The sequence below is a fragment of the Sparus aurata genome, chromosome 22 (genome assembly GCF_900880675.1).
Source record: "Sparus aurata chromosome 22, fSpaAur1.1, whole genome shotgun sequence".
In the NCBI taxonomy this organism is placed as follows: domain Eukaryota; kingdom Metazoa; phylum Chordata; class Actinopteri; order Spariformes; family Sparidae; genus Sparus; species Sparus aurata.
In genome coordinates this window covers 12,215,369-12,503,726 of record NC_044208.1, presented here as the reverse complement: position 1 = coordinate 12,503,726, position 288,358 = coordinate 12,215,369, and the positions used below count along the sequence as shown (strand labels likewise).

Below are 288,358 nucleotides of genomic sequence, written 5' to 3'. Positions count from 1 at the left end.
CTCTTGAAAAGAGAAGTTAATGAACATCGATCGACGCGCGCGCGCACACACAAACACACACACACACACACCATGCAGGCTGACTGATCCAACAGCTGCTGAAGTTAAGTTTTCGGAGATCAATTTTATAGCATCGGTTATGGCTGTAATCTTCTGTTGAAAATACTGTTAATCACTGACCCTAGAAGACCGTTCATTGATCGCTGGAACAGAAAAGAAAACCCTGAACAGACGACGTTGTAACAGTCGTCCACCTTGCTGACTGGCTTTATTTTAGTTTAAGATCAGTAGAAAAAAAAAATCGGAATCAAGAACAGTCGAGAAAATAGGGCGCTTTAAAAAACACACCAAAAAAACAAAAACAAAAAACAATACAAAATGGGAGCTTGTTGTTGATCATTATGATGAGTGCCGTGTTCAAGCTTGAGGATTATAAGTGTCCAATATGTCTGCGAGTGACTGTCCGTTGGCAGCAGATTGGCCTTTTCTTTCGTGTTTTACGCAGCAGCTGACACGTGTCTGCCCCGGACTGAACTCCTCAGTTGACTTCAGGAGTAATTACGGCCACAAAGAACAACAATTAAACGCGCTAATTGACAACACAAACCGGCGATGATACCCGGTGGCTGGCGGGGCACGAAGGCCTGCACCTTTTTTTTTTTTTTTGTACATTAAGGACTTTTTCTTAAAAAAAGAAGAAAACAAAAAGAAAAAAAACCCATTTAAAAAAGACAGGGGAGAGAGAGAGAGAGAGAGACTATGGTTTCCTAGAGATGCGGAGGGTCCTTGAAGTAGCCTAAACCTCCTGCGGCTGCACGAAGTTGGGGGGTTGGGGTGTGGAGGTGGTGGGGTGTCACCCCGGGGCGATAATAATTAATAGCCTGTGATGCGTGCTCCTGACAGGACGCACATACTTCATGTGATATTTGTTTTAAAGGAAGTGTAAAAGAGAAAAAGAAGAAGAAGATAAAAAAAAAGGAAAAAAAAGCGCCAATCATACAGATTGCGTTGCGCTCTTTTTTTTTTTTTTTTTTTCTCTCTGTCAGTCTGGACTTCATGTTCTGGTCTGACCACCTGTTTCCTGCTCTCCTCACCTCACGCACTGCATGGGGAGAAATTAATTTGCTGCAAATCTTGAAGGGGGCTTAAAAAAAAAAAAAGGAGGCAGTGACGCCCCGGCCCCCCCTCTCCTCCTCCACCTCCTCCTCCTCCTCCCTCCCTCTCCCTCCCCTCACCCGCAAACCGACAAGTAAATCCCCACAATTAGCAGATCCATATTAGCATATTAACCTGTGCTTCCTTCCGAGGCGCATCCTTTATGTAGGTCAGACACCATTTTCTTAATTGCTTCTGCTGTTGACGGAGGACAAACATCTTCTGGGCCGTTTGTTATGAGTTTTTTTTTTTTTTTTTCTCCTTCATTATGCCAGTCGTTATTTTGGCTGGAAAAAGGTGCAGGCCTACACACACACACACACACACACACACACACAAATGAAGACACGCACAGATACAGGCCACAGGACCGGGCTAACGGACGCTCGCTGCCATATGAGGCCGGTGTCTGATTAAAAAAAAGAAAAGAAAAGAAAAAGCCAACACAGACTCGTAAACAAGGCCAGCGTACACATGTGCGGGACAGCAGGGTGGGCTCGGAGTTCCCCTCTAACTGCTCCGACTTCCGACAACACGAAGTTCCTCCTGCATGCGGCATTGTGCTGAGTAAACATCAGCCCGTGCAGCCTATGGGCCCATTACGGCTCAGCGTGGGTCCCTAAACGCACCATCGCTTGCTCTTAAGTGTTTCAATCCGACAAAATATACTTACAGCAGCCTTAAAGCCTATAAAGGGGATTACAGTTTACTCTGGTAGCAATAGGCTAAATGACTGCAGGCTATATAGTGATCTATTATAGATAAATTGAACCATTTAAACCAATCAGGGCTGAGGGGGCAGCAAACAAGGAGGGTGACATCCTGCACGTCTTCGTGTGTGTGTGTGTGTGTGTTACAAGTGAAATTGGTGGACAATGTGTTGGATTAGAGATTAATTGTTCAAGATTAAACCCAGAGCTGGATTATAGGACCTTTATTTAATATTGCGTGGTGTAAAATCTGATGTTAGTCAATTTTGCTCTGAGAAAAAAACTCAGACAGCAAAAATGAAACTGGTGACTGCAGGTGATAACTTTCTAACTTAAAGGCGCTCTGTGTAGTTTTGAGAAAGAATTACATCACACAAATTCACAAATATTTATCTTATCCGTAAGTGAATAAACAAGCTGTTCTCAGAGGAAAATAAGGCCCCAGACCAACGCTTGTAGCCAGGTTACAAGTGAAACTGGTGGATTTTGAACTCAGTATGTTCGATAAGGGATTATTTCTTTTAAGATTAAACCCAGAGCCGGACTGAAGGCATTAAAAAGTGCCAAAAAACTGATGATCAGTCAGTTTTGTCCGGCGAAAAATCAGTTTCTCGAGGAGCAACGCGAAACCGGTGACTGCAGGTGCTGTCTGTCGAGCTTAAAGGGGCTCTGAGTAGTTTTTGGAGATGAAATGCAAACTCAATTTTAACATTTCTAATATCAGTGAGGTATTGATAATAAAACAATGTGTCTATAACTGAAAACACAAGCTGTTGTCAGAGGAAAATAAGGTAAGAAAATAAGAAAACAAAGCGAGAAAGGTGTCAGGGTCCGCCACATGTAAACAAAAGGTCAGTTTGTTTGTTTTCATGTCATAAAAATTGGGGGTGGTTTGTTTAAGTAGCTTGAGGCATAAAAATCAATCCATGAAGATCTTCCCTAAAACTGCACAGTGTGTGTTACACATCTTCAGGTATAGAGGGAGTTGTGGACGGGATTTTTAAGACACCTTTCTACTTTTAAAGGTCCAATTTGTTAGAAAGTTGAATTTTGAGTCTCAACACCAGCCGTTTTGGGATCATAGTTCGGGTCGGCAGCCATCCCAAACAGTTGGGAATAACACTTAAAAAAAAAAAAAAAAACTTTTCTTACTATTTGCACCTCTAAGTCCCAATAATAATTGTCTTCACAAGACAGTCTGTCACAAGTGCGCCAATACCACATGCCCACATGAGCTCAGGCCCTAATCTTCTGCCTCTCCATGCTGCCTTATTTCCTGACAGTTGCTCTGAGAAGATGACAGCAGAGCCCCCTGCTCTCCGCAGGAGCAGCGGTCCATCCAGAAACCTCGGGGCTGATCTAAATTCTCGCCTCTGGGCTGTGCTGCGCGGGGTTTCGGGCCTTTCCCTGCCTCGTCAGGCGGCAGATGGACTGGCTCCTGTCCGGAGATCAGTGCGCATCTGGTGCGGCGCTCCAGGCCCCCGGTAAAGCGGGGCTACTCGTCGGCGTTAAGCCCTATTAGGACCGTCTACCGTGCAACTGGTGCCCGCTCGGGTTGGCGGCGACGGTGGCTGCACATCCTGCATACACATCTGTCCGTCTCAAGCAGCGGCGGTAACCACCGACACCTGAATACATCGGACTTCCTGCGCTCAGTGATCTGCTGGGAGGGTGCAGGTTTCGGGGTTAACCTTTAGGTTGCAGGAAACTCTCTGAAAACGCTCTAAAAACAAACAAGACTGACAGCTTTCACGTTTCAAACATGGTGAGCTGTACTCTCAGGTAAGTGTTCTGACCCGGTCCTGATGATGATATGAGAGGAAACAGGCGAAGCCGCGCTGGAGGCCTGTACGTCAGCAGCCGTCTCAGCTCATTAAGCATAATTTATGGCGATTATTTCCCCCAATATCACCAGATCACGATCATATGATCACATTTAGAACCGCTTAATTGACACCAAAAGCTCTCTTTCTCTCTCTCTCTCTCTCTCTCTCTCTCTCTCTCTCTCTCTCTCTCTCTCTCTCTCTCTCTCTTTGCCCGGTGGCCTTCCCATTCATCCCTCCCCCTCTTCCCTTTCTCCCACCCAGCCTCCCTCCACCTCCACCTCCACCGTCTCTCTTTTCTCTGTTTCGTTTTTTATTTTATTTTATTATTTTTTTTATGTTAATGCCTGGCGTGCGACAACCGGCCTTCACCGGTCTCGTCGTGCAGAGGTTTCCCGTCGTGCCCCGAGGCAAAACAATCGGTAACGGTTAATTAAAATATAAAAGGCCTTGAGAACTTTTTAAAGGAGGCTGTTTAAGGCGGGTGTCTCCGCCCGGGCCGCCTGTTATTGGGACTTGTATTTTTTTAAATTATTTTTTATCCAAATGTGACCAGAAGACTTTGGGCTAAAATAGAGTCGATGAAGGGGAAAAGAGCTGAGATTGTTCTGGGGGCGTTATGGGATATATTTTGCAGTTGCATATTAAGAATAATCAATAAAAGGACCAAACATATCTAGCCTATACATAGAAAAAAAATCTTCTAAATGATTATTTCCAAGTGAGTAAATGTTATTATTATTATAATTATAATTATTATCATGGTGGATTATTGTTATTATTGTAGCCGGTGAGGGCGGAACGGGACGCATGCGGGAACAGATGGGAGGAGAAATAGTTGCTTAATTAAAAGTGCAGAGTCAATCCCGGCGTCCCGGCGTCAGCGCGGCCGCGGTCTGCACTTTAATAATATCAGGGAGTCGCTTTGGTTACAGTTACAGCTGAGCAGGAGGAAGAACACATCCAAAACAAGACTGATTAGGGCTTATGGGCTCTCTCTCTCCCTCCCTCCCTCCCTCCCTCTCTCTATCTCTCTGGTTTGTTTTGAATGGCAGGAAATCATCTGACAGACTCTCCTTGTTCTTCTTCTTCTCCTCCTTTACTTCCATTTGCTCCTCTCCAGGCTGTGACCACAAGCTTTCTGGCTTCTGCATTTTGTTATTTTCATCTATCTATCTATCTATCTATCTATCTATCTATCTATCTATCTTTATATATATATATATATATATATATATATATATATATATATATATATATATATATATATATATATATATATATATAATTTTCTTTTCTTTTTTCTTTTTAACGTTTTTGTATTCCTGTTGCTTCCCGGGTGGCCTAAGGGCAAGGCAGCAATAGACTGTGCTGCTGTATATGCATCCTAATATGGCACAGGGTGGATACACACTGTGCACCTGTTACCATCTCTATGCATTTATTGTTATTATTATTATCATTATCATTGTTATTATTATTGTTATTATTATTATTATTATTATTATTATTATTATTATTATTATTATTATTATTGTGCTATAAACAGTCAATGAAATAATGTAGCCTATCTGCTGCTTCAGGCTTCAAAATAAGTAGAAACAAAACAAATAAACCAACACGTCGGCTCCGTTCAGCTGGGCAGGACCACCCCGAGGGCTCGTGCTCAGGTGAGTTACAGCAGCACGTGGAGCATTAGAGAGAGAGAGAGAGAGAGAGAGAGAGAGAGAGAGAGAGAGGTCATGAGGCTGACCGACTGACCGAAAAAAAAAATAGTCCCAATTCCAATCTGACAGTCCTCTTAAAATAATAATAATAATAATAATAATAATAATAATAATAATAATAAAATAGTCGCCATTTTTCGATCCAGCCATTCACGCGCCGCCTGGTCACACACACACACACACACACACGCACACACACACACACACACACACACATATTCAATGCTGATTTGAAAAGAGAGAAAAGGTCTCGTGCTTCTGTCGGTTCTTCACAAAGGCAACACTCATAGTAAACCCCCCCTTCATCCTCCTCCTCCTCCTCCTTCTCCTCCTCCTCCTCTTCAGCATAAAGAGAGAGAAAAATAAATAAGGCTCATCAAAAGCCGTTTTCCACGAATGAGTAAAAAAATAACAAAAAACAATAACAATACTAACGATAAACGAGCACATTCTCGATTTAATTCAGCACATGAAAAGTGATCGATCGAGCCATCACATAATAAGATCACCGATTTATTTTTTAATTCGTCCGTTGTAATTCTCTAAATGATTCCGCTGCGACTGCATCGAAAGAATCTCGAGTAAAACAAAAAAAAAGATGAAATAAAAATAAATGTATGCTCGTTTCGTTTTTAATTCCATTTGAATCCAAGTGTTAAAAAAAAGAAAATGTCTAAAAGCAGTCACAATGAAAACATGCGGGGCGATGCGGAAAGCATCGAAAACAGCCCGTTATTCCTCATCGAAGCTGAGTAAATTCCCCCCCCCCCCCCAGCTCGCTCTAGAAACCAACGAAAAATCCATGTTGTTGTTTTTTTATTCCGCTGATATTTGTCGAAATTAGCTTCGCAATATTTCAAAGCAAAACTTACATTTCCGTCGAAAATCCGCACATATTTGTAAAAAAAAACAACAACAAAAAGACAAAGCCGGTGTGATTTAAAAACAAAAAGGGAAAAAAAAGAAGAATAACACGACGAAAAGCGAGGAGCGGGAGACCTGGTGGAAAATACAAACGGGTCAAAAAAGGGAAAATGTCCACAAAAAAGCGCAGAAAACGTTGAAAGAAGCACTTGGTTCCTTATTAAGGCGAAGATACAATATTTATTCCTTGTCTCCTGGGATGCTCCGCTCCGTCTATTGTCCTCCCATTCCTCAGTGCTGATGCTTAATTTTCAAAACTTCTATATTACCAAGGGACCTACGACATCAGCCGAGAAATACCCTGCAAGTACAAAATCCGTGAGCCAGCCCCGTCCGTGCAGAGGGGAGACGCTCGCGTTCCGCCAGCTTTCTGCCGTTACCGAGAGCGCATGAGGGGGGACTTTTCCATTTCTCCTGCTTTTTGAGGATTTTAACGTATTTTTTGTATTATTGCTCGACCGGAGCCAGAGAGCGGAGAGAAGAAAAAAAAAGAGAGAGAGAAAAAAACACGGGTTACTTTGGAGAAAGCACAATGTCAGCGACCTTCCCCGGACTTGTCCACGACGCAGAGGTAGGCTCATTTATTTCCCTTTATCTCGCCTTTAATTCGAGGGAAAAAAAACGACAGACTTGGGTGCGCGGAAGAATAAAATACGCTTTGGGTTTTTAACTTACGGAGGCATTTCGAAGCTGCACAAGAAGAAGTCTCTTAAGTGGAAGTGTTTTCTGCATCGCGTTGGATGAGAGGGGGGGAATAAAAAATAAAATGCATGGAGTGGAGACAAGAGTCGTGCATCTGACTGCAGCTGCCGGTTGGAAGGGAAAAAAACGGGTCTTTTTATTAGTGTGGAGGCAGAGAGAGGCTCGTGTGTGAGCCGGTGGCTGTGATTAGAAACATTTCAGGGCGGAACACTCCGCTGTGTCTCACTCTGCTTACCTCCCATCCGGAATGAGCGAGAGAGCCGGGACAGTAAATTTGCCAGCAGCTCGGTAATAATAATAATATATAACAGCACGCCTTTTAAAAAAGCGCTGCGAGCAGAGTGACAGGCGTGCCGAAGGGAGGGGAAAAACATACCGATGGCTCCTGTTGCCGTGCGTTATTCGTTCCCCTCCCGGGCGTGTAGAAATGACATCTCCTTCAGGTGGTTTAAAGCGGAGAGGAAAAAAAAAAAAGAAAAAAAAAAAACCGCTTTGAGTGTGTGAGTTGTGTTTTTTTTGAGTGTGTTTGGGAGGCAGAGAGAGGAGACACCGGCTGATGCTAAATGACACGGCTCATATATCTCCCCGTCTCTTTATTATCTTGTAGATACGTCACGACGGATCAAACAGCTACCGGCTCATGCAGCTCGGCTGCCTGGAGTCCGTGGCCAACTCCTCGGTCGCCTACTCCTCCTCCTCCCCGCTCACCTACCCGGCGCCGGCGGGGACGGAGTTCGCCTCGCCCTACTTCTCGGCCAACCACCAGTACACGCCCCTCCACCACCAGTCCTTCCACTACGAGTTCCAGCACTCCCACCCGGCCGTGGCCCCGGAGGCCTACGGGCTCAACTCGCTGCACTCGGGCCAGTACTACCAGCAGATCCACCACGGGGAGCCCGCCGACTTCATCAACCTACACAACGCGCGCTCGGCCCTCAAGTCCTCGTGCCTGGACGAGCAGCAGCGGCGCGAGCTCGGCTGCCTCGACGCCTACCGGCGCCATGACCTGTCGCTGATGACGTCACACGGCTCCCAGGCCTACGGTGTCGGCATGCACCACCCGGACCAGAGGCTGCTGCCCGGCGCCGGCCTGGGTCTGCCCACGACCGCCTCGGACGACCTGCAGGTACCGGCAGGCCTCAGTACACCGGCACCTCACTGTCTCACCTCTTCTTCTGTGGTTTTATTAGCACCGCTCCATAAGATAGGATGAGATAACAGACCGTGCCACCAGTACCCCTGCCCCACTGGCCTACTACTGAATCCCCCCCCCCCCCCCCCCCCAGCCCCGTCTATTGTAGCAGCAACACAGCAACCCCAAAAATATTGAACAGAAAGACAGCGCCAGATGTCTGTCTGTCTGTCTGTCTGCTTCATCTGTCTGCTGTCTCCATGACACTGACGAGCCCTCCATCAGCTACTATTTTGGCCCGCAGGTTTTTCATCCGGCTCCGTCCCACTTTGGACTAAACAATATTTGGAGATCACGTCGAGATGATTTGGCTGCCAGAGCGCACGTGACTGTACAACAGGCCGAGTAAATGTCAAGTGCAGCGCGCGGCGTGAGAGGCAGGCCGGTTTCTAAAGGTTAATTGACTGGCAGTCTATACAATCCTATTGTCAAAGCCGCCCTTTATTTTCCCAGAAACACACGTGACGCATATTTTACATAATTCTTTTCGATGTAAAGAAATGGTCGAGATGAAAACGGCTCTCACACACGCACTTACGCGCGCACACACACACACACACACACACACACACACATTGTGTGTTGTGTGTGTGTGTGTGTGTGTGTGTGTGTGTGTGTGTGTGTCCGGCTGTCTGCTGAGGCAAAGAAAAGCCGCTGGTTGCTCTATTCTCCGGTAAAGGGCGGATTAACGGATCGGGGTTGAGGGCACAATGCCCGGCTCGGGCGCCATAAAGCACCGTAGTTTATCCAATTACAGACTTAACGTCAATCAACTTTGTTACTTATGCAGCGACATCTGAGCAGAGTTAAAGCGCCGGCTCTGGTTAAACACAGTTTTTAAGACGGCGACACATCATTTCGGTCGCGTTATAAGTGTTTACAGCGTCGTCTGCGGCGACATTTTTTAGACGTTGCTCCGCCGGAAGTATCCCGAATTTGACATGGTTCTTTTAATTAGCGACGATAAAAATAAAATTGTTAGTGTTTCGTTCTGAAATTCAGAATTATTCATTATTTTTGAAACAATAATTTAGTTGGCTTTTATTTATCATTTAATAATAAACTTTAATTTAAAGGGTGTGGCGGCGTGATGAGGACGATGATTTGTATTAAACCCAAAAACAGAAAATATAAATACAGCCTGAATTGTCCCTAAATAACTTGGGGAATTACAATTTAGCCTGTACTCATTTTTACTACTTTTGATATTTATTAAGTGATTTCTCCCAAGGATAAAATTCAATTTGAATTTCAATAACGCCATGTATTATAGGCAACATTCTTGCTACACTACATTAGTTAACATCATTTTATTTTATTTATTTTTTTCTAATTTTATTTTCGAACCTTTCGCCTCATTTTTGGCTCATTGTTAGCCCCAAAACGCCATATTTATCCAAAGCTGTCGCCACATTTTAAAGGAGCGCAGGTCTGACCCCCTTTTTTATTGAGCTCCCGAAAGAAAAGGAGCGGCCAGTGAACCTGAGCTCGCGCGGGGCGGATGTATGGGGCGAACAGATGCGCCTATGGTCTCGTGCGGCCCCGGTCGCATCTTTGAGCGCGTTAAAGAGATTTTCATGGCGAACAAAAGCAGCTGCCACACCTTTCTCCCGTCACTAAGCTAATTCATGCAAGACCTCTGCGTTTTGTATATTGATTTTATAATCACTTTAGCTGCGGAGCAAGAGAGAAAAGGAACAGAGCCGGAGCTGGTTAAAGAAGGAGCTACAACACGCTCCTTTCTTCAGGTTTTATTTTAATCAGGGGGGCTTGCGCGCGGGGCCTGGCCCCGAGGCTCGCACGGGGGATTAAGTGTTTTCTGAATGAAAAAGCGCGTGTTCTCCTTTCTTGATGACATTGTTGATAGCGGTGTGATCTGGACCAAAATGGCGGCTGGTAACAGGTTTCCATCCATGCATCCATCTACCCATCCATCCATCCATCCTGGGCCTCTCTATGTGGCTCCATGTGTGTTTTGCAGGCCAATCCCAACAGGTTGGTGGCTGCAGCCGAACTCCCGGACACTCGTCCCTCAGTCTGGATGAGCTGTCCTGTCCTCGCTTATCGCCCCAAGCCTTTCAAATTAAAGCTCCGTTTCTGGGCGAGCCGTGAGCTGCATCCTTTATCTCACCCTGCCCTCAATATACTCACTCAGAGCTCCGCTGAGTGACGAGCACTTTCTAACAAAAAACAATACAAGATAAATTCCACTGGAAATTCGCTCCAATTGAAGAAGCTGTGAGGGTGATCTCTGTCAGCTATAAACTTCTCGTAGTTATAAAGACACCTATAGGACCTCTGTATGCAGTGCTGCCCAACTTGTGGGTCGCGACCCTACTGAGGGGTCGCAGGCAAGAAGGTGTGGATCAAGGCACAGGAATTTTATTTTTTTCAACTTTTCAACCCCCATGTTTTGTTGTAAAATGCTTACTTAAATCAACCAGGTGTGTAAAAATAATAATAATAATAATTCAATTGAACAAAAAAAGAGTTCCAAGGTTCATCTGAGGGGTCATATAAAAAAAGCACATTTAATGCTACAGGAATTAATTTTTTTTCTAGACTTTTCATAACAATTTCTTGGAAAAAAACTGACTTAAATCCATTAATTTGTTGTAAAGAAATATTCAAATAAAAAAAAAATTAATAGGTGCAAATCAGTCATACTGAATTAAATCCACGAGAAAGGGTCTAAATCTAATTATTTTTATTTGAATGTTTTTATCATTATAGGGACAATGCAGCTTAACAGAGAATACAGAGAATGTAACTGATGTGCTGCACAGAGAGTTTAGAGCTTTAATGTTCACCTCTTGTCCCTATTTGGTACATCTGATGGGACATAAGAAAGAAAAGGTAAAAAATAAAAATTAAAAAAAGACATTAATACTTTTTTCTTTTTTTTTTTTAACTTTTTAATCATGTTTTCTTGTAAAATACTAACTTAAAGCCATCAAGGTGCGTGAAAGATAGTCAGATGAAAAAACTAAAGAGGTGAAACATCCATGATAAGAAGTCTAAAATGATTTATTTTCATTCTAATTTTATTAATAGGAATGATGCAGCTCAACGTAGTTCCATTATAGATATTATATTATCCATTATAGATTTTTTAACCTTAAAAAATCCATTGAGGACGTATCTTCATTAACAATGATGTCGAGGTACAATTCAGTTGAAGGAGGAGGCAAAATTTAAAGTAACAGGGAGAGTGCGTGTGCTCAGAAGTACAACTTGTAACTGATGCAACAGCAAAATGTGTGACAGTTCAGAGCTGGTGCTAAATGTCCACTCTTTTACACGTAAGACATAAAACACACAGCATCACAAAATCATAACACAATAGGACACACACACACACACACACACACACACACACACACACACACACACTACACCAACACGCATATAACCTACAGCAAAGTACAAGAAGCTGATAATGGGCACAGCTTTGGTCTGCTTGGTGACCTGACGCGTGAAGCGAACACTGCTGCTGTTATAATTACATATATCGAGCACAGCTGATATTGTTTACATCGTGGTCTTACATTTCTCCCTTTATAAATAGGGTTTCTTTCAAATAACAACAGTTTGGCTTTTTTGTGTGCGTCATTCTTCCTGGATGTCCCACAAAAGCATGACGGAAAACGACAACAAAAAAAAAGAAAAAGAAAAAAGCGCAGTGAACTCCACCGTGTCCTGGACTCTCTGACAGCTGTGTAAAGTGTTTCTCCAGCGGTGTGAAGGGAAATGTAGGTGAAGTGGTTTCACCTCCCCTGCTCGTCCTAATGAGTGAATGTCTCCGCAGGGCTCCGTGGAAGCGCAGTGTGGGCTCGTGCTGAACGGCCAAGGGGGCGTCATCCGGAGAGGTAAGGCCCCTGTTTTATTACCTTTACTGCTGCTGCTGTTGTTGCTCTACCGGAGGCCGTGAACGCTCACGGCTCGACACGACGAGACAGCGAGCAGGCAGGCAGGCAGGTAGACAAACAGGCGGAGCACTGCTGCTCTCTTGTCTTGCTGTCAACATGTTACAGGCGGGCCCCGTTTTTCTCGCCTGTTTAAACGCTAACACACCGTAGTACACCTCCAGCATGAAATGGACTGTCACTCAACACCTTAAACAGTCTAAAATGTTCCTTTCAGAGAACCGAAACGTCCCCAAAGTCGCGCATCAACGTGATCTGATCCTATATAGACTTATTATTATTATATCACAGCCTGTCACAGGACAGATAAACGCTTCTCCCTGCTCCTGCTGCATCCTCGCAGCGCACGCTCGTCTTTGTTCCCGTGGAAGTATAAACGCGCCATTTCTTTTTTATTCTAATATTCATATTTTATATTTTTTTTGATCATGAATTCAGCACCAATCTCCAAACATCGCTGCTGATGATCTTGTCTCGCTCCTGTGAGGAACTTGAACGGGCAAACGCGGTTATTGTATTAATGTATTTATTATATGTAGGCTATGTCATTTGCAGACTACAAAGTATTTTGTGTGTCTACGTTCAACAGGCTAACCGCCTCGAATTAAATGAAAGGTCTATAAAATGAAATAAATCAATACATCTCATTCCAAACGATTATAAACACAGGCTTAAAGGGGAAATCGAGGCAGTCGTTTTTATTTAGCTGTTGAACGCTTCCGGTTTCGTTTTATTTTGTATTCCCTCTTTAATATTTTCATTTGTGGGCCGTGAGGTAAAGCCCAAAACAACAGGAACAATGATGTTTTGTGTGTGTGCAGGGGCTTTTGTTACTTCCTGTAGTCTACCTGTGGGCTGTGTTTAATCACAGACAGCAGATTTAATCGGTGCTTTTAAAGGCTGGGTCTGCTCTGGATCACTCTTCAGGTGTGTGAGGAGGAGTGGTGGAGAAAGATGTGGAACCAGACGGGGCCTATTTCCTCTTGAGTCCTCTGCTGTGGATCTGCGTCTGGTCCATCAAAGCCTGCTGCTGGTTTTTTACTTTATTTTATTTATTATTTATTTCATTTTAGTCAGGACTATGTGTAGTTTTCCATACAGAGAAGGACGGCTGTGTCTCGGGTTTAATTTTTCATCAGCTCTGCCTAGGTGTTGGGGCTTTTCTCTCGGATTGACGCGGGAATCCCTCCGCTATCACTTTCGGTTAATGGTGCGCCGTATTTGGCCCTGAGCTCAGCCGCTGCAACCATCACAACCAATAATCTTTGCTTTACCTCCCGCTCCCGTATCGATAGCTTCTCTCGCCTCGGGCGGACGCTTTGATATGCTAATGCCGAGCGGGGCCCCGGATTCAGCCGAGATCATATTAATGTTGTTCTTTCTGACTGCGGCTTTGGCGGCATGAATATTCACATAACCTTTTTCAAAAGAAAATCACTCAAGAAACGCGGATCCTACTTAGGAGGAGTCGTCTGTGTTTTTAATCACCCCCGCCATCCCCTCCTTCCACAGCTCCCCGCTCCGGCAGCGTAAGGCTGATCTGTCAGGCGCGCCCCCGCCACTACAGCCCCCCACGTGTGCACGCGCCTCCTCTTCCTCTCTCTCTCTCTCTCTCTCTCTCTCTCCCCTCTCTCTCTCTCTCTCCTGTCAAGACGTTGGCGGGCTTTTTAGGAGCGATAAACATTGTTGTTAAAATATGAGGAGAATGACATTTGGCCCGTGTCTCTTTTTCTTTAATTTTCGTGGCAAACTCGTAAAAGGCGCTTGATTCCGCGTGTGATCCCGCCCGCCGCTCGCGCCGCAGCCCGAGGCTACTCTCCGTTGCTTAAATACCGTTATCGCCTCTGGGCCCGCGCGCTCCACTGACTGCACTACCGGCAATAGCTCTTTTCGATTGCCCTTGGCAACATAAAATACAAACTACTTTGAATCAAAACATTTTTAGGGGAATTAATATGATGTGAACCCGCGGCTTTCGCACGCGCGCGCCCCCCCTGTCAGAGCGCGTGAGGTTGACAGACAGGTCTGCACGGTTTGTGTCACACGCGCACACACGTAGACACGCGCGCGCACACACACACACACACACACTCACACACAGAGGAGTCCAAGCTTAACCAACACTATCAATCACTTCCCCTCGCCCCGCATCCGGTCCACTCTCTGACGCACGGAGATGGGCAGCCCGCCGGACCACAGCGCGCTTTTGTCGAGCTGCTGTCCAGGTGCTGAAATATGACAGGGAGACACGTGGGAGCAGAAATATAGGTTACACTCGCTCATATGGTGGCCAGATCGTCCACACTGTCCTCGATAAGACTGACTTGTGCCCGCAGCGCTCTCCTCCTCTTCTTCCTCCTCCTTGGCCTAAATGGCATCCCCTCTTTTTTTATTATTTATTTTTTTATTCTCCCCCTCATTCCATCATATCCAAGCAGGGTCCTAATAACAAAGCGACACACCCTGCTGTTAGATTTGATAATGAGGCGGATGAATAATAGAATATAGCCTACAGTACATCAGACAGAAACCTTGCGTTTTCAGCTGCCCGGGACGTTGGTTCAAGTGAAAGTTTAATAATAATAGGCCTACTCAGAGCAGTCGATATATTCCAGGAGGACGCGAGCAAACACTGATTCAGATGCAATTAATAATGCGGGGGAGCCTTCACCATCACAACCGCGATCATTTATTCACGGCGCACAATGAGACGGAGCTGCTGGTTGGATGGATGGATGGTGGGTTGGTTGGTTGGTTGGTTGGTTAGTGGAAGGTGATTAAAGGAAGGTTTTGTTTCCCCCTCCTGGGATTACAGCAGAGTTTTCGTACATACACACAAATATCGAGCTGGAACAGAAGTATAAATATATGTACATAGCAGAGAAAAGGAGAAGGAGAAGAAAAAAAAGAAGTAAATGTAATATTTAAGTAGAAAAGAGGGAGGCTGATGAAGTGCTGAGTGGAGCACATTGATCTTGCCAGTGCTGATTGAGGAGACTTGGGCCAACTAGGTAGTGCATTTAACATCACAATCGTTTCTTGATTCATATTGTATAGAAACACACAGTTTATTGTGTTTGCAGCTGTACTTTGATTAACAAGGATGATAAAGGTCATGAACCAGGAAGACTTTGTTGTCCAGGGAGGAACACATATCAAAAGAATTTTTTTTAATTATTATTATTTACTTTTTTATATACTTTTGAAGTCATTAAACACAATAATTACTAATAGTATGTTGTACATATATTTAAGATCACCTGCAACACATGTGACTATAAATATACAAGCACTTATATCTATGTATACCTTAACCTTGCATGTGTTTATAAGCTACAACTGGTGATTTTGAATATTTCGGACCAACTAAAGGATCTTTATGATTGGTTATTTAAAAACTCCCTTTTTTTAAATTACAATTCACTTTCCTTTTTACACGTTTGAAGTCATAAAACACAAGCTTCACACATGGTATATTGTACATATATTTAAGATTAACTACAACACCGGTGAAGATAATATACAAGCATTTATATCCACCTGTACCCAGACTTGGGACATGTGTACAAGCTATTTCTTTGCTGATTTTGATTGAAGGATCTTTGATTGGTTCAAATTAAAATGAATCATAAAAATAATTTATTGCACATCAACTCGCAAAGCTGTTTTTCTTTGGTTATCAAAACACTGACATTTTGGAGATGCATTGTTTGAATTGAACATGATGAACGACTGAAAAAATGAAGGGCCTTAAATATGAAAATATCAGGTTTGATAAATGATTTTGGTGTTATTACGCAAGTAGAAAAAGCTTGAGTGGTGTTGAGACGCCTCACCCTGAACATCTGCACACTGGCTTTACTGACACGTCACATTATTTCACCTGAAGGAGACACTTCCTGATTGCGTTGCTCACAGAGGATTATAACCTGCGTCGTGCCCTGATATGTGTGATTCTCTCAATGAAAACCAAAGAGGTTAAAAAGTTAGCACCCGGCCGAAAACCATCCTGCAAAAAACAGAAGCGCAAAACAGTGCAGAGAAGTGATGAACAATGGCAACGCAATACTGCAGGATCACATGTAAACTTTAATGCATTAGTTCCGTTTTTGGACCAGAATGTACACGTATTTTCTTTGAGTCGAGGCTTTTCAAAGCCTAAAAGGATTTTTACTGGATTCATTGAGTACAGCCCTGAAAGCGTCTACACTAAAAGTAAAGAAAATGACTCTCACAGCTCTTGAAAACACAGAATTCGTGTGTTTCTTGCAGAATAGGGTAACCCTCATGAACTAAAGGCCACATAACACTCATTACTCAGAAATGTTGGCTATACGGTTTGTTTTTTACAAAATGTGCATTTGTTGCGTGGATAAAGTAAATTCCATTATTATTATTATCATTATTTTTTTTATTAGTTGTAGTAATAGAGTGATATATAGGCAGTTTGGTGTAATGCTTCTGCTGTGTGACATTTTGTTTTTATTTCAATATATTGTTAAATCAGCGTTAAAGAGGTCTTATTCGTATTACACGACGAATATTTATAAAAGTCAAATGATCACCTGTATTATTTCCATAATGTATGTATTCAGCCTTGTTCTGTAACTGGAACTGAAGGAGTATTTTCTACTGTATGCGTTTCTGGCACAAGCTTGTGTCTCGATAAGGTCTCTCCGAAAATGTGCACTGTTTTAACAGTTATCATGTGTTTTCATTCATATATCAGTTTAAACATAGGTAGAGTTTGTATGTTCAAATAAACAGCTCCAGGTCAGCCATCTTCAATTCCAGATGAATTTGAGTGGACACTAGTAATTCACGTTATTAACTTATTATTCTAATACTGTGGTTTGCAGTAAAACAAAAAGCTTGAATCGTGGTCTATCAGTCATTGAAAAACATACAGTACATGGCATAAAATACAGAGGCCTACATTTAACAGTGTAGCACAATAGCAAGTAATTGTAATTTCTTTTTCAAGGAACACCACAAAGTAAATATACCATTTAAAAACCATTTAGATGATCTGAGAAAGCCTAAAATGGGAGATATGTGTTTTTTTATAGGACAGAGACAAAGATCACAACAGGTTGATTATTCAGTTTATAGTAGGTTGAGAGGCTTTGGGGCAGAAATGTGTGACAAAAGAAAGGTAACAAACAAAATCAAGTTTGATAAATGAGCTTTTATTTTGAAGGTTGAATTTTGCAGCCCCAGCCATTTGCATTAATGTGACGGTCACTCTCTTTGCCAGTTGACTTTCAAACAGCCTCTTTCTGGACACTGAGCGGTGGACAATGGTGAGCCAACAACAGTGCCTGCTGTAATGAGTGTGTTGTGTTTGTGTGCAGGGGGGACGTGCGTGGTGAACCCTACAGACTTGTTCTGCTCGGTACCGGGCCGGCTGTCGCTGCTCAGCTCCACCTCCAAGTACAAAGTCACCATTGCCGAGGTGAAAAGAAGACTGTCCCCACCAGAGTGCCTCAACGCCTCCCTACTGGGCGGCATCCTGCGCAGGTCAGTACGAAAACACGGCACACCCAGGTTCATCACAGCTTCTTTAATGGAGCTAAATGTAACTACAAATGTTGAAACCCAGTCTTGAACTATGGTCTCTGGCTTGGCAGCCTTCTCATCTATAGCTGTAACTCCACCACCACCTCCCCTCTGACCATGTACTGTAGAAGTTTCAACCAGTGTATGATGTTTACAGACATGTTCTACCATGTTGAATATATATGTGGTTTGAAGGAACAGTAAGTGCCAACATTTTATTGTGGCACTTGCTGAAGTTGCAGGAACGTAATTGGGATGGACGGCTTGCATAAATAGTCTAGGACCATCACGCCAGACTCCAAGGTTTGCATCCGATCTGAAGTTAAGTTTAGACAACAGAAATACTTTGATTAGAATTACAAAAAAGATATTTTCAGTTTGTGAAGAAGTAGAAAGAAATTTAATCTATGGGATGGACTTTGGTTAAGATTAGGGAGCAGCACAGTAGCAAATTTAAAGCGTTGTGGCAAAAGAGGAGTATTTTTAAGCCCAAACACAATCTCTTTCCAACCCTTACCACGTGATTGTTGTGCCTAAACCTAACCACAAGATGTTAAACATAAAATTGAACTGAAAACTGAACATAGAGAAACGTGAAGTGTTTACACACCCAGGGATTTTAGAAATGTGCATTGCCAACTTTCAGCCTTTAAAGGGAAATATTGCAATATCCGATATATGTTGCCTAAAAATGTCTTTATGAGATACTGACAGAATTAAATCTTTAATCTTGATGTACACAGACTTGAAGATTCCCTTTTAAAACTGGTGCTGAGTGTCATGAAAAAACCAACACGAGTTCCTATAGATCCAACTTCGCCATTAGTAGACAAACTGCCATGATACTGGGTTGAAAGTTTAAAAAGTCCACCTCGCAGCAGCAGGAGCAGAGTTATATCGGAATGTAAGCGTGTGGCGTAGCAGTGAAAGGCCGCAGAAAATATCTCAAACGCCCGGCAGCATACGATAATGACGAAACACATCCTCGCACATCAACGAACCGAGGCCAAATTGTAAGATTGTAAGACCGAGAAATGGAGATTATTAATGTTTCTGTTATTTTGTCCGGCTCCTGTGTCCTGCGGTGAGATAATATTGAACCAAAGAGTTTGATAGAGAGAAAACATTGTTATGAAAGCCTTAATCTGGCTGGTGAACGCTGGCGAGCGCTGCCCGAGCCTGTGCAGCCCTCAGATGAAACAGAGGATGTATACAGTAGCGTCCACAAAGACTATTGTAGGCTAGCGAGGGGGCCGGGGCTGCACGCGCCGCCATGCCCAGGGAGCCAGAGGGAGGCGAGACCAGGCCAAAGCATGCCAGGATCAGAGGAACCAGAGGAAAGCAAGAGTTGCCAGCGCTGTATTATTGATGAGGCGGCGAGAAAGGGAAGGGGGGAAGAGGAGAGAAAGAGAGAATATGGCTGGTCCTACAAGACGAGGCATCAACAAAGTCGGAGCGAAAAAAAAAATAATGTGCAAATAGAGGTGTTGATCCTCATCTGGAGCGGAATAAAACACTTCAACAACAGGAATTATTCTATCAGATGAGATCCTGAGCGGGCGTCTCACATGTGTATTGGCATTACAGCTGCAATTAATCAATTAGTTATGAGCTGCCAACTATTTTGATAATCAGTTTGAGTCATTTTTTTTTTTTTTGAAAGAAGCGAAAACTAAAAACTCTCTGATTCCAGCTTCTTAAATGTTCTTTTCTGGTTTCATAGCTCTTTCATGACAGTCAACTGAATATCTTTGGGTTGTGGACAAAATAAGACATTCGAGGGCGTTATCTTGGGGTTTGTCGCCATTTTTCACCAATTTCTGACATTTTACATACCAAACAACTGATTGATTGATAAGTAAAGTAATGGACCGATTAATCCACATTAACAATACACGTTAGTTGCAGTGGGTGTTGAGAAGTTTGCAGGGACCTCTGTTTTGTTACAGAGTGATAGAAAAACCTCAGTCATTTCACTCCAAATATCTCAAAAGGATCAGATAGGAAGAAGGCACGTGTGTTTTCTTTTTTTTAAATTTCACATTAAAAGATGAAGAAATGACAGGGAGCGTCGTTCGCCTCTTTTCCAAAATAGAATGCCTCACTTTGGGCAAAGAGACGACTGACAGAGGAAACTCAGGGGGACACGCAGCCATATCTGTGCGTAAAGAAAGCAGATTTAATATATGATGAGCTGACACGTTTTAATTTGAAACTCTTTGATTTTACGCTTCAGTCAAATCAAAGCAAAATCTATATTCTTCCATCCTTGCTTAATTAAACACAAGTTCTTTTTATAGGTGATTTTATCTGTGTTTTAATTCAGCTTCTATGAGAAATGATCAGGGGATCAATGAGGATAAAGACGATATGCGTTCCAGATATTCAGTCATTTTGTGCTTTATGTTGAAAATAGTTACTCTGCTTCCCCACAGAGCGAAGTCTAAGAACGGAGGCCGGTGTCTTCGCGAGAAATTAGACCGTCTAGGCCTCAACCTGCCGGCGGGACGGAGGAAAGCTGCCAACGTCACACTGCTCACCTCCCTGGTGGAAGGTAAGAGACTCTGTCCAAAAATGTCCACAATGTTTAAGTCAAACCTTCAGATTCATTCATTTCATAGTCCAGATGTCACTTTTGATAATTTAATAGTTTGTTTCATCTGTTTTTTTCTTCCTGGTTTGGTGCTCAGGTGAGGCGCTCCACCTGGCGAGGGACTTCGGCTACACCTGTGAGACAGAGTTTCCCAGTAAGGCGGTGGGGGAACATTTGGCGAGGCAGCACAGCGAGCCCAAAGAAACCAGCGCACGCAAGAAAATGGTTCTGGCCACAAAGTGAGAATACAAACGCGCGCGCGCACACACACCCACACACACGTTCACACAGAAACAGTTTAGAGCTTGGGGAAGGTTTGGTCAACAAGAAAAAATTAGTTTTTTTCATGACATTTCAGTTAACAAATCGCTGTAAATGTGTCGGAGTTAGCTAATGAGCTAATTTTTTAATCTGTAAAATGAATTTATTTTATCGATTTTCGGATTACACCCCACAGATTCTGATATCGAACATCTAACCGATAAACCGACCATAGTATACAGAATTTAAGCCGATCCACATAAAGAACGTACACATGAATATATGTATCATTTACTTTTACTTGTACTTTTTATACTTTAACACATTAAGAACATTACTTTTGACGGACTCTTACTCAAGTACAACACTTTTACCAAAGTGATATTTAAGTCAATATCTTTACTTTTACTAAAGTGTGACTGAATACAGTAGAATATCGTAAATTCACACTGAAAAATACATGAAACGTCATAAGCAATACCCAGAACGCACTGCATTTTACAGTTGTGAGCTGTAAAATAAATATATGGCATTTTATTGGGCATTTTGCAGTTGAATAAGTCTAGAAATGAGCAAACGGTGATGCCTGCTCTTTATTCACAAGGTATAAAAACAATCCAAATGACACACACCGGATCATCTATCATCTGTATTATAACATATGCTCTCAAATGTCCAGCCGATCATCCTTGTGTGTATTTGAACAGTATTAGCTGCTTTCAGAGTAAACCCTGACTCTCCTGATTGCACATCCAGTAGTGTATGTGCTGGGGGGGGGGGTGGAAGCAGCTCCCACGCTCTTCGAGCTATTTCTCTCTTTATTTGCGATAACATCATCCCAACACTGACTGGAATCCAGAAAGACAGCCTGGAACAATGTTAAAAAAGCACCGTTCACTCTACATTTGCAGAACTTCTGGTATCACGTTGTGAGCGAGTGTTTCGCTCGTTTCGGCGTCGACATTGAACTCGTCTCGCTCCTTTTCCCTTCGATTGTTTCCTGGGAGAGAATCATGTGTGGGTTGATCCAAAATGATGGGGAAGGGTGCGCGAGGAAACAAAAACGAAAACAAATTGCGACGGTTGTGTTGGAGACAGATGGTAAACCCCTCGTTCCCCTCCCTCCTTCTGTCTGTCAGGCAAATCTGTAAGGAGTTCCAGGACTTACTGAGCCAAGACCGTTCTCCTCTGGGCTCCTCCAGACCGACCCCCATCCTGGACCTGGACATCCAGAGACATCTCACACACTTCAGGTAACACATGCAGAATTTTACAGGAGATTAAAAAAAAAAACAAACAAACAAAAAAACAATTCTCCTCTCTCTCACAAATCTAAACTACTGACAGTTTTCTTGCTCTGCGTTTTTTGGCTCCGACCGCTTTGCCATTTTCCAAAGATGCAGCTGTGCAGTTTGTTATCTGGCACAGGCGGCGGAGGAGGAGGAGGGAACGGCGGCTTGTTAGCAGAAAATGTCACATCTGTGGCGTCACCCTTTGCGAGCACGTACAAAGTTTTTTACCAGGCCTCCGAAGGGAGCGATGCACTGAGGAGGAGTAAGATGTTAGCTCGGCTGCATCAACACAGTCGTGACAGCAAGAGACACGTTAAAGGTCAGAGCTGAGAGGTGACCACACAGTTAGCTCTCAGACCAAATCAGAACCTATTTCATGGCCATTCATCTCGGATATCCGCTCTTGTTGTCTTGGCTTTTTAACTGTTTATGATTCTGACGTGTGCCATCGGTGGAATGTGAGGTACACTGTGTTTCATGATACAAACAGAAACTGAAAAACAGGATAAAAAGAGTTTTCTGGTTGAGCAGATTCGATAGTCAGTAACTCTTCATTATAAACAACGCTAATTAACGGTTAATGGATAGTTAATAAAGCCTCAGGTAAAGGGTTAGGATTAGGGTTAGTACTATTTTACAAACTACGTGTTAAGTCGCTATCAAGGTTTATGCAACTCTAGAAATGGCCGTCAAGATAATGTTTATGGATGAACTACACAGTATTCATTAACCATTTTAAAAAAAAATTGAAAAAAAAAAATCTTTCCAATCACCTTAAACTTAATTGACTATATATTGATTAAGCGTTGCTGGGAAGTTCAATAAAAATGCAGTTAAATGCGACTGTTGGTCACCTTTAATACCCCCGGGGGATTTTGAAGAGGTACGCAGCTGCTGTAAGTTTTGAGGCCGGCGTGTATGGAAGTATTTGCATTGGAGCTGCAATCGAGGATTCATTTCGAGGATGATGATTCTGCAGAGAGTATCATCAAAAGGTGAAACATGCTCTTCGCAATTGCTTAAAGCCACAGTGAGAAGTCTTCGTATGTCCTTAGCCCATATCAGACAAGGACATGTAGCAAATCCTCACAAGTCAGAAGTTAAAACAAAGGAGCTCGACTGATGCTGGATATTAGAGAGTATTTAATGTATTCTGATATTGATATGTTGGCCGATATTCTTATCTACACAGAATATTTACAATGGCACGCATTTGTGCAACGATCCCTCAAATCTTTATGACACACTTATGTATATAAAAAAATATGTATGGAACTGAGGCATGACATTTACTGGTTAATAAACTTTGGCGTCTAAAATGTCATCAGTGCACAACAGCAGACTTCACCGGGAATTTATGTGAGAAGAGAATCTTTCTCCGGATTACATTCAGTAAAAGAAAAGTTTTCATATCAGACAACATATATGTTGATACCGATATATTTGTGTTGTCTGCGGCTTTATTGGCCAAGTGTGTGCAAACATACAAGGAATATAACTCAGGTTCTCGTTATTCTGAATGTACTTACAGAAGGATTGACATACAGTTGAGACCAAGGAAGACAAAAGCTGAATAATAAAGTAAAGACAACAAGTGATCAGAGGTCAAGTGTTCCATGAATTCAATGATACGAAGGTGCAGAGGAAATTATTCAGCACTAATCTGTCTGAATATGTTTAAAGCTGTTGTAGTATTCAGTGTTTCCCCACAACTGACAGTAGAGATGGGGAGGAAATAAAGTAGTTGGAGCATCACAGGACATTAAAACTCTGCTCTGACAGGAGTTAGCCCGACTAAAGGAGCTCTTTTGGGAGGATTAAAAGCTCCATAATGCAGCGAGAGGAGAGTTTCTGTGCAGGTGTACAAACTGAGGAGGGAAAAAAAGGACTTCCTCAGTCTGCCTCACAAACCCAAACCATCCCGCTGACTCCATCTCCCCTCTGCACCCTAATGAGACACCCTTGTTTCCGTCTCCTTCCCTACAGTCTGATCACTCACGGGTTCGGCACGCCGGCGGTCTGCGCGGCTCTCAGCACCTTCCAGACGGTCCTGAGCGAGATGCTCAACTACCTGGACAAGAACTCGAGCGGGAAGACGAGCGGCCCAACTGACCAACAGATCAACAACAGCTCGGAAAAGACGCAGCTCCGGAAAACAGCCGAGCCCCAGAGCAAAGACGGGAAAACAGAAAAGACTGAGTAGCCCCCACCCACCCGGTCCCCGTGCCTTGGAGCGCTGCATTTAGAAGTGTGTGTGTGTGTGTGTGTGTGTGTGTGTGTGTGTGTGTGTGTGTGCACTCTCAGAAAAAGGATTTGTTAACTCCCAGCATCACTGTGTCTTCTTTGGGACGACTCTTATTTATTGTCATTTATTTATCTTCTGTTGACCCGAACTGTCCCGAACAAGACGTACAGATGTGCGAGGGGAAGGTAACACTTCCTGTTTAGGAGTGTGTGTCTGTGTGTGCGTGTGTGTGTGTGTTCATGTGTGCTGACGAGGAGGAGCCTCGCCCACAGGAGACGGCCGTGACTCGTCCGAGACTTTTTATTCGTTTATTTATTCATTCTGAAAAAACAGAAGTAAACACATGCTGACATCACAGTTTCCCAGGACCGGGGGGGCAGTAACAGCCAACAGAACACAACATACACACACTTTTTAAGGGTTTCTGTGCGATTTGAACTCAATCCAGCTGATTCAGGTGTGGAATTTCTGCCAGGATACAGGAACTGAAACACGTTCATTCACCCCTGAAAGTTCATTTAATCTCTTTCGGATTCAATTATTGTGGGAAAACGCAGTCCAGACGACCCAAACGTCTGGTGTCTGCTTGAAACCTCACTCTCAAAATATTTACAGACATGACCCTGACCCAAACTTCTACTCATACACACACTCAAACACACTGCTTTACGTACCTGTGGGAGCACCGGAACCCACCGAGCAGACTTTTAATACTTGCGCCGCACAGTCAGTGCCACAGCAAGCAGTGTGTTTACCATGTGAGCGACAGAGGGGGGAATAAAAAAAGAGGGACTGATTCTGGAGCAGGCCGCACGCCGCTGTGTGTCCGCGAATGTGTGTGTGTGTGTGTGTGTGTGTGTGTGCGTGCGTGAGTGTGTGGGAGAGATAAAGAGAGAGTGACAGAGAGAGAAAGAGAGAGAGAAGGGTCCAACTCAGCCATTTTGTAAAAGGTGACTTTGCGGTTGCCGTCGTTCCTCCTCCCCTGTGCATGTCTATCTCTGTACACTTCCCCCGGATCGCAAGTTTAGCCGACACAAGCTCTCCGACTTTCGCTCATGAACATTTGTAAAGATATATATAAATATTTAAATTACTTTTCTTGTAGGCTTTCAACTATATATATGTTAAATCCCTACCTTCTAAAAATGCCGGTGTTCAATAAAGACAGTTGCTACGTGTTCTACTATTTGCTCTGGTTTTAAGACGCCGCACGCACTCACGCACACACACACGCACACGCACATGCCACATATAAACATACATCTACGCAGAGATGGAGGCAAAAGAGCATGCAGAGACTAAAGAGAGGCAGCGTGGATCAAAGCCAGCGAGGGTGAATTATCCATATGAGTTCACAGTGTTGAAATTATAAAAAAAAAAAAAAAAAAAGTCAGAGTTCATCTCTAATGTTGTGGAGGTGAGGAGAAAAAAAAAAAAGGCGATACCTACAGAAACGTTCAAACGCCTCCTTTGTAGCGCACGAGCACGCCTGTGTTCCCTTTCAGCTCGAACGGCTTCTGTCAGGTTCCTCTGCTTATTTATATTTCAGAAAAAAAAAGGGAAGAATAGGATGATAAAACGGAGCGAGGAGCAGCTGCCTGCTGGCGTCTCCATCCGGGCTCTGTAGGTTCTGTTTACTCTTTAATATTCCAGTCATTTAAAAGGAGGTCACGTTCACCGCACAGCACAAAAACACATAATCAAGACAGGATGCATTTACAGTGATGCCTGCGCTGCGTGTCACCCTGAATCAACGCAGGAAGCGAAGCCTCAGGTGGAAGGAAGTAATGGCGGTATAAAGGGGGAAGTGACACGGGTGCACGGTTTCTGGATATTCCCATGTCTTGCTGTTATTGTTTGGTCTGGTGTGTGACAGATGGTGTTATTCCCCCCCCCACCCCAAAAAAAAAAATATACACACCTGCAGTCAATGTTTTATGATGCTGGGACGAAGCTGAACCGATGATAACGCTCTGCGAAAAAATGTCAGAGAGAATGCACGATGACAACACAGTAAATTACAGTTTCACCATCAAGTGTTTTTCCAGCTATCAAAGCAATGCATTTATACAAAAGAGCAACAATAATGTCTGCAATCTCATATGATGAAGGGATACAGGGTTTTGATAGCTGCAGTATATATTCAGTGATTGAGTCTCTACGCAATACAATGTAAAAAATAATGGATCAGAGCAAATCTGCCTGATTTCGTACACACATCACATCAATATTTCTACCACACGTGTCAAACAAAGGGAATGGCGGTGTTATTATACTTTTCCACATTTGTAAGCATCAAACCACATACGGATCTTTTTAACAAGACATCAGGGCAATTTCCAGCTGTGTTTTTTTGGCGACAAAACTGGTCATCTTTGGCGAGACCTCGGGACATTTCCAGATATTTTCAGCCAAAACATGGATTTTGCCCAACCCTAACAAAGTGTCATGTTGTGCGTAAACCTATCCAGAACATAACCACAGTGTTGCCCCAACATTACATTGAAAATTGTACATTAAGATATGTTAAGTTTCAACATATCTGATGTTTGCAGAAACACGTATAGTAGCTAACATAATGTCCTTGCGAGTTGGGTGCTAACAAACATTTTGGTTTTCACCCGCGTCCATTTGTGGGTTGGTTTGTCAGCAGGCTTACGCAAAATCTGTCGAGCGTATTTCCACGAAACTAGGATGAAGGATGGATCCCGGGCCCCGAACAGACCCCTTTCACTTTTGGTGAGGATCTGGATAACAGGGCGGATCCAGGCATACGGGAGTTTTTTGACAGTTTTGTTAATTTCTCTCGGAACAATGCATCATGGGTCTTGATAAAAAAGACAAAAAAGAACAAAAAAATCAGGCATAGTTATCTTTAGGTACGATTTGATGCGTATTAAGGGGACTGTTGGGCCTTGGCGGAGGTACGCACTCTATAGAGTGCAACGGTGCTGAAAGAATTATACAGTGGCACAATTATTGTCGAGCAAAAATATCAAAGATTCTTTGTTTGCAGCCTCTCAATGTGAGGATTTGCTCCCCTTTATATCACTGCAAACTGAATGACATGTTTTGAGTTTTGGACTGTTTGTCAGACAAAACAAGTGACAGTGTGACGTCTGGTCCTGAAGACGTTTTCTGACATTACATAGACCAAATGACCAAGCAAAACCCAAATCCAAAGATTCGGCAATAGCCTTTATTTTATTTATCATCATTTTGTTCTTAAATAACACAGTCTTGCTTGTTAGGGCTGGGAAACATATCGACGTTATATTGTTATTGTGACATGAGACTAAACTGTGTCTCGTCTTTTAGATTCTGGATATCGTTCTGGTCTTTCCTGGTTTTACAGGCTGCACTACAGCAAAGTAGTGTCATTTTCTAAACTTACTAGACTGTTCTATGTGATTTTACATTCATCTTGACCCACTAAGTCATCACTAAGGTTTATTTATCAGTACCAATATTCATCCCCACGATGTCACAATTTCAATATTTAGGTATTTGGTCCAAAATGTTGTGAAATGAATTTTGTCGCTCAGTCTCAGCATTTATGAAGGGCTTTTGAGAAGATTGCAAAATATCAAGATTTATAAGATGTATCGTGATCTCGCCTAAACGTATTGACAATATTACATCGCCCTTCTTTACCACCCAACAAGCAGAAGAGCTGCTGTCCATCACTTCAGGGTTTCACTCACTGGAACATTTAGATCCCAAAGTCATCTCTTAAGCATCAAAGACAGACTTCAGCCTCTCCTCCAAGTACAGTCGACTGTAACATCATAAACACAGCTCATCAGTGTGAGTTTTACCCCTCTTTGCTCCTGACCGCCGGTGGTTTCCCCGGGAAGATGTTTGGCTCGCAGGCTCAACTCTGCTGAAGAAAATGGAGCCTGACAAAGCATTCACACACATCCTGCTCCTCATCACCGGGAGGTTGATTGACATGTTGTTTACACTCAGCAGCCTGTAATGACAGGAAGTACAATCTGACATGAACTCAACTTTTTTGGGGGGGGGGGTTCGTGAAGGCCACGCTGACAAAACAACACACGTGTGTGGCTACAGAGCCATATGATGCTGTTTTGCCTCTTCTTCTTTTTTAAACGTGTTTTAATCACGTTTTTGCTCTGAGCCGCTGGGAAGACAACTTTAATGATACCGGTACATTACATATAATCAAACTCATGTATCTGAGCCGCTGTGTGTGGAGCTGCAACAGTGATGTGCAGGAGGCAGAGCAGCTCTCCAGATTGGCTCTTTGATGGTTGCTGCATCTCACTGGAGGGCAACAGATAAGCACTGAACATACATACTGTACACACACACACACACACACACACACACACACACACAGCTCCACGTATGCAAACATACCACTCTGAGGAGAAAGTAACTTAATCACACTTGTGTTTGTTAGTACTCGCGTGGTAAACATGTAATCCCTGCCGAAGACATCTCGGCTGACCCCGGATCAGAGCAACGATCAGCAGCCTGATCAAAAAAAAAATGAGCTGGAAACTGGAATCGATCCATCGCCTTGTGCCGGAGATTTCTGTAAATTGACAAAGAATGAATGACAAGTTTTTTTAGGACATCAGCGATGCATAATGTGACGGGGAGGCGCCGGTGCATTATTCACACGGGCTATTGGTTGCGTTACAATGCGGGCCGCTCTGTTATCACCACATTAAGCATCGCGGCTCTTTCTCTTTCTATTAACGCCGCCGTTCTCCTCTCTCTCTCTCTCTCTCTCTGTCTCTCTCTCTCTCTCTCTCTCTCTCTCGTGATTGTATTTCATTCGATCCGCGAGTCGTGTGGGTGCAGTGCAGATATTTACGCATGGAAGTGAGGCTTGAACATCCAGAGCGCACACACACCAGAAACAGAAACACCCTCCACATGCGATGAACACCGCCATTCATATAGAATTGAATTAAACAGTCTGAGGTCTCGGAGGGGCTTTAGCTCCTGCTGACTGAGCCCCACAGTCACGAATACCAAACTTCTAAGCCCCGTCTCTCCAGTCTCTCTCCTCTGAAGCTCTAACCCTCCTCCTCTCCTCCTCCTCCTCCTCCTCCTCTCCTCCTATCCTCCTCCCCTGCCTCTCTGCTAAAACCTCTTCCTCTCCAGTCCTGATCCCCGTTCAGTCCCAGGAACATTCAGGGCCTTTCCTCCTGCTCATCCTGCCGTGCTGACTGTCCCCGTCACTCTCCGTCAACACACACACACACACGCACGCACAAGCTGCTGCAGTTACACTCGAGCCCGCAAGACTCCAGGAAGACAGGGACGCCCTGTTCTCCGTTTAGTGCTGATCAACCGGCTGCTTCCATTCGTTAAATCCTGGCAGGGAACTGGAAGCGGGAGCTCATTTTATAATGCAGCGTAATGGAGTCTGCAAGCCTTTTCTTCTCAGGCGTTCATTGATTCGACAATAACGTGTTGCCATATAGGAGCTTAGTTTGAGTCGTTTGGTCCTCTGCTTCCTCTGCAAACTTCCAACAATCACCCCAGAATTCACAGTAACGTCAATATGATGACGTTTAAAAGGAAGTCTGTTAGTGTTAACCACTGTTTTCACAGAGGACATTTTGACTTCTAATGGCATGAAAGTCTAAGGTGCTACTAGTAACATCGGTTTGACGCAGCGTCCCAGTGAGTGAAGCCATTGAACCAGCATTAACAATACCAGGACCCTTCAACTGACGCATCTAAATGGAATCCAGCCACATTTTGATCATTTAACCCCCAACGTCCCAATCTGACGTTGTTAAAATACAGTTCAGGACAGGAAGGCTCTACAGCCGGTGATTAAAACCATCCAGAACATCAGTGACATCACAGAAGTGAGATGTCTCCATAGAATCCCCAGTAGATACTAAAAGACATCACCCACCCCAACCACAGTCTGTTCACCCTGCTGCCATCTGGCAAAAGATACACAAGTATCTGCTGCCCTACCACCAGACTACAGAGCAGCTTCCCTCCTCAGCTCAACTCAATTGCAACCCTGGTTTTATAAAATGACAAATAAATGTGCCTTTAACCACTCACCTTTTAATCAGCCATGCTACGACTGCAGTCTATTTGAATACGTGTGGCAAAGAGGGTTTTATACAATATATGAACCAGGGTTGAAAAACGCCCTTTTGATTGATTGATTGATTTTTTTTAAAATGTTCTACATTTTGTATTGATAATAATTTGGGTCATGCAAACATTCCCCTTCAGTTAGGATCCATTGCTCACATTTACAGGCGTCAGACAGTTCGGTGCTGACAGTTTATCTCCCTGGCTTCCTCCTTCCTCTGCCACTCCATTCCTCCGATGCCCATCTAATCTCCACTCCCTCCTCCGGGCTCGGCGATATGGGTGACAGGGTCACATCTGGACCGGTCCTAACCTCTGGAATATTATCCTCCAGTGCACATCTGTTGCTTCTTTACAAGCTTACCTATTTCTTTGAGCTTTTCCTGGTGCTTCGTACGTTTACTTGTGTAGCACCATTCAGACACGAGGCAGTTCATAACGCTTTACAGGGGCAGAGATATTAAGAGAACATTAAACACAGTATATTGCAGCATAATATAGTATGTTTATAATTAACATATTCTTTTGTTTGTGTGTATATTTTTCATTGCTGTTGTTGATCCTTGAATTTTCATTTTCGTACACGGACTGCCTTATAGGGATTAGTAAAGTGTCCTCGGTTGACTTGAAAGGTGCTTACAATAAAATGTATGTTCATGTGCATCATTAAATCAGTGTTGAACTCGGGCCTCCGTGTTGTTCCAGGCCTTCATCTCTGTTCTGCGGTGTTCTAGTGCAGCCTAGTGGTCAGCAGCTGAACTGCAGCACACGATGTGACACCCTTTAAACTGCACGGGGTTGGGAAACTTGAGATGATACGGATGCGAAGTAGGTGAACAAACCGCCTTATTTATTGTTTCATGGACAGAAAATAGTTATGAAAGCTACATACAGCTTTTTCAAACAAAAAAAAAGGAGGTTGGAAAGGATGAAAAACTTAAGATTGAGCTGTCACAACCTGATCTTCAGACTTTAATGACTGGCAAAAGATATTCTTTATAGTTTTGAAGACATCATAACACAAACTAATTCAATAATCCATCCAGGGCCCCTTTTCTCCAGACTTTTGAATGAGTAACTGAGTAAATCTAAGGCCACAAACTGATCAGCCATTCCAGGGTTTTGTTGAGCCTTTTCATTTGTGCCATGACACACAGCGCACAAAACACCACACCCCCATACCGGTACTAAAAAGATTTAGACGCCTTTGCTTCTCTTCTTAGGATGAAGTTGCACACAAGAAATCAGTCCGTCGTTTCTGAGTTCTCCGTGTGACAAGTGACCAAATGATTGAAAAATGCCGCAAAAAGATGCTTCTCTCAGCCCTACATTCATTCATCCACCACACTTACTGTGCTACAGGAGGCCTAGTGAAGACGCACTGGGGAGATCCTAATGTAGGCGTCAAGGAATGTGAGCGCGCAAGGCATAAAGGATGTCTCCGCACACTTGACTCTGAGCAAATAAAAGCCGGAACATGAGAGTGTTTACAGAGGTGTTGGGTAGACAGTGCCACCACACTGGGCCTGAACAGCTGGGATCAAAAATATCACCACCTTCCTCCCGCCTGAAATCCCGGCAAAAGAGAGCAAAACGAACGTGGCTGTGTTGCTGTGATGGTTGCAAACAAAAGGCAGGGAGCAGATAGAGCAGTATCACTGTGACATGTGTCTAATGTATGCTGATACATCGTGTGTCAAAGCCCTGCAGGACAACAACCACAACCAACGCCTCCAGACTTCCAGACTGTCAGGACATCTGTCATCGCTGACAGTCATATGCCCTGCCATGTGTGTGTGTGTGTGTGTGTGTGTGTGTGTGTGTGTGTGTGTGTGTGTGTGTGTGTGTGTGTGTGTGTGTGTGGAGAGAGAGAGAGAGAGAGGATGAGTGAATCTTTGGCAGCAGGTCAGTCCAGAGAACATGGGAACAGCCGTGCTCCTTAAACATTCATGTCTGCTATCCTCAGTAGCTTTTTTTTTTTTTTTTTTTGCATTATTTTTATTTCTTTTTTTGTTTTGTTTTCGCATGAAACATTAAAAAGGAGCGTAACCACGGCAGCCGTGTCACGATAAATCACACATAACAGATTGTAAAGGTTGTGCAGACACATGCACAGACAGCACTGGAGCTGTATACATCTGAGCTCGGTCCAGACTCGCTCTGACACCTGGACTGGACCTGGTGAGTGCAGCTCTCTGATCATTTCAAAAGACCAAAAAATGAATCAAGATGAACCTTCTGACGTAAATGTTCTACGCTTACGTTCAACTTCTGACTCGAGTGTGCACACAAACATGCATTTCCTCATAAAGAGATCTATTTTTCACTGCAAACAGCGTACGTTTTCAGTTTGACGCCGACATTACCGTCTGTGGTTTCACTTTAAAATGATTACTTTCATTATCTGCAGAGCCAAATCATTAACAATCAACTTCAGTGAGGCCTTCTGATGTAGAAACGATGGGACATCAAGCAGTGGCACACTTGCTTTCAGGGAGCACAGATAGTGTTGACGGATGGATGCATGTATACTCTCTGGACACTAGGGGGAGCAGTTTACACACACTTGGACAATCTCTCAGAGGGCTTGAGGGGAATGCCATACGAAATATGTGCACTGTAGATAGATTTAAATACGACCTTTAAGTAGATTTAACAATGACCTCTGACCTGTTAGTTATGGCAGCTGTGATAACAGTTTTGTTAGTTGGTTATCCTCGTGTTTTATTTTGCAAACAGCTGTCTATGCCCCTCCTCCTCTTGTGACACAGGCTGTGGTAGAATAAGTATTCAGTTATTCAGTTAATTCAGTTATAGTAAAAGTCGAAGAACAACAGAGTGGGCCGTGGGGTCGCCTAATCAATACTATTGTAATTTTTGGTTGATTTATATTCTGTACTAATAATCTAAATCTGCAAAGTAACTAATGTTCTCAATCACATGTAGTGGAGTAAAAAGTATAAAGCTGCATAGAAAAGAAATTGAGTTAATGTACTTAGGTACATTCCACCACTGGATGCATGTCACTGAATCTTTTAATGCCAGAGATATCGCCTGGCACAGCTCTCATCACCCAACAAAGATAACGTAAATATTTGACAGTGTGAGCCCCTGAATACTTGTGAAATATACTATAGTTGTAAATAATAGGTTATAGATTGATTTATTAGGATCCACAGGTGTTATAATTGATTGGATTTCAAGGATGTTTATGTGCATTAACGTCATATTACTGTAATATTGAAATAATATAATATGATATAATATAATATAATATAATATAATATAATATAATATAATATAATATAATATAATAATACTTGTGCAGGACCACAGGTAGAAAAAAGCTGTTTGCTAAAACCTGGTACATGACATCGCTCCTTGTTATGTGTATGAAATATATAAATGTATGTTCTGCTACTTCTTGTCGGGTGTTTGTGTTCACAGGCCGTACTGGATGGATATACTGAGACCATACTGCTTCCAGGTTAGGTGGGTTAGGTGGGCGCTGCTATTTGTGACAAAAGACCAATCAGTTATTTCTCCATTAATGCAACTACTAGTTACAACACTGTCCTATCTCTATGAGGATGTGTAAACACAAATCATTGTGGTGCCGCCTTCCCCCTCCTGTAAAAGGGCATTGTGTAATCTTTAAAGAAGACATTCTGATTCAGAATTTTAATATTCAAAATATTTATGAGGTAATGATGAAAAAAAATGTGTCCATGACCGAGTAAACAAGCTGTTCCCCGAGGAATATAAGGTCCCCAGAACACTGTTTGAAGCTAGAAAGGTGGCAGGGTCTGCCAAAAATAAACAAAATCAGTATGAAACAGTTTTGTCCTTCTAAGGTCAGTTTGTTTATTCAGTCATGACAACAAAACAAGTTTGTTTATTTAGTTTGTTGAGGCATACTGAAAATCAGTCAATGAATATCTTAAAATGCATTCCCCAAAACTACGTAGTGCACCTTTAATCAGGCAAAATTTGGAGAGGCTTCCACACTGAAGGGGGCCTGAAGTGTCGCACTGTAGTGTCAAGCACAAGAGCCCCGGCTGCATGAACTTCTGGTCCTTATCATTACAACGCCAGCAAATCTATAAACAGGTGACCAATCAATGGTTTAATACGTGTGAAAACAACAGGAATGATGTGCTGTGGTCCTCACAGACACCAGGTCGTGACCCAACATGTACAGTGATGGGAGATGCAGGACCGGCGAGCTGTGCCACCATCAGAACACCAAACAGGGAATATGTTTGGAGGAATGCTGCTCGTGCCTCCGGCAGAGATAAACGGACTCCGAGAGGACTGAAGCTGTTCCGGGGAACCTAACCTCACATTATTGGTTCGGTTAATTGATATTATCACATACATGATATGTCATTCAACGTGTCAGACTTTGTCAGGAATTAAAGGTCTAGGGTGAAAGATTTAGGGGGACGTATCGGCAGAAAGTAAATATAATCTTCATAATATCGATCATGTCATATTCATGTGTTTATTTTAATGCATAATAACCTGAAAGTAAGAATGTGTTTTTGTTACGTTAGAATGAGGCCTTTATATCTACACATCCTCCCCCACAGAGTCCGCCATGTTTCTACAGTAGCCCAGAACAGACAAACCAAACACTGGCGACAAAAAGGCCTTTCCGTCTTTGTGTTTTTAGTACCCAACGCAGTAGTTATACACACCTGGAAAAGCCAGAGGTGTTTTCAGTAAATCTCATCAAATCTTACGCACTGGACCTTTAAGTCCTGGTCTTCTTCCCATTGTTGTGGCTGGTGTTCACACAGTCCACCAGCCTTTGTGAAGACAGAAACAGACGATCATTGTCTGAATTTAAGAAATACCAAAAGATAGTTACTACAAAACTATAAGCTTGGATAAAAAATAATCTACAATTGCACTGTTTGTTCGTTTTTGCTTCAGTTTGACCTCCCATCAGTATTTCCTCCTCAGAAGCAAGTGTAATAGTTGGATTGATACATGCAGTCATTCTTCACTTCAATCGGATCAGAAATTTGCTCAAGAAAACTCTGAATTTGCGGCATCTAAGTCACCCCTAACCAAACTTGCTCATCCGAGGGTCCAATGCATGCTCTTATTTTGTAAATCGCAGAGATACATGCCACATAAAACATGTATTCTTTGTTTTTATCATGCTCATACATGGAGCAGCCTGCCCTATAGCTCTTCTCAACAGCAGCGGGGTCTTTGCAGGGGTTCCCCATTCACAAAGCCTGCCTGCCTTTACAGAGGGCGGAGAGAGAGAGAGAGAGAGAGAAGAGGAAGGGAGGGAGGGAGGGAGGGAGATGGAGAGAGGGAGGGAGGGAGAGAGAGAGATGAGACATCCCTTCCGCACTTGGCTGCATTCGGTTTACCGACACCGGAGAAGCGACCATGCTGTGGAAACTAGTTGAGAATGTCAAGTATGAAGATATTTATGAGGTAACGTTGCCATTCGTGTGTGTGTGTGTGTGTGTGTTGATGAAGCAGACTTACTGGAGATGGTTTTAGGGATTAATGAAGTGCTGGACGTTGTTGGGATGAGTGAGACGGTTTTTCTGGAGGCTTTAGGCCTGTTAGTCTGCGAATGTGGGTTAGAGGAGAGAAAATCTGGAGTTCAGATTTTCTTAAATCGTGATTTATTTTATTATTTTGGTCTATAATGCAGCTCCATTTACTTTCTGGAGGATGAGTGAAACGTAAGAAATATTCAACTTTGGATAAAGAGAATTTGTATTTCACATTTTCTTGATTTAATTTTTATTATTATTATTATTATTATTATTATTATTATTATTATTATTATTATTATTTTACATGCGATATAGTCTATTTTAGATATGTGATATTTCGTCATGTTTAAAAGCAATCTGAAACTTCTTGCAAAAATTAAACCAGAAATTTCTCTAGAAAGATATTTTTTTTTAAAAGACCACCGGTGCTGATAAAACGTGTTCAAAATTTTTTTCGAAAAATATATTAACTTCTTTGTTTTAGATTGTAACATACAGGGAAATAAGTTGGAGAACCGCTGGGTCAGGGGAGGCTGATGATATGACAGAAGAATGTAAATTATTTGGCTTTCATCCCAGAGCAATAATTCTTCTTCTTTTTTTTTTTTAAACGAGCGAGCATGAAGGCGGTGAAACACCGCCGCACGCTGCTCCGGCTCGCGCTGAATGGGCTGGAGCACAAAGCACGTTAGGAAGAGAAAAAAAAGGGGGCCGCTCCGCGAGGCCCCTCGGCTCAGCCCGGCGGGAAACCCTCGTCTCGTGCCGCACATGGCTTTTCTCCCACGGCGCGAAGGAAGAGGGGAGGCTCTAGTGTTGTTAAACAAGTCATCCAGGATGGCAGAGAGGGGCCCGCTGGAGACACAATGTGAAGTTTAATCGCTTCTTTTGACTCCTGACACCGTTCACACGAGCCCCTCGTGCGCCCTGTAGTGTGTCGGGTGTGTGTGTCAGAAGGCAGCTGCAGAACAACGTGCGACATCTTTTAGTTTTTTCTATTTTTTACAGGAGGGTTTTGATGGCAGGATGAAGTTTAGGGTTAAAAAATCTGACAAGATTGCTCAGAAATGTTGCGCGTAAAAGTGATCTGGTAGAAACCGTGTCCACGTCATCCTGCACTGGCACGAGTTCGGATGTTATCTGATAGAAACAGAACCTCTGACCTGGCTGGTGTCGAAGTCATTGAGCTTTAAAACAACCCCCAGTTTATATTCTTCTCCTCCCACGGACACTGAGGTTGGTTTTTTGCGTCTGTTTGCGCGGACATTTTGTGCGTAATAGTGATCTGGTGGAAGCCTTCTCCACGTCATCCTGCACTGGCTGGATGTATCTGCTAGAAACAGAACTTCTGACCTGATCAGTGTCAGAAGGCTTTAAAACAACCCCAGTGTATATCCCTCTCCACCTGCCTCACTGATATTGATTCTCTAAGCGCAAATCATGTGCGTAAAAGCGTCTCTAAAGGCAACAATGTGTGCTTTTCCTGCCTCAGAAAAAAAAAAAAAAAACTCCCTCAAAGTGCGCTATATATTTTCTGTGATGGGGGAATTCCTCACTGGTCTTCACTTTCTCCTCTCTCTATCTCCTGCTGCTCGTGCGCCGTTTCGGCTCTCCACGGAATTTAAACGTCACTCACGGTTGCGCGAGAGGCTTCACGCTCCATGTGTCGCCAGTCCCCTGCCTCGCGCACATTAATATTCCTGTAAGTCTAAGTCATGAATAACAATTACACCGTGTACCGGGGGTAGAGGCGGGCGCTCGGTGCTCACACTCAGAGCGGCGGCAGCTCGGGGCGGAGGAAGGTTGAGCGTGGAGCTGTAGATCGGGCCGTGCCTGCAGATACTCATCGTCGCTTTCACCTGGAATGAGTTGGGTTATCTCGGCCTGACACGCTCTTTGCCAGCCTGCTGTTTTACCGTGCGCTCTCTCGTCACACCAACAGAGTCTTTACAGATGTTGGTTCATTCATACTCCACCGCGGTGAGTTCTCCTCCCCTCACACTGTGTTTCTGAATTCATGTGAAAATGGTCAGTCTGGAGATAATGCTAGGAGGTTTTTCGTTACGAGACGTTTAAAATGAGGCTTGTAACGTTTTCCTCCGGGCTCTTTGTGCTTTTTGTTCAGGAGATTCAGAGCCAGTTATGCTGCTTTGGATACATCACCAGAGGCAACACACTCATAAAAGAGTCCTGATCCTCGGCCTCCATCTGGTTTCATTTGGTTAAAATGTGCTTCTAATTCTGCAAGCAGTTGATTTATTTTTTTCTCTTCTTCTCTGCATCCTCCTCAAGGACCGGCATGACGGTGTCTCGAGCCACAGCTCGCGCCTGTCCCAGCTGGGCTCGGTGTCGCACGCGGGACCCTACTCCAGCGCGCCGCCGCTGTCTCACGCGCCCTCTTCGGACTTCCAGCCTCCGTACTTCCCGCCGCCGTACCAGCCGCTCGCTCACTACCAGAGCCAGGACCCGTACTCCCACGTCAGCGACCCGTACTCCCTGAACTCCCTGCACCAGAGCCAGCAGGGCGCATGGGGGGCGCGGCAGCGGCAGGACGTCGCCGGAGACCGGATGGACAGCTCGGCTCTGCTGGCGCAGCCGCGGGCCTCGCTGCCGCAGCTGTCCGGGCTGGAGCCGCGGCGGGACTACGGCGGTGTGCGGCGGCCTGATGTGCTGCTGCACTCCGCTCACCCGGGACTGGAGCCCGGCATGGACGGACTGCTGCACGGGCTGCACGGTATGGAGGATGTCCAGGTGAGTCACGGCTGAGATTTACATGAGACAATATGCATGTAAGACATTTACCACCTCGAGTTAGGATTATTTTAATGTTTTTGCTATTTTAGTTATAAAAGTTATTCTAAAGATTTTTGGGGATTATTATAATTGAGAAAGGTAAAGCCAACATTCACCGGGGTCTGTTGGATAAAGTAGAGAATATACATCTGCAATTATATGAATGTATTAAATATTACACAATAGCACAACATCAGATCAGATATAAACACGATTTCCCAATTTTTATTTACATTATTTTTACGTTTTTGAAAAAAAAATAACAATAATAATTCCAACCTTTTTACTACAGGATAAAATAACACGTATAGCTTGCATGGCAGCTTTAAATACTGGAACTAAAATAAAGATAATAACTAAATGATAAAATAAACGACAGTGGAAGAAACCTATCGGTAATTGTTGACAGTTGTCCTCTTCATTGTCTCCGCATGTTTCGCCGTGCCTTTAGAGCTGAGGTCAGTGAACTCAGCAGCTCCCTCAGGGCTGGACGCTCACAGCAGCTGTAGCCTGAACGCAAAACGGCCCACAGCTAAACAAAGTTGCCTTCAGAGACCCGACACATCCTCCTTTGATGAGGAGACGCTGATGTGCGGAATAACCGAGCAGAGAGAGAGGAAAATAAGAGGAATGTTGGTGGTGCGAGTTTCAATCCATTTGCCTCCACTGCTAAAATGATGGAGATGTAGTTAAAGCAGAAAAGTGTGAAGATGCTGCAATATTTTATAGGAAAAAACAGACATTTCCCCCCAATTTTGTGTGAAAATTATCATTATCATAATTATTATTATTAATAATATCATTATTATTGTTATTATTATTATATCCATGTTTACTCTATTTGTCGCTGTCATTTTTGTGTTAAACGATGATTATGTTTTTGTCGCTGCTGTAAGACGTGATGAAATAGACTTTATTGTCAGCTGTGTAGGATTTCATCTCCCCCCCCCTCCCTCAGGGCACGGCCATCACGGATTGTTTTGCCATTTCACCTCCACAATAGCCTCCAATTTCTGGCTTTCAGTATTTGTGTCACGCATTTATTAACCCCGCGCGAATTTGTTTTAGCAAATGCTCTCTTTTATTTTCTCTCTCCCTCTCTCTCTCTCCCTCTCTGTCAATGCGTGCTGCATCGTCAGGTCTGTTTAACGAGGAGCTCATCTCGCAGGGTGATGGATGTTGAGTGAGTTTGATGAGAGAGGGTTTAAATTTCGCGAGGATGTGAGGGAGGACACGTCGTGATGAGTAACAGATTTGTTTGCTCGGTGGAAACAAACAACTTAAAGGCGTTTTTTTTTTGTTTCCTTGAAATGAGTCGTGGGGGATTTTTTGTTGTTGTTGCTGTTGATTGAATTCGAGTGAAGGAACGACTTTTAGATTGGTTTTGGACGTTGAATTAAGCAGATCATAATGATTTTTGTATTTTTCTGGGTCCGACAGACAATAGAAGACACCAACGGAACGAACATCCTGGATCAGTCAGTGATTAAGAAAGGTAGGACACACAAACACAAGCACACACATCTCTGTCTGTGTGCAGTATGATAAAAAAAAATGTGTCAATTATTAAAATAAGAAATATAAAGTAAATAAAATTGGCGAACATTATTAATCTAAAATAGTTTTTGAGATTGAAAGAGCTAAAAAGTAGGGGGGTTTACACTTACTGTATCATTATATTATCTTTTTTCATATGTGCTGTAAATTATGATGATTTATGAGTTTCAGAATAGCAATCATGCTCATAGAAATGTAAATCTTAGCATGACTTGCACCAGATGCTACCTTCCTCCCTGTTTTCGGCCGATCTGAGCCTTGTTTTCGGAGAGTTTAAAAACAGGTGAACTATCCCTTTATATGACTATAAAGACTATAATATGGCTACGTATCTATTGTTATCTCTCATCTATACTATCTATTGGCATATGTGTGCTGTAAATTAGAATAATTAATGGGGTATAAAATAGCAGCCATGCTCGTAAAAAGGTCAATCTCAGCACGACTCGGACCACACGCTGCCGATCTCCGCGTGTTCGGCCGATCTGGACCTTGTAGTTCTGGGGGGGTGGGAGTTTAAGAACGGGTTAACGATCCCGGTATATTGACTCGCAGGCAGCGTGTCTCTGACAGACAGGCTGCCACGCTGCCGCTCTGATGATGTGCGGTGATTTAGTTACGGGATGTTGAGTGACTGAGCTCCCCGCGGGGCATTTAAGCCGCTGATGTAATAAATGGCACCGCTCACGGAGATCTCGTGAGCTCGTTTAGAGCTAATCTGCGGTATTATCCCCCGTGGAGCCATCAAGGCCCCCTCGCACTGACTGGCCCCTATACGCGCACGCACGCATGCACCAGGCTGTCTGCTTCTCTTTTCTCGCCATTAGCGCGCGAGCAATGAGCATTAAGACGCGGGACTGAAGGAGCACCCAGTGCTGCTGCTGCTGCTGGTGGTGATGGCGCTGATGGTGGGAGTTAAACCGGCCGTGGAGAGGAGACGGGGAGGTGGCTAATGCGATTTGAGAGCGCGAGCCAATCAACAATCGATAATATTGTAATGAGAATGTCGCGCGACATTAAATAACAGCAAATGCCCGGCGCGTGGGCGCTTCATTAGGCCAGGGCCGCCCCCTGAGCGCGCGCTCTCCCGCTAAGTTAGACAGAGAAGTAGAAGAAGAAGTAGAAGAAGAAGAGATGTGAAACTCGTCTCAGTGTGTTCTTATGTAAGAGACTCACAGCGCCTCCAACCTCTCCTCCTCCAGTCCCCATGCCGCCCAAGAACATGGGCTCCCTGATGCTCGGCAAGGACGGCCTGATCGGCGGGGTGACCGTCAACATCAACGAGGTGTTCTGCTCGGTACCGGGCCGCCTGTCGCTGCTCAGCTCCACCTCTAAGTACAAAGTGACCGTAGGGGAGGTGCAGAGGAGACTGTCCCCGCCCGAGTGCCTCAACGCCTCCTTGTTGGGGGGCGTGTTGAGAAGGTACGAGCTCAGCCCTCCGAGCATGTTTGACTGAGTGTGGATGTTTAAAAAAAAAAAAAAAAGAAGAAGAAAGAAAGAAAAGAAGAAAAAGAAGATTGAAAAAATAAGAAAGCTAGTGGCTCGTTAAATACGCAGAGACATCTATTAATTAAGGCCTCTGTCTGAATCTGAGCCATTTACAACCCAGATTGTATTTAACGTCACTAAAACCTCTGGAGATGAGCTGATTCTACTGTTTGATAAAGTGTCCACACTTTGAGAAGAGAATATTGGCCATTTAGCCTGTTATTATTTGTTGATATCATAAGAATATCTCTAAATAAGTGTGCCTCATATTCACTTCTACAAATATGCAGTCTTACTTGAATTGGTTTTCCCTTTTCTTTTCTGCAGAGCGAAGTCCAAAAACGGTGGGAAGTGTCTGAGAGAGAAGCTGGAGAAGATCGGACTCAATCTGCCTGCCGGGAGACGCAAAGCTGCCAACGTCACATTACTCACATCTCTTGTAGAAGGTGACTGATTCACTGGGTTTAACTCCACAAACACACACACACACACACACACACACACACACACACACACACACTGTACTCAGCCTGTATTATATACACTATAGAAACCAAACATTTTTTTTTTGCACCTGTGACGTGTTTTGGCGATGATCTGACATCACTGAAGAAAATAGAACGTCAAAGGTCGTGACCTCACAGGCCTGACAAATGACAATCACCCTGTTTTCATGAAATGGCTGCAAGAATGTGAAGTCAGGTAGATAAATATTCAGTATTGATCGAGTGTAAAGATTAGGGTTGGAGTTAATGAATTAGATTAACTAAGATGTTAATTGATGAAAGGCTGCACGTTGGGCCTACACATGCGTATGTTAACATTTTGGATTTAAGACAACCTGTTTATTTTCCATATAGATCTTGTTTTTCAAATATATTCTTTAATATTCTCAGTAAATCTGGTCATCTTTTTCTATTTATTCTAATTAGGTAATTATTATATAACAAGCAGGTAATATGTTTTTTTTTTTAATTTCATTTTTGAAAATTTAGTTGAGTATTTTAATTCAACCCAGGATTTAATCACCATTTCAAGTCATTCATTTTTACTTTTTTAGATGTTTTAACCACCACTTTGTCAGGTTTCACTTCTAATTTAAATCACGTGTCCTCTCTTGACTGCAAAAAAATGAAGAAATAAAAAAGAGCAATAAAATGGACTGATAATCCTGATGATTTAAGATAATTGGCACCTATTGGTAATTTTATAATAATACAAATCAATATTTCACCACGTTTTGGCGTTTTTGCGCGGAAGGAAACTGGTGCGTAAAAGGAAAACGCGTCATTCGTAACGACTGTCTGCTGTATGCTCGGAGACAACCATGAAGTATGTGATCACAGCACGTTCTGAGGTCCAAATGTCTGCCCAGTCACGCGTAATTCACGTCGAATTTCGTCAAATATTTACATCCACTGTCACTTTTCTGTTGATAACTCTGTCTCTAACTCCACCTCCCCTCCTCCCCCGCCCTCAGGTGAAGCGGTCCACCTGGCCCGGGATTTCGGTTACATCTGCGAGACGGAGTTCCCCACCAAAGCCGTGAGCGAGTACCTCAACCGGCAGCACGCCGACCCCAACGAGCTGCACACGCGGAAAAACATGCTTCTGGCGACAAAGTGAGTTTGATGGAGCGTTTGATTGGATCCTGTCCCCTCGCCGTCTTTATAGGGCGTCGTAAGAATATCTAATGTGCGTCTGCAGTGTAGCATTCAGGGAGACACCGGCGCTTGTAATGAGATTACAGCCTGTGAGTAGCTGCTGTTGAGTCGTGGAGAATAAAGGGGGATCAGGGCCCCTCATGCGCATACGCTGCTTGAAGAAACAAGACGTGTCCAGTTCAGCTCAGTCCTTAAATATGAGATTCAAGCAAATTTATACTTTTTCCATTGGCAGATTTTTGTTTATCACTGACTACAAGCAACCAACACCTTATTTTCATTCTTTATAAACTTATTTCTGAAGTGGAAGGTTTATAGTTTATAGTTCCTAGTTGCCATTCAGAAAAGGTTGTGTCGCTGTAGATTTAAATTACGTAACTGCATGAAAAAACAGGCCGTCCTTCTTCTGCAATCATTTCCTTTTCTGATGAATGAAATTATTGCAAAATGAAACCCTCTCTCATTTTCCCGGGGCCTCCATGGCCCCTCTTTGAGAAACCCCCGAGGGTGCAAACCTCTCCCCTCCTATGTGATTTACCCTGTATCACACACACACTAAGCCACATTTGAACATGGCATTGACATTTGCAAAAGTAGAGCGAGAGTTTCTTAATGAACGCCATCGAAGTCGATATGGATCTGACCTCCAACGAGACGGCTGATTGAAAAAAATCCCATTCTGAAAAATTAGGGTGGCTTAATTCAATTTAAGGAACGAGCGAAAATCCGCATTACGGTCAAGAAACGAGGGAGTCGGGGCGTTCATTTTTTACAGTTTAATGGCAATGCACATTTATTTTTTACGATATGACTCAGCATCCTTACAAGCAACCTTTAGCTCAAGCTCACTGTGGAGCTCACAAATACACAAGCTCTGGACAGGTCGCTTGGATGTTTGACCTCTGCTTTTGGTCTTGATCAATTTTTGGGCTTCTTCTTGTAAAGTTACTTATATTAATCTGTTTTTATCTGACAGTCTAAATGCAAAGTCCTCCAATCAAGGATCTTCTCGTTACCTTTAGCAACCCAGCAGCAGAAAAGAAGAAACGACGGAAAATCACAGAACTAGTTTGATTTTTTTGTCTGTTTTTACGATGAATTTAAAAAAGCATTTTGCAATTAATGAGTAATACTATTCCAGGATCATTTGCCCCCCTGAATGTGGGTTTTTCCAGACGTAAAAAGGTTGCGTGCAGAGCAGTAAACCACCTAACAAAGATCCCTTCAGGAAGCTTGTATTTTTAGCTTGCATAAACAGTGCTGTCTGCCGGCCTGGGCCGCATGAAAAACCCATCTGCCTGTGTCTGTGTGTTTGTGCGCATCCCAGTGTGCTCTGCTCAGTATGTACGGTGTGCTTTCGGTTTGGTGGATGTTTGATGCTCACATTCAAACCTGTTCCAATACTGTGTGTCGGTGCTGCCTGTTAGAAATTCATTATTTAGCAGTGAAGTGTTTCAAGTCGTCAGAAAACAACAGCGAGGGCCTTGAGTGTAGCCCCGGGTGGCGGCTTCTCCTCTCTCTACTCCCCTAACCCCAGCTGGGCTCGGCCCGCACAGCCTGTCACTCATTTGCTGGAGCTCTGCCCTTAGGCCGCTTACAGGGTGTGTGTGTGTGTGTGTGTGTGTGTGTGTGTGTGTGTAGGTGTGTGTGTGTGTGTGTGTGAGAGAGAGAGAGAGGGTATAAATCTGAGAGAGGGAATGAGAGAGGGCTCTCTTGAATATAAAATGTGGGCCTAAAACCAGAGGATGATTTGTTGAAATTTAACAGGGAGAAGGCGAAGGCTCGATTTTCTTTTGTCAGTGCATTTCTTTAGCTCTAAATCTGCTGCGCTGACGAATGGAGATCTTATTGGACGAACCTCTTCTGAAATCACACGTGTTAGCAGTTTACTCTTAACGCATGGAGGCCCCAAAACCATCAGACTTTCTTGCTCAACTGTGCCGTTGATACTGGCCTCGAATTTTCTGGGGAGCAGCAGCGCCGAAGATAACTGGTCACACATAAATGGTGTGACGTCATGTTGCGTAGGCGTCTAATTACACTTAATTGTTTTCATAGGTAAAACACAGTCACACCAGGAGTCCAGGATTCACGTCTAGCTGTTGGATCATGGAAAATTTCACTACATTTTCCAGCTCAGTTCGGGCCTAAAATATCAGCTGTTCTCTTATTTAAAGTTCCACGAGATCTTCAGCAGTCACATGATGGTGTCTCTGAGCACTGAAGGACTTAATATCGGTCTCATTATTTGACTAATCTCCAGTCAAAACGTCTCATTACACTGAACACAAGACACAATGACCTTAGAACTAACACTTCAGTGAGGTTTAAGGTTTGTTTGACTCCTCTGGGTAAGGTTGGAAAACATGCTCTTTAAATGTTTGTTAAAAGCTCTCAAACGCCTCGAGTCACTGCCGAGTCTTTCTACATTAGACAGCCCGCGCTCTTTCCCTAACCTTAACCAAGTGTCAACAGCGCCTAAACACCACCATAAAAACAGCTGAACAGTGTTGTCCTCACTGTGACTGGATAGTGCCAGATTGACAGTTTTGGAAAAACAAAAGAAATTCCTTGTCAGAGAACATTTCACTCAGACGTTCCAGATCAACATTTTAAGAACGTGCCAGAAGACGTAATTCGGCTGGCATCATGTTTCCTTTAAACCTTATTAGCTGTTGCAAAGAGTTTAAGATTTAAATAGTCATCTGTTTTGTCATTATACCCAGGTAAAGCTAAACTTTGTATGGCATGTATGTAGTAAAATAACAACATATAGCCAGAAACGGGGGGGGGGGGGGGGGGGGGGGGGGGGGGGGGGGGGGGGGGGGGGGGGGGGGAACGAATAAATAGAACAGAAAAACATCAAATAAGCATGAACAGCATCAGTAGGGGAGTGTGCAGTTAGTCCTCAGCTGTATGTTAGACGCTTTGTACTTCTCCACTGATGCTGCTTTTGCTTATCTTATAATTATTTATTGGTCATCAAGCAGAGAAGGTCTCAACAGTAAACTGCAGTGTCAGGCCTTCCGAATAAAAGGCGTTGTTTTAGATTTTGAAGTAGCTTTCGATCACAAAACAAACGACTTAAAAGTAGCCTCAGTATCCCAGAGTACAGTTCAGCCTCAGACATGTTCTTAGGGAGTTTATTCCCCTCTGCACAAAAAGTCTCTAATGTGTGTCTGACATTGCAGGAAAAAAGCCGGTAAATTAAGTTCTTCAAATGGCATCCATTTTTCCTCACTCATTAAAGATGGCAAAATACTAGAATATGCAAATAATCCTCATTTCACAAGTGTTACCTCTGGGCACAAGATGGCTCCTACTTCAACGTGTGTGTGCACTGGTGTCCACATCGCACTTGTGTATGTTGAATACTGGACCAGGATTGGCTCCCTAACTATATCTGATGTCACAAATCATGCTCATAGGCCCATCTCTTAAAACCAGAGTTTCAACGAGCACAGAGAACATTTACTCATTCAGTAGGCGAAGGTGAAAACAGCCCTCAAACTGCTCACCGTGAAGCTCAAAGATGCGACTGTAGGAACAGAAGGAAAAACATCCTTTTCACTAGAGAAGGACTTTAAATAATGCTCTGTCCAGGTAAAGGTATGCTGTAGTTTGTGCTTTTTTCCCCTCTCTGATTGTTTACAAAAGCATTCTGGGAAAACAAACCGAAAATGAAACAAAGGTAAATAGAGAGAGGCTGATGGAAAGTGTTCCATTGCAAATCGAGCTTTGGGATGCATTGAACATCACTTAAAGGAGATAGAAACAGAAAAGTATCAGGGGGGAATTTTCCTTTGGGATAGATTACGTCACACAGGCTGAGACAGAAAAGGTAGAAAAAATTTTTTTTTGCATCACAGCTTTTGCAGTAAAATAAGTGCAGGCTCAACGGAGTAAAAACAATCCTGTTGACATGTAAATATCCCAGAGTCAGGCAGTGTGCATCATGTGACAAAGAGACATTGTGGAAGATTTTCACCAAAGAATTCTGGTTTGACAGATTCAATCTTGCGATTATTAGCACAGCACTGACACACATTTGCTTTAGTTCCCCCTGTCATTAGACAGGTGGGTGGGATGCAGGGATTTCTGGGATGGTACTAATGCTGGTTTAATGCTCAGTCCCACATTAATAAGAATGCTGTCCTCGATGAATCACTGATTTAACTCTCTGATGCAATAAACTACTGTGATAATATTTCACATCTGCGGTTCCACAAAGCTTGTTGTGAGCACTTTCATGTTTTTTTACTCTACTACACCTGCCAATCATATAACTTAGCCACGAGCTAAGATAGCTAAGCTTGCAAACATTGCAGCTCATTTTATTTTGCACAGTGACACAGAAAGAAAAAAATGGTTCCTACATGAAACTGCTCACAACAAGGTCAGTGGATCATCTTAAGTAATTACCGGCTTGTGACTCTGGAAAGAGACACTGCTGTTTGAGTTTTTCAAAAGTATTTTGGGAGATCCAACAGTTCCATTATTTTTGAGAGAAGGCAGAAACCTCTAAAACTCTGCAACTCACCCCAAAACAGAGAAGGTGGATAAATACCACTACAGGTATGAGGGGAATTATGTATTTTGATTTTGGGGTGGACTGTTCCTTTCATGTGAAAACGGCTTCTTTTCCCACTCAGATTATAAGATATAACTTAATAATGTTGCTTTGCTCTGTAAGGTTGAATAGGTTTTGTTCGGTTTCAGGTTGCAGTGCAGGAACATCTGCAACTAATGCTGCACATTACCCCCAGTGTCATCCCTCGGCTGTGTTTCAGCACATAGGCATTTCATTTTCATGATGTTTTCAGCACGAACTGTACAGTTGTTGCCGACGGCCTTTTGGTACGAACTGGACACTCATTTTGAAATTTGAACATATCTGTATTAACTGCAGACAACTTTCTCGCATTTACAAGTGAAGTCGATGCGGCAGCTGTTCTGTGTCTGACTTTTAGAGGGCAACAATGAATGAGACATTTGTCATGTTCACTAAATCACAAGAGAAATACACATACTTAACACTGCCACCAAATGTGGTATTGCTCTGTTGGGGAAACCCTAAGCTGACGCCTGTCTGTGTCTTCCACCTTGCAGACAGCTGTGTAAGGAGTTCACAGACCTGCTGGCCCAGGACAGGACTCCCCTGGGCAACTCGAGGCCCAGCCCCATCCTGGAGCCCGGCATCCAGAGCTGCCTCTCCCACTTCTCCTTCATCACGCACGGCTTCGGCTCGCCCGCCATCTGCGCCGCGCTCACCACCCTCCAGAACTACCTCACCGAGGCTCTCAAAGGACTCGACAAGATGTTTCTCAGCAACCCTCCCAACAACCGGCACGGGGACGGTGGCAACAAGGGTGGCGACAAAGAGGAGAAGCAGCGGAAATGAAGCACGGGGAGAAGGGGAGCGATGACGGAGAGCTGAACGAATAGGAGGCAGACACACAGACAGACAGACAGACAAACAGACAGACAGACAGAGGCGTTACACCGTCACTTCTAGCTTTACACCACTGCCACTGACCTGCCACACACAGGGCTGAGGTGGAGGAGGAGGAGGAGGAGAAGGCTCGGTAGAGAGGAAAAGGCTGAGGAAGACACCCGTGGGCCAGTGTCAGAGAGCACAGAGGGATTTTTCATCTGTGTTACGTTCTTTTCATTCCCCTGAGGACATGGTGGTTACTGTGTTACATCCATTTCGCTCCCTCTGCCTGCATCCTGTGAGACTGAGACGCTGCGAGCAGCCAACAAACTACATTATGTGTGCGCCTGAGTGAGTGTGTGTGTGCGTGCGTGTGTGTGTGTGTGCGCGCTTGTGTTTGTCCTCACACAGAAAAGCATTGTGGGTATGAAGGTTGGGTGACGAGCATTCTCTCTGTGAAAAAGGTTTGTCTGGTTCCTTAACACAAGTGCGAGGAGGGAGGGTGTTAATTTATGTGTGTAAATATTTATTTATATTAATTTAAATGGATGGTTGTGTAAATAGGTGCACCCGCAATTTTGGAGTAGGCCTATTTATCTGTGATTCGATCTTTGTGAGCCAACAGGAGGGGATGGGGTGGGGGTGGGGGGGCAGGTCTCATCCAGTGTTTTTCTGTTCTTATAGAGCTGTTGTCATGGTGCTGATGATGGGTAGACATGCTTCTAATTGTCCAGTGATTTCATTTCTATCACATTGATAATAAACCATGTGTTTTATTATGCGAGGAGTGCAGCCTGCGCCTTTTCTCCAGGGAAGTTCCCACTGAGCGCTCGTGGGTCAGAGTCACTTTGAGTTCAATCGGCTGAAAATGTCAAACATGATATTCATTATCCGATTTCAAGGTATTCACCTGAAATAATCTCATGAAATATTAAAGGAGCACTATGGAGTTTTAAGGAAGGCATTTTAATCAGAAGAGAAAGATCATTCATTGGCATATTTGAAATGTCTAAACAAACTAAATAAAGAAACTCTCTGTGTTTTCATGACTGAATAAGTTGAATAAACGCAGTGATCTTAAAGGACAACACAGTTTCATACGGTTTTACCTTGTTTATATGTGGCGGACCCTGCCACATTTCTAGCTTCAAACAGCTATGCCTCTGAGAACAGCTTGTTTATTCAGGTATGGAAAAAATAAATATTTCTGAGTTTGTATTATTACCTTATTAATATAGTAAATATTAAAAATAAGCATTTGAATTTCTTCTCCAAAACTACATAGTGCCCCTTTAATGGACATCTGGAAGTGGTTTAGTCTGCAACTTTCTGGGTCAAACTCACAGGCCAGGCAAATTTGAGTAATCTCCGTCTGTTCGCCGCAATATACATCAGTGTAATAAAAACCCCATTAAGATCAGATTAAAGGGCTGACTTCGGCAGTAAAGAAAACCATGAAAACGCTTGGTAACACCCCATAACAACCATCTTTAATAATGGTAAATTGATTATTAATTAAACTTAAGTTAGTAGTTTTTTCATTGTTAATAGAGCCCAATGGACTGCGTGAGACCAATATTAGGAAGTAAAAAATCTGTTATATCAGCTGATATTCACAATGATATCGCAATTACCCCTTAAATGTGTTTAACAAACAGCAGTAGTGACAAAGATATGGAACAGAGGCAGAAAATTACAGAAAGAAGTGCAGTGAAATAGTAAATTTACTCAGAATTTAATAATCGTTAATAAAAAAAAATAAAAAAAAAAGCATTTTAATCTCTAATCACCACATATGACAACATATTTACTAGGGCTAATATTATCACAGACCTCTGTATATCATTAACACATAATCAGTAGTTCATTTTTTTTACATTACTGTTATTGTCAATATGGGGTTTTCACAACACCCCTATTTTATGCTTATTTTAATGTTGCAACTGGAATTTATAATACTTTAAAAATGGTTAATAAATACTGCAAAGTTCATCTATAAACATTAATTGAATGGCCATTGTAAAGTTGCAATTGATGTTTATTCACCTTTACAATTGCTTAATAAATAAATCATAAAGTTGTTTTTAACAGTGAAAATACTATTAAATAAAGTTCAAATGTCTATGAATTTACCATTTTTTAATGATGGTTATAAAGTGTTACCCATTTGTTTTAGTATTTTAACTAAAACCGCTCATACACTGGAGGATACAGTACATTTCTGTTAGGACATGGAAAAACAACAAACCAAAGCAAAGAATTAGTATTTCAGGTATTACTGTAAGAAGCAGACTAACCATCGGCCTGCTTGGTGCAGAGAAGATGGTAAGGAATAACCTCACCGTTAATTTTTCTGCAGGGAGGAAAATATGTGGAAAAGATTAAAAATGATGATATTTGAAGGCATAAGCTCTGCTACGAATGCAAATTATAAAAGTACCACCAGGGATGTGACAAGTCGGTCACAGCTGGAGGTGCTGAGGGGTCAGCATAGATAATGACATGTCGTGGTAAATAGTGTGCAACATTCATGGTTTTTGCAATCATTTGAATGACCAGGATAACATGTATCTCATTATTATTCTCATTATTAATAATAATTTACAACAATTTGAGAAAGTTTTGCAATCCAGCAGAATACCACTTGAATTCCAACATACTGCAGGTCAACACAGCAACATCAACTGCAGTCAATAGCAAAGAGATGACGAGAGACAGTAATTCACCAGACGCCCTTCTAAAATCATTCAGTTTTGTGAGTTGTTGGGTTAGGAAAACCTTTGTGGACTTATCGAAGCCGTGTTTCTGGCAAATTCTTAATTATTTTGTCCTTCTTACAAATTTGGCATATGTTATACAGCTTCGTTCGAGGGGCTGCTGCAGCCCCCTCAGCACCCTTAGATCCCACATCCATGCCCTCGGCCATCACTAGCCAAAACACAGAACTGGAGTCACATTCTCCTGAAACACAAGTAATATTTGTAAGAACAACAGTGTCCCTGTTTCAGGTCAAGATCTCAGTCATAAAAATGTTTTACCACTTCACTTGTAGCTCACATTAAGTGTAGACCAATTATCGGGCCCATATTCAGCATTTTCTGATTATCGGTATCAGTTATTTTTCTGTCAGATTGCGAATAAAATAAACTAATTCTAAAATGTGCTGATTTGGCTCAGATACAGCGTCCTCTCACACAACACTATTTGACTGGCAACTCGTCACATTAATAGCCTATAAAAACAGAATAATCTGAATCTGCTGAGTAACCAGTGACACAATGTATCAAATAAATGTAGTGGAGAGGAATAATAAAGTAGCAGAGAATGGAAATATTCACGCAAAGTACCTCAAAATTACATTTAAAGGGGCACTATTTAACATTTACAATATTAATGAGGTAATAATACAAACTCAGTAATATTCCTTTTTTCCACAAGCTAATAAACAAGCTTTTCTCAGAGGAAAATAAGATCCCTAGAAAGGTGGCAGGGTCCGCCACATATGGACAAAGTAGAACAGTATGAAACTGTGTTTTCCTTTATGGTCAGTTTGTTTATTCAGTCATGAAAACAAAGAGAGTTTGCTTATTTAGTGTGTTTCAGTGGTTTAAGTAGTACTTCTTCCATAAAACTACATATTGTTATGCACCTTTAAATACAGTACTTGAGAAAATTGTACTTATTGTACTGATATATTTCATCACTTGGTTGATTTCAATTTGTAGTGCAATTGAATATTGGTCCCAAATATATTAGTTTTCTCCTTGATTTCTAATAAGCAGTTTCCGTATCTGCCCTGAAAAAGCCATATCGGTAGACCTGTAGTTTACATGGAAGGAACAACATGCTAAATTGTTACTTTAAAGGTCCTTTTTGGAAGAAATGTTCATTTCTGAGTCTCATTCCCTGAATGTCCCAAAGCCAGGAGTTGGGAATGAGACCACATTTTTTTTTTTTTAAATCAACGTTTCTTACAAATGGCGCCTTTAAATATCATGTTATGACCGTGGAGATTAGAGATAAGGGCTGCTGGAAATTATTTAACATTTATAGTCTATAATTTTTATAAAACAAATAATAATAATAATAATAAAAACAAATAATGACAATTAAACTATTTTAACACTGTGATAGCTTTGTAAGGTTTGAGAATATCAGCAGTCTGGGGTGCATTTATTGCAGAGCCTCTGAAACAAATACGCACACACTCTCTCTCTCACACACACACACACACACACACAAACACACACACAAACATCCACACATGATGGATACCGTCTTATTCCAGGGAGATAATTGGCTGTATATTTTCCGGCCAGTGAGGCTCTTCTCTCCCTCGCACGCGCGCAGGGGGAATAGACTCGTGCCTGCGGTGGGGCTCTACCGCCGGTGTGCTAATGACGAGAGAGCGCGAGACACAGAGGGAAGTGGAGAGAGAGAGAGAGGCAGAGAGAGAAAGCTAATGAGAGAAAGAGAGGGGGGGACAGAGAGAGAGAAAATGGGGAGGACGAGGGAGAGAGAGAGAGAGAGAGGGAGAGAAAGCGTCCCGCGGGCTAGGTGTGACCCGTGGAGTGGAACGCCGCGTGACGCAGGTGCAGAGTTCAGCACCCGCATGTCCGCGAGCGATTCCCGCTCAACAAAGACAGGAAGCTGCCGAGCATCAGTGGCTCCAAAAACGACAGGTTGATAAACAAACAAGGCGGAGAGAACAGCGACAATAACAACAAACAAACAGGAAGAGAAACACGGTGCTTTGATGAGTGTAATCAGCCAACATCCGGCCCTCACGAGGACAGGAGACACGGAAAATTAAACATTAAGGAACTTAAATAACTGAATGAAATTTGAACACCAGACAGATGTTTCTGTTGGTTGGATGAATCAAAGTGACTGGGATATTTCTATAGAAACAGAAATGTAGCCATGCTGTTGGAATACTTCAGAGGAACTAAACATGTAAGACAAAATTCATTTAGATCTGCAGTGTCAGCAAAAACAATAAACTCATGTCTGAGAAATCACTCAGACGGAATGTGGTGATTTGATTAAACAAACCTTGACTTTACTTGACATCTCCAGCTGGAACAAAAGAGCTAATCACCTAATTTGAATAATCAAATGATGATTTATGGAGTTTTACTATTAAATGTCAAAGGAGATGTGGCAATGAATGTGTGGCCAAAAAAATAATAATAATCTTGGATTGTGTAGGAATAATCCTCTTCTTAAAATAAGAATACAAAGAACTGTAATCCGTAGTTGGTGCAAGAATTCTTAAAATATCTAACAAAGTTGGGTTTGTCACTCACAGTGCGGAGCCTCAGGCCTCCTGAAAATGTGTCAGTCAGGGTTGTACATACAGAAACTAGGGTTCAAAACTAAGTCTGCAAGGTCATGCAAATATCATGAATTATGGAAAACTTGTTTTAGCTTTTCCTTCTTATACTATTTAAGTGAATTAAAAGTTTTTAAAAGATTGCCAGGAAAATACTGAAAAAAAAATCAAAAAACGATTCACTCCTCAAATTTGAAGACAGGTCTATTATCTCAGATGATATAACATTTAATGAGCAGATTCTGTTTTTTATGACGTGGCAGTGATTTTTTATGGGTGACATTAAGCGCCAGAGTCCACGAACCCATGAAGGAACATGACAGCTGTGTTCCAGCCCGCAGTCAACATGCAGGGTTACAGTACTTGCTCCCTCATCTTCATAATAGATTTGTTGGTGGTTTGTAAACCTTTCTAAATATTTTGTGTCATACACGATGTGTATACAGCATTTAATCCAGTCCTGTACGTGCATGTTTTAGACGTTTCCCTGTTCCAGTCTGATTCATCGAGCTCTGCTGAAGCCTGATGAAGACTCATTCATTTGAGTCAGCTGTGTTTGAGCAGGGAAACATCTGGCCCTCTGTACATTATTGAAAAACGCTTCATACGATGGATAATGTCATGTTCTGAGTGGACTTACACTATACGTAAGTTTTCCCCTTTTTATAAAAAATTGTTGGAAGCACCTGGGACAAAGGAGTTTAAAGTGAACCATACATGTGTTACAAAACTTGACCAGTGGAGTTTGAAATTAAGTTTATTTTGTGTCTTCTTACCCACTGAACAATGTGCAACAAGTATGAAAACTGAATATGAAACTGAAAATATAAAATGCAGAGCGGACACAGGTGTCAGTGGAGCGCTCTGATGCAATAATCCAATTCCTGTTCTCATATTCAAATAACAGGACGCTAATTTGGAGCCTCCTGTGAGCTCTGACATGGAGGCGTTGTTCAAAATGTTTCAGCAAAGACCAACAACAACTAAATATTTGCTTACTTCATCTTGTGAAGGGCTCATTGCACCTTAATCATCATTAACCTTGTAAAAAACAATTAAAAAACTAAATGCAAGTCTCGTTCAAAAGCGATTCAGAGCACACTGAACGGCATGCATTCTTACTTACAGGGCATTGACTGACGTCTTCATTATGGTCACTGTCATCAGCAACAAAAAATCCACATTGACGAGCGATGTATCAAGATGATGTGACATGCAGGACAGAAAATCGAGCAATATATTAGCGAAGGTGAAGGTGAATCTGTCCCTGATGGTCCTCTAGACATATATTCAACAGACCGAAACAGCGAATCATGATGGATTATCTACCTCTGGACAACAACACGTGTGTCTTTAAAAGTGTATTATGTAGTTTTATCCTCTTGTCGTTAACATATAACTGCTCTGCGACCTGTGGAAGTTTTTGTGAGTCCAATATGGCCGACCGTGGTGCAGCGCATCACTTCCTGTTCGCCAGGGAGCCATCCACCTGCTGCAGAGTGTTTAAAATGGCACCTGCAGGAGCCGGATACAACATGAATCACTTGCGTTTGATGAATTGGTGATAATGGGAAGCAAAATTTATTTTTATGAAAACGTCACAGGTTGTTACTTTAATGAGAGGACCAGCGGAAGGTAATCGGGTTATGGACTGAGCTTATGAAGGCGTCGGTAATATTTGATATACGAAGTGTGCGAGCGGCGCTGACAGTCTCTTCTATATGCAGTTATGTCTGCAGTCAGTCTGTCTGTCATTTTGCCAGGAAGTGAGAGAGCAGGCCCCCATCAGCAAAGCCCCTCAGCGTTCTGTCACGCAATGGGCTGTAAAAATGCTTATCCAACACACACACACGCGCACACACACACACACACACAGGTTATCCAGCATGCAGACACCCGAGTGCCGGTTGGGAGTAATTCCTGCTCGGGGCACTGTGCTCCAGGCAAGGCAGGCGCGTGCTGGATATTTCATTATTCATTAATTTACTGTTTAACAAATCCTGTCATTACTGAGCCCGAGCCGAGTTCACACACACACACACACACGCACATACACATACACAAAACACACACTCGCAGCAGTGGGTGTCAGGCGTGGCAAATCGGCCTGTTTGATCCCGGCCTTCTCAACAAACGGGGAGAGAGCCATGAATAATAAGAAACGCGAAGCCTCGCCGGAACGAGGGAGCGTGACACTGTCTCACAAAAAGCCCTTTAGCATGGAGCAAAGCTCCGCCGGGGCCTCACCGAGGGCCCAGGGTTCATTATATGAAAAGACAAAACAAACAGTTGGCACAACCGTGATCGATATGAAAGGCAAAGCTCTCACACACACAAAAGGCGAAAGTGAATCAGTCATGTTTGACAAAAGATGCCGCACAGTTTCCTTTCTGCACATGGAGGAGTTGAGCATGGCTGCTGTTTACTATTTTCACTCCTGAGTCCACTAATGGGATCAGGATTAAAGCTGTGAACATGTTTTTGGCTCATCCATCCCTGTTCCTGGCTCAAATCCCAAGATAAACAAAGGGGTTTCTACTTGAGTTTCCCATGAAACAGTCGAATATATACAGAACGATGAACTCAGACACTAGAATAATGACTTTTACTTTCCCTTTTCAGTCTAGTTCACTTAATTAATTAACAGAGGAAGCCTCCAGGCTACAAATATTCATTATTTCACAGGAAGAAAAACATGTATCATAAATATTATAATGATATATTTGTGTTGTACAAACACATTTTATTCTAAATCACTCCGTAACCAAAGCCAGCGTTTCACACTGCACGGCTCATGGCTGGAGAAGGTGGAGAAAGGTGACCAGAGACTTGACAGCAGACCCGCGGATAGGCGAAGGGTTAAAGCCCTCAAGTCGTGGTGCTGAATGCCACAGCGGAAGGATAAGACTGGTGTTCCAAGGAGAAATGACTTTATTTCTCAATCTGCTGCCCTCAAGTACGGCGCGGTCTGTGGGTGGCCACAGACTTGATGTCATTAACATGTGACATATGTAGAGCTGACTGGAAGTGGCTGGAGGCCAGTGTTTGTCTCCAGCACTGTTCTTGTGTCTACGGGGCCAGGCAGGCTGAGTCTGGGCTTTGTCAGCAGCCAAGCAGTCAGCCAGCCAGCCAGCCCACTGTCTGCTGCTGTTGATAGTGAACACGTTTATCAGTATGCATGACGGACAGTGTGCATGAATGTGTGTTCGCTGGTAGCTCAGGGCAGAAGAAGTGGTGGTGGCGAGGGGGGGGGGGGGGGGGGGGGGGGGGGGACTGGCTGGTTGTTCTATCAGGGGGGTCCTTGGATGTGTGGGCAGGGACACGGGCAGTCCGGGTCCCTTGAGGTTGGACCGAAGATGCTGAGTTGAAGTGACACAGCTGCTGCTGCTGCTGCTGCTGCTGCTGCTGAGGCAAGGCTGCCCCTCCAGACGGGTCAAGGTTACACAGAGGACAACACACTTCTGCCACACAGCTTCTCGCGCTCGCTTACGCAAAGAGACACACGATACAAAGCAATGCTACAAGGTCAGAGAGGTCTGGTCATGTTTATCATAAGGAAAGATCACGTTATGTCACTCTGGAGTTTTAGCCGCTTAACAGGTTATAGTCCGATGTCTAAAACGTGTCTACTACTCATGTCATGCCTACTATCACAAGTAATATCATAATATATGTGTCTTTAATGGGAAAGAGTACAATCGGCCATAACCCAGTGTCAAATGAATCTGCAGGAGGAACGAGGGTTTGTTTGTGTTTATCAGCTCCAGCTCTGATTGGCAGTGATTGAAGTGACACCCGGGTGGACACACCGAGTGTCATCCCTTTTCCGGCGTGATGCTATGATATGTGTTAAAGTCAACGATGCTCAAACATTGTTCAGCTGGCATTGAGCTTGAACGACAGTAACCACCGTAACAATGTCACAGATCAGCATTTGGATTTCTGCTCTTCCCGGTTTTCTGGCTGTGAGCTGGTCACCGGTCAAAAAGTAGTTAGACTTCCTTCGAGGAAACGGAGACGGTAGAGGAAGAGGCCCTATCAACTATGGTATGTAGAAGTGAGTAGGAAATTATGGGCTGGTGAGGGAGTTTGAGGATAACTACGAATACCGTCACTATTGATTCCAGCTTGTGTGTGCGTGTATTATTAACTCTGTGTTTACCAACCCCCACACGCTCTCACACACACACACACACACACGCACACAGTCCTCTGAGAGCCAGTTGTTATTAGCTGTGTTTATTGTTGAGGCATGCTCAGGTCATACCACTTACACATAAACATGCAGGCAGGACCTGTGAAAAAGAAGGAGGAGCCGAAGAGTAAAATCAACCAAAGAGTTTACTACGGTAGATATCTAATGGATAATATGCTAATGTGAGGGGTAGGAAAAAACAGAATGTATACATACATGGAGCAAGGCACTGCATATATTCAATTTGTTGCCACAGCGTCAAAATTTCACACAAGTAACAATATCTTGAGCCAAAATGTAAATGAATATTGCTGTCCAGTGAAAACCACCTGTCTCCAAAATGCAAACTTTTAACGAGCTAGGTAAAAAAAAAAAACGCCATGTTTTCAGCGAATTCAAAAACACCAAAGTTGATGATACGTGGTTTCACCTGTCTAACACATGTCAAACCATCTATTAAGTCACTGAGCCCTCTGAGTCGTTTTGGGTGACTCAGCCCCTGCCTGTACACTTGCTTCTGCTCGAAGGTCCAGTTTGGTGATGGCCAGCCTTTTTAGTTCACTTCTGATTGTGACAGGGGAATCCACATCTGGCCAGCAGGCAAACACCTCCGATTCAGCCTCATCCAGATGTGATCAAAGGTAGATATGAGAGAGGATGATGATGTAGACGTCAGACGTCACGGATATCATAGAGATTCTGATTTGGCATCGAAGACTGTGAGAGATAGTGAGGGAGGGAGACAGAGAGACGGGAGGGGGGGACAGAGAGAGACAGAGAAAGAGACAGAGACAGAGAGAGAGGGAGAAAGGGAGAGAGAGAGAGTGAGAGTGAGAGAGAGAGAGAGGGCCTCAGGGCGATAGAGGTCTCTGCTCAGTGTCTGAACAAAATGCCCAGTCTGATCGAGTGCGCAGGGCCATGAACCGACCTCCACCCCATAGCATCCAGCCCACCCTTGCAACACTCCTACCAGTGTGTGTGTGTGGAGAGAGAGAGAGAGAGTTAAAGCTAGACAGACAGATATAGCCATCATTTCTGTGACAGTTCATTTTCAGATGAGACGTATACAGCTCAGTTTGTTTACAGTACATATTTAATGTAGAATACTAACAGCTGCTGTCTGCTGAGGCAGAAGTTTTTATCATGGTGATGCATATAAATATGGATGGGGCTCATTATTTTTGTTGTTATCTTTTTAAAGAAAAACAAAAAGAGGACTTTAGCAGTATTTCTTTTGAATATTGAAGAGGGGAAGGGGGAAATCTAATTTTGTGAATACCCTTGGCAGCTCAAAGACTCTAGATTTAACCCCTTAATGTGCTTAACATCACACGCCTTCTTTTATTTCTCTTAAGTGGATTCAAGAAGAAAAAAAAACAAACTCCGGGTCACACTTGTCTGTCATCTTCTTCAGCATGATTTTGGGAAGTAGTGGCAGCCACACATTGAAGTAGTAGATAGCTGTCTTCTTCAACTCCTTTATTCCTTTTGATGGCAGGTAGCAACCAGCACTATGGTGCATCCACCCATTAAGACAACGCAAGAACTGAAAGAATCAGAAATGATTAATATCATTAACATGATATAGATATTTCATTTTTTTTTGTATCACAGTTATTTTCAATACCAGTATATCGGGACGCCCCTGTATCCGCACTGACTGCACAAACAGGTTTTATATGAACTCCTGAACTCTATAAGATGAAGCTATAAGATGTTTACCATAAAAAAAAAAAAAAAAATTTAAACTTTGGGATCTACTAAACTAATGTTTGGCGGATTTGAGTATAGGACAGTGAGGTGTAAAGGAATGATCAGACATTTTTGGAAAGTGCACTTATTTGCTTTCTTGCCCAGTATTAGAAGACAAAAATCAACACCACTGTCATCTTTGTGTGTTGAATATGAAGCTTGAGTCAGCAGCTGGTTAGTTTAGCTTAGCTTTGCCCAGAAACCTAAAACTGATATATTACATTGATTTTATTATATTTAGATAGAGCTATGATAATTGTTTATTACTTGTTTTTAGTCTTTATTCTAAGCTAAGCCAAGCTTAAACTATTCCTTCAATGAGAAACTGTAATTTTCTTCTTTTGTTTTCTTACTGGCCAGATTTTTGGTACACAAACGTGAGTTTATTAGCTTTTCCTCTCCATGTTCTCCTATTTTTTAACCATTCTCCAAGCTGTAGTCGTACAAGGTCCTGCAAACTGCAGTGATCAATGTCTTCTTGCAGCAGGAGGCGAATTTGTCTTAATCCTTCGAAAGATCTGGGTTTGAATCAAAAACAGGTGACAACTAAATGACAAGTCTTTTCAGTCCCAAGAGTACAATGTAGGCTTTTCAATACCCATATCAGCTGAACCAAGTGTGTGTCTTTCAATAAGTGCTTGTGAGAAAGGGACAAGGAGACAAAGGGGACACTGGAGTGGCCGGTGGGCTGCTCGGGTCAGTTTGGACAGCAGCAGCAGGGCTTTTCTTGATGTTGAATCAAGAGGACAGGAGGAGGCCCGGCCATGACGCTCATCACTTCTGAAGCCCCCATCTGTACTGGTGTCTCCCCACCAGTCAACTAGCCGACACACACACACACACACAATAACGCACACCAACACACATGGCTCTAATCTCTTCTGACAGTGCTCACATTCAGTTAGGCCCCACAGTGCTTGTGCATGTCACTGACCATAAACAAAACATACACTCCTCTACAGGAGACACACCACAGGACACGGGGCGTGGATACCCGAGAAATACCAAAAGACAGGGGTGTGGGGAGTGTGCGTGGCAAAAAGCGTGTGTGATGCCCGTGATGGGTGTCTGTGTGTGTGTGTGTGTGTGTGTGCATGTGTGTGAGGCTTCTAGGGAAGGAGAACAGATGCCTGCAGGTCATGTCATATCTCTGACATTAGGGCAAAGTCAATGGCAGCCAAGCCAATGGAAACAAAGAGGAGCCGGTTATCAAGCAGCAGGGCTGGGTGCTGGATGAAGTAAAAACATCACATTACACTGATTTTTTTTGGTTTTATTTTCATTATTTGGTGCTGGTTGGTAGGGGTGGGAGTCTCTTGTCACCTAAGGATTCAATTCAGAGGGCTGCGATGTGATCATAATGCAGTTATTGATGCATCATGATGCACAGCCCAGGCACTAGAGATAAGTATGAGGTTGTCATTTGTCCCAGCAACACGTTCATGCTATATGCTTATTAATAGTGGACATTCACAACATGAGGTGGGGGTAAAGGAGGTAAAGGAGGTAAAGTACTTATTACAAGCCAACACGGCTGCCAAATAACTGGGCGAATGCAGTTTGAGTCTGTGGCATCACTTCTAGCCCTTTTAGTGGCGACTAAAACCGGCATCCGTGAATGTGGTGACAAATCAGGTATTTTAAGCCAAACCATGATGTTTTCCAAACTCTAATCAAGTGTTTCTTGTGCCTAAATCTTAACAGACCATGAGCACAGTTTTGAGACAAGAGAGCAAGAGAGAAATATCAAATGCAACCTACACAAACCGAAAGTTACAACATAAAGAAACGTTCAGTTGAACTTTTCTGTGGTTGAGCAAACATTTGTTGTAGCAATAGGGTTGCTTTGTGACTACTTGCTACTTGATAAAAGAGAGCATATTTGCAATGATTCATAACTAAAATAAGATGAATTCACTTTCATTATCACTGCGCAGCCAACCTAACCAAAACTGGGAGAGGGAGTTGAGATGGCTTCCATCTAACATGTTTTTCATGAAAAGATCTTACATGACAGCTTTTCGAAATCAATCAAAAATGTGTAGTCATGACAACGGCGCAGCACTCACAAACTGTAGCAGCCGCCAAATCACACAAAATGCCAATTTCTACTTAATGCAGCTTTAAAAGACTGTGGACATGTTTTCAGAAACAGGCTTACAAAAAGGCTAACAAACTAGTCAAAACACCTAAACATTATATACACATATTTTATTCATTGCATCCATTGCATTTCACCACCGAGTGGTTCACCCATAGGGACATACAACCATGTCTTACATGTTCTTACAGGCCATTATAATGTCGAGAGCTGGGTTTTAATCTTCAGGTTTAAGACCCAAAATAACTTGGTTAAGTTTAGGAAAAGATTTTTGTTTGGGTATGAAAAAAGTGCGTTGCGTTGCATAAAATAGGTCAACTTTTGGTTTGGGACACTGGACACAAACAGATGTCTCCTGGATGAAGGTCCTGTGCTTAAGTCACCCATCCACCCTGACCTCCTGCCACCCATGCTCTGTGCTTTTAATATCGCCACAGATCGGTTTACATCGAAGTCCCTTGAAAGTCTGGTGCGCCACTGTATGAGAAGGTGAAGGGCTTGGCAAAATGTTGGCATTTGACAACCTGTGAATGAGAACAGTCTGGTCTCCATCATAATTAGGGGCCATCACTGACTTTTATTGGCTGTGGACAGCAAATGTAAACTCAACAAATGAAGACAGAAAATCCCTTCTGGTTGTTTCTTTGTAGACCATCAGATTAAAAGTTAAAGACACAGCGTCAGAATTATTCTAAAAGAGCAGTCAAGGCTCGTTCTGATGACGGCTTGCTCAGGCCAAAATTTGAGATACCATTTGCACAGATGCACATTTTTGCTTCTGAGAGAAAGTGAGAATGAAACAGCAGAATGCTGCACACTGGCTCCGCTGTTTTCACATATTTATTCAGCCACATCTCGAGGTCTTTTGTGTTCACTATTGTCAACTACACAATGCAGCGCTGGATGAAACGTCTCATTTAGATGATGTTTGTGTCTCTCCTCTTGTTCAAAAGTTAAGAAAAATGACATTTAAAAACTGAAGGAAGAGGAAATCATTTCTATCCTGTTCAGAAGAAAATATTGACACACACACTCCCCTGAGGTTGTTTCTCATATTTTTAGCTCCTGTCAAAAATTATTACTTTAGATTTTGGTGTTGTGTTTTGGGAAGATGAGCTTCCAGTGTGGGTCCCTGGAGAAAAAGTTTTGAATCCCACTGTGCCAGCTCTTTGGCTGCTGGCTGCTTAGCGAATGGAAACACAGTCAGACGTTCCCACAAGAGAAAATGTGCTGTTTACAGACTGTTTTAAAGCAATTCTGGTTTTACTGAGAGACACACAGTGGAGTGTGACAGGAAAGATGGGAGAAGGCACAGACAGCATAAACAAAAAGATATAAGTGGATGTGAACCAACAGCATCATGTAGCTGACACAAACCCTTAGATCAGTTATTCAGTCCAACAAGTTCTCAATCCAAAACGACAAAATGTGTCATTTGTCACTGTGTTCTAAAACACACGAGATTATCAAAAGTGACATTTTCTCATCCGCTCTACCTTCAGGTAGGTTCAATTTTGATAAAGTTTAGGCAACTAAAAAAACTTGGTTAAACCTGGAGTTTGTAAGATTGTAGAAACCAGCAAGGGCAAGCTAAATTTTGACAGCATCCAATCAAAAAAATCCCACTCTCTCCCTCCAAAACAACTCCCCCAAAACATATGAACACACACTGCCTGACTACATCGGCATTGACTGCCCTGTAGCTTTCGCTGGCCGGCAGGGAGATGTGTTAAGGGCACGTTTGCTATGTTTAATAAGCTCCCTTAGCTAGTAAGGATAAATAAGCAACTCTGTGAAATGCCACAATCATGTAAACACAATCAAGACTGTACGATCCGTAAAGGCTTCGTGGCATTCCTGTGTTCCAACCACGGTTCTGTTTTTCGGCTCATGGGCTTTGTGCTTTGCTCTAACATTAGCTGCTAAAGGAAGTGGGTTAGCCGCTGAAGGAGAGTGTCACTTCCACAGGGACTTCAAATTACGCTCAGGGGCTCTGTGCATTTTGCTACTGGGTTAATAGCTGAACAAAAGTCATATGTCACTGCCGCTGCTGCTTACTTCTTCCTTCTGTCTGTGTGCTTCGTGCTAGGCTACCAAGTTAGCAAGCTGTGTGTGCTGTCTGGTAAGCTGTGTATTGTGCGCACAGACCTTGGTTGTAAGGAAACGTGGCTATTGTCAGTACTCACTGCTGTCAAGCCGCTAATAACTTTAGTAAAACATCTGAGAGATTACCCTCATCATTGGTAGAAACACACAATGACTGTAAGATGGAGGCGTCCACTTCATGACTTCCTTCAGTGTGAAAAAGGAAACAAAATGGCCGATTTGTCACTGAGACAATCTCTGCACTCTTTACTGCACTCATACCTCACAATCCTGCCCCACTAATGGACAGAGGGGAAACTTTTCTAGTGCTTACTGTTAAAGCTGGTTTTGGGTTACTCCTTAAAGTCAAAACAGACACACACACACACACACACACACACACACACACACACACACTCACACACATCTAACAGATTGGGCGTGATTGACAGCTCTGACCTGAATGTGCACATGGCTCCTTACCCTCAAGCTACAAGCAAGCACACACACACACACATACACACACACACACATACACACACACATGTACACACACAGAGCTGTACACAATGATACACATATAATCTTGCGTGTATACATTCATATGCACCACGACAAAACCATTAACTCTTCCATCTGTGTGTCCATGTATGTATGTACTATGCATCCATGTACACATGTATGTGCATATTTATCTATGCATAGATGCATGTAATGCATATTTATCTATGTTTCTTTTGTTTGTCACTCTAAATCTATCATGCCTCTCAAATGGGTTTCGAGACTGGTGTCGATGCATTTGGAGCTATTTAAAGGATAGGGTTTCTAAATGTTTTAAATGTCAACAAATGTCATGAACAAACTCAAACTCAACTTTGGATTAATACACATTTGGTGCCCTAGTGAATATTCAAACTTCTTTAATCAAGAATAAATTCAACACGAGAAGCCATTGCCAAGGCGAAGATGGAGCTGGAGATGGTATCATTGCTACACCTCTATCCCGCTTGGATTGGACTGAGACTCCTAAGACACACTGTGGTAGAAATTGTCAATCACAAGGTAGCCATATACTAAAGCATACCCTGTTTTAAAGATGCAATATGTATGAGTTTAACATGAAAAAAATAACTTAAACAATCAACAGACTGGGACGTAATAAGAGTTTTGATATTATGACGTCTATCTGAAGTTCATCACATGCCATCACATAAACCATATAAGCACCTAAACCCCCTCCAAAACTCCCAGTCTGAACCACTAGCTGCATGGCTAACTGAGCTAACTAGCTAACAGTAGCTACAGTGGGCGGCAGTAAGAGGTTATTGTGTTGATAAGTTGCCCCAATTGAACAAGATGCCCATTCTTACATACTGCACCTTTATTGTCTATTTTACTCAACTCAACTCAACTCAACTCAACTTTATTTATAAAGCGCTTTAAGCAGCCGCAGCTGGGACAAAGTGCTGTACATAAAACATAGGAAACAACAAATAGAATAAAATAAATAAAAAAACAATAAAATAATAAAAATGTTAAAACAATAAAAACAATAAAAACAATAAGACATTAAAACACTAAACAACAGCAGAGTCTCAAGCTGGGTTGAAGGCCAAGGAATAAAAATGGGTTTTAAGATACGTTTTACTCCATAATATACTAAATAAATATCATGCTGTACTGAAGAAGACATGAAACTAGCAATTGAGACCATAAACTCATTAGGAAAATGTTTACTGAGGTAATAAATCAACACAGAAGTAGGGTAATTTTCTCATAAGCTTACATACAATTGGAGTTGCCTCCTGCTGGCCATTAGAAAGAATTAGGGTTTGATACTTTTCCACATTAGATTCACTTTTCAGGCCGGAAAGCTACGTCCATATTTCATACAGTCTACAGAAGGAAAAGTGCAGCTCACTGATGAGTTTTTGGACAACAGAGGAGCTCTGTGGCACGGAAAAATAAGCTATATCAGGCTTTGGCAACTTAACTGTTGGTTCTCGTCTTTTCAGAGGATTTGTTGACAGTGAGATAAACACAGAATATCATCAGACTCATCTTTTTCCTCACATTTATACATACTGTATGTGGCCAAACTGTATCAGGATTGAGAATTGTTGTGCAGTCGGAGCCTTGTTTTCTCTCAGATCTTCCCTAAAACGAGCCACAGGCGAGTCAAAGTGAGTGTTAACAAGAGGGATACCAGACGCTTCCAGCACCGAGCCTCAGCTCGCCCGCCGGAGCCAACAGTGGGCGAATATTCATCCCTGCTCACAAAATCATTTTGACTTCAGTGTGGTAGATCCGAGGGGTTGTTCTTATGACCTGCAGGGCTTCAGAGGAACCACAGTTGCTTGTTTGGATCATGTGAGCCGGAGGGATGAGGAAGTATCATTATTTTTATTTTTATTTTATTTTTTTTCTAATGTGTTCTTTCCAGCGGAGGGAGCATCTTCTGTGTCCTTGGTGACTTTATGGTTTAACTTCTGCTTCAAGTTGTTGAAGAAAATGCCTCCATTTTTATTTTTCAAATTAGCACATTTATTACCACATACAAGTTCAGGGGATTTGAAGGGGAACAGATGCAAACATTCGCTCTGCGTTCCTGTTATTTTAGGCAAAAAAAACAGAGAAAATTACTGCCTCATTATCCTGAAATCACTTTTTAATTTGAAAGAATTCAGTTAGGCATAAAAAAATATTACATACCATGTGGCGACTGTGTCATGCAAAGTGGTGATAAAGTGTAATAAAGCAGGCGTGCCCTATTTCTAACTTTTAAAAAACAGTTGCGCGTAGCTCTGCAAGTGCGCACACACACACACACACACACACACACTCTGATAGCAAAGGCGGAGCAGGGAGTAGCAAAGCAGAAAGCGAGAGGAGGGCTCACCATCTTCTCCGTTAAGCCTGGCTGACTAATTCTTGCTGCTAATTTGCGTTTGGTTAATTAACTAATTACTGAGGATGTCTGAGGGCGAGGCTGTCTGTCAGCCTGTATCAGTAATTATTTTCATCGTTTTAATTAGACTCACACACTCCTAGACTCAATTTCTCCCCTCCTACCACACGCACGCACACACACACACACACACACACACACACACACACACATACATTCATCCTTATTCATGCATCCTGCACTTTGTAAACACCCTGATGACAGTATAGAAACCCTGTAACTTCTATATGTGGTCTGCAGATGTTAAAGATACAGGTTCAAGATAATCTTAATTTACAGCTCCGTGTGATCATTTATGGTATGGAGGAGGGATTATTACTGATTTACGATGTGATATTGTCATTATCTCATGATTACACTGCATGGACTTCTGACTGGATAGAAGGCGTTTAGGTTTAAGCCACTGACACTGTGTGAAGCAGTGCTCACTTTAGGTTGAAAGGTTGTTCCAACATTTGGGGACATAAGTTTATTGTTTTTCTTGCATAGTTGTATCACATCAGTCCAGTTCAACATAAAGCCACACGAAGAAGCTTGTTATCTTAGCTTAGCATAAAGACTGTGAACATGGTGAAAAAGCTATTCTGTTGGATTGTAAATACACTTGCAACCTCTAAGACTCACAAATTAAGGTTATGAGTCTTGATTGTTTAGTTCGTTTAAAGACTGGGGGGATATGTCTGGATTATTTGTAAGTGTGGGACTTCCTGGAGTCTTCTTGTGGTTGCCTGGCAACTTCACAGTGAACAAGCCTGCAAGGAAGCTAGCCACCTTATTTTAGCCCCAGAGGAGCCAGGCCAAGATGGCAACACGAATAGGCTTGAATTAATGTAGTTGCACCCTATATACACTTTTTACATTTACCTCTACTTCTATTACTCTACTACTATTTTAGAAACAAGTCAGCTTGCGCTTCTTGTTCAACTCCATAACAAGAAAAGTCTGGGAAAAGAAAAGGCTAACGTTGACAACAGTACAACATTACGGTAAGCTAGCAGCTCTTAGCTATTAACTAACTAGTAAATGGCAGAGGCATGATGATGTCTTATTCCTTGTCTCAATAACTTGTGTGAATGCCAGTGTGTCCTGTCTCTTAAAGGTGCACTATGTAGCTTTGGGGAAGAAAACAGATCTGCAATGGCTTTTTTTAAATGACGAAACCAATTAAATAAACAAACTGTCTTTGTTTCCATGACAGAATAAACAAACTGACCTTAAAGGACAACACAGTTTCATACTGTTTAACTTTGTTTATATTTGGCGGACCCTGCCACCTTTCTAGCTTCAAACAGATTTCCGCGGACATTGCCCCTGAAAACAGCTTGTTTATTCATTTAAGGAAAAGATAAACGTTTCTGTTTGTATCATTACCTCATTAAGATTCTGAGTTTAAATTTATTTTTAAAAAACGACATCGTGCCCCTTTAACTGCTGTATGTTTTTTGGCGACAAGACACTAATCCTCTTTCTCAGAACGACTGATACGGCATATCATTCATTCATGAAGACCTTAGTGACTTTATCATATAAATATTACCATCACTATTATTATTGCTTAGCCCACTTAGCTAACACCTCTAAACCCTTGAAAGTGCTGCCAACGCGTCAATTATCAAGATACTTTGTTAGTTATTCTAGTTCCAATGAGCACCGCTGGTATCACCCATAATCCTGTTACCTCCCCATTAAATTTCTGACTAAAAGAAGGAAGGGACATGTTTTTCATCATTCCAACATTCTTGGTGCAGGATTTTGCCCACCATATCTCCATTGTATGACCTTTGATGAAGAAATGCCTCTCTAGAAATTAAAGAATACACTTCATACAATGGACGAATGACTTTTAAAGGTTTTCTTGCAAGACTCCAGGAAATAACCACATCCAAACAAGTAATATTCCAGCACATGACATCACAAACTGGCTCCTGTTGTCATGTTTCATGTGAACAGGGACAATGCATGAAAAACATTATTTAAAACAAGATGTTATTTAGTGGGTTTTAGAATAAAAGCTTTCTTCCACATGTAGTCCCTGGGCACATAGAAAAATAAACCAGTTAGAGTATTAGACATTAAGACAGTGGTACAGTTGAATGGTTGTTCCTTTGTTTCATGGCCATGGAAGTGAGAGATGATTTGCCGAGGGAGGTCTTTAGTTTTGTGGTTTTGTCTGCACACCCCTTGGGTGGTTGTCCTTGCGGCTCGTGTTTATTTTCTCTAAGCTAAGTGTGACAAAGTTCTTCAGGGGATGAGGTGCAGCGTTATGAACCATCTTAAAATCATTTTAGTTCACTATCAAATTAACTTAATGTTAAATAGACTGATACAAGAGTGGTGACAGTCGTCTCATCTGACTCTCTGCAAGAAGAGAAAAAAAAAAATATCCAAGAAGTTGAACCATTCCTTTAAATTGTTTGTTAAGGAATAAGGCTAAAATAAGCTTTACAGCAAAAAAGCATTGCGTCATTCTCCTTAACAACTGGAGTAGATGGGGACTTGGGCATGGGGTAAATCTGTATCGAGTCGAAATCTTCACCGTAGCTAGGCCTAAGACGTTAGCACGCACCCTGTCTGAGGTGGAAAGCAGGGTGAAAATAACATCTTTTCAACTTAATTTTGGATCTATGGGCTTCCAGAGACTTGGATTAGACCAGAGAAGCTTTATGGAACCATTTTGAGTTTTATTTCTATTGTTTTTTACAATTCTAAAACAATTCCCCACTTACTTCGCTTGTTCAGGAGAATGCTATAACACTGTTTTGCTGCATTAAAAACGTGCTGCACTGGTGTCAGAAGGTGAAAAATCATCCAGGAAGTCCAGTTTGAGAATGACATTCTTTGGACTGAAGGTTTATCAGGACAGCAAAATATTGCGCAGCAACTCCGAGACAAGATTTTATAACTCTTGAATTATCAATTGTATGAATACCATTATTTTACCATCCATATCGACGATTGCAGGATAAAAAGTCGAATGATACCCTTTGCATTACAACATTTTAACCTCCTACTATCTGTGCCTGCACATATTTGACCTGCGTCGAGTGATGGTGAAAGTTTCAAGTTTCAAGTTCAACGCTGTTTGCTGTTTTTCTGGAGCAGGACCCAGTGTCAGTGTCAGTCTGAACACAGCCTAAGGAGGATTTTAGCTTCCCATGATGGTGTAAATGCTGTTTCAGCAACCAGTCCTGCAGTCCACACGAGTAAATAGGTTGTCGGCGCCTCCTGAAACTCCCCATATGCCCACTTCTAAAATACCACGGATGAGTTTGGGATTTCCTGAATATCAGTGAAATAGAAAATGGACTTCAAGTTAAAGTTCATGTGCAGTGGACATTTATTATACATGGATGATTCCTCACAGTGCCACAATGGAATATGAATAATAATAACATGAGAGGAAATCTTGCAGATGAAATTATTGTCTGTGGAGGTCTAATTGTGCTTTTAACTTTGCTGTTGGAACAGAATTGTGATTTGTTTTTTGGCGTATTGTTGTTTAGATGTTTCGTGGCCAGAACAAGATGCCTCATCAGCGTTCTGCCCGGTCAGACCCTGGCAGGGAGAGAAACGGTTGTAAATAGTGAGCAGATCTTTGGCAGAGCGGCCGCGCAGCAGATTTCATCCCAAGAAGCCAACTTTAGTAAACAGGCAGAACTAATGAGGACACTGAACACACACACACACACGCACATGCACACACACACACGCACACACACACACAACTCAGTGTCTGAGCATTTGGAGGCCCCGAGGCCCCGGGGCCAGAGCAGCCCAGATACCTGATGGGAGCAGGGACATCAAAGCTGCAGGATTAGAGAGAGGAGAGAGGAGAGAGCGCCGCAGGGAGGAAATGCTAACTTATTATCCGCTTCCCAGCTAATCCTGTTATCTACAGAATATAGCTGTGTTTAACCCCCCAACACACCTCCCTCTGACAACACACACACATACGCCGTACACACACAGAACTCAGTGTTCGGGGGTTCAACAGCCTCCAAGAGCACCCCCTGGTTCCACCACGAAACCCGCCCCCCCCCAAAAGAAAACAACCATCTGGTTGCGTATCTTTGGGTTTCAAGATATTGTAGTTGAACCCTCACCACAAGTCCTCTTCCAGTAGATCCAGGTGTAGTTAGGCTCGCGGCTCGGTCCTGAAGTCCACTTCAATTGGGCTTTTCAGGTGATGTAACGCGCCCTCTGGCAGGCATGTTGGAGGTCCGATCGCCCCAGGCTGACCAAAGCCGCATATGATTTAGTTCCCCCAGTTCCGTTTTCATTTGTTCGCCTACATTCGCCAACACGGATCTGCCCTTTAAACTGTATATAAGTAACTGAATTTGTGTTGCTTAAGAAAGTCAATGTTTGGCTTTTCAGTACAATGTGAGAGCTATCTCATCGAGTCCGAAACATGAATGTTACTTTGCTTTTCAAACCTTTATATTTAAAAAGAAAGTGAAACAAAGGTCATCAGCATTTCTTCCAAAATGTTGGATATTTGTCCCCGAGGTCAAGAGTCAACTGCCAAACTCTTCATATATATTGTCAAAACTCACGAATATAAAGTTTGGGCATTCTCTGTGAATGCTGCTTTTCTGATAAGTTGGTGAGGCTTGTAAGGCAGTCCGACAGTGCTACTGATGTCTCACTTTATCACTTGAAATATATATTTATGCTGATTTCATCTGGGCCTTTAAAGAACATTTTAGACAAAAACAAGTCATAGCAGCTTCACCACAGCAATAGTTATTTATACTAAAGTCAACTCAAGTCAAAGTTATTTCTATGGCACATTTAAAACAGCGTGAGTTGATAGAAGTGCTTTACGAACAAAGGTAATGGAAAATAAGGTCAACAAAACAGATGATAGAAGATAATGCATGTATTTAGAGCTCAGAGTAACTAAAAGTAATATGCAGTGAGTAAAATGTCCAAAAACCACCCAACCTTTATTTGCTGAAGCTGAAAACCTAAAGCTTTAACTTCTTGTAAAGAGTCAGAGAGTGAAGAAGGGAGTAGGTGAAGAAACTAAATATTAATTTGAAGAACATTTTGATACATTATATTGTCCATGAATGATGAGTCATATCAGATGAATTTTTTTTAACGATTAAGACAGCAACAATCCCTCAGTGATCCCCGGGTCATCGAACGTAAACTAGCAGAAATGACACACTGTGCATTTAATGGAAGTGCCATTAATGTTTGAATACCTTGAAATAGATTTCACATGACTTTACTACCCTTCTTCAGCCTTATTGGAGGTCCACAGCTGAATTTATCTCTGTTTGACTACAAATGGAAGAGTTAACTTGACATGCTGGCGAGGACAGAAGTTCCCACCAGTTAGCTTGTTGACTAGTTTGCTATCAAGAAGAGAAAAACAACTATCTATGCACGATTAACTGAACTGAGTCATTTTGAACTGAATTTCAGACGTAAAGTAGTGGGGCTCTTTAGGTCTAAGTCAGAATGTCTTTCAAACCTCTCTGCTAACTACATGTAGCTTTCATCTATTTTCTATTTACAGCAGCCAGACACAATTATTAATTGACTCCATAGCTGATATGATGCTGCCTTCATGGACTGCAACCAACAATTATTTTGATGATTCATCTATTATAAGTTTAGTCTATTAGATGTGGATCACAATTCCCCAGAATCCAAAGTGACATCTTCACTGTGCCTCTTCTGTCCAAACAACCAACTCGTCATTCACTGTCAAAAATGACAAAGAAAACCAGCAGATACTCTCATCTAAGATGCTAGAACCAACAAATCTCATAAATGACTTGAACAATTAATTTTTTAATAAAATTCATTTTCCTTCCATCAGCGAGTGTTAATCGACCAGCTGTTCCAGCCCTATTACCTTTACGTCCTCTTCATATAAACCCGAAACGATAAAGCCAACGATTGTTTCATTTTAGAAATAATCATAACACACATCTACTTTTTATTGCAGTAACCAAAAAGAAGCGGAGGAACATAAAGTGATTAATCATTTTGTATATAACTGATACTTTCACTAATCTAATTCATGTGTCTTTCAAACCAAACCAAAGCTGGATAGCTTTTCAGTTCGTCTGCGTCGTAACATCCCGGATTTACACCAGTTGCTGGCTCTCATGTTTACTACAGAGTCACTTTACACAGTTACAATCGTATCTATCACACTTTTTTGTAATGTGCAACAAAGTCATTACATTTCTGACAGCATGTAGGTAGCATGTGCACCACTAATTCCTCCTGATTAAGCTGCAAGATGATGTGTTATGACAGATGATTAGCTGGCAAGTAAACAAACTTCTCATTATGGATCTGTATTGACCCTGATGTAAATTATGATGTGTGTATATATATATATATACATATATATATGTATATATATATATATATATATATATATATATATATATATATATATATATATATATATATATATATATATATATGTATATATATATGTATATACATATACACAACTTTTTGTCTACCACAATGTGGCTGCAAAGGTATAAATCTGAATGATCCTTCACATTAATTTACTGCAGGTACGAGAGTTTACTTCTAGCCATAATTAGCTCATTGTCCTTTCTGACCATAACACCTGTAAAATAAAGAGGGGAAGAAAAAAAGGGAGAGAGAGGGAGAAGTTGAAAGGGAAAATTCCTTGCAGATAATGTTTATGTGAACAGAAGTAGCAAAAGAATATGGTGTGCTAATACATGTAGATGAAGTGAAATTGTCATTAGGCTAATCAGCACTAAACTAATTGGGAGTCATGGACCCTCCTATCTGCTAATTCTAACCCTAAACCCCGGCCCGTATCTGCGAGCGAATGGAGGAAGAGAGCAAGGAGGATAAAGTGGAGGGAAAGAGCTGAAGACGCGACTGAGGTAAAGAGAGGAAGAGGGAGATGAAGCCTAATTAAGAGTGCTGGGATTTATGCAAATGAGACGGTGCTGATATGGTAATCAGAGCCTGCAGGGCCGTAACAGGCTGTGCACTGAGTCTGTGTGTGTGTGTGTGTGTGTGTGTGTGTGTGTGTGTGTGTGTGTGTGTGTGTGTGTGTGTGTGTATCTAAGAGGCTGACAGCTGGCTGTGAGGAAGGTCAGAGCCAATCAGGCTCTTACTCTAATGCACACTGCCCTCTGGCCACTCTGCCATCTCTCTCTCTCGTGCTCGCTCTCTCTGCCTCGGTGTCTCTCTACCCCTCGCTGTTATCCCAACCCTTTCCACTCATCCTCCCTCTCCCTCCCTCTCTCTCGCTCCCTTTTTCTTTACATTTCACTGGTTGTCTGTCATGATGCGTCTTGACACTGCACACAAACTCAAACCTACACACAACAATTGTTTTCACACATTTACCGACAATTGGACGTAAAATACACATTTCCCACTCCCATGCCACCTCATCCTGCATGATAAATGATGCCCATGCGATGGTGTTGGCTTGTTACCAGTGGCGCTGGTTCTAGAAGTGAAAATTAAGCCAATTTGCATATAAGCGTATGTAATTCACGTGTATAGATGTGAATTTCTTACACGAAAATGAAAAATGATCACTTGGGAAAATGTCCTGGTTTTTATTTTAAAGTTAAAATGTATGTTTGCCTTTAAAATTATTCAACTCCCATGTGGCATTTCGTAAGGTTTGACTGGCCTTCGACTGTACAGCATTTTTATATAAATGGTCTGTGATAGCTGAAGCTAATAAAAAGCTTCATCAGTCTCAGGAAGAAGTTTCAAAGTTTAAATGCTGTGTTAAAAAATGACAAATAAATCTACCTTGTACCTTCAAAATGTGTTATTTATGCCTGCTTAATGTGTACACATCCCATGCCTCACTGTAAACTATGCTGTGTTAAAAGAGACCAGGTTCAAAAAAGCAAAACTTAGGTTTCTATTTTCATTTTGCTGTCTTTAAAGCAGCTGTAAGTGTTAATATCTTATTCCAACAAAGTGGGAAAAAGCTCTTTATTTCAACATCTCTATATAAAGAGGAAAGACATTTTCTGGTATCCCTGCCCACTTTATCCAATCAGGACAGAGATCTCAATAACGAGGCAGCTCTGTCTGCTTGTAAAGACGCAGCGAGCAGGATCTGAGGGAACAGATAAAGCCCCCGTGTGACGGCTTCTAGCATCAAATATGCCAAGCGAAGAAAAACGCTTGAAGAAGAGAAAGAGGCAATGAGAGCTGCCTCGAAAAAAAAAGAAAAAGAAAGGCGTCGTGCACGTGAGGTGACGTAGAGAGGAGGGAGGGGATCCTTAACTGCAAAACGGACAGGAAGTCAGCTCACAGCAGCTTTTAGTTGACTCCAAAATAAAGGCGGTTGTGTCGGTTCACAGAACAGAGTCTGGTAACACCTAAAAGCTGCTCCCGCCCTCATCAGTCAGTGTCTTCATGTGTCAGAGCGCTGTCTGGACCTCACAAGTAGAATGAAACACAGAGCTTCTTGATAATCATTGAATGAACTCAAATGTGCACGAATGTGAACACATACACACACACACACACACACACACATACACACACACACAGAACCCAGGGCCATGTGGCCATATCAACACATCTGAGTGTAATCCAGTTAACAGAGTATCCCAAATGACTAAATTAATCAGAGAAATACTATCTGGCTCATCTCTCTGTACAGCTTTGATGTGCGCAAACACACAAAAACACACACACACAAACCCGTACACACACACACACACACACACACACACACACACACACACACAAACGGACACGGACACACATATAGAGGAGGAATTATGGTGGAACGCTGGTCTAACTGAGAAATTACTTTACCTGCTCTGATAATAAGGCCTCAAACCCATGGAGGGGCCTGTGAGATACTATCATTATACCGGCAAGCCCGGGGGCATTGAAACACACACACACACACACACATACACACACGCAAACACACACCCACCTCTGTTGTATACATGGGAGTGAGGGAGATCAAAAAGATGCATTGATTCACGGCTCCAGATAGAGAGCACAATAGCACAAAAAAAGATCATTACTGAGGTTCTGTTGCGGCTGTGAAGTACGAGTCTTCACCAGTGACATTACACCAAATTGAGGATTTTGCTTTGTAGATACAGTAAAGGGTTATTGTGCTGTTAACAGGGCTCCGACTTCCTTATCATCCACACTCCAGATGCTACAGCTTCCAACAGCAGAACAAAGGTGGTCTTGATTCTGAGACAGAAACGCATTCAATTTTGACTTTTTGAGGCATTTGACTAATAATAATAGCTAATAATTTGACATTTCACCACATGCTCTGCCTGAGTGTGAGAAAACTCTATTTGAAATGTAAAAGAATCAGCGTGTTTCAGAGCTAGATTCAGGGGTTTGAAGGAGGTTTGTTCTCAGCTGCTCGCTTCTTTTGATCTGAACTGAATGATACTGATTTTCAAGATAAGGTTGCTATCAAAATAATATCACAGGAGAGGAGTTGTGGTTTATGTTTTCCACATGATTAACAGATCCTTTCATTTCAACTTCCAGCCAGTCAAATCAGTGGTTCACACACCAACGCAGTACTAGTACAGTATATTCTTTGTCTTTGGAGCCTGGATGGAGCATTTGATTGAGACAGATTGACTTTCAAGTAGGAAATCCATGTTGATTGTTGTCTTCTTCACTCAGGCCTCATCATAAACTATTTTGACACTAGAGGCCTTATTTATATAAATGTTCTTAGATTCATTCTTGAATTTAGTCCTCGGGTCATTTCCGACTGTGTGCATACATTCAAGATGCTTTGCAAATTAAAAAAATTTAAAAAAACAGCCCGGCCGCCAGGATGAAAGGTTAAGATTTCTGTAAAACACTGACACGTTGACATTTGTACAGGACATGAAGACTACCTGAAATGTTTGGGATGGGATCACAGCGTTTCAACATTTGTAATTGGATATTTTAAAGCAAGGGACTGTTGCCAGCTGTCTGTGATGACAAAACTGGATGTTTTAATGAGACCTTGGGAGAACGCCATCCGTGTTTATGGTGACCAAAGCTGGATTTTTAAGCCAGAACAGGATTTCCAAACCCTGTCCGAATGGTTTTATTGCCTAAACCTTACCAGAGCATAAGCACTGCATTGTTACGACATAAAATTCAAAAATTCAACATGAAGAATTTTAAAGTTGTAACTTGCGCGTGATTTTGTTTTGAACATGTATATTGGCTATTGTGCTGCGAGAAAACTCAGGTTCTAAGAATCCTACTTGTCACTTCCACGCTGTGATCTATGGATCTCAAAACAACTTAAACTGATGGCAACTGCCTCGTCGTTTCCCCTTATATAATTCCAGCACATATGAGAGTTTAGACAGGAACAGTCATGGATCAAAAGAAAAGAATCACACTTTTTGGTAAATGAGATCAGAGCAATGGCCGATGAGATTGAGGCCGGGCAACATGTATTATTCTAGAGAGTAAAAAATTGGTTGACAACAGAGACAGAAACACAAACATGCAGCAAGCTTCACCACATCAGGACACATATCCATCCCAAACTGCACTGCCCCTACATAACCAGCATTAAAAATCACTTATGTCAAGTCTAGACTTTATTTACAGTAGAGATAAGATCATAATCCCGTCAAAATAAGGATGTATAACTACTTACATGTGGTTTTCTACTACAGTTAAGACAGCAACTGACGGCAAGTTAGATTGTCATTGGCCTTTGCTTCACATCATCAAACTGGAAATACACGACAGCTGAAATTCCTCCTCCGCTATATCATATCAATATCTAAACGATATCTGCGTGGTGGTCCACATTTTCCCATGATTCTTGGTGCTAAACTAAGTTTATTAAACAACTCATGGCTTTATAAAGTGGCGTCATAACGTTGCTGGTTATACATGGATGATTGATAATAATATAATCGTAACAATATGGTTAGAATAATAGATCAGGGAAACGTATAAATCACTTAAATATCACTCAAGCTGTAGAAGAAGATGGATTTTCTTCACCTCTGCTACAAAATGTAAGTAGCTGTTCCTTCACCAATCAGGAGATGGCCAGGTTTTAGATTAGACTTTTAATTACATGAAATGAAGAGTGTGACAGCATTTGATAAGCATTTGCTTTAAAGGATTGTTGCTTCAGAGGGGTCACCATTAGCAAACATCACGGTACCTACAGGACGACTATGTGTCGTTGTTAGCATGTAGCCGCGATCCGCCATCTCTGGACCATTTTGGGAGTTTTTGCGTTGATTAAAAAGGAGCATGTTAACAGAACCAGGTGGCTTTGAGCTAAACCAATGCTCACGAGCAGAACCCCCTCCATTAAAATAATGAAAGCAATAAAAGCAACAACAACAACAACAATAATAAAACCTTTGGAAAACATTTCATAAACCATCAGCAGCCAATTAGAGGAGCCGGCACAGGCTGTGCTGTGCTGTGTGTGTGTGTGTGTGTGTGTTGGGTATTAGAGCGTTACAGCGCCCAGCCCGGCTGTGCCCTGCAGGCCCGACCTTCTAATCATTATCTGTCTGTCTTATTACGCTCCAAACCGGGCCACTCTTAAATAAAATATGCAAAGGTTTCTTAAATGATGACCTGAGGCTGCGCGCGCCGCCGCTGCTCTACATGCTGTTAATCTGAGAAATGCAAATTCCCTTCATCTCGCACTCGCCTTTATTAACTTTTTTGAATTTAAAATTCCACGAACAATGAGTTCTGTCAGCTTCTGAAATGATATTTTCTCTCCTCTTTTTATGTGTGCACGGAAGCGAGTTTAGAGCATGAAATTACCAGGGGAAATATGAGCGGTTTCATCTCTCCCGCACAATTTAATTGGCTGCTTTGCAATTATTAGTTTTTCCTGCTAAAGTTTTTTTTTTTCACTTTACTGTTACTGTTTCCTTAAAGTGGCAGCTCACAACAGTGTTTTATTTTTCCCATGTATACATCCGTGCGTATGTGTGTGCGTGTGCCTGCAATTCCACCGCCAACCATTAGCCAGCCGCTCTGATTGGAGGGCTGATTCCATGTGATTTTCACGGTGATTTGATATTCAGATTTCCAAAATCAGGGATGCTGGGAGAGGATGAGGAAACTCTTGAGCAGATGAAAATCAAACGGGGGTTTATATAGATAGATACTGTCGACAGATTAACAGATGTTCCACTTTACGATGCACAGCGTGTTTTACAGCATCTGTGTCTTTTCCCCCCAAATTCAACTAGAATCCACTCCGGTCCTGACCTCCAGATTTCACACACAGGAGGATGTCTAATTCTCAACATTTTCATCATGCACCTCTTTTCTCCTTCCTGCTCTGTGTCCATATTTTTCTCTTTCTGCGTAACGTTATTCGCCCTGCTTCCATCCCTCTGTCGCTCACCTCTCCTTTCTTCCCCTCACAGGATCAAACACAGCTCCGGGTGAAAGTAAACTTCTGACTTCACCTCCTCAGACTGTCAGAGCAATGTCTTGATGTATTCATCGTTTTTTTTTAAACTCTTTGTGTTTACAAGGACAGCTCAGGTCAGATCATTTTACAATAAATGAAACTACAAGGGTTGTGTTTGTCACGTGCTTATACTGTAAAGTACTGCTTCCTCTGTCAGCAGCAGACGTAGAAGTGTGATTTTGAAAGTCGTCATCGGTTTCTTTTAAGTGCAATGCAGACTTAACCAAAACCTTAGCAAACCTTGAATCTACATAAGCTGATTTTTTGGCCACTTGGGGGCAGCACAGACGTCTTTTATCACCTTTTAAAGTTAGAACATGTTACCGAACAGGTGCCTATTTACAGACACAAACAAAATACATGATTCAGTATCTTATTTTTGGCCACTTGACAGTTTTAAGCGCCTTTTAGCTCCGTTTTGTTCCCCACCATCCTTATAAAACACAAGACTGTATAACAAAAAGATAGCTGAAGCCCCGTTATCGTTCTCATAAAAACAACATTTTATACACGGATGAATAAGTAAGCAGTCGTAAAGATTAACCTATTTTTTTATGGTGGATTGTTAAAGTGAAAGTTCAGGTCTTTGGATGTTGAAGTGGGGCTGTACGAGCTACTTATCCCTAGTCAGTGCATAACCTGCAGTAGATTACCGTCAGCAGCGAGAACAACAAAGAAAAATGCAGAACATCGTACATATGTGACGTAAATTAATTATGTCACGTCCATTGTAGGAATGAGTTAAAAACAAGTCAGCGCTGACTTTTGGTTTTACAAGGGAAATAGGCAACTGTCTCCGAGCATCGCTAGCATCAACGTCCACCCTGCTTCGACTTGGTTGCTCTTCACCTCACGTCACCTCACTTTTCTTTTTTCCCCCTGTGGTGTTTGGATGTATTTGTTTCCCATGGAGCTTAAAGAGAAAGAGTGTCGAAACACCTGCACACAATATTGGACTTTGAAGGACGTACTAAAAGTCTAAAAGTCGTGTTTGTAGCGACTGGGCTGCACCTAACAGAAAGGAAAGGTAACAACTGTCCCGTTGTTTCATCAGGTTTATACCTTCATCGAATCAGCTTTTTAGGACCCTGTTGACATCATTCCCTTGCTCGGTTTCTCTACTGTTTGCGTTAGCAAAACGTGCCAAATGAAACATGACTGTTCCACATTAATCGTCCTTCTCTCTCTCCTCCTCCTCCTCACCCCCTCTTTTTCTCTCCACCTCCTCCCCTCGCCTCTTCCCTCCTGCTTAGCGGCAGCGAGTAATGGACGAGGTTATGAGTGTGTGGAGGCTTCAATTGCTTCAGAGGAATAATGACTCTGAACTAATGTTGATTAGAAAGAAATAAGACGCAAACATAACGAGGGCTCGTGCTTCATTCCCCTTAATCACCCTCCTTATTTACCTCTCTGCCAGAGTGCTCAATCTCAGCTCAGCTTCCAGGAAGTAGCCGGGATGTGATCAGGAGGGCAAAAACCAAGGGAAATATGCCTATTTAGTCCAAGGTGCAATTAGAATTTTCAAATAAACACATAATAGATCCTACAATTGTTCTGTGTATACTTTTCTAGTTGTATGGGGGTTAACTTTTCAAAGACGTTGCATCAAGGGTGCATGTACGAGTCGTATGATTAAAATACAAATGGAAACTGTTTCCTGTCAACAAGTTGAAAGTGTTTTCTCTTTATTGAGGGGATAGATTTCCCAGATGGCAAAATTGTTGTGACTCACACCGGACACATACCAAGTGGAATGATGGCACTTGGGCGGTCGGCTCCCGTTTGCCAGATCTGAGCCACACATAGGCCATGGCATGGTCACATGTCAGTCAGGAGCGAACCTAATAAACCAGAGCTGGCTCGGACTTGGGACTGAATACCTGGCTGACTAACAAAGTTAAACACAAAGCTTGGGAGTGTATTGCCGCTGCACGTTGTTCATAAAGCTCATGCAAAGTTCACCACAGGCTTCGACACGTGAGCATCCCAAATTGTGGAACCCCGACGTAACCAGCAGGGAATTACTTATTATTGTTTGGTTTGCCCTGTCATGATCGTTACATTTTGGCTCCAGCCACTCGTCCATGAGTAGAAATACAGTGTAACTACTCACACCGAGTTCTGTAGATTGTCTTGATTAACAGGGTGATGATTTCTGGTAAGAGATATTCCTGTTTTTTTTTTTATATTTCTTTTATACTCCAGCCGAGTGTCATCCGGTTCCATCATATCCAAGAGAAGGCGGACATCTCTGCAGCAGGTGTCTCCACTCAAACCAAAACAATCTAGATGATTAATTATCAAGAAGAAAATGTACGTTTGACTTTGGGGTGAACTTCCCCTTAAACTGAGCTCATAAGGACAAACAGGATCCATTTTACGCGTGAGGCTTCACCTCTGTCGTCACTCGCCATTAACATAATACCAATTTAATACGAGCGATTTGTTAAGAAAACGCGGAATTTGCATCATAAAGTGAAAAGGAGTCTTTGAGTTTGATCACAGTTCTCTGAATCACTGGAGTCAACCTCAACTACAATCGCATTCACATCACCTAAAGCTGACGAATAAGAGTGGGAGGATGATGAAAATGGCTTTAAAACAAACTGAACTTAAGCTCGGTTCAATCTCATTCCCTGCTCCCAAACGACGTGTACACAAAGCCCACACCTCCTCTGTTCTCTGTTGTAATTCCACTTGTTTCATTTCACTGTAACACCCCGCACCCCCACAATTACACCACTTCTCCGCTCTCATCAAACTCTTCCTATTGTCCTTGGCACACAACTGCTGTACTTCAAAGTACTTTTACCACCACCACCACCCTCCTTCTCCTCCGCCTCCGCCGCCTCTTCGTCTTCCCCACAATCCATTTTGTTTTGCTGCCAGTGTTCACTGTAAGAACTTTCAGACATGCAGAAGATGCTGACGCTAATTCATCAGAGCAGCACAAAGAGATGCTCGTTCCTTTGTTTTCGCATACAGTAGAGGGATATGGAGACAAATACGATCGAAGCGTCATAATTATACATTTCAGAAGTCTTAGAAGCATCTGTGTATGATCATATTGCTGCCATGGAATCAAATTGATGGGTGTGTGTGTGTATGTGTGTGTGTGTGTGATGGATTGTTGCCATGCTGGGTGGAGGAGCAATTGATTAGGCCCGCCGGATCATTGCCAGGAGCGCAGTGCATTGTGGGTGATGGAGAGGAGGAGCCGGGGAGCGCTGTGACACCTGCACACACATGCAAACATTTACACATGAACGCACACACAGATTTATCTATCCTGTGATATTGTTGGTATTGAATAATTCAATGATTTTATCAGCCCCAACCACAACAAATGACTTAATTATGTTAATCTGAGCCAGAAAACTCACTTTGTGTGTGTGTGTGTGTGTGTGTGTGTGTGTAGGTGTGCGTGTGTGTATGTGTGTGTGTGTGTGTGTGTGTGTGCGTGTGTGTGTCAGCAGGATTGACAGGAGCCTACGGGCTTTACCACCGAAACGCTGATCTGGAATTTCACATCCTTATCCCGAAAGCCTTAGGACACACACAGACACACACATGCAAAAACTTGTTCACATACACACACATTCACAATGTGTGCGTACGTGCGTGTGTGTGTGCCCAAAGACTGCCCAAAAAGCCACCGGGCGATTAGCACTACCCCACCTAGAGTCTTTTGATTTGCATACCAAGTCAGACGGAATTCATATCAGTGTGCAGCAAGTGTGACACACACACACACACACACAGTATATACACATACAGAAGAGTATGCACAAGCAAAAACCCCCACACAAGCACACAGGATGTGTGTAAAGTGAACACAAAGCAGTTGTGAGTGCGTTGCTCGCTCCTCACTGAGGTTATAATTCAGCATGATGGACTGTCTGTGTCTGCAGTGTATCACCTAGGGCAGCGCGCACAAACACACACACACACACACACACACAGGTACCTGTGGTCTCCATACACTGACATGAAGATGAACACCCGCCTGCTCCACACCAACAAAACAAACTGTACATGTCTTTAACAGCATTACGTCTTTCTTCAACTGTGTACGGTGGAGCTGAAGTCTCATCACTGTGAGGAAAGTTCAGTTGTTTATTTGGTTTTTTACATGTCTACACTGATACAAATTACTTGGTATTGGCTCCTTTACAGTTTTTTTCGATTGCTAAGAGGCAGTCGTCGAAACTGAAGAGACATGTTCAAAACTCTTAACACAGTCTGCATTTCCATTATGCAGCTCAGCTCAACAGTTAAACTCATGCCCAAAAGTGTGTCTCACCAACAAAACACTTCATACTTGTCTCAAAAGAAGCTCATTCAACAAAACACTAGCACATTGTCTCACTTTGGAAACACACACAATCACTCTTAACAAACGTAACGACAAAATACTAACAACAAAGAACATTACATCAAATACATCTTATATTTCAAGTTAGAATGATTTTGGTCTGGTAAATCAGTATTTTATATAGGATCTTTTGCACTTTAATGGTTCTAAATTATCGTATATGCTGTAATATATTGCAACAACACTGAATCAGGAATGCAGAGATTTATTCAAGAACATTTGTGATTTTGCATAAGTACTTCAGGACCATACAAAAATAAAGATTACGTAAACAGAATAATGCAGAATCTCAGAATTCCAGGGGTAGAATACAAATTACAGTAAGAGATAAAACTAAAAAACAACACATGTATACTGTAATATTCAGACCCTGTCATCTGCATTCGGCGACATGTTTTCCTCGACGTCACATCTTATATCTTCTCTGGCAAGGCACCTAGGGTAGAATCTTCTTGAATGTCTGATCCATCCCTGGCAGGCTTCGGGAGAAACATCTCCACAACCAGCATTCATTGCATCCAGCAAGGAGAGCTGGTTGTGTGGAGAGCCTTCCTCTCCTGGCTGCTCTTCTCTCTTTACCAACTTCACCTGCTGCTCTTTGATCCATACTTGCACAGGAAAAAGAATCAGAAGCCACTCCTTTTGTACATGCTTTCTAATGAGGCCAAACGCAGATCACCTGAATCAGTTTTCAGCTGAAAACTACCATCAGCTGTTTGGAATTGAATCTTCGTTTTATTTATTTTTATTGTCAATATTTTGATATAATTTTCAATAGATTTTAATGTGGCTGCAGCATAAATTCCCAGTGTTTTTTCCCCTGTCATTCTGTTTTGAGTGTGTTTTTAACTGTTTTGAACAAAGTGTGTTAGCATTTGAAAAATGTGCTGTTTAAGCATAGTATTTTGCAGGTGTGAACTAGTGAATGAGAAAAGACTTCATCCATTTCGGTGACTGTGGTCACTGAATGCACTTCGTCTGAAAGCAATGAAAAGTGAGACACAGTTTAGCCCACATGCATTTCTGTTTTGCAGACTGTGCTAAGAGTTTTGAACATGTCGCTTCAGTTTCGACCAATGCGTCTTAGCAATCGAAAAAAACTGTAAAATTGTTGACCTGTCAAGCCAGAACTAAAAGATGGAAAAGACTCCAAGACAACATTTGACATATAATTCTGCATTAAAATGTCTTATGTCTTCTTATACTTTGTTGAGTTGTGTACTTACATTATCTCATTTTGACTGAAGGTAACGGTGTGTTTCTTTCGGTCACATGATGCTTTAACTTTCTGGAGGAGAGTCAGGGAATGACGAGGGGAGCTGACAAACGTGACAAAGTGTCACATAAAGTTTTATGAACTGGTTCAACAATGAAGACAGCAACTCCCATGATCCCACGGTACCTCACTGCATCACCAAACTATATCTTTTGTTTTCATGGTTTTGTTTGAGAGACCTAGTGACAGAGATGACATGTTCTGTGTTTAAATGGCTCCAACCCAAAACCCAAAGGGGAAAGGTTTGACTGTTTAGACATTTAAGAATTTCCTTCTCCAACTCCAGTGTAATCTGGTGGACAGAAGAAAGGGAATTACTGCAGGTGAAAGCTGTTTTTCTGTATCAGTATTCTGATACAGATACGGCTTCAAAATGAAAGGTTTAAGTGTCTTTTATTGCAAAAACACATTGAGATAATTGTGCAGTCTTGTAGGAGTGACGACATCTATTAGTGGTTTCTGCACTGATGCAGGAATTCCCATCAGTGGACCAACTAATATCTAATTAAAGGAATTTTCAGTATTAAACAGTATTAAAGTGTGTAACATCTCTATGACTCAATATATTTCAGTTTTTATTTAAACATGTGGTCATGTAAAAATCAGACAACATAAAATATTTCATACGTTCAGCTGAAAACGAAGTTCCATGTGTGGCTCAGAAGGGACCTTTGCCTTTTCAGATCATTATCGATCAAGTTCCTTCATCAAAAGCATCTTCTTCGCTCTTAAAGTCTCAAGATGACCACATTTACATTAAACCACCATGTCCTCTTGCAGCAGGAAACACACAAACCCCACAGCCCACATTCAGTCCTCGGAGAGGCAAAACACGACGGTTCTATTATGCGCTGATACCAGGTTACCATAAAATATTGCTCCAGACTGATTTTAAATCATCTGCCCTGAATTTTAAAAAATCGTAACTTATCTCTTATCTCAGATACGAAATTGGATATTTGTTTCTTACTGTCATGTTCATCTTTTTTATCTTCCTCTACAAGTTTAAAAGTTGGACTCTGACAGGAGAAAACAAGCCGGATCTGCTCTCTGCCTGTTTGTATTGTTCTGCTGTCAAAGACCCGGCGTCCCCTCAGTCCAGAACATCATGTGCACCAGCAGTCCAGCGGCACCTCCCGGACAGAAACGCTAAATTTGATGGAGGCCATGAACGGTTTTATGGAAAACAGCTGTGTTGAATCTGTTCCAGCTCCTTTTCTTTTTTCTCCTTCCACCTCATGAATGAAATTTCCCATGCTGCACTGCTCCAGGCTCTGGCACATCTAGGAGGTAAAGCGCTCTCTCTCGCTCTCGCTCTCTCGCTCTTCCTCTCTTTGTCTCTGTCTTTAATGCCTTCAAACACCTTATTGCCGCTCGTCAATTACTGACACACATTTTGGCAACAAACACACCATTAATTGAAACATTTAATTAGCATTAAAACCAGCAGTAATTAACACCTTTTCTCCAGCGCACTCTGAGCCGGGCTCAAATTCTATTAAGGCTTTAAGCGGCTCACTGTTTCCCTGCTCTGCACCGACTTTTCGTAGCATCTGCAGATGTGTGTGTGGGAGTGAGTTTGCGTGTGTGTACACTCAGGGCCCCCAGGTAAGGAGCCTCCGTGAGGAGTCGAGCACCAAGGCCAGGCCTGCTGGGTGCCCAGGGGAGAAGAAGAAGAAAGGCAGTTCGAGGAGGGAGGCGAAGACGAAGAGAGAAAAAAAATGAGGGAGGAGGTCAAGATGGAAGGGGAGGGGAGCGCTTGAAAGAGGGACGGGGGGAGAAATAAGGTGGGAGGCAAAGGAAAGACATGAATGAGGGAGGGAGGGAGGGAGAGAAGGAGCGATAGAAGGATTAAAAGGAGGAGGAGGACTGGTGAGTGAGTGAAGAAGAGGAGGAGGAGGAGGGGGGGGGTCGTGTGAAAAGAAGACGAGAGATAAATAATGGTGAGGCAGAGCGACTGTTTGAACACATACACACCATGAGCATTAACCAACACTCTCATTTGTGTGTGGCAGTGTGTTTTACATACAGCACGTGTGTGTGTGTGTGTGTGTGTGTGTGTGTGTGTGTGTGTGTGTGAGGCCTACTTGGAGCCAAAGCAGGGGCCTGGATTAGCTGCGTTTGCCAGGGCTGCGGGGCAGGATTAGCAGGCCGGGCTGCTGTCTGACGCCGCTCTGCCACCACTAATGGCATTATTAATAGGCAGCTAAAAAATTCATTAAAAAATCTATTAAAAATAAATGTGTTTTACATAAGACTTTGCCCCAGGTAGAAGGGAGACAGGGGAGGCAGGGGGTGAGACGGCTGCAGGAGGGAGCGAAGACGGAATGGGCGATTGTTAGCTTCGAGGTCAGCTGAATATCACAGTTCAGACGGCGGAGGAGTAAACACACCAACACTCGTCCGCCTGGATACACGGTACTGGATGTACCACACACATGTGGGATAATGAGGCTAAACCAACGAGACCGCCGTCTCCGCTCCACTCGGAGAGGCGTCGACAGGACTGACGTCAAATGTCTACAAGCCTCAAAGTGCATGTTAAACACATGTCGGCGGCAGCAGCTGCTTGCTGTCAGTCTCCCTGTCAAACACTGAGAGGACAGATTGTGTAGAAAATGCGAGAAAATTCAATGTTTTATGGTTTATGGACAGCAGACACGTTTCATTCAAGATTAAATAAACACTTGAGCTGGATAAAGGTCTGGCTGTACCATTTCCTGTTCTGGTATAGGAAAGAAAATGCTCTTGCTTGGTTGTATTTTTTTTAACCAATCACAATTGTCCCTGGTGGCGCTTAGACCAGGGTGCAGTGAGGGGGCCTCCACAAAATAGTGTCGAGGGGAACTCGTTTTCCATGTGGGGACACAAGTCCTGGCATTATGGCTAAACTCCTGCAAACTAAAAGGTAACAGCTGCTAACTTGTTTAAGTTTGTACTGTTTGCGGTCTATCCAGCCTTAGTGTTGGTGTGAGCAATAGTACCTGTCAAATAATATTCTTGAATTTTACACCAATTTATCAAAACCTGTTCAAAAGTATGACGAAGAATGGAACTTTTTTACAATTCAGGGAAAAAAATGTGATCACATTTTTTAAAAAGAAAAACATTCTTTAATTGCTTCTCAATCCAAGATATTCTCTCCCCATCCTCTCAAAGAGCAAAAAACTGGAAGCCAGACTACAGAAATCTAAACCGAAAACATTAATTGAACACAGACAAGTTGTTTGAGTGACGTCTTTTTTGTTATGATGAGAAAACAAATGACTGGCCCACTGAGTTTATATCCACACACTGTGTTGCCCTGAATCATTGTCTGTATCAAAGTATCTAAACTGATTAGCCTCTTCAAATGAGTGAGAGGGCCGGGGATTATTATCTGTGAGGGAGAGGGAGAGACGAGGAGGAGGAGGAGGTCAAAGGTCAGGAGGGTCTGCTTTGTGTGTGTGCCCCGGGGATGTTTAACCAAATCAGATTTAACAACAGCCGTGTCTACACACACACTCACACACACACACACACACACACACACACATAAATCGCTGTGAGCGTACGGGCCCTTAAACACATCGACGCTGTTCTGTGAAAGCTGTTATCTTTGTATTGAACATTTTCAGGAATTGTTTGTGCTGTATGACGTGCAATCAGAACAACGATTACAGCCGGTGAATCACCCTGATGGATGCTGATGAAACTGAATCACTGAGATTTAAAACTGACTTATTGTTGACATGACGGCCTGCACCATCCTCAACAACCCAGCCCCAAAGTACTCATGTGCGGCACATTTTCTTTTTCAGGAAAGCCACGGCTACTGCAAAAAATAAGAAGATGTAATGAGCCCAGTTGCGCTCTTTTACGAGAGGGTAGTTCAAGAAATCACTGAGTAGTTTTTGGTGCTACTAAAACTGTGGGCCCTCAGCAGCATCATAACCAATACATAAGACAAGCCAAAGGTGAAAACAGCCCAACAACAAGGGCATCGGCACATTGGACAAAACTTCTTAAACTCTACTGATGTGAAAAAAGGAAGCGCTCCTGTTCTACCATGGAACAACAGACAGCACAACAGCATACAGGCACCAACACAAATAAAAAAGCACTCCACTAGTTGCAGTTTAAAACATCCGAAAGGAAAGCTGAAGAAACAAAATAATAGATGTAATCACGCAACTTGTAATGCAAGTTCAAAGTTCTACTTTTGCCTTGGTGTCGGCGCTGTCTTTATGTTAACCAGTGACAGATCATTATCCCAGATATGGCTGTCTCAGGTCAATTTAATAAAAAATGCAAAAAGATGTCAAAACAAAGCTCTCTGAATAAGTTGCTTAAGACACCGTGCATTTGGAGAGAGAAAGAGATAATGGAGGTCAGAAAAGAACCATCGGACGTCGGGGATGCTTCTCCACCCTCCGACCGCCATTTGCAGTCGCCACAATTCAAAGCGTGATATTGCTGCAACAGTTTTGCTATAATTATAATGTTATTGGGGAATTGATTGCAGCATTGAACGAAGAATTTAAGTGGCCGCTCGCCTCTGCCACCTAATTTCTTGTTACTATCACAATTTGCCAAAGATTGATCAAAATCATACACTGCTATAGATGCGATGTATTAAACTGACAGTAGGCAAACACTCAGAGAGTAACTGTCAAGTTCGATCTACGTATTACTTTTTGGTTTGGTTGTTGCACGCCTTATATTGCACACAGGCCCACCTCAATATTTCTTTGTTTGCATGAGTAAAAAAAACTGAATGAACCAACTGACCTTAAAGGAAAACACACTCATACTGTTTTACTTTGTTTATTTGTGGCGGACCCTGCCACCTCTCTAGCTGCACACAGTCACAGACCTCATTAATATTGCAAATATTGAATTTCTTCTCCACAACTACATAGTGCCCGTTTAAAATCAATCACCACGTCCAACACTAAGTAAACTGCTCTCAGCAGCCACTACTTCAGCTCCGCCATGGTGCCAGGATGATACATGGAGGTGATTTATCCATTTCTCTTCAGGGGTGAGGGCGGTAACCCTAACCTCATCCTAAAGAAGTGTCTCTCAGAACCTCCCGCTCCTCTGAGACTACACGTTGCTCTGCCCCGCAGTGTATAGAACTGCGTGTTTATAGTATACGGTTGAGAGAATATTGCAGATCCAGGATGAAAAAAGGTGATGTTAAAAATCGGTGTGTTACTTCAGCGGCACCACGGATTCACCAACACACACGCTGATATTTCAGAGCCGCGGTCGGGCCCAAAGATTCTAACTTGCACAAACATCAGTCAGATAAAGGATCAGACTGACATATTCAGCTTCACAAGCCCTCTGCCCCTGGAGTCAGTCTGCTACCACATGTAGAGGAGGGATAGCTGGTTAATAAGGGGGATGCATTCTGGTCCTTTTGTTAACAAGGGGGGTGGCATCCCACCCCAAATGGCCTCCTATAGGTTTGTTTTTAGCACAGCCGAACCGTCGGATGTTCAGGACAACCAGCATCTTTATATGAAGTCAGAAGCTTAATATCTCTGAGATTGGTATAGAAGTTTCTGAAGCTGGATTTCTCCTGATCCGTGACGCCGAATTTCAAAGATTTTGTGCCACTTTGGGCTACGGTTGAACTCAGCCTCCTGCTCCCACATCATCCATCCATCCAGTGCTTCTTGGCTAGATATCGCGAGGTGATTAAGAACATGTCAGCAAAGGGAGTGTGAATCAGAGCCGGAAAAAAAAAAAAAAAAGTAAAATGCAACTTACCGAATTTGGGCGAGGAAGGGCAGAAAAAGTAAAAGGCAGGAAAGAGCACCTCCCGCTGTGCCGAGGAAAAGACAGCAGAAAGTCAGCAACATTCACACTCAAAGCAAACATCAAACATCATCAAACACACAGAATGAGACACTTTGATCTCGCTGGCTCCACAGGAAGCCAGCATCTTTAGAAAATCCTCCAAATGTAAATTAATTTACTACAGAAAGAGATCCCGAGGCGATGGTGTGCAACCGAACAGCAGACATCAGAGGGTTAAAACCCAAACTCCGCAGCTCAGCCCACAGAGACGGTTCAGCCCTGGTGAGTTTCTCTCAACTCTGAGCCATGCACGTAGTCCACCCCACCCCCCCACCGACAGCCAAACTAACACGCATGACAGAATCCTACATTACTCCCGAGTCGATTACCCAACACACGGGGAATCTGTTTGTGTTGGCATCTCGGCTCATCATTACCGACGTCGCAGAAATCCATTGGTTTTTTTTCCCCTCAGCAGGACTCGGTTCCAGCAGGGGCCTTTTTTCCTGAGCACTCAGTTTAAGATTTTTCAGCAAACAGGAGATTTTTATTCGTCCCGTAATGTTTTTACGCTTACGCCAAGATTCCACATGATTTCAGCGGCCCTGCACGCTTCTTTGGATTACTTTGGGGAAGCAGAAATTCCTGTAAAAAAAAAGAAAAAAAAGAAAAAGATGAATGAGCAAACATTTATCCTCAGTCACACATCGTCCAGAAAGTGAGCAACATTAGCATTCATTTTGCGTCGTGTTACTTCTCATTAAAAGATTGTAAAGTCGTATATTCCCCTTGTGTGTTGGTCTCCAATGACTTGTTTAATATCAGCTTGTCTCACTTCCAAAGGCTGCCAAACAGGCAACCTCAGTTTGAGTATGCTTTTGGCATTTTGCAAGTGTGGACTACTGCTTTTCTACATTTGTAAGCGTCACACCGCTGGGTAGAACTCGGGGCAGTTTCTGGACGTGTTTGTGCCGACCAAAACTAGATATTTTTCAGGGGAAGTTTGTGGTGACAGAACCGGGTGTTTTTAAGGAAAAAATTGGATAATTCCAGCTTGTGGTGACCAAACCACAATGTTTTTCTAACCACAGGGGAATGGTTTCTGTGCCTCAACCTAAACAGGCCATAAGCACATTTGTGACAAAAAGCAAAACATTTAAACCTAAACAAACATAGAGTTGCAACAGAAATAAATATAATGTTTTAACTTGTTTGTGGTTTTGCAGAATGTACTAAACCAACCATTAATCTGGCAGCCTGGACAGTTACCCTACACTTCTAAGTTTGGGTAAGGGTTTGGTTGCCATAAAAACAGGTCAAAATGTCCCGAGGTGTCCTTTAAAAAATATCCAGTGGTGTGATTCAAACTGCAGTTGTTCATTTGGCAGCCTTGGTGGCCTGTAAGAACACCTCCCGCTGCGATAGATGGCTAGTAAACACATAAAGTGAACATGCATTGTTTGCTACTAAACAACCCTGCTCGTATCTGTGGTTTGCAGATGCGTTAAGCGCTAACATTATATGCTTGCGACCGGGCTGCACTGATCTGTTTTGTGGTTATGTTTCGTGAGTGAGTGAACTAAGGTAAATCATGTGCCGTAAGGGACGTGACTATACGTTACATTTACACCAAAGCAGGATGTTTCCCTAAACCTAGCCGAGTAGTTTTTGTCAAACAGTCCAAAAAGTCATAATATGTCATTAAATGTGAAATGGTAGTCAGCAATTTTATTGTGAAAGTCTAACTGGACAAAACTGCCACTTGAGGGGGCGGTAGAGTGTCACAGTTTGAAGCATTGAAGCTTTGAGCAGACTGAGCTGCCATATCTGACAAGGTGGGAGTGAGAACGTTTTGCTGATAGCTGGCTTGTTAGCTGCGAAGTGCTCCGCTCGCTACAGGCAAACTTCCTGCGGTTCGGTACGCAGCAGGAGGCACACAGCATGTTTCTCTTTGGAGCTCTTTTTCAGCGGAGCTGGCGTAAACATGGCAGATTAGACTAGTGAGACTGAATCTACACAGTGAAGCTTTGAGAACCAAAACAATGAGCTGAAAGGAGCTAAATTAAGGCTGGGACCTGAGGGGACCTCTAACATCTTATCAGTAGCTGCTTCACCTCTTCCTTGCAGTTGCAAACCTCACATTTACCTGTCATCCCTTGTTCATGGTATCTAATGTTGCTGTCAGATTTGCAATATAGCATGTTGTCACTTTGTTACTCACCTGCTTTAACGTTAAGAAAAAATGGTTGTTCTGATTAACCTCCCTTAATGGTCACATCCGACTGTCTGGAGCTATTTGCTTTGTGTTTATACGTTGTGTGTGTGTTTATGTTGCCAACCCAATTCTCTGTCTGCATAGTTTAATGATCCTTCACACCTTCTCATGGCGTTTCAGTGGACGTACTGACACAAGGAATATGCACCCAGGAGCTACACAACACTTTAATACCACATGTTAATCAATTTGTGAGTGTTTCCTGGTTCGCTTAAGAGTTTTCTTTCAATTCCAACATGTAAGAGGCATTTTAAATGATTTGCATTCTGGTGGATTTTACCCCAGAAGAACAAAACAAAAAGAGGCCATCTGTGCTCGAGGCTTCACACTCAAGTACGGACAATAATGACACACGGCCGGTGATGTGGCGAAGAAATCCACCTGATGTCTGTGTAACCATTCGTTGCGTCTGCATGTCTCATTCTCATAAAGTCAAGTAACTCCTTAAATAAAGGGCTATTAAAAGAAATAAAGCTCCAATTATTTAGAACATTGACTATTAGATATGATAAATTTACACAAAGCAGGTATTCTACTACTAATGATGACATATTAAATGTTTTTTCACCTTAGATTGACGTCATTTAGCCATATTGTTTCATCTCTAATTTGGGCTTTAAGCTCATTCTTCAATATTAGAGCTGATAAATCAAATCATTTTCATGCTTATTTTGTCTGCAGGGAGCCGACAGGAAGTAACCAGACGTGGCCAGAGACTATAGTGCATGCTCTATGAGACGTAAATACTGAAACCCAAGGAAGCCTGAAAACCATTAGCGGTGCATAGATCCAGCTAGCAAGTTTTGAATGAATGGGACGACATCCTGCAACACATTGTCCAATTCTCTTTATCCATTCGTGGACTGGATTGAGTTCATACTATGACAGGGACGAGCTGAACGCACATTTGAGGATGGGCCCAGGAACAATTTGCTGGAGGAGTTTCATTAAGATGAAGTGTGTTAAGGGGGTTAAAAACTAGTGAACCCAAGTTCAGACAATAGCAGGGAGCCAGAGAAGCAATTATGGGTTTTATTGAAAAAGAAAGTGATGAGAGGCAGAAGGTTGCAGAAAGGGTGCTGGTCCAAAGAGGTTTCCTGGGCTTTTTAGGTTGAGTGTGGATCCAAAGCAGAGTGGCAGGGATTGTGGAATGAGCAGCGGATTTAAGTGGACGAGGGGAAGAAGCAGAGCTGGACTCAGGGGAGACGAGGCCAGATACAGACGAGGGTTAAGGTTAATCACAGCCACGGTCAAGATCAATTAGATAATGTGGATTGCAAGGGTGTCTGTGCGTGACATGATGGCTCTTTAAAGTCCTCCATGGAAGGAAAACGTGTATAAAAACTGCTCGTTCAAACCTTAAAGGCTCACTGTGGCCGCTACACCCTCTTCGGCATGTGAAGGGGATCAGACTGATTAGTTGTGATTAGATGTTAGAGATAAGACGACCTTGGGGTGTTTTAATTTCTTAAAATATGATGGATGGCGGGTGGATTCTGTTATTTGGACCAGATAGCTAAGAAGAGCCATGCATGCTGATCCTAGTGACCTCGTTGACTCGGGTACATCCAGGTTTTTGGAAGTGTTGAGTAGAACCTGTCAATGTTCGATTTTGTATCTCAACATCAGGCTGGTTGGCCACACCTGCCTTGGGACGATCATTATTTGCTATACTGCTTACACAAAATAGGAAAATAACGACAAAATAAGAGGCAAAAATGGTGAAACAAGAGGAGGGAAGCGATCAGGGCGACAGACGAAACAGCATCACTTCAAGTCACGTCACCTCCAGCAGGGTCCCAACTGTTACTGCTCAGCATGCTGTCTAAACATCTGTCCTTCAGGTGACGGTCACACGTGAGCCCCTCCTCTGCCGACTGACATGCTTGTCTTTGCCCTGTCAATGTAGAATAGCTGGTAAATGTGAGAGCGGGACTCTGTCGCTCTCCCTCCTGTACCTCTCCTTCACACCGAGAGACACGTCGCAGCCGCTCGGTCCCTCCAACCTGCCTCGAGGTCCTATAATCTTTTTACAATGTGTTGAAACAGAGCAATAAATCTGTTAGCTTACAATCTAATTTCCCTGGCCTTTTCCAGAAATCCTCATAAACTTTTGGCGCCCCCATTAACGGCCCTATTGAATCAGAGCGCTTAATCTGCTTCCAGGTGAGGGGTCAGAAAATGAATGCTTTGAGATCCATCACGCTGACGGGAGCAGAGAAAACTGGGCGAGGGAGAGCGCTGGGGAAAAGGGCAGCATCTCTTCCTCATAGGTCAATAGCAGCTAAGAGAGTCAGTCATTCACTTTTTCCCTCAGCGCCGCTCTCATTTTCCATTTAATATGGACATCCAATTAATGTGAGCACGTCTGGGGCGGCCCGGATCTCCGTGAATTATGGCCCATCATCCCCCCAGTTATGGCTCGGCTAAGAGAGAGGAGGACAGAGGAGAGGAGAGGAGAGGAGAGGAGAGGAGAGGAGAGGAGAGGAGAGGAGAGGAGAGGAGGAAACAAGCAGAGGATATATGAGAAAGAAGAGTAGGAGGAATAGAGAGGAAATGAGGATGCGGGAAGAGTCAAGAAAAGAAAGGAGAGAACAGGAAACAAGGAGAGGATGAGAAAGGAAAGGAAAGGAAAGGGGGAGAGAAGAAGGATGAAAAGAAAAGGCAAACAAAGTAAAGGAGACAAGGAGAGGAGACGAGGGATGATGAAAGGAAATAGAGAGAATGAAGAAAGGAGAGGAGAAAAGAGAGAAATTATGAAGAAAAACAAAAATTTGAGACAAGGAATAAGGAGAGGAGGGCAGGAAACGAGAATTTAGGAAATGATATGAGTGGGAAAGAAGAATGAGAGGAGAGAAGATAATAATAAAATAGATTAAAGAATTAATTAAAATGGAATAAATAAAAAAAGGAAAGGAAACAAGAAAGGAAGCAGAGGAATAGCAAGAGGAGAAGAAAGTTAAGAAAATGAGCGTAGGAGAAAAAAACGAATGGAAAACAGAGAGAAGAGGAAAAGAAATGAGGAATGAGGAAGAAGAAGTAAGGGGAATGAAAGTGGAAGAAGATGAGGGAAGGAGAACTGGGAAAAAAGAAAAAGAAAAAGATAATAAGAAGAGGAAAAGGGAAAGAACAGGTGAGATACATGAAAAGGAGGAGAGGAGAGGAGAGGAGAGGAGAGGAGAGGAGAGGAGAGGAGAACATTTCCAGTATTAGAGATAATTGATTGGTTGTTGGGGCAGCAATGGTTGCCACTGATTGGCTGCTGCGAGGAAGAGCCAGATTAGATTCCAAAGTAGAACGACAGACACCTGAGCTGTGTGTGTGTGTGTGTGTGTGTGTGTGTGTGTGTGTGTGTGTGTGTGTGTGTGTGTGTGTGTGTATCCAAACAGCATTACACCAGGGCCTGTGATATTAAACCTGGACAGCAGCACCTTATTGTCGCAGCAATGGGGATTTGTCATTGTACCTCATTATCCAATTAACACCATGTGGCCCCGCGGCCAAACATACACACACACACACATGCACTGAACCTTGTTCTGTGTGTGTGTGTGTGTGTGTGTGTGTGTGTGTGTGTGTGTGTGTGTGTGTGTGTGTGTGTGCGCGTGTGTGTGTATGCGCGTGCTAATATGTGGGTTTCAACAAAGTTAAAATAGGAAATGTTGGAGGAAACTTTCAGCTCTGCTGCCAGCTGCTGATACATTAAACTGTTTAAATTCATGACACAGAATGCGTCTGCTGATCCTTACAAGGCTTGTTAATTAGTTTAAAGAATGGAGTCAAATTACAAATTCACAATGTGACTGAATTCTCTAGTTTGTTTCTTTCTTAGTGCACCTCAGCACTCATTTAATGCACACCCAACTTTGAAAACACCTGTGGGACTGATCCAAGATCAGGCTTCACTGAGTTGTCTGGGTAAATTTGTTGACTGAAGCCTGGATTCTTATTGAGGATTTGAGGGGATTATGAAGATATTCAGGCTCAAAACACCCAAACACGCATACATACTCGAATCAGACACAGAAACAGGTTTACTGCACAGTTTTTTACATGCCTTGGCATTTTGTGTATGAGGAAAAACAAGTACTGCAAAGTCAAGACACATCAATTAAAAAATATACATCTGGAATTAAATGATATGCATCAAATTATATGAAATCAGTGTTTAGAATGAAAAGAGCTACACAGCATTTAAAGATCAACTGGAAATAATAACAATAAGAGAGCTGAATCTGCCACGTTAGGTTTATTTAGTTAATGCTCTTCATTCCAGGCTGCAACCATCTTTTGCAATGGAGCTGTTGCAGAGTTTGTAGCTCCTTTTGCAGGGTGAGGTCGGTAACCTTGTGCCAAACCATCAACCATTTCTGGCTTCTTGGTAACTTGTAAGTCCTCTTACCTAGACAACATGAGCAAACCCAGAGGAAAATTTTACTGCTCAAAGCTTGCTCCTTTATGGCTATGGAGCCGAAAAGGAGCTCAATGAGAGTTCTCATTTCAGTCTTGTTGTAGTCTTTTTTCGTCTCAAACATTTCTCATTTGTTTCTCCTAAAATTCCTTTGGAGCAATAGGTGAGACTTGAGACTTTCCCGCTTAAACCTTGCTCCTTTCCAGCAATGGGGAGACATTCTGAAACTTCATTGAGAGCTTGATGAGATCTCCTTTGAAACTTACAGGGAGCCCAAGTTGAGATTTTCTGCACCTGTTTCTCAGGAGAAACAATTGAGAAACAGGAGAAATCAGCCACAGCCTCACTTTGGTCTCACATAGATCTCACAGTTGTCTTGGAGAAATGAATGAGACACAACTGAGATCTCTTTTCCAATTTTCGTTTCCTCTGGGAAGAACTGGGGACAGTGGTGGCAAAAAACTGACTTTAACTGGCAGAAACCTTGAGCAGGACCGGACACAATGATTGGCAGCCATCTACCTCGAGCGGTTGTGTAACCTCCTGGGAAGCCAACAGGAGCTGTAGTTTTCATATCCAAAAGATAAACTTTAAGCTATTGAGACAAATTTGGTTGCACCTGGAGTTTAGCTTCAAGAGCACTACTTCACTGTTGAGCATTAAGCTACTACAGTGATTTAGGATGGAGGTGAGGGCTAAAGTTGTGCCCGCTGCAGGAGAAGACAAATGTTTACCGTACACTGTAGCTGTGACCTTTGTCTATTTCATATCTTCTTTTCCATGAAGCACATATTTGCGTTGTGTAGATCCTCATTTCCCAACAACTGTGGGAGCTGGACTGGCATGTCGATGGGCTTGACAAGATTCACACACTAAAAAGCAGCACAGCCCGTCCTCGCAGCAGCTTGGCACGCAGGGGCTCAAAGTGGACGGATTGGAACATTAAGTGGAGAACAGAGAATGAATGAAAAGAAAACAAACTAATAAAGAGCATATCAAAACACGGTTCATCCTGGCATTTCCTCAGATTTGGAAGCGTTTCAAACCAAATGAAAAAAATGTGCATTTCATTAAATGCTAATATCTGAGAGGAGCTCTGCAGATTCGCTCTGATTGTGTCTCTGCTCACAAATAGATCTCGCCCTGATTTCGGAGGAAAATACAGGAGTTATTGCAAGGATCCAGCAAGTATTCCAGCGTAGAGCCCTCTAAATCCTGATGTCAGATGTTTTATTATTAAAACTATGAAACATTCAGTCCACTCTTTGCATTTCTCAGAGGCTCAGAGACTAAGAGGAAGAGAGAGACGGGACCGACTGGAGTCGCTCATAATGCCAGATACACACCACAACTGATCGCCTGACACCAGTAGATGAGGACGCTCGACGGACTTTTGTGAAAAAGAAAACGACGAATTAAAAATGTTTGCCTCGTGTCTCTTCACATACATTACATTTTAAACATTGCTGTCTTTATTTGAACGTCCTCAGCACGGAGGCAGACAGGAAATAAGGGAGGAGAGGGGGGATGAGTTCCCTGACTTTCCGGACATTGCGGCAATGTGGTATGCATCACCACCGCCTTACACATCATTTTAAAGATGAAGAATATCCAGCTGTAAGAATTCCAGCAGGCTGGATGGTATTATCATAGTTTCGGAAAGTGGTGGCTACAGTGCAAGCCCTACAAATACTATATGATATTACAGCGTATCCACCACTGTCCGTGTAGAACGTCTGAACTTCTGATGGAAACAGCATAAAAGAATAAGATACATGATTAATAATCTCTATGTTTCATATGAATTTCTACAGCACTGCAGCCCTCCAGTCATTTCATGTTCAACTTACATATTTGAGGTGAATTTTGTGTCAAAAGACGGAGGGGATTGTCCTGCCAGAGACCACAGTTTGAGATGGCGTTTCAATATTTATAAGCAGGAAAACTACTGGATATTTTTAATGAGATGCCAGGACATTTTCCTGCCCTATCAGTGGTAAATAAACTGGTTTTCTTGACAAGACATGCAATGATCTTATCCAGACCCTAACCAAGTGGTTATTGTCCCTAATCTAGACCAGGCCAGTAATCACAGAGTTGTCACAACTTAAAATAGAAAATTGGGCGTAAACAGACATAAAGTTGAAACAAATCCATGGTTTGCATAAACCAATATTGCCCAAATTATTCAGACTACTTGGAAAAGACCAAAACCAACAATGAATTCTTCCTACTAGCTTCTTTGTCTGTGTTGCTAGAGCATGATGTAGCATATTCCTCTTTTCCAAGCTCCAGTTTTGTCCAATAAGTATTAAAAACAACACAAGGAGCCATGATGTTGCACTGGGAGACATGTTCCTTCATTATGACTATGGTCACTGTTTATTTTTGACTCAATCTTACATGAAATGTTGTGCTAATGTTAATACTTACTAGCAAAGTAAACGTGTCCACCACAAACCACAGTGCCCAGCTGTTTAAAGAAACTAATGTAGAAAATGAAAGAAAAAGAAGAAGAAGAAGAAGAGGCTTTCTTTTATTCTTAACCACAGAAAGAATTTTGAGAACATCCTGTGTTTTACCTAAACTGTCTACATGACTTCCCGTCTGGGTAGATATCAACTTGCAGGATATGAGACATGCAGCAGGAAGGCTCTGGTTTCTAACCTGCCATATCATCTCCACGTGGAGTTAGCATGTTTTCCTCGTGCCTGTGTGGATTTTCTCATGACGCTCCAGTTTCCTCCCACAGACCAGAAACATGCAGCCCAGGTCGACTGGTGACTCTGAAATGCCCTCAGGTGTGAATGTGAGTGTGGATGGTTGTCCGTCTCTATGAATGTGTCAGCCTTGTGATGAACTGGCGACACGTCCGTGGCGTACCCCGCCTCTCGCCCCGTGTCAGCTGGTGTGTACAGCTAATGGATGGATGGAGCTCCATTTGTGCCTCCAGATGGCTGCTGCAGAGAGCTGCATTCAGATTGTTTTAAAGCCTTCTGAGCTTGTACGTCTTTGAATCATTGAACTCAACTTTTTAGCTCTCCACAGTGAAGTCGGTAAATACAGCATTATGCCTAACTGAAGATAAGAGAACTACATGCAGTGTAAATCCACTGTACATAAGATACTCCAGAAACCATCCTGTGAAATCCTTCAAACTTAAGTGACTCCATACAGTGTAGTAGCCTTGGCACTGAAAAAATACATAAAAATTATGACTTCAAGGTGTCCTTGCTTGTAAGAAACAAAAAAAAAAACAAGTCCCTATATCTCTCTGAAATATGATTTTCTATATCGTAGTGTCGTGCATCAAGTTTAATCAGATTTTTGACAAGAAATTAGTCAAATATAAGCAGATAAGATGTTCCTGCAGACCAGCTGCTGGATGCGCTATGTCAGTTAGCATCAACATCAATACTTTTAATACTTCTAAAGTTATATATATTTTTTTGCTTTGGAGAAGGTTATTAGAAAGAAAAGGAAAAGACAGCTGAAGAATAAATAAATCACGGCCATTTTCTCCCTAAAAATAACATTAAAAATTACTTTTTCTCCCCGTGAGGATTGCATAAGTATTCTGGCCTTGGAGGAAAGTGGATAGGACTACTGTAGTTGAGGCTCTGTGCACGTGAGTGTGTGTGTGTGTGTGTGTGTGTGTGAGTGTGTGTGTGTTGTCAGTGTGTATCTTCGCTGTACGGTAGCCGTGTTTTTAAAGGCCTAATGTTTCCTGACATCTCACAGTTAAAGTATCATAGAGGCAGAATGATCGCCCCTGGCTAGCGGGAAAGAGACTGCCTGGGGCCTTTCGCTCTGGGCAAGAGTGTGTGTGTGTGTGTGTGTGTGTGCGCGTGAGTGAGTGTGTGTCTGTGTGTGTGGATGTGGGTGTGTGTGTGTGTGTGTGTGGGTGTGTGTGTGGTGAAAAAGCCTTTCAATGTGCAATATTCTCTGTGTCATCAGCTTAAACAGCTAAACAGGGTGTTCAAGGCTGAGATGAGGAGGAGGAGGAGGGATGGTAAGAAAAAAGGAAGAGACAGAGAAAAGGAGGAGAGGCGGCGATGGGGGGAGAAAAACTCTCGCGGACAACCGGCTCTTGCAGACTCCTCTTTTTAATGAAGGAGGAAACGAAGACGAGGGGTGAGGGAGGAAGAAAAGAGGAGGAAGATCGTTGCGTTAAGTCGACTCTTATTATCTCATTCTGCTTCTCTCTCTTACTCCTTCGTTTTCTCGGGGTGTGTGCCGGCGCCATGCGATCTCCATTAGCAGCGACGCCGAGAGAGGGAAGAAGAGAGCTGTGGCATTAAGACCCGTTTGTTGTCGTTCCTGAAATAATCAAGCCGATTTATAATATTCAGCACTAAATTATTCAAGTGTTTAAGGCTCAGAAGTTTGGGAGCAAAATTGCTGCTTCTTTTTTTTCCTGCCTTTTTAAGCGCAGGAGTGGTAACGATGTGCACCGCCGGGCCTGGGACCAGCTACTGTAGGCCCGAACTGGAGGTCTGATCTCTGCTTATTAGCGCTCACGTATTCCCCCTTTAGTGCTCTTTGAGGGTTACAATCTCCAGCTCCTGTAAACAGGCAATTAACAGCAGACCTGAGCAGCGACACAATGCAATTAGGGCTATAAAAAAAAAATCAGGCTTTTTAATATTCTTAATGTCAATGTAGGTAAAAGCTGACAGTGTGGCTAATAGGGACACAAAGCAATACCTTACAGATGTATTATTAGCACACAGCTGCAGTGGGGTTTTTTTTTTGGCCTGTAGCTGCCGGCGTGCAGGAGAAGAGTGAGAGAGGAAGGGAGGGTCAGGGTACAGTAGTGTATAATGGCGTCTAGTGTGAGTCCACACAACAGATGAAGTCATTTCACACTCGTCTGTGAATGAAATGAGAGCCCGCCGATACCATCTCCCCTCGCGCCCGCTCTCTGCCAGCAGAGCTTTTGATCTTCCCGAGCGGCGCCGAAATGATCTTCTGTCCGAGTTTTTTTTACAGCGAATCAGTGCCGGACAATTCTCTCCCTCTGTCCCCATTTTCTGTCTCGTTGTGAAAAGCCGCTGAGCCAAGAGTTCAAAGCTGGAGCCCAGATGAGATGAGCAGCAACTCGCGAGGAATTACATTAGTGCCCGACTGTCCCGTGTGCCGGCACGCAATACATCAGAAAGAAGGGGAGAGAATATTTTCATGTCTTGGGGATGACCTTATAGTGCCATAAAGGGCTGACAGAGTGTTACTGCAACCCCTTAATCCCCCGTGGCGCTGACCCGCATCTTTGCTGACTGGATTACAATCAGGTGGAAACAGATCTTTGCGGGTGAACGAAGACACATGGACATACAACAACATAAACCGAAGAAAATCAAATAGAGAGAGATGAGTTTAAATGTGTATAGTATCTGAGTATGTTGGAGTTTAATCCTTCGAAATCATCCTGGGAAGTCATTTAGTTTAACAATTCTTGAAGCAATCTGGATATTTGTAGCAATAGCTACAATTAGCTTGTAGTTTTTGTTGCTATTTACCTCAAACAGCCAATGTACCGACTGAACAGACGTTAGCTTTAGCTGGCTAGCAGTGTACCTTGTACAAGTGGAGTGTGGAGTCTGCCTGTGTGTGTTTGTGACAGTTGAGACAAACTGTCTGACTGACCTCTGAACCCAAATGCAACTGTAGTTCGTGAAAGAGAGACAGAACGAAAAGAGGGGGTTTGTTTCTCGTCCCAGCATATTTTTTTAATTTGGAGACATGCAGCCTCAGGACTGACATAACGTTATTGTTCAAGTTGAAACATGTAATTAAAAAGACATAACTCTTTATGTCTCCGTTCGTGCAGGCAAACTCAAGATCATCTGTAGTTAAGGCTTAATTGTAAACTCGCATTTGCTGATCTTTTTGGCCACTAGGAGGCAGTAGAACTGATATATCATCATTAGCAATCAGTTGATTTTTTTTTTTTTACACATCCAACAGTTACGTGGCAAAATTAGCTGTTTCTGTCCACCTGATAAGTGTAGATCCAATATCCACTCTCCTTTTGCTCTGTTTTTGGTTTCCACCAACTCCTGAACAAAACATCTGTCTGTTTAGCTGCCATATGCTCCACTTTGTTCATTAGTTACTGTAGTAAAGTTTACTGGAGTACAGCTTTTTTGATTTTTTTGCAATAAAGCAAAAATCTATTAGCTAAAAGACACAGTCCAGAGCGCCCATTAGCTCCATTGGTAGAACGGGTGTCCCATGTACAGAGGCCTCGTCCTCGCTGCAGCAGCCACGGGATCGAGTCCCTGGCTGGGCCCCTTTGCTGCGTGTCACCCCCCCTCTCTCCCCCCATCATCGCTGAAGCTGTTCTATCAATAAAGCTGTACAAAGGCCAAACAATTTATTAAAATATAGTCCAGTGATAATTCACTTTGGTTCATCATATTACATATTGACTGTCATCGCTTCACATACAGAAGGCTTACACAACATACATACTGTATATTGACATATATTCACAAATATAATTTAACATATCGAAATACATCTGTATATACAGAAGGAGTCAACATATATTTGATGATACATGGCATTATACATCCCATAATACTCTCTGAAAATATACATTGATACATTCAGAGATACATTTCAAATACATTACCGGATATATATTTCAATACATAAGAAGGTGACACTAATATCAAACATTAACCATAAACATTAATCTCGTGTTAAGTTGGTTTCGGTCGTTTAAAACCTGTACGGTCATCTGTTGAACCTGTTGAACTTCCTGTTTAGCCGATGTTCCCCCGTTCTCATATCTGTGATGTGTAATAAAGGCCAAAACTAATATAGAAATTAGAAATGCAAGCCAAAATGGTGCCTGGCTTGATGTAAACCTCTAACAAAGAGGAAGAGAAAGGAACATTTGATGTCTTCCAAAACGCACAAAAGAAATATGAGCACACGCACACACACACACACACATTTCCTGTCTTCATGTGGAGTGAAAGCAGCAACATGCAGCGAGGGAGAGTTGAGCCATGAATCATGACTATTATCATTAGGTTAAGCACCAACCGACCCCAAAGGCAGTGAACGCCTCTGTGGAGAAAGTCTAAATGAGCCTGATTATTATTATTGTCCTCCAAATGAGAGTGATTAGTATTGATGTCTAAATGAGCACTGAGGTTATTATTGCCCTGATTATTATTATTATTATTATTGTGGAGCGGGCGGCCTCGCTCATCTTCGCTTCATTCACTTTTAATTCCACAGGCTGCCTCTTTTACAGACAGCAGCGCCACATGGCCTCTGTCACACACGCACACACACACACACACACACACACACACACACACACACACGCTTGCATGCAAATCTAATAAAAGAGCAGTTACACATACATGTTCACACACTGATTTACATGCAAAAACAAAAAAGTGCGTAAGACAGAATTGCACACGCCCACACACAGAAACACACACTTGTGTGCACCTGAATCAAGGCGAGGGCCCGCACCAACCAAGGCTGCATCGGGGGGCGAGCCAGCAATGCCTGATGGAGCAGATGGAGGCAATTCCCCGCCTTCCCCCGAAACAGAATAAATAAATCATCGCTACATCTGGACAGATAACAGATCTGAGGAACCAGCTGAAAGGAGCGTCGCGTATGTTAATTCAGTTAGCATGATCGACGTGAGGGGCCCCGTCGTCCCCACCGCGTTGTTTTTGGAGCTAATCGTTGCTGCTAATCGGTTTGTAAATACGGTTGCTTTGGTCTGTTTCACCACTGTCAGAGTGTCGTTCTAGCTTTCTTGTGTTAGAAATGCAATAAGGATGTTTTAAAGATAATAAAACCGTCAAGACTGAGCTTATGTGTCTGCCTATTGAGTGATTCTAAACGCTGAATTTAGAATTAGGCCTGTCTGTGCACACGTATCTGTGAATGTGTGTGTTTGTCCCTGTGTGTGTTGGTGTCAGGACAGCTGTCAGATCACTTCGCTGATTGGCCAGTATGACAGGCATCAGAAAGTGCCGTGGGAGGAGAAAGGAGGAGGCGGGCTACCCGGCTGTCAATCACTGCCAGTCACAAGTCCAGCTCAGCCGACAAAGCATCACCTGGGCCCACACACACACACACACACACACACACACACGCAAGGATACACACACACATAAACACACAACCTTTAAAGCCCACATGGATGAACATAATCCATAAATCTCTATGCAAACATCCCAAAACACACAATTCCACACTCTATACTATAAAAAAAAAATACCTTCTACTGCTTTTCACACACACATAGTGACTGACTCTATATCATTTTCACACACACACCCACACGTCGTCAGTCTTAACACAGACAGGCTTTTGGTTTGACAGAGTAATTATGACGTCCCACTCTGAGGGAGCCCTGGGCTGAAAGGTGAGAGTTATCGATCCCACACAGGAGGAAATTTATCAATGTCCAAATGCTCAGCTCTGACAGGAACCCAATCCACTTAGAGCGCAATGTTCAAACTGCTCCGAAAACCCACCTCGGCTCAGCTCGGAGGAGGAGGCGGTTGGCTGGGACGAAGGCCGACGCTGGGATGGAGAGGTCAGAGACGAAGGAAGAGCACCAGACACAGTCAGTGTGCGGTTTCACTTTATGGTCAACAGGCTCTACAGATGAAAGTAGCAAACGCGTTGTTTGTCCACCAGAAAGACACAGGGAAGCATTTTCTACATAGAGCCGGAGTCACGCCTCTCCATTGGACCTTATTTCAGAAAAACTTTGAATGGTAGTGAATGAAAAGAGGCATATTATTTTGTGATCCGGCCTGAATTGCGACATGAACTATACATATGAGTGACGTCGTCTTGTTGAACAGTCACCAAAACCCTCAACTTAAACATTGTAGAGCTGCTCGTGTATGTTAGCAGAACTGACGAATTCTCCTTTCACATAAATGCAGCCGTCAATATGACTGGATCCATTGTGATTTTCACCTTTTTAGTACCTTTTCTGTGCCGAGTTCGCGGCCATGTTGGGGATACGTCTTGAGTGAGACGGTGTAGCTCACTGAGCGGTTTAACACAAAACTACATAGTATTTCACTTCATTTTACATCTAAACTGAGACATTCCCGACATGAAAATGATCTTTTTTAAATTCAAAAATATCAATGTGTAGTTCATGGAACAATTCAAGCGGGATCAAAAAAAGTTTGGTCTCTCTCCATTTACTATCAAAATAAGGTCCCATTGGCATGACTTCAGCTCTCCAGGATGGCATCGTCTGTCTGTACCTTCAAATGAATCTGTTTTTATCATGAAGCAACAGGCGGTACCTAAACCAAACCAAACCTCAGTTAAGAAAATGACTTGATTCTGTTTTTTGTTCATCATGGTTACAAAGTAAACACTTGCTTAAACCTATAAAAGCTAGAATGAATGCAAGGTAGGGCAGTTTATTATAGTGTTGGATTTTCCAACTGTTCCTGTTGTGCGTTTGGTGCTCGATCAGCCCAAACTCCTAAAGAAATTGCTGACATTTTATGTGTCAAACCCTTCAAATATGTATCATACAGTATTGTGTTTAGATTACATGAATATGAGATGACTTTCTCATAGGAGCAGATGGGGGGGGTGATGTAATGCGAATGGGTGTCAAGCAAGGCACCACTGTTGTAAACAGCCGGCATCCTGTTAACAGAATCAGGTCATTTTAGTGACCGTCTCTGTGGTACTTTTAATGAGAGCCGTCTTTGCGACAACCAAACAGGTATTTTAAGCCAAAGCATGATCTTTATCTATCCCCAAAACAAGGTTTTTGTGGGTTAAAGATAGGCAGAAAAAATTCTCACAACATCAAATTAAAAATCAAAAGGGGAAGAAATGTAAATGTTCAACATACCCTAACATACCATATGATTTACAGAGACATACAACGCTAACATTTATTCTGGCAATTTGATTGTACCCTATCCATCCAACCTGGACTCATTGAGTTGCCCCGTTTTAGCCTTTTGGTCTTTTAAAAAGTGGATTTTTTGCCATTGAATGTAAATTATATTTTTTAATTGAATGAATTTGCCCGCAGTCTGAAACTGCTGTGACTGAAGGCTTGTGTCAAAATATTTAGAGTGCTTTCAGAAACCGTCTGCTCTCGTGTTGGTTGGAATCTGAAACATTTGTCTTTGACTGACAAATCTGGCTTTACCGCAGCGCGAGAGGCAAAGAATTTGATATCAAGCTTGCAACGCACTGGAATTCTCACTACGGGAGACTCTCCTGTTTTAGACAGTTAAACACAGAACGAAGGAGGAGACAGTAGCTCAGTGAAGACAGATAAGAGGTAGCCCAGCATGTCAGGGAATATGTGAGATCAATGTAAACGTGACAAGATTCAGTGACAAAGCTCACAGCGTTTGGTGTTGTCGACTGGATTCCCTGGTCTGTGGGTGACAGGCCGGACCTTCTGGAGGTTTGCAGGATTGTTGTGATCCAACAACATGATGCAACTTCATGCAGAGACCGTGTTCCAGGATCTGTTCCAGAGGTAACTCACTTACAGGAGTACAAACTAGGGGTAGACTGATTATCAGCACTGGCCAATTATTGGGGCTGATATTCAGCATTTCCCGATTATTTTTCTGTCAGATTGCCGATAAAATAAACAAATGTAAAAATCGGTAGACCCCTGGTAAAAACTTCAGCGAAGGAAAGAAAGAAAAAAAAATTTATTGCTACAAAAAAGGTAAGTGTTAAGTGTTCTGTAAAAGTGTTTCCTATGTATGACAAAGGAACCTTGTATGTCTCACCGTGTATCATGAATAGTTTCCTGTGCTCCATCTGCACAGTGACAGCACAGAATGGTATGACATCATATGCAAACAAGCTCAAAATCTGAACTCCATATCGCATTTGCATTCATATTAATGCCAGTTCCAAATACTGAACCATTGCAACATAACTGTATCCTCATATTTTTCCATCTGGAACCAGAACAAGATGGAGAGATGGGATGGGAAACACTCAGCTTGCCAACAAATCTGATCTCTGATATTTTCAGAATACAGATAGATATAGATATGGGTGGTAAACACTGGGAACCCAGATTTCTGCATGTTACAAAGTCAGTTCATTTATCTTGATCACAGCAATGTGCAGGAACAAACATCATTCAATCAATGGCATCAATGGAGAGTGAGTTTGTTTGAATGTCTTCAAGTTCATCATGTGAAAAGATTTTCCACTTTCAACACTGTCAACATCAGGAGGTGGCCACTCCTGTTTTGGCGATAAATTCTCATCGTATTATATAACAATCACGATGCACCGACTCATTCAACCCAGGGAGTGTGTTTCCTCCGCTTCATGCATGCAGAAAAGCGATGCCGTATTTTCACACCACATCAGAAAGGATTTAAAACCGGGCTATTTATCTCCTCGAAACCATTTTTTTTAGCAATTTTCTGCATCATATAGAAACAGATTGTTCCCTCCGTTTAGTCGATACTTCTATCAGAAGACTGCTTTCATAATGAGATTGTCGTGAGAGCGGCCTGTCGACTCAAACGTCAGCGAGAAAGGGGTGAAAAATAAATCCATTAGGGACGTACGTGTGTGTGTGTGTGTGTGTGTGTGTGTGTGTGAAGCCTCTGTTTTAAAAGTTTAGCCGGTAGAACACACACTGCTCCTGTGTGTGTTACACGTGTGTGTTATTCGTCTTCCCCCGCTCATCAGCTCTGCCATCATACTAAGCGAGCACCTGTGGACATCTGCCTACAGCCCGGGGTGATGTCTGCACCTTCATTTTTCTCAGACAATGAGTGGAATCATTTCCCCTCACGCAGACCTCTTCATCATTATTGACACGGAATTATTGATCAGGACCTCGGCCGGTAAATTACAAGCTATTAGTCAAACTCTCTCCCCCCCCCCCCCCCCCCCCCCCCCCCACACCACCACACCACCACCACCACCAGTTTTGAAAAGACCAAAGAGTGAAAGGTTGATGGAGTGACATTATGGAGAAGCTCTGAGATCCGCAAGGTGGTTTATGCCGCCAACTGGTTTTATAAACGTTCCTGTTTTGTTGGTTTTTTTGGTTTTTTTTTCCACCTGTTAAGAACATTTATCAGGTGAATGCAGATTAAACAGCAGACAAACACACACTCACCCGGCTCATTCCTCAAGGTGCCACCGAATCAACATTAGTTCAAGGAAGCCGAGGTTCCAGGTGAAATCTGCAACATTGAAGTTAGAGAGCACACAAGCTGCCTCACTTAATTTTTTTCTTCGTTTCTTTTTTTTCTCCCCTTTTTTTTTTTTTTTTTGATGTTTTGCCCAGGGCCTATCCTACTAAAGAGAAGTAATTTGGCTTATCTTATCCCAGAGACCTAGCAGCTGCTTTTTATTCTTTTTTGTGAGGTCTTTTTTCTCATTTAGTCCAACAAAGATTGTCCTCATAGATTGACCTTCTCTGTGCCTGCAGGCCGTTGCCCTCATGCCAGTAACTAGATAACACACTCTATCAGAGATTTGAGAAAATCATTGGGAAAGCAGTGGGGCTGATAGTGGCATCAATCCTAACCTGACACCAGGCTGGGTCAACCATTTATCTCTCCACACCGCCTCTGGTCACAACAGCGGCCATCTTGCTCTGCTACATCCTTCTTTAATAACCTTGGCCACGTCTCTTTGCAGACTGAGAGGATAAGACGCCGTGGCCACTCGTAGCGCCTCGCCTGATCGCCGCCGTTTTTGTTTGCATTGCAGCCCCGTGAAAATCGCATTTCGGAGTGTTTCGTTTCAGATCAACAAGACGCTCCAACACACACACACACACACACACACAACGAGATGTGCCTAACAAGAGGGCCAAAGCTCACAAACTCGTTAGTGTAGGAGTTAATGGTGACTCCGCTGTCATTAATTCCCCATGGTGTTTGACTTAAATGCTTCTATATTGGTGGAGTGAGAGATTCCCAGAGGCCTCCTAGCACTGAGATCATTGTTTTTCACTTACTAACAATGAACTTATGATCAGAGCGCTGCGAGGCTTTTAAAAAAATGCCCCGCAGGATCATTACAGACCCTGTGTGTGTGTGTGTGTGTGTGTGTGTGTGTGTGTACGTGTGTGTGTGTGTGTGTGTGTGTGTGTGTGTGTGTGTGTGTGTGTACACGCGTGTGTGTGATGCCAATGAGGCCGGCAGAGCAGCAGTGTGTCCGAGGCTCATCTCGGTGCTCCGTGGCGCAGCCGGGATGAGAGTGGAGGTTAAATGGGGCGTCATCAATCTCAATGAAGTGCAATTATTTTCTCACTTATTAATCATTGCAGGCTAATAGCTAGTGGCAAAGCCGGGCCCCACCATTTGTCAAACTTAGCAGATTTCTGTAATTTTGTTTCCCCATTTCCCTCTAATGTTTGTGTAGACTTTGGCAGATATCTATGGAGGGCTGCAATAAGTCTGTGCCTCCAAGTATCTATCTCCTACCTGCACGGCAGAACTAACTGAACTTCTCGCCGTTTCTCCGTGTGAGTGATTCTCTCCATTTCAGAGCTGAGTGACTATTTCATGGTCTGTGGCAGAGCAGAATGGAAAGCTTTATTTGCAGGGTGCAGCACAGACGGCCTATTGACGGTTAACGACACTCAGGCCCTAACAAACTTCACCCGGCGCTCCATACTGTAGCGTGTTTGTGCCATATGATGTGTATGTATTTACATTTTATTACATATTTTATATTACATTACGGAGAAAACAAAGAGTAACAAAAACCGTGATTGATGCAATGCAGCAGTACTGCCATTTGGCACTTGATATTTATAAGAAAGGTCATTATGAGATGTTTTATCGAAGATCCGCTCGGAACGAGGTCCAATCAGGTCGTGATTTAAGAGTGACTTTAATGCCAGGCTCAGCAGTGGTCTTTATCTGCCCTATCTGCCCAAAAGTTCAAATGTGATGCGCTTCTAACCACACTAAAACCACTTTTACGCCCAAATTAGCGCATATATGTGGATTTTTTAATCTAGGGTAAACCCACTTATAATATGCATTTGACTCCTTTCACATTGCAAGGAGACCAATTTGCCATTTTGTTGAAAATGTTTCCTCGTGTCATCGTGAATGCGCCAGAAAAACAGGGAGCCGTCGAAAGCAGCAGATCACATACGTCATCAGACTACATCCCATGTTGAGCTGATAGCAGGAGTAGCTAAGGAGCGAGACATCGCGCTTCTTTTCTCATCGAGGAGAGCTGCACATGGGCAGAACCTGTAAACATATATTTAACTTCTCTCTGTCAAACATGCTGCCTGAACAGAGACGGATGGAAAAGTATTAACACGCTTGTGAAAATTTAATCACAGCCGATCAATGCCAAAGCCAATATACACCTGTGACTACTAAAGAGTCAGATTACCAGTGTTAGTGGTGTATGTGGTGTTGTTTTTTTTTTTTTTTTTGCTCAGTGTGACAGGGGTATTAGCGATGTCACAGTGTACTGATCACACCTTCGACTACACCACAGATTGCTTACCTTGCGAGACATCTGGGTTCTTAAAATCAAGAGATCATGTGATCTTTCAAATCCAACTTGCCAGGCTTTGTGGCCGAACACACAGTGGTTTGACCAGCAAGAGAAGTGATGGTGTGTTCGTTTGTGGCTCCTTATTAGGTGAGCGTAGATGTTACTATATCAACCCAACTGACAGGATAAATGTTAGATAAGTATGTTTCTGCAAAACCACAGACAAGTTATGGCTTTATGTTTCTTTATGTTGCAGCTTTACCATTCTTTAGGTTAAAATTTCTACGTCTTTCTTGTTACAGCCCTGTGCTTGTGTTCAGGTTAGGTTTAGGCACAAAACATCATGTGTTGGCTTAAGTTAGCTGTCAGAAACAGACAGAAAAAGTCCCAAGGTCTCCATAAAACGCCTTCCTCTTTTGCCCCTAACGTGGCTGGTGATGGTTCAGCTTCCCCCAAAAAACACAAGGTCTCCAGTGGTGTCACACTTACAAATGTTGAAACACTCCACCACCACCCCCTCCACTTCCATGAAAACTCTTAGACATGTGCAAGTGATATGAAATGTTTTGTACAAACGTCAATATGGTGTGTAGCCTATGACATGCACAAACTTTGACATATCCGTCAAAAACCTTAACTGCTAAAATGATATCCTGGCGACTGGGCTGCCTATAGCATCAGTTAAATCAGAATTATAGAATGTATTTAATCGAAAGAAGAGCAAAGAGTAGCGCCGAGGGCTTTTCTTGATGGAAAAGGTGGAAGTAACTTTAACTTTAGTGAGAGTTGGTAGCACTGTCCTACTGTTGATCTGACTGGTTGGAGTGATACACGGAAGGTTCCTCCAGGTATTTAATACTTAAATTACTAAATGCTTCTGTGTGACAAAACCATCATTTTCAAGGGAGTCATCTGTGCTGATACATGGCAAAAATGAGTGACTCTCCCGATCCCCTATGATCAGAATGTGATGACAGTTATTGCTTGTGTTGCCTGGGTGACACAGCTGTCGATCAAACCTAAATACACAAAGAGCACACGGCCCTGATGAAGCCGATAAGTGTTTGAGCGTTCAACTCCTATTATGACTGAATGAATACAATATCAAAGTAGATTTTTTGTTCATTTTGAAAAATGATATCTTAATTGTTTATTACAGGACAACAGCTCCATTCTGAGGTCACGTTTCGACAACCGAGCTATCGCCATGACAACTGGGCAAACTCCATCTGCGAAGGAGAGAATGGTGTGTGTGGTGTAATGATGTACATTTACATGAGTACAACTATTAACTCTAATTACAACTTGAGAACTTTGATTGCATGCTCCTTAAATACCATCTTCACTACATTTGAGAGGCAGTATTGCACTTAATAACCACTAAATGTATCTGAAGTCACTCATGTAACGTGTTTAAACAGCGTCAGAATCATGTTGATGGTACGGCGTCTCGTCATCGGTTGAATGGTGTCTCTGTCTCAGCCGCTCCGCCTCTTTATCACTTGTTTCTGCACTATGTACCATCAGTGAGAGGGTAGAATCACAGCGTTACATACATGTTGACTTAAAGATGAAAGTTTTCAACACATAACATTGCAAGTATTTCCTACATGTTAACACATCTCTAATCATTGCTGTGCATTAATATATGATATGCGTAAACACTGGCAGGGGAGATTCAGGATAGTAAGCACTTCACTTTTAATTCTTGATTACAGATTCACATTATTTGTAAAAGAGTGTCTTTAACTGTTCAAAATGTAACTCAGTAGAGGATCTGGATCTGGACACTCCTTCCATCACTCGTAATTATGTCAAAAATTATGAAAATCTTGGTTATCACAAAACAATAAGTGTCTTTTAATTCAAGCCCTGGCCTCTACAGACACCTTGTCAGGATTATTTGCATACTGTTATACACTGAATATGAAAAGCTCTGGTTTACAGCTCCAGGAGGAACTCTGGGGCTCGACTGCAGGACGTGACGGCTCAGCATCTCAGCGATTCTGTGTGCCAGATGTGTCGAGCAGAGGAAATACAACTGTTAGTGTTAACAGTTAGTTATTATCATCATTGTATAGCTGCTCTATTCTTGTTTTGTTCTCCCGTTTGAACGTCTTGTATATTCCTTATTACCCCAATAAAGTCAGCCATCTGTGTGTGCAGATGTCAGACAGATGTGTGTGAACGAGGGGGAACAAATATGACAGATTTATATTTTCACATAAAAATTTAAATGTTCACTGTATTCAATAATGTGTAATGTGACTCACATCGGTGTAGCCTCGACATGCACAGCACTTGATTTGAGTGTCAATAAGGGAAACAGTGATGCATAAATAGTTTGGCTGTGATTATCTGTCATTTGCCTACAGCTAAAAGAGCAGACAGATGTGTTTAAAGGCAGCGGAATAAAACAGCGCTGCGGAGGTGTTTGGTTTGGCAGCCTCCTCACGGAGAGCTGCTGGTGCTGAAGACAGTTGAGTGGTTCTCTCTCGGATGATTGTGTGGTCGGTGTGGGACATCTAGTGGCAAAAACAGGACAAGACACTATGAATTATCTATCTGATCTATGTGTTGGTTGATAAGACTGTTATTTACCATTTTTAACGAAATTATGTTTTCTCAGAATAATACAATTGTTTGCTTGGCACTAAACTGAGACCTTTTAATTCAAATAAAATCAATTATCATATCCCCAAATACATTAATGTTGGGTTAAAGGTGCACTACTGTATGTAGGTTTGGAGAATATTTTTTTTTATGCCTAAACAAACTAAATAGACAAACTCTCTTCGTTTTCATGACTGAATAAACAGAATGAACGAATTCACCTTAAAGGACAACACAGTTCCATAATGTTTTACTTTGTTTATATGTGGCGGACCCCGCCACCTTTCTAGCTTCAAACAGTGCTTTCTGGCGCCTTATTTTCCTTTAAGCTGAAAAGCTTGTTTATTCAGTTAAAAACAAACATTTCTGAGTTTGTATTGGTACCTCATTAATATTCTAAATATTATGTTTATTTTATTTAAAGAAGGGACAATGCACATTAATTTACATGAGTGCCAGATACTACCATGTAAATGTGCCAGATTTAGCCATACAGGCTAATTTTTAACTGCAGTCCCTGACAGGCTGATGGCATTAAAAAAATAAATTAATAAAAAAATATATTTCAAAAAGACACAACACAACAAACAAGCATAAACAAGTAAATTAACACATCCACTACTCGAGGACATGACTGAGGTTCCTGGCAGGTTAATGGCATATGAAAACACAACACATACAAGAACAATTATTAAAATTCTAATTTTGAATTTCTTCTCCAAAACTACACAGTGCTCCTTTGACAACATTTGACAATCATCCTACAATATAAAATGTAACGCCCATGCCCACAAACTGAAACGATAAAAGTAAATAATCTCTATATTTCATTTCATCATACAGTGACTGTATTATATGGCAAGATTTTACATATATCTGACAGGTGTGACTATTAGCCACATGCAGTGTAGTCTGAGGCCACTCCACATTCAGAGGATCGCTCAAAGCACAAACAGATAATTAAATATAATTAACAAAAACACATTTTGCTTTTATTCCAGTGATTATGTATGCGTGACATTTTTATTACCTATTGTGAACAATATTACAGATTTTCATTTGCACAAAAAAGCATGTTAATGTTGACTGGAGCTAATTTGCTCCTGAAATAAGATTATCTTGATGTGATAATTACATTTTATTCTCTTCAAGGAGAGCCGCACAATGAGTCTTTTGGCTCTGCCTGCACATCCTTTGTGATTGTATTAATATGTGCGCTATTTGTTTTGATCTGTTTTGTGTTGAAAAGAATTGCATTTTACAATCGTTATTTATATTGTGCAGATAAAAAAAACAGAGGTACACGTGCTGCTTCATGTAGTCTCAAAAACAAATGTTTTTGGTATTGTATAGTTCCTATCTGTTTTAATCCTAAAGAGCAAATTAAACTGGTTGATCTTTGTCTACTATTTGGTTATAATAACCCTATGTGTATTGTATTAATGTAATGATAATTAATATGTTAAGATGTAACAATAAGACAAAGACACACAAAAGTGCAGTTCAATAGATTGAATCCTAGCAGGGGAACTGTCAAACGGGCAATCATTGAAAGAGAGAACAAAAAAGAAAATAATAAGAACATCTTGCTGCTGCATCTTGTGTATGAAACAAAAGCTATTCAATTCTTTGTTTACTATTATAACATTCACCAGCAATTTGGCTGTTTGACAAAAAAGTTGAATTTTCACCCGATCACATTTTATTCTGTGGTTCTCTTATCCATAAACTTACTGGGCTAAATTAGATGCTTCTCCGTGGCTTCACTCAGAGGCGACATACGATCTCTTATAATTAAGGGTTAACAGTTCATTTATTTGTGATTTAACAACACCATGCTTATAAAAAAAAATAATAATAAAAAAATAAATTGTATTGAATGCTGAGCAAGAAACAGCATTCTGATGGCGCTGTTCTTATTCTCCAGGTGTGTGGATACTGTGTGGAGGGCAGTGGATATGGCGTCCTCCGTGGATCTGCTGGTTCTGAAGCATACTGGTGAGGGTCCAGGCTGATGCATGTTGTCTCTGATGTGCCGGACACCAGTTTCTCAAAACAAATCCAAATGGGGTTAGAGCCACAGGGTGGCATCAGCAGACTTCTTTAGGTACAGGGTCAATCGAGTTATGTAGCAATGACATACTTTTGTTGGCTAAGCATGGCCCTCATTCCCTCGACAAAGAGTCTTGAGTTTGGATTTTGGAATATTGCCAAAGCTCAGCGGCATTCACAAGTTTATGCTACTAACATGTTTTGTTCAGCAAGATAATCTTCACAGATGAACACCACTTCTGGGATTATCGAAGCGTAAATTAAATTGCTAGAAGTAAGAAGCTAATGTGAGGCTACCAAAGGACTACATGGCGGTGGCGTGACGTAAACGCTGTCGCCATTAAGCATCTGACTTCACATTTACTATACACGTTTTCTGTTGACTGATCGAGCTACAAGCTGTAAAGGCAGAGTTAGAATAGTTTGTAACTAGAGTCGGCCTATAAAGACAAACTAGTGAGTAAATGAGTCTCTGCATTCAGTGTGGTTGCGTTTAATGTCCGTGATGTCTGTAGTTTCATTTAGCTACTTGTTAGCAACCGCTGTTTTTAAGACACATTATAGATTTATAATTAAACTGTGGGCCATTTAATGTTGTATTTTATGTCACTGAACAAAATGTGTACATATCTTAAGCCTGTGGTAACCACAGACTTAATTTTTGGGCATTTAACCTAAAACCAATTAAAAAAACTCAACTACAAACTACACCACTACAGTATATGGTGGCAGAGCCATTACCTACCCCTAAACCGTCATGGCCTAGGTAATACAGACGCTCATGTTGGGGAAAAGATCATTGTCTTAAAGGTCCTGTTTGTAATAAAAGGGGATGGTGGCCCACCCGTCCTAGAATCCCTAAGTGCCAGCATTTAACTATTCGAGAAAGGGACCTTTAATTTTGGGTGGTTAAACGCTGGTCTCACTTGAAGTAGAAACAGCTGTAGAATAGTTTGGGCACTTGAAACGAAGTACTTGTAGCCAAAACAACTCTTTCATAAAGACAACATGACAGCACTGACAAAATAAAAGATCAGAAAGCCTCGTCAGAAGCAGAAGATTAAATATATTTGACCAAAAAGCTTCCCAAATGTGTGTGTAGACAAAATGATCCGGTCCTGAGAGGGACAAGTACTCTGTCTTTATAAAAGCCACAAATATCTGCGGATTGTTTTTAAATGGGATGTGAAACATTTTACTGACCTGTAATATCAAGTGCTTCCCACTAGAGGTCCCCCGTATGACAGGAAAGAGAGAGACCACCAAGTTACAACCGGTGACCAGCAATTAGAAGGAAACAGCTTCTGTTTGAATGCATTAACTCGAGTTAGTTCTCATATTTGTCAAAGAGATTTAGGTTGCACCGTTTACTGCAGAGGGGCTTTAGTTTAAAAACACCACATAAATCTGGGCTACTTTATGGATCACACGAGATTAATGGACGAAACGGGGCAATTAGTGTGCAGCATTATGAAATGCTTCCAGCTCACAGCCCTCCCATCATGGAGATGAATGTTGATAATTTTCTTGTTGCTTGTTTGGAAGTTCCCCCTTACTTCGTTTCCCAGCTGATTATTCGGTGAACCAACTATTTCTACTACTGGAGCCATTCGTCACAGAGGGCTGAAATACTGCTGAGTGGGTGTTTCGCCCTCGTCGTTTTTCAGGGAACTTGCTGCCTTTCCCTGAAGCGCAGAGCTCCACATATGGCCACCGTGTCTCCGCCCAGCTCCGCCACACTCCCACTGATGTCTCCCCGCCCAGCGTGCGTGTGTGCGAGCCTGGGCTGGAAGATAACAGTGGAAACTGGGCAGGGTCTGCCTGCACATGAAGGCGCCCTCGATGCGTGCGCACTGTGCTCTCTCTCCGCTGAGAGCTGACGAGCCCGTCGCTCCGATCCGACGCTTCAAACAGGCGCTGAACTTCGCCTCCGTGTGACATTCCCGTTTCCTGTGGGCGTCGCTGCGCTGACACCGGCTGCGTTGCTGAACTTTGTGGAAGTGTGCGGATCTGTTGCGCGGCGAGCTGAGGGAGGAGGGAACGCGAGGGTTTGGTGGCTTTGGTTTTTTGCTCTCCTCGGAATATTGTCGTGACTTCTTCAAAAACCTGCAGTGTCCCGCAGCGATATCGGCTTGTTGTTGTCTTTCCGAGCGTGCAGCCGACAGTAAACATGCAGCATGATGTGCAGCTGCACCCTTCGCTCTGACGGACTGTTCACCTGTGTTGGAGCGGAGCGAGGTTGCACGTCGGTGGCCGCGCGGTGCAGACGCTCCATGGGTAACCGCCGTGCGTAACGCTGGCTCTCCATGGAGGGCTCCTCGCCACGCACACTTTGAGACGGTGAGTGACACTTGAGACAAGATGAGTCAGGACCAGGACGGGATATCGTTGCCGGTGCCTTGTTTAGGCTGCAGAGAGAGCCTCGCTGGGGAGGGCACGAGCAGCAGCAGCAGTGGAGGAGGTGGAGGTGGAGGTGGAGGCGCCTCCTGTATCCCCGCTGCTGGGACTTTCTGGCACGACTCGATGGTCAGCGGCGGGGGGCTCAGCCCCTCCGCTGTGGACTGCCCGATGGATGGAGGGGGCTTGCTGTCCACGGGGAAGTCCGGCAAAAGCAGGCCGGTGACGGTGGCGTATGTGGTCAACGGAGAGGGGCTCCATCAGAATAACGCGGAGAACATGGCTCTGCAGTGCCTGAAGGACGCCTGTGATACGGTGGGCAGCAAGCTGGAGACGGTGAACTTTGGTAAACTTGACTTTGGGGAAACCACGGTGCTGGACAGCTTCTACAATGCAGGTGAGTCAAGTGAAATCCATCGAGTGAATTTTTTTTTAAATCCAGCTGACTGAACAAGCGCTCTTTTGATCTTGTTCTTCTAAGTTAAGTCTTCCTAATGCATCGAGTCAGCGTTCACTTAATCATCACCCTCCATTATAATGATTAAACAATCGGATCAATAGTCCTGAGTGAGAGTCAGTCAGCCCTGAAGTGCTGGTATGCCACAGGAATGCTTGCCTCTCCTGCAAACTAGCCACAGGGGTCAAAGGTCAGCACTGCTGCGTCACCTCTCTCTTGGAAGCTGTTTGCCTGCAGGACAGGTTGCCCGGAGCGAACTGAATACAACATGCAGCGCTGCATGTCAGGGCTTGAGGCATTGAGCAAGAGGGAGCATCAGGATGTTTAATCACTCCACAATATAGACGTGATTGTCACACACACACGCACGCACGCACGCACGCACGCACACACACGGTCCCCCCCCTTCCATTGTGCGCCTCCAGTATTGTGCCGGAGTGTCATGGGTTGAACCATGAGGCTGGACTTTCCACTGGAATCTACAAACCGACTGAAAGCGCTTGTGTGTAGCAGCTCGCTCCTAATCCTGCTGGAAATGTTCGGTTGTATTATAAACACTGAAAGAAAGAAAGAAAAAAAAGTCTTTGGAAAGCAGATCTTTCAGGCGCTGCGGTCAAATAAAAAGCAGCTGTAATGTACAGGCGTGTCGAGGAGGAGGGAGGAACAGCAGCAAGTGTATGTATTCCTGTTCAGTGGATCTTGCAGGATTTAAACACCTATGACCGCTACTGAGAACCTCAAAGCCTTTTAAAGAACAACTTCTGATGCAAAACTCCTGAATGTGAGCTTCAAGGATGCAGCTAAATGTCACCGTGTCAGACTCTGGGAAGGTGCTCGACGTCGCTTGAACACAACTTCAACTTTCGAGGACAAACGTGAACGAAAATGCGAACACATTTAGTTCTCTGAGCAAGTCTAAAGGCGCTGGAATTAGTTTTTACTGACAAGGGAGGCCACAGATGACAAACTCTGCCTCTGAGAGCAGTGAGAGTAAAAGCAGAACACGGAGGCAGAAGGAAAGCTGAAAGCAGCAGTTGCCTTCATCTTCACCTGCCACAACCTGGCAACGCAAAATGTCTTCTTATTAATGGCTTTATAACTGACCCATACTCTAGAAAGTGGGACTGTTACGTCCAGCACACACCAATAAAACCCTTTCAACAAAATATGGCCCAGTTTAGAGCTTAAACACTCGATATAACGTCCTTTCGACGTTGGCCTCATAAATGCAAAGATTTTGATCTTCGGCTGCAACTAGCAGCGGGTTTCTCTCTTTTGACTGTTTATTTTCTCAGTTAATTGATTGGTTTGGCCCATAAAATGTCAGAAAATGGCGATACATCTCCATCAGGTTGACGTCTACAAGTGTGTTGTTTTGTCCACACCACAAAAATATTCAGTTTACTGTCAAAGAGGAGGAAAGAAACCAGAATTTTGCCCTTTTTTTTTTTAGAAGAAGAATTACTATCTACAGACTAGCTGGCAAATTACGATAATAGTTGACAAGTAATTGATTAATCATTGCAGCTCTAGCTTACACCAGATCTATAACAGTCTATGTAGCTTCACAGTATTAAATGTAACCTAGACATCTAAAGAATACCTAGTTTTCCGTTCTCCGGGTTTAGCACTGTTTGATTTACAGAGAGAAGCAATATAAAGATGTCTGGTTGGGCTCAGAGAAATTATACTGAGCAAATGTTGACTGTTTTTCCATATTTTCAAGGAAATATCTAGTCCAGAAGTTACTGGGATGTAACCCTGCTGAAATAAAAAAGATAACAAAAAGATAAAATAAAAGACCGAAGCAAGGCATGAAGAGACGCTGAAAAAACGCAATGCCAAAATTGTAAAGTTTGGTGGAAAATAGAGCAAGAACTTTATTATTTGAAATGCCTCCGTGTGGTGACCCACATCAGACCTCCATAATAAGAGCAGCAGCAGTGGAAGCAGACGGTTGTATACAGGCTTGTTTCTTGTCACAACATCGCGTTATTAGTTGTACAAACACAATGAGTTCTCCTTTTTTCTCATTCAGCCGTTTTCCTCTGAACTACTGTGGAATTTTTCTCATAATTCACAGGGGAGGGCAGAGTCATTTTCCCAGAATCGCTCTGTCTGCTCTATCTGCTCAAACACACACACACACACACACTGCTTCATCCTCTTCCTGCACGAGTGTGTACCAGAGATGAAGGCCAGACAACACAAACCTTTAAACAATGAGCTCAAAGAGGCGCTGAAAGTTTGTGTTAATCTGGAGGGACTATTCATTAGAGTCCAGCACAGCGACGGGATGTTCCCTAAAATGTGCTCCGCAAATGGCTCTGTGGACGAAGAGGAGGTTTGGCCGGGACACAATAGAGGACGACTGACTCCAGTCTTCAAGAAATGTTAGGAGAGAAGTGTTTTCTCCAACAATAATGAGTAACCATATCTTATCATCAGGGGCTTTTCTATCCTCATAGTTCAGCTATTGTTTCTGTTCCTGCAGTCAGACTTGAGCTCTGAAGTCATATTGATCAGGTGGAGTTGAACTTGATGCCCAGTCTGTGTTACTCACAGTGTGATCACCCGTTGTTGACTGAGACAAGTCAACGGTGATGCTATGTCAGAGACTAAAAAGTGGCTAACCTACAGCAACAGAGGAAGTGCACACTTGGTGAACAACAGGGCTGCAACTTGCAACAATTGATTGAATTCTCAATTAATTCACATTATGATTTCTACAGTTTCCAGAGATGAGATGAACGTCTTCTGATGACAACAGGACAAAACGTAAAGATATTCGATTGAAAATGATACAAAACAACAACAAAAAAATTGCCTGACAGATTCTTGATTTTTGGAGCAGACACCGATAATATATTTCAGGGAGTGAAAAAAATGTCTATTGATCCATCGACTGAGGTAAACACTTTATTGTGTATCAACTTTATTGTCCAAAATGACATTGGTGCAGTTGACCTTAGTAGGAACTGATTAATCAGAAAATGACCCCAAGCATTTTTTCACCATTATCTCTAAAAATAAAGCCTTCACATCTGCACATGTCAGACGACATATTGTACATGCTCATGCAGATACATTTGTGGAAAGCCAGCATCGTCTGGTCATACTGACAAAACGATATATTTATCAGGCTCTAGCAAATTCTCACATTTGAGAAGCTGGAACCAGTTTGTCTTTGGCATTCAAGAATATTTGGCCGTTAATCTTCTGCGAACTGACTAATCAATTAACTGACTAATTGTTTCGGCACTACTTTAACTAGCAATGGACAATTCATCTGTAGTAACCTCCCAGATATCAACGCATGATGCCTTCGCTTGTATTGTAATGGTATTGTATCAAAGCTGGAAAATTCCAGTATCGTGACAACACCATTCTATACAATGCAGTAACAGTGAACTTCCACACCGCACTGTGTGGATCTGACGCTGTTATCTGTGTCCTCTGTCAGTTTTGAAGCATGTCAGACTGAGCGATGAATTTCTAGTGGGTATAAAACACAGGGACGGAATACGATATATATATGTGTATATATATATATATATATATATATATATATATATATATATATATATATATATATATATATATATATATAAGAAACCTTGTTTTTGCTGCAGAGAGCAGTTGCTTGAAGTGATCTCAGAGAGAAATATTTTTGAGGTCACTTAGAAAGCAGCAGCCAAGATCGATACGCTTGTTTTGCTCACTCCTCCGTCTCTCCTGACTCAAGCCATGCAGTTCTAATATATGTAGGCCGAGCTGTAGAGCCCCTAAACTAACCTTTGTTGAATACTGAATGCGCACATTCGCTGACTGAGCAGAGGGCACGATGGTTTAGTGTGAACTGCAGAGGGTGAATGAACTTCTTTGTCTGACTGTGTTAGAATCTAGATTCCAGATGTATTGGATTCCTGATTTCTGAATAATTGTCCAGCAATTCCAAGGTCTTGTGACTGACTGGTTACAGATCAACCCAATCGCCAAAATAAATGTCAGCTAATTGTCTTTTTGCAAAAATACAGAGAAGTTCAAACTGAACTTTCTTTTATGTTCCAACGTCACGTTTGTTCCGGGTGAATTTTGCAGTTCTCTCTTCTGTCAACGCTGTGATTGCGCTCTGGTTAGGTTTAGGCACAAAAATCACTTGGTAAGGGTTAGGAAAACATCATCACGTCCGCAGGTCTCCTTTGATAAACACCTGGTTTTGGTTCCACAAAAACTGGCTTGAAATATTCCCAGGTCTCCTTGAAGAACACCCAGTTTGATGCCACAAAAACAGCTGGAAATGTCTGCAGGACTCCTTAAAAGACGTCCGGTTTTTGAAGCCGCAAAAATGGCTGGAAATATCCCCGGGGTGTCCAGAAGAATATGCAGTGGTGTGACTTGAAGTTGGCCAGCCTCGTCAGCTTGTAATACCTCCATCCCATCCCCCCCCCGAAGTGAAAAGTTGCTGATGCGCATATAATGTGAAGGTGTCGACCTTGGACCGGTTTGCAGTTTGCAAAAAACGTTAACTGCTATTATTACATCCTGGCATCTGGGCTGAATGCAGTCAATTAAATGTCCAATCTGGTACTTAAGGCATTAACCAGGGGGATTCAGTTCTTACATGTGTTTCTACCTTAATAAGTAAATCAAGTAATACATGCTGTGGGGTTTTGATCGATGTCCGTGTGACTTGTAGTGCACAGCAACTATGAAGCACTAAACAGTTAATTTGGCTCGATCGATACGTTTCAAATGATGCATCACTTCTGTTGGCGTGACAGTTGCCAAGCTTTCGGCTCCTAGGCAGCGCCAATGCATCTTTTGTGTCTCCCAAATAGAAAGCAGCCGCTCAGAAGTCGGAGTCGGACTGAATAAAAGAGCGAAAAACAACAATGACAGTTCACACTGATGCGTATCGACGTTCTGATGCTGCGCGGGAACCTGTGAGCCAAAACGGCAACAGATGAAGATGCGCCAGAACACCCGGCTTCAATGTTCGAAATCCAACAGTTAATATTTGAATTTATCAGGGATCAACTGGTCAAACTTGTGTTGTTTAGCGGGTCGGGTCACAGCTGCTGTATGCAGAGCTTTATCTCTCTGGTTGATCATTACGCTGCATCGCTGTGTCATTTACAGCGAGCACAATGGGTTTTTGAACAGTTCCTGGGCACTTTGAAAAGCAGCTTCGCCTCAGTCTGAGTGTTTGCTCACCCCTTGTTTTCTGCTGAGAGCCCGACCCCACCGCTCACCACTCTGCCAGCGGCACAGATACAACTCCGAAATGGTTTTATGGCTATCCACTCGTGTTGTTACTTCAGGCGGTGGGAGGCTGAGAGAGGCCCATCGTTGAAAGCATGTTGGGCACGACAACGCTACACTTGATGTTGAGTAAACACATTTTCTCACAGGTACATTACACCTGTATGGCCTACAGTGGCCTTCAGCTTCATTCTAGAGAAGAAAAAAATGTTTTTTATTCTTGCAGAATACTGTTTAGGTGCCCAAGCAAGGCCGGACTGAAACAAATGGTTATTTTAATCATCATGTAGCGCATTAATACACACAAAAATAAACACAGATCCTCAAATTTGTTAGGCTGGAAGTGGTAAATTTTTCTTTATTTGTGCCTTAATGGTGGCGTATGTTATATATTGATATCAAGGTCGTTCTACTGATAATTTCTGTGAAACAACTGGACATTTGATCGACCTGTAGCAGCACTAAGGGCGGCACTAAATCCCACCAGAGCTGCTCAGTGGTGACCGTTAGGTGAGGTTAACTGTCAAAGCTTGTTGGCTTGATCGCCTATGGGCCCGTCTGTAAACCTTTTGTGGAGCGGTTTATACACCAACAGCGGAGGGTTTCAATAAAACTGGATAGGGCAACGCGGCAGGCTATGATAGCTTTTGGTTACATTTCCTCAAAGGTGACGCCGATTTTTCTGATTAGATGGAAGGAAATGCTTAGCTTGATGAGAGAAGTTTCATCCCCTTGAGTAAATCCACATATCACAGAAAATCAATTGAAATCAATGTATTTTTCTGCTGGGTTTTGTTATTTTTTTTTAAATGCTGGAAGTCCTGCCAAAGCATACAAATAATTCAATTGTGGTGACTTTATGAGCAGCGTTACATTTTCTACCAGTTTCTACGTGTTCGATTTGCGGGATTCGATTGTTTTCCCATACATCTTTAATGCTGATGTAACTCTCGCGCAGCACGTGAGGCCCTACTATGTTCAGTGTCAACACCGCCGGGCGTCAGCTGACAGCCTCCCTGTATTCACCAGCATTAGACTGTGCGCTCAGCTCCCCGACTGCTCCGAAATCCCATCAGCTGGCCCTCCGCTAAGTTGTTTATCCTCCCTCCTGTTTACTCTGCATGCTTGGCTGCCCGTCAGAGGTTAGAGAGCACAAGGTCAGAGGGAATTAGCCCACAGGTCGCTCACTGGCGTCTGGGGAGAAGTGACTTCATCTCAGTGGGAGAGGCGAACCGCCGGCAGAAACACAGTGTCATTGAGGAAAGTTTCTTTTCACGCTGGTATTTCTCAACAGGATGTATGGTGTTGACTCAAAATCGGAAGCTTACAGCAAACCGTCACATTACATCAGATTTTGATTTGCTTTGACGTGTTTGCATGTTCTGCAGACTAATAACAGAAACCCCCCCAGGTCTCTTTAAGAGGGTGTTCTTAATATTCACTGAGCATGCTGCGAGTGCAGTACACTGTTGGATAAAGCTCAGGGCAAATCTCTTTAAGTGCTCAACAGAAAAATGACAGGAGGCGGAGGAGCGGTGTATCAAAGCTCCCTCTCAGGTCTTATCTGGAGTTCATTTGAGGGGAAAGGCACCAGGGGTGGGTAGCCAGCGTCTTCAGACAACAGTGGAGGGCGAGACAGACCGACTCGTGATACGATGATGATGATAAGGTGAGAGAAAGCAATCAGTAACTCCATCTACCTCAAAGATCAGTAAGATGATGCTGTTGTCTGGGCAATCAGCTGGGGAAAATGTATGGAGCAGCACTTTGATTTAAGGGGAAGAGTCTGAACATTGGAGCTGAGGAGATTGTAACCCGTCTCCAGTCAACGGAGGTTTGATACTCGTCAGTCTTTACAGTACTCTTCTCACGTACTCGGCAGCTTTAAGCCGGTTCGCTTTAGTGTTTAGATTCTGCACATGCACCGCAAAGGTCACAGAGTGAAGTGGATGCAAAACTGTGTGTGTGATGAAAGCAAAGCATGGGTGGTTGAGGAAAGGGGGTGAATATTTTTTTAGGTTTCATGTTACTAGATGAAATGGAACTCATTTCGGGCGTGTTGTCGAAGCGCTTTGAGAGTTTACACACCAGCAGAGTTCCCTGCCCTTTCTCTTCTCACGCTTGGTTGCTCGTCTGTAGGCTGCCAACACCCCTCAGGACATTAACACAGCACGCTAATATATGATGGTTGGTGTAAATTGTGTGAAACCTTAATGTCAAAACAACCCTCACATGAGGGCTACCAACAAGACTAACCATCTGCCCCTCTCAAGTGGTTGCCAGTCCGTGCGCTGGCTAACGTAGCTAACGCTAGCTACCAAACGGTAACATTTCTAATGCCAGCTAAGGCTAAGGTTGCAGGCTAGCTAGCTCACATTAGGGCAGTACAGTATGCTAAGCGCTCACTGTAAAACCACATTTTCTTTCCACCAACAGTATTTGGTAGAAGACGGAGCCCACGAGCAAAATTCTCACACAGACATAAACATGAAGTACATTTATAAAGTGTGCTAGCATGCTAACATTTGCTAGTTAGCACAGTACCACAAACTACAGCTCGAGGATGATGAGAATGTCATTAATATTGCGATATTTCAGTGGATGTTGGACATCCTGGTAACTCTAGTGAAAAGTCAGAGGATACACAAAGTAATTATGATTCATCCTCTGGGTGGCACGAATACCTGTATACAATGATAAGGTGACCACACAATGTCGAGGTAAATCACCTAGTAGTTCCTCAGATATTTCAGCCTTGATGGATAGAAGACTTCAAAACCTCTGACAGAGTTTGCAGTAACTGTTACGGTTTTAGTGGTTTGTGCCGTTTTTCTGCAGTTTCAGGGGGAAAACTCTTATTTCTTCCACTTTTCAGGATCTACAGTTGAAGTGTTAAACTCCTGCTTAGTGCAGCCTCACTCCGCTGCAAACAAGCACATTTGTTCCTCAGTCCTTTTGTGAGAAGTAATCATGACGAGGCGGAAACATTGTTTACTTGGCATAAATACAAATCCCCTTTGTTACTGTGAATTCTGTTTCGGCGAAGAGGAGAGCAGGAAGTAAATCAAGTAGGCAGGTCGGGGCAGCTTGCATGGCAGCACGGGTTTCTCCCGCCGTGTTTGTCAGCCGCGGATGAATTCACATTCTGTTCTCAGCTCTCTCCCCCCCTCGGGGCCACGGCACTGAGAGTTTGTAAAATCTCTGGGTGTGTTGAAAAGGCAACAACGCACAGCACTGATTTAAAAGGGCCAGTCTGCCAGGAGAAAGGTGCAACTGGCAGGCTGGTGTCATTTCCCGCATCGCTGTGTTTTCAGGGCTTTGGGGCGTTTCTTTCAAACACACTTGTGTCTAAAAATATAGGGAGCATTAATTTCTCTGCTGGGCATGGCGTCTAAACGACAGAATAACTATTGTCTAGTATTTCCCATACGATCCTCAGGGAGTTGAGATATATTTGCAGACAAAAATGCTCAGTTGAAAGACTTGTATGGTGCTTTTTCTTCCATTCCCAGGGTTGTATTTTTGGGAGAGTGCCGCAGCTGGCTGTATATCTGGGGCTTTTTGGCCTCACATGTAGCTGAACATGATTTTGAATTTATCATAGTTATTTGACCAGGTCTAGGGACAATTTCCTCTCTGCCTTTCAGTGACACAGGTGCATCAAAAAGAATCAATTTTCAGAATTTGTAAGTATTTGTTTCCCATCCATGTGTTGAGAAAGTGTGGTGAAAGGGCAGCAGGCACAGTCAACAGTGAAGATGTCATTCTGCATGATGAGAAATGGTGACGTCACACTGAGGGTGAAACATGCAGTGCCTTGTTTCTACCTGGGACTGTTGCACCATTAGTTTCTTTGGTTTTGACATATCTAGAACAAGTTGACAAGACGAGCTATCTGAAAAAGTTTGCAGAGGAACTCAATAACGACATCGCTCTGAGGTGTTTTCGGGTTCTTTTTTCGAGTCTCAAAACTCAAGTCTTTTAGAGCAAGATCCAGTATTTCAGTAGATTGAAAATGAAGACATGAATACTGTTTTACAGTGCAAAGTCATTGTCATGTGAATGTGACCCGAGTCCCCCGACCCCCATGGAACTCTCGCTTAATGGCATTTCGAGTGAACATGATTGGACGATAGAGGGTTAGAAACAGGAAGGAAAGAATCTATTCAAACCAACCATGGATAGAAACAATGAAAATATGACGAATACAGTTGCAAATGTGAGGACAGAAATGCATTCTACATGTTTGAAAGGCTTCAGGGATACACCCGATGCATTTTGAGATAAGAGAAAGAATGCAACCATAGCTGTTCGTGTATAAGTAAACTCCTGAAGGGCACCGTTAAGTCTGTCTTGAGTCCAAGTCTCTGTGCTCCGCTTTGCAGCTCTGTTATCCTCCATGTCACTTCAACCCGACAACACTGAATTATCACCTGCGGCACAAGGACGAGATGAATCATCCCGCAGCTGCCACAACACACATGGACGTGACAACCAGTTTCTGCCATTTCTGGAAATTTGGCAGAGAATCTGGACACCATGCCCTCCAAGGTTCCCTTTTTTTTTTAGGGGGGAGGGAAAAAGAGTTCTCAAGTGCGAGAAATTATTTCCAGTGGAGCTCGGAGAGAGTAATTCCACTTTCTGTCCTCCGTGTGGGACGAGCTCCAGGGAAATCTCCCCCGCTGCACTCTGCTCCAATAACGCGAGCCTCTTTCCCTCCGTCTTCGTAAAGGATAAGGGGAATAACCTCAGCAGCAGCAGCAGCAGCAGCTCACTGAGGGTTTCACACACATCTTTTAGCCTCGCCGAGTCTCCATGGTTACAACATCAACGTGTAGTCGTTATGCAATTGATTGTAACGAGTGCTTTATTTATGTCCTGTACCTGTCCTGTTCCTGCCTACTCAGAGTCAAACACAATAAAAATGCAGGCCTTCGTGGCCGGCCCCGGAGTGACCAACATAAACAATGCTGCCGCAAAGTAATTGCAGTGCTTTTAGCATTGCGGCGTGGTGACATTTCAGAAATATGAAGTGTTATTATGCCACGGTTAAGAGAACATACCTACACATGCAAACATTTTATCCCTCCCCTACTCTGCGAGGGACAACAGATGATGTGAAATACGCTGTGGCCCTGTGGTGGGAGAAATATTAGCAGTGCCGCGGAAGAGCTGCTGCTTTGTTAACAGATCGTCTACCTTGTTGGTAGTTTCAAATCCGTAGATACTCAAAACCTTTGCTGACGATACCACTTTTATTTTTTCAAAGGTTTTTCGTTTTCACCTAAATAAGAAGTTAAATGTTTCGAGGTTTTTCATAAGGCACTACTTGAGAATTTCCTCACAACTGGTATTTTCATTTCCCTAATGTCTACCTTGATCCACGGCCGACCATCAAAGGGGAGGACAGTGGAAAGCTTTTCTGGGGCCCTTGGAGCCCAGCAACAATCCTGTTCCTCCTGAATTTGAGCAATAACAACCAGATTTTGTGAAACAGCGATACTCAGTTACTTATTCAAACAAAGATCTTGTGTATTTTTGCTTTAGTGAAATGCAGACTTTGATAAAAATTAAAAAATATATATTTTTATCTCCAACATCAAACGACCAAACTTTTGAAGTGCGCTGAGGACAACCTGAGAAATCAACTGATCCAATCTAATCTAATTCATTGAATAGATGTTGAGATATTTCTGTGGATAAATAAGAAGTACGATTCATCCTCTGGGTGGCACGAATACCTGTACACAATGTCGAGGTAACTTATCTAGTAGTTGCTCAGATATTTCAGTCTTGATGGATAGAAGACTTCAAAACCTCTGACACAGTTTGCAGTGTTTGTTTCTGGTTTGTGGCGTTTTCCTGCAGTTTCTGAGGGAAAACTCTTATTTCTTACCACTTTTCAGGATCTACAGTTTAACTTGTAGATGAATTGATTGCTCGGAAAAACAAATTTTTCGTCAATGTGTGTGATGTATTTTGGTTCATCTCTCAGCCCTTTGCGGTGAATGGCGCTCACTCAGGTGTTATCGCGCAATGTGAGCTGAAGCTTAAGGAGGCTGTTTCACAAGGTTGAAAGCTCCAGAGGAAACTCTTATCAAGTGAACCGTGAGTATTTGATCACAGATTTGTGTTACCAAGGTCAACAATGAACGTGCGTCCTCAGATCTGCAGATGAATCATTGATGAAAGCAGATGCAAAGCGATGCAAAGTGTAGGTGATGCATGGAGTCTCTGTTTACCGCTAAAGGCTGCCAGTAGTGACTGTTTACATTTCTCAACAGCCCACACTCATTAAAATAGATCTCTTTGTGTCCAAATGTGCTCCCTCCATTTGGCTCCGAGCACAGAAAGGGAAAAAGACAAAAGACACTTTGAAATAATCCATATTCACTCGAGCCGTCTCCAGTGCCATTTAGATCCTGCTGCGATTATAAAATCGAGCAGACAACCTCCCCCCCCTCGTCTGAAATGAGCCTGTGTAGCTGGTGGAGGTCTGATGAGGATCTATACCAGAGACAGCAGAGCGATCTCCAGTGAATTCATGCAGCTCATCACCCTTCCTCCCCCTCTCCTCCCTCCTCTCTCCCCCCTCAGAGGCACCGCTGGGCCTGAGGAACCTGCAGCAGCAGGCCGAGCGCTGCTGAGAGCCAAACAGTGCGAGAGCATTGAATTATTTTTCCTCCTCTGCTCTGAGCAGTAGGCGAGGGAATCAATTTGGTTTTGGTCAACGGTAGCAGGTTGAGCCGTAGGAGGTGTAGCAGGATTACGAGGGCATCGGCCGCGCATGTTTTGGTCGTATCTCTCGGCGGTGTAGATAGACTCTGGTTTACTACTGATTTGAGGTGATAACGATGACTACAACGACAGCTGAGGTGAGCACATGCGATCATGTGTCGGGGGCCCGTGACAAAGCGTGACTGGATGACTCAAGTTACTCTGCTACTGGCTTTACGCAGCCTTCTGTCGATGCTATGTTGGCAGGTCTGCCGTTACGCTGGCACACGCTCGGCTGTGATGGTGCATTGGTAAGCAATCACGACATCTGAAGGCTCTCCAGAAACATTCAGGTGCTCTGCTGTCGAATCCTGCAAAGTCACGGCTACCGCCTGTGCTGTTCGTTTTCCATTTACTCAGGATCGTCGCCATTAATACGGCATGAAACTACTGGCAGAACACAAAAAGCCTTTCAAACATAGCCTGCCATTACAGGGGGAAGTGTGACATTTTTATTCGAGTGTGTTCACAACATGTTGACAGGGCTTTGAAGTGTGAGGCTTTTCCTCTCTTTGTTTGTTTAGTCATATAGTCAGATGCTTGTCACGATCATGTTCTCAGTGCTTACAAATGCAGCGCTGTTTATTATGAAGAGTTGGTTCTATCAAGGGATACATATTTAAAAGAGGGCTGCAGGTAACAATTACTTTCATTATTCATTCATACGTCCATTATTTCTTTCAATTAAAACATTAATCACCGGTTTATCGCAGCCAGAGGTGACGGCTGTGTTTAAAGTCTTTGTGTGTTTTGGACTTCCCATCAGTCAGTCCAAAATGGAAAAAAGAAAGTATTTAGTTCACAATGATACAAAACGGAGAAAGGAAACAACGATTTTTGCTGGAAACTAAGTTCCAGTGACTCTAGGTTCTCTGTGTGTGGTCACGACAGGAAACGCTGGAATTATAGCCACCAATGAGGGTTCATCCTCTGGGAAACCTGAATGTCTAACAGCAGGCCATCAAATAGGCCGAATTATTAAGATATTTCAGTGTCGACATGATCCATAGAGCTGTACCAATAGCAAGGCTGAAATCTTAAAAAACAACTGTCAAAATCGTTACCACCCCGGACAACTGACAAACCATCCGAGCCTTACAGTACCTCCCTCAGCGTGGGCCTAGATAAGATAAGAACTAGCTGCATGCAAGCGACAATCCAAGTCTTGGTTAGTCAGAAATCCTGACGAGGAAATGAAGGGTGAAGGAGGTTCTCTGTGACTTCCACTGCGTTCAGCCTCTCATTCACTTCTGGGACATGTTGTTCATTTGGTTTTATGATATTAGACTATTGTTCAGTGCTCGTGCATTCAAATTGAAATACACACTCCACGCTGACAGCATCATACGGCACTAGTCAAGTGTTGTCAGCTCTCGGGGGCTTTGTGTGAGAACAAAGCACTTATGAGAACTGATTGCTCCTCTCCACAGAACAAAACTCACTTGTGTCCTGCCCTTTTCTCTTTTCCTTTTTTCATACGCGCACAGAGTCGGCTGCGCTCCTTATTCTTCACCTATATTAGCCTTGCCCTTATGACGGCAAACATTTTTCCGTGGCTCAGACGTATGCCTTTAGAAGCAGGTGAGGTTTCCAACGCATAATCACCCCACCCATGTCATCACTGCGTTCTATAAACATGTCTGCAGCCTTTTTCTTTTTATTTCTTCGTCAGAAGATGCAGCTGTGTGTTTCACTGCTGCCTTTTTTAATGGCCTGTTTGCATTCAATTCTGGTTGAGATGTAATATTGATGGGGTCTCCTGCTGGCAAAGAAATGAGACAAGCTTATATTTTATTCATCAGCCAACCTGCGCTGTCTGGATGTTGACATTCAGGGGCACCTTGTGTGCATAAAGTGAGGGCGCTGAAGACGCTAAACAGTCGTGTTTCAGATTGGATTGTTAAGTTCAGCAGTAAGATGAGGCGTAAAATACAAAGTATTTCTCTGCTTAATATTCAGTCGACTTCAGTTAGAGCCAGGCTGAGAGAAGAGATTGGCCAGTATCTATTGAAAATGTAATAATTACGAACGAACCACCCCAGACATCTTTTTCTGCATTGTATTTTTTTTTAAATATAAACGTTTTTGATAAGCCGATATTGACAACATCTACGGCAATACCAATGAATCTGATATCTGAATAATCGGCCAACCCATGCATCAGTCGGGCTCTAAAAAAATCACGTGGTTCCGGTAAGTGATAGATCGTTTGTTGGGTTTAAATACCTGCTTTGGTTCTCCTTAAAATCTCCTTAAAATCACCCAGTGGTGTCATGCCTGAAAATGTTGAAACACAGTCTTGAACTGCAGTCACTGGCTTCTTGATTAACTCCCTGAACCCTCCCCTTCAACTCTCAACATTACAGTCAGGTCGTGAACATGTAATGTGAATGTTATCTGACACGTATCATAGCAGTGTCATCATGGTAAGTAACCCATAACATGTACAAATGTGAACGTGAAAATGGTTTGCAGAGACATAAACTGTCAACATCTTATCCTGGGAAATGGGCTCTATCAGTATCAGCCCCAAATACGTGTATCAGTTGGGGATATTTCAGGACAAGTGAATCAATTTCGGTCCTGACTTTTGATGACACAGGAGACACAATGAGCCTGAACGTCACGCATGACTGTAGAGATGTCACTGTCAGAAGTGCGTCACAGATATGGAAGTAGCAAGTGGTCGTTGAGAAGAGGTCAGTGAGTGAGGATTAAGGTGTACTTTCCCTCCTCCGCCTTGTACGTCAGAAAGTGAAACCTAAGTTCGCCTCGTTCAACCCCGGAGCGAGCGCCCTGATGTGACTAACCCCGGAGAACAAAACCCTCTTGATATTCTGCATCACTGCACAGATCCGCGGAGCTTAAAATCCCTTATATCCCATCCTCCGTGTACTCGGCTGTAATGAAAATGTGAGGCTGTTTTTTTTTTTTTTTTTTTTTTTGCCAAAGCTCGTGTGGAGGAAGGGGGCTGATGATGAGGACCTCCGAGGCCAGCAACAAGTGCCCGCTTCCTGCATGAATTTGCATGCACTGATGATGAGTACGGAGGGCTGCACGGCCCCTCATCACTGACAAAGAGCTCTCCACGGCTACAACCAGCCAGCCTGTGATAGGCTTCGCTCTGCTGTGTTGGCATGCAGCCACACAGCCTGTGAATTAAAGTGACTGGCTGATGTTAACTGTGCATTCAGATTCACACGGTGGCTTTGAGTAATTTGTTCTGTGATTTGTTCGGATGGCTTACGGAGCGTTTGAAGCCTTGATTCAACAGTTTTTGGGGGATTTGCTCTGCTACACAGAACGTATTTTTTTTTACTTTTTCTTATGTTTCACTGCGGTGATGTTACATCGTTTGATGACAGCTGTTTTCAAAGCTGCGTTTTTAGATTTTTGGCCACTGGGGGGCGCATGTGGTGTTATTGGATTATCAGAACACGTTTTAGCTAGTATCTGCCTTTAGCTGCTGGAACAATAAAGTAAAGTTAGAAGGCCAGAAAAAACAAATCAATGATGCGCTTAAAGGCTCCATTGAGCTAAAATGTGATAATTTCCTGTTGGTTTGTTAAGCTGAGCAATCTGTTTTTACATTGTACGAAGTCTTTTGATCCATTTTGAACAAAGCCTTCATTAGTAAATTGCAATTGTTAAGTATTTTTAGGACGGTTCAACCTCTCTACAATATCTCAAGTCCTAAAGGAGCTATACGCAAGAATTTTTGTTCAAAACTTTTAAGAATTGACCAAAGTTATCAGGAGAGTTGGAAGAAACAACAGTGTTGACTCTTTGATCGCTGTCTTTCTTTCATAGTTTTCTCTTGACTGAAATTGAGAGTCGAAAGGTAGAGGTCGTTCATTTTGCAAAGATTTTAAGCCCAAGCATTAGGCCAGTAAAATCAGGACTGACTGGATGTAAAAAATATAATTGTTCAGAATTGTCCTATCATCTGACTTGCTTGCAGTCTGACAAAGAGCTTGAATTGCCACATTTACTGAAGATGACTGAATGTTTTGGAGCTTTCCTCCAGCACTAGCCAACAAACTCTAATGGGAGCGAGCCAGCCAGTGAGAACCCATTACAGGGTAGAAGATTTGAGATTCTCTGCTCTTTGGCTCCCTGTAATGTGTTTGTTGACACAGAGAGGTGGATAGTTGAAAACAGATGAGAAAATCCAGGGTGCGGCCTTATCTCTCCGACTCTCTGAGCTCTTCTGTCATTACTGGAGCCCTGCCACCGGGCTGATTTGTTTTTGTTGTTATCAGCGACGCAAGGTGGCCTCAGGGATGACGCGTACCGCCCTGCCCCATGTACGGGCCTCCAAAACACTGTTGTGATTATTCTACACCGCCAATCAGTGTGTTTATTACCATATAATGTCCTTTTAAATGCAACAATTGAGGAATTTTAGGTAGTTGGCCCGGGTCATATGGTGTCTGTATGTTATAGCTCAGTTCAGCAGCACACCTGTGAATGAGCTCTTTGGTTACACGGAAGTCTGTTGTGCTGGTATGAGCGCAGAGCTCCTGGTTCGATGCTGGGAACTCTCCGCCCCTCCACCAGATGCTGTAGTCCCCGCTGGCTTGAGTGACACTCTGCAGTATTTGCTCGCGTCGACCTATTGATCCAGATCGTCTGCACGAGTCCAGCTGGAGTCAGCGTGGTATTGAGCGTATTTGTGTTCATTGATAGGCGGGTCAGATCACCTCCACTGATGGAAATGTGATGGGGTGTTGTGCACCTTTGAATTAGCTCCCCTTGTCTCTCTGACATAAAAATCAGGTAGAGAATGTAGTAAAAGCCGCTCTAAACATCACCTACAGCTTGTGGCACAGACGTACACGTGATGTGGTTTCATATCCGTCCATTAACCTTTGACCTCAGAGACGCATCTCGGTCCCAGAACAATAAAGACCAGTCCGTGTCTGCTTTGATGAAAACAAGATATTGACAGTCGCAGCAGTGACATCCACCTTTGATATACAATTCCACAGTGTATGCACATACAGCTTGACTTTTAGAGACCATCCACTGACACTAACATGACACCTCTCTCCATCAGACCTAGCCGTTGTGGAGATGACGGACGCCTTCCGCCAGCCCTCGCTCTTCTACCACCTGGGAGTCCGAGAGAGCTTCAGCATGGCCAACAACATCATCCTGTACTGCGACACTAACTCCGACTCCCTCCAGTCCCTGCAGGTAAGCTGCCGCGATGGACACCAACCAGCCCTCAGCACTTTAACACATGAGCCAAACAATCACTGTTGTTCACGAGGGTGGTGATTAAAGGCTATATTTAGGAGGAGGCAGGGGCAACAGGGGATTGACAGAAAATGTAATTTGGCGACAGCGGCACATAAAGGCGGCGATAATTTGATGGAAGGAAACGCATTAATGACACTGTTTGAGTTGGGAAGACAGCAGCGGGCTTGTTTAGTGGTGAATGGACATACAATTTGAATTTTGAGGGAAGCTAGATTTTCAGTTAGAGCAGTTCTTACAGTGCTATCTACAGTACTGAGTGTTTCCTTTCTTTCTTTCAAGTTTTCTTTATGTTGAATTTTCCAGATTTAAGCTGTGTTGATGCTGTGCTTATGCTTTCGTCAGGTTAAGGCACAAAAGCTGTTTTTGTGAGGTCAGGAAATGTGAAGTTTTGCCACGTTTTGTCTCCACAAATACAAGAGAAACTGTCCAGACGTCCATCAAAACTATCCGCTTCTGCTGACGTCTTATTTAAAATACCCAGTGGTTTCTTGCTTAAAAATGCTGAAACCCCATTTTAAACAGTGGTCTCTTGCCTGGCTGCTGATTAAAATACTCCCACTGAAACAGCTGTAAAATGTCCCGATGTCGCATAAAAAATATCCATTTGTTTCAAGCGTACACATGTTTAAACACAGTCTCGAACAGTGGCCTCTCTCTTGGCAGTAGTCTGACCCAGCTGTCACATCCCCGCCATCCCCCTCCTCTTCCTGACATGAAAGTGAACTCATATACATGTAGCCTGAACGTGACATGACACATGTTATAGAAATGTTATGAAACCTACAAATTTGGACACATCTGTACCAATATTTTATTCGTGTGATTGGGCTGTTTCCCTTCCACCAAGGGAGTTAAGTGTGCTCAAATAATAGGTGTATCTTTGTCTAGGTGTGGGTCAAGGAATTTTTCCATGGATTAATCCGCAATAAAAAATACAGTATGTTGGAATGTTTTTGCTATTTTATCAAAGTACTGTATTTATGCTCATGTTTTAATGCAAATTTGGATGTAGATGCAGATTGACAATGATCACATATGTAATGCATTTTCTATTAACATTTTATAGATTATATACTCAATATTTACAGTAAAGACATGGACAAGAACCATGAGCGAGAGAGAGGTATGGCATACATGAAAGGTGCCTGTTCAGAACTGAACCAGGGATGTTGTGGATATATTATGATATCATCTACCTTGTCACTCATATTTCTTATACTTTAAATAATGTATTTAATACGTACCATGGTTAAGACATGCTTTGCGGTTCTTGTGTGTTCATCCATGGTAGCTATTCTTTATTTATTCTGTATTTTCTTCACAACTATAAAGATATATTACCCAAAAAAAGAGCTTATAAAAATTTGTTTTCCCGGCAACAAATCCCACACTGTTAACTGAATCCCTGCTCCACGATAGCATCAGCAAAGAGACAGACAAAACTGTGTTCAAACAGAAATGTCAGGTTGGGACTTTAATGGGCTGGAACCCTAAATCCTGCTGACAAATTTTGTCCGAGTCAGCATAAGACAACAGTGTGGGTCTGTAGCAGACAAGACGTAGTTCACACAGTCTGAGGCCCTGGTGTGACACGTTTGAGAACTCCTGCTGTAGGCGACGTGTAGCAGAGGAACACTGAAGCCTTTATTGTTGGTTGTTTGTGTAGTGAGAGGACTCTCATGGCGACGGGGATCCGCAGCCAGCGACCGCACTGCAGAGTCAACATATAGCACCACACAGCCAGACTCAAGCTAAACATGACATAAAAAGATAATTGGCAGTCTCAGCTCCATTCTTCCTGCCCTTTTAGCTATAAAAATTGTTTTAGAGCCCATTATTTCCCATCCTAATGTAAGCTGGTACCTAACAGGAGTGTCTCCCTTCCTGTGGTCTGTCGCGGTGCCTCGCTCTCGTGATTCTGCGGTGGGCTAACTGCACCTCACCCTGCCCGAAAAGACCACTTCTCTCCTGTGGTTTCCTCTGATCTCTAGATGCCAAGTTGTTTCAAAGGGTGCGTTTTAAGCACAGAGGTTTTCTTAAAATACTGACGCTCCGTCTTAAAAATACACCAAGACCCGAAAGAGACCTTTGTGTAGTCAAGAGGCCTTTGTGTACTTGGTGTGCACATTTTGGTCAAGCTTCAGCATTAGATTTATTTATATATTTCTTTAAAGAATAAAAGTAGCCTGTACAACCAAGTACACTCTATTCACTTATGAAACAGGGCTCAATTTGGCTCTACATCCACAGAGGGAAATACTTGTGTGGATACATGCCCGGATTTCTTTTATTAAACTATTTTAAGTGAGACATATGCTCATTTTCAGGTTCTTATTTTTTATTTTAGCCTCACATGCTTAAAGGAGAACTTCGGTCGATTTAAACATGCAGCTTCGTTGCTCAAGCTACCCTTGACTTGCCAGTACCGAAGACGCGAACAAATTTGGTCCAACCATTACAGAGCTCCGTGAACGGAGACTTAGCATTGAACGCTAACAGAGTGGGGTCAGAACTTTACACTGTGTTTTAAGCGTCTTAACATGCTCCACATCTCACACCAAAAGTTATGCAACATCAGCAGACACCTTAGCACACAGCACTGTAGCGTGTATGACTCAAACTGAATAAAAAAGTAGTTAAAACAGTGTGTTTGTGCAAGGAGCTTCTTGCCTGTTTGTTGACATCCGTGTCTTCCGGTAGCTAGACCAAACTAGTCAATCCGTTGAGCATGCACTTACTCCCTCACTGGCGGAGACGGAAACGTAATCCAGCATTTTCGTGTTTCTGTTCATAATGTACATGTCCATGTTACAGCCTGTCATGAGCCATGAGCCTTACAATAGCCTGTTAAGCCTGTTAAGTGCACACTCGATGGATATGCTAGTTTGGTCTAGCTACCGGAACACACGGATGTCAACAAACAGGTAAGTAGCTCCTTGCACAAACACACTATTTTAACTACTTTTTTATTCATTTTGAGTCATACACGCTACAGTGCTGTGTTGTAAGGTGTCTGCTTATGTTGCATAACTTTTGGTGTGAGATGTGGAGCATGTTAAGACGCTTAAAACACAGTGTAAAGTTCTGACCCCATGCTGTTAGCGTTCAATGCTTAGTCTTCGTTCACGGAGCTCTGTAATGGTTGGACCAAATTTGTTCACGTCTTCGGTACTGGCAAGTCAAGGGTAGCTTGAGCAATGAAGCTGCATGTTTAAATCGACCGAAGTTCTCCTTTAAATGCTCAGAAAACCCATCCATTTCCTCATACTGTCCAGAGCTGCAGCACTTTATTTCCCCCTCTGTCTTAGCTCCTGTTTTTCCCTCCTCGATAGCCAGTCACCTCTGATTGGCCAGCTCACATACGCCTGAGCCAGCACCCCCAACAATAACAGAGCAGCTGTGCTAGATCAAGTTTTATGTGTCAGACTAGCTGCTAGGCATAAATTATGTAAATGTGTCGTGGGGACATAGTGTGATAAAATGAAATTTGTGTTTGTCACTGATTTATTTTATTTTCTGCAGTGATCCAAAATCCAATAAAAAAAAATCCCACAGGCTTTTAAGTTGAGGGAACCAGGGCGATGCTAACTCATCCCTGCCGAGCTCTACTGCAGATGGAAAACACGTTTCCTTCGGCCAAAGTGGTACTGACTTCTCTGTTATTGATTCAGATTGTAACACATCATAGAGGTCTGCGTAGCACTAATATGACAAACTGCAAATAATGTGGTATTGATGTTGTGCAATAACCCATTATTGCCTTATATTCCTCAGTGAGCGGTGGATATTAGTCAGGCTTTGTGCCATGTATGATGAGAGGAACGGCAGTCAAATAATTTCTCTCTCTCTCTCTGAGATTTATGTGGTGCAATATGCTGTTAAACCAGAGTTTGAAAATTATAAACAGAGACTGCTTCAAAGATGAGCTCATTTAAAAACAGGTTAAAGTTGATAAACCATGTTGACTGGATTATTAAAATAGGCCATCAAGCTGCAGAATATCTGACCTGCAACACAAAGGTCTCAGTATGCTTCACATGTTTGTGCATCTTTTGTATCTACAAAGGTGTTGATACCTGTTTGAATGGCCACATGTGAGGTCAGAGTGTAAAGTTTGCTGCCATAGAGAAGAAGACTCAGTGAGTTGTACAAATGTATATGAGGGTGAAAGGTTTCTCTGATCACTCAAAGTCAGGTTTAGTAGTTTTGTTAAAAAAATGACAGAGACCTTGAGAGTTTAAACCCATCGTTCACAGCTTTGCAGACTAGAACTAATGGCTGCATGAAGCGAGCGTGACTGTAGGGTTGTGTCTCGTAAATTTTGGTGCTTCAGACTTGAAATTACACTGAAATCTTTCTTCAGAAGTAGTAAAATGTGCAAATGCGATCTTTGCTTTACCAACCACTTTACCAACACCTAATGTAAATCATTCTGTGGCGTTTTCATTGTATTCAAATGTGTTGACTCATTGAACAGCTGCAAAACCTTCTTATTATATATATTTGGAAAACTGCGTCATTCACATCAGCTTGCGATCTCCTTGTACTTCATAGGTTCATCTCTGCTTTTTCCATTAATGGCACCAATTTTACTGATTTAAATGTTAGCTGGGTGCCATCATACAAAACGACAGATAAGTTGAAACTCTTACATTTCTTTGGGTTACTATTTTTGTTTCTCTCTTGTCACAACGCTGCGCTCACTCCCTGGCTCGGTTTAGGCACAAAAGCCTCTTGGTTATGAATCAGAAAACGTCATGGTTAGGCTTAAAGTGTCTGTTTTGGTCACAAACCTGTCTCAAAATGTCACCTGTTTAGCAGCCTTTTCAGCCTGTAACTCCGTCACCATCCCCTCCACCTGTCAGTATGAAAGTCGCATCGTAAACACATATTGTGAACGTGTTGGAAGTAATGATATAGTACGTTTTGTGCAAATGTCAAATTGGTACATAGCCTGTGACTGATCTGTGGTTTGCAGAAACACTAACTGGCATCTTCTTGATAAAATGTTACCGTCTCAGATACAATGTATTGTATTGTATTGCGCTTTTTCCATTTTTACTCAGCATACTAACGCGGTGTCCAAAGCGAATTAGCCCTGAGAGGATAATGCTCCCATTAAATCTCTAAATGCCCTTGTGTCTTCTTGTCTTTCAGGAGATAATTTGCCAGAAGAACACTGTAAGTACACAAAGCAATCTCTTTTTTCCCCTCGCCTTTGCCTTTCACACATTACTCACCCATTGCTCACACATTATGTGTTGCAAAGAGAATGCGTTTTTACAACGTGCAGGGTGCACAGTGTCTAACACCTTATGTTTCTCTCCTCGGTGTTATAAAGGTTTGTGTTGTAGAAGCTGTGACGAGTGTTCGGTTTCTCAGAAATGTGAAATGAAAGCATCTTTTCTTCCATTGTCAAGACGTTTTTTTTCCTCAGATGACAGCTGTTTCACGAGCCAAAGTGACTGCAGGGCCACGATCTGCATAAAAAGGCACAAGCAGTTTGAAAAATTTGACTTGCAAAAAGTGCAGCATTCAAATAAGGTGCTTCCTTAAAGCAAAGGAAATCCTGTTCTTTACTGAGTCAAACCTCAGTTTGGTTCCTAAATAAATCTATAATTGATTTAGAATACGCGCATATACATTTTAGTATATACTATATGCGCTGTAGAGGACAAAGCCAATAGTGTTGTCATTATAAACGACTTAAACATTACTTTTACAGTGTCAAGTCAGTTAGTAGGTCTCTGGAAAGATGTTTGTTTCATATTGATTACTTCATGTGAGAAAACCAACAAAATTAATGATCCGACAGCCAAGGCGATGTTTTCAAATAGCTTGTTTTGCCCAACCAAACAGTCCAAATCTCCAAATATTGAATTTACAGTGATATAAAACAGAGAAAAGAATCAGTTCCCCTCATTGATCACCTGAAAGTAACAGGTGTTTTGCTTGATAGATATGTTGAAGGTATGATTGAAGATTTCTGCTTTAAAATGTATTTTAAAAAAAATGAAAAACACAACCACCTTTCTATGGACAACAATGTAATAATATTCTAAGAAATCCATCATTTTTGTCAAGGTAACTGCATTTCATTTTGTCATCTGTCGCTGTAAAGAAACAATATAAACAGGAGTGAGCTGGCGTCCCTGAACATTTCTGCCTGAGTCATGCAGATAGATTTTCATCAGTAAAAGTCGTGTAACAGCAAAGACAACACAGCTACTCACGTTTCTTTGATTTTGTTTCGATTGAGAGACACTTTGCAAATAGTGCCCTTTTAATTGATTTTCTCTTAATTGACTGGAACTAGTGTGATGAAGGCAGACGCGTGGGGGCAGCTGGCTAGGAGTTCATGTTCGGGAGCAAGATGAAAGGCTTAGCCCTCCTAAGTGGCTTTTCAGAGTGGAGGGAAGTGGCCCTGTGCTGCCTGAAACGTACTGATCTCGTGCCGTGTCAGGAGAGCTGATTATCACTCCCAGTGTGAGTGCGAACTCGCTGGTCTCCCTTATATGCACTCACTGTCTTCATTCTCACACTTTCTTGCTTCAACTGGAGCACTTCACTGCCCTCTGCACTGGTGCATGTGCTTTTAACACCTGCCCCTTGAGCTGGTCAAAGTGAAAGTTTCTTATCAGTTTTTGTAACTTTTATAGCAATTCTAGCCATTTTTCTCTATTTGATCCCAGAACTAAAACATGTTCGATTCAAAATACATTTTGAAATCCATTTTAATCAAATTCAGCGACTGTACGTATTCAGAAAAGTCAACAAAAGGACACAGTGAAGCTTGACACCAGGACCGGCCTCCTGTAAGCCACAACCCAGTCGAGACAGCATACAAGCTCAAGGCATCACACGTCAGCCTGCTGTATTCAGACTTGCGCTTCACATTTAACACTAACAGTTAGTTTAGTATACGAGTATATTATTTATAGACGGTGCATTTATGAAACAGAGAGTATGCAATGACAGGCACAGGAATGAAACAAAATGCTAAGTCATGCTAGCCCCTGCCCAGCAACATGTTTGTAGGTCCGTTGAGCTTTCCGTTTTTCACAAGGCACAAATGCAGATAACAAAAGGCAGATTGGTCATTAAAATGACTTTATTTGAGCCTTAAATTTTGACCAGAAGTAAATAAAAGCTTTCGTTGGCTGAATTGTCGCATATAACCTAGCTACTGTACTCATTAAGCTAACGTCAAGGCTATGAGTTTTTGGTTAACTTTTTGTTGTTTCGAGCTGACTTGTTTTAAACAAGAAGCAGATGAAGGGCTACAATATTCAAATGATGGCTTCCTGCATTAAATAATACTAAGAGACCTTCTCAGTAGTTGAAGATCCTTGTATTAGCCTAGTTATGTAGCCTTGGGAATAAGCTTCATTGTAGTTGCTAGCAGCTAGCTGTAACACTAGAGTAATCTATCACATATAAAAATGTAATTAAAAAAGATTAGATTGTTCCACTTTTGTAAGAGGGAAGGCACCAGTTGCCAGGTTAACTGGGTTGTTTAGGTGTAAACTTCCCCAAACCAGATGAGCAAAATAAAGGCGCTGACACTCCTCCTGACTTAATAGGCTGCTATTTATAGCCTAGTTTCTCCTTGGTTCCCATAGAGTTTCAGTCCTGAATGGTAATTTTACTTACGTAACCTATAATTCCACAAAATAATTACAGTAGTTAATGACATGCTCCTTTGCTTTGTTAGTAACACTGCTGGCATGCTAACAACTCCAGCGCACTGTGAGCAGATATACACACTTCAGTGCATTATTAGCCCACAATTTTGCCTTTGTGTTTGACTAAAAGATTCAGTCATTTCAGTCATCTTCTCACCTCCATGCTTATGGAAAGTCAGGTGAGGTTTCATTGTCCACAAAACGTTCCTGGGGCTTCGTAGCAAAATGGTGTCACGTAGGCTAGATGGATTCTTGTTTTATAACGTTTAAAAACCGGCAGAATGAAAACATGAAATGGCTCCATTCAGCTTGTCCAGTATATTCCAAGTTGCCAGAAGCCCTGAGATCCAAAATTGTTATTTATTTACACCATTAGTGTGTGGCCGTGTAGTTTTTTTTTTTGCTTTTAGCTTAGCCGCTACAATGAAGGTTTCAGCTCACTCCCGGAAAATGCTGCAATGCTGTTTTACTGTGAAGCTCCTGGAATGTTTTGTAGACTACAAAACTTTACCTGTCTTTCCATCAGCATGGGTTGGATGGATAATGTCTGAATTTTTATAATTTTGCATGTGGAGAAATCCAAAGCCTGACAGGCCCGGTTGCGGAGACATTCACATTTTATTTTTGCCATTAGAACAAATGCTTAAAAGAAATACAATCTGCAGCTGTGACTGTATCTGATTATCCTTTGCTGTTACAAAAAAGCATGTGTTGTTAATTGTATTTATGTGCATTTAACTTCCCACCGTGATAGTGGAAAGCCAGGTAATTAGCCTCTGCTGGTCTATATCCAATAACTGTAATTGCATGCACATTGCCTTATCCGTGTTGGTGTAAAATCACTGACTGTAGCTACCCACTGATTTCAAAAGTGTATTTGCAGTAGTTGGGTACAAACTCTAAAAGCTTAAGTCCTGAGTGTAGGAGGCCATGTGTGATTATTAATCACCATTACTTTACTACCTCTATGAGTTAATGACTGTTTGAACAGTCATATAAATTAAGCGCTAACATCAAATTGTGGTCAGCTGTGTGTGTGTGTTTCTGTGAAGGTGAGCGAGTGGGCATGCAGTTCCAATGCTAACCTGCTGTAAGTGCTAATGGCCAGATGGACTGTCGGCAAGGCTAACAACCCCGATGACTCACTCACTGAATGACTGACTCATTCTCGGTCACATTCACCAGATTCCCTCCCGTGAGCCAGCGCTGTGTTTCGCTCACAGCTGAGAAACTTGTTACCTGTTAGCTACCAGCGGAGGTTACCTCGGACTGACCTGCGGCCATTTAGAAATGCATATCAGCCTGAGAAAACAAACCTGCCATGTGATCCCCATGAAGGCGTGAGTCATGCGAAGACAGAGGAGATAAATATAGCGCCAGGATTTTACAACCTGTCTGGTTGCACCGAACAGAAACAGGGGTCACAGGTTTATTTCTGAAAGGCATGCTCCAACGCTGCAGCTACCGGTGATGTCATGAACCGCTGTTGCACAGGGAGGAAGTAGTTATCTGCGGATGGCTTACATTGCTTCAACACCGCACCTTCCTTTCACTTCCTTTTTTTTTTTGTCTCTTGGCAGTGAGAGCAGCAGCAGTGTCTCTTCTCAAAGGAAAGCTGCAACATGATAGAATATTAAAAGGCGCCAGGATGCAGCTGGTAACAGCCCAACCGCCCTCAGACGCTCGTGTTCTGTTCCACCACACGTCTGACATTATGGGAATAGCTCTCCTTGAAAAGACCCCGACTCTTTCTTAAGGATGTCAATAGTGGATTTCCTGCCTCTCTGTCACTCTCTTTCTCTCTGTGCTGTCGGTAAACACCACATGCACGTGTTTCCTCTGTTTATTCAGCGGTGGCAGGCCACCGCAACGGGAGCATCACAACCGCTGCTGGAGAATACTGTGAAGTTAAAAACAAATACAGATACAGAACAGAGAGATCTACATCCAGACAAAGCACAGATGTCTTGAATTGGAGCTTAATAAATAAAGACGAACACCCAAAGTGCCATTTAAACCTGAAACAGACGCGAAACAGAGCTGCTCCTGAATGCCACAGCTGCAGCAAATAACAGGTTGCACTCGACAAGCAGCGCGGCTTCTGTTTCTGCTTGATTTTCATGAGCACCACCACCAGGCTGCATGAACAAGTGGAATTTGTAAGCACACCGCTGTGAGTGTTTGAGGTTGTTAATTGGACCATCGCCACCGATGCACATCTCTTGTCTTGGCTTGCTGCAGCCTGTGTAGATCTGCTCAGCGACAACAACGCAACAGATCAGAAGCCTGAGCCTCATGTCATTACCCGAAACTGTCCCACAAAGGGGAAACAGTTCAGACTTCCTCCAGCCAATCTGCTTCCTCCCTCAACAATGTCATGCTTTATTGTACAGTGTCTGTAAAATCAGTTGTAAAGGGTGTGGGACACATCATTGAGATAAAGTCGGCGTTTAGTGTAGTTTTACAAATGCACACTTTGTACTGTAAGGATACTTTTAACTCTTTATGATGCACTGTACTGATATTAATAAATATATAAGACCGTGTTCAAAACTACAACCACATTATAGCTGTGAGTAAATGATTGCATTAAGAGCAAGTCATTTATTGTCGTATTGAATTATAACTTAACCCTCCATAACAAGAGGGTGCACCAAATATATCCCTGCAAACTGCTCACTATGATTTATTTAAATGTGTCGTGCTCAAGAGGTTTGGATCAGCGAGTGCATTCAGTATTTAGTAGAATGAGGAGGGTTTAAGGCTGAAAAGGCAAAGTATTATTGTATGAAATGTTTTTCTTGACCTTAGAAACAGTGGACAACAGAGAATGTCACCACAGGGTCCATTTATAAACTGTTGGGGAGCTTTTGATCATATCACACAATCTTCCTCTGTAGATAGGGTTGCCCAGTTTCTTGCAAGCGCTGGCTTTGAAGTTTTAATCTTGACCTTGGAAGTAGTATTTGACACATAACTCTCACCACAAAGTGGATCTATTAGCTATTCTGGGGCTTTTTATCATTTCACACATCTTCTTTAGCAAATGGAGTGTAAGTAGAAAACAAGAGGTCAAGAAAGAAATCTCATACGTAAGTTTTAACCCAACATGAGCGTGTAGTTCATAAAAAATTTAATTTACACAATATTTGCATATAATGTTCTATGACAGCTGGGCGAGGCCAGCTGCAGAGAAAGTTGGCATGCTCCAGAACATACGTGCGTAGTATATGACAGTCTGACACGCATGATAGGCCGCCTTTTAAATAATGCCGATGCCTCTTTTACACCAAACCCACAGTGTCATGCCCAATGAGTCTGTGATTCTTAAATACACTGGCAGCTCTTCAAAGCTGTGTCTCTCTTGTGTTTTGCCAGACGCGCTCAGCCAACTACACCTTCATCCCGTACATGGTGACGCCCCACAACAAGGTGTACTGCTGTGAAAGCAGCCTGATGAAGGGCCTGACCGAGCTGATGCAGCCCAGCTTTGAGATGCTGCTGGGACCAATATGCATGCCGCTACTTGACCGCTTCGTCCAGCTGCTCAAAGTGTCCGAGGCAAACTCCCAGTAAGTCTACTGACGGACTGACAGTCGGGTGGACAGGACCACAGACCAGACATTTTTGTGTTTTTCATCTATTTTTAAACTGCACATTTTTCATTTTGTCTCTCTGTTCTGTGCAACATTTAGCATACTGTAATTCATCTGTTTATGTTTTTATATCATGATTACATCCCACACACGCTATTCATCAGTATGCAAATGGATAACACCTAGGGATGCCGAACAATACAAACACTCTTTTTTGTAGGTCAGTGCTGCTCTACAAAGGCAGAGACCATGTAATTTCAGATTGAGATGTTTTCAGGCTGTCTTGCAACAGAGATACGCATAAACACAGACACAAACAATGTACTGTTAACCTACAGAAGACCTAAAAAATGTAAACAGTGCACTCAGCCTTTGGATAATCTTCACGAGGAAAACACAGCATCTACAAACAAAATATAGAAACCTTGTTACACTATTGTTTTTTTTTATATTAAATATTCATATTATTATATCAATGAATGACAGATAAGTAGGGCAATTAATACATTTACATAGGTGAATTAAAGCTAGCTTTATTGCTCCAACATAAGTGACTTTAGTTGAAATCTAAGAAATCAGCTAATGTTACTGCTAGCTTTTTTGTAAAGCTAGCTGTAGTTACTAATAGCAGAAGTTAGCTAGCTGGGTTTTATCCTTTATGATTTATGATTCAGTTATTGTCTCATTTGTTAATGTGGAATAACATCCTTAATTATGTTGGTTCATCAAGGAGGATATGTTTAATTATTGATCACAGCCAGGAAAAGTCAATAACTCAATATTTAGTTGTAGCTTTAGTTAAGGCAAGGCTATTTACCTTGATTTAGCCCAATAATGTTAGCTGTGTGGTTACCTTTGTCTCGGTCACAGAGTTACATACTGATTTTTTAGGAAATTATAGATTTCTATGGCATAAAAAATGTGTACATGGTTAAAAAATAAATGCCAAAAAGCCACATTTCTGTATTTAATAGGCTACATTTAGATATGTGATTTAACGGGAGCGTCATCACACCAACACCATGAATGCCTTTACTCAAAAGCTAAGAAGGCAGCTAGCATTACAACGATTCTGTAAAGCTAGCACTAGTTGTCCTTGGCAGAAATCAGCTGCCTGAGTGTCATCCAACATGATTGAATTAGCTACCAATTATGTCAATATATCAAATTGAATATTTTCATCATTTTGTCATCACAGCCAGGAAAAAAAAAATAATAAGTCAATTTAGGTGTAGCTTTATCTAATCCTAGCCATGGCAAGTTGGTATCTGGTTTTATTTGTCTCTGTCGCAATTTTGCATGCTGTTTTTAAAGAAATTATACATTTCTATGGCATAACAAATGTATCACCTTCATGGTGAAGAAAAGTCTGCATTCCATCTCTGTTCACATCTTCTGTTCAAATATATAGGCTAGCTTAAAGTGGCTGAGTTTTGGCTGTGTTGGGTTAGAAGGTTATTTCCCATCATGAAAATATTGAAATGAAATATAATATGACTGACTTTCAAGTACGGTAACTGTGAAAGGAAACACTTTAACATCGAGAGCAATGGGAAGGCAATTAGTTCAAGAATGAGGAAGCAAAAGAAATTGTCTATTTAAAGCTATTCCTGCTGACAAGAAGTTCCTCTGAAGGCAGTGACACAGGGCCATGTTGTACCATGTAAAACGCCCCAAATGTTTGCTCATGTATGGTAAAGCAAATATTACATGGAAAACCAGTGTTCGGCTGCTTGTTTCACTGTTTCAGTGAGATGTTCACTGGATCAATTAATGGGTACATGACTGATGAAAAAGACGCCATAGTGTGATTTCTTCAAGTTCCTGTGGTGCCAAATTTAGCTCGCAGGTGTTAATGTTTGAGCAGCGCTGTGACTCGCTCTCTCAGCAGGACGGGTTTGTTTAAATGTCCCACTCTTCCTATTGTTACGCGCTGTAATCATTTTCATGTAGTGCATTCCTCAACTTTGACTTGCGTGGTAATCCACATTTAAAAAAAATAAAAAATAAACACTTATCACTGCCTCAGTTGCTGGGGTAATATTTTAGGCCTCCCTGCCAACAGGCGCTGCAGCAGCCAGTTGGTTCTCGCTCAGCTCCAGGAATAGTGACTCAGGTTTTACAGGCAGAGGAGAAACATGCGCGCTCTGATGTAGCTTTTGTTGTAACCGGTGAGCACAGGAGAGAGTGCTCAGCTTGTATCTGACTAGAATGCATTCTGCACACTGCATGAAACTGAAAGAGCATGATTACTGTTTATCATTACATTGATAGATTTATCATTATATTGATAGATTAATGTAATTAATGATGATTCTGCCTTGTGACACAGACCTGCGCCGACTTGTCCGATCAGTGTCATTGTGGCCTTGTTTGAATACATAGGAGGTTTAATCTAATTCTAGTCAACTATCTCATATGGAACAGATATGTCATGTGAATAGTATGTGCTGAGTTGCATTTCAGTTTTAACTCTGTCACGCTCAACAAGATACACCAAAATGATTACAAAGAGATTGGGGAGTGACGATAATCTGCATAAAATATCCATGTTTACTTGGATCCTTTGACATTTTTTAGGGAGTTTTGCCACCGATACAAGACGTTCCTTTTTAAAGAATATTAACATGCAAGTTTAATTTAGGCATTAGTCGTGTCACTCTTGCAGGATACGCTGAGTTCAGAATGAAAGAGACTAGGGAGTGACAATAATCTGCTGCAAAAGTTCGTGTTCCTCTATTCATCCAGTTCAGTCTTGACAGCCATCATCACATTTTGTTCAAGCAAATTTAATTCTACCTAGCTAACACACATGGAACAAATATTTGAATGACCTGACATGAGCCTTTTCAAACAGGAAATCAAGATATCTGATCAGTGAGCGTCCATGTGGCCTTGTTTGAATACGCAGGAGGTTTAATCTAATTCCGGCCCGCTAACTCACATGAAACTGATAATTCATGTGAATAGACTGTATGTGCTGAGTCATCATCTGGCATTTAGGCTTTAACTCTGTCACTTCCTACAAGGATACACAAAGTTCAGAACAAAGCGATTGGGGAGTGACGATTGTCTGCAGCAAATGATCACGAGAACCTGGCCCCCGATTTTTTTAGTTTTGCTACCAATACAATAGCTTTCCCTTTGAGAAGACCCCAGCAACTCAGTAGAGACCATAAACATGTGTGATGAAAGGCTGAGTATGCATCAATATTTCTAAATGGAACACATTTGTATGGGCATCATCTATACAGCGCCGACCAATCACTCAATGAGCTTTCCACCAGATGGCACATACAACCATTCCAACATTCATACACAGACAGAGGTTTCCATGGAAGGTTCTGATCTGCTTATCTGTCCAAAGCTCTCATTCACACACACAGGAAGACATTTTGGGTTCACTGTCTTGTCCAGTGACACTTGGTCATGCAGACTTGGGCAACCAGGGATCTGATCGCCACTCTGAGTAGTGGATGACTCACGTTACCTTTTAAGTCACATAATGATACGCGAGGTGAAAACAGCAACCACCGGTGCTGTTACTGCGGACAAAAAATTAAGTTATTACATTCAATACAAAGGGTTTCCTTATTTTTACTGGCAGTTGCATGATACAAAGCAATGTTTGAACAATATTCACGAAACAGTCATTTAAGACAAAATGGAAAAGGGCTCACCTCGCTAGAGAACCATTGTGAATAAATTAATACTCGCGTCATGCAAAAAATGTCCCTCAAGGAGATACTTAACGACTTAAAACTATTTGATTCGTACAATGTTGATTGGAAGTTTTGAAAATAACAAGCGTTGGTGGTAAACATCATCTTTTCCCATCCTGAACGTAGACGTTTGAGTCAGAGAAGGGCTAATAACTACATGCCGTACTAAGTATAAATACTGGAAACTGAGGTGGTTCACAGCAGATGTGTTGTTCCATCATAAAGACGATGCTCTTTCTCTCTTCTGTATCTTCTCCTCTCACAGCCAGTATTTCCGCGAGACGATTCTGAATGAGATCCGTAAGGCTCGGGAGTTGTACACCGGCATGGAGCTGGCCGCCGAACTGAACCGGATCCAGCAGCGACTGGACAACGTGGAGTGCCTTTCGGTCGACATCGTCATCAACCTGCTGCTGACATACAGGGACATCCAGGTACCCGTGCTCCGCGCGGCATCTCCATACAACCGCATGTTGTTGTCATTTGTCAAATTAACTGTGCTGCCGTGGGATTGTTAAACAAACTGGATAATTTGAGGAGACCATATTTAGTTGCTGGTTATATGCTACTCTTGGTTAGCTCCATAGAGATAAGATGTGTAACTGAGAGGTTGCGAGTTCAAACCCTCATAAGCAGAATGAAGGAAAACTTGCACAGCCATTAAGATAAAAGAAGGAGGGCTCAGTCCTTGTTAAATTCTTTTAAAGCGGCAGGCCGCAGCAGTAATTGTTATCGTAGATTACTCTGGCAATTTTTTTTTTGGGATTCATCTGTTAATTGTTGAAAAGCTAGGACTCATCACTTATCACCCAGGATAAGAGGCTTGTTCTGGCTGTGGTGGTCGATCCTGAGCTTAATCGAACAGAATCTGTGGTAACAGAAAATTCCATTCCTAGGAGCAACTACTTCGTAAAGTGGCTGTTGTGAGTGTGCTTTTATCACCCTACGCGTTGTAAGCTTGGCGGTGTATTCCACCCTCTGTTACCATGGCGTTAGCTAATGTCAATTAAAACCAACATACAGCATTTTTACAAGCGCATTTTTCTGCTCAGGAGAAACATCACGTGGACACGGGCCAATAATCATGAAAAGAGTCGACAGATTAATTGATAATGAAAATAATCTGTAGTTGCAGCCTTATTTCTGAATGAGGCTTTCAGCTCTGTAAATCAAAACTTTATATCTTCATCGCACCTTGGGAGGCAAACAATAACATCTCAAAGGACAAAAAATGACGGCACTAGTCAGAGGCTCAAACCTCGAATTAACCCTGAACACAATGACTTGAGAAAGAGAGAAGAAGCTTTCAGCACAACATCCCAAAAAGTTGCTAGGATAAATGATGATCAGGCACTCCGCTAATCACTGATGCCCCTCTTAAATTCAGACAAATTGCCACCTAAGCGCAGATGATCTGCGTGTGCTGCCGAGTCCCCCTGACCTTGACAGATGAAGCTACTGTGCAAACCCACTGTACAAGTTATTGAGAGGTCACTGCTTCGGGATCAGTTTGTCAGGGTCGTCCCTTTACCATCGCAGGCCGCCCGGAGAGCGCTCCGGGCGAGTCTTTTGGTCTGCTCGTCTTAAATCTGCCGCTCTTTCCACTCTTTCGTCTCCGCGTCGCGATGGCACTCACCAGTCCAGATCCTCCCACTCACCACAGGCAGCGCTCAGCCTCATGAATGATTCATTAGAACAACAAACATTGAGGACGTGCTGAATTATTCAACAGGCTTTGCTTATAGTGACTATGTAGGCAAGTAGGAGCAACAAAAATGTGATGAAGGAGCCACTCAATTATTGAAGTGCTTTTGGTGTCAAGCAGACAGTTCAGTCTCAGGCTGAATGAATAAAGGGACATCAGAAAACTCTCCCTGCTGCCTGAAAGCCGCCCGAAACCTTGATGAGTTGGAGTGTTTTGTTTGGAGGACACTGTGGCGGACATACATGGACGGCAGCCCCACAATGCTTAGCAATGACCCAGAGTGAGAGTGTAACAACAGTTCATCCCCGTTCTCCTCTCCAGGATTATGAGTCCATCGTGAAGCTGGTGGAGACTCTGGAGAAGCTCCCGACCTTCGACCCCGTGGCCCATCCACATGTGAAGTTCCACTACGCCTTTGCACTGAATCGGTAAGATGGCGACAGCACGCACGACACGGCAAATGAGCTCACATTCAGTTAAATGTTCATTTGCAGGATTTGATTTGTGTGAGAGGTGGCCAAAGACACTTTTTGATCAACAAATTGATAAGCATACTAATGCGACACTTGGCCTTGTAAGGGTAAAAATAAAGTTTTATTAACTTGAAACAAATTCAGTTAAAGCAACAGGATACATCTTTCTGGAGAAAGTTACATTTAGTCGCTTTAAAGCGTCGTCGTCTGAGGATCCTGCGTTCTGCGCGGTCCAGAGCAGACGGGACCGCCTCCTTATTGAGTTTTATGTCCTCGGTGGATAAAGTGGGCAGGGATGGCAGAACATTTATTTTCTCTTTTACTTTATGAGCAGGAGGAGAAGAGACAGGGGTTAGTGATGAAAAGCTCTGTAACAGTGATTTCTGTTGGAATCTCAGTGGAGGAAACTCTTTCTTCATCTCTGTCTCGGCCTTCATTTTCCCGAACATCTCTTGGTCTTTCATTGCAAACGTATGCTTTTGTTTTACAAATCAGTATCTACTGTGGGTGTTCAGTTGAAACACCGGTATTCGCAGTGGTGGGAGAATTGTCTTCAAACTCCAAAAATTAGCAGTTTAAAGCGGCAGCAGATTCAGGTTAAGAGCTCCCGAGCGGCTGTGATATTATTGGTGGCATGTGTGTAGCTCCTCCACTCGAGAGAAAGACAGATGTAAAACACAGAGAGGTTCTGGCTGCCTGTTTCTCACCAGCTGCTTCTCTTGTAAACTTCCTGCGGTTTTCGCGGTGCTGCCGCCTCCAACAGCAATAAAGCGCGCTGTTCTTTAATTTGGCAGCGATTGGAAAATGTTGCTGCAGGGTGCCAAGATGTCCGCATATCGCTGCTTGTTGCTGTCTGGCCCGTTAGCGGGATGCGATATTGTGTTTGTGAGCTCAAGGCGGCGCACCGAGACACCTTGTGAGATAAATTCACAGGATGAGCGTTAACGACCGAAGACACCTCCTCGGTCGTGAGCTCGAGATGCTTCCTTCAGGTTCGGAAGAGGACGTCATGCGTAGAGACAAACAGCTGTGGGAGGTCTTTTGTGTCAGCCTACCTATTCTACAGAGTGGGATGAGTCACTATAATTACAGTAGCTGTTGTTATGTGATGTGCTTTTGTAGTCAGTTTAATTTTTTCCACCTCTGAAATGATTATTTTCATGTTCGGGGTGGAGGTATTTAATTTTACTCGATTATATAATAGCCACCAAGTTTACAAAAGAAGCCTTTAACCAAATTTAGTGAGACAATGTGCAGTATGACAGTACATAGTCTGGGGTGACATGAATTCATCGTAGCTACTGTGTATCCTGTAATATTTTTGGCATATTGGAATTTATCATAATGTAGCATTAATGTGATCAAGTGGCAGGTATTTGATTCACTCATTTTAAATAAGAACAGACATTCCCATCGGGTTATTTGTCAGTTTCCCCACAATTTCTCAAATTTTTAATGACTAAATGCTTAATAATCATATAAATAATCGGCATATTTCAAATCTCATTGTACTGTGTATAATGACAATAAAGGCTTTCAATTTAATCAATTCAATTCAATATTAATCGATAGAAATTGTTCCTTACAACCATTAGCCTCAAAAATAAATATTGCACGATTATGATAATGATAAACTTTATTAATCGGCACCTTTCAAAACAGTTTCAAAGTGCTTTATGTATATTGTCGGCATCGTCCTCCCTGTATTCTCTCTCCACCTCAGACCCATTCGCAGTGTTCCTACTCAGTCTGGAAAAGTAAGGCATTTTGCAGTGGAAAATGTGTAGAAACCCTGTACTTAGATGTCCTGATTACAGGAAATCATGCCATGCTGAAAATGAATGGTATTATAATAAAGAACGTTATCCATGCGGTCCTCTTAGTTGATAGTTTAGTGTCCTACAGCTGTCCAGATCCCGGAAAAATAAAACACACATTTCTTTGAGATCCAACAAAACAGTGACATGACTACCGTGGATAGGAAATTGCTGCTGAAATTATTCAGTAGTCTTCAAAAAGCCATACCACTCAAAGGTGGGTTGTAATAATCTGCACAAATGAGGTGATAAAAGAGAAAAGTATTTCTATTCTGAATCTGAACCTGAATGGATTTTTCACTTTAAGTGGGGTTGTATAATTCAGTACCTTTAGTCTCTTCACTCAGTTCTTACACAGCACCATGCAGCCCACTACCAAGCCACGAGACTATTAATAATCAGCCTTAAAGGCATCATATGTACCATTTCTGCATTCAAATGTCTAAAAGCGACATTTGTGCAACATGTTAAGTTGTGTACTTTACATTTTCTGTTTCTCTTGTCACAACGCTGTGTTCATGCTGTTCATCTTTAAGTGCAAAAACAGCTTGGTGGGTTTATTAGAATTGATGGTTTTAGTTAAAATGCCTGTTTTGAGTGCCACTGTCATGGATGCAGATGGTCCAGCTTCCCGTGAAAAAGAGCAAAAAACTGCAGGAAACATCCCCAGATATCTTCTCGAACTGAGCTTGGCAGCCTTTTTGGCAGTCTGTACGACACCTTGGTCCCCTTGACCTCCAGATTTGAAAGTCATAAGCATACGATGTGTACGTGATATGAACCTTTGGACGCATCTTTGCAATAACGTGAACTGCATTAACATTTAATCCTGACTGGGCTGCTTGTCTTTATTAATCGTTGGTGTACAGTCTTTGGGGTATGGTGGAGGTCATTTGCCTATACCCCTGAAAATCTCCCTCTTTAGTAAATGAGAGACCCCTAGCGCCAGAAATTGCATCCTAATCCTTGATGTTCGGTTTGAAATCGGTGAAGTACTGTGAGGTCCTCTGCTTCTAGATGAATCCTCCAGGTCGAACTAATTGGCTTCAGCAGGGCAGCGTCGGACACGTGAGCTCGGGGTCCCTGTTGTGCAGGGCTTGCTGCTGGGGTGCCTGACAGGAGCGAGGGGGAGAATCTCCTCCATCCAAACACCGTCAGCTCCTCCAGAGAGAAAAAAAATAAGAGAGAAATAGAGAGAGAGAGAGAGATCTGTCTCCGTGACTGTTCTCCCCTCTGGACAGTCTCTATGGTGATAGCTGTCGGCTCGTATGTTTTATTTAACCTTCACGCTCTGCAGAGGAACCACCGCGTTATGTTTCTCCATCACACATTGTGCCGGTGCGAGACTTAACTTCGCAACACCGCTCGTTCCTTTATGAGTCTGTGTTTTGACACTTTCAGTAGCTCAAGAAGAGAAATTACTCAGGGAGCGGAGGTTCTGAAACACTTTGCTGAATAAATCACCATAGTAATGGCAAAACAGCTTTTTCCTGAAGATGTAAGGGACTTTTGTTGACGTTAACACTCCATATGTTGTGTTAGTATGTTGACAAATGTGAGAACGGTCTTAATTAATGGTCTCCTTATCCTTACAGATTAATATATCACGGTGTTTGATAATTAATTCATAGTGGGCACTGACGAGGGCAGATTATGCAGCTCAAGTGGCTCTTTGATTTTGGATTTCATCCTGCTGCTGTGGAGCTTCTGCACGGCGATCCAGAAGGTCAGCAGGGATTCAGCTAATGTGTCCCACATTTATTTATTTGTCACTCTCAAAACATAATATGTGTGTAAGAAGATCCTCCATATTAAGCAACAGTATTTTTCCGTGTCTTACAAAACTGTCATGAATCACTTTTTTGAAGTTAATCTGCTTCGTCCAAAGAAGAGACGCTGACATTCGGTTGACGTCTCGCCAACGTCTTTGCAATAAGCAAAGGCTTCCTATACCTCTTCTTTGTCAGCGTAACTCACGCTGACATCTACAAGACTAACAAGTACTATTAATGTTTGTGATGTGACAAGACAATGGTCTAGGTTTGGTTCACTTTAGAAAGGGGCTGCACGGTATTGGAAAAATACTGACATTGCGATATTTAATTTTTTAATAGGAAGATACCTTTAACAGCTCTATTTGGAAACAATCCCTTTTAGAATGATGGGGTTTATGTTGTAGAGGAGTGAAGCTCAGCAAAGAATCAAAGTAGTTCGTTAAATAAACGATGCAGAACGGTTGCTATTGGTAGTTTGCTACCATCCAAGAACCCGTCAGTCAGACTTAATAATGTTATATCAGACAGGTCTCTTCTCGATTAGTCATGGAAAATAAGAAGCAGGTGAGTTTTACTTTTGTGTCACGCAGCGAACGCGACATTATAATGTGACGTATTTCGGTTACTTTGCCAAACATCGGTATAAAAAAGTGTGCAAATCAACTTTGAAGGAGTTTTGGCTGATTCTCTATTACTGCTCCCAGCAAACCAAGCTGTGTTTATCTCCTTTTGTTTTTTTTGAGGCAAAGCATTAAGCAAATTACACTTTCTTCTGTTTTTTTTATCCTGTATAGATGTGAAGCGATCAAGACAGGAAATCTGAAAGCTTTCATGAGCCGACGTTCGTGTAATTGAATTAACTCACAACTGAAGAGGTTTCAGTTCATTTCCCAGTGCAAGGCCCGTCTCTTCTCCTCTCTCTCTGTTACTTCAGAATGAGCTGCCTGTGACACTGCAGAGCCTCTGTTATTTCCTTGAAGGCTGGCTACAAACAGAGCCTTGTCGTGGTTCCTCTGCAGCAGCACTGAATGAAAAGTGTTGATTCTTTAAATGAACCCAGTGACCTCAGTAATTTAAGTCGGGCTCCTAATGGCCCCCTCCGAGCCAGGTATCACTGTCCCACAACAATGCAGTGCAGCTGTTCCCTAGCTACACGCACAAACACATAAACACACACATCATTACTGAATGTGCAGCATGCTGGTGATGCTAATTTTGATTCTCTCGGTTCAAACTAGTGACTTTATTTTTCATCATATGTTTCCCAAGAATATACAGGAATATACAGGGTCATGGGCAGAATACACTTCACACTATATATAGTGTTTTATTTGATTTGATTTATTTTATATAATAGATATTACACAATGTTGTTTTACTAATCATATAGTAATGTTTTTGCGGAAGGCTTTGCAACTACGTAAACATTCATTGCAATTGCGCAGAAGAAAAAAATCAAACTCAGAATTTCAGTATTTACAATAAGAGGTAATAATCCAAACTTTTAATTTTCTCCCATAACTGAACAAATTAGCAGTTCTCAGAGGAAAATCAGGTCCCCAGAACACTGTTTGAAGCTAGAAAGGTGGCAGGGTCCGCCACATATAAACAAAGTAAAACAGTATGACACTGTGTCATCCTTTAAGGTCAGTTTGTTTAATCAGTTTAGTCAGTCATGAACACAAAGAGAGTTTGTTCAGGCTTGAACAATCAGTGAAGATCTTGATCCTCTGATTAAAATGTCTTCCCCAAGATTACATTAAAAAACACACACACACTAATGGGGAACCCCAATTTTACTTTATCAAAGCAGTGTTTTAAAAAGTACCCAAAAGTCATACTTTAGTGAAAGTAAAGCGGTTGTGCTAAAATATTACTTTAGTCAAAGTAAAAGTCACCTATACAAATACAACTTGTGTATAGTGTTAGTTGTGTCTGAAGAAAACAAGTGAAGTTAGAAAGAAGTGAACGCACCAGACCTCTCGGCCTCATGTCTGCTGCAGGCTAATGGCTACAGGCTTTGCAGCTGCTAATCGACGGTCGAGTCACATCGTGGGGAACTCGGTCAGCAGGTTTTAACAAGAAGGAACAATGTGTGGAATAGACGAGATTAACCCCAAATGATGCTTTTTTTTCTTTTTTAAATGTCCATCTGGACTCTGATAACGTGGCAGGAGTGAAATTCTAATGAAGTCGTCTTTTAAAGTGTTCCCTCATTCAGGTATTAGGAAAAATAATTCTTCAATCCACCATACGGATATCAAGTTATTGAGAGCAGTGTTGGTTTACTGATGTGCATCCTACTGTTTAATAAGCCCATTGTTGTTATATAGGAGAAGGCGTGCCACCTGTTACTCCCTTCTTTGTATGGAATTCGTGGGAACTCTTCGGTAGTTATTGTGCGATTATCCAAAAATAGAAATCAATGAAAAGGGGTGTTTATGTGGCAAATGTCTTGTAAATTGACTGTTTTATATGAGGTACACTTATTTCCATTCCAGCGAAAAGAGTGTAAAAAGACTAATTCACACACAGTTCGGCCTCTGTAATGCTTCACTTATTAAAAACAGTCAACATTTCAGCCAAGTTGAACTTTCTCAAGTCTCTCAGAGTTGTGAAGTGAGAGCGGGTACGACTCGTTTACACTGATATTAGATCGTTTAGGGGATTTACTGCACCACAAACAAACGAGGGAAAGCAAAGTGGTGCGTCTGCTTCCTTCGACGCATTTTTATTCTCTTTCATATCTTCCATTCTGATAAATACCGATATACCAGATGGGATGCAAATGCAGCTAACGTCCCCTCTAGGGAATTGAGAGCACTACATGATTTAGCGGTGAAAGTTCATACGTTTGGGAAAGATCCAAGAGACACATGACAGACGTCTGAAGTAACGCAGGATGGATGGATGGATAATGGTTGATTAGTTCTTGCTCCACTGCTGCTGGGAGATGCCTCACTCAAGTTCAAAAACTGTCTGAGCTTTGATTTACCCCCTTAATAACTATTCACATGGGCTTTTTGTCCGTGTTTGTGTTGCAGGAGGAACCTGCCGGGCGACAGACAGAAGGCTCTGGACATCATGCTGCCCCTGGTGGAGGGCGAGGAGCAGGTGGCCTCGGACATCTACTGCCTGGTGGGACGCATATACAAGGACACGTTTCTGGAGTCTCACTACACTGACACAGAGAGCAGAGACAGCGGGACACACTGGTGAGAGAGGATGTCGGTGTGCGTGCGTGCGTGTGTGTGTGTGTGTGTGTATGTGCTCTACCAGACACGGAGTCACATAGATATTATTAGAGGAAATGTTTCAGAGGGCACGATGCACGATGGATGCCTTTAAGGTGACTCTCTGGATTTCAGTATGTAGCATTTACTATAAATGGCTCCGTGGATAAAGGACGCCTTGATAACTGTGAGCGTGAAGGTACAACCTTTTGTCAGCAAGAAGAATTATGGGACAGAGGCGGACCGCATGTCTGCAAATGACAGCTCATTACATCAGTGACATGCAACAGGAGGCTTGCAGACGAGACTGCACGACGTGTAACACCTGAAAGCAAATGTGCAGGGGCATGAGAACAAAATGCAGAGGCTCCCAGTGCTCAAATTCAACCACATTTACTCAAGTATACTCGATATACTTGTACTTCTACTCTGCTATGTTCAGGGACAAATACTATACTTTCTACTCCACTGCATAAACACCAGCTATAGTGACTAGTTACTTTGCAGATAAAAAAAAGAACATTCGAATCAGTCGTTAGAGCAAATGTTAGCTAAGTACATTCTGCATAACTACAAATAACTTCCAACTGAATGTTTCATAATGTTGCATCTTGTTTGTGTTGTCTTTTTCGCGACGCTGTGCCGATGCTCTGGTTACACCCATTTGGTTAGGGTTGGGAAAACATCGTGGTTTGGCTTCAGATGCTGGTTTTGGTCGCCACGATCACAAATGCTGGTCCAACTTCCTGTGAAAAATAGATGCTTTTTGTTGCTGCAAAAACACCTGGAAATGTCCCCTCGTCTCTGTAAAAATATCCACCGCTGTGACTCGAACTGCCGTCCGTTGTTTTGCAGCCTTGCTGGCTATAATGAGGCCACCACCATCTGCTCCACCTCCTGATGTGAAAGGTGGCTGATAAGCATATAATGTGAGCGTGATGTGTCGCATCTGGTACAAATGGACGTGTCTGTGGTTTGCAGAGACGTTAAACGCAAAGGTTATATGCTGAAGAAATGTTCATACCGTACCATGTATGACCAGCATATAGTTTTGTTCCACAATCGTATATAAAACCCTTTATTGTAATTGTTTAACTGTGTTAGCTGGTTTATGAGTATAAAACTGTTAGATGAAAACCGTTAACGAACAGAGGAAGCTGCAGGGGTAGTGCTGTTGTGTCAGAGATCGGCGTAGGTGCACAAACATGGCGTCTTTACAGATAATGATCATTACCGTGTCTATTTTGGTGAACGGAATTTAGAAACTGGTGGTGGTGTAATTCAAAGGTCTGCCACATTTTCTTAGATTTGTCGAGTGAACCAAAAGCATCTGGGCTGCTCTAATTTTAGATGCTGCATTGCTTGCTTCCCTCAACCACAGAATGAGAGCGCAGGGTTGTGGGCTTTTTCAGTTCAGGGATATGACGCTGCATTCAGACACTGTTAGAAAGATGTCCCCTTTCTATTGTACTTTCAAGAGATGCGCTCAGGTTTTAAGAAACTAAACATCATAGAACTTTAATCTAAGTGAGTATTGCAGAAAACCATCGATGGACGTTTTTTATTAACGTTGTTGTTTTCATCAAGTAACCGCGGTCAGCATCTCAGAGTATCCCGGCATTCAATCTGTGTTTAGTCCGGATCTAAACCTCGTAAAAAGACCTTTGGATGAGGAAGCTGGATGTTCACAGCATGAGCGCCGAGAAAACCAGCAGGATCTGCTTGAAGCTAATGAGTCAGCAGCACAGAGCGAGAGGCATGTGGAGGGTTTCCAGCACCTTGTTGAATTCAAGCCCTGAATCCCCGAATCCTCTGAGGCTAGTCAGGGTTTGCCTTCTCCTCACGAGCGTGGTCGTCATGTGAGCATACAACGGCTAACGATAGCTGACGGAAGTTGACTTAATGACAAAGTGATAATAATAATAACACTGATTGCCTTCATCTGGAAATAGCTCTGAAGACCTCATCTCTTTGCCGAGTGAATATGCTGCTTTCATTATCGAGTTCCCATCTGGCTATTATTTTCAGTTCCATGTCACAACTTGGCAGAGGCCCCTAATAACATTCACACCCCGTCCCTCAGCTCAGCAGATTGCTCATTAAATAGATGAAATTTCTTGTTTTGCGAGGGTCTTCACAGTTGCAGTTGGTCCCAACTCAATATGGCTGTAATTGTTTTTTCTAACTTGAAGTGTCTGAGGAAGCCGGGGGAGCCCCGTGAAGCCATCCGTTATCTCGGAGATGCTTGGGATTTGGAAATGACGCATTTCTTGGTGGAAAGAAAAGTGTTTATTAGAGTCGCTTTTTCTTCTCCTCCCAGGTTTAAAAAGGGGTTTGAGTCGGAGCCAACACTACACTCTGGTATCAACTACGCTGTTCTGCTCCTGGCAGCCGGACACCAGTTTGACACGTCTTTCGAGCTTCGCAAAGTGGGTGAGTGGACGCTATGATCCATATGATCAGTCACATCTATCCAAGACGTTAATTCAGCTAGCTAGGTGAAGCTTGGTAAGCTTATCCCTAACATGTGCTTGTCCTGTGTGCACGAAGACCAACAAATGATTGACAACAGGGGTAACTCCAATTTATTTTCTTTGTCAGAGATCCTTAATTGGTTTGTCTAGGAAGAGGGTCCACTCTGGACAGATTTGAGAAACAAAACTTTGTAACAAATTGAATTCCTATCTTTTGTGGTGTATTGCTGATTCCTGAAGTGTTACTTTTTGTTGAATCTAGGCACCTTTAATTTAGGTGATTATTATTTGAACTTGCAAAAAGCCACCAGGATAAAGTCAAGCTATCTTTTAAAAGAAGAATTTAGAAATGTGAAGTGACAGTGAAGGTATGAACGACAGTTGTCAGGACATTAAATCAATGATCTGTTGATCTTGAAAATAGTCTACGATGGCATAGCTGGAAACATAAGGTTCAGTTCAAAAATGTAATTGAATTGAATCGTGGATTTGGAGAATTATCACCTGCCTGTGCAGTCCCCTCAGGTCTACGGAGCACTTTACCATCTTTCAGCTCAGTGTTTTGGTTTAATGACATCACTCAATCAGACAGACAAAGTTAGCAACTACTGATGAACATAGCTGTTGGAGACCGAAACAGAGCGAACGGGACAATGTTTGTTTGACTTACATTCATCAGGTGGACAGAAACGCAACTGAAAATGAAGTTGCATTATGAGTTGCTTTGTTTTTGTTTGTTTTTTTGTTTGTTATTTTACCTTTATTTTACCGGGAATATTCCAATTGATTTTCAGAATGTTTCTCTTAAAGGAAAGGAAGCAAAGAGTAGCTTTATTCAAGCTTTTTTTTTACTGAATCAGCTGTTTGCTACATTCGAAAAAAAGCGGTATGAGAGCAATGTAAAAAACACAATGAGCTAAAAGAAGCAATGAACCTCATAAAACTGAGGGAACGGCAGAGGTTTGTGTTATATCTCTGTGGATTCGTCATTACCAGTGAATATTATCATATCACACATAAAACATACATAACCATATTGATTATAGCTGCTTTCACAAAGAAAAATCTGATTAAATATAGCAACATTTCCTCCTGTTTGGCAAGCAAGCGTGCTGTTAAGCCCTTGTTCCAAATCCTCTGCTTTTGCCCTCAAATCGGAGGCTCAGAGGAGCTCAGGAATGTGGGAAACAGCGCGAGCAGTCCTGGGAATCGGCCTGCAGCTCCCTAAACAAACCCCACCCACCCCCACCCCGGTTTAGTTCTGCACTTATCCCTACGACCCCCACCTGACTCTCCAACTAGCTGGTTACTGCAGCAGGACATGTAGCTGCAGCTTCACTCAGTACAATTTTTCCTCATAGTTACCTTTTAAACTGTATCACAATGATAAATCATAAAGCACAGTCTCTATTCTGCAAGTTGAAGCATGTCCAGGTAGAGTATTTTGTTGAGCCTTTAGTTGCGACAGTCAGCCGAAAGTCCCAGTTTGGAGGGGGGAAACTTTAACTCTGTGTTGTGTTTCAGGAGTGAAGCTGAGCAGCCTGCTGGGGAAGAAGGGCAGCCTGGACAAGCTGCAGAGCTACTGGGACGTGGGCTTCTTCCTGGGCGCCAGCATCCTGGCCTGCGACAACACCAGGGTCATCCAGGCCTCTGAGAAACTCTTCAAACTCAAAGCCCCCATCTGGTGAGAACAGGGATGAGCTGTTCTCAGACGAGGAACACATTTTAAGCCCGCATCCAACCCCAACTGTGTGCTCTGCTTTTCCCTGAGACCACAGTAGCCATCTGTGGTTTTTGTGCAGGCATTTGGTGTATTTTGAATTTGGAGAACAGTAAATATCATGAGGAACACAGTCTGCTCATTTGAACAGCAGCTCTGGCTTTACAGGGATCTGATGAATATATGAATCAGTTGTCGTGACATTTTAAAAAAAAGAGTTTGAAAGGTGTTGGAATGTAAATTATTTGCCTTGTGGAAAGAGAAACGGAAAACCAGGATGTTTCACATTGAAGGGTTAGTTCAGATTTTTATCATTGGTGTTGTTTGAGGTCCTTATCCAGTTTATCCATCCGAACAGTGTTTTCTACAGCTATTACAGCTGTTGATCCGCAAGTTGGAAGTTGGAAATCCGACTTCACGGAGGGTCAAGTTCAAAGTGCTGACTGGGAACTCAGAAATTCCGACTTCCGACCTCAAATGGAACACACCATGAAGCCATTATATCATTCTCCGCTTTCTTTTTCCAAACCCACCGGACCCCTTTGATAAGAACAGGGATTTTGCTGAGCAGAACACAGAAGCTGCTGGTATACCACTGCGTCGATTTGTTGGTTTGTTCGTGTTTAAACATGTCAGTTTGGATCAAGTCTAACCCTTTAAAAACACCAAATTCACAAATTGCCAAGTCGGGACTCGGGAAATGGGAACGTCCGAGGAGCACATGAATGCAGCATTAGTAGCTCATACAACCCCACCACTAAAAACCTGAACTATCTCGTTAAAATGATGCAGGGATTTGTGAGTGGATAGGCTGATGCATTCACCGCCGGCTCTGTTGTGGCTTCTTACATTTTGCAAACCGAATTACTACCCTGAAAAACATTTTTTATCTAACCGCGTCCATAACCACTCAGGAACAACTTGCAAACGTGGAGATATTGATGTGTTTCAATGGCAAAACAGGAAAATAAGGCCTGGAATGATCCTTTAACGGCTAACATTTGTATATAACGACCAAATCAAACTGACTCCTTGTTTTCTCACTGTGCTGCAAGCCTTTCACAGTGGAGGAACAAAGTCTTAACTGGCTGCAATCCATAATTTCAGACTTTATTTCCATTCCTCCGGATTTTATGGGGCTGTGTCAGATGTTGAACATGTGGAGGAGTACAGTAAAATGTCTGCTGCTTGTTTTTTGTGTTGCTAATGACCCTGCTGTTCTTTATTTGTGTTAGTGCTGTGAATACTCTTTAAGTTTCCATTAGTGTCACAAAGAAAAATGAGCTCCTGCATGGTAACACAATCATATGGTATTGTTTGTTTCTGTGATCTTTCTTGATCTATGCTCAGGGGTTTAAAACAATATCATACATCTGCCAGTAACTTATTTTGTAGTATCAGATGTTTTTGCTTCCTGTTGTTCTGTAGTTAGATTTGGTTAAATAAAGGTTTGGATTTTTGACATTTTTCAGGGCACAGTGGATGAATTTTTCTTCTGTTATTCTCTCCGGTTGGTTTCAGGTATCTGCGCTCAATCGTGGAGACCATCTTGATCTACCAACAGTTTAAGAAACCCGGAACCGAGCAGCCGGCGCCCAAGCAGGAGCTGGTGGACTTCTGGATGGACTTCCTGGTGGAGGCTACCAAAAAAGACATCTCCTCTGTTCGATTTCCTGTAAGTGACTCCAGACAGGGAATCATATGATTCACCTGAGGCTGAATGACTCAGGTTTAATATGTTGAAACAAATTACTCACCAAACCTTCATCTGATACATACAAAGAAAGAATACAACACATGTCTCTCTTCTCCAGGTGTTGATATTAGAGCCCACTAAAGTTTACCAGCCGTCATATTTATCCATAAACAAAGACGTGGACGACAACACGGTGTCCATCTGGCACGTCGCTCCTGATGACAAGGTGGGTGTGCATCGTTTTATATCATCCCACCACTTTACTTGTTTGGAAACGAGGCGTTCCGGTGAAGTGACGGGGTGCGCCGGAAGTCGCGCTATAAATTGAACAAGGCGTCTAGAGGGCTAGTGCAAAAAAATGTGTGTCATTTTACACGTAACCATAGCAACAGTACAGATGCCTAGCATTGTGTAAATAATTATACTAGCTAATGACTCAATTGCTCATCAAGTGCGCTAACGGATGGATGATGGTGATGATGACCAGGGTTCGTGTCTTGTTATCTCTGGTCAGATGCTCTGCTGTGATAATGGGCTCTCGTTTCCTGTGCAGGAGGTTCTTTGTGTCTTTCTTATCGATTATTTTCTCATGTTGTGCCAATTATTGCTCACCTACGCCGCAGCACATAAATAAAAGTGGTCGCTCACCAGAAAATCGATCCGAGTAAACCTGCTACATCGGCCACTCTGACTTCACACTCCCATTTAATTCACGTGATAAAAACTCTGATGTCTTTTTATCACCGTGAGGTCGATCAGTGTGTGTTCACAGAAGCCGTGATACTTGTTCTGATCTCTCCTGCAGCACAAGGGGATTCATGAGTGGAACTTCAGCGCCACGTCAGTACGAGGTGTCAGGTCAGTGCCTGCTGTCTTTTGCATGACATATTACTGATGAGCGATGTGACAGTGACATCACACCCGTCTCCAGGCCGCGATGTATCATCAGGTGGACATATTGAATCAGCTCGGCCATTTGAGAGGGTTGTCAGGACATCTTTTGAACCAGTCCTGCCATTATGTTTACATCCCTCACAATGCATATATCATTTTTTATTTTCCTTAATTGGAGAAAAAGTTATGCGTCTCATTTGCCGTTTGTAATTGTTTTCTTTAAAGGTGCACTACGTAGTTTTTGGAAAGAAATCTTAATCAGAAGAGAAAGGTCTTCACTGACTGATTTACTTGATAAACAAACTGACCTTCAAGGACAACACAGTTTCATATTCACACTGTACAGGTTTATTCTTGGAAATGGAAATGTTGACAGTTTAAATGACAAACTAACATCATTCCAAGTTATTTTATACAAACATTAGGGATGCATAAGTTAATCATACCTTGCGATTATTTTGACAAATATTATGACTGTGATAGGATTCATGATAGATCATTTTCGCATCACAATTTTAATTTCCACTGAAAAAGTCATGATGATGTGACATTTGTTGGAGTCTTTACCTAACAAACATGTATTCACTTATATCTGGAGAACATCTCTGCTGCACTAGAGTACTTCGTTATAACGCTGATCAAAAAATTGCAGCTTATGCAATTGCACTTGGTAGTATTTCCAGCCCCGGTAAACATGGATCAGAGATACATTGGTATTAGAATTACTGGCAAATGAAAAACCTCAAGAAAAAACGCAATATAGTAATGGAAAAAGTCAAACTTGAGCCAAACATAAATGGAGTTTTTTACTGCTCACTGTAAATATATAAAGGCCTCACGTTAGGGCCGAACATGTTAAATGTGCACAGGTGTCCAATCTTGCACAAAAACATTGCAAAAAAAGCATTTTATTAAAGTATTTTAATGTGCAGTTGTAAACAACAGCGCTGACTTATGCATCATTAATTCCACAGTCTACCACAGACAGTCTGCCACAGACAGTTTTTTCACGACATCTTCGCTGAGCCTCCTTTTCCTCGCTCCTCAAAGGAATTCAGTGTCAGATACGGGGAGAAGTGGAGGGCCGTGCTCACATGTTGCTAGGGAACGACTCATTCTCCGTGCCCACTCAGCCTGCAGACAGCCAGCAGGACACAATAGCAGCTATGCGAGCAACAATAAGACCACACATACAGCCGCTCGGTTGTCTGGCTCAGCAGCTCTGGCCTTGGCACGCTGGATAAGAGCTGGACACAAGGGCTCATCCCATCGAATAAAAGTTCCCATTTAGTTGCTGAATGGAAGCTCTCTCCATCATTTGTGCAGGAATTTAGGATAAAATGATGTGCTTACCAAGTGTATCAGAGAGACGTATTGTTGTTATTACGTCTGTATTCTTCAGATCTACTGGGGTTTACAGACTCTGACTCTTACAGACTCTGGTTTACAGTTCCAAGGCCGTCCACACACAGTTATGCTTCATAGCAGAGACGTCCAGTGAAGTTGTGTCCGCTCTCAGGAGATTATTGTCCAACTGACTATGAGCTGTTTCTCCCCAGCATCTCCAAGTTTGACGAGCGCAGTGCCTTCCTCTACGTCCTCCACAATGCTGAGGACTTCCAGATCTACTTCTGCACAGAGATGCACTGTAAAAGGTCTGTTCTCACTCTGCCTCTGGTTGTTTGACAGCATTAAACTCATTGAGTGTGTGTTTCAAACTGTTACAGGACTACTAATCCTGTTAACACTGTAAATGTTCACTTAATGTAATAAAACATTGTTTAATAACCTTTTCCTGTACCTTTTTACTAGTAAGCAAGTACTAGCTTAAGTCAGAACGTGAGTGCCGCCAGAGAGGCCCTTTGTGTTTTTCGTGGATAAATGCCAAGTGCTAACCTTATCATGTTAATATTCTCACAAAAAAAGCTAACTTGCAGTCATTATTAAAAAACAAAATGCGTGGGATTGCTGTATCTACTACCGTCGTTCATGGCGGGCGATGCGTGCCATAAAAAAAATGCCAAAAAATGCTGGTTGATAGTGGTTAATGACATCACATTTCACGATGTCACGATGTGGCTTAATTGCCACTTGATGGCGAGGTAGAGCTTTTGGATAGATAGATAGAGAACTTGTCTACCAAGTTTCATCTTCTAAAAGGCAAAAGGATTGCAGCTATTTCATGTTATATTTCTGTAGTAGTGCACCCTGGGGGTAAAATCGTGGTCTGCGACACATAAAAAAAAAACATTATGACCAGTATTTATGTTTTTTCAGGGGTTTCAGAAAATTCAATTGTCCAGTATTCAACAGCCGTATTCATAAGCTCAATTTGGAGCTTTAAAATCCCACACAATTTATGCTTCAACTAAATCTTTGATCATAAAGATTCATGTCAGTGTGGAAAGACTGTAAACTCCCACTGCTATGACTGCGCACTGCAGTAGTTCAGGCACTCTTGTCAGTTCTTCTCTCAGGTGGGAAATTTCGCAGTTCCCCGTCACCACGAGCGCACCTTGTTTCATTTCCATCGTGTTCCTCGGTGAAGCACTGAGTGTTCAGACTTGTGACTCTCACATCGTAGGCTCCCGAGCACTTCCAGTTATGCGGAGTGTGAGAGTCAGTGAGTCACGCCGGCTGTTGTTATGAAGCTGCTCTCCTTTAGTAGAGACAGAAAGGAGTGACAGCAGGAAGAGAGGGATGAGGACAGGTGAGAAGGAAGGGAGAAGGGAAGGATAGAACTAAAGGCTGTAGAGAGAGGGAGGAGGAGACCCAGTCTGATTGTGCACACCTGCAGGCTCTGCATGTGTGACAGCACAATGAGGCGGCGTGCTAATTCACAGCGTGTGTGTAAAGGTCATTATACTGTATGTATTTGTGGAGGAGGTGTGCGTGTAAACATACTGTAACCTCATTCTAGATGAGACCACCTGCTAATTACTGCCATGCACAATCACAATATGGACTCAGTAGATCTCCTAAAACATGTGCAAATTATCTTTGTTAATGTGATTCACTCCAGATAAAATGTACGACAAACCAAATGCCTGAGCTGTGAGGATCACTTATGTTTTGTTTTTGTTTTTTTTACCTGCACTTTGTTGTAATGGAGGAATATTTATACTGTTGAAACAGTGCATTGATAAAATAAAATGTACAATAAACTGTATTTATACAACACGTTTCTAAACAAAGCTACAAAGTAATTTGTGTTTAAAAACTGAGCAATTAAATTAAATCAGGCAATTGAAAGTCTGGAAGTAAAAAAAAATATGAACCTCTATGACTAAAACTATGAATATATTCATGTATTAACAACTTTTTTGCTTTCCCTTTTAAATCCATGCTGTACAGTTTTTGATTTTGAGATGTTTTTGCTACTCCGCCAGACATCTGTTAGTTTCCATTTGTACAAAACTGATATGCAAAACATGCTTTAAGTTGAATTTTTTTCACCCAAGTCCCAAAATACAAATTAAACTGTCCTGAAACGAAGTGTATTTTTTTTTCTACAATAAAATGATTTAGATAATTAAACATGACACATGACGGGCTGCAATGTCATGGAAGCAGTGAAATCATAAAGTAACTCACATTTTATTAAAGCATTTTTCACATTCATTTGATTTGTAAAAAGTGTTTTTATTATATCTGTAAACTTTGTGTTGCCTATTTTCTCACATTTGTAAACACTCGCAACTAATCATGGACACAATCACGCGTTCACACGCTTTACTCTCAAAGTTGGCCATTTTCTATTGTTTTGATACAAATCAGACGTGCTGGACTGGAGAATAAAAATGGTCCACAAACATTAAGACTCTGCTTTATATTTGTAGGCATCCTTGTAAATATGTGCACGATCTGTATACTTGTGACTCATTTGCCTTTTCTTTGGCAGATTCTGTGATATGGTCAACAGCATAACAGAGGAGGCCTGGAAGGGTCCCGAGGAGGGAGACTGTGACACTGACGCGTTAGAGGTGAGAGGACTGATGACTGGATTCACAAGTTTGATGCTCATTTCTGAAAGCTCTCTTCTGGTGCAGTAGTATCGCGTATTTGAGAGAGCTGGGAGTCAGAAAATATAGCCCCAAACACAGATTTAGACAAAACACGTAACTTTTCCAAACTATGCAGTAATGCAGCTCGTTTCAGTGCAGGGTACCAAGAAACAATGTGCCTGTTTGTTTGTCTGAACATTGTGTTGTTACATCCTGTTGTGTCTCTGCGGTGCCTTTTTTTTTAAATGTCACAGGAAACATGATGTGATTGAGGTTTTTTCTATCCAAAATTTTGAAGCGCTGACAGAAAAAAAATGTGCCACAAAACGATCCGTAAACTGTTAATAAGCCTCGTTAGTATGTGCATTTTCGCTCGCTTTTCATAACATAACGTCTTTCGACAAAGTTCCTTTGTTAAGTGCGTAAGAACTCTGGATTTTCTGATTCAGTTCACCACAGTTTGCATTAGAATAACTGGATCAAAACTCAGCAGCAAACCTAGAGACAACGAACAGCAACCTGCTGGGATCAGACCTGGATTTAGCTTGTGCGCTTTGTCTGCTTTGACAGTAGAGAACAGACACCTGCTGCTGCATTCACCTGTCTTCCCGGCGGAGCCTCGGGAAAAGAAAAGCTAATTACACAAAAACGCTGCCGCGCCCTTTTTTGACTTCGCCGCATGGCACAGATCAAATGTCTAACAGGTTTCTCTCAAGAGCCTTTTTTTCTTTACGACACAACATGTCCTAAAACGATGAGACTCAGCTTGTTTCCTGTAAACATTAATCACACGAATCAGAAAGAAAAGAACATCAGTTGAGCCTCTCTTTCAGGGTTGTCCAGGGCCATGGAATCAATGTAACAGGTTTAAAGTAATCTGATTACAAAGAAACGACCAATAATCTGATAATCTTGTAAGAATGATAAAAACATGTCAAAGAACCCAACAGTACAGTTACAAAACACACGGGGGAAAGTCTACTGAAAGGCGGGCATTTGTTTGTACCTTGTTAATATTGTTAACATTATGATTGTGAGTTTGGATTTCTTCTCCAAAACCGCACAGTGCCTCCTTAAGATGATAACAAATAAAATGTTTATTGAGGTTAAGAAAATACCAAATTTTTTCTGCATTGTGATTATTTGACTTAAAAGTGAATGTATGTTTAAAGGATTAAAAGAAAACAAATGCTTTTTGTCTCTGGTGCTTTATCATGCTTGGAACCTACTTTATATGTGAGATCATTACATTAAAGCGTAAGTTCACCAGTTGTACACATTAAAGTGTGTTTACTCCTGCGTTATGTGAAAGAGTGATACAAATCTTTTGTGGCTCCAGAGGAAGCTGTGTGTAATCTGATAACTTGCCTCCAGTGATGTCACTCAGTGGCTCACTCAGTAGCATTGTGGGTAATGTATGTGGCAGATTTTGAAAAGGAAGAAGAATGCGTTGCATAAAAAAGGTGATGTCACTGGTCCCGCTATATGGATTTTGATCATTTGTTTTTTAACTGTCCATAAAGAAGAGTGGACTGCTTTTCAACACCTGGTGCCTGCATTACCCAGAATACAAATTAACCTCTAAGTGACATCACTGGAGGCGAGTTATCAGATTATATGCAGCTTCTTCTGAAGTCACAAAACGTTTTATTCCGTTCTACTTTTATCACATATGCAAAAGTTAAACAATCTTTAATCTATAAAACTGGTGGAGTTACCCTTTAATCTGTAATCAAACACTCCAGGCACAGCAAGAAAGCATATCAGGATAACAGTGACCAATATACTGTTAGATCTACATTAAAATCCATTATTGCTTTTGTCTCCACAGTATGACTATGAGTACGATGAGCACGGAGAGAGGGTGGTTCTGGGTAAAGGTACATTTGGAGTGGTGTACGCAGGCCGAGACCTCAGCAACCAGGTCCGCCTGGCCATCAAAGAAATCCCAGAGAGAGACAGCAGGTAAGACTCGCCTCTGATGTTTCTCATGTTCACTTTAATTTCTCCCACTGACGGTTTCAGACAGAATAACATTTTTGTCACCGCCACCTCACTTTCATGTAAGTAGGCATCGTCATGTGATGTTACAGGCACAAGCTTCTCCCATTTTTGGCCTCAGAAGTCTGATAGTATTGGGAAATTGGATATGGATATTGATTGTTGCAGCATTTTGATCCATAACGAAACCACATAAAAGCTAGTGGCAAGATTTCACTGAAAAGTTTTACTTCTCGCCATAACACGTGCATCTTTGGTGTCCAAGCAATGACTGTGCTAAAAATCGACGGAGCGCCTGGGTCTGGAGAGTGAGGCCATCGTGAAACTGCCTTAAACCTGCATTCTTTTTAATGGCCCCAGGGGGCGGCGACTCCACTGGTTACAATAGCAGTCAGATTGTATGTAAGCTTATGAGAAAATTACCCAACTTCTGACTTGATTTATGAACTCAGTGAAACAGTTTCCTGATGAGTTGATGGTCTTAACTGTTAGTTTTCAAATCTTCTTCAGTGCAGCATGATGTTCATGATATGAAATATGGTCTCATTTAGAGTAAAATACTGTAGATGATAAACCAGGTATGTTTCAGGGCGGGTCTACCTTGTGATTGACAAGTCGCTACCACAACTTGTCCTTGCTTTCTCAGTCAGATTCATTCAGGATGCACTCCCCAGTTTCACCATCTCATCCTTTATCTGGCTCAGAAAAAAAAACAAGATAGCGACAACAGACTTACTCTTGGTCCTGTTTCCTTCCTCATAAAATACGTACTTAAAATCAGAGATTTACATCCATGTTTCTTCCCTGTGAGTATTTATGGTCCCAGAGGATGAATCCCTAATATTTTTGGTCGACCACTGACCTTTTTAAGCAGTCTCTGCAAATCTTCTTTTTAATATCCAGTGCAGAGATGACATTACAAACCCGAATATAAACAGGTGTCTGAGCTACTGATGTACTGCTTCCCCTCCGACTGAGAGCGCGAGTCCCCGGTGGTTCCTGGTGTTCAGTGGGCTGGAATCCACTTGAGTGACGGGTTGGCGGAGAGCTGTGAAGGCAAAAGCTCCCACCCTCCACCTTGAATTCCCACCGCAGTCACCGCTCAAACTCTGCTGTCTCCTCATGGCTCTACAGTAGGCTCTCCCACTGACGAGATGATTTCACTGCCGCTAATCATATCAGCAACTCAGCCGGGCACTCAGCGGTGAAGAATGTGGAGAATTAGTGTAAATAATTCAGGAGAGGATTGAAATCCCGAGACAGGAAAAGAGACAGAAGCAGAGCGTGTGATTCACTCTGGGAGCTGACAGTGAGATAAACTGCTGGTAGGCATGGTGTTCAGGTTTATTTGTTCAGCTGCTGGCATATCATCTGTATCTATTCTGCTTACTGTGAGGAAACAAGACAAGTGGCATCTCCATAAGCCTTCCTTTTGCAAATACTGCACACTCAATCAATCAATCAATCAATTAATTACCAGGCAGTATGTGACATGATACGTTTTACAATTAATTTTTCTATACATCTTCAACTAAAATTGGGACCTTTTCCAACAAATGAATCGTTAACACTTACCCTCGTAAAGAAATGGTAAATTGATAGAAATTGTTAAATTAAACTTTTTTTTTGCTGTAACTGTTAACAAAGAAGGAAATGCTTTACAAACCATTCATTAAGCAACTGTTTATTTTCAGGATGCAACTGATGTTTATGCAACATGACATATTTATCATGTGGATGGTCGTTATAAAGTTGCAGCTGTTGTTCATAACCCTTTACAATTGCTTGATAAATGGTTTGTAAATGATTTCATTGTTTGTTAACAGTCAAAGAACTATACATTTACCTTCTATTTGTGTTAACAATTAGACATTTTAATGGCTTCAACAGGAAAATGTAATTTCAAGTCTTCAAAATTAAAAGAAAACCTTCCAAAACATGTGGAGACACTAACATCTGTCCTTTTAATAAGTGTAACTTCGTCAGCGTTTAACCTTCTTCTCCGGCATCCCGCACTGGCACTGTTCCAACCACACCTATCGAACATGTTTTCTGGGATTAAGATTAATCTTCCTGTAATCTGTTCTTTCTAGCATCTGTAAGTGTTTTGGTCTCTTGTTTTTGTTTAAATGCAGGTACTCTCAGCCGCTCCACGAGGAGATCGCCCTTCACAAGCACTTAAAGCACAAGAACATCGTCCAGTACCTCGGATCCCTCAGTGAGAACGGCTTCATAAAGATCTTCATGGAGCAGGTGCCTGGAGGTGAGACCTGTTATGTTCTTATAAAAATAGGAACAAATATAAGAATGGAATTTGATTCAAACTAAAGAGCAGGAATAAGATGATAGAAAAGGTCGCTCACCAAACCGCTTGTGCAGCATATTCCGAGTCTCAGGTATCGTCTTAAGGAAATCCTCCGTGAACCTGTTGTCTCTGGACTTCGTGTGTTTTTTTCCTTCATCCAGGGAGTCTGTCTGCGCTGCTGAGGTCCAAATGGGGCCCTCTGAAAAACAACGAGTCCACCATCGGCTTCTACACCCGGCAGATCCTCGAGGGACTCAAATACCTGCACGACAACCAGATAGCACACAGAGACATCAAGGTGACCGAACAGATGCTACCGTGCAATTAATATTCTGTCTGTATCAGCCTTGTTGCATCAGAGGCGTCTTTTATAAAAACCCCTCAGTCACATTTTAAACCAGTGCCCATCTACTTCACTTGCATAGGAGAATGCAGCAGCACTGCTTTGCTGTGAAGCTCCAGAAATGTTTTGTGGACTACGACGTCTCATCTGACATTCCATTAGCAAGAGGGGTTTTCACGTTAACATCTGCATGCTGTTGTTATAGATGGAAGAACGAGGTAGTGAGCATGTGCAGTGAGAGACCAGAAGTATAGTGCACCTTCCTCAGAAATTTAAAGTTTGTTTACAGGAAATCCAGGGGGGAAGATGTCAGTACTGGCCGGTAGCCACACTGTTTGAGTGACAGGTGATATGTGGGAGGTGCACTGAATAAATGTCAGTTCAAGTAAACCTAAAGAAAAACCCCAAAAAGGGGACAGCCAGTGAATGTGAGACGTCGGTGTCGTCTCTGCGTCTTCACGAGCAGAAACAAGGGAGTGAGTTTGGCGAGGTGCATGTTGGGCTCCTGCGTATTGGAGACGATAAACTTAACAGACAAGATAACGGTGCGCTGTGTACAGAAACCTAAACTTTGTGAATAGAAAATGCAGGGGAAGGATGTCAGTACCGGCCAGTGTCCACAGGGTTTGACTGACAGGTGATATGTGGGAGGTGCACTTAACCTTATCTTAGCATCAGGCGAGGTTTCAGTACAACTAGTGTGCTCTGGAAAAATGTAAATTTAAGAAAAACTAAAGGACTGAAGACTAAATGTTTGTAAGGCAAAATGATTTTATTTATAGCATATCTAATGACGAGTACAGTCTGTCTGCTTTTTTTTGGGTTAGGTTTAGGGTTCTTTCTTTGTCCTGCAAGCACAGGACAGCCAGGAAATAGAGGGCAACTACTCTCGGTGTGCCAACGTGTAAAAATAAAGCTTAAACGGTTGGGTCGATGAATTAATGTGCATAAAAATTAAACAATTACAAGAAAACGCAAGAAAAAATAAGAAAAACAATACAAAAAGAAAAACACAGCTATCCACCCAAAGACATTGATGAGTCCTAAACCACAAACAAGCGCAGACGGACACACGCTATGTAAGTAATATAAAGTAAGACACCAGGTTAATTATTCGAGGGCAGCAGAACTTCAGTCTCTCTCTCTTTGTTTGAGAACTCGGTCCCTGCGGCTCGTCTTGCACAGTAAATTTGATTTGGTGTGACGCGTTCAAACAGCGTCCCAGCCGCTCACAGCATTCTCTCCGCGGCTCGGTAAACCCTGACTTCTCTTTCTCCTCTGTAAAATCCCCTCCTTGTTTTATCTCAGTTGTAACAAACCAACTGATAACACTTCCATCACACACAGGCATTAGGTGCAGCAGCCTCTTCCCCCGTGCATCCACCTGATTTAACAACACGGTCATATAAGCGTCATTAACGGCGCGTAAATGTTAATCACCTTGTTTTGGCCGGGACGTCGCCCTCGTCCTCCCACGCACTGTGTTGTAACCTGCTGTTTGTCACCTTCGGGGATTTGCAGCCGCTTTAGCAATATCTCAGTGCCATCATTACTGGGGAATTTGAGCGAGGGAATGGTTGCGCGCTGTTCTCATGGATGTCTTTTCAATTCCGCAGGGTGATAATGTTCTCATCAACACCTACAGCGGCGTCCTGAAGATATCAGATTTTGGCACATCCAAGAGGTTGGCGGGGATCAACCCCTGCACGGAGACTTTCACAGGTACGCTCTGACCTACCGACTGCCAGACTTCATCACGCCCCACTTTCCTGATCACACACAAACCCTCAGAAATACTGAAAGTGTCAGTGAAACTCCTGAAAAATCATTTGCATTTTTAGGTGACAACAATAATCAGTCTCAGTTCCTTGGCCAGTTAGTATGGAGGCCTTGAGAGGCAAATGAGAGAAAACCCTCAAATGATACATGTTCAATGTTTCTAAGAGTTTTATCTTATTTGACAATTAGAGTTAAAGTTTTTATTTTTTGCTTGTTTGTTTTCTCTGTTAGTTTCTTTTTTGTTTGTGAAAACAGGTTGGTTGGACAGATAGGAAAGTTTTGCCAGAATGACTTTTTCATCTGTCAACATCTTGACAGGTATCACTGACGTACAGAAGCCCTGAGAGGCAAGTAAAAAAAAAAAAAAGATCTGAAAATCTTTTGAATTTTTAGAAGAATGTAGACTCCATTATCACTGTTAAAAACACACTTAAAACAGGTGAACAGTTTCAGGTGTTGTTTGTTGTTTTAAATAAATTTCTAGGATCATTATTTTAAGATTTCTTTTATTTTCATCTGGGAAAGTTTTGACGGTTAATTTTTATTGTCATCATCTTTTTTAAGTATCTTTGTAATTCTCATTACGGCCCAAAGAGGCGGAAGTCCACCGCAATCCCACGTTCTACATAGAAATAAAAGCATTCCCACTTTCTTCCAGGTTATATTTCCCAATGCACTGTAGACACAAAGCTGTGTGTGTAGTAGCAAGCTATGTCCATCCTCCTGTGGTCAAAATGAGTATCACAACAACAAAGACTTAAATAACTCAGAAATCTTTCACATATGAAAAAAAAAACTATACTAACAAAATAATCCTGGAAAAACTTTACTTTCCCAGATAAATTCCTTTTTCTCTCTTGCGCCTCAGGGCTTCTGTACATAAGTGACTCACTGACTGTTTGTATTGGGAGACGCTGGGTTTGGCCCTGAGTCTGCAGGGCAGGTTTGTGTCCGTGTGATGTCGCCACCACGGCAGCCAATTGCAGCTCCGTTTGACCTCCTTGGATTAGACCATCTGGCAGCTGATTGGTATAGACAGGGACTTACCCCGCTGGTGGAGCTCTTTTAGGAAACTGGGCTACTCCTTTTTATAGCTCATTCTGCTATAAATGTGTCCCTGCCTGTTTTTAGCTCAGTACGCAAGCCTCTAAAAGCAGCGCACGCCGTCCAGCGAGCTATTATTAGAACAAAAGAGTCCTTTGAATGGAGAGCTGAAATGTTACATTGGACTGAGCTGCGATTACTTGGCAGCACAGAAAGGCTTTCCGCTGTGTCTCACCTGAGGCCATAAGCCCTGATAAGGCTCTTGTAACCCAATTGGTCATTTTTGATAATTGTGTCATTACCTCAAGAGCGAGGCAACTTATAATTAGACTCAATGCAAGGCTATTTTGGGCATTTACGTAGGTTTCTGTCACATGCTGCTGCTGCTTTTACCTTTTCCTGACTGAAACATTTTGTTACCTTGAAAATGAATCGAGTGCAGTTGGATGTTATGAATGGTTTTGTAGACTTTTTCGTCTGCAAGGCCTGTTTTAGTCTTGAGTGCTGTACACGAGGCTGCTGAATGCAAAAAGAGCAAATGTTGCTTTATTACGCCTGAAGCAGAGGGCAGGTTTGACGCACTTTTCCTTCTGCTATTGACACGTGCAGAATGTAATTAATATTAGTCAGAGTTTGTTTTCCCTGTCATTACTTGACTTCATTTATTCATTTACTCATTTATTAGGTGTGAAACAGGGGAAGACCTCACACTTTAATCAGCAGTTTCACAATTTGGAAGAAAAAAAATTAATTAACTCTCTTGCGAAGAGCTGGATGAGAAGATCGTTACCACTCCTATGTTTGTGTGATGAATATAAAGCTGCAGCCAGTTAGCCCAGCTTAGCATTGCGACAGGAACCTTGGGAAAAAGCTAATCTACGTGATTGCGTGTTGCATTTTAAAAGAGCAGTTCAAGATTTTGTGAAGTTGAAGTAATGACGAGGTTGGTACCACCCTCGTATCTGTCTGATGGAAGGTGGGGCCAGCAGGCTGTTAGCTTAGCTTAGCATGAAGACTGATTTTGCTAGTGTCCACAGCTAACAAATCTAAATAAAGCTTACTAATTAACACGCATCTTGTTTGATTAATCTTTATGAGTGTATACAGTGTGTGTATATCTCAATCATTTGCATTTACATGAACAATGCACGGGTATATGCACACCGATCCATCCTGCTTTATCCTATTTGTTCGAGTGTATTTATATTTCATTCTGTTTTATTTTTTCTCTTAAAAACAGCTTCTTCTTTTTTTCTGCGTCGCCCTGGTAATTCTTATCATTTCCCTTGTGCTGCTGTGTCAAATTAAAAGTCTCCTTCGCGGGATCAATAACAGTACTTCTTGTCTTATCCCCTTTCTAATCCGAACAAGGACTGAATGATAAAAACGACAATTCGCCGGGGGTTACATCTGAACTATTTCTTGGTTTAGAGCAATTTCCACAGCAGAGACTCCAGGAAGTTAACGAGTGCTGCAGGAACGACTCCTAAAACATAGAAAATGAGTAGAATTTTTGCACTTCCAATTAAAGTCAATGTCTGAAAGAGGTCTGTAGCATAAGCTTAAGAGAATGTCGTGTTTTTTTTCTGTGACATAGAACACATTAGTAAATACCCCACGTGTGAGTTGGTAAGTGTCTTTCAAAATATGATAGCTAACAAGAGGCTAAATTTGATGACAGAGGTTGACAAATTACTCTCAAACCTTCCGCTTTATGGATTAACAATTTATAGGAAATTGTGTGTATAGTGTAAATTAGTAGGAAGCTTAGTTGTGGTGATACTGAAGTCTGTCTAGCATTTGCTTTTTACTTCTTCCGGATTCCCTTCAAGCTCATGAAAGTGCTGTTCATCTGTGAAGATTATCTCGCAAAATGTACATCACAAACTTGTGTTTGCCACAGAGCTTATTTTCTGCAATAATCCAAAATCTAATGGAAAAACAATTCCCATAGGCTTTTTGTTCGAGGGAACCATGGCGATGCCAACTTCTGGGTTAGCCTACGAAAATACATCATCCTTGAAGTTTTCTATGGGTTTTGGCAAAGAAATGGGTTGGGTTAAACAATCGCAAAGCAAATAAGTGGAATTAAAACCATCTACAATAAATTGATAAAACGAACGCATCCAGATCCAAACATATGAGATACATTGCCAGCAAGATGACTGCATGTTGAGTCCCTTTTAAAATGTTATGCACCCAGAAAGTATTTTACACCATTACTGGCATAGTTTCTGACACTTAATGAGCATCTACGTTAATGAAGATCATCTCTGTCTATGTGTTTATCCTGTATTTGTGTTTCTCTTCCAGGCACACTACAGTACATGGCTCCTGAAATCATAGATAAGGGTCCGCGGGGATACGGCAAGCCAGCAGACATCTGGTCACTGGGCTGCACCATCATCGAGATGGCCACTGGGAAACCACCTTTCTATGAATTGGGAGAGCCGCAGGCTGCCATGTTCAAGGTGAGAGACGCCAGCAGTCGCATATCCCATCATTCCTCTGGGTGATGCGTTTAATTTTAGCAAGCGGGCTGCAGAAGCCAGGCGGACATCTGTTTCTGTAGTGACATCTTCCACAAAGTGTTGATCAACAGAGCCAGTGAACAGCTGCAGCTGAGCAGAACTGAGGATGTGGTCAGTTCTCATGTTGGAAAACTTCTTTTAATTGCTCCCCTGATATGCACAAAGTATCGGAGATATGTTTCATGTTAGAGTTTTACCGTCAGCTTCGTGTTGTTGTATGAACAGAAAATTAACTGCAGTGAAGCTGAGTTAGTTCTTAATTCATGTTCATGATGTTTCTGAAGATTATTCTGTGGTGTTGTATATATCTATACTGTAATGTCTTACTTCAATACAATGCCTAGAAAAATAAATAATAATTGATACCATGTTGCTTAGTGTTGAAACAACATTTAAGATAGAATTGTTGATTTTTATTTAAAGATAAATATAACAAGCCTTGTGTACTGTTTGTTCAGCACAACCGCATCTACAGGAAGTGAATTTCTGGAGGAGGGCCATGTGTCAGCTCGCTGTGGGGAGGAGAGTGAGACAGCTCCTCAGCTGCTTGTGTATTGATGCTGCAGTAAATGACAATTGAAACAAATTAAAATCTTCAGAATCAGTATTTATCTATATACCAATACATCTGACACTAATATTCTGTTAAAGTTACTGACCAAACTTTGTCTGCTGTTAAGGCCACTTATAGTCAGTGAACAATCACGACATTCATACATGAAAAGCTGTCTTGCTTTTTGAGGCCAAAACAAAGGGAACGCATAACGTGCACAGGCCTGTGTGTTCCACAACAAACAAAATACTGTCATGCAAAAAAATATTTTTTGTTTTTTTTAATTTAGAGTGTATTCATCTTTAAGAATTATTAATTATTAATAGTCATGGTAATGTAGCGAACTGATGGTGTTGCTACCTCAAATTTGAAACTTAGAATATTTTTGATATTCTTTATTAATTTTACATGAAATGTTTTCTTTATTTTCTTAAATTTCAGACATTCATATTGTTTTTTCACTGTAAACCCTATACGGCGATCTTATCCAACCACGGCAACCGACGTTAGGCGTTAGAGAACATAACCATGTCAAGGTTAAGTTATTTTATTAATTTGTTTATTTAGTTAGATAATGTTGAGAAGGTTAACTTACTGGCATTTTACCACAGTCCTAATCAGCAGATAGCGTTTGCTCCATTATCATGGAGTTGGTTTTGTTGTTATCTTGGGGCCTAAATATGAAACTTCATGTGTTGGTTTATCAAGGGAGAAGATCACAACAGTTTGAGGATAATCAGATTACATTGATAGTCATTTAAACAACAGATTCGCGAGACTTTACAAATTAAAACATGACGTGCGTCGGCGTTACCACAGCGCGCATTTCTCTTTTTATCGTCTGCTTAAAGTGCACGACCAGTTCTCACTAGACCCCCATCATGGGTCCAGACATGATAGTTAAGAATGCTGTAAGACTTTTATCCAAATTCACACTGACAGTGCTACTGACATATTCAAATGGTGGAAACCTACTTTGCATGCAACTAAAACCTCATACCTTTTAAATCCACTGTGTTTACAAAAAAACATGCTTTCTCTCAGCCCTTAATTCACAAGAAAGACACCATCTGCATGTGTGGCGTCAGCACTTATCAGTTCCTCTTTTTATGGAAACAAAACCAGTGAATCAGCCGTTGTGCACCTGCCTCGTGTCACCACCTGCCTGCTGTAATGTGATCCAGCCCAGTAGAAACTCCAAATATTGCCCCGTGCCTGAACGTTTGTTTGAACACAAGCAAACCTGCGTAGCTCGCCGAGAACACAGACTCCGTCGTGTTTTGTTTTCCAGTTTCTATGTGCGCCCGTCTTTGTGTAAAGTCTCTTACCCACTCGGTTTGCACCGTGTATTTGCTTTGGATGGAAATGTAAAGTGCTCCACACCCATGAATTATTGTTCTTAGCCATGCACGTGTGGCCCATTAAAGACGGTAAAGATGCTTTAAAGGTTGTCTGGAAAGCATTAAAGGACTCCTTAGAGGAATGTTCCATAAGTTGTAATATAATTAAAGGGCTGAGGATTCAGACACGGAGGAGCGCTGAATATACCTTCTATTAAACAAAGCATGAAAGGAGGAACTGGGGGCTCTTCACATTTTCTGGATGAAGATCACAGAATTCACGGAGGCAGAAATCTCGTCCTGTTTATCCCTGGCAGGATCTCGTGTCCTGTCTGCAGTGTGTCTGCTGTTCAGACGTTACCCAAACAGTAAAAACAGTCCTCATGTACTCCTCGCTCATCCTTGTGGAATGTCTCGAGGGAGGGGCATCTCCCTGCTGATCTTAAATCAACATTCCTCAACAGCAACGGCAGGAATTTCTAGCATTCTTATCGCCATTAGAGACTCGCGCTTGAACTTTGAGTGTTATTGCCCTTAAGTGCTGCCCCTGAACTGCAGCTGGGCCTGAGGCGCAGTATCATAGTGCACTGGGTAACCACTTAACACTTCCGCTGAGTCCTCGCAGAGAATAAAACAATTATCCTGAGAGGTTTAGAGAGGCAGTATATTCTTAGTTTGATTTGTTTGTTTTTTTTTGTTTTTCTGTATATCTCAATTCAGGGCTCCTTCTGTGTGTCCTTTCTCTGCAGGTGGGCATGTTTAAGATCCACCCGGAGATCCCAGAGTCTATGTCGCTGGAGGCCAAAGCCTTCATCCTGCGCTGCTTTGAGCCCGACCCGGACCGCCGGGCCACCGCCCTCGACCTGCTCACCGACGAGTTCCTCACCGTCACCAGCCGCAAGAAGAAGAGCAAGAGCAGCTTCACAGGTGGGTTCAGTTCAGCTGAGAATCTAATAATAGTAATAATAATTTGGATTTTCATGGAGCTTCTATAAAGTATTTCTCATCTGTTATTTCTGTTTATTTGTCCAGAAACTAAACTTTAAAATTAGCAGCCTTCATCTGTACGAGGAGTTTATGTAGACAGTTTCTTGGCCACGAGCAGTGACTTCCTTAAGTTTTCACTTCTGAGGCGAGACTCCAGGCAGTCACTGCTCTCCTGGTCAAAAGACAGAAGTGAGGGACCTTCCGACTTAGCCAGGCTAGCCGTTTCCCCTATTTCCAGTCTTTATGCTAAGCTAGGCTAATCGCCTCCTGGCTTCAGCTTCATAGCTGGCGAACAGACAGGAGGGTGGTATTAACTGACAGTTGTGTGGGAAAGCAGGCTGTATTTAGAAATGCGGAAGTGTTTAACATGTTTCTGCACATAATGATCAGCCACTCACAAGCAGTATACAGTATACTGTATCAATACTGTATTTTGGAGTTCCACATATCACCTGAACAGTGTGGATATTGTGTTTATCATGCAGCGTGAACACACCCTTATCTTGATCTTCATTGTCTAGATTACACAATGATCTCAGTTCTCTCCCTGCAGCAGTGATGCTGTCATGAACCCTGGCACCACAACAATAGATTTTTATTTATTTTTCTTATGCTGGCGCCTCGCTGCCTACTTGGAAACATTGCTCTGTCAGTCTTACATGGAAATCATGTTCTGTTTTGTTGCCGCTGATGACACATTTTATGTTTTTCCCCCCACAGCTCTGACACCTGGGTCAGGTAAGTTAACTTCACTCTATATACGTTCTTCGTCTTTCAGACATGTTTACCACTACAGATATGAGTTTATAGTCTGTATGACAGTTGCATGAAACATCTGCCTGCTCCGCTGAAGGGTATCTGGACTACAGTTTTCTGTTTTTTTTTCTGCGAGTGGCTACCTGCCTCGCACGACTCTGCCCTTTCCAAGAACTCAAAATAGACATTGCACAACATGACTTCGCTCCAAATGCTTGCAAGTCTTTATAATGCGTCTCATAATTTATACAGAGTGGCTGTAATTTGCTGCCAGATGTATCAGATAGAGCTCTTCTCCCTGAACATGATAAATGAATATTATCAGATTTTCTTTGTGTCTTTTCTGAAAAGGAAACCAATTTTCCATCAGCACTTTTACTAATTTCAACCTCTTCAAAGCTTTGGCTCTTTTTGTGGCACAAAAAAATCCCTCTGTGCTGCTGTGCATCAGCCTGTTAGTGCATAAATGAAGCAACAAGCCAAAAATATTTTGTCCTTCAGAGTACCTGCGCAGTATCTCCCTGCCGGTGCCGGTGGTGGTGGAGGACACCAGCAGCAGCAGCGAGTACGGCTCCGTCTCCCCTGACAACGACCTCAACACCAACCCCTTCATCTTCAAGCCCAGTGTCAAGTGCTACAGCGAGAGGGATGTCAAGGGGCCAAGGTCGCTCTTCCTCAGGTGGGATGAGACCTGTTTTAAACTGGGTCAACGTGGTCGTCCCTGCATATTCAGTCATTTGACTCAACCTTAGATTATCATAATGTTTGCTCAGGACGGTAGTACTGATGAATACTAAGCTGGTTTTCAAAATCAGTTCTCATGCAAACACTATTTTAGTGCCACACAATGGTGTAAATCAGTGGTTCCGAACCACGAGACCCCTTAGTGATATCTGCCTGTGACCCCTGATCTTCAGTTGCGTACGTCTCAGTTCAGCTGGAGTTATTTTGCTCTTTTTATATTGAAATAGTACAGAAGTCCTGGGAAGTGATGGGGAAACAATCTGGTGATCTGAACAGTTTCCGTCCTTCGTTCATCACTTAAGAATGGGTGAAGAAAATTAATTTGCCAGGATAATCTTTCTCGTTTTCACCTGTGAAAACTGTGGAAGGTGAAAACATTTGTTGTCAGAATAATTGTTTTCAGGTGATCCTTATTGCCTGAACCTCATTAATTCAGTAACAAAAACGATTTAACTTAAAATATTTGTGCTTGTAGTTACAGATTCACAGACGGATCAAAAACAAAATTTTAAGATTGCGCTGGCAAAATCTTTTTAATCTTGTGAGCGATGCAGTTTAGGAAACTCTACATGCGTCTAATTTCATAGAATATTTTTGAACACATGAAATACTGGTCTGAGGTAAAAGTAAGTATCATCCGTCAAAAAAACATCATTGGATAAACCTTATGATGATTTGTATCAAAGAAGAACGAGATTATCACCATAAAAGAGATAAATACAAATATACAATCTGTTTCCTTCACAGGACTTTGTAAGACACTCACACACACGGCTGCCATATGTTTTCTTGAATAAGTAGTCAACTTGTATCTTTTACAAATCATTAACATCTTCCATTTCTGCTGGACTCAGATCAGTGATGTCAAAGCAGTTTTACATATATTTTGGTTTGTATTCTGACCTTTACATGCATGTTTGTTCACAAAGTACATCGTGGGAGCTGCATTGTTTTTGAAAATAATTCTAGTCCACAGACCTGAATCCAAAATCGTTTGTCTTTTTTTACCCAGCATTCCAGTGGAGAACTTTGAGGACCACAGTGCGCCTCCGTCTCCTGATGAGAAGGATTCGGGCTTCTTCATGCTCCGGAAGGACAGCGAGAGACGAGCCACCCTGCACCGCATCCTGACCGAGGACCAGGACAAGGTGGTGGCCAACCTGATGGAGGCCCTCACGCAGGTCAGTCATGGATAACACCACCAGTCAGACACATAAATCAATGCATATGTCAAATAGAAAACCCATCATGCTTACTGTGCACCTCAACCTTACCTGTCATGGCGTCCGTCTCTCTCACCTGCAGGGTTCTGAGGCAATGAAGCTGCAGCCTCAGCACATTTCCACCCTCGTGGTCAGTCTGGCCGACTTTGTTCGCATGGCAGACAGGAAAATCATCGCCAGCACGCTGTCTCAACTCAAGCTGGAGCTGGACTTCGAAAGCACCGCCATCAGTCAGCTGCAGGTCGTGCTGTTCGGCTTCCAGGATGCTGTGAGTGTGGACACAAACGCCGGCTAACATCACAGCAGCAGATAATGAAATACAGAGACAGTCAGCTGATCTTCTCCTCACAGGCTGCTCTTTTGCTTCTCTCCTGCATCCCTAACAATGTGATCCTGTCTATTATCCATCTCCTATTTGCAGGCAGTGATGCTCCTAGCTTATGCATAAACCATGGGCACTGAACACTTCAGTGTAATTGTTGTCATTTAACATGAGCTGCCGACAGGCTGCCATGTTGCCGCTCCTGCCGCACCGAGATGAGACAGATAACTGAGAAATGTGTGTAACCTTTAAGTGAGGCAGTGGAAGGGGAATCTGTCAGGAGCAGCTGCACATTCTGTAAAAAGCCTGAACTGGTCTCCCCCTCAGAAATGCAGTTATGCAGATGAAATGATTCTGAAGCAAGTGGTTGTTTTCATATTTGTAAAGGGGTGTTGCGTAATCCTGCAAGAACATAGAGCTCTGATGCCTCCTGTTGGTCATAAGAGAGAACAGTTTAAAGTAGAAAAAAACAATGGGAGGATTCAGAGTTTGGTTTGTTGTGCGGGAGTTTAAATGTACAAAAATGATATTAAAGTATCAGCAAACATACTGTTAGGCTTTTAAGGTCCATTTGTGGAGATTTGGTCCGACAAAAATCTATTCAATCTAAAAAGAGATTCATTTTTAATAAATAAATATAAGAAAACACAGTAAAAGTGTGAAACTCTTCTCGTCCTCAGGTGAACAAAGTGCTGCGAAACCACAACATCAAGCCTCACTGGATGTTCGCTCTGGACAACATCATCCGCAAAGCTGTGCAGACGGCCATCACCATCCTGGTGCCAGGTAACGTCATCAGTGTCTCGAGCAGATCGCCCCTAAATAAGTTATCACCGGTCCCTCAGGGCAGAGCTGTCTGATAAATACAGGACTGCACCCTGGAAGCAGTCGTCACAGCTCTTTGTTGAAAGACAGATATCTGGGAGACTGCCGGATGTTCAGTGACAGTAAAACAACAAAATCACCCCATGTGTGCACAAAAGATAAGTGTCCTGTGTGGAGAACGCCCCTCTCACCATGGCAGCGTTACTGTGGCTGCTACTTCTGTGTGTGGTAGTGCTTGTTTCATTCATTTCAAGGCCAACAAAGCCCCAGAAGATCCACAGCCAAGTATTTTGTTTCATTATCACAGTTTTATATATCTGAAACCACGTTTGTCTTTACAGTCTGTACCACCTGTAAAGATAACATTATAAAACACATAAACCATGATGTTTGTGAGGTTAGTTCAACAAGGGTTTCTTTAAGGCCTGCATCAGTGACAGTTGATTGCTAATTGAAAGCTTTGATAGATTTGAACTACCGCACTGAAGAGCTTCAACGGTTCGAGGTCGAATTCGTGAGAATGTTTTTACAAAAGTGTGTTTGACGGGTTGGAAATTCTTACAAACTTTTTTAATTAATCACCAATTATTATGGCAATCGATTTATTTTATATTAGATCAACAATGAAAGTAATGGTTAGCTGCAGCTCTATTGCAGAGCTATCTGTGTTAAATGCAGGATAAAAGAAAAAGATTCTCCCTCGCACTGTTTCAAACATGGATCGAAACTCAAGGCTGCAACAACTAGAGTGTTAGAACGTGCATTAGAGTTATTAAAACTTGTTCACACTCAGTTATACTTTCCATAGAAGCGTGTTTTTCCAAAACAAAATACAGAACCAAATAAAATGCTGACGTTAAATCACTTAAGTAATGTCTTGTGTGTTTGTGTGTCCAGAGCTGAGGCCTCACTTCAGTCTGGCTTCAGAGAGCGACCCGGCCGAGCAGGAGGACGTTGACGACGACGCTGAGCCAAACAGACACTCCACCCACTTGAGCCGGGCGCCTCCCGTCGCCGCTCACGACGACACCGTGGCCACGTCAGGGGTGAGCACGCTCAGCTCCACCGTCTCCCACGAGTCCCATAATGCACAGCGGTCCGTGAGCATGGAGCTGGGGAGGATGAAGCTGGAGACCAACAGGTAGACGGGAACACTCGCTGTGATTAAGTCCAACGCAGACGCATTAGTCACGTTATCAATTATTCAATACTTCTTCTTACTTCTTGCTGATAAAATAAGAGCAAATCTCCCTGTCGTGTTTCCTCCATCCGGCTCGTTTGACTGCAGGCTGCTGGAACAGTTGCTGGAGAAGGAGAGAGAGTATCAGGCCATCCTGCAGCAAGTGCTGGAGGAGAGAGAGCAGGAGATCAGACTACTGAGGCTGCGATCTGAGCCCGCAGGTCTGTACTGTTGTCTCACTTACCTTGCCACGCTGTGAGAATGAAACTCAAGCACCACTTCTGCTGTTACTACTACCAACCTGCAGCCGTTTTACAGCCAGCGGTGACTCATTGAGACTCCACATCCAGACAGCCACAGCTGGTCTGTAGTGACCAAATCTAAGGGTGATTAAAAGTGCAAAGAAATACGGAATCAGACCAGTGCAGAGAAATCAGCTGATGACGTCCTTTTTTTAAATCAAGCAGGAACCTTTCCAAGTACCTTATCTGTGCTAATTTTTTTCAGTGCTTGTGTTGAAGCCCAGTCCTTTCTGGGTTCTGAGCCAAATACTGAACAACACTTCAACTTTTCTCTCCTCCACGCATTTTCCTGTGGTATAATTTTCTTTAAGAATCCCAATAAGACATCCAAACCTGATCTCAGTGCTACAGAGAACAGAAGTCACTCCCCTCCAGTTTCCCTCATGGGAACTTGTTTCAGAAAAACACACATATGATAGTAAATGGAGAAAGACAAATAATTCCCCAATCCTGTTTGACTTGTGTCATGAATCAAGCATATGATGCCTGTGAGTTTAAAAGCTAATTAAGTTTAATTTGAACTTTTAATTTGAATTTTTGGCAGCTCACAGAACTGATGATCTGTCATTTGCCATAACTGCAGTTGTCAATATGACCAGACTTACTGTCATTTTTACCTTTTTAGTACCTTTTTCTGTGCCGAGTTGGCAGCCATGTTGGTGTTGGTGACGTGTGTTGAGCAAGACGATTAAAAAAAAAATTTACAAAACTAAATGATATCTTACCTAAATTACGACTTTCTTGACTCGAGAATGTCTTTTAAAGTGACAAAAATCGTATTCGTGCCACAATTCAAACTGGATCAAAACATTATTTGTCTCTCTCCATTCACTACCATACAACGTTTTTCTGAAATAATAACCCATGAGGGAAACCGGAGGGGGGAGTGACTTAGGCTCTCTATGAAAGAGTAAAACACCCAGTTGGTTTATTAAGCAGGCAGTAATTTTTCAGGTCATTTTTTCAGTATAAGTAACATTTTTTCAACGCAGGAATTTCAGTCTTGACAGCCTATTTTCAGTGATTTTTTGGTACGTTTAAATACTTTCTCCACCACTGCTTTTAATATGATTATTTTGATGCTGCAGCACGAAGTTTATTTTCTATGCAAATGTTGTGTGACTGGCTCCAGAGTGTCTCATCAAGTCTATTCCCGGTATTCTCTCTCGTAGACGTCCCCACATCTTCAAATGGTCCAGAGGGACAGACGGATCCACCTTCACCGAGACATGAAGACCCAGAGCTGACCAGCTGGCTGATGCTTTACGGTGCTGACCAGGACTCCATAGACAGAGTGAGCCCCTGCTTTTACTTTGAGGCAGTCTGCTGAGTAACATGACACAGTGACGGCACCAGATTACGTTCTTGTTTTTCACCCTGTGATGGTTGTTTCCATGTTTCCACAATGTTACTCAGTGCTGTGCCACTAGAATAAACCATAAGAAAAGAACAGATTCATTTGATGCACTTTGTTTCTGCAGATACTGAATGAAGAGTACACGCTGAGCGACATTCTCCACGATGTAACGAGAGACGATCTGAAGAGTTTAAGACTGAGGTAGTCAACTTTCATTCTGTCGTTTCGAGATGACTGGTGACAGTTTCACTCCTCTATCAGTACTCGGCAACTACCATACACGCTGAATCTCACATCTAAAATTAAATTACTGCAGGTCCCCAAATACAGAAACGCAGATGTAAGCAACCCTCTTTGTTCATAATGGAGATGAAATGGGGCTCCAAGAGTTAAAAATTCTACTTCATTTCCTAGACATCCTGTACAGTTGCCAGAATAAAGAAGTAAAAGTGTCATTTCCTTTCTCAAGGGCTGAGTGTGAAACAGTGCTCACAAGTTCTGAAATTGTTTTCAGCTGTGGTTGATTAAGGTATCAACATCACATCTGTGAACATGTTTATTAGTTGCCTATTAGTTTGACTACTGCAACAGTTTTAATCTCCCTTTTTCTCCAGTTTCTCCCATTGGTGGCATCATATCAGCTCATTGTGTATGACTTTCACACCAGAGTGAAACAGTTTAAAATTCATCACTCAAACTAACTCTTGAAGGTGCACTGTGTAGTTTTGGGGAAGACATTTTGATCAGAAGAGAAAGATCTTCATTGACTGATTCTTTTTATGCATAAACAGGCTAAATAAACAAGCTCTTAATTGTCATGACTGAATAAACCGAATAAACACACTGACCTCAGAGGACAGCACAGTTGCATACTGTTTTACTTTGTTTATGTATGGCGGACCCTGCCACCTTTCTAGCTTCAAACAGTCTTCTGGGGACTTTCTTTCCTCTGTAAACAGCTTGTTTATTCAGTCATGGATCAAATAATATATTTCTGAGTTTGTATTATAAGATCATTGTTACACACATCTCTGAGTTTGAATTTATTCTGCAAAACTTCATCATGCCCCTTTAAAGTCATTATTGTAAGTGGACATGTCTGCCTTTACCACCCCCCAGTGGCACTATTAAAACAAACAGTGATGTGTGTGCAGGGTATCTACAACTCTTGAAAATTCAGTTTCCTCAAAAAATCTAACAAAAAATGATGAAAAATCTGACTTTTACTCTGTCCTGCTGTATGCAGTACTGTTTAACTGTTTTAAAATGTTTTTGCATCAGGTTGCTATTGTTAGGAGATATTATACACACACTGTAGAAGCTAAGTGAGACTGTTACAATGGTGGATTGTGTGCAACGTGCACAGGAGGCTGCTCAATTTTAAGGAGATCCATAGCAAGCATCGACATCATTGTTAGCTACAGTGGCTAGGAAGATAAGTTAATGTGTCAACTGTTGCACAAACTTGAAACATTTAAGGTGCGGTAGGCGATTCTGGAGAAAGATAGTTGCTCCCAGAGCCCAAAGTGATGTCTTCAGATTGCTTCTTACAAAACCTGGCAAACGTTTGAGATTTATGCTAAAAAGATGACTGAAATAATTAATAAATGATCAAAATTGTTGGAAACTAATATTCTTTTGATTGACTAATCAACTACTTGAGCAATCTTTGCAGGTCCATTGTGCAAATTCATGTATAGGGCGTGTTTTCTGATACTCTGGACAAGAGAAACTGGGGAAAAATATTGAAAGTGTTTATAGAGTTATAAGACATACGCACACTGTTATATTGTATGTTGTAACCTGACAGCGTGTTCTCTCTGTCCTGTCAGAGGTGGGATCCTGTGCAAACTATGGAAGGCCATCACAGACTACAGGCAGAAGCCAACCTGAGGCCTTAAGTGGCGACAACCACTCAGAGAAGTCAGGACCTTTGTCCCAACAACTCAGTATTCTCCTCTTACCTCAGTATTTATAAGAGCAAGACTTTTAGGAGAAGACCCTACGTCTGACGGAGAGCAGCTTTCCACCCACACAAGGAACTCTTTGACTCTTTGTGTCGGGAGTATTTTGATAATTTTGAAAAAAGGCTTTTGGAAAAAACAAACAAAAAAACAAGGTCACTTTGAAAGCAACAATTACTCAGAAGTGCCACTAGTTTTGCTACGCCGGATGGACATTACGCAGCTTTTTGCTACTGGTGGGTTAGAAATGACAACAAGGAGGAAAACCTTGAAAACTTTCAAAAAGTTTTCTCCCGTCTTTACAAGATGTAACGTTTACAAAACTTGAGACTGACCGTTTTCTAATACAAGCCTGAGATACAAAATACTACATTCAAAAAATCATCTGTGCTAATGTTTTTACCATCGGCATCTTATCACTACTTTTATTTAATGAATTTTAATTTAATTGTTATGGTAATCTGAAGGACGTCAGCGCATGCCCAGCTTTTATTTTTATTTTTTAACCATACTGAGACTAATTTAAATTGTTCATGCTTTTTTTTTCTTCACATTTCCTTTTATAACACGGATCTACATTTTTATTTTTCCGAGACGTGTAAATATTGTGTTATAAAATTATATGTGAGTGACATTTATGTACTTCAAAAATACATTGAGAAACAGAGTTAAATCTCCATGTGGATCAGACAGTCTATAATGAACACAATTGAAAAATGAATTGTATGATATTGTATTTTCTAATGTCACAAATCAAATGAGATGATATTCAGTTAGTAATTAATATTACATTGAATCATTTGCTCTGTTTTTATTGTTGTACACTGACAAAATTGTGCTTATCTCGCTTGTGTTCTGTAGATATGATCATCCAATCTGATGCCTGTTTGTTGTGATGAAAAATCTGAAATGCAAAACAAATTTCACATGGAAGAGCCTTGACCTTTTTTATTTCAAAACATGATGTCAGATATGGGGAAAATAATCATGAGCAGTGTGTCCATTTTGTTTCCTATCTAAAATTAATCAAGATCTTTGTGATATATTGTTAAAATAAAGCTTTTCATCTTGAAACTGTGAAAGAATTGTGTTAGAAGTGTTCTGTTACAAATACCATTGAATATACATAGGTAGGCATTATATAGTAGATTTTTTAAATAAATGAACACTCTATGGTTCTTAGGAAATCTAATCACTCTGCTTATTATAAAACATTTTTAATTGGATCAAATGTTTTTACTGTTCTCCACAAAAAAAAGGGGGACACTGCGGACTCGTCCGTAGTACTTTTTGAAAATGGCCCATTTTCCCTTTCACTTTTTAAAAGCATTATTTGTTTTATAAAACGGTGATGAAAAAAATACTTTGAAGAAGTCAGTCAAGAACTGTTAGCTTACAAACAAGAACACTTCTCTCCATCAGCACAGTCTGCGATTGAAAACGGCTGCTACAGATTCTGGTGTGAAACTGTGATTACATTTTTATACAGAACCTAATAATAAAATCTAAATTTAATATATTAGATGGGCTGATGTGCTCAATAGCTAGAACAGCCTTAGGTTTGCTAACATCTTGCGAAGATTGTGTCTTATTTGCGGAATTTTATGGTACGTGAAACCTAATAAGACAGTGATTTACAGTAGGCTAACCGTGCTGCTTGCTTAAGTAGTTCCCAATGTTATTTCTTCAATTGTTTCTATTTGACGTGTTTTAATGGAATCGTTTCTATGCTCTTTTGATGTGCCTTAATGCAATTATTTCTCCATCTCATTATTTCTGACCTTGTACCAATCCTCCTATTGCATTAATCTGAGCCCTTTAGGGCCCACCACTTTTCAACTCAAAGTTACAACTTTGTGTCCTTATTATTTTTATTTTCATTTTTTAAAGTAAAATGGTGAAATTATCTTTAGTAAAACAATGTTTAGCAGTCATCACAGAGGTTCACCTGAGAATTTTGAAAGTTGAAAGTAAGTAAGTGAAAGTAAAGAAAGTTGAGCTGTCAGGCTATAAAATGATTTCTGAAAGGTGTTGTGGAATGACAAGGACGTGCCAAAAGGTAACACATATTAAACTGATCAACAAAGATGTAAAGTTGCAAGATATAGTGAAAAGTTTCAGAGCAGTGGTACTTTTTACACACACATAAATGATTGTGCCTAAAATGTCGACTTTAATTATTTTAATTGCATGTACATTTTCTATCAAATTGTATTACATAGGTTTAATGTAAAGTTTATTGCAAAGCTTTTCTATCATGTTGAGTCAATGTGTGTAAATTAAATAGTGTTATGTGTGATAACAGCAAACAGGATGACCTATTTGAAATGCATTACTGTAATGTACAACACCTGAATAATAAACACCTGAAAAGCAAATTATACTCATGTAAAGGTTCCCCTAATTTTTTATGAAACGATATAAACTGGACGGTATGTCAGTCCGGGAGAAGAAAAGCAGATTTGTTCTATGTGCTGTCGGCTGACATGGAACATGAGCTCCATTTTGTTTAGGAACATAAAAACAAATATTGACTTTGTACATATGAGTGACGCACAAAGATTGAGCCGGCTGTTTGTATATGAAACGTTTAGACGAGCCGCTTACCTGAAAATAGCTCTTTAACAAGACAAACTAGATTTTTAAACATTTATTGCCATTGCAAAATTGACTGGAAATGTGTGATTTCGCGTGTGTTTTCCCCCCTGCAATAAATTGGTGATATAGTATTTTGCAATTTAATGTATTTTATGTCTTCAAATTTATTTGTTATATATAACTAACTAACTGCCCATGGATTCCAGCCTGGTGTGTTTTACGCAGGCAGAGAGGGAGAGTGACAGATCAGCAGTGCTACAGGTGCGCCAGCCCCACTCACCATTTATATCCATCAATGTGACGTCACTGGTTTCTGCTGAGCAGCCAAACGTTATGCTCACGCGGCCGCCCCCCTCCTCACCATGACAACAACGGATTTTTAGCATCGTCAGAGGACGCACCGTTAGCTGCTCCGCTCATGGCTCAGAGATCAATGTTGTGTTAAACAGCGGGTTTAACATTAGTATACCGGAGAAAGAGCTCATGTAGGAAGGTTTTATTCGCTGTGTGGACCCTCATGCGTCGGACACCAGCCGAGGCTAGAGGGAGAGGTCGTCTTACTGCGTGAACAACATGGCTCTTCGGTCTCAGCATCCCTGGCTGCTGCTCGCTTGTGCTGTGCTGCTGGCCGCAGCCCGACATGTCGACGCTCGCTCGTTGCCGATATCAGACCTCAAATCCAAAATATCAGGGGTGGAGGAGCTGTTGGAAGAATTCCGCAAGCAGCTCCAGCAGGACCAGGCGTACAAGGTAGGCGACGTGATTGACTCGTGTGTGGGCGACTTCAACGCCGTCGGGGAGCGCATCATCAAGGCCAAAGCCTCCATCGAGCAGGGGGCCACCTTCCTGCTGGCCCCGGGGAGCGTGTACACCTGGAAGGACTGCCTGCACGCCTGCTGCTCCCAGCCTCACTGCACCGTGGCGGTGGTCCAGGAGGACCCGAGGCAGCCCGGGGAGAGTCTCAGCTGCTACCTGTTCAATTGCACCTACAGGAACAAAAATGTCTGCTCCTTCGCTCCGCAGGAAGGCTTCAGTACGTACAGCCGGACCGCCAACACAACGCAGGGACACCTCCCTGTTTCACCCGGAGGCTCAGCCCGTAGGCCCGGGGAAGGACATCCTGAGGAGGATGATACACAAGGTGGGACATCACAGGCTTACAAGTTTAACTGATTTAACATGTGGGTCCATATGACTGGTCATGTTTTAGGAAAATGTCATGCATGGATAGTTAACAATTTGCTGTATTGTTTTCTAATTGATTCTTAATTAAAGAGTTAATTAAGTATTGTTTTACCAGGCAAAAATGCTGGTTAAATATCACATTATGGTCGACTATTGAATATGGATACCTTGATAGCTATTTTACACAGTGGTTTACTCATTAAAGGTGCAATATGTAAAAAGTTCTAGTCAAGGTAAATAAATAGCAGTTTTGACTTTGTTATGCCTCTGTATTCTGTTGCAGAAATTAGCATGCTAACCAGCTAGCCCCTGTTCTTTCCAGTCCAAAGGTCCTATGCAAGCCCTGTAAATACTTCGGTGGTCCCCCAGCTCCAAGACCGAACTACTAGCTGCACGGCTAACTGAGCTAACCACCTAACAGCAGCTACAATTAGCAGCAGTTAGCAGTTACTTTGGTGACATGCTACCCCCTATTTGTTTTGAATATGAATTTGTGAGGTGGCCAATTCCTACATCTTGCACCTTAAAAAACCCAAATTATGTCTTAAATTACCAACCGTGTAAGCTAAAAAAGCTGAAACACTGCTGCTCACACATGAATAAAAGTCAGGTAGGTGAATTTTAAATGTCACAATGAACACATTATAAAGGATTCAATATTTTACCTGTTTATTTTTATTTTTGACTTAATTAACATGTAGATTTTGACGAAAATGGCTCATCTTTTGTTTGTGAATGAATGAAGATGAACAAGTACGACAGGGAAATGGAAAGATGATCAATGCAGTGACTGATGGTGGTTACTGGAAAGTTAGTTAATTATTCATGAGCATGTAATTTTTCTAATACGGTATCAAAAAGAAGCAGTAACTGATGATTGTTTTCTGGTATGGTGTGGAGTGGTATACTGTAGCACTGGACCACTGGACGTTTTTTTCTTTTAGAGGTTTTATCTTGATCCTCTGTAGCCCTAAGGGAGTATGAAAGATCAATTATTTTCACCATTCGAAGCAGTTTTTCAGCTCCATGACAGCACTCTAAGTTGAAGAGCCTCATTGGATTTGATGGTACATCAAGTTTTATGTACACTTTCTAAGATAGTTCTCCAGTTAGATTTAGCCTCGAACAACAGCTACTTATCTTGCTAAAGCAGGCAGGGTGGGTTAATGATGTACTTTTTAGTTGGTTTCCAGCCTGCAAAATGTCATCAGGACTCTGCGAACAAGACCAGGTGTTTTATGACTGTAATTTTATCCTCCATTTGTTTACCAGCAAGTAAAGTGGTCTTTCAAGTGCAATCGAAGAAATGATAAAATGATATTTAAGTTAACCATCTGGTGGACCAGCAGAAAATTAAACAGCAAGTGTTTTGATGGTCTAAAAAAAAGAAAAAGAATGTATATTGTGTTCAACTACAATGAAGTAAAGCAAGAATTAATCAAATAAACTAGTCATGTAGGAGTTATCTTCTATATTAGCGTGGTTTTCCGTTGTGATTCTGCAGATGTGGATGAGCCTCCCCGCAGTGACGCTGGACAGGATGTGGTGATCCAGCTGCCCACAGACTGGGCTGTCCTGGATGGACGGGACAGTGTGGACGACCACGGCATCAACCACTACGAATGGACACTCGTCAGAGGGGACACAGCCATTAACATGAAAGTGAGTCTATTCAGCAGATTGCAGAGCCATCTTGCATTAAAATGACTGTATAGAGTTTCATTTCAGTGCTTCATGTGAGAATGAAACAACTGACAAACACTGAAGGAAAACAGACTGAATTAAGAACATATACAGCAATAGCTCTATTATTCTCTTCTTTCAGGGATCAGAATGTTTGAATTTGCAGAGTGAATTGGGACTAATTGCCTTCACAGACACCAGTGTCAAATTGCTTGTTTATATTTGTTAAGTCAACACAAACTCCATAATACCTCGCTGTACCAACAGAGATAAGAGATTATTATGTCCAAACCTGCCTCAAGGACTGCAGCAATGTTGGAGGCTGCCTGCTGTTCACAGCCAGAGGCAACATGCTGAGCGTTGAGTACAATATGTTATAATCACACTGAAGTCTGTGGTCAGTTTCCACCATTTTCTACCTTACACATAAAACAGTTCCAGTGAAAACCATTAGCAGCAAGCTCAGGGCATTATTCTGGGTGACTGAGGCATGTTTTTTTGGGAAAGTCATCTTGCTGTTAGACATTCTTTACAGATAATATTATCTGTAAACAATTTCTTGATTGATTTAACAATAAATCCAGATTGTGATATGAAATGAAAATAATGAAAGAGGATTTAATCCTTTTTTTTATTGTTTTATTTTATTTTTTTGTGCATTTTGTGCCTTTATTTGGCCCCCAGGCTACAAGGGCACAAATCAAATGTAATTTGTTTATGCACTTATGCACTAGAACCACAGAAAAAAATCCTTTAATATCTGTCTTGGCAGGGGATAAATCTAGACAAAACAATAATATATCTACAATGACTGCATACTGAAAGAGCGGGGCTATTTTTGTGACGTGGGTGAACTGACAGGAGCAGTTATGTAAAATTAAAACTTATTTTTGCCTAGCCATAGAAGTTTTAAAAACAAAATTTGCTGGAATCAGATTAAGTAGCCTGCAAGTAACTTCTGCTTAAAAGACGTAAACTTTGGAGGTTTTGAAAAATGTGCACATGTGATTTATTAAAATCTGAGAGCAGAATTGTTGCCTGTCCTTAACCTATTTTTGTGTGTGTTGAAGGCGACTCATCCAGGGCTGCTTAAGATCAGTGGTCTCCAGGAGGGCATCTACACTTTCCAGATGACTGTCACTGACACGACGGGCCAGAAGAGCTCTGACAACGTCTCTGTCACAGTGCTGGCACCAAAACACCAAGCAGAAGGTGATGGGTTCAAAGAACATGCAGCTTTGTTGTGTTCTTTTGTGAGCTCCCTCCTAGTTGTTTCCAGTAAAATCCAGGGTTATTGTTTCATGTGAAAATAAACCACTTATACTTCTTTCCAAACTTAAGAGAAGTTGAAGATGCTACAACATGGAAAAAAAAGACTCAATACTACTACTACTTTAAGATGAATTAAAATTTGTTTTGATATTTCTAATTGTATCATTCTGTGCCCACAGTGTGTACTGGTCACTGTTCAAACTACCAGTTCAAGTGTGATGACGGTTGCTGTATTGACATCACATACGCCTGTGATGGGAAGCAGCACTGTCCAGACCGCTCTGATGAAGACTTCTGCCCAAACTGTAAGAAACCATTGTTTCCCACAGTCTTTTATAATCTGTTGTATTGTCTGGATTAGTCAGTGGAATGCAAGACTCAAGGAAGAGCACAAGCAAACAAAACATCAACAACCTCTCTGTTGTTCATTTAATTACTTTAGTTGACAGCAGCAGGAAGTCAGTGACCCACCCTGCCGATCCGTCAAGCCCTCATCAGCCTGTAGCTCAGACAGAGGAGGCCGGGGACAAATCCATGACCGGGCCCAGAAAGACCGTAGAGACCATCGTACCACCTCAGGACAGGAGCAAAGCCACTCCCCAACAAAGTCCCAGTCAACAAGAGGCTCCAGGCAGTCAGGGTGAGAATGTGCTTATGTTTGAAGGTCTTTATTTAAACCCTATTAAAAGACAAGAAACAAGACACAAGACAAAAAGTTGTTTTCATTTTCAAGAATCTAGAAAGGGTTGATGGAAATGGCCAAAGACTCGCTCAAGGTGGTCTTTGCCCCATTTGAAAAAGGGTTAATGCGCATAATTTTCATGGTCCCGTCATTTCCGAGTTATGTGTTTTCTTGGGTTTTGTGATGCATGTTCCCAGTGCTCTCGTATTCCTCCCTAGTCTGCTTTCCCTCCACACCTGCACTGCCTAACCTTTGTTAGCCCAGTCCTGTTCCCACTGTTGTTGCCCACTCTTGTTTGTCCTGTTCATTAGCCCCAGCTGTGTTTCTCTGCTTCTCTCCACCTGCACCTCATCCCCTTGCTAGTTTAGTTTGTATTTAAGTCCAGTCTTTGGTTCAGTTTTCGTTGGTTATCTGTTGTATTTGGCTGATCATGGTGTTCAGTTATCCTGTTCCGTGGTTTGTTTTGATTGAATGTTCTGAAACCGATCTGCCACCCTGCCGTCTTGCATTTAGATCCACTGTCCTCTCAGTGTGACATTAATGAGAGATGGAAACACCTGTTCCATATTGTTTCCCACATAGTGACCATTTAACTCACATGACCAATGAGCTGTTTCTGTTCCGACTGAAGAGACAAAAAATAGCAGCAGATTCTCTTCATCGCTCTACACAGATGTAATGTAACCTTCCTCATATTAATACATTTCATCAGGTTTCCTACATGTATTGCCTTTTTAGGTCCAACTAGATGCTCTTATAGATTTATTTGGCCTGGAGAATTGGCGCCACTCACTGCACACTGTGCCATGCATTTGCATTTTCTTTTGCCAATTTTTTCAATTTTGGTTAAATTGTAACCTGACTAATGTTGCTCTGCACTGTGGTGATACAAAATAGAGTGGTAGTTTTTAACAGGTTTTTTTTTTTTTACTTAAGCTCTACCTGTTAAAACATTTGCCCAACAATATGACCCTCTATCATTGTGTCATTAGTGCAGTATCCCTTTGTAAAGAGGCAGAGAGGGTTTTTAGTGAGTATCTGGACATAGAGGCAGATGGAGCCCCTGTAGGCAGCCATTGAGTCATAGAACTGAGCTAAAAAATGCTGGCAAAGCCACAGGGCCACTCTGCATTTGCAGGGAAAGCAGCTCTTTGCCTGCTGGAACAAAGCTCCTCTGTCCCCGCTGCCATCTGATCCCTGAATCAGGCTGAGACTGACCAAAAGGACTTCTTCTCCCCATTGGTATTTCACCACAGGTATTATATGGGTGAGGTGCAGTCTCAGGAGTCTTTTCTTCTCACGAATGTCACAAATGCTCAGTCTGTCAGCCATGTCTACATGCAAACTAAGTTTGGGAGAGAGGGAGAGAGGGAGAGAGAGAGAGAGAGAGAGAGAATTAAACCTTGTTCCTCTGTTGGTTGTTGTGTATTGTTGACAGGAATGCATTGACTCTCTAACGATCAATAAAGTTGATCCTTTTCAATCTGTATTGATTGATTTGGAGACTCAGAGGCAAAAAGGCTCAACGCAACATTGACAAACATAAATGTAGTTGATCTGGTGAAAGTGTTAGCAAACAGCTTCCAGAAGACTTGGAGTAACATAAGCATTCATTTCGATTTGTGTTTCAGGCCACTTGGCAAAATCTCAGTCCAATATTCACTCTCTTTTAGCTGTCTTGAACCCCTCCAACTCCTTTAGCCCCTACATGTTCCACTGTCTTCACAAGTTGGCCACTAACCGTGTCTGTCTGCTAGTGGGTACTGTACAGGGGGTTTATCAGAGCTTTATTGCACAAAAAGCTGCCTGGTGCTGCTGGAAACAAAAAGTTGAACAGTGAGAGTGAACCAGAACACAAAAGTTGTCTCCTGCAAAACTAAAACTTAAAGCTGAAATCAGAAATGAATTGTTTATCACAAAAAATGTTGTGGAAAACTGTTCTCTCATTCAAGGTATACTTTAGATCGATTAGCTTATTATCTCAGCTCAACTCATGTTTTAATGTGTGTAAAAGCAAATTGTCAAAAATAAATAAGAATTTGGTTGTCTCTTTCTCTGTAGATCCGTGTGCTTCAGCTCCTGTTGTTGGACCCTGCAAAGGCACATTCCCACGCTGGTACTATGACCAAAATGCAGGAGAATGCAAACACTTCCTATATGGCGGTTGCCAGGGAAACCATAACAACTTCCTGCAGCAGTCGGACTGTGTCAGTGAATGTATACAAAAAAGTGAGAATCCGCACTTTTTACTTTTTCTTTTATTTAACTTAATATTGCAACACCATCAAAATGTTATAATTTAACATTTTTTATGGAAACACCTTTCAGGTCCGGCTTTCAAACCAGCAACCGTGGCTCCTCCGATCACCAAACAGACTGAGATTGGTAAAGCTAAAGTGCATTTTAGTATAACTTCATTGACATAGCAGTAACATTGTGTTAACCGATGAATGTTCCCTAAATCTTGTCTTGAAGCTGCCCCTAAAGTCTCCCAGAGCCAACCACAGAGTGACATCCCCATCTCCAAACCATTTGCAGTAATGGGAGGACATCCAGGACCAGAGTCAGGTACATGAACAATTTGGTTTTATACCATTGTACTGCATTGTGTCTCAGCTCTTATGTGTCCCTCTTGTGCTTCTTTATGTGTGATGTTCTGCTGTTTCCCTCTGCAGGTGCAATCCTCCCGCTGGCTCTGGGCCTCATCATCACCGCTCTGCTGCTGCTCATGATCGGCTGTCGTCTCAAACTCGTTCGTCACAAGCTGAAGAAAGCCCGTCCCCTCACCACAGAGGAGTCAGATTACCTCATCAATGGCATGTACCTGTAGCCAATCAGTTGCGGGCAGCAAATACAAGTGCTTCGAGATCTGAGAAAGAGAACCATGGGAAGCCTGAGCCAGGACTTTTTGAATTTTCTGATTTGTCCTCACTTCAGGTTGGAAACATCCCAACGCTCTGCTGTCATGAACGTTTCTGAACACACTGATGAACGTCTGACTGGTAAATCTACTGTTGATTGATGCTGCCTTCAAAGCCACTGACACATATTCAGATGCTTGTGAATTCATATTTATGTTGTCCTAAGTCCTAAATATGATTGTTAATCCACGATGAAAGAGTAAACGTTCCTAGTACGATACTGATACATAGATGTCTGTATTCCCAAAATGACTTCTTGGATACATAGGGTAAAAGACTTCTTAAAATGAATTTGATCCTCAATTACTGGTTACTTTGACGTTAAAGAGGTGCTGCACACAGAGATGCTGTATTTCTGCCACTGGGTGACACTAATGTGCCATATTTCTGCTGTACATTTTGCCTGAGTTAACTTGCCTGAGGGCAGAGATGCGACACATTGTAGTGCTTGTCTAGCACGTTTTGACAGATTAGGAATCGACAACTTCTTCCCAAAGTTTCTCAGAATCTTATAAAGCCATAGCAAATTGTATTGATCAAATTCTATTCCTGTCGAAGGTTTGTTGCATATTTTTCTTTACTAAGCAATCTTGTGTAGAGTATGTGCTACATCTGCGCAGATGTATTCCTTCAAAGTGCTGTCTTTCATGTGAGATATTAAAGTTTATTATATATCAAAAACACTGGTCTGATGTGTAAGTAATTTATGACGGTGCACTACATTTCCACAGCACTTCATTACGTAACCACTGAGGACATGGTCAGATTATAAAACAGGCCCTTCGCCCCTTTTTCATAGGAGCACACACAGTTTGGAGGGGGGGGGTTGTTTTGTATCTCTTTGTCATAATTTTGTTTCTGTGGCGTTGTTTTGTGCCTGTCTGTGATAGTTTCATATCCTTTTGTTGTTTTGTCTCTGAAATATTTTGTCTCTTTGTAGTTGTTTTGGGTCTTTGTAGTTTTATGTCTGTCTCTTTCAGATCGTTTTTCCCTATTTGTTTTTTGTCCGTTTGTAATAGTTTTGTGTCTCTGTGAGGAGCTTTATTCCCTTAGCTACATTTTAATATCGCTGATGTTTTTGTGTCCCTTTGTAGTTGTTTTGTCTCTTTATGGTATTTCTGTGCTTGTGATATTTTTGTCTTGGTTGTAGTTTTGTTTGCTACTTGTGTGCCTTCTCTCTTTCTTCGCTCATTGTGGTAGTTTTATTTCTCCTTCCATTACTCCTGTGTCTCTAGTTGTTTCCTGACTTTGTTTCATTGGTTCCTGCAGTTTAGTTGAGTGTAGGTCATTTGTTATTATGTTGTACTAGTTCAGTCCCCTTGCAGGTCTATTGTTTCTTTTATTAGTTTAATGTCTGTCTGTGGTACTTTTGTGTCTCTACAGACAATTGGTCTCTTTGTTTCCTTTGTTTTTGTAGTTGTTTTGAGTCTGTTGTTCCGTCTCCTTGTCGTCATATTTTTTGATCTTGCAATTAAATGTTTACAGTCATTTCAAATAGTCTGTCCCAGTACACCCTTTAGTAATCGATCCATGACTGAGGACACTGAGGTCATTCACCCTTAGTTTATAGGAACTGAGACGTTTACACAAGCTTCACAATACACAAATTATACATGGTGATTTCATTCATAGCTGACTGTCATATTAGACTATTTGAGAAAAAAATTAAATAACATTTTTGTATTATTTTCTTGGCAGTGTGAAAATGGTGCATTTAGACCATCATAAAAATAAATATTGTTTACACAGAATAAATGTTTAAATCACATAAAAAGAAGAAAATGTTGCAAACATTCACAGTAAAGTGGGGTTGTACTTTAACAGGCAAGATTATTTCTAAAATATTTACCTCAGCTTTGCTTGCAATAATTTCTCATGAAATACACACCAGACACAAGCCTGCACACAAAACATTCGATAACAAAAGGCAGACAAAAACATAAGCATCTCTTTATTTTCATTTGCCATTCCAGAATCTGTGAAAGCCAAATATCATTCATCACTTCGATCACCCAAAATAAAATGTGCTTTTTGATTTCAAGAAAACAGACATTCATTTGCTTTATATTGTTGGAGTTTATTTTGGCAAAGCAGTGACTATCTCATTTAGTGTCAGTCACCAGAAAAGCCTGCACAAATTGTTAATGGTAAACCGGCGGCAGAAAGCAACACATCACCAGGTGAAAAGCACAGCCCTGTTATGTGCACGTGTGTCAATGTTATTAGTGCTCCGCGCTCTTTGGAGTATACTCAGTATGATCCGATGCATTGCTTACTCTATGTGTAGAATGACTCAAGAGTGCTGCACATCAAACAGGATGTGTGGGTTACATCAGCCATTGTGTTGCCTGTGTGTGTGTGTGTTCCTAATACTGCTGGCAAGGGAAAAAAGCTCATATGTTAGCAGAGAGGTCTAGAGTTAGATGATCCACACACGCACGCGCACACACACACACGCTGTAGCTACGTGAATTATCTAAAAGTTTCAAGCTTTCCCCCGTCGCTGTCCGCCGTTCCTCCTACATTCAGCTTTGATGCTGCTGAAATGTAAGACTGTAAAAATGGCTGATTGTAATTCAAATGATAAACCACAAAAAAAACTAAAAATCCAGCTGTTCGAAATTGAAAAAACAACCAAAAAGATGCAGGCCTGAAAAGAAAAACAAAAAAGCCTTCTCCGATATTTCTGCGCTGAGCTTCAGTCTTTCTTCCCAGCCCGTCTGGGCTGTCATCAATGTGATACTCTTGTCCATCGTTAGATTTAAACAAAAAGAGCATGTTTTGTTAAAATGCCATGGGCTGTTCAACCCCATCCAAGTTTTCTCCAGGTTTAAACTTAAAGGTGATTTATGGACCGTCTTCCTCTTCAAAGTTCATCCCTGTGAGAAACAGAAGTCAAATGTAAGGAAGGGCAGAAAAGAAGAGCAGCATGCAGGAAATAAAACCACTACAATCGTGCAAACAGAAAGTCAAGAGTTAGAATTGCATGCAAACTTTAACAAAGGCTCTCACAGTAAAATACAGTTATTGTTTTTTGTCTACATCTCACAGAGTAGAAGACCAAACAGAATAAATGGATAGTTGGGTTTTAGTGTCTTCAAATTGACAAAGTAGCCATGCTCTTGAAAACCAAGAATATGCCTTCACACTGCTGCTATTTCTTTTGTGTTTGGGTTCCAAAAATACGACTATGATTTTCAAATTTCATTAGTCTGGCAGGTTTTATTGACCCAATTTGGGTCTACGAGTTAAAAAAAAAGATGAAGGAAACGTGCAGCTTAGTTGGTATGGTATGGAAGAAGCAAAAAATGTCGACAAGCAGCAAAATGCAGCCCCTTGTGATCCATTGCCTGCTCCAAGCCACACCATTTCACCTTTGCCACTGTGAGAAGGAGAGAGGGGGAGGAAGGGGAGAAGGAAGTCACTTCCACCTGGACCACTGCTTTTCTCTGTCTGTTAAAGGCACATAAATCACCCCCATCAAGGGCTTCATTTTGGTGCTGCCGTCCTCCAACTTGTCGTACTGCTCCAGCATCTGGTTTCCACCAGCCGGGCCGACGGGCAGAATCAGCCGGCCGCCCGGCTTCAGCTGATCCAGAAGCTGGGAGAGAAACGGGGCTTTAAAAAGGCATTCCAGCACTGCTATTTAAATCCTGTTTGAAACACAAAATTGCATTAAATTTGTTTTCTCTTTAAGTGCTCGTTTCCACTACTTCTTCTGAAGTGAATTGGGAGAATGTGACCTTGATCATCAGCTCTTAAAGTATTCAGAGGGACTCACAGCTTGAGGGACAGTCGGTGCTGCTGCGCCAACATGGATAGCATCGTAAGGCGCTTCCTCAGGATGGCCCATCCGCCCGTCCCCCACTGAAACACACACGACACACAACAGACATTCTGATTCTGCATATGATATTTATTGTTATTTTTGTCTGCTCATTGATTACACTGACCTTTTCAAACATTGCTGTGCTGGCAGCTCTTCTTCGTGTCTTTGTCTGACTTCTGACTGTTTTCAATTAGTTATTATTATTCAGTTTAAGAAATGTCACAAATACCCAAAGATATAAAGCTGGGTGATATTTTCACTCAACTCATAGATACGGCATCAGTATTATGACAATTTTAAAAGGATGGCATCTGGTTTACACTTCAAGAAATGTCCAAATCTAAAATAGCTTACTCTGGTATGAGCTTACTAAAGCAGCTCTTCTGATGTTAATGTTTGACACCCAATAGGTTGCGTTTTGTTAAAACTGCTTTTTATTGATTACTTATAAACCAAAATAATGTCAAAGAAAATGTAAGTACAGTATATTGTTTAGCACTATCCTGCAAACGCAATTAATGACCGAAATTGTTCAGGGATTGGAATTTATTTTCTGACAGCCGATAAATCGAGACACAAGAAAGAGAAGATTCCTGAACTGCTACAGTATGTTTGCCCACCCACACTAACAATCTGTCAAAACATTGTGGCAACAACTTTTTTTAAAAATCAAACGAAAAACAGAAAGCGTGTCTGTTAACCGCCTACTTTTTATTAATCTCCTGGTTGTGTCAGCACTGCGGCGCAGGTGAAAGTAGGAACACTGCTCAATTATTTAGCACTGCACTATCCTGTCTACTGAGCTGCTGTTCCTTTAGTTCCTCGCTGAAGAGAAGACAGCAAAAGTTGGTTCATAGAACAAACACAAACACAAAATGACTGTTACCTTTCATCATTGACATCTCACCTATTAGTGTGACTCTGCCCGATGTTATCAAACTGGGGTCGTCTTTCGTCACATTGTTAATAGAATCGTCTACCAGCTCTTTGATGTGATCAATTCCTATAACTTTCCCTTTAGGACCTACCTGTGGAGCACAGAGGGAGGAACAGTGCTCAGTTCACACAAGAACATCACCACAACATCAAACATGTTTTATCTGTCTTTATGTTATCTTGATTGGTTGACAAGCTAATCAATCAATCAGAATATGCCGCCAAGGAGAAATCGTATGCGTTTACCCGTCATGTGTGGCTCACCATTCGTGCGAAGCAAGCGGACAGGATTCCACTGCCGGAGCCGACGTCCAGAGCTTTTGCTCCCTCATACAGCTGGTCGTGTAGGAGCTCCAGGGCATAGGCGTGCTGGGTGGAGAGGACGTCAACAAGGAAACTGCATTTCAACCCATCAGTCAGCATTCACATTGCATCAGACACTGACTGTGACAAGGTCAACATCACCCAGTTAGCTGACTGACATAACAACTTATCTCCTTCTGCTCCTTCAGAGCTGCAATGATTAATCCATTAGTTGTCAACTATTAAATGAATCACCATCTATTCTGACTATCAATTCATTGGTTTGATCAAGTTTTAAAGAAAAACTGTTAAAAATGGTATGAATACAGCATTGTCAATGTGAATATTTACAAGTTTTTTACTCCTCTATGATAGTAAACTAATTGTCTCTGAGTTGTGGACAAAACAAGACATTAAGGGCATCATGCTGGGCTTTTAGAAACACTAAGCAACATGTTTTCATCATTTTATGACATTTTATAAACCTTAAAATTGTGTAACCCTAACCCTTCAGCCCTTATTATTTTCATTATCAATTTATTTGATAAGTTATTAGTGTTTTACAATTATTCCAGCAACTGTCATTTGCCCCTAAATGTAACATCAAATATCTATTTACCAAATCTTTACAATCTTTCATCCTCAATCCATTTAAAGGATGCATGTTCCTACTTTTTTCCATGAGAAAGGAGTTAATGTAAACCTTCTTTTACAGTGGAGCTGCAACTTACGGATATTTGTATTTTATGTATTGTATTGATTAATGTACCAATTGTCTTCAATATTACATGGGTAACTGTTCAGCCTATAGAATGTCATCAACAAAGTGTCATCTTCAAATTGCTTCTTTTGTCCCACCAACAGTCCAGAACCAAAATACTTTTCAATTGTCATCATAAATAACAATGAAAACAAGCAAATCTTTACATTTGAGATGCTGGAACCAAAATATTTTGATATTTTTGCTTGAAAAATAACAGAAAAGATTAATTGATTGGCAAAATAGTTATATTTATGTTGTTAATGAATGTTCTTTCGATTGACTGACGAATGAATAGACTAATTGCTTGTCAAAGCTTACATGCCAACATCACAAAAATATAGCAAATTAGATTTGATGAGATTAGATTTGTTAACTGACATTTTAGAGCCACTAAAATATTTGATTAGATTTAGAATGAAAAGGTGAAAGACAATTTTTCTGACTGCATCTCTTTGTTATCTACGTACTGAATGACTGAATGAGAGCAAGCTTTATTAAAACAACTGCAGGGATTCACAGGATGCAGAAATGTGTGAGTCTTTTATAGTCATACCATGTGTGGAGCACTGATGGTCGCTTGATAGCCTTTAGGTTAAAAGAGAGGAAGAGGCTCGGTTAGTTCATCCCTCTGACATCAGGCCGTATTTTGAGTGTATTGCAATGCACGAATGATGGCGTGACCAGACGTACCTATTGACTGGGGCGAGTCCATGTATGGGTTACACCTAGAGAAATGGGCTCGGTCTGTGGCCAGCATGACTTCATAGACCTTGTCAGACTTAATAATGCCATTTTCTGGGGATGGAAAAGAGTTTGTGTCACCATGAGTTATGGAAACATGAACAAACACCAGGCAGGAATATATTACATAACCCTGTATCAGATGCAAAGAGAAATGCATAACACACAAACACACACACACACACACAAAGAAAGAGTGAGTTTGGGGATTATTTAGGCATTACACAACCAAATATAAAATGACTGGTACATTTGGGTTGTACAATATATGACAAACAACCATCAGTCGCCTTCTGTCCCTTTATAGCTCTTGATGTATTAGACCATTTTAGGCAATTTTCCAAATCAGTGAGCAGGACTACTCTGCGGCAAAATTGAATTCATCAGCTAATTCACTGGATTTAACAGATATAAACACTCCTGTCTGCATATTTTATCCATTACACCCCTTTTTCAATTGATTTTCCAGAACCTTTCCTATGTGCAAGTCACAGAATAAATTAGATATACGCTTGCAGAGGATTTTATCCATGCCAACCGATACTATGGTAATGGTACATAAACTGAGAAAAACAGTATATTCTATATCAAGTATGCATGAAGCAGTGCTTTGAAGGATGTGAGCATTACAGGGAACTCTCCAGATAATATTTAAATGAAAATGAGCTTGGGAATTTTAAGGAATGTTTGACAATTTCAATATAAAAACTTTACAAATTACAAATTCTTGCTTATCCAAAATATCAAAATGAAAAGACAAAATAATGGTATGAGAAAATGTATCAAAATACAAGCACATTTTAATAAAAAAACAAAAAACAAAAGGGAATTCTATACAAACTGACATTATTACATCTCAGCCTTTGTTAAAATGTAGTCATCATTTCGTCGTGTTTCGTTTGATTGATCTTTTCTTTTAACTCCTAATTAAGCCCAATCTGATTTTGCTACAAACATGGTCAGTGGTTAAAATGTCAAACAAACCTAATCTATTATCGATGATTAACCGAAAATGTATTGCAGAGGTAGCTGACTCTTGATTACAGATATCACTAAAAATGTACATCCCTATTTTCATCTCAGCTTGATAACTGACCACTGTAGTGAATATATCTTGAATATTTATTATCTATTATAATTATTTCAATTGATATTTTCTTTTAACCAGCAGACAGTCGTCTAAACTAAAATACAGTTTATAACTTATCAACTCCTTCTGCAAGTTTTTCAAGCTATCTGTTAGCTTGATTGGGCATGCTAATTAAAGAGTTTTAATTGGTGTATTTCAGTTCATTCTTGTTAAATGATTCAACTCATTTTATTAAAGTTCAGCTCAAGTAAACTGTTTATTCGTTATTTCTACTAGAGGTTTTTTCAATTATGTCTGCTTTTGATATGGTAAAACATTTTGTTACTGTCTGCATTAGACTTTGTAAATACATTCTGGGCAAATAGACCCTACACTTTTATTTTATTTCCGTTATTTCTCATAAATTCCTGTTAATTGCCATGGAAAGTTTCCACCCTGAATACCCCTGGAATCTTGCAACCATAGCAGGGAGTTAGCAGTGGAAAATACTGAGACATAGAGGAATAAAAAGTTTGAGTATGAAAATGAAGTTGCAAATAGCCATGTGTTCGGTATGAAAAACTGATAATCGCATAGGAAATAGAGGACAAAGTGAAGTTGGCAGCATACAGACGGGAAATCTCACACATCTGTCAATGACATGAACTGAACAACACAAGGTCCAACAGTGTCAGAGTTTATAGACGTGTGGTGGAAGACACCAAAATATAACTCCACGAAGAAGTGTCAGTGTCTTCAGAATAATCCCTCATAACAGGTTCCTGTAGCAGCTGGGGCCAAAAGGTGGGAGAAGCCAAGGACAGCAGGCGCTGCTCTCATTACCGACTCGACTCATCCCAGAGCTGTGTGCCGCTTTAGGATACGTTACAAATAAACCGTACAGGCTGCCAGATGGATGCCGACTAGAGATTTCTGAAATGTAAATAACCTGTCAGGGAAGGTTTCAAGCTGCCAGAATTGAAATTGTCTTTGCAAGCTCAGGAAAAGCAAACCAATTTTATGTTGTTTTTTAAACTATAAATCCATTTAGTAAACAGCCCTCCAACACATAAGTATCTGCTATGAATTCATGAGGCAGTTGAGGCTTAACTGAATGGATTTGTCTGAACTGGTACTGCTTGCACTGACCAGTCCGGAACATTGGTCAGGGGGACACGAACAATTACAAAAAGTTGTGAATTAGCATGCATCCTGAGTGTGACCTGCTTGAATCCAGATTATGCAAATTGAGGGTTAAATTTAAGACATTTCTGTGTCAAAATAGGTCAGTGTCCAGTAAAGAGTTCAATGAGGAAGAGCAGAAAAGCAAAGTAGTGACCACTTCAGAATAAGAACATGTAACACAACATCTTTATAGTGGCTAATTAAATGTTTTGACTTGAAAAGATGTTCTTAGACTAATGAAAGAGAACAAGCATTTGCATAATTGGCACAAACCATGAGGGGCTGCTTCTGAATTTGACTTAAAAGCCTTTTTGAGAATGATTAATGTGGATTTCCAGCATTTTATTATCCTGCATTACTGAGAGGCTGCTTTTAACTACCCTCTCAATATCAAAATGCAGGACTGCAATCTTTTTATCAGTATTTAACTGAGATATATAATAATGCCTGCTGCAAAGAAACATTAAGTTAGAACTATTTAAAAGCAAATGGATCTTGTTTGGCCACAGTCCCCAAACCATGCAGCTTTTGGCAAAACACTTGCTGCTGATCTGTCTTTTGCAATGCTATGCTGAACTGCACAGAATATAAATAGCACTGGTAGATACTTTATATTGAAAGCGGTCTTGGATATGGGAGTCTGCAGCCGTGATCTCGTTGAATATGATTTTGCTTTCTGCAAGTAAGAAACAGCAGGTCGGATCATAGCTCGCATGTTGATAAAATGGGTGTAAATCACAATCACATAGCACAATGCACTCCCATCTGATAGCAGAATTAACCATGTGGCATCAATGGCAACGATTATACTGGACTTAGCACCGGATAACAGCCGTGTAGCAGGGTGGTAACGTTACACTGAGTCACTGATATTTTCTGCAGCCACTGTCGTTTGACCTAACAACTAGCTGCCACTGTGCCATAGCATGCTGTCTCATTCAATCACCCGCATACAAAGTCACTGTAGAAACTGACCTCACATGTCCAGCTGCCAGTGTCATTCATGTTAAAGTATAGTGAATGGTACAGGCATGATAGCCATCAATGAATGTGGGCAGGGCACTTAGCAGCGCGGCTAGCGCTACTAGCTAGCTACAACGTCCCAAATGACGCACATAGAGCTAGCAGGCTAAGTTAACCTGACACAAAACTAAAGCTGCACAAAAAAGCTGCAACTATGCGTAAGAAGCATGTGTATTTATTGTTAATTTATTCTCTGCAACGATGGAGGCATTCGCCTGTTCCACGGCATAAACGTGGTTTGAGAGGGGGGTGGAGAGAGGTAACGCTAGGTCAACAACAACATACCACCTAGCTTAGCAACAAGCTAGCTACCGCTCGCGTGATGACCCCCAGCCGCTAAACTAAACCGTTTTCGGTCAACCTGCTCGTGAATACGTCGGTGCTGCCACCGCACAAAAAAATCGGACTTACTGCGGAGGTTGTTCACAAGCTCTGCGTGGCTGGCTCCTCCAGATTTCCAGGCCATTATTAAACAGACTTTGCGGAGTAAGTAGACAGCAGCTGTCAGTGCCGCGCCTGCGCCAACGGTTTTGCCGATGAAGCTGACAACCTCCAGAGCAGACGGCGGAACGGCGGATACGTCACCAGACATCCAGGATGATTTTACTGCTGGGCGGTTTATCTAACGCAGACCCCCATGCAGAGCAGTGTAATTTCACAAAATAATTAATCTGTTAAGATATGAGCCTTAGCTAATGTTAATTGCACTGGGGAAAAACACATTGATCAGTCAGTGCACAGTCAGATTTGCCGCAGTAACATAGACGGTGGCCGCTAAGTGGAGTGCGACACATGTAGTAGTAAATGTGAGAGGAAAGTCGGCCGATTTGGTAGTTTGACCTTACAGGGCCACCGTAGCTACGTACAAAGCAGCAGGCGCGTACATTCTGATGTTGCTCATGAATGCTAAGCTAACACCAACAGTCGTTTTTATCATTTATCAAACTGAGTGAGAGTGTATTGTTTCAATGGAGAGTGTAAATGCTAAGTACGTGTCCCAGAAAATCAGTAAAACCAGATGGAGACCAGTTTCACATTCGTCTTTGCAGCAACCAGACATCTTTGCGACTGGCTCGTGGGATAACGAGGTTGGCAAGTTGTCATTGAGTGTTAATGTTTATGATAATCGTGACTGCCAAACTTCATAGAGAAATCACTGAATTGTATGCGATTTTTCTAATAGCCTAAGTCACACGTGTTGTAACAGTCAGAACACGATTTGAGACCTGTTGTGAATCCTAAATTGACATTTCGGTATGATATATTTATGCTAAATGTGCCTGCCAAGAGCTCTCTTAATTCTCTGCGATGTTGGTAAATGGCGGTGCTGTGCACATTGTAACTGTCACAATACAACTGGAGACATGTTTCATAGGTATGAAATATTTATGGGAAATGCGACTGCCAAACTTCATAGAAAAATCACCTAATTGTATTCGATTATTCTGATTGGCTAACTCACAGATGTTGTACCGGTCAAAACACGATTGAAGACAAATGAATCATCAGGTGTCATTTCGGCATCTACAATATGTATGATAATTGTGACTGCCAAACTGCATAGAAACATTATATGCGATTTTCCTATTTGGGGGGCTTGCCAATGAACACTTGACAACACCAATATTTTTTTCTGTTACAGGACAACAAGATTTCATTTTGGTCCATTGGGAATAATGGAACTACCGGCATGGATGATGGATTTGAAGGAGACCCACAGCTGCTGTGTGAACACAAACATGATGGAGATGTTCTGGACCTTCAAGTAAGGCACTCATGGGAATCCAAATTAATATACCAGCCCATAATTGGTGCGAAAATAAAGAATATTAAAGTTTCCTCTACTAGGAAGTTAGTTTCATCTGTACAATTGTTCTTCCTCTTCTCTTCATCCCCAATATCTTAAATGTGTACTCCTAACAGAGTGAAGCTTATTGAGGTTTTTTTTTTTTTTAGTTAAGGGAACATGAGGCCAGGGATTATTGTGGCACAAAAAAAAATGGAATGAATTCAACTAATGGAGACACTGAATTTCATGACATTTAAAAAGAATTTGTATTTAATAAGATTTAGCCACATCTGTCTGAAACCCAATCGTCCTAATCTAGTATTGGCTGATTGAATTGGTGCATCCCTAATTCAATAAAGTTAGACTTTGTTTTGCAGAGAGAATCTATTGTGTGGTTAAAAAAAAATGATTAAAAGGGGAATTTGTTGCTATCGATGATTTGTTGCTGAGTGCAACTTAAATGCACAATACTTTGCAATACGAGGACAAATAGGATCTTTAACAAAGCGTGATAGACATCATAAACATGGACTATGCATTACACTCTACTATTAATGTGACATCTTTGTTAATTTCAGGCAGGAAAGGATGCCAACTTCCCCTATCTGGGAGGTTCCAGGTTCCAGGGCTAATTTCACCTTTGTCCCAAAAATGTTTTGTTTGTTTTATCAGTTTTTGGACCAAGACAGAATTGTCACAGCGTCGTCAACTGGAGCTGTCACCATTTTCCGCCACCACCAAAACAGTCAGGTACCCACAAGCCCAGTCTTCCACATATGCAATTTTCATGTGCACAAAGAGGTCATCTGTAATGAGGCTTTAACATGGGGACAGGTTACAGCCTCTCACAAATGAGAACATGTTGGTAATATAAACACTGTTTGGCCTGTCATGATATGTTTTCCCATTCATTTTAAGACCATTTCATGCCACTGATCTAATGATAATATGATAACACAGTAACGTGATTACACTCTTTGAAAGAGCAATGAATTTGAATTCTTAGAAATGTTCAGACCAGATTAGGAATGAAATATGTTAAAAAACACATGGGTCTGATAATAGTAGGGAAAACCCTGCTAGTTATTCTGTCATTATGTTGGCTAAAATGTTCTCTTAGATTCTTATGTGATCAGCCACGCATGTAAACACAATGGGCAACATTGAGGTCAGCAGAAATTATCAAAGACATGTACATACATCTTAAGTCGATAAGACATGCACAATAAGTTGATAAAGTAACATCACGACAGGCCAAAAACAGTATTACTAATAATATTAAGGGATGGTTTATTTTAAAAGTCACATTTGGCTTGGCTCTTAACATTGATCTTAACCAGAAATAATTCAACGCTAAACTAACCCAGCTTGACTCACAGATAATTAAAATGTATATCCTGGCGTTAAAACAGTATAATATAAATTTTAGTTATATTAAGTACAGACCAGGAGTGCAGTACAAGGAAGTGAATGCTGCACAAACAGTTTAACTGGATATATAACATACTTGTGTGATCAATATTGCGATTTCCTACATATTCTCTTCCTTGTATGCAGACGATATCAGTTTCTCAGAGCTGGGCAAGAGCGCATCGTTACCCTTGTGACAATGCTCCCTGTACTGGTGTTGTGTGCAGCAGTCCTGAGATCGTCACCGTCGGTGAAGACGGCAGGATCATCGTCTTCAGAGCCGACCAGGAGGGAGTGGTTCGGGTTATAGGTGGGATTAGGCTATAGCTCTTGTAACTACACCATCGTGTCACATTAAAATACACACAGGAGCACATTTGTCAGCAAAGGATGGCATCTAAGTATAATGTGACAAACGTGTTTTTTCGACCACTGCCAGAGAATGCGGACAGCAGCACGATCCATGCCGTGACTTACCTGAGGACATCAGAGATTTTGACAGTGAACTCTATCGGCCAGCTCAAGCTGTTTGATTTCAGACAGCAGAGCAACTCGCCATCCCAGATTCTCTCTCTGTAAGACCAACAATAAGATTTGTCTGTTCTGCTCCTTCCTTGCTGCATTTTGTACTTGAATTCGGTTATAAGAAATTCAGATTCAGTGTTCTCATTTCAGGTCAGGCGATAGAGTCCCTCTGCACTGTGTGGACAGACATCCGAACCAACAGCACATTGTGGCCACAGGAGGGCAGGATGGCATGCTCTGTGTCTGGGATGTGAGACAAGGCAACACACCCTTCTCACTCATGGAGGCACACTCTGCTGAAAGTAAGACTTCATTTTAAGCAGATGATTTGATGTTACAATGGCAGATGTTTTCTCTTTGCAGGGACCTTTGCTTTGTTTGATTAGTAACGTATAAATGTTTTTCTGGTTTGCTGCACAGTGTGGGAAGTCCACTTCCACCCATCCAACCCAGATCATCTGTTTACATGCTCAGAGGATGGTTCACTGCTGCACTGGGAGACTTCCTCACCTTCAGACATGCCCTCCTTCTTACAAGGCAAGTCAAATGATTCTGTCTGTATTTCAGTTGAGCCAGTAGAGAGATATTACATTCTTTTTTTCCAAAGAAAAGACTGCAAGGTGCTGCCAAGAAACAGCAATTTACTACAAAACAGGAAGTAATGTAAACGCCATTTCTACCGTGACAAGACATCAGGCCAAGTTTTACAATCATGCACCTACCATGTTCACCAGCTTTGTAATGTAAGTATTGTAGGGTTTTTAAAAAAATGCAGGGTGTTATTGTGTAAATTAAGTAGGCTGATTCCCTCACAAGAGTTTGAAGTGAAGGCTGATGGGAAAAGGTGTAAAAACAGCCTGCTTTTGGGCACCTTGTTTGCCTCTAGAAACATTTTTGTCTTTCTTTCAAAATCAAAGTTTTGACAAATTTAACTTTTTTTTTTCATTGTTTTTGTCTGTTTCAAAGAGTTAAGTAATTATAGAATCAAGTTGTGCTTCAGTTTTTCTGGATCAGGCTGTCAGCAGTCACTTCTGACCTACCAAAACCTAAAACAGTCACCAGATTTTATCAGCAAATTGCTGCATCAAGAGTTGATTTATGCGGAGCAGCACAATCATATGATATATGATGATAACAGCAGCTTCTGTATTAATCATAGAGTATTTATGTATTACATGTATTAGTCACACAACCCTATCTGTTATCTTTTGGTTGTTGTGGTGATTGTAAAAAACACTGAGTCAGCCAATGTGATACAGACTGCCAAGATGTAAAAAGCTATATATAAGGTATATCAACATGCCAAGGAAACTATACACAAACATAAGAACAGTCAAGTAATCATAATAGTTCCCTAAGATATTAAGAGATAGTTTATTAATTGTTTTGCAGGTGGCAGGAACAACAGCATGATATCTCGCAGTGCAATGGCCCCTGCTGGAGGGAACCAGTCCCTGATCAACGCCTGGCTCAGCGGAGACTCCAGTAAAGGCCGTCTGGAGACGACTCACATGCTGCCCAGCCAGACGCTGTCCGTCAACAGTTTGGATGTACTCGGACAATGTCTTGTCTGTGGGACTGACGGAGAGGCTATTTTTGTCAACAGACAGGTCCCGGTTTAAAAGATTTGTTAGTGTACAGGACAAGATCTGTTTATTTCCAGTCAAGACATGTTTTATTGTCTCTTTCAAACATACAGTGTGCCCAAAATACTGCGTTCAAAAGGTTTTTTCTTGTGTATTTGTCTGTCATATATGTACACTATCGCGTATTTCTATTGCAGCTTGAGTGATGGATCATCTTGGATTAAAGTTTGTTTTTTAGATCATTCCAAGCAGAGTATTAAAACTCAGCTGTACTTTAGTATGGATGACATTTAAAACTGTTTTGAAATAAATGATGAATGAAAAAGCCTTTACACAAATGTCTCATGCATCTATTGATGTTTTTGTTAAAATCAAAGATAGAAATCCAAGGTGCATCATGAATACTATAGTTGCAATCACTATTGACCTATTTTTCTCATTAACCTGTTGAATACTGTGGAATTATATTAAGTTCAAATGACAATCAAAAATTAAAATGAAATATTTACTTTTTTACGTGTTCAGGAGCGACAGGTGAATAGATGATGGGGGGGGGGGAGTACAAAGAAGAATTTGCAAGACGTCCCTTGATAATACCTGCAGTAGTGAAAGACTACTGCTGTTTGCAGTATTGGCCCTCAGTGTTACCAAGATTGTCCCATTTTTTTAATTAAAATTTAACAAAAGTACACTTTCTGTGGAAATCGTTTTAATTTAGCCCACCTGTTCCCTCTACCTGGATGTGTTTTTAACTTATCAGCATGTCAGCTAACTACCATGTATTATACAGCTGCATTATTGTAGAAATGCACTACACTATTGTGTGAACATTTATTAGGGTATATCTTGTTTAATGCTCATTTTTGATTTAATATGACAAATATTTACTGAATTTTTTTGGTTCTTATTGCTATTTTATTTTTAGAATTGGTTAAAATGCTATAAAAAAGGTTCATACATTATTTTTGTTTCTTTATTTGTATGGTTTTTGGTTGTTTTGAATCATTAAAACCCACATCCGGAGCCACTTTTATTAGATATTTTATTTTGAAACTTGCAAGAACCGGATGTGTGTCGCTCTTCCGTGTCTAGCTTGTTGCTGTTGTACTTGTCATTCAGACATCCCAGGAATTCAACACGACAAGGAACAAGCCAGCTCGGCACAACAAGGACATTTTAAGTTAAACTCTCGTCCTTGACGCCCAATAAGGTCAAGGAAATATCGTTTGTTGTCAAAATAGGAAAAGTGTCAAGGAAGGCGGGAGATACAGACTGTGGTAAGTTGTCAGACACGGCTAACAGCTAACCAACTGTTGCCAGTTGTGTTGCCGAGCTAGCAGCTAGTTCGCAACCTGTTGTTGAATTAGCCTAGCAGCAAATGGATGCCTTTAACACCCAGGCCGCGGAGCAACTGCTGGGCTTTCGACTTATTGCAAAGTAAGGTCGCGATTACTTCAGTTTGCAGCTCACGAGTCGCCATATCTCGGAGAAATTTGGACGAATGCGACAAACAATTTAATTTTAGCGTACTTAACGCAGCACGATCAGCGTTAATGTAGCTAGCGCTCTGCTAGCCCCGTGTTGGTAGCGACGCTAGCAAGGGGACGGGCTCTTGTTTTGTTAGGGAATACTTTACTTTGAGCAATAAGTGTAGCCTAATGTGAAATCGTAAAGCATTGAAATACAACGTTTCTGCAGCTAAAGTAACATACTTAATGTGTCAGTCTGATTTCCAATAATCATATGTCTAATGTCTATCTCTTCGTATCTGCTATTAGCCCTTTCAACATCTCATTTGTCCAACCAGTCCAATAATGAAATATGTACTCTGGATGTATGCGCATCTCACATTGTCTTTTTTATTTTTTATTTCTATCAGTAGAATGCAGATGTGAGGTCAGACCAGTGCCACCCTTTTCTGCAACCCTGGACTGAGTGACATCTTCTTCATCCCCTTCATCGTCATCATACATGCTCTTACATGAAGAGAGGGGAGAAACCCGAAGGATACAGGCAGATGAGACCCAAAACATTTCCCACCAGTAACTACAGTGGCAACAGCCAACAGATGCTGCAGGAAATAAGGAACAGCCTACGCAACTTGTCCAAACCCTCTGACCCACCTAAAGTGGAAATTGGTGGAGCTGGAAAAATGCTTCCTGAGGACCCAAGGCAACAGGGGCGCTGCAGCAACCCCAAAAACCCCTACCATAAGGCTTTGCAGGAGATCCGCAAATCCCTGATGCCTTTTGCCAATGAGCCCAACACCTCAGGCCCCGATGTGAACAAACACATGTCGCAGGAACCACCGTTTGTTGGCTTTGACGAGGTGAGTGTTTTTAGTTTGTCTGTTTGTTTTTTACCGAAACCAGTTGTTGGGAACAATTGTGGAGGGATTTCATTCTAAATATAACTCTGTTATTGACAATAATCACTCTGTGTACTTTGTGTACTGGAGCATTATTTGAAAAATGAAAAGTATGCAAAGTGGAATGACGACGGGCTTGTACAGGTGTCATTACAAAAGCGGTTTCTGAGTTGGCGGTGGCCACTTGTTTTGAGCCAGTGAATGCAATCCTGGTATGAAGTTGCACAGTGTGCATTGCAGTAATTTTCAGTCGAAACAAGTTTAAGCTGTTGGGAAAAGCTTACTTGCTGATTTGCATCATATTATTTTGCAGCTATTGTCATGATTGTATTGTGTTTTTTTTTTAAGCAAGACCTCTAAACAGTCCCCAGTTCCAGCTTCTCCAGTGTGAGGATTTGTGGCTTTTCTCTGTTGTATATCATTGTAAAGTGAATAAGTTTGGGATTTGAACTGATGGTTGGACAAAATAGTAAACTGAAAGATGTACAGTTGGGATTTGTTACTGTTGTAGAACCTTTTACAGACAAAAGCATTAATTAAGTAACCAAGAAAATAATTTGCAGATTAATAGAAAATAAAATCGTTTTAGTTGCGTCTTTTCGTCAATTTAATTGACTTTTGAACACTGTAAAAATGCTATAACAAATGTGTTTTACAGCTCATTTGCACAAGAAACCAAACTCCAACCAAACTTTTAATTTTCATCTTTTTTGCCTTGTGAACAGAGCAATATTCGCAGTGTGGGGGCAGATTACATGAGTAAGGTGAGCTACCAGGACTCGATGAGGGAACAGATGGCTGCTTCCAATCCCAGCGCTACAGGTCTGAAAGCCCAAGGTACGTAACTGTCCACTGGGACTTAATGCTGGGTTTCCTCTTTTATTTTCCATTGAGGTGTGTTCATTCAGCCATGATAATGTTTAGCTTAGCTTGAAGAAATGACAATACACACTGACAAAATGAGAGTGAGTCACTGCATCATGTAATGGAACAAGTTGACTGGAAATGAGGTTTTTGGTTTTCATTTCAGAATGCGCTCTCAATGTGGCACATTCAAGGAAAGTCATGACAATATGTTGGAAACTGTTTTTGGTTTCAATAGGTATTTAGTGATGTTGACGACTGGTCTGGACCTTTTTATTTAAAAAAAAATACAATGTGAGGAAATGCTGATCATGGGTGTATTTTACCACAAGCCATGTTATACTTAACGCTTCATAATTTTAGCTTCCATTCCTATTGCATTTAAAAACATTGTACATACCAAGTTAATTACTGAGTCTTGGAAACATGGTTCTGAGGAGAGAGCATACCATACTTATGCGTGCATGTCTGTGTGTGAATTTAACATATTTTAGACAGTGCAACAACTGTTGGCTGCAAAAAAACTAATTAAGACCTTTATTTTAGTTTCAGTTTAAAACAGACTTTGGTTTTAATTATCGTGATACAAGGACATAGTGTTACAACTTTATTTTTCTCAATCACTTTGATTGTGATTTTGCCTTTTTTGTGTCTGCAGGAGCTCCACATATCCAGCAGGCTGTGCTGAGGAGGCCGAGCTGGAAAGGCTCGAAGGAGTCTTTGGCTCCTCGACACGGTCCTCTCATGGTGGATGGAATGATGTACCGCTCAGACAGCCCTGGACCACCTCCTGCCTTCCCACAGGGTCACCCTGCCAACAGCCAGAGAGTCAATCCTCCACTGCCGCCTCAGGTGCGCAGTGTAACACCTCCACCAAACCGCGGTGCCATGCCTCCTGCACCATCCTGGGAAAGCAACCCATCAACCAAGCGCTACTCTGGCAACATGGACTACCTTGTGCCCCGCATCTCTCCTGTACCCCAGGGGGCCTGGCCCGATGGCTACCAAGCTGCAGCACCTCAGAATCAGCGTGGGATCAGCCCGGTGCCTATGGGCCACCAGCCCATCATAATGCAAGCCTCCGGGGGGAATAAGTTCACCTTCCCCTCTAGCTGGTCACAGAGTGGCTCCCCACAGACAGACTACATGGCCGGAGGCAGCAGGCAGCCTCCTCCCCCGTACCCGGTCAATCAGAGCAGCCGGCACAGTCCCACTGACCAGATGCAGGCAGGAGGACCTGCGTCATCTCCCTCTTACATCAACGGTGGAAACATCCCTCAGTCCATGATGGTTCCAACCCGGAACAGTCACAACCTTGACATGTACAACATAGGTCCTCCTCAGTCCTGGTCTCAGGCTCCCAACCAGCCCCAGTCTTCCTCTGGCAACAGCAGCAATCAGGATCTGTCCCCATCATGGCAGCACAACATGCCAGTCCGCTCTAACTCCTTCAACAACCACCAGCTGAATGGCAGACAGGCCCACCCCGCCAGTTCCCAGCCCTCTGCCACCACGGTCACTGCCATCACCCAGGCTCCTATCCTGCAGCCAGTCAAAAGCATGCGTGTCCAGAAACCTGAGTTACACACTGCTGTCGCTCCAACACACCCTCCGTGGATGCAGCAGGCTCCACCCCCTCCAGCTGCACCTGCTTACCAAGAGCCCCCAGCCCCTGTACCCCAGATCCCCGTTGTAGCAGAAGTCCCCAGCTACCAGGGCCCCCCTCCACCCTATCCTAAACATCTCCTCCAGCAGCAGGCTGCACCCTCCCCCCCTGCCTACGACCCAGGGGCCAATAAGCTCGGCACAGGTAGAGAGGAGCCCGCTGAAGAGGAGAGCAGCGGCGGCGACAGCTCCCGAGACAAGCCAGCAGAAACCCCTGAAAGCACCACAGCGACAGAGAAGGAGAAGAAGCAAATCACAACATCGCCAGTTCCTGTCCGCCGCAACAAGAGGGATGAAGAGCGGAGAGGGGAGTGTGGGAGAGTTGCACTGTACTCCCCGCAGGCCTTTAAGTTCTTCATGGAGCAACATGTGGAGAATATCCTAAAGAACCATCAGCAGAGGATTCGGAGGAGAAAGCAGCTGGAAAGTGAAATGAATAGGGTGAGAACATCAATCACCATAGTCACATAATTTTCTAATTGTATTTTAAACTTTTGCTATTTAAAAGTAAACCTGTCACTCTTTTCAAACTTTTTTTCTTACTATCTTGTGATCACTGTATCTCTCTGTGATTGTCTTTTTCATGCTGTTTTATATTTTCTTAGCTGTTCTTTCTCTTCCTTTCTCCCCTTGCTGTCACTAACAGCTGATCTAAAAAAGGTAAAGGTGTCTCTGCTGTCTTGTGCGACAGAATAGTCCACACACATCGGTTATTCAAGTAAGATTGTGTTGAGAGTCTGGTCTTCTGTATTTTAAACGTACTACATGCAGCATGTTGTGGCGGGAGGAAATGCATGCGACTCGATGACCTCTATCTCACTGCTCACTGCTAAGTCACTGCTCGAGCATTTTTGTTTTGGACTACAGCAATGTTTAACACATGAGAAAAATGTGTTATGTTTATAGATAATTTCTGATGCATCTTGTACTGGTTTTCTTCAGTGTATACAGTTTCTACCTAACCAGGACTACTTGTGTGTTTTTATGCAACTTTTTTTAACCATTTTGAGGTCATGTGGCCCATTAAATACATCTTCACTCTGTCCTGTCCTCAGGTGGGTTTGTCTTCAGAAGCTCAGGAGCAGATGCGGATGATGCTCTGCCAGAAAGAGTCCAACTACATACGGCTAAAGCGGGCCAAGATGGATAAATCTATGTTCAAACGAATCAAGACCCTTGGCATCGGAGCCTTTGGTGAGGTGTGCTTGGCCAGAAAAGAGGACACAGGAGCGCTGTACGCCATGAAAACGCTCCGTAAGAAGGATGTGCTGCTGAGAAACCAGGTGGCCCACGTCAAGGCAGAGAGGGACATCCTGGCTGAGGCTGACAACGAGTGGGTGGTGCGTCTGTACTACTCTTTCCAAGATAAGGACAACCTGTACTTTGTCATGGAGTACATACCTGGAGGGGACATGATGAGCCTTCTCATCCGACTCGGCATCTTCAAAGAAGAGCTGGCTCAGTTCTACATCGCAGAGCTCACCTGCGCCGTGGAGAGTGTCCACAAGATGGGCTTCATTCACCGAGACATCAAGCCTGATAACATCCTCATAGACCGAGATGGACACATAAAGCTGACCGACTTCGGCCTTTGCACCGGCTTCCGCTGGACGCACGACTCCAAGTATTACCAGAGTGGTAGGTCTTACTTTTTCATTAACTAGCAGTTCGTCTAAAATGTTGAATTATCCTCATCTTTAAAATGCAAACCATACCTTCTCAAATGAGATCTTGTATTAGAATTTTTTGCTGGGAAAAGGAGCAAAATCAAATTACCTGTGGTGTGATGGATTATGTGGAAAATTCAGCTTAAAGTAAAATTCCACATTATTTTATGAGGGCGAATTTTTTTTATCTTATTCATTAGCAATTAATTTGACAGTTGGTGTCTTCATTCATTCGGTATATACAGAAAATGCACATCAGAGCTCAAGTCGACTTCTTCAGATTACTTTTTGTCCCAAAACCCAATAATAATTTAAGAGGCTGGAACCAGTAAATTTGGTGAAACTTTGCATTAACATGCAATTCACAAAATTCTTTGCCAATACATTTTCTGTCAGTTGACAAATCTTTTCAGCACTCTGGTTCGCCTTACAACAGAAATGCTGTCCCTCTGTTTTTTGTTTTTTTTCAAACATGGAGGGCACAATGCCAGTAATGAGTAAGGTATTAAAAGTGTTGAAGTGTCAGTCTTAAGGTGTGTACTAATGTGACAAAGGCAGCTGGTATGCAGGTCACTAGGTCCACCTTCAGAAAGATTGTTCAGGTATTTTACAAGTAATTTAACCCAGTCAACTTGTTTTTTGTCTTAAATCGGTGAGCAAAAAATAAACAGCAATGTGTAATGTAATTCGGAGCTCCTTTAAACTGCCAGGAACAAATTTCTCTGCTGCTGAACCTGCTGTATGGAAATAATGAGTCCAAATAATAACTCTTGGCTTCAAAAATCCACATTCCTGGAACCCTTCATGAGACACAGTGAGATGTCACATGCAGTGAATACTTTGGAAATCATGAAAACACTAAATGGAAGAACCATATACCTGGTAGAAAACCACATCTGTTGAGTATAGTAATGAGCACTGTGTTGTGTGGTCTCTTTCCAGGTGACCATGTGAGGCAGGACAGCATGGACTTCAGTAAGGAATGGGAAGATCCAGCCAACTGCCGCTGCTCAGACCGCCTGAAACCTCTGGAGAGGAGAAAGGCCCGGCAGCACCAGCGCTGTTTGGCACATTCACTGGTGGGGACGCCCAATTATATCGCGCCAGAAGTGCTGCTGCGAACAGGTACAGTGGACCTGCTGCAGGACGGTCGTTGTATTGTACTGTATTTAGTAAATTATGCAACCTTTTTCCCCTGACAGTTTCCGATTCCTCAACTTAAGGTATCTGCAGATCTGGTGTACCAATCCAATCCCATTGTCTTTTTATATAATAAAAAAGACAATGGGATTGCATTGGTACAATAAATGTAGTTATTTTTACAGCTCTACTAAGTGAAAATGGGGCAACCATTATTAATTATATGCTTTAATATTATTGTAATTATGAGTCTAATGAGAGATGAGGCCTGGAAGAGAGACATTCTAACATTGTCCTTGCTTACAAAGTCTGAAAAGTAAACTTGGAGAGCATGGAGGGTTGAGCTGGCTCTCATCACAGCCCAGAGCATTTGTGCATGCAGAACAGGAATTGTTCCCTTGCTGCTTTTTATGTGTTCAGGTTTGAGACTAGATATAAACAGAATAGCTCCACTTCTTGCTCTCTTTATCGCTCTTGGCCTATTTTTCTGTGCATCGGACACGTCTCCCTTTTTTTCCAAAGCTGATTTGGATGTTTGTACCTCAAAAACAGTAGAAGCTTCAGATAATTTGCATGAGCCTTACTTGAAACTTTTCTAGATGTTGTTGCAGAGTGACTGACACCTTTTAATCTCCTCCAGGATACACCCAGCTCTGTGATTGGTGGAGTGTTGGTGTGATCTTGTATGAGATGGTTGTCGGACAGCCCCCCTTCTTAGCGACCACACCCCTGGAGACACAGCTGAAGGTATGTGAAGCACCTGCAGTGAAAGGTTTAGCACCTACAGTCTGCATTGTTTCTAATGTTGTCTCTGCTGTTGTAACTAGGTGATAAACTGGAAGAGTATGCTGCACATTCCCCCGCCAGCCAAGCTCAGCCCAGAGGCGTCAGATCTTATAGTCAAATTGTGCCGCGGCCCAGAGGACCGCCTCGGCCATAACGGCGCTGACGAAATCAAAGCTCATCCTTTCTTCAAGACCATCGACTTCTCAAGCGACCTGCGGCAGCAGGTGGCGCCCTACATCCCCACCATCGCCCACTCCACAGACACTTCAAACTTCGACCCTGTGGATCCGGATAAACTGTGGAGCAGCGACAGTGATGGCGAGGACAACCTCAACGACACCCTCAACGGCTGGTTCCGCAATGGCAAACATCCAGAACACGCCTTCTACGAGTTCACCTTCCGCCGCTTCTTCGATGACAACGGCCACCCGTACAGCTGCCCCAAACCTATCGAGTACGAGGGTTATGACGGGGACGAGGCGGACTCAGAGGGCCCGGCACAGGAGGCAGCCAGCAGCTCAGCCAATCAGGGCCGAGACCTGGTCTACGTGTAGGACTGAGGACTGAGCTGCTTGTACATAACGAGTTCATGGAGGGTGTGTGTGTGTGTGAAGGGGATTTAAATCCTTGAACATAGGAACATATGTTTGTAGGAGTCAGAATACTCGACAGCAAACGGTCACACTACAAGTTAAAGGAAAAATGATGGGACAACATGCTTATTTCCTTTCTTGCCGAAGTAAAGATTAAAAGGTCAACGGTACTCATGTTTGTATAGTAAATATAAAGCTACAGCCAGCAGCAACTTAGCCTAGCAAAAACACTGGAAATGGTTCCTTTTTAAGAGTCACTGGTCAACAAGATATTTGCCCAAACAGCAACCAGGAAGAGACAGCAAGATAAGATACAAGAAAGACTCTGTACTGAATAATTCATCAAAATATTGTCGATACTGCAATATGGCCGAGTACAACATAGAAATATAAATGAAGCACTGGAGCAGCCTTCAAGTCATATCCTTCACACAGAAGGGAACATGAAGGTTCTGTACAAATAACAGCAAAAGTCACCAGGTGTTGATGGGAAATTAGAAATGATCATTTTAAAATCCTTTTCAGCGATAGTGTAATGCGAAATTTAGGATTACAAATTTCAAATTGCATTTATTTGAAATCCTAATAGCACTGTGAACTGGTTGTACTTTGACACATTTTTTAATCATAAAGAGATTTGTTAAAGAAGACATCTGTTTCTTACAGTCTGCCTGTTTCCCCATTCCCAGTCTTTATTCTAAGCTGAGCTCACATGCTCCACCTCTGTGTTTACCGTACAGTCATGAAGTGGCATCAATCTGTTGGCAAGAAAGAAAATCCCCAAAAATCATTCTTTCCTTTAACGTTTCCTTTAATGCATGAAAGGTACACTGTATCATGTGTTCAGAGGAAGCAGGAAAAAAATCAGGGTGCTCTCCTTGACAACTTATGGCAACCCCCCCCCCCCCTTAAAGCCTTAATTTATTTAAGAAACTGTAACTGGTGATGCTAGTGTAGATGCTGTTTGAGTGTGGGAACTTCTTGTTGTTGGAATTACATTTTAATGGTAAAAAAAAAAAATCGTCTTAATTTATATTTTCATGTCTGTTGCAATGGGGATTTAGTGTTGTGACTTGTAGAAATTTGCAGGGATAAATTGCTCTAATTATTCATTGCTGTGCCTTTTTCTTGATCTTTTTTCACCAAATATACAGAGGGTTAATAATCAGACTGGCATTTTAAATGAGAGTAGCAGTAGCTGATTGAACTACAGTAGCTTTTTGTTGTTTTATTTTTCTAATTTATACCTAAAATGTATTTATAAATTAAGTTGTATACAGTTGATGTAAATATTTTTCTCCTCCCAGTCAGCTGATTTTCTTTTTTTTTTCTTAGGGCAGGCCCTCGTCAGTGTCCACTGCTGCTGCCTTCTGTCGATATGTTGTGTGCTTTTCTGTCTCAACACTAACTCACAGGACTCTGAATGCATTTACATCGTTTGTTTTACTAAACCTCTTTCATCACAATTCATTCTTCATGCTCGTCTCTCAACCAAAGCACTAAATAGGTGGGTTTTGACTTTTTCTTTTCCAACAACCCATTGTTAGAAAATAATGATCACAGGATCGTGAAGTTATAAAGCAGACATGCATCATGGTACTCTACACCGTCTCTGCTCCCGTCTTTGAGCAACACTAAAGCTGACCGTCACGTGCCTCTGTATTGATTTTCAAAATATAAACTGGACTGATGGACTGACGGTGGAGAGCGGAACGGCTCTCCATCACAAACGATGATTTTGTAACCCGCTGTACTTTTTTGTTTGTGTTTAGGAAAAGATCTCTGAATGTAGTTATGGACTTAATGGTGACCACTGGCCTTCTGCACTGGTTTTGTGTTTTCGTTGTAAGTGAGAGAATTTTATTTTTGTGTACATCGTTGCTCTGTGAGGTTGGGTACAGGGGAAGAGGGTGATAAATAAAGAATGTAAAGAACAAAACATGTTGGACATGCACACCAACCGTGTTGTATTATTATTAGTATCATCAAGTAGAAACCGATGACAGGGCCGGAGATTTTGATGAGGGCTGCAGCGATCAATCGATTAAGTCAATATTTGGATAATCCAGTAAATTGTTTCAGTCATTTTTTTCTCCTCTATGGCAGTAAACTGATTGTCTTTGGGTGTGGATTTCCTGACATTTTAGCGAGTGAAAATACAAATTGACAGTCATTGTGATTGTAAACAGTCATTAATTGCAGCCCTAAAATTGTCACCATCAATTAACCTTATTGATAACAAGGTCTTTAAAATGTCAAAAGAAATCCCTGTCTTAGTTTAGTGAAGCAGACAATCTGCAGTGTAACTAGTTACTAAAGTTAGAGTGGAATAGATGTAGTGGAGTGAAAAGGACAATATTTGCCTCCAAATGTGGTGAAGTTAAAGTGGCAGAAAATGGGGGAAAAAAAGTGAGTAAATGTACTTACATTTCATCACTGCAGACTAAACTTTTTTAAGAAACTCCCCGACGCTCTTCTGGGTCAAAACATCTAAGTTTACACACGCGACTAAATTTAATCTGGTGGTTTTTAATCATTGCAGTGCAGGATAATACATCTTGGAAAGCCATCAAAAATGTCACCTGTGTTGTCTATAATGCTGAAGAAATACTTTTAATCAAAGGTATTAAAGTATTCAATGATCTTAGATGCTGAAATGTCATGTTGTTACAGGGAAATGTCTAGAACTTTGAACCTCAACCTTTAAAAAGGCCCCTCAAGAACGGTTCATTTCCACTTCCACTTTGCATTTAACAGATCTTCCACGTGAACACTGTGAAAAAAACACATTGTCCTTTAGTTATAAGTATTAGAAACTTTGCAGATAGCTCACTGATGAGAGTTTCCACACGGATAAAAGCTCAACATGAAAACTATTGTGAAGAGGGAAGTGTTCTGACATAGACGGATGTGGACCACAGTTTAGTGTGGTCAGACTAGAGGAGGCAGGCTGGTGTGATCAATTTAAGGCTGCAGCCACCAGAGGGCGCCACACAAAGAGCAGTCACAGCAGCAGTCACTGGGGTATAACGGGCTCCTCTTAAAGCCGAGTGAACCAACAGCAAACCCTTTCACTTCTGATTTTTCAACATATATCAAGCAGGTTTTTTTTTTTTTATCAATCTATCCTACTACATGGTTTCGTCCCTTAGGTCTGTTATTTTTATTGCAAAATGCAACACAAAGTATCCATCACCTCATTCCAACACTGAAATGCAAGTCTTCATTCTGGGATTTTGGAGATAGTTTCACATATCAACATTCCGCCGAGGCAGACATATAATGTATAATTCTACTCACAGATTACTTTATTTCTCTCTGTTTTTCAAAGTTAATCCGTCAAAAGAAGTTAGTTTGACCCTAAAAGTTCCCACCTGAAATAAGTTACTTGTCGAGCAGACAGTAAAAAAATAGATTCATAAAGTTTGAAAACTCTTCTGCAATTGACATTAATGCAGCTCTTTTGTATTTGGATATCAGCGGTCGTCCACAGTGCGGCCCCTGACGGTTCACAGGGACTTGATTCATCTGCATGAAAATAAGCAGCAAGACATTTGCTTATACCGTGTGGCACAAACCAGGGACCAGAAATAAAGTCACCAGTGAGGAAGGCATTGAAAACTTGACTCAAAAAGGCAAACAATCGATTCTGACGTTTAATTCTGTGCTTTCTTATCATGTATCCCGTTTTTTTGCAGCCTCGCATAAGGAAACAAAAAGGGCAGCTCAGTCTGATCGTCAGGCTTGACGAGCAGCGCCATAATGAACCATTAATGACATCCAAAGTGGCTGCATGCCACTCGATCAGCAAACGTGAACTTTGACCCGAAAATCCGACCCGACACACATTCTTTAATTCATCGGTATAATGTGATTTGAAAATTAAGACGTGTGACTGAGCTCTTACTAAGTCTCCTCTTACTGACTCCAAAGAGAATGACTCATCAGAAATAAAGAGGCTTTTAAACGGAGCCACTTACAGGAAAGATACAGTTAAGCCGAGTTAAACTCAGCACTGGAGTCTACTTTGATGTTCACTCTACTAGCTGCTGGATTCCAACTTGAACACACTGAAGCGGGAAGAGCGGAGAAACGGAACCGCCTGAGGAGAACGTGAATGCAGGATATCACTGATGTCAGACTGTTGGAGAAGTTAACACTCACAGTTTGAATGCATGTCTTACTGCAGCAAGATAGCTAGCCAGTGGCAAGTGAAGTGAGACAGCTGTAGTGGCAGATACAGGCAGTCGGGGGAGTTCTGAACACAGAAAACAGGCATAACAAGGTGAGTGACGACAGAACAGCCTTTGTGTTGTCATCTTAAGTGAAGTGTTTCTCAAACTGCATGTGATACAGACTGACTTCAAAGCCTGGTAGTGAGTAGGACAGATGTGTTTTTCATATAAAACCAACTTGTATGTTCATTTAAACATTGTGACTTCAATTGACTGTTGTAACTGGATGATCATCACTACACTGATGTCTCCATTCTTCCAATCAAGATGGCAACAGAGACAACAATGAGTGAGAATGCGAGGCTATTTTGCAGTTTACAGTTGAAGTAGGGCGATTGTTTTGGGGGATGTTGAGAACTTAACGCCAGTTGGTTCGTGAAGTTTTTCTATTCATTGGTTAAGTGTTCCTTGTTCTGAAAGAAACAATGCAATAGAAGAATTGCTTATACATACAAGGTCTGAGATGGGATAGGACACAGCCTTGAGTTTAGGAATTGCTTCTGTAAAAAAGGGAAATAGGATTTTTTTCCCCAACTAATATACAACCAGCAGTCAGGACGTTTTTCCTATAATGAGGCACAAACACGTCATGCTCGTCACAAATCATGTAAAGCTGATGGAAACGCCAGCAGGTTATAAAGTGCAAGAGACATGAAACTACACACTGCACATCATTGAGGACAAACAAGTTAACTTAAACAAGCTTATTTTTAATGGATCTGCAAAACTGTTTGAATTTCCAAAGAGAACTTCTGTACCTCCCGCCCACAGTTACCCAGTGGCAAACGTTACACAACGTTACAGAAACGCTTCCAACCCAAAGAAATCTGCATGCAGGAACGAAAAAAAATAAAATAATTCAACCCATGTAGGGAAAAAGAAATAAAAAAAATAAAAGTAAAATAAATCATACAGATAAACATAAAATCAATAAACAGGACATACTGTATAATGCCGTTCTCTTGGCTGGAGGAGAAATTCAAACGCTTCTGCTTCAGTTCGGCTTCCCTGTGTCAGGAGCCTGAACTTACAGAATATTAAACTGTAATTTCATTGGGTGGATGTGGCTCCGCCCACCACACAGCCCCGCCCCTGTCTTCCATATAAGGCACAGGACAAAATAAACCCCCACATACAAAAGGAGCTAGCCACGCCTCTGTCACTTGGTAACAAATTGTAAATGACCAAATACGGTTAGACAACAGAAACCCCACTAAAGTGTACAAAATGTTAATCCTACATTTGTCTTTTTTGTTTGATTTTCTTTTATTTTGATTTCCTCTGACTGAAGGTGAGTGCTGTGGGTGGGTGGATGGGTGGGTTGGTGGAAGGAGGAGGAGAGGGGGAGGTTGGGTGAGGGTGTCCAACAAGGTGAGCTCAGGCAAAGGAAATATTAAAAATATGAGCTTGTCTTTTCACATTTTTTTTTTCTTTTTTACAACTTTTAAAACAAATGACAAGAAACGTGACTGGATTTCTCTTTTTATCAGAAATAAAAATGATCATCAGATGGAGAGTGGAAGAATATGGTGGGGTGGGGGAGGGATGGGGGGATTAGACAAGTGAAGTGGTTTATTGTTTTTATTCTGATAAAGAGACAGACAGAGAGTGTCAGTGTGCAAGAAAACTCATGAGACAGGTTAGAGAGAGCAAGAGAGTTAGAGTTAGCAGTTAGAGAGAGATAGAGAGAACATGTGTGTGTGTGTGTGTGTGTGTGTGTGTGTGTGTCTGTGTGTGTGTCTGTGTCTGTGTGTGTGTGTGTGTGTGTGTGTGTGTGCGCGTTAGTGTGAGTGAAACAGAGGAGTTGTTCAACTGCAGCACTTGCTCTTCCAGCCTGTGACTCCACTTCCACTGCTGATGTCGACGTTTTCACTGTTGGGCTCTTTTACGGGTGTCTGTCACAGAAAACACACAGAAAAGACAGTTTAATTCTGAGTGCCAACAATCCCACAATGCAATGTGTCGCAGAAGACACGTTGCAATCTATTGTGCTTGGAAAATAAACAACCTCAGACGGTCCAATTGATTCGTCATTTAAGTCAGAGTCTTTGGCAAAGATCCATCAAGTTCAGGAGTCTCAAACTCACCCCCCCTCACTCTCCATCCGGCCCATGTCTCATGACAGTTCATAAGTGTCTGAAAATCTATTTTACTGTTCACTATATGGTAAATGGGGATATTTATGAGGAGAACAACTGATCAAGGCAGTGCTTTAGGAGACAGAATCAAAAATCTCTTATGTCTCGTTCTCCGATGAAGGTCTGTATAACCAATGTTTACACTATAAATGAGGATGATTCAAATCATCTGTCAAGAAGTCCGACAATCCACACACCATATTCTCCATAAGCCTGACTGAGAGGACAGGAGGTTCATGGAAATACAGAGGAGACTGATTCAGTGTTGGAACATTGAACAGAAACATTTTGTCAGTCAGAAATGCTTTACTGATTCCTATGGGGGAAACTGCATACGTTACAGCGGCTCCTTCTACAATAGAAGGAGTCACACTGTGAGATTTAAATGGAAAAAAGATAAAACTAGTAGGTATGAATTGAATATATTAAGCAATTACCGAAATATAAACATATACTTACATAGAACTATAATATTATATTAATGAATGCAGCAAAGTAAGTACTTTTGAATCGGACAGGGACACTTCAGCTGAAAGTGGCTCATCACTGAACTATAACAAGGAAAGAAAGAATGTAGGTTTTTATAGGAGTTTAGTTTGGACAGGTGTGTTGGACTTTACTCTAACTGGGCAGAGGTCTATCAAATATCTACAGAGAAGATACAGCAGGAGTCACAAAGACATGACCATTCAAAAGTCAATATTGGGCTGAAAACTGTCAAGTGCAACTATGAACTGCATGTTTGCAGTATTAAATATAACATTGTAAGCTTAAAACAAAGCTTTTCTATTGACAACCATGCTGTAAGACTACACTGACAATCCTAACTTAACTAATAATGGTCATAACATGACTTCTAGTCAACATGGAGCCCTTTGAAATGCTAAGGTTGAAGCTCTTGTCCCTTTAGTGAGTTGTAGATGTTAAAGGAAGTAACACCAGAAGTGGCTACAGAATGATGTTACAGTTAGGTTAGATATACTTCCACTCAGAGTTAGCATCACAACTTGTATCCAAAGGTAGACTATATTAAGCATCCAGGAAGAACAAAGCTATGAAAAGGCTGATTCGAGAGTAAAATGAACACTAATAAATACATGATAAATGATCATAAAATTGAAGCACTTGTTCCCTTAAGTGTGTATATAAAAAACAAATGACTATCTTATTGTGAAATTCCAGAAAACAGAAAGCATTCATTTGGGATTTGTAAATGGAGAATTAATCTACAAACACTTTTATAGATGACAATTGAACACAGCCCAACAATAGAATTGAGTCTCTCGATCACACAGATAGTGTCAGACAGTGTCGAAAGTGCACACACACACCTTTCTCAGGATGTCTTCTGCTAACGTGAGGAAAGCCTTCTCGATGTTGATGTTGGCCTTAGCACTCGTCTCAAAAAACCTAATGCCATGCTCCCTCGCAATCTGTGGATGAGAAAGAGGAGTTAGAACGATGTGTGGAGCTGCAGTCAAAGAAGCTCCTGTCCAAAAATAAAGTGGCTGATCTGCTGTGCAGAACACGGATCAGGTATCACTGGTGTTACCAACTCAGGCGTACACACACAAACACACACACGCACACACACGTACACACATATTTCCATTATAGTCAGGGAGGTGTGTGTATGAGTAAGCAGATCTGTATCTGATGTTGCTAAATCTGCAGACAGACTAGTCGCTGCTAGTTTGCTTTGGTTACAATGAGACAGAGCACTTAAAGGCGCTGCACAGGCACACAGATGTTACCATTTATCCTGGCTGCTGAATCACTATGCTGGAGCTCTACTCAAGTGACCAAACCTTATAAAGTAATCGAGGACGGGTACGGTAAGTGGCGTCACCAGATGTATAAGTCACCACAGTCGCTTCCTTCAAAAGGCGAAAATACGCAAACATTCCTTGTCTGCTGTTAGTGCATTGCACTACCTCAAGTAGGGATACATAATATTCGATTTGTCAATATCCAAAATGTGGATATTTTCCAACTCATAAACAAACATTTTTTTTCCTCCTAATGGCAGAGAACATCATTACTCTCCTGCAGTGAGTATATAATTAAGCCTATTCTTATTATTATGATGTCATACTGGCAGATGGAGACATACAATGCTATTCAAAATGTGCACATTCATTTGGAAAAATAAGAAAACAATTTAATCAGAGGCTCACATAACGTTAGGCTTGGACCAATAGATAATACTGAATATTGCAAAAGTGGCCATTATATGCAGTATTTTTCAACAGCTATTACGGAATCTTCAGACTTTCATTTCAAAAAGAAAAGGCCTGCTGAGCTGTCGTGGCAGCGGAGTTGATGCATGTTGATGTTTGAAGAGGTGGGAATGAGACCAGGCTGGCAGAGGTTACCATGGTTAATTGGACTGATGTAACAGAATGCATGCATTGCTTTAACATACAGGCAAGGAGGACTGAGTTCATAAGAAGAACGAGACTTTGGCAGTACATCAGGTTTAAAGAAGGCAAAAAATGGCAAGCTAAAGGGATATGAATTAGACTCGGGATCTTCTTGTCCTTAAGATGATAATATCTTCTATCAGAATATTTAGGCTGGACAATCTTGTGGTATAAGATTTGGATATGGCCCCCCAAGTATGCACATATTTAAAGCATTCTTAACAGACCGTCATATTGGCAGAAATCTTAATTTCACAATTCCAATACTGATGACATGCCCAATTTTATCGAGCATCCCTACCTCCAGGCATGTTTTAGTGTACGTGCAGTGTAGTGTCAACATAAGGTACAAATTTGTGCCAAGAAATTCTATTAATCCCTACATGCTGATTATCTGCTACAAGCTTGATTGCTATAAAGTTGGGACATCATGTAAAATGTAAATAAAGACAGAATGCAATCATTTGCAAACGTGTAAATATCCTTTACACAATCATCTGTTTCACAAAGTGGTGAACCTCTCCTCACCCTTGCTTGTGTACGACTGAGCCTTTCGAGGACTCTGCTTTCATACCCAATCATGAAACTATCACCTGTTACCAACGAACCCGTTTACCTGCGAAATGTTCCAAACAGGTGTTTTTGGAGCATTTTGAAACTTTCAACACTGTGTTGCTGGTTTCAAAGAAAAGGCCAATCAAAGAATGACATTGATAAGGTAAAACATTAAATATATTGTCATTGCTCTGTTTTATCAATGTTTTACACAACGTCCCAACTTTTTGGGAATCGGGGTTGAACATAACATGACTTACTACTGGTGAATACAACCTACAACCCACACTCAGCATCACAAAGAGAGGTCTTTGGATTTTTACTGGCGCAGCTGTCTTTACTTAGACATAGTAGGAGTGAGCAATGCTCACATGATTGTCTTTAGAAAGTAAATCATATCTCCTCAGTGATAAAGGACATGTTGTGTTTTGGTGAAGTCCCAGATCAAACTAGCCACTATGCTGTGTAAGCATCCCTGAAAGTGGTGCAGCTGTTTTATTGTTCCTCGACAACGTTTACTGCACAAGGAGGCCCATTCAGTACAAATTATACTGCCTTTTACTGCCTGTTCACAGTTTAAATTATGCCTATGTCCTAAAAATAAAGCCTTCCTTTTTATTTCAGCCATAAACACAAAACACAAGCCGTCATCAGTTAAACCAATTTATACAATTTTGTACACGTTTAAACAATGCAGTATTTTTTTGAGCATGAATGCAGCAAGTTTAAATCCCCAAGAGATAATACACCGCTCAACATGTCCATTTAGGAAGCACAACCGATTGTGAATCAGTTTGAACTGTTTTGGTGCAAATGCATGTGACAACAGGTGCATTGGAGAGGCAAAAGCAAGCTCGCCCCAAAAAACAAACTTTGTTCTCAACAAAGTATACCATGTACATCAATGTATATGGTATAATTTGTTCATCAGGAACTAATTTGTGATTGAAGTGTTCCCTTAATTTTTTTGAGCAGTGTATGAAAATTAGGGATGTGAATCTTTGGGTGTCTCATGATTCGATTCGATTCCGATTCTTAGGGTCAACAGTGCAACAGCACAACTTTAATAGCGCAATCTGCTGCAGAATGAAAAAAGCAAGCCCTTAAAGAGTGTGTTTTCACTAGATGAATATGGGTTTCGAAAAGTCGTCGTTATGCCGGAAATTGCGTGAGGTGGGCGGAGGTGTGGATGACCGGCACTGTTGTGACCCACAGCCGGGGAGTTTTAAAACCAGGAAACAGCTGATCACAGCAGTCAGTCCATCATTTCAGACGGACGTCAAGATGAGCAACTGGACAGCCGCTGAGATCCAGGAGATGTTAGCGTCTCCTCGGTCTCTGTAGCTGTCTTCGCTGTTGGCTTGTTGTTGTAGCAGCAAGCTAGGAACGGTCACTACTTTCAAATTAAAAGCACCCCGCTAAGAACCCAGTTCTAAACTCCAATGGGGTGCAATGTAAAGCTCTTATTTTGAAGACAAATTCGTTGTCTTTCTTTCCCCAAGCTTGCTGCAACGCTGTGTAAGGAAGCCCGTGGGGGCGCACAGAGAGACGGGGAACGTTGATAAAAAAATCGATTTTTGAAATTTATGAATCGATTCAGAATTGTGGATGATTAGAATCATGATTCATATGTGAATCGAGTTTTTCCCCACCCCTAATGAAAATCTCTGAGACAAGTTTAGCTAATGTGTTATCAGCTCATCAGCAGGGTTGGAATTTGTCTAGACTGGAGGCTTAGCTATGATGTTGAGTCTTAATATAGAGAATATAGAATAGTGACTTCTGAAATGTTGCTTTTCACATATTTTTAATTCAACTATAATGTGAAAATGTACCATTGGTTACAAAGCCTCTGCTGTTGTTTGTACTGCTCAAGGGCACCTCAACTGCACTCGTTAAGACAGTGCAGAGGCTCACATTTCTCAGCTCTGATCCTCTAAGGTCGTCAACAAGGTCCAGTTAATCTCCAACCTTTCACATTAGAGTTGCTATGTTTTATTTTATTTTTTATTATGGCAAAATCTTCAATGTATTAAACTTAACCTGCAATATGAGGTGGTACCAAAACAAAATCTTTTTAATTTGGACATGAAAATATGTAATTAAAGGATTCCTTTTTGTATTTTTTAAAATTAATTTTACATGGCTTCAGTGCAAATGAACTGTTGTTGTAGTCAGTGAGTTCTTATAGTCATCATAAACCTTTATGGTATGCAAACAAACAGCAGCTTACTGCACTTTTTAGAAGGAGGTAGTGTTTTAGTGGATGGTGCAAACTGACATTTCACAAGTAATTCAATAAACTTCCAAACAATTTTCGCCAGGTCTAATATTTCAATACTGAATTTAAGCCTGTTCTCCAAATATTATGTATTTAACAATCATTATGAGACTCTCTTTATGTTGTTCTTCTCTTTTCCTTTTACACGATAATGTGTTTTCTAACTTTCAGTGTGAATGTTGTGTCATGCTATCAAAGAGGACTAAAATGTGATTGACTTTTTTCTATAAACTAAATGTGTAGCTGCAATGTAGCAGCAACAAATCAGCCAATCAAGCTGCAGGACCTTGATGACGAACGGCTGCTTATAGCTGCAGTGGACTGCACCATCTCACCTGCTCCCCCTTGGCTTTTGGTACGACCCTCTTGTCCTCCATGTCACACTTGTTGCCTAGCAGCATCCTCTCGACATCCTCGTTTGCATGCTGAAAAAGATGAAGTAGAGAGAAAATATTATTAGATTATTTTTTCATACCAGCGATGTTTAACCTAGCTTTGTCTCTGATTTCTGCGACACAACACAGATACAGGTTTGCTTTGAACCAGTCACAACTTAGACAGGGTCCCACAAGGTCACCAATCAACCAGCCCCAATGAAACACACATTCAGGTTAAAAAGACATTATAAAAGCCTATTTTGGTCACTACGGCAGACAGGCAAAGTGGCTGGGTATAAAAGTCCATTACATTCTCAGTTAATCTAGAAATGTTTTCATCCACCTGGCTAAGAAATGCCAGAACTGGTTTGAAACTCCAGTATAAAATCTCTTCTTCTCAGTAATCTAGACCAGTGGATCCCAAACTAAAGGTCGGGACATTAAGGTGTCTCAAGATGAATAAAAGCACAGGAAAACACAATAAACCATGTGTATGTTTCACAATCACTTTTAATCTGTAACTGGCTACAACGATAAAATGATTTGTTGTCAACTATTAAAATAATCTTAATAATCAAGTCATTGTTGTGAGAAGAAGAAAAGAGGTCAAAGTTCTCTGTTTCCAGGTCCTTAAATGTGAATATTTTCTGGTTTCTTTACACTTCCATGACTGTAAAGTGAATGCTTGGGTTGTGGACGAAAAAAAAAAAATTGAGGATGAAGTCTTGGTCTTTGGGAAACACTTATTCAAATTTGTCACCATTTTCTGACATTTTTAAGACCAAACAATCGACCAATGGCAGAATTGACAGATGAATCTGCAATAAAAATAATCATTACTGGGGCGCCGTTTAGCTCAGTTGGTAGAGCGCGCATCCCATGTGCCGAGGCTCTGCAGCGGACCTGGGTTCGACTCCCGGCCCGGGTCCCTTTGCTGTGTGTCACTTCCCCTCTCTCTCTCACCCTGTTTCCTGTCATATCTTCAGCTGTACTATCAATAAAGCCATAAAAGGCCAAAAAAATACTAAAAAAATAAAATAAAAAAATAATCATTACTTGCAGTTGTAGAGTAAAGTGAAAAATATATATTATATTATTATTATTACAAAATATCGCATCTTCTTTTATTCATTAGTGTAACTAAGTATGCCAGACGCTAATGCACCAATAAAAACTGTGATTTGCGCACTGAAAATAATAAATAATAGGCTATACAAGCTCACATAATATAAAACAATAACTATCAAAAAAGTTGCCGATTTATTTTTTAATGATCTACTAAACATTGCAGATCTACTATAAACAATTAATCAAAAATCAGTCTTTGGCTGAAGGGTTCAAAACTCATAAGACCTATGATAACTTGTACCACAGATAACAGGCAGATATCACTTTGGTGTGAGGGGTTACAAGCCAAAGCAAGATTGATAACCACTGATCTAGACTGTATTCATATTACTTTCCAAGTAGCAGATATGTCTGCCTCCCATAAGCCTTCTCTGGAGTCAACAGCAAGCTTTTACTTCCAGAAGTGCAACATGAGCAAGGTCGAGTTCTTAGTTTGCAGGAAATGCATTGTGTTTCCTTTCCTTGAGCCGACCCAAAGGTCTTTAACAGCGAGAGTGAGAAAAATGACAAGAAATGCCTGGTGGTCTCACCCGATCCACTTAATTTAATGCATAACACCTTCATACTGATCATGTGGCGAAATATAATAGTGTACTGTTGCACACAGGAATTAGAAAAAAGATGACAACATGAGCGAATGATTGTAACCGCCACTGTAATTAATCTAATGTGTTTAATCTGGCATGTGTCCTGCAAGAGTACGGACATAATAGAATATTCACTACTGAGACAAACAGTAAGACAGCAGTCTTAAATGCAATATAAGGGGCTGTGCAAAGAAGCAAACTCTTAAAAAAAACAACTGAGATGGAAACTAAAACAGAGGTTCAATCATCCACAGAGATGGATCTACCTCCAACAGGGATCAGCAGCAGGACAAACCATATGTTACACAGCCTGTATTATTTGTCTGATAATCAGATAAGCATGTTGAAATATCATGCCCGTTGGAGGCTGATGTCATCACTATTGTGTGCAGTAGGCGACACTCCCCTGCCCTTATGGCACCCATTACAACAAGGAAAAGATGGAAACACTGGCCCTCACAGATTGTGTTAAACGCACTCCTAACAACCCATAATACACACAGTACCTCATTCAGTACTCAGGTGATGTGTAACCTCTTTTCAAGATTGAGCTAATATGCAACGCTGTTTATAAAGACAAACAAAACACTGACATTTTGAGAGTAAGCTATTGAGTGCTGGATTTTTGTACGATTTTAGATATGAAGAGGGTTTAAAACATTTTGGACAAAAAGGAGTTGACTAAAAGAGAGGATCCTTTGTGGACAATGTACGCCAATGCTGGAATATTATAATATTCAAGGATTTCCACCAGGGTCAGATAAGCAGCACGTCACTCCAATGACAATGGCCCACTTTAGAGGAAAGGTCAGTCTACCTTTTCGATCAAGGTGGTTCAGGTGCTGGGTCAGATCCAGTACAAGCTGTTTTTTACATTTGCTTTTTTTCCATCAGCAGGTGGCAAGCATAACATGGGAATGGTTTGGATCTTGAGTTCTTGTCACATTCATTCACCAACAAATAACCTTAATTGTAAACACACTGCACTGCTATGTTCACAGCTACAATGTTATTGTTAACTTCACACTCACGCACTCTCTCGACCGAACACATCTACTAATGTTGCATATACAACCTACACACTCAAGAGGAATTACTTAAATAACACATTTTAGTTTAACAAACATCATAAAAACACATCTGCAATGCTTACAGGCGATGGAGACACAACTTAAGCCTGACATGCGGCTGCAGCTTGCAATACACTGGCGGAAGCCTTATTATATAATATGTATTGCATGCTCTGTAAATAGTAATTAATTAACAGAGCATTTATTTTTTAAGATTGTTTACATAATGAGTGTTATGTTATGATGCTATCTCACAAATCATAAATATCCAGGCCTGTAACACCATTAACATAATTACCTTCACTGATTAATCAGTTGTCACACCTGTTAAGCATATTGGCTGCTATTCCAAACACATCTAGTCCTTCCTGCTGATAGTTGAGGCATAATTGAAGGTTTTGAATAGCAGACGTGCCTTTGTTATTGTCTGAAGTATTCAAGAGGTGAAGCAGCACAACCCCTGGTTCTTCTACAACAAGCCAGATCCACAAAGACATCTGGCACATCTGATGCCATTTAGTCACAGACTCCTGCTACACAGCTCACTGCACACTGATCAGCCAGCCAGTTAGCAATGTTGGCTGTTCTCCTAAAAGCATTTAAGTCACTCTGTCATTATGCCAAAGATGTAACAATTGAAGAGGGAGTGCCAACGCTCAACTCCAAAAGCGACAAAAATACTGATTACATCTCTGATAAGATTTTTGAGTATGTTTCCTTTCTTAAGAACTTTGACATCAGTGGCTTACACGTTTTGTTTGTGGGTGTTTATTTTCTATTTTATGGTATGTTTTTTGTTAACTTACAACAGCATCAGAGGAAATCTGTACTGTAATAGAGGGACAAGGAGTCTTTGTACTTATACTCAGTTGACAGGCAGAGAAGTTTGTCTACACAGTGATGGAATGGTGGGGTGGTATCCTGCAAGCACAATTTCTGCTTTATTTATACATATTTGTGTATTCTCCTAAGTATAAGTTGGTTGGTCAAATAACTTTATTTTTGAACTGCAAACTACAGGACCAGCTGTATGAGTGTGCACCTTGTTGTCAATGTTTGTTTACCCTTTTCGTGAAAAAAACAAACATATGATTGAAAAGATTTTTGAGTATGGAGTGTGTGTGCGTGCGTGCGTGCGCTTTACCTCATCAATGTTGCGCAGCCATTTGCTGATGTTTTCAAAGCTCTTGGCGTTGGTGATGTCGTAGACCAGCATGATGCCCATGGCTCCTCTGTAGTAGGAGGTGGTGATGGTGTGGAACCGTTCCTGGCCCGCTGTGTCCCTGCACACACACGCACACAGATCTTGTTAGATCAATGACTCAACGATTACTGCACAAGGTGCCAATATTTCTCACTTCTCCCAGAAAGACGCTGATTTAAGACTTAAAATATTTTATGCCCCATTAGCACAATTCTGACTCTGAACAGAAAAAATGTCTGTTAATCTCATGCAGGTGAACAACTTTATTTTAAAACTTGACAATACTTGAGGAGCCTGGTATGCTTCACAAGTCAAGCTGAACCTCGTAAACACACACATTAAAATCCACTGCAGGCTAACCATGTCCTTCACACGTCTGCACTAGCATGTATCTCAACTATGACATTTTCCTATCTGGGGAAACCCTGCCAACTTCCATCTATCACTACTGATAGAGAAAGAGAGGAGAAGCCCAGAAGCACCAGGCCCACATGAGCAAATCAAACTTACAATAGTTTAAAATAATAGCTGGCTGCGCAAAGATTAGATTTTATTGAATCTGGTGAGCATGACCACATCCCTGGGCACTCAGGCAATACAGTGAAGATTAAATCCAGACATAATGTGCTCGGACAGGAAGGGGAGACGATGTGAGACTGAAATACATACAACCACAGTGGCTCATTAATGGACAGTATCAGGCCAAATATGATCATGTTTCAGATCAGATCAAAATCATCAGTGAATGCAAACCAACCCATTCTGAGCTTCACAAGGGCTGACCAATTATCTCATTTTATCATGTAGGATTTCATATATGCACACAGGAGGACACAATAGCCCATACTGTATTTTTCATATTTCTAAGGTCATCTTTCTTCTTCTAATGCTTTCCTCAGGGAAGGCACTGGTGCTACAGTGATGAAACATAAAGCACATAATGCCTTCATTTTGAGGCAGAACAGTTCATCAACAGTTAATATGGCCATATCCAAATCACAGGAGCTGCAATTGTTTGCTAAAAAAGGCAAAATGCAGTGTTTACCACTAACAGACATTTACTTGGACCGTCCACCCAGGTATATAAACGGTCACCCAATTTAAGCATTTTTTTTCTTTAATTTTCTAATCCCTTTGAGAGAACGAAGCCATCTGCAAGCGAGGAGACAATCTGCCTTAGCTATCCCCCTACTGTCAATTACACATGCTACGCAGACAGAGAGATGTCCTCTGGTATTACATCCCTCCTGTTGTTTTATACAAACTTGTAAGTACACCTGGTTGGTTGGTCCGGGATCATGTTGGTTTTAAACGGCTATATAACAACGACGAGCTTCTTCCATATGTGGTTCACCTGTTTTATGACAAGGGGGGGGGGGGAATCCTAGAAACGAATTGTGTTTTTTGGGTGCCTTTATAAAACATACTGCTGAAGAAGAAAGCAGATAACATTGCTGGAAGAGTGAAACAGAAAGGTTGAAGCAAGTCAGTCCGCGTGCATTAAGGTGGACAATTAAAGCTAGGGGTAGGCCAATTAACCAGGGCCAATATTTCCGATTATCAGACTTTTTAAGTCTTTGTAGGACTGAAACAAGCTGTATTTCACAGGTAAAATGATGACGCGTGATCCTCCGAGCACACTTTAATTCACATTCTTGGATCACATATGCACATGCATTCCTTGTTCTGTGGACTACAATAAAAATGCACAAGAGATTTTTGTCTTGTCATATCATCATCGTCTACATTACTGAAGGTTTAGGTCTATTCTGTTTCATATGACTTAGCCTACAATTACAAATATTTATTCCCATCTCATAATATATCATACTTTGATCCTTTGTCTGCCTGCTCATCACTTTGTCCAAGGCCATTGGTTTATCTTAAAAGATCTAGCCTTTTTAATTTCTCGATACAGGTTATTTGGGCAGGTTATTTTTTGTTGAAGGTTAACTAAGAAGTAGTGTAACAAGTCATTTATAACTCTACGCAGTAATATTGTAATATATTACTTTAAATTGAAGGTAAAATAATAAATAAATAATTAAGTAAAATATTTCATTTTGAAAGTAACTTGCCCAACAGTGAGCTGCAGCCCTGTGTGCAACCATACAAAATCCTATATGTTGACCTAAGTACACTAATGTTTTGTGTTTTATCATATTTGGATAGTTTTTTATGCAATGTTGAAAAAACAAGCCATTTCAGTTCAGAAAATCAGCAGTTGTGGAGTATAATCCTAACCCTGCAGCAGATCTCCTGATGGACTGATGACCATTTCCTGTTCGCGCATTTTTCTGGGCTTGAGGGATGTATGTCAAACAGATGTTGCACTATGATGCAACTCAGCACAAGCAGAGGAGCTGAATGAAAGATGAGCCTCCCAATGTTGTTTTTTTTTTTTTTTAGCCCTGTACTCCTCTACACACAGAGCGCTTACTGAGGTATACAAACTAAAAAGCCACGTCTCAAAACAGTCCATTGACTCACCAGATCTGTAGTTTGATCTTTTTTCCTTGTAGTTCAACAGTTTTGATCTTGAAGTCTATTCCTGTAAGAGAAAGAAAACACATAAGCATATATGAGTGAAAACGAGTGACAAGAGACAACAGCTGAAATGAAGGCTTACAAACTCTGGCACTGATGGAAACAGAGAGAAATAGACACTCAGTGAGAAAAATGGAGACAACAACAGAGAATCAGAAAAGGCCAAAGAAAGACATTTACGTAGAGAGGGAAATGGAAAGTGAGTGACAAGTGTTTCCATCACAGAGACCATAACATTATCTCTTCCTGATTCTGCAGTGTCATGCCAAGACCTTGAGCCTATCAGCAGACAGCTGTGGGTTCAGCAGCTGGCGAACAATGGGGGCACACACACACAATCAAGAACCAGGTTAAAGCAGGAAAACCAAGTGTGTTTACATGCACTGCAGTAACCTTTTTACTGTAAATCCAGTGTGGAAACGTAGCCGGTTAGAAACATGATATTATGCATATTTTAAGTGAATTAGAGAGAGTTTTTTTTTATTACTTCTGGTTGGAGCATTTGGACTGATGGTGCAGTGAAGATGGCTGTGGGGGGAGAGCACATGGTGTTTCCCTTCTCACTGTGGAAATAGACTTATTACAGCTTCCATCTTGGTTTGATTATGGATTTAATTATTTTTGATACAAGAAAGTACCACTAAGTTTTTTCCGGGAGGTTAAACTGCCAAGAAGCCCTTCTTGGCAACCTGTTTAAAATTCTATCCTACTTGTTATCTTTTTTAATCTGGTCATTAGGTACTGCGGGTACACTGGTGATAAAAAACAACTGACACACTATGGCTTTTAACTTAAGATTTCTGGCTTCACACGAGGTATTGTAGTTGGAGAGCTTTTAGAAATATTATGAGACTGAAATGATAAGCGAACTCATCAAATCAGCTGTATCAACCATCATTTTTAAAACAGAGCTGACACTTTTGTTGTGTCTTGATCTGTAGATTTTTTTTTTTGTTGTTTGGTCAGAAATTGGTTTAAAAAACGTCGATCAGTGACGCAAAAGCCCAAGATTACATCTTCAAATGTCTTTGTCCACAATCTAATGACGTTCTGTTTACTGTCTACTAGAAAAGTTAAGAAACCAGAAAGAAATCCCATTTAAGAAGCTAGTACCAAAGAATTTGGACTGTTTTTTAAAAACCGACCGGTTAATATATTAGCCAAAAGGTGCAAAAGGGAAATGTATACAAATAATCCTAATGAATCATCATCATCACCATAATTAATAAGATAACCAGGATCATCATAATCATGAAGCTCTAGAGGAGGCCAGTTTAAACAGGAGTGACTCATGACTGAAACGTTTTGGCTAAGAAGTGGAGTTTTCCAGTTAAATATTGAGCTGTCAGTTCAGCTCTGGTCAGAATTTGTGGTTGGTTAAAAAGTCCAAGAAACAGCTGTGCTCTAGGTGGGGCAGGGCCATAGAATAATGAAGGAACTGGCTGCCAAAGTGTGACTCACTAAATATTATGCACTCCCCGGAGAGAGGGAGGGAGGGACCGAAAGATATGGTTAGCTAGAAACAAAAAGAGACAGGACAAAAACGGTTCTGAGGTGAGACTCAGCTTACTATGTTGATATTTTAGCCTCAAAAAAGATTCAACAGAAGCAAGGATGCAATGATAAAATGTTTAACACATCTATTGACAACCATTACTAAAAGTGTGTTTTCAAAAATCAAGCTCAGGAGGGATGACTTCATATTTGTGTGTTCCTGGAGAGGAGGAAAAAAAAAAAAAAAACACAGGGTGAATCTTTTTTTTTTCCCCTGATGAAGTGCATTGGCAAGTTGTCAAGAAAATCTGTGCATTGTGCAATCACACAGTTAGCCAATCACTGGAAAATCGGCACACTTCAGAGGAGAATGACCCTTTCAATGATGGCTAAATGTTGAATTGGACATCTTAAACCAGAGAGTGCATAGTTTATGGCTGGCTTTCTGTTAAATCCCAGAGGAACCATTCCTTCCACAAGCATGAATTCCACTGTAGCCGTCGCCAGTTTCCATGCAAAATTCATGATGTGTTGAGGAAATAGATTTTAGATCACAATATCATGCATATTCAGCACTCTCAATGTGCATATGCTCTAATATACAATGAGGAAGGGCAAACTGGAAATGAGGATGAGTGACTGATGAGAAAGGGGGGTTTTCCAGTGGGGGTATTTTGAGAAGCAGCTGTGTATCTGTGTCTCCAAAGGTATGAGTACTGTGTCAGAGGAAGAACACACTCCTGTTTCACATGCCCTGCGCTTCGTTTTCTCATAAAGTTATACACTTTACTGTTTAGACATCAAGGGTTGTACCTGGTTATACTTGCCATTAGATTTTTGCAAACTTTGACATTCTCTGGTTGAGAAATTGTAGATTTTTGGTGACTGTACATTTTGTACTTGCTGCATCTACGTAACTTATAGTACTGTATGTCAAAACACTAGCAGCCAACAAAATACTTGGAAAAAGAAGAAAGAATAAGCTAATCATGTGGGAAAAAAAGCAAAAGTAGATCATCGCACACTAAGAGGCTTGTGTTGATTAAAACTGCAATGTTGAATTGATTGATCTATTGAGGGTCATCTATTAAATCAATTGTCAATTCTTTTGATTAACGATATTCAATTTTTAAAGTTATTTCTTTAGGAAAAAAGTGTCAACATTCTCTGATTTAAGCTTCTTTAACTTCAAAATGTTCAGGTTTCTTTACTCCTCTATCACAGTAAACTGAGTATCTTTGGTTTGTTGACAAAAAAACATCTTCAGCTTTGGGAAACACAGATCAATGTTTTTTCTCCAAAATTCCAAAGACCACGCAACAATTCATCAAGGAAACAATCAACAGATTCAAGAATAGACAATGAAAATAATCATCAGTTTTAGCATAGTGTTAATATAAAAAAAAATCATGTACTAAATCATAAGTCCAACTGCCCACTAGTCATCTAATTACAGCCAAAAGAATTAGTCAAGATACAGCATCAGCAACTAATTTGATAACTGAGCAATCATTTGAGCCATTTGTTCATTACAAAAGCCAAAAATGACCTTGTACAGTTATTACAATTGTTATTTGCCGCTTTCTTTGTCCACTGTAATATAATCAATATTGCATGGAAGAAAAAAGCAGTCTTAAAATGTCAGCTTGGGCAGCAGGAATTATGAAGGGAGGGTTTCCCTATTTTCTGAACTTTGTTTTCTCCCCATTTACTGTGTTTTATGTCCACACTGTGTTCTACATTATTGCCTCTGAAGCTATATAGCGCCTCATGATTTTTATAACAAAGGACTGATTAAGAAAATCAGTAGAATAATCAATGAAGAAACAACTTTGCTATATTAATTATGATATACTGTCACCACACAGTAATAGGATGGCAGACCTTTTGGCTGCTTGGCAGAACATTCAGTACTTCTGAGAGGTATCTGGCTTTTTTCCAGATGTAGAACTAACAGGCAATAGGTAAAAATCAATATCATAACCATTTCATATATTCACTATAATTTGACAACAATGTCCTGAGCTCCTGACAGCGAACAGTCAGGCATATCTGACGTGCTGAGAGATTATGATGTTGTTGTTGCTGCTTTGTTTTGAATACAGATGAAGAACAAAGACAAGCTGAGACAGAAGCTTGTGACTGGATGAAAACGGTTGTAGTTTTCAAAAAGGGATAGCTCTCGAAGGGCCGAACATCCTGAAATGAGTGAAATTATGTTGGTTTGACGTATCGTGTCAGTATCTCTGGACTTTTTGGACTGCAGGGGGACCACCATGAATGAGCACCTCCTAAACTGAATGACAGCAATGACTGTTGTGGAAAGTTTCAGTTCAAGCACTATGATCATCATTGTTTTTGGTATTCTTTATACTTGAAAACTGGTAAACTAACATAACAGTTGTCCCTTGTGTTTACCCAAGCTTCAGGATAATTTAGACAAAAACAGAGCATGTTTACATCATGGATACCCAGTGACTGTCTTAACAGGTTCAAGTACATCATCTTTCATGTAAAACAGGTTCCTTTGGAGCTTAAAATAAGGTTTTGCTTGGGGTAGATAGAGTATGTTACATTTTTTGAAAAGGTAATGGAAAGACTTGAAGATGCTTTAAATGCTTAAATACTTGACTTACTACCCAACCTGGCAGGGAAAGCACTTGTAAGTAGCAAAGGTTATTATAGGGGTTTCTCTGCTAAAGAACCTTTCATTTTCTGACCACCATCACACAGCTGGGGTGGTGGCTGTTACACCAAAAACGTCAGATAATCTTTATCACTTTGATTCTTATTTGACAGCACAGACTATAGCTACATTTTGAGAAACGGGACAACCCTTATGCAACACAAACAGGCAGGTTTCAAGACAAAGCAACGTAACCATAAGCAAACACATAAACACATACATGTGACAGCAAGCTTGGCAACAGAGCGATTGTTCATCGCTGTACTGCAACAAATCTTATCCAACTTGGATGTCGCCCATGATGGCTGTGTGTTACAAGGCATTACAGTCAAGAGGACTTGTCAACACTTAGAGTTACGAAAACCTGGGATTTAAATAAAAGCTTAATCGTGAAATGAAGGATTAAATGCCTGTGCATTGCAAGCGGTCAGCTTAATGTGGTTCAGCAAAACACGTCTCGTGTTACATTATTACTCAGCACCAATCTTAAGCAACAGGAGTAAACGGAGCCTTCACTTTGGCCGTGCAGGGATTTGACATAGTTTGACACTTGACTCATGTGAGCGTGATGTTGGACGCATGCGTCGAGGTCAGAGCTGGGAAAAAAATGATGATGCCACCATGATGAATTGTGTACGGTTCTCTTTGGAGCAGTCATGGAAAGTACATTTACTTGAATATAAATCCGAGACACTTGTGCTTAAGTAGTTTTCAGTCACAGTTTCTGCCATTTTAGATTACCACTCCACTACATCTCAGGCGGGGATATTGTACAGGATTTGACATACAGAACGCTCTTATCATAACAAATGATCAACTGCTCTAGAAGAGACTAAGCCACAGTATATTAACTAAAGACAATCACTCTCTACAAGCTCTTCAAATGTCCATCACAGTAATGCAGCACCAATGATACAAAAGAAATCTGCGTACTTTTCCTTTTGACACTTTCAGACACCATCAGTACATTTTACTGGTGGTGTTGCTGTCCTTTTTCTTAATCTTGATGACAGGACTTTTATTACCAATGGGAGTATTTTAATACTTCAGTATTGCTAATTTTACTTCACTAAAGTATCTGGATATTTCTTCCATTACTAATTTTAAGGCGTTTTACTTGTGTGGCCTCTAATGTTTTGAACAAAGATCCCCAGATTTATGACCTTTAAGGTATAATTCATGACAGGGACAACCCCTTCAAGTTATATAAGTTCATGTTGCGATGTAAATGACTGTTAGTCATGGGGGAGGCAGTTTTAAGTGCCTTTGTAACAGCAGTGGGCCTTTCCTGCTCCTCAGTGCTAGCTTAGCTAGCTTACTAGCCACTGGGTCGAGTGACATGACAGCTACTCCTGTGGCACCATAACCGGTTATACTTGCCATCTCTGGCAAGCTATGCCTCAATAAAAATCATGTTTTGTTTTAAGAGTCACAGCCATTTAAAAAAGGGTTGGCTGGTGATGAGCCAAGTGCTCAGAAAGATACACAACTAGCTTCCCAGCTAACCTGTGCAGGCCTGGAGAGAAGCTAACGTCAGGCTGCCAGTGCATGCTGATAGCACACTGGCTAACCAAATATGTCCTGCCTACCATTTCCAGCTGCAGGAGAGGCGAGTCACCCAGCTGTCAAACTACCTCGGACGTGGGTCCAAGTAAATCAGAAACACCCGTAAGAACACACCATCCAGTATGCGTGGCCCCGGGTCTTCTTACCTATGGTGGAGATGAAGGTTGTGTTGAAGGCGTCGTCAGAGAAGCGGAACAGCACACAGGTCTTCCCCACGCCCGAGTCTCCGATCAGAAGCAGCTTGAACAGCAAGTCGTACGTCTTCTTCGCCATTGAAAAACAGCTTGTGTTCACCCAGACAAGATACAAAAAACTGATAACCTAGCAGGCCTATGTGTAGTCTAAAGCCAGCTCCTTCGCCAACCTGACCAACTGCCCCGGTTCTCTTGGCTGTTACAGTTAACAATCTGGGATTTGTTGATTAGCTTGGCAAGCTAGTTGGCTAAATACCACCCAAAATAACGTGCCCGTGGACGTGTCCGAGAAGTTGGATTTCCCAAGCCCGAGTGTTTTCCCCCTACAGCATGAGAACAGAAAGCAAAAATAGGATCTCCTCCCGTGTGATTCCTCTTTTCCACTCTTTCTTTTCTCCCACACAGTCGGGACAAAATGGCTCCTCTCTCTCTCTACCCCGACTCACTCTTTCTTCAAACTAACGGCGAGCTAATTCAAATTCTCGGCACACCCCGTCATTCCAGAGCCCTGCCGCAAGCTCGACCGAGAGGAACTCGAAAAAAATCTCAACGTCAAAGTGCGTCAAATTCTCTGACTGCTCGGAGTTATTTCGCTTTTTTCTGGAGAGATTAGAACCGAAATATAGACGACCGCCGTCGCCTTCGAATGGGAGCCACCACGGCGACACCCTAGGCCCACAGACACGCCTTTCTCCCGCCCTTTCTGTCAAAATCCACGCTTCGGATTGGTCAACACGGCTGTCATGTCATTAAGCACCCTAATGTGATTGGGTAACAACGCATACATAGAGGGGTAAAAGGGCGTATTTTAGATTGACAGAAAGGGCAAATGTTACTGCCAAAGTTACTCGGACATTTAGGCTCAAAGCTACCATTACTTCGTTGAATGAAGTGTACCTAATGATCCAATATGGCGACCGGTTTCTTAAGGATCTGTTTAAGCCGGGGTGTGTTTCCAGTTTTCATGGCAAGCTGGCATTTGATGCGGTGACTATCCCAGCAGTGAGTCAGGCGAAGTGATGTCATATATAAGTAGTTCTGTGCTTGTTACGGGCGTTTCCCACATCCTCTGCCCTGTGAACCGAACCAACATTCATCCTCTAAAGTCCTTTTAATAACTGTACACACTGAGGGAGTATCTGCATGGTCACACAATTACTGTAGGTTCTTTAGAGTTGGAGCTGTGTGTATCTATATCAGTGTGTGTGTGTGTGTGTGTGTGTGTGAGAGTGACTTTTTCCTTCTTCCGCCTGTCAGAGTAGTTTGACTCTCAGACACTCCTTAGGAATGTTGAGTATGCCCTGCTTTCTGCTGCCGAGTACAGACTTGCCACAAATTGAGAGAGAAAGACATAAAAGAAAGAGTTGGAGAGAAAGAAAAGGTAATAATGAACAAGACTAAAGTGTAATATTGATGTTAATGTTGGCACTAGATGGAAACAGTCCCTAACCATACTGCCTGGCAATCCATCCAGCAGTAGCTACTGAAGGAGGTCAGATATTTTACTGAAGTACAAGACTGTGAAAGTACCAAAAAGTCACATCTAAATATTGTCTTGAAATATTACTCAAAATGAATGAATAGCAGGTTACTTGAGTGAAAGTCTCCAAGGTGCACTATGTAGTTCAGGGGAATACATTTTAATCAGAAGAGAAAGATCTTCATTGACTGATTATTTAATGCCTTAACAAACAAAAACAAAAAAACCTCTTCATAATCTCATCTTGGTCAAACAGCCCTTACACAGCCTGGAGGTGTGTTTGGGGTCATTGTCCTGTTGAAAAATAAATGATGGTCCAACTAAACGCAAACTGGATGGGATGGCATGTCGCTGCAGGATGCTGTGGTCGCCATTATGGTTCAGTGTGCCTTCAATTTTGAATAAACAGTGTCACCAGCATAGCAGCCCTATACCATCACACCTCCTCCTCCTCCATTTATATATATACATCGCTGGGTAAAAGTAGGTGAGTTATGCCACAGTGTAAAAATACAGGATTACTTCATGCAAATTAGCATTTTATGTACAAACCAAAGTATAAGCGTCATTAAATAGGTAGATAGATGGATAAAATTGTCAACATGAATAGAAAAAGTGGCATATCAGTACAAATTGTTCTTTTTAAAGCCTGATGTGCATTTAGATTCAAGGAAAATCAGACCATGAGATCTGTATTTGCTGACAAGTAGTCTAGTAGTTATTAAAATGCTTCAACTAAAGATCACAGCCTCCAACAGCATGACCCAAAAGAGAGAAAAGATGCAGCCGTGTCAACACAAACCAGCCCACACGGATCTTGAAACAGATGTCACAGAGGTTAAAAAGGTGAAACAGAGCAGACGTTTGTGCAGATTTTCTCTGCAGCGCTTTGAGGTGTCACAACTTTATTTAAATTTTATCTCACATGATAAAAGTATCCCTTCTCTGTCTCTTCAACAGTTAAACAGCCTTCTTTAAGCCTATAAATCATGTCCTGACACAAAAATCCTCCCAGATCAGGGTGCATTCCTGTATTTTTCTTCATGGGGCCCCGAGGGTTCGACTCACAGACTCCCTTACAAACAGCCAGCAGCTATACTCAAAGCCCCAAACTGTTCTGGCCGTCATAGTGTTGCACATTTAGTGAGGAAGTCTGTCTTTGACGAGTATAAACCAGATGACCTCATGGGGTTTTAAAGTTTTTTATCTGAGCATTTCTGCTTTTAATCAACAATGGACGGTTTAAAGGTGACAGGAAGCAATGGGAGACAGAGGGGGGAATAACATGGGAACTGGGCAACAGTACAGTATCTGGTATGCATGTTGATCACTGGGCCACCAGGATGTCCCAACCATGTGTTTAGCTTGAAAAGTTTGCTGCGTTGTCCAACAGTTGAACAGAGTTTACTCTACAACCGCAATTGCAAAAAAATTGGAAGGGTGGTGTAACATGTCAATAAAAACAGGACGCAATGATGTGCAAATCCTTTTTGACCACCAGTATATTTGCTTGAAAAGAATACAAATGCAAGATATTTAAAGGAGACCTACTATGTTTTGTTTTTTTCATTTTTTTTTGCTTCCCTTCAGTGTTTTAAACTGGAGATTCTTGTGCATATAAAAGGTCTTGAAAGGTAAAAAGTTTAAAGTCAACACCAACAGAATCTTCTCTCTCCCGTGGAAAACACTGGACCTGAAATGCCTCGTCAGTAGTCTCGCCTTAAATTGATTTTGTGACATCACACTATGTCACCATGTCACAGTTTTGCATAATGTTATGCCTAGCAGCTAGTTTGTCATGAAAGAAATTATTTCATACAGCTGCTCTGCTGTTATTAGTGGTGGTGGGTCGGGCATGTAGAAGCTGACCAATCGCAGGAGACTTGGTGTTCAGGAATGGGGGCCTTAAAGAGACAGTAGTTAAACAGGGTGTTTCAAACAGAAGAAGGATAGAGCACTGTAACACTGGACTGTATGAGAAAAATGATATGTCTTTTGAACACTAAAGCTTGTAAACCTATTCTAGTAGTAAAAGGATGAACCTGAAAAAGGGGCATAATATTAATCTAAATATACAGTCATCGTAAGTTTGATGCCTGGAACACACAAAGTTGGAAGAAGTGTTTTGGAACCGGGGTTGTATACAGAGCTCAACGAAGTAGTTGGTTATTGCTTAATTGTTTAAGTCATCATTAAATAAACATCATAAACTGCTTGTCTTATCCCTCCTGTTGTTTTGATACTTACTTAAAATTCTGTTAGCAAATGAGCTTTGGCCAAATGTTCTCTGTTCATGACATCTGTTGCATATTTATCTGTTTGGTACCTGTGAATAAAAAATGAATAAATAAATAAATAACTTTGTATCTTTCAAGGTTCAAGGTTCTCCATTTGTCACATACAATACTGCACAATACAATGTGTAGTGAAATGCACTTCAGGCCCTTCAAAGATGACCTCATGTTAAGATTGAAATGAAAAAATAGTAAGAAGATATAAAGATGAAAGGATAAAGATAATATAGTATATAAACACATCTTATGTTAAACATAACATGTAGAATGCAAATATATAAGCATAAGTTCAGATTATAAACATATTAATGCAAGGTCCAATCCAAACATCTAAGACAACACAGATGAGAAATGTGCAAAAAAAGGAAAATTTGAACATCTACAGTAACACTGGACCACTCCGTCTGCTTTGGGAGGATGGTGTGATCAAAAGCTACAGAATACCTTTCTAAACGTCCCCAAGGTCAGCAGAAAATGTTTGATCTACAAAACACCATTATTTGGGTCAAATGATCAATTCCTCAGAAAAGAAAATAATCAGCAGTTTAATGACAAGAATAGTTAGATGGAGCCATGCACATAGGATTTACACTACAACAATTCACACATGCATTAATGTGCAGTAGAACAACTAACATTGCTGCAGTGTTCATTTTTACTGCACTAAATACAATACCACTGTCTTTTCTGTGTATAAAATACAGAACCAGTTGACATTATTGATATTTGGGATTAGGTTAGGGATTTTCAGCAGTTGTCTAGTTGTTTCAAGTCTGACTGATCATTTAAAAACATATTAATTCTGGTTTGACAGGCCGATGTCCCTGGCATCCTATTTCCAACCACACAGAAACTGTGTTACCTTGAACTGTAAAACCTCACTGACTTGCACTTCCCTAAGAATGACTCATAAAAGGCAACACACATGCACCTGAGTCAAGGGGATTTTATATACATTTGTAACATGGGTAGTTTCTGGTTCTGCACCATTAAACTTCAACAAACTCTGCAGAATATCACAGACCGTCAGTCAGTCATTCGTGATTTGTTCTCAGGCAGCAGGATTAAACACGTTTTGGTGAGAGGGCACCATAAAGGTTCAGTGTTATCTAACATCAGAGTTCCCCTGAATTCGCCCTGTGGCTGAGTCTTTCCCTTTTCTGGTCAGTGGAGCCTACGTCAGCATTAGTACCCAACATTGAAATAACACCATATTTGAGACAGGAAGAGGTTACATGGAAATTTTGTCAGATTTGTCCTGAAACCCCCGAAGTGTCACTTGTTACATCACACCTGGAAACTCAGCCCAGTAGCCAGAGTAAAGTGTTGTTTGTTTTGTTTCTGTAAACCACGGAAATATTATATCAATACTTCTATATTCTAGTGAGAAGTCAAGACATTTTGCAGCCTTGTTATTGGCAATAACCAGATATTTTTATTGAGATGATGAAGAGCTTATAAAAAATCATGTTTTGTTATAATTACAAATCCACAGCAGTTTACACAATACTTTAATTGTTTTTTCCAGATATCTATTTAAATTTTAAAAAACATGACTTTTACTTGTAACAGAGTTGTTGTTGTTTTTTTTTACAGAGCTGCATTAAAGGTTCATTTATTAGTCATTTTTACAACATCAGTGATATAACACAAAGCTGAGTTTTAGTCCCTTTATGCAGTATAACAGAAGAAATAAACAATTTTAAACAGTGGACTGGGAATGATGAATTCACACCTTCAGTCTCACAGCCTGAAGAAAGGAGTACTACTACAACTAATAATAGTTCTAAGTAATTGTACTTTTACTTCAGTTAAGGATCTGAATTCTTCCACCTCTGCTGCTGGAAACATTCATATTTACTCATGACATGAATCTCCTGACCTCCTTTGGTAACATTGACCAGCAGGTCACAGTGTTTTCCACACTTTTGTCGCCAGGTGGTGCTGTTGTAACGTGGTTACACAGTTAGGTAAGTATCATAATGATTAATTTTGCATTTGAAGCCCATGTCCTCAATTTGTGCTCTTTGGGAGGCCAGTTGAATAAGAACTGGTGGTAAACTAGCTTCAGAATCTGATGAACAACAGTCACTCGATCCAATGTGGAATCAGGAATGAATCGTTCTTTTCCCTCCACATTAAACACACAGAAAGTCACGGTCACATTTATTCTGATGGATATTGTGATGCTGTTACATGGGCTCATAGAATGGCACACAGGGTGGATCATAAACCAACCTTAACTGAACCCATAGAGTGTTCACAGTACAAACCTCTAATGACTGATGATTGTATTGAAGGTTATTTTTGATTATCACTGACTGCAGGTCAAAGTGTCCCTTCCTTACCTCGAGCTACAATACTCAGTTAATGAATAAATATATAAAATACAAATATTTAGCCTATACTATTTCCAGTAGACAAAGATACAGGCTTGTTATTGAGATAGATAGATAGATAGATAGATAGATAGATATACTTACATTCCATCACAATTTACTGCCGAGAATCAACTCACCAAGAGCCGAAAACTCCATTTCCCATGGTTCTCTGTTCCACTCCGCAGTGATGTGGGGTGTGGTGGTTGAACGGCGGTGTGTGTGTGTGTGTGTGTGTGTGTGTGTGTGTGTGTGTGTGTGTGTGTGTGTGTGTGTGTATGTGTGTGGAGCTGTGTCTCTCCGCACACACCGAGAGCCGCAAATCCAGCTCGGAGCATCAATGAGCGGCGGACAGGAGGATGCGGACAGCGGTCTGTAGCGGATCTACCGGGCGTGTTGGATCAGGACGACATGAGACTGAGACTTGAGACTTTTTTTTACTGTCGGCAGTGTTGGATTTCTTTATTTCTCACCGATACTGAATCTGGACGTGTAGCGGGACTGCAATGGAGCGTCGATCCAGTGCGTGAGAGCTAGTTACCGTCTGTCTGTTTGTGGGCTAATATTACAGACAATAAGCGAACGAAATTAGCCTATAAACACAGTGGCATCTCATTTTTAGTGTTGGTTATCAAAGGAGTCTCTGTTAACAGGCACTGTGGCTGTTTTCCGTTATGATATGATCAAGAAGCCATACTGAATTTGTTATTAATGGTTAAAGATTCAGTGGTTACACAATTCACAGGCAGACGGGAGGCTGATTAAAGGCACCACACAGGTTTTTCAGCTCTTTTTATATTTATTTTCATTCAGACCAAATAAATCAGCGAACATAAGAGAAGGCAGTCATGTCTAAAAATAAGAGCAGTGAGTCAGTGAAGGTGGTAGTCCGATGCCGGCCTCTCAACCACAAAGAGGTGTCCAATGGGCCTGCAGGGGGCATCATCCAGATGGACCTCCGGCTGGGACAGGTAATCCTCAGAAACCCACGCGCACCAGCCAGCGAGCCCCAGAAAACGTTCACATTCGATGGAGTTTATGATGCAAACTCCAAACAGCGAGATCTCTACGATGAGAGTGTCCGACCTCTCATAGATTCGGTACTTGCAGGGTTCAACGGCACCATCTTTGCGTATGGGCAGACCGGAACTGGGAAGACCTACACCATGCAGGGGGCATGGATGGATCCGGAGAAGCGCGGCGTGATCCCCAACGCGTTTGACCACATCTTCACGCACATCTCTCGCTCACAGTCTGATAGGCAATATCTGGTGCGGGCGTCCTACCTCGAGATCTATCTGGAGGAGATTCGGGATCTCCTCGATCCAAAACATGGCAATGCCAGAGCCTTGGAGCTCCGGGAGAATCCGGAGTCAGGGGTGTACGTGCGTGATCTCACATCGTGCGTCTGCAAGAGCATCAAGGAGATCGAAGAGGTTATGAACATGGGCAACCAGGCGAGGGCGGTTGGGGCAACGGACATGAATGAACACTCGTCTCGGTCCCACGCCTTGTTCCTGATCACAGTCGAGTGCAGCCAGCCAGGACCAGACGGGAGGAAACACATCCGGGTCGGACGCCTCAACCTTGTGGATCTGGCTGGCAGTGAGCGCCAAGCCAAGACAGGTGTCCAGGGAGAGCGCCTGAAAGAAGCCGCTAAGATCAACCTTTCGTTGTCAGCACTTGGGAACGTGATCTCAGCACTGGCTGATGGTCGAAGCAGCCATGTGCCGTACCGGGACTCCAAGCTGACCAGGCTCCTGCAGGACTCTTTAGGCGGGAATGCAAAGACTGTCATGGTCGCCACTTTAGGTCCTGCCCCTCAGCACTATGATGAGACCCTCACCACCCTCCGCTACGCCAACCGCGCCAAGAACATCCAGAACCAGCCAAGGGTCAACGAGGATCCCAAGGATGCTCTTCTGCGAGAGTTCCAGAGAGAGATCGCTCGCCTCCGGGCCCAGCTCAACCACAGGAAGTGGAGGAGCAAACAGAAGAAGGAGCAGGTGGAGGTGGACGGCGAGGCCTGGGAGAGAGAAGGGGACGAAGAGACGGAGGGTGAGGACGAGGAGGGTGTGGAGAAGGCGGCTGAGGAGTACGTGAAGCTGGAGGAGCAGCGGTTGGAGATGGAGAAGGAGGCGATCAGAGGAGATCAGTTCATGCTGGCCGAAGAGAAGCAGAGACTCCTGGGAGAGAAGGAAAGGATGATGGGAGATCTGAGGAAGGAGCAGGAAGCCACCGAGCAACTGACCGCCAAGTACAAGGTGAGAGTCCCGCCAGTGGGTTCATTCATTCATTCTTTTGTTCCATTCACACAGCCAGGAAGTCAGATTAGGGACATGTGGTCTGGGAGATTATCATGTGTGATAATCTGATGATCTGTTAGTAAAGCACTTTATAGACACTAACTCTGGGAGCTTCATATCTAATTACACCTTACAAAGAAAACCATGTACTCCTGACGTTCAAGAGTCAACAACAAAATAATTTCATTGTTGTGGTGTGAGTTGCAGAGTCTTGGAGAATCAGCCGTAGAGATGTCTACCTTCTCTTGACTATAATGGAACTAGATGGCACCTGGACTGTGATTCAAAGAAAATAATTTCAAAAAACATGAACAAGAATGTCTCTATCCAGAAATCATAACCTGGTTACTGTAGGTAATCCACAGCCTTTGTTGTGAGCAGTTTCATGTAGGTAACGTTTTCTTTATGCATCATTGCACACAAGGTAGAAGAGCGCAAGGGTTAGAAGCCAATTTTTGTTGTGGCCAGACTAATAAGAACGTCATGTGATGCCCCGGGGCCTAAAAACACTTTTACCCCATACGCTTACATTACAAAGGCTGGGGCTACAAATATGGATCAAATCAATGGACTCATTTCAGTATCAAAATGTGATTCCATTTGGAAAGTTTAAAAGAGCTGCATGACTAAATTGTTTTATCTCTAGACAAGCGAGCAGGGCGCTAATTCAGAAGTTAGCATGCTCGTTCGGCAGAAGTCTGTAGTGCGCATGTTCTTTGAGAGATCCGGGTAATTTTATGACTTGGAAGTCGAGACTTTTTTAGCTTCAAAGATCCACTGAGCAGCCTTTAAAGGAATGAACAGGGCTCAGCTTCCAATGCCGTAACCAGATTTAATTTGTTAGGTAAATTACAAATCACATCTTTAATTTACCAACAGATACTTTCTACTTGTTCCTAATACTGTTTTATTTATTTATACATGCAGAAGAAAAAGAAATATGTGTTTTTTTGAGTTGGTTGTGTTCATGCAGTTTAGAAATAGTGAAAAATGTTTGAAGATGCTTACCTAGCTAACGCTATTTGGTCACTAAGCAAAATGTTTTGTTATTTGTGGTATTTTGTGGAATCTAATTTAAGATCCTTCAGTTAAGGTCATTGTTAAACAGCATTTTATGAACTGTCTGGTTGGATGTGTTAACCATATTCAACATAGTCTCCTTTGCCCATCAATCTTAACAGGTCATATAACATGCTAACATTAGCAAGCTCAGCTAGCTACACTGCAGTTTTAACTATGGTATGCACTGCAAACGACTCTGAACAGATTGATTCATTCCTATAATCAATAAATCAATCAATCAATCAAATTCTTTTTTATTTATATAGCCTTACAGACAAATTGAAATGCAATTCAAAGTCTTATACAAGTGATTGAAAAACACGATACATTAAGAAAACAAAAATGGGTGTAGAGACTAATGCACACTTACTGCAATAAAAGGATTATAACAAAAGGTAAAGAGTAAAAGCTGAAAACAAGCAGTAAGATAAAGATAAAATAAAATACACATTGAACCAAGAGTTGATTTTAAAAAGTTAATAAAATAGAAAATAATATAATAATAATAATAATAATAATAATAACAACATTAAATTGTAAATAAAAATCTATAAAATAAAGATTAAAATAATCAGTGGTTATGACTAATACAAGATAAATTAGAGCAGCTTGGAGGGTAATGGCTGAAGGCAGCATTACCAAACGTGTTTACAGGATCCTGACATGGAGAAAAAAGCAATAGATATATTTCTAGGTCAGTATAGTAACTTTTGTATTACTAACAAACCGATGCATAGTTTACCACACTAGATACATAATAACAATGACAAAACGTCCTCCTAAAAAAGAAAAATTCACACACGAAACACAGAAACACAATTTTTCCCTCTTTGTTTGTTCATCATGAGCCTCCCCCAAAAATTTAAACACCTCCTCTAAAGATGTATACTGTATACTGAGCCTTACATTTGGAAATGTTTTGGGTATATAACATTTCTACAGATTTGGATTCTCTCCAGTTATGTGATTATATAGTAGACATTTCACCCAGCGGAATATCAGCAGTAAACACCTGCTGCCCTTCCTCTAGAGTCTGCAGTGTCTCACATGTCCAGGCTGGAACGGGTGACCACTGTAGCTTAAAATGTCAGCTCTCTCTCTGCCCTGTCACACACGCCAACACACGCAGGCAGCAATCAGAGACTGAGTCAGAGCTGAATTAATTACTTGCTCTGATTCATGGGCATATCCAGTCAATAAGTCACCCGTGCGGAATGAGTGTAGCTGCACTGTGGACCGTCAAACATGAGACACTGCTGGATCAGCTTACTGAGCCCGAGGCCCCGAAGTGAGGAAATGAGAGGAGGGAAAAAGATATTTCAGTGTCACGTATTCTGGGACAATAGAAGGACACGTTGAGGTTGAAAAATCCCTGAGAGTGTTCTGTTTTTTTTCTGTTGGTGATGCTCCATGTAGTTCTCCCTCAAACCCTCACCAGAGTGCCTTTAACAACTCCCAGAGCAGAGGCGTCAACTTGATGTGCTCAGCTGTGGTTAATTTAAAGTCAGTGTAGGTGGAGGGAACGATAGCAACAGGAGAGCTGTAATAACAGAGATAGACTTTCACATTTAGAGAGGGTTACAGTTGTACCTGAGTCCGCTGCAGTGCATTCTGGTCTATTGAAGCTGTAGTCGGTAGACAAAATGATCCGTTTGCCTCCCCTACTATGAATATCTTCCATGTAGGGCATTATGTGTGAGAGAAAGATCAAAAAGTCAGTAGAAATAATATTTATAATCTTGATATTAGACAGTACATCACAATCAGGAGTGGGAATCTCTCAGCCACCCACGATTCAATTTAAAACGATTATCGATACATCAGAGTTTTTATTTCTATACTTACATTTAGGGCATGTAGCAGACACTTTTGTCCAAGATGACTTACAGTGATTCATACATACATACACTGATGGTGGTGGCTGCCATGCAAAGTGCCGACCAGCACATCAGGAGCAGTTTTGGGGTTCAGTATCTTGCACAAGGACACTTTGACATGCAGACCAGGGGAATCGAGCCAGCAACCTTCCGATAACAAAGACGCCCTTAAAGTGGATTGTGATGATCCATCATTAGAATTAATGGATTTACATACCGTTATCTTTGCTCAGGCTCAGCAGTCGTTCCCAAATTGAGACGTGGCCATGTAATCATGACGCTCATGATAGATTTGGGTGCACTGTACCTATAAATGTAAGATATTTTGCCAATAATTGATTATATTACAATATTTAATTAAAAAATGTGTGATTGGTTTTCTCATGCATATTTTGGTATATAGCCTATATACAGTATATCCTGAATAAAGTAAATAAAGGATTTATTTGGTTTGGTTTGAATGGCAGGATAAAAGAAAATTACATGCCATAGTTTTACATTTTGTTGTTGTTGTTGTTGTTGTTGTAATCAATGCACACTGCAACATATACTCAAAAGAGCTCTAAGCACTAAAATCACTTAAATTAGCAAAAAAATGCTGTGCTAACCCTCAGTAGACTCATTTTAAAAAGCCGTGTAAGCATTCTAATCTGTAGGACGTGGTCATTTTTCTTTCTCAGTGAAGGTCTGCTGAGGTGTGGGATTGTCCCATGAGACAGAGCTGATGTATATCCTGCTTTCATGTACGCTTCTGTGTGAAGCACCACATATTTCTTCCCATCACGCTGTTTTCAAAAGCATGGAGCTGTTAGCACTGTGGAGCTAATACTGTTTTGTGCTGAAGCATAAAGAAATCAGTGATCACGCAACACAGAGGGTCTTTGCTGCTGTTTGTGTGTGTGTGTGTGTGTGTGTGTGTGTTTGATGCTGACTGGACGGCTGCTTATTGATGTCAACGCAGAGAATCAGCAACATTTTCTTTCTCCTCTTTGCCCCGAGGAGGAAGACGATTAAGGACAAGAAGTATTTCCTGCTATTGATGCATCGGACAGCTGCTGTGAGTGCACTACTTCAGTGCTTGTTAGTGAGATACACGTTAATTTGTTTGATCCAAGATGCAAGCAGTCAGGGTCTATCCAAAGTGTCCAAGGTCTGCTATATCTACATTATTGTCTAAAACGAGAAAAAAACGCAAATCACATCCACTCGGTGACATGATCCCTGAGTGTGATGAACAGGGCTACTGTAGTTTATGAGTTAAAACCTCATAACACCGTCCTGCTGCTGTAAATTCTCACTACAGCATCAAATGTGTATAAATCCGCCGCCGAAAATAGTCCCAAACAAATGCACAATTCACCCCAGTGTGCGTAACGTTTGCTCTTCAAAGTAAAGAAGCCTTTTCTGGATGCACACTGAGGGGAACAACAGATTAACAAAGGAACCTGTCACATGTTAAGATCACAGGTCAGTTTTACAAGATTAAGACATGTACAAGGACGCCTTTATGTCGTTGTGATGGTTGTCATGACTCGTGCTCTCAAATCAGTAGTGTTTGTTGTAAAGTTGTTGTAAAGACAAACCTATCACTATTATTTACAGTTTTCCTTGGTCTGGAGGGAATTCTGGGTGATTGCATTACTTTATTTTTATTTCCAAGGATAGCTGTGGTTCACTGTAATTTACATTCCATGTTCATCCTTAACCTGCTAATGTCAGCAGCAGATGTTTGTGAACACACTGTTTCAAGTGATCCAACCACTGAACTAGTAACCGCAATATCCAGACCCCCGTGGCAAATCACATGATTTTAAGAGTTTGTTCCATGAGGAGAAACTTAACAGACTTCGCTACAGTCTTACCTGCGTCTTACCACTCAGCAGCTATTTAAACACACTGTTTCAACTGATTTAAACTTTTACACAAAATTCACGAAAGAAGACATTTTATTGATGCAAAGCATGCCAAATCTTTCAAATTCAGCTAACACTAACCAATGAAGGCTACTTTTTGAAGACCTGTGGTGAAAGTCCCCAGATTCCCTTAAAAAAAAACACTAAATGTTTCAAGTTTGCATTTGAAGAAACTTTGTCTACAACAGATATTTGGGCCTTCTTATTAAAACATTGAACATGGAGATATGTCTTTCTTTGTGTAACATGGACAAATGTTGACACAACATTGTATCATGTCGAGATACTTCCAAGGCAGGGACAATAGAGTGAAGCAAAAAAAATGGATAGCAGCCAAACTATATTAACAGACACATAGGAAAGTAGATGGAGAGAGCGTCTGATGGAAAGATCATAAAGTAACTCAATTACAGGATAATCTCCACTGAGCCTGACTAACACTTTGATGGTATTGAACAGGAGAGGATGATTCAACAGAAGATTTTCCTTTCCGTTGGTTAATTATTTAGTCATTTCCTTCATTTGCTGATTGAATCTTTTCCTTTGGGACTAATTTGTACTTTATAACAGACATGTGACTCAAGTCATTTGGCCCAAGTCTCAAGTAAGTCCCAAATCAAATTCTCTTGGGCAAGTGAAGTCACTATTCCTGTCCTAAGATTTAAAGATTATTATAACCGAAGTCTAAATCACAACAATTCATGTCCACAGCTCATGGACAACTCAAGCATCTTTGGTCAAGTATTTGTGCGCTCATATAAATCCCTCTACAGCAATACTTTCAAATTTTTAAGAAGTATGCATGCTACTGAATTAATAAAATTATAATTTATTTAATTGCCCTATGACAATAACAATATTCCATCATTCAACTGCCTTCTAAGCTCCCGCGACAGCCCTGTGATGGTGTAACACTTCATGTCTAATCAATCAGCCAGTTATAGCAGACCCCGTCCCTGCTTCCCTCTGATTGGCTGAGACTGATATTAGCCCACCAATCACCAAATGTGGCCTCAAGGTTCCATATTTCTCTCTGCTCTGATAGCCAATGAGAGAGAGGTTGCTAGGCAGAGAGGCAGACTCACAGAGAGAGAGAGAGACTGGAAACATGGTGGAAAACAGCTCAGTAATTACCAATTATAGATAACATCGGATTGAAATGCTGTCGAGACCCTTCTCCCATTTCCTCTCTGTCTCCCTCTCTGATACCCCCTCTCACCCACACACACATACACACATCAAAAAATGTAAGTAGGTCAGGGACGAGCCTTGTGAAAGTATGTTGGGTCAGCTGGTGCTTCTGCAGGGTGCTGTGAGCTAACTGGCCTCCAAGGTGCAGCGCTCCATCTGTGGACTGTGTTGTAATGTTGGCGCAACTGTTGGCGTAGCTGTTGTCTGCTCTGCTGGAGGTGCCACCAGCTTTGATTTACATCCTTTATTGTAATGGGGGAGGAGGTGCAGTATTCAGAGCTAAAGTTCCAAAACCACACTGTGAAGATACTCTATTAGGAGCAGAATTCTAAATTCTCAGCTTCTAGTAATGCCATTATAAATACATATCGTCCTATTTAAATATATTTGTTAAAATTCAAATGCACCATTCAGCTCCTTGTTTTAAGAATGACTTATTGTCATGCTGTCACGCCATAAACTGATGTTAGCAGCTGCTGTTTGTGAGAACACTGTCCATTTCAGCCAGCCATTGAACAGGTGACCGCAATGTCACCAGACTCCCTTTACAAATTGCTTGATTTTTAGAGTTGCTGCTTGAGGACAAAATTAAGAAATCTTGCAAACACTTTGAGCAATTTTTCAAAACCATTCAAGCCTTCTTGTGAATTCGGCATATAATGCTGTACATTATGTCGTTTCTTTCCTCGTTAAAAGTGTCAGTTTGTATAGGCATCACTGTACCAGCCTTTAGAAGCTGTTTAAACAACACTATACTAAATGTATGAAAGAAGACAACATTTTATAAATGTATTAGTATTAGTTACCATTTACTGTATTCATACAGTAAACGGTAACTAATACAGGCTACTGTTTGACCCATGAAAAAAGTCCCCAGACTTGGTATGTTCCTGTAAATTCAGCATTAAATACAATAAGTTGTTTTTCTCCTTTTGTTTCTGTGTGTAGTCTTACCTGCTGCCAACATTTAGCAGCAGTTTGAACACAACTGACACTGAGTTCATGAAAGAAGACACAATTTCAGTGACAGTAAACATGGCAAAGTTTAAAAATACAGTAGCTGTACCTCTGTTATGTCATATAAGGAGAAAATCCCCAGGCTCCCTTAAAAAATCTCTTGATTTTGAGAAAATATTTATTTGTTTTTGTACAAGAAAACATTGTATCCACGTGTTCCAGTGATGTAGGAGTGTATTTGTATACAGAGCGGTTATTTCTCCCATTTTTCCGGGACATTGAAATCCTCTAGTACTATTTTTATTAATGGAAACTCTGCTCTTGAGTCAGATGTTTTACCAGCCATTACACAGCACACTGCTGTTATGAAACAGCGAGGTATCAGTGCAGTCAGTGTGGAGCGCTTCATGCTGAGCAGCAGGTTCTCATAAAGGAGGCTGCTGTGCTCCTCCCTCCAGTGGACTATTCTTAGATCCACTTTTTCTGGGTCACAACTGCAACATCTCCCTTCTTCTTCTTCTTCTTCTTCTTCTTCTTCTTCTTCTTCTTCTTCTTCTTCTTCTTCTTCCCGTCTCCCTCTCTGCTCCACATCATCTGTCTCTATCATTTTGAAAGAAGACTGTCTTATTAAGCTCCATGTGTCTTATTTAGACCCTGACACATGCTTTTATTTTGTTACCCGCATCAGGAGTATATTCTGTTGCTGATGTTGATTTGATGCTACAATTTGGAGAAACACTGTCTTGTTTCTTCATTTCACTCTCCTTTAGCTAATCTGTTTCTCCCTAAACTGAGTTCATCCCTCATACATTGAGCTGAGGTGTTTTCCCTTTTACCACGGGGTTATTTTAAGATTTCTCAACATTTTCTTCGATCCTTAGTTGCCCTCAGTCCGCCCCGTCTGCTTCTATGTTTAGCCATTTTCTTCAGTTCCTGAAAATGCCTTCGTACAGCTTCCCAGAAAAAACAAATATTGGGGATTTTTAAATCTTTTTTGGGGAGAATCAGCACAGACAGACAACTCTCAAGAGCGAGGCCGACAATGAACTCTGGGTGTGGGAAACACTGAGCGGCTTCTCTCCGATTCTTTTGATCCTTTGATCTCTTTTGTTTGAAGCCTGACGTAGATGTGGTGTCGTCAGACTTTAGAGCAAACAGAGGAGCGTAATTCAGCCTGGAGCAGGAGGATAATTGACTCTTTCAAATGAAAAACAAGTACTATTTTCTGCTCTGACCGCGAATGCTTCTTCCAGTCGCATTTGTTATCGGAGGAAATGGCATGGACTGTGCATTAAGGTCTTTCCTACATCCTGCCAGCTGAAGTTCAACCAATCAGAATGTGCGGTCACTACAATGCCCACTGCCTCATGGGAAATATAGCAGAAAAACTCACACACACACACGCATAGCATCATGGATAGAATGACTGTTTCCTGTTTATGCATCGGCCTTCCTGCCTGTCTAATTAGGGGAAAAAGTCTGAGAGGGAGGTGCGTGCGTTTGTGTGTGTGTGTGTGTGTGTGTGTGTGTGTGCAGTGAGAGCTCATCACTGCTCTCCATCTTTCAGCATGGAAGCCTGCACCACTGAAATATTGATGAATCAACTCTGTGTGTGTCCATGTGTGTTTGTACATGTGTGTGTGTTTGTATGCGTGTGTTTGTGAACTGAGCATCCAATCATGGGATCTGTGGAGGAAGCAGAGCCAGTTCTTATACAGAGCACTCTCCTCTTTCTCTCATACGAGGAGACAAACAAACAGAGAGGAGGTTTGCGCATGAAAACAGATGATTGAACACTGTGTGTAAGTGTGTTTATCTTCTGAGGCACAGAAAGTGAAAATGGGTATTTTGGATGGACAAGTGATGTAATATTTTGCAAATGCAACAACCGTAGCCTCATGAAATATACAAAACGATACTAGACCATTTCAATAATTCATTTAGAAAATTTCACGCTGTGTAAAAACTTCTAAGTACAAGTAAATCCTACTCCCGTAAGATTTTTGGACTCGATGTTGGACAGTTTTAAAAAGGTCAAAATCAAGTAAGAAGAATCAGAAAACTAAGACCTACTGCCTACATTGCCCACAATGCAACCTGTCTGGCCACAGGAGGTTCAGATCAAGCCCCCAGGAAGAACACCAGGCTCTGAATCCAGTTTATGTTGTGACCAAACTGTGTAATTACATCGTCACGTGATGCACCGGGGCCCCAAAAAGATTTTTTCACATAAGCTTACATTGTTACATTACGTTACATTATAAATGGCTGTAGCATCTTTTGAATGTCACAACCTCCGCGGAAAGAGTTATTTCACCATAATAATTCAAGCTATTTGGTCTAAACTGGACAGGCCTAGAAGAGCCACACGATTAGATTATTTTATCCTGATTCAAATTTGTCAGGCACTAATCTTGGAGTTAGCTGGCTGAAGTCTTAAAGTCCAGAACCTGTAATTACATCGTCGCCTGATGCACTGGGGCCCAAAAAGACAGTTCAGTAAGATAAAATCAGAATGAATAGAGAAAACATGCACTGTGATTTGAGAAAAATGCATATTGCCGGAACATATTAGCTAATTTGATTAATTTGAAAAGGATTCATTCATTCGGTCTCACGCTGGCAGGATGAAAGGAGGCTGTGGAGCACAAGGAGGATCTGTATGTGCTGACTGCACGTCACTTACTGGTTCTGCCTCGTGTGTTCAGTAGAAGCAGGAGATGACTGACAGTGAGTGAAGCGTAATGAGGTTTTAGGCTTCAAGTCGCGGCTGCTTAAGTGGTTTTCACATCGATCAGGACTGATGTGAAGCAGATTCTCAGAGATGCTCTGACCTTTGTTCTGCCTTGTTTTTCTGCCTCCGTCGCTCCTGCTCAGTGTCCCCCGTCTTCTTCCTCTTCTTCTTCAGCTTTCTGTCTATCCGCTGCACACAAGAGAGCCGATGTCGTCACATTATATTTATACCCCGGTCGCTCCCAGCAGGCCCCCGCCTCCCTGCAATTGGCTTGCTGATGGCGGATGAGCCGGCTCAATATGCAACGCTTCCCAGTCCCTTTCCCATCAGGAAATCAGATCGGTCACAGCTTAAAGAATTTGAGCACACACTTACAGGCAGATTATACACAGACACACACAAATATGCTGGCCGGCACACACTCACATGGACCCACGAGCACCAGGAGAACTGACGCTTGGGAAATTAGACGCTTTCTTTTCCTCTGGTAAATATGGTCCTAGCAATAAGTGGTAATTGATAATAACAGCCTCTTAGTCCTTGTATTTATAAGACTCCTGTTCACAGTTTATGACCACTTAAGAACGTTAATAAAAACTTAAACTAAGAAAGAAAACACAAGCTTGTTATAATTGTTTATAATAGCATTACAAACATGTGTATCCAAGCGGCAATATGTAAGTCAAAACCGGTTATTTCTTTCTTATTTCTATTTAGTGTAATGGTTTTGACAAAAAATGAAATATTGCACCTTTAAGTTAACCTAACTCAGCGTGTCAGTGTTAAACCTTTACTCTGCTTTTTATTGCTTTAGACTTATACATGCTTTATTATGCGTTTATTAGCAAACAACTACACACTAACTTACAGTTATCTATGCTTTTTTGCAGCTACATTGTAAAATCTGACGAGGTGATTTTACTTTTAAAAAAATCAGTGAAATCTCAAAATTATCAAGTAAAGGAGACTCATGATTTTTAAGTTGAGGTTGAAACTTTCTAGCTCGTGCAACTTAAATTCAACAGTCTTCTTTACTTGGTAATTCTGAGGAAACCAATTCCCTTTAAGCTGTTATTGACACCAATGGTGTTATTATTTTCAAAGTTGTATCTCTTATTTATATTGTTAATTCATATTTTTTACTCACTTATTATAACTGTTTTAATTAATGCTCTCTATTTTTGCTATCCCGTGTGCTACTCTAACACACATTCAGTATCCCCACTGTGGGACTAATAAAGCAATATCTTGTTATACCTTATCTTATCTTTAAAATGTTATAAAGCATCTTATAAGGACAGAGAAGGGTTTCATTACCTTTTTACTAACACTTATTACAGGGAAATAAATATAAAGCATTACCTGCTACTTTTAGCAGTCGTCCTGCAGACTAAGAGATTTCAGACACAGAATATGTGTCATGTGACTCTATCTGATCTTGTACATATATCCTGCAATATTATATGAAGAAGTCGGATAAGAGTTTTGTACTTTCCAATGTGGAAATCGTTCTTAAGCAAGCACACACACACACACACACACATACAAAAACATTGCAAGATATAATATCTGCTTTATTGATCCAGTGGTACTGAGATGTAGACACAGAACTGTCTAAAGTGACGTGATGAACAAACTGAAGCTCAATGTTGACCTTTAGAGAATAGCAGACATCCTGACTGCATCTGCGTGTGTGTCCGTGTGTGACTGAAATCTCAACCTGTGGAGACAGTCGAATGACAAGTGACTCGTGTCTCATGTGACTGAAGGTCATTCGGACTCCTCATTGAGTCATCGCTCCTCCTCCTCCTCCTCCTGCTCCTCTCATGTCTTCTTTTCATCGTCACATCGGCTCAGACGTAAGAAAGCATCGACCTGAACATTAAAGACACGATGTTCTGGAGATCTGCCAGGGCAACTCATGACACCGTGACTGGAGCATATTTCAGGATAATTTGATTTTCTTTCTAGATGGTGAACTCTAATGTGAAATAAAGGATTACAGCTGAGATCAAAAGTTCAGTTGTGGCCTCGGAAAACAGCGGCTAATGAAACAGTTCAGCACATGGTGCATTTAGTTGCTTTCAATCATATTACATAGTTTTCCTCAGCAGCAGTAGGTTAGAAATAAAAGTAATAGTTTCCATTTTTCAGAGCCCTTGAAGGACTTCTCCTCCATGTTGGTCTTAAAACAGTATTTGGAAGCGGTAGTTCTTGGGAAAACTCTCACATGAGAGTTTTTTTTTCTGTAGACTATACTCCACATTTACCCAACTTAAAGGGACAGTTCACCCCAGAGTGAAAAAGATGTCTGCCTTCCCTCTAATGCAATGGATTCAGATGACACTCAACTGGTTGTGCTCAAAGTGCAAAAAAAGCAGCAGCAGTGTCTCTTAACTCAAGATGAGCCACAGACCTTGTTGTGAGCAGTTTCATGGATGAGTTATTTTCTTTGCGTATCACTGCGCAGAAGGAAATGCAACTACTCCAGACCAAGAGCCTCACGCTTGTGACAGCGCTGGATGAAAACATTGATAGCGTCCTCAGCTGACCTGTAACGTTAGCTAGCGCTGTTAGCCTCCTCCTTCCCAAGTCGAGTGCCATCTTGTTCCAGGCAGACACCTCTAGGGCCGGTATCTCCCAAACTGGGAAACTCACACAAAAATAATCTAGATGGATAAATGGCGCTACAGTTAAGAGCAGAAAGATGTATTTTTGTTTGTCCCTGTGAGGGATAAACTGGTTATGGTTACAGGACCCAAGCACAAGACACAGGAGGTAAATGAACAGCAGGCGAGCTTTAATAAAGAACACAACATGCAAGGTTCAAAAGAAGCAAGAAGAAACACAAAGACAGGAAGTGGAAAATAAAACGTGACACATGGGGAGAGAACTACAAAATGAAACAGGAAATCAGTGAACATGACACGATGACACACAGTTTGTGTTTGTTTTTTTATGTTGCGGTTGCTCCAACTGATTTAATTAACTTAACTGAATAACAGGAGCATATCCTCGTCATACAAAGATCCTTTTGTGGCTATGTGGCATTGTTCTCCTGTAGCTAAGAGGACCACATGATTTCTGTTTAATTTGATGGCAGTGATAGTGACCTGTTTGTTGCAGCTGTGGTTAAAGAAAGCGAAAGAATCACCTCATGTCCAGCTAATGGCACACAAAACTGCTAAGGCAGAGACTTTATCAAAGCGAGGCCCAACATTTTCTGAACCTGTTTTAAGAGGGAAATAAAAGATTTATTCTTCAGCGGCCAACTTGAATTTAGTGCAGAAGAAGACTTGTTTCCTTTCATGAACTCAATGCTCGCAGGCATAAGTACTGTACAGTGTAACAGAGCATTGTTTGGTTTTAATTGGATGTCGCTGCGATTGTGAATTGGTGTAATTGGTGTTTTGACACAGTTTCATGAACCCAATGAGACTCACAGCCGATCTTTCCCTGAAGTTAACACGTGAATATGTATTTTAGTCACCGGATAATAGCATCATGTGCTTGGCAAGTGCCTGGTGGATAAATTTAAAGTGTCGAGCCTATTCACTTCCTGCATTATAGACTCTGAATGTAAAGGATTTGTATCAGACTGGCCTATCAGGGAGAGGAGACATGGGATGCATGAGAGAGAGAGAAACCCTGACATGAATCAGCCCTTTAATGAAGCTGAAAGAATATGACAAAACACAAAGAGCAGCAAAGCAGGCAGTCACACACACACACACACACACACACACACACACACACACACACTGAGAGAACACAAAGACAGCTCGAGACAAAGAGGCTTTCTGAACAGACCTGCTGCAGACGCATCCTCTCTGAGGGACTCCACTGTACTCTCTGTATGAGTTTAAGTGTGTGTGTGTGTGTGTGTGTGTGTGTGTGTGTGTTTGTGCATGTAATAAGGAATGTATAGGCTGCACACTGTTGACACACTGTGTCTTTTTGTATTAAGTCCCAAGACTGGAATGTGGCCAATACAAAATGACGGTGGCCCCTGCTTGCCCTTCTCAGGCCCCATTTTTCTTTTTTCCCCTCTTTCTTTTTTATATTTTTTCGCCTTCTGTTCTCGGATTCTTGTCTCTGGCTCTTCCTGCTTCACCATGTTCAATTTAGATTTCGATCCCTCAGGACAGACACATGTGTGGGATGATATTTGTGTGTGTGTGTGTGTGTGTGTGTGTGTGTGTGTGTTCACATTTGACACAGATTGCATCACTGTGCATCACTTTTATTCTCCACAGTAACCAAAGGCGCTGTAACCCGAGGCGTGAAATGTTAATGATTCTTCATAAGATCTCACAGGCATATTTTAATATTCATGAATTTCATTTTGAAAAGGTAGAAATTATGAGTAGAAATTCATTCATTAAGTGCTCTAGTTCTTAAGAAATAAACAGAAAGAGAAAAAACCTTAGTCTATAGCATTGTTTGGCACAACTTTGGGGTAAGTGACTGTCAACCTCAGTATGCTAACATGTTTACACTGACAATGTCAACACAGTGATAACGTTTACCATATTCAACATGTTATATTAGTGTGTTAGCATGCTAACATTTGCTGATTAGCAGAGTAGAGCTGAGGCTGAATGTTGCTAGTTTTGCAAGTATTTGTTTATTAACTATAACGTACCAGTGAAATTTAAATTGTGACCTAATGATGAAATTTATTTATTTGTTTCTCTGTCTGACTTATTTATTCTTTTACATAAGTAACTCACAAAACAACTTTATTTAAACAGGTAAGGTAGTGAGCATTTACACATGTGCGCTGGCATGTCTGCATTGCTGGCGCTGGTGGGCTGATTTCTAGCTGTGCTTTCCCCTTTAAACCCGCCGACTCCTTCGACCCACTGAGTCTCTGGACCAGAGAGAGCGGAGAGGCAGAGTGTCCGCAGGGCTGGCTCCATGCAAACCCAGCTTAAACGACTTGTAAACATAATTAAATAAAATAAAGAAATGCATACACTGGCATTTACCAATCAATATATATTTCTATTTTCGTGAGTAGCATATAGGAATGTAATAATAATGTACTCAATAATCGTGTCTTAAAATGACAGAAATAAATAAATCTTGAAGTCGAAACTGCGACCTGCTGGTAGAGGAAGATGAAAAGTCAGCGCGATTCATCTTTCAGAGCAATGAATATCTGAGTGGAATGTCATGGCAGTCTGTTGAATAGTATCAGTCAGGATACATCAGCCTGAACCAAAGACATCAGACATCAGTCGCCAAGAAGGCTGACATGAAAGCACAGACCGTCGTTTTGTTCCGGTCTACTTCTGAATGTGATTCATGCCTGAGGTCTGAAGCCCCGACAATGTTTCAGCCGAGCTCAGCTTGTTGTGGCGTGGTCTCATCGCGGGGACGTTAATCTGCTCACTTCCAGATCTGTCTGCCTCATCAGCACAATGTCTGCACTGACTACAGCTACAACACACACACACACACACACACACACACACACACACAAATATCCAACTGTTAGATGTCCTGATGACCTCACTTTGACCTCAAGAAACTTGAGCGTTGCCCTGGATGCTAAGATTTAGATATACTTTCTCAATGATTAATTTCAGCTACAGTTTTACCACTGAATCAGTCAGTTAAGATATGAGCGATAAGCTTTTGTTTGATTATGTTTCCTTGTTGGATTCCTTTCCGTAGTTCGGTTGTGACACAAGCAAAAAAAAAACTTCCAATACTAATTGACATGTTACTGCTACAAGAATTAACCACGCGGGTTCTTGATCATAAATATGAATCTGAGTATTCGTTTGTGCCTCTCAGGCGATGGAGAGCAAGCTGCTGGTCGGCGGAAAGAACATCATCGATCACACCAATGAGCAGCAGAAGATGCTGGAGATGAAGAGGCAGGAGATCGCTGACCAGGTAAACCTGAGTGTGTGTGTTTATTGAGTCTGACATTGAAGAAATCTACCACCTTTTTTGAAATTATAATTAAGCTTATTTTTTCCCAACATTATACAGCTGTACTTATGTAACAAAAAGCCTACTATACGATTAATAAATATTTGTGAACTAAGTAAGTGGAAACTGGAGAAGAGACACACTCTCCCTTTAACTGCAGCATGAAATACTGAAAATTCTGACGTTCAGGTGCAGTTTTCATCGATCAACAGACCTTAGAGTTAAGGGTGACCTGCGAAATACATAGGAAAACAGGTCCGTGACCACGAGCGATGCGAGGAGGTGCTGTTGAACCGAAAAAGTGACATTTTGATGAATGTTTTCAGACGTGTAGCGAGAGGGAGATCCAGCAGCAGATGTTGGTGCAGGACGAAGAGACTCTGGAGCTGAGAGAGACATTCACTTCTCTGCAGCAGGAGGTCGAGGCCAAGACCAAGAAACTCAAGAAGGTAAAAGATGCACCGATACCGCTCATGATGCAAAAACAAAAGAAGGCACTTTTGCAAAGTAGAATAATGACAACGAACATATATTTTTACATGCAACATCCTTTTCTGTTCCTAATGTCAGTGTGTCCCTCTTTACCCCTCTGATCCCCTTGTCCCTTCACCTGGATCCCTAATGACCCCCCCGCCTCGGCCAGTATCTCAAGGTTTGTCCTGCCGTCCCCTCCTCTTCCCCGGACCTCTCCCTCTCTCCGTCACTCTCTATCAATCCCGGGCCTCTTCACGCTCTCCATGCTAACCTTCTCAGTCTGTTTCCCTTCAGGATCTCCCAGTAACTCACTCCTAAATCCCCGCAGTGCAAAACCCTAAAACAACACTCTGAACCTGACAAACCCCCCCTTCCCTGCTCGCCTCGCATCCCAATCTGCTGCACGGCCAGCAGGACTAACCCCAAACAAGCCATTGTGTCGGTGTTGGGTGACAAAGTGATTCATGATCTTTGCCCTCCTGACGCTCTAACTCGCCACGCGTGCCATCTACCCTCCTCTCACTGCATGGTGCCGCCTCTCCGAGGAAAAGTAGGAAGTTTGAGACGTGAAGTTTCCACACTGTGATTTCAGAGCTCGGAGGGCAGCCTGTGAAGCTCAGACAGACTAAGGGTCAAATAGAGTGTTGAGTGGAAAATGGTTGCTGCAGGACGTTTTGAAGTTGCAACAAAGCGGTTGATAATAACTGAGGAGCATTTATTAAGACAGGATCAGGATCAGATCAGGATAGGGCGGTAATATCAGATTTTTGAGAAACGATTATCGTACCCGAAAGAATTCATGATAACAATACTGTTGTGACTATTGATATAAAACAACAATGCAGTCAGCCAAGTCATTTTCTTACAGAATCCAAACAACACTGTCTCACTGGGGAGCTAACTTTCTTTGGCTGCTGTGGAGTGTCTCGCTTTCGTCCACCACATTAGCCACACGCTGTACCCGCTAGCTAGCTAGTTACTGTGTCTTCTTCCTCTTCTTCTTCCTCTTTCTGTGTTATGGCAGGTGGGAACCAGCGTTAAGATGCATTCCTGCCACCTTCTATGACAAAGCCAGAACACAAAGAAACGGAAATGATTTAAAGGTGCAGTATGTAAGAAGTATGTATGTATGTATGACATACATAAGACAAGACAATCCACTTGTCGGATTTATGCTCAAAACAAATAATTGGGCATTATAGAATTGAAGTAGCCTCTAACTGCTGCTAACTGTATCTGCCGTTAGCTCAGTTAGCCGTGCAGCTAGAGGTCCATCCAGACGTGTTGGTGTTTACACTGCTAGCAGAGGAGCTGTAGACCGGGACTGGGACCGGAGCCAGCTGGGTCATGATGAGGTCAACACAGTTTTTTCTTCACATTCAGCAGATCTTTTTTTGTAACATTCATTCAACTAGAATCCTTACATACTGCACCTTTAACATGATCTGGATTATTTACAGGATATTATGATATTTATGTGTTGTGTGTTACTTACACACGTGCCGCAAAAAGCCACAAAAAGCCACAAAAAATCAAATGCAATGCAAATGTAATACGATTAAACTATAGTACAAAATAAAACAACAAATAAGAACACCATGGGAAATAAAACCAAGAAGAAGCATCAGAAGCATTTAAGAGCTTCACAAACTACTGCGATTGCCCCACGTGGGTCATGATGACAACTGTTGAATCAAAGAGTCACCTGTCAGGCTTCATGTTGACTTCATGTTTGAAAGAAGTCGGTGTGAACAGTAATCAGGAATATCTAGCTCTGTTTGGTGTGAAAGCAGCAGTTTGGTGTAAAATACTTCGGGAGACACTTTGGAGAACAGCTCCACTGACGTTTTCAGCTGACAGTAAACTCTGAATAAAGGAGAAAACTTGTTCACGGTAAAAGTCGTCTTTTAAAACCTTTAAAGAAATACCCCTGGGTGTTGCAGCATCATGCCCTTTATTATTCTGCAACGCTGTGTTTGTGAACATGGAATTCCCTTTAAAAAAAATCCAACTTTAAGCTTTAAATCCAATTTTGGGCATTATTTTTGTTACCAGAAAATAAGCCTTCACATCATATAGTTTGTGAACTGCAGTGTCATCTTTCAGGATAACTACACCAGGGCTAAAGTCAGGATTAGCCTACTTGTTTAGAGCCCGGGCAGTCAAAGAATGAACAGTGTGGAAGCTCAGGAGCGCAGGAGGAAAGAGGAGGAATGAACCGTGGAGAGGGAGGGCTGCCGTCTTGCCAGGCTCCCATTGGCTGCCCTTTTCTCCCGACACCAGTGCCTCCAGTGCTGTTGCTATGGGCAACCAAGCCCCAGCGAGCCGGAGACCAGTTCATCAGTGAGTACACTGCGCCGGGCGACAACTCTCCTCCTCACCCTCTCTGTTTGTCTCTCTCTCCCTCTCTCTCTCTCTCTCTCTCTCTCCTCGTAGCTGTATGCCAAGCTCCAGTGCATCAAAGCGGAGATCCAGGACGTGAACGACGAGCACGTGAGGAGCCGGCAGGAACTGGAGCAAACCCAGAACGAGCTCACCAGAGAGCTCAAATTCAAGTGAGTCCCGAAGAGTCAGCAGAAAACAGTGAATTTGCCCGGATGGTTCAGCAAACAGTGCTCGCATCAGACACAAACACGCTTCATATGAAGGATCATTATCTGAACGCTGAGAGAGGCTGAGAGATGTGGAATCAAATCTGCGAGCTGGAACTTCATGGTCGACAAAACATTCATTTTCTAGCTTTTTGTCAACACATGTATATTTGCATAATGTCACGTAAAAGTGCCAAAAATAACAACAACAAACTTTATTTATATGGCATCTTTAAAAACACAGTTTACAAGGTGCTTTGACAATCAAGCTAAAGCAGGAAACCCAGGAAGACGATATTCCAGAATAAATACGCAGTGGTCGAGGCAAACACGAGTAAGCTGAGTTTAAACAAGGAGGCAGAACAGAACATGTAAAAACACCAAAAGGCAATATGAGTAAAAGGAGTAAAAGTCATAAAACAGGCAAAATCACAGCAGAAAGAAAGAGAGACAGAGAAATTATGCAATTATAGAAATGAATAGAATAATATATAATGGTAATAAACAAACAAACACTCTTGTTATCATGACTGAATAAACAAACTGACCTTAAAGAACACAATTTCCTACTGTTTTATTTTGTTTATATGTGGCGGACCCTGCCACCTCTCTAACTTCAAACAGTATTTTGGGGACCTTATTTTCCTCTGAGAACAGCTTGTTTATTCAGCTATAGAAAATAAATATTTCTTTAATTATTATCTCATTAATATTCTAAGTATTAACATTCTGAGTTTCAATTTCTTTTTCAAAACCACATAGTGCCCCTTTAATACCAGGACAACGAAAATGTCATTTGTTGAATATGTGTTTGACAGTTTAAAACATCTACCGCCAAATGCAGCAGTGTGTCACTCCACATGACGCCAAAGACCAAAAATTCCACAAACCTATGTAGACAGGGTTGTCCAAATACGTTTTTTCATGTAGTGTATTTAAAAATATAGTCAGTATTGAATGACCCTTTTAATTTTCTCGGTCCAAAACGATTCTTCTATAAATCTTTCTTCGATATACTGTAGACGGGCCACATAGACTGGCAAAGAGCTAAAGAATGCTCGTAAGATGTTATCTAAGTGCTTAAATATATAAGAAAAGAGAAAAAGAGCAGACGATTCAGACACCATGATAATCTGCAGACTCAATCCTCTGAGTATTTGTTCCTGGTATGACCTCAGACTAACCCTTTGCATTGGCGTGTGTTGTGTACCTGCAGGTATCTGATCATAGAGAACTTCATCCCTCCAGAGGAGAAGAATAAGATCATGAACAGGCTGACCTTTGACCCCGAGGAGGATCAGTGGAAGTTCCAGCCTCTTGTTCCTGCTGAAAGGTCAGTGTGGGTTTCAGATGTTGGGGTTCAGGCCGTCAGGTGGAAATAATGAACTTAAAAATGTGTTAAATCAGAGTCGGGGCTCATGACCTTTTGACATTAGTGCTCTCTGTGTCACCCGCTCTTCTTCTCTCGTCTTCCTCCGCTGCCAATAATGCAGAATAAAAGAGATAGCTAGTAGATCATATCATTTCTGGAGCTTCATTTAGACATACAGTAGTGGTTTCAGATTTTTCAGATTTTTGGTTTGCTTGTCTCTCATTGATCCTCCTCTCTCCCTCTGTACAGCAAATCCTCGCAGATGAAGAAAAGGCCGACATCTGCAGTCGGATACAAACGGCCAATCAGCCAGTACGCAAGGGTTGCCATAGCGATGGGAGCTCACTCCAGATACAGGGTAAGTGTGCGTGTGTGAGTGTGTTCAGGAGGAGTTCTGTTGAATGGGAAACTTTGTGATAACAATGGAAAGCTAACAACGCCAAGGCTAAAACATTCACCCTCGCTTCGCAAAATGTACTGCATGAAACACCTTTACCTAATCAGATCATCCGTCTGTCTTCAGGCTGAGAACATCATGTTTCTGGAGCTCGACATGACTCCTCCAAACACCGCCTCACTGGATCGCTCGGCGGAGACGGAGCTGAACCAAAGTCACTCTGTGGACAGCTCGCCCACCAAGGACAGAGGTGTCCGCAAGTCTCGATCCTGGTGAGCCTGAAAAACCCTGAACCAGATCCTGACTGAGATATATTGAGATAAAGTACCTCTGCATATGTTGCCATTTTTGCATATAGAAATAGTAGTACAGCAGAAATGGTCTCTAGGCTACTTTTCAGGGCAGTTTGAAGCCTATTCTAAAATTAAAAAGCTAATTTAAGGCATTAAAAATGTGTCCAAACTGCAGTATCGGCTGTATCGCTTTACTTTGAGTACTGATTTAGTCTTGTCCTGCTTTTACTGGCCTTTGTCTGACTGGTGTAAATGGTTCAGAGTCAGCACATCTCTAAATGAGATTATTCAGGATTAGCCACACCCTATCTAGGCGGTCCTAATCTGATGGTTTACTGTATCTCTCATTTCCTGAGCAGCCTCTAATCTCAATGTTGCTGAGTAATCTTATTAACCTTCGTCTAAACTGGATGTAAAGGTTGAGATTATACATGATCCACATTTTTTATTCTTATGTCTGCCGCTTCTTGTTTTTTGCTGTCGCAGGTGTCAGACCCCAAAATCCATCACCTCTTCTTCTTCTAATGTGTCCCTGGCGGCGTGCCACACTGCCACACCCATGGCGGCACAGTAAAACCTAAGTGGAGAGAGTTTTTTTTTTTTTCATTGTTTTAATTTATTGTATTCCTCACTCCTCTTCCTCTATTTCTCCTCGCCCCCTTTTTGGCCAGTGATCCTGTCAAAGACTTTGAAATGTGGCCGGGCCGCCTCTACTGTATCCTGAGAGGTGATGGACATCGTTTAAGAGTCGTAATCAAGGAAGTGATTTTTTTTTTTACAGGAAACTAACTCAGAAAACATCAGTTCCTCCTGTTCTACGGATGTAAAGACTCAACAGAATGCCTCTTCTTCTTCCTTGCATGTTTGAGCCCAAGAGCCGCGGATTGTCCTCGAAAAACAACTGGCTGCAGTGCTGTGCTGCCCAGACTGTTGTGTGAGCGTGTGTGTGTGTGTGTGTGTGTGTGTGTGTGTGTGTGTGTGTGTGTGCGGGCGTGTGCGTGTTATCTGTATATACCAGACTGTATGATTGCCATGTTATGTTTCTAACTGTGACTGCTTGAATCGCCTGTAAGATAAGTGTAAATATTTCATGTATCTTGGGTTTTTGGGGCAGGTTTGGTCAGTTTTCTGGGTAAAAGAGGAGACTGAGAAATGAATTCATAGAGGATGAAGGTTAATGTTCATGTTGGCCGTAGAAAACGATGTTGTGATTATGTTGCCGGTCAGACGAGGTGCTCTGAAACCTGAATGATGACCTGTATCGTACCTGTTGTGTCGCATCATTGTGCTATTGTGTCTGATTTAAAAAGCAATGCCTTAAAATAAGCTCATTAAAATAATGAAAATAGTGAGGCATGTCACACTTTCAAAATACATTTACTGGGATTTGTATTCATAATGCATAGCCATTAAAGTCAGGAACCATTAGATATCTTATTTTGGTCAGGTTTATTATATAATGTTAACCTTATTACCCATTAATGTCTAAAAACTGAACTTTCCACTCGAGGTGGAAACATGTGGCCACGCAAAACAAACTCAAAATGTTTGATTTCACTTAATGGACACAATTGGTACACAAAACAAATTTTCAATGAAAAATCAAAAAGTGATAAAAAATATTGATCTGTATAAGTGTGCAATATGTTTTGAACAGTTTTGCAGCTTTACGTTGTCCACAAACAGCCCTTTCCTTTGGAACTACATTAGAACTACATTCCCTCAACCAGACAACCTCCGTAGTCCTACACAGAAGTGGAATGAAGTGCCAAATTAAAAGGCTGTTTGACGCCTATGTAAAGCAGTACAAGTTTTCAAAACACAGCATACAATTAAATGGATATATATTTTTTTCTTTTAGGTGGCTAATAAACATAAATAATCAGCTTCCCTGCTGCCGCCTCGCGCTGCCTCTCCACACAGGGGGAGAGCTGACAGTCATCTACTGCAGGTAATACACCCACTGGGGATAAGTACCTCAAACAACCCCACATAAAAAAGAAGTGATAAAATTCCACTCGCGACATTTGTGGGCAAATGATTAATAAGAGTGAAAGTTCACTGTTGGCCAAAGGAACAGAAGATTAACGAACAAAAAATAACTCTCCGTAGTTGGGGGGCCATACTCTGGCGTCCCTCTGAAACAAACAAGCAAAACACTTTCTGATATATGATGACAGAAAACTCAAATGGCACGGTTACTTATATGATATATTTGGTCATATACAGCTTGTTTGATGATGATGATGTCAAGAGCTTCATTCCCACACTAGCTACTCACCCCATTCCAGTTGATGAATACACCTTAGGTCTCTGTTCATGTGTTCGTGTTCACCTGTTCACAGACTGTTGCCTGTTAAAGTGCACCTCACTGGCTGGATTGGGCAGCAGTCTGCAGTCGGTGGTGTACAGTTTAGTGTCACAGGGTTTGCTACTTGTTAGAGTTTAAGAGGAGCAGACAGTGGGGGTCAGGCTGACTAATTATCACTGTATTATTGATGCCAGAGATCCAGTTGCAGCGGAACCTCCTGATAGCACAGAGTAGTGTGTTACTTGTGTGTAGAAACAACATTTATGACCATTAATGTGCAGCAGCTCTGTTGCTTTTTTTTAAAGAGTTTTTTACAATACTTTATACGTGACACTGTCCCCCTTCTGTATAAATGTGTCAAGACCCAAACATCAAACCATATCATTGATAATATCCGATCACTTGCAAGGAAGTTTCGCAGAAGTTCGTTGAGAAGTCAGGCATGGATCACTTTGGGGACAAAACAAGATAAGTGAGGACGTCATCTTGGACATTTTTCATATAACAAAAGACGGACAAATTCCAGAAAATAATTGACATAATAGAGGATGACAATAATCCTAAACTGAAGACCTAATTTTCATCATGGAGGGATCTACTAACACGTCTTTTTTATTAATTAGGTGATAAGGTGAGCTTAACGGTCAGAAAATAGAATATAAGTGTCTGACGTTTCCCAGAGCTCAAGGTAACCTCTCAAAATTGCTGCTTTTGTCCGATCAAAAGTCCAATACGTGAAGAGATTCATGTGATGCATACATCAAACAGGGAAAAGCAGCAGTTACTTATATTATTTATTGCTAATATAAGCTAGAAACAGAAAATATTTGACATGTTAACTTGAGCGGTAGCCTGCTGAAATGATCCGATATAAACAAAACCAGGGGAAAAGAGTTAAAGTCATTCTGTGAAAAAGTGCTTTTTTACATTGAATTCCTAAATCTGTGTTAACCTACTTCCAACGCTGTCTCCATCATCTACAGACACACACTGAGGATTTTATGTGTTTACTCATTAGCACATGGGTACATAATTGACCCAGTTTGCTATCCCCCACAAAAAATGTGACTTTAAATGCTCGGAGGCTTTGTGACGATGTTCATGTCCGTGCTGAATAATGGAGGTTAAAATATAACCAACTGCACCTTTTATTGAAGTGAAAGAGGAGCCACAAATTGAAGTGTATAACTGCAAACTGAGTTGGGCTTAATCAGGAGAAGATGGGCATGTATTTGGACATGTTCTCAATCTTTTCAGGGGGCTTTTTGTCGGGAAAAACACAGAACAATTGATTTAAAAATGAGAAATTAGTCTACAATACGGAAACTGCTCAGTTAGATGTTGCTGTTTTATTCGGCCTGTGTAATGCAGCATCCGTCATCTCTACTGCTTCTAAATATCCATTAATTATAGTCTAAAAATAGGGCAGACGTTGATGCAAGGATGAGTGTGACTGGGTCAAATCTTTTAGGAGCAAAACAAGCAGTTATTACCAGTCTGTGTTGCCTCTCATGTACAAACATATGTCATATTATCCTGTGAAATCATCCATGTACGTTTCTCATCTGTGTCAGGGCTGTAAAATATTCTACAAATGTGTGTGCGAATGTGTGTGTGTGTGTGAGGGCTGTGGGGGAGGGGGAGGATGCCGATGAGGACGTGGGGAGGGGGACGGATGGATGCAGGGATCCAGAGACAATCAGGAAGTGAAGTACGATTGTGGAGGAGGTGGATACTGAGCCTGTTTCCATGGTAACCTGCCGGTAAAGGGTGATGGGATGGGGATGGGGGGTTTTCATGTATCTATATGTATGTATGTAACATGGTGGGCCAGTCGGGCTGAGCTCACGTCTGGCTGATTAAAAAAAATGTAATAAAGATACCGTCACAAGCGCCTGCTGGTTGATGTGCCATGTTTAAATTCCTCTAATCAATAGCGTCAGATTTGTTAGAGGTTACTGGGTCGGTTTATGTGCAAACTCTCAATCTACGCATAATTTCATTTCATTGTATCAGGATACCCACTGGATTATAGTCCTACATCTCAGACCAGCTGACAGACGCAACATCAGAAAATGCTCCAGAAATCAACCAACTGGCTGCAAAAGTATCTTAAATTGGTAGCTATGGATTACAGGTTAGCTAATGTAGCAACATTAACCCAAACAGGGAGTAATGCAACATATTGTGATAATTGCTAACACACAAGTTGATATAGAACAAGGTAAATCAAGCGGTTTCAAAGAGACGTCTGAGTAAACTAGATGCTAAAGCATGTTTGCTTCATGGCGTGGCCACCTTGTGTTCTACAAATTGTTACCATGTCAGAATGTCTTCCCTAGTTCCACCCTCTCGTCAACACATGGTCACTTCTGCCACCATAAAATCTAAATGGCCATGGCCGCAAAAGCTGGGTTTACACCTGGCCCAGACCCAATTGTCCTCACAACAGTTAACTTTCCAATCAGCTTCAGCTCTACTTTATGCTCACTAGCAATGCTGTCAAGGTAGGATGGTGAACATGCAACAATACTATGCTTGCTAAACATCTACACGTTAGCATTGTGGTTGTGAGCATGTAGCTCAAAGCACTGCAGAGCTCAAAAATGATTGTAAATATTAATTTTTCCAATAATACAAAACAGAGGAAAGCAGCAAATCCTCTGCTGTGAGAAGCCGGGAGTAGCCACACTAATCAACTCAGTGATTTAATGATGAATAAATTAGCTAACCGTGTGAAGATGGCATTAGATTACTAGCGTTTTATTCCCTTAGGAGCACTACCCTCCACATATAGGCCCTGTATGATGAAACTGTTCAAATAGGTGTAGAACATGAAATACAATAAGCAAAATTACACAAATACAAGGACAGGTAAGTCAACTTATCATTGCTGCTCAATCCATGAACATGGTTCAAAGCCATTATGTGTAGGATTTGTATGTGACTGGACAATATATATGTATATATGTAAACGAACGCACACACACACACACACACACACACAGTCGAGATTAGTCATCTCACAGTTGATATATATACGGGGAACATTCATACACATAAATCGGAGAATCAGGTCTCTTCATGACTCAGAGGTCACACACACACACACACACACACACACAAACACACACACACAGGTCTATAAATTCACTATTATAGTCTGAGTCTTTTCAGAAGACCCGACGGAGATCTCTTCGTCCTCCCCCGCCTGTCCACATTTAATATTTAATGAGCAGAGAGCAGCTTTATAAGGACAGTGGGAGTACATTTTTAATTCAGAAACACTCAAATAGTTACATAAATATTAACCACTACAGTTATTAAATTATTAATCACAGTACAGAATCCTGTCCAAGACAGTAAAATAAAACAAGTGTGTGTAGTTATTGGCCAAGAACTCCCATCTGACATCGAACAGAGCATTGTTATTGTTGTCGACCTCATTCCCCTCATCATTGATCACACATATTCATCCAGGTTCTCCTATCGTCATTATAATCATTATTTTGGTTCTAGCACTAGCTTTACCAGCTTTTCCTTGTTTTTTGTCATCAGAGGCTGTGCAGGGAAATGTTGCATTGCTGCACACTTATCTCAGCTGGGAAAAGTGTGATTGGTCTTGTTTTTTGAGGCAGCCAGACTGTTGAGAAGCAGCACTGAGGCCAACAGTCAGTGGACTCTAACTGGGCTGATGCTGCCCTCTGCTGTAAGAGAATGATTATACAGCTTCTTCACCCCCTCAAAGCTCAGTTTCGCTGTATAATGCTGTGTATCCACTGGGAGTGTTAAGTATTCATCAAAAGAAAGGTTTTCAGGTTTTTTTTTAAAAAAAAAAGGTTTTATTCCAACTTCCAGGAAAGGCAATGTGCCACTAAGCTGCTCATGTAGCCGAACTCTACACAAGTAAATCACTTGTATTATCACCTCATTAATATTACAATTCTGAGTTTGAATTTCTTCTCCAAAGCTACATAATGCCCCTTTAAGGTTACAATAACCGCCTCTAGTCGTACAGAGTTCTGTCTGTGGTTGTTGTCAGCACGAGACAGAATAAATACATTATTTATCTACATGTTATACCTGATAACAACCAGCCTGAAATATTTGGTGTTTGCCCTCTTTTATTGTCTCAAGGTTTAACATGAACTGCTATTAACTGGGGCAGAAGAAACTGATGTAGGTCACACAGAGAAGTGAAAACAGCATCTCTGGTGAGCCTTCAGACACAGTGTCAGATGAAACACTACATTTAATGCAGACTTTTCATGCGAGGTTAAGAATGAACGTATGTCTCCTGGAACAAAGACTGACTGTGGCTTAAAAATTAGGTACTTACTG

The 288,358-nt window shown here is 41.7% G+C and overlaps 9 protein-coding genes and 3 long non-coding RNA genes across 24 annotated transcripts; 8 read left to right on the top strand and 4 right to left on the bottom strand.

The window, feature by feature from the left end:
- Positions 1–6,232: 6,232 nt before the first annotated feature.
- On the top strand, positions 6,233–25,295 carry tfap2d (transcription factor AP-2 delta (activating enhancer binding protein 2 delta)). The gene is made up of 8 exons (XM_030404517.1): positions 6,233–6,910; positions 7,649–8,167; positions 12,042–12,102; positions 17,514–17,679; positions 20,154–20,272; positions 20,409–20,550; positions 21,712–21,825; positions 23,851–25,295. Exons 1-8 carry the CDS (start codon positions 6,872–6,874, stop codon positions 24,065–24,067), a joined length of 1,377 nt encoding a protein of 458 aa, XP_030260377.1. The 5' UTR covers positions 6,233–6,871; the 3' UTR covers positions 24,068–25,295.
- A 10,253-nt stretch (positions 25,296–35,548) lies between these two features.
- Positions 35,549–49,451, top strand: tfap2b (transcription factor AP-2 beta). Of its 2 annotated transcripts, none has more exons than XM_030404237.1 (7): positions 35,549–35,665; positions 38,026–38,484; positions 39,967–40,021; positions 41,286–41,505; positions 41,899–42,017; positions 43,052–43,193; positions 48,345–49,451. In XM_030404237.1, exons 1-7 carry the CDS (start codon positions 35,618–35,620, stop codon positions 48,634–48,636), a joined length of 1,335 nt encoding a protein of 444 aa, XP_030260097.1. In that variant the 5' UTR covers positions 35,549–35,617; the 3' UTR covers positions 48,637–49,451. The 2 variants fall into 2 exon arrangements, with proteins under 2 accessions (XP_030260097.1, XP_030260098.1); XM_030404238.1 differs by lacking the exon at positions 35,549–35,665 and adding an exon at positions 36,395–37,713.
- An 18,412-nt stretch (positions 49,452–67,863) lies between these two features.
- On the top strand, positions 67,864–86,930 carry LOC115574373 (uncharacterized). The gene is made up of 3 exons (XR_003982475.1): positions 67,864–68,091; positions 86,221–86,506; positions 86,816–86,930. It is a non-coding gene; the product is annotated as an uncharacterized LOC115574373 (long non-coding RNA).
- Positions 86,931–118,691: 31,761 nt separating this feature from the next.
- Positions 118,692–195,756, top strand: map3k5 (mitogen-activated protein kinase kinase kinase 5). The gene is made up of 30 exons (XM_030405460.1): positions 118,692–119,656; positions 136,818–136,957; positions 142,181–142,204; positions 148,087–148,280; positions 152,292–152,460; positions 154,053–154,159; positions 160,841–161,011; positions 163,350–163,462; positions 165,028–165,187; positions 166,745–166,898; positions 167,038–167,145; positions 167,725–167,777; positions 169,373–169,468; positions 171,715–171,796; positions 173,649–173,782; positions 175,954–176,081; positions 176,285–176,421; positions 178,083–178,188; positions 181,603–181,760; positions 184,463–184,640; positions 185,421–185,438; positions 185,958–186,135; positions 187,213–187,381; positions 187,506–187,691; positions 188,426–188,531; positions 189,468–189,711; positions 189,859–189,971; positions 191,225–191,346; positions 191,534–191,610; positions 193,242–195,756. Exons 1-30 carry the CDS (start codon positions 119,224–119,226, stop codon positions 193,300–193,302), a joined length of 4,119 nt encoding a protein of 1,372 aa, XP_030261320.1. The 5' UTR covers positions 118,692–119,223; the 3' UTR covers positions 193,303–195,756.
- On the bottom strand, positions 175,149–176,318 carry LOC115574161 (uncharacterized). Its single transcript, XR_003982436.1, has 2 exons — positions 176,182–176,318; positions 175,149–176,098 (listed from the first exon to the last, which is right to left on the bottom strand). It is a non-coding gene; the product is annotated as an uncharacterized LOC115574161 (long non-coding RNA).
- On the bottom strand, positions 186,707–196,354 carry LOC115574162 (uncharacterized). The gene is made up of 2 exons (XR_003982437.1): positions 196,252–196,354; positions 186,707–190,130 (listed from the first exon to the last, which is right to left on the bottom strand). It is a non-coding gene; the product is annotated as an uncharacterized LOC115574162 (long non-coding RNA).
- On the top strand, positions 196,317–204,395 carry lrp11 (low density lipoprotein receptor-related protein 11). 2 transcript variants are annotated; one of them, XM_030405462.1, is made up of 10 exons: positions 196,319–196,721; positions 196,995–197,112; positions 198,661–198,818; positions 199,910–200,051; positions 200,291–200,416; positions 200,554–200,751; positions 202,855–203,022; positions 203,122–203,178; positions 203,269–203,361; positions 203,469–204,395. In XM_030405462.1, exons 1-10 carry the CDS (start codon positions 196,545–196,547, stop codon positions 203,621–203,623), a joined length of 1,392 nt encoding a protein of 463 aa, XP_030261322.1. In that variant the 5' UTR covers positions 196,319–196,544; the 3' UTR covers positions 203,624–204,395. The 2 variants fall into 2 exon arrangements, with proteins under 2 accessions (XP_030261321.1, XP_030261322.1); XM_030405461.1 differs by having other exon boundaries at positions 196,317–197,112.
- A 1,129-nt stretch (positions 204,396–205,524) lies between these two features.
- Positions 205,525–214,323, bottom strand: pcmt (protein-L-isoaspartate (D-aspartate) O-methyltransferase). Of its 5 annotated transcripts, none has more exons than XM_030405466.1 (8): positions 213,975–214,132; positions 210,236–210,340; positions 210,099–210,130; positions 208,744–208,848; positions 208,451–208,571; positions 207,496–207,581; positions 207,089–207,315; positions 205,525–206,593 (listed from the first exon to the last, which is right to left on the bottom strand). In XM_030405466.1, exons 1-7 carry the CDS (start codon positions 214,027–214,029, stop codon positions 207,136–207,138), a joined length of 684 nt encoding a protein of 227 aa, XP_030261326.1. In that variant the 5' UTR covers positions 214,030–214,132; the 3' UTR covers positions 205,525–206,593; positions 207,089–207,135. The 5 variants fall into 5 exon arrangements, with proteins under 5 accessions (XP_030261326.1, XP_030261325.1, XP_030261327.1 ...); XM_030405465.1 differs by having other exon boundaries at positions 207,146–207,315; XM_030405467.1 differs by having other exon boundaries at positions 205,645–206,593; positions 207,190–207,315; positions 213,975–214,323.
- Positions 214,324–214,378: 55 nt separating this feature from the next.
- nup43 (nucleoporin 43) lies at positions 214,379–219,205 on the top strand. Of its 2 annotated transcripts, none has more exons than XM_030405464.1 (8): positions 214,379–214,651; positions 215,206–215,328; positions 216,025–216,102; positions 216,910–217,072; positions 217,202–217,337; positions 217,438–217,589; positions 217,708–217,824; positions 218,680–219,205. In XM_030405464.1, exons 1-8 carry the CDS (start codon positions 214,532–214,534, stop codon positions 218,907–218,909), a joined length of 1,119 nt encoding a protein of 372 aa, XP_030261324.1. In that variant the 5' UTR covers positions 214,379–214,531; the 3' UTR covers positions 218,910–219,205. The 2 variants fall into 2 exon arrangements, with proteins under 2 accessions (XP_030261324.1, XP_030261323.1); XM_030405463.1 differs by having other exon boundaries at positions 215,931–216,102.
- A 760-nt stretch (positions 219,206–219,965) lies between these two features.
- On the top strand, positions 219,966–229,910 carry lats1 (large tumor suppressor kinase 1). 5 transcript variants are annotated; one of them, XM_030405679.1, is made up of 8 exons: positions 219,966–220,150; positions 220,756–221,202; positions 221,967–222,078; positions 222,764–224,211; positions 224,826–225,408; positions 226,380–226,562; positions 227,218–227,324; positions 227,405–229,910. In XM_030405679.1, the coding sequence occupies exons 2-8, from the start codon at positions 220,855–220,857 to the stop codon at positions 227,915–227,917; spliced, it is 3,294 nt and encodes a 1,097-aa protein (XP_030261539.1). In that variant the 5' UTR covers positions 219,966–220,150; positions 220,756–220,854; the 3' UTR covers positions 227,918–229,910. The 5 variants fall into 5 exon arrangements, with proteins under 5 accessions (XP_030261539.1, XP_030261540.1, XP_030261543.1 ...); XM_030405680.1 differs by having other exon boundaries at positions 220,753–221,202; XM_030405681.1 differs by lacking the exon at positions 219,966–220,150 and adding an exon at positions 220,234–220,310 and having other exon boundaries at positions 220,753–221,202.
- Positions 229,911–232,880: 2,970 nt separating this feature from the next.
- Positions 232,881–253,116, bottom strand: rab10 (RAB10, member RAS oncogene family). Its single transcript, XM_030405687.1, has 6 exons — positions 252,394–253,116; positions 246,445–246,505; positions 243,895–244,033; positions 239,924–240,013; positions 235,661–235,762; positions 232,881–234,086 (listed from the first exon to the last, which is right to left on the bottom strand). Exons 1-6 carry the CDS (start codon positions 252,518–252,520, stop codon positions 234,000–234,002), a joined length of 606 nt encoding a protein of 201 aa, XP_030261547.1. The 5' UTR covers positions 252,521–253,116; the 3' UTR covers positions 232,881–233,999.
- A 5,735-nt stretch (positions 253,117–258,851) lies between these two features.
- On the top strand, positions 258,852–285,912 carry kif3ca (kinesin family member 3Ca). Of its 2 annotated transcripts, XM_030405684.1 has the most exons (9): positions 258,852–260,857; positions 276,439–276,540; positions 276,906–277,028; positions 277,223–277,231; positions 279,490–279,608; positions 280,861–280,977; positions 281,266–281,374; positions 281,540–281,685; positions 282,193–285,912. In XM_030405684.1, exons 1-9 carry the CDS (start codon positions 259,442–259,444, stop codon positions 282,278–282,280), a joined length of 2,229 nt encoding a protein of 742 aa, XP_030261544.1. In that variant the 5' UTR covers positions 258,852–259,441; the 3' UTR covers positions 282,281–285,912. The 2 variants fall into 2 exon arrangements, with proteins under 2 accessions (XP_030261544.1, XP_030261545.1); XM_030405685.1 differs by lacking the exon at positions 277,223–277,231.
- Positions 285,913–288,358: the final 2,446 nt, after the last annotated feature.

Excerpts from the sequence above, each read along its gene's own strand:
- tfap2d (XM_030404517.1), top strand. The coding sequence starts at position 6,872 with ATGTCAGCGACCTTCCCCGGACTTGTCCACGACGCAGAG. Across the intron at positions 6,911-7,648 it reads GACTTGTCCACGACGCAGAG|ATACGTCACGACGGATCAAA; the intron begins GTAGGCTCATTT and ends ATTATCTTGTAG. Across the intron at positions 17,680-20,153 it reads CTGGGCGGCATCCTGCGCAG|AGCGAAGTCTAAGAACGGAG; the intron begins GTCAGTACGAAA and ends GCTTCCCCACAG.
- nup43 (XM_030405463.1), top strand. The coding sequence starts at position 214,545 with ATGCTAAGTACGTGTCCCAGAAAATCAGTAAAACCAGATGGAGACCAG. Across the intron at positions 214,652-215,205 it reads CTGGCTCGTGGGATAACGAG|GACAACAAGATTTCATTTTG; the intron begins GTTGGCAAGTTG and ends TTTCTGTTACAG. Across the intron at positions 216,103-216,909 it reads GCCACCACCAAAACAGTCAG|ACGATATCAGTTTCTCAGAG; the intron begins GTACCCACAAGC and ends CCTTGTATGCAG.
- lrp11 (XM_030405461.1), top strand. The coding sequence starts at position 196,545 with ATGGCTCTTCGGTCTCAGCATCCCTGGCTGCTGCTCGCTTGTGCTGTG. Across the intron at positions 200,052-200,290 it reads ACCAAAACACCAAGCAGAAG|TGTGTACTGGTCACTGTTCA; the intron begins GTGATGGGTTCA and ends CTGTGCCCACAG. Across the intron at positions 200,417-200,553 it reads TGAAGACTTCTGCCCAAACT|TTGACAGCAGCAGGAAGTCA; the intron begins GTAAGAAACCAT and ends TAATTACTTTAG.
- lats1 (XM_030405679.1), top strand. The coding sequence starts at position 220,855 with ATGAAGAGAGGGGAGAAACCCGAAGGATACAGGCAGATGAGACCCAAA. Across the intron at positions 222,079-222,763 it reads TACAGGTCTGAAAGCCCAAG|GAGCTCCACATATCCAGCAG; the intron begins GTACGTAACTGT and ends TTGTGTCTGCAG. Across the intron at positions 226,563-227,217 it reads AGAAGTGCTGCTGCGAACAG|GATACACCCAGCTCTGTGAT; the intron begins GTACAGTGGACC and ends AATCTCCTCCAG.
- pcmt (XM_030405467.1), bottom strand. The coding sequence starts at position 214,155 with ATGTCTGGTGACGTATCCGCCGTTCCGCCGTCTGCTCTGGAGGTTGTC. Across the intron at positions 210,131-210,235 it reads GGACTCGCCCCAGTCAATAG|GCTATCAAGCGACCATCAGT; the intron begins GTACGTCTGGTC and ends TTTAACCTAAAG. Across the intron at positions 208,849-210,098 it reads CCATCAGTGCTCCACACATG|CACGCCTATGCCCTGGAGCT; the intron begins GTATGACTATAA and ends CTCTCCACCCAG.
- tfap2b (XM_030404237.1), top strand. The coding sequence starts at position 35,618 with ATGCTGTGGAAACTAGTTGAGAATGTCAAGTATGAAGATATTTATGAG. Across the intron at positions 35,666-38,025 it reads AGTATGAAGATATTTATGAG|GACCGGCATGACGGTGTCTC; the intron begins GTAACGTTGCCA and ends ATCCTCCTCAAG. Across the intron at positions 41,506-41,898 it reads TTGGGGGGCGTGTTGAGAAG|AGCGAAGTCCAAAAACGGTG; the intron begins GTACGAGCTCAG and ends TCTTTTCTGCAG.
- kif3ca (XM_030405684.1), top strand. The coding sequence starts at position 259,442 with ATGTCTAAAAATAAGAGCAGTGAGTCAGTGAAGGTGGTAGTCCGATGC. Across the intron at positions 280,978-281,265 it reads CCTCTTGTTCCTGCTGAAAG|CAAATCCTCGCAGATGAAGA; the intron begins GTCAGTGTGGGT and ends CCCTCTGTACAG. Across the intron at positions 281,686-282,192 it reads GTCCGCAAGTCTCGATCCTG|GTGTCAGACCCCAAAATCCA; the intron begins GTGAGCCTGAAA and ends TTGCTGTCGCAG.
- map3k5 (XM_030405460.1), top strand. The coding sequence starts at position 119,224 with ATGAGTCAGGACCAGGACGGGATATCGTTGCCGGTGCCTTGTTTAGGC. Across the intron at positions 142,205-148,086 it reads TAATTTGCCAGAAGAACACT|ACGCGCTCAGCCAACTACAC; the intron begins GTAAGTACACAA and ends GTGTTTTGCCAG. Across the intron at positions 173,783-175,953 it reads ATCCCAGAGAGAGACAGCAG|GTACTCTCAGCCGCTCCACG; the intron begins GTAAGACTCGCC and ends GTTTAAATGCAG.
- rab10 (XM_030405687.1), bottom strand. The coding sequence starts at position 252,520 with ATGGCGAAGAAGACGTACGACTTGCTGTTCAAGCTGCTTCTGATCGGA. Across the intron at positions 244,034-246,444 it reads AAGATCAAACTACAGATCTG|GGACACAGCGGGCCAGGAAC; the intron begins GTGAGTCAATGG and ends GTGTGTGTGCAG. Across the intron at positions 234,087-235,660 it reads CAGAAGACATCCTGAGAAAG|ACACCCGTAAAAGAGCCCAA; the intron begins GTGTGTGTGTGC and ends TTTCTGTGACAG.